The sequence below is a fragment of the Rhea pennata genome, chromosome 16 (genome assembly GCF_028389875.1).
Source record: "Rhea pennata isolate bPtePen1 chromosome 16, bPtePen1.pri, whole genome shotgun sequence".
In the NCBI taxonomy this organism is placed as follows: domain Eukaryota; kingdom Metazoa; phylum Chordata; class Aves; order Rheiformes; family Rheidae; genus Rhea; species Rhea pennata.
This window is the reverse complement of record NC_084678.1, coordinates 17,779,881-18,023,673: the sequence shown is the minus strand read 5'-3', so window position 1 is coordinate 18,023,673 and position 243,793 is coordinate 17,779,881. Positions and strand designations below refer to the sequence as shown.

Genomic DNA, 243,793 nt, shown 5'->3' with positions numbered 1-243,793 from the left:
TTCACGGGCGTAAATCCAGCCGCGGCAGGGGCAGCGCTGAGCGCGGGACGGCGCGTGCTCGCCCGCCCTACCCAGTGCGGAGGAAAGCCCGGACCAAAGCCGCGGGCCTGGGCTTGCTGGCTTGCGCCTTCCCTGGGGCCGTGCCAAAGGTCCCCTCAGGCACAGGAACCTGCTGCAGTTGCTGCCTCCTCGATGGCCCCGCTGGAGGAAGCGCTGGGCAGCGAGGTCGCCAGCTGCTCCCGCGTTCGCGGGGATGTTTTCCCAGGAGCGTGAAGCTGCAGCTCTGCAGCTGGTTTTTCTTTCTGACTTGTCTTTCGCTGGCTGCTTGCGGATGCCTCAGGTGTCCTGCTGGCGCGCGTGGACACACTTCCCATGCTTGAGGAGAAGGAGGGAGAGCTGAAAGGTGGTGAGACTTGAAAGTCCTGCGGACATGTCCCTGCACGCGCTCTATTTTGGGGTAATGTTTTACTAGTCTCAGTCCCTCAGTAAAGTTAAAAGTCCTCAAGACTGAAATGAGTTTACAGTCATTTCCCGGCATGTCAACATCTCCAGCAAGCTGAGATATATTAATAATCTCTCTGCTATGTGCGAATAGTCTCACGTTGCTTTGGCACTCGGGGTAATGCTGCATTAGAAATTCTTTGCAACGGCTGCTGTAAACATTTAGTTTATAATTTATTGGTTGCAGGACGAGTGCCAAGGGGTCTCGCGGGTGTTGCAGGCCGTCGCTCGTGGCCTGGCTCCCCGGCCCGTCGCCGTGCCGCGCTGCCTCTGGGAGGGGGCTGAGGAGGGGCGGCGCGGGGCGGCGAGCGCGCCGGGGCCGCGGGGCGGAGCGGAGCGCGGGGCCGGCGCCGCTCCCGCGCCGACGCAGCCCGGCGTTGCGCCGCTTCGGGGGGACGCGAGCGACCTTCGGAAGAGCTCTGCTGGTGGTTATGCTGCTGGTTATTTTTAAACCAGGCGCTGGAGCAGCGCGAGGCCGGGCTCAGCGGGGCTGCGGGTAACGGCCGCTCTTCGGAGCGAGCCGTGCGTCGCCCCCGGCGCAGCGCCCGCGCGCCCGACCCCTCGGCGCTGCCGGGGGCCCGGGGCTCGCGCGCTGGCGGCGGAGGGAGGAGAGGAGCCCCGAGCCCGCCGGCGTCCTCGCCTCGTCCGCAGCTGCAGACGGGTTTCGCGCCGCGGCCGGGCGCCGCGGCCCGGCCTCCCCCGCCGCCGGCCCTCGTCTTGGGCCGTATCGGGACCTTCGCTCCGGGCCCGGGGCAGAGCCGGCCCGGGGCAGCGCCAGCGAAACGCCTCGGGGTTTTGCCACTGCAGCCGCGGCTGCGGCGCGAGCACGACGGCTGCCGGCACGCCGCCGTACTCCGTCGCCTGCGGGAGTGAACGGAGGCGATTTCGAAGCCGTGCGCGGGGTTTGCAGGAAGGCGGTGGTGGGGCTGGTCCCCGCCGTCTCCCCCTGCCTTTCCTCCCTTCGCAGGTTTAATTCTGCGCCAGGTTGCTCCTTTGGTCCCTATCTGCTTTCATTTTGCTAGGGTTTTCTTTGGATCGGAATAAAAGGGCAGCGCTCCATGTGAAATGCTAATCTTAAAATACTGCTTTGCATTTATATGTCTTTTCTAGCGTTAGTGCTTATCGCTGGGCCAGCGCTTCCCGCGCACGGTGCTCTGCTCTCACACGCAGCTTCTCATCCCGCAATCTCCGAGCGCTTTGCAGGCTTCCTCCGAGGCCGCTGCCACGCGCGGTGGCCCCGGCGGGGCCCCGCGTCCCCCCAGCGCCGAGGCCGCGGCGGTGCCAACGGGCCTCACTCCCGGCGAGCGCTGCCCCTGGGGCTGCCGTGCGCGGCGCTGGGACGTGGCTCAGAGGGGCCCCTTTCCGCCAGCCTCCTGCTGCAAAACGCCATTTCCAACCAAAAACGCTTGGGGCCGAAGCCCTGAGCCCCCCCGGGCTGCTGGCCATGCAACCCTCGTATCTGCTTGCTCGGAGGATTTGCAGGAGATCTTTAACGGGAAGACGAGCCCCCAGCGGCTCTGGCGTCGTCCTGGCTGCAGCTTTCCGGAGCTGCTCTCGCAGCTGCGCTGAGCCGGGCACCCCGGCACCCCAGGGCGTGAGAAAGCCTCGGGTCGTGCGTTAGAAGTGAAAAATGGAGCTTTTATTCAGTGCTTGCATAGTTAATTCATGTCAGCGTGACGTCCCGGTCTCTGCGGCTCGGTATTTGCGAAGACGGGAACGGTGCGAGAAGCGAGCGCCCGGCGCGGCCTCTGCGGCGGGGTGCGTGCACGTGCGCTTCTGGAGCTGCAGACAGGCGGAGGCCGCGGGCGGGCGGTGGACCAGGACCGGGACCGGGACCGGGACCGGGACCGCGCGCGGGCACCGCGGCCGGCGCGAGCGAAGGCTGCGTGGCGCGGCCCGTGCCGGGGAGGGTGGTCTCGCTCCTGTGCGCTTTGCAAAGCCGGACGGCTGCCGCAGGGAGGGGGGAGCGGACGAGCGCCGGACTGCGGGAGGAGGAGGAGGAGGAGGAAGGCTCCCTGGGGGCGGCCCCGGGGCCCCTCTCTGCCGGCCGGTGCCCGCCGGCGGGGGGCCGGGGCCGCCCCTCACTTGGGCAGCGGGGCGACGATGACGTTGCGGTAGCCCTTCACCCCCGTCAGCTTGTCGCTCTCGAAATCCACCACGAGCTTGTGCAGGCCGGGCTGGCTCGGCACCAGCTGCACCCGCGCCGCGGCGTCGGCGCCGGGTGCCACGGGCTCCTGCCTGCGGGAAGCGGCGGGTGAGCGGGGCGCCCGCGCCCCGGCCCCCTCCCCGCGGCAGGGGAAGCACTTACAGGTGCTGGAGCTGCCGGCCCTCGGTGAGGCCGGTGCCCTCCACGGCGAAGGTGCAGCCGTTGAGCTCGGTGCCCAGCGGGTTGCTCACGGTGAGCTCGGCCACCAGCTTCCGCCCTTGCATCGGCTCCCCCAAAATCTGCGAGCAAAGGGGGTCGGACGCGCGGGGTCCCCGCGGGCGCCCGGCCTCAGCCCCCCGCGGGGACGAGCCTCACCCGGATCCGGATCTCGGGGTTCTGCACGTAGACGTTGCGGATGGCCAGCGCCACGTCTCCGCTGCTGTACTCGGTGAGGAGAGCCACCACCTTGATGAGGTTGTCCTGGGTGAGGTGGGCGCCGTACTGCTCGTAGAGGACACGCAGGGGCACCCGCTTCTCTGCGAGGCAAAGCGGTGCTCAGCCCACCTGGCACGCCGCAGCCTGTCTGGCATGCCGCTGCCCCCCATCCGGCACGCTGCGGCCCCCCGCTCGGCACGCTGCAGCTCGTCCGGCACACTGTGGCCCCCCGCTCGGCACACTGCAGCCTGTCTGGCACGCTGCAGCCCGTCCGGCACACTGTGGCCCCCCGCTCGGCACACTGCAGCCTGTCTGGCACGCTGCAGCCCGTCCGTCACACCGTGGCCCCCCGCTCGGCACGCTGCAGCCTGTCTGGCTCGCTGCAGCCCGTCTGGCACACCGTGGCCCCCTGCTCGGCACACTGCAGCCTGTCTGGCACGCTGCAGCCCGTCCGGCACACTGTGGCCCCCCGCTCGGCACGCTGCAGCCTGTCTGGCTCGCTGCAGCCCGTCTGGCACACCGTGGCCCCCTGCTCGGCACACTGCAGCCTGTCTGGCACGCTGCAGCCCGTCTGGCACACCGTGGCCCCCTGCTCGGCACACTGCAGCCTGTCTGGCACGCTGCAGCCCATCCGGCACGCCGCAGCCCCCCGCTCGACATGCTGCAGCCCATCTGGCATGCCGCGGCCCCCTGCTCAGCATGCTGCAGCTTGTCCGGCACGCCGCGGCTCCCCATCCGGCACGCCGCAGCCCATCCGGCACACTGCAGCCTGTCTGGCATGCCGCAGCCCATCCGGCACACCGCGGCCCCCCGCTCGGCACACTACCCCCCATCTGGCACGCTGCAGCCTGTCCGGCACGCCGCAGCCCCCCCCCCCCCCGGCACGCTGCAGCCCATCTGGCACGCCGCAGCCCATCCGGCACGCCGCAGCCCCCCGCTCGGCACGCTGCAGCCTGTCCGGCACGCCGCGGCCTCCTGCTCGGCACGCTGCAGCCTGTCCGGCACGCTGCGGCCCCCCATCCGGCACGCTGCCCCCCGTCTGGCGCGCCGCAGTCCCTCCATCCACCCCCCGGCTTCCCCCGGCGGTCGAGGGCGCTCCGGCCGCCCTGGGGCGCGGGTGCCCCGGCTCCTGCCGGCCGCAGCAGACGTGTGAGCCCCGTGGCCGGGGGGTTTCCTGCCCCCGCCCCGCTAGCGCGGCGCGGCTCGCCCTGCCCGGCGGCGCGGCGCGGCGCGGCGCGGACCCTCGGGAAGCTCGAGGCCCCAGGGGCCGCGGCCGCATCAGCCGGCAGCTGCCGGCAGGAGAGGGAGGCGCCCGGAGCGGCTGCGGCTGGCGGGCGGCCAGGCCTGGCCCGCTCCAGCGCGGAGTGCAAGAGGTTCTGTAAAGACTGCGGCGCGCCGAGCCCTCGCCCTGAGCTCTTGGATTTCTTTTCTCCTTTTTCCTTTTCTCCAAATTTCAGCTGGCAACAAAGGCGTTTAGATGAGGCAAGCTTGGTGCAGCGAGGTTAGGATAAGGTTAGTGTTTTAAAAGGTCCTCGCTGTATCTAAAGTGCTGGGTCACAGAGCTCGGTCAGGATGAGGACGGGGCGTACCAAAGCGGAACCGGATTTTTTCCTCAGCCGTTGAATAATTTCCTGCCTCGGGAGGGCAGGGAGGTTCGTTCTCCCCCATCCTCGGGCCTCGGACAGGCACGCGGTTAATCAGCCATCCCCCTCGGCTCGACGTCGGAAACGCCTGACCCAGCGCGCCCGTGCCAGCCCGGCGGCAGGGCCGTGCTGCGCGCGCGGAGCGAGGCCCGTCCCCGCGGGCAGCCGGCAGGCGCGAAGCCGCCGGGGCGCGTCCCACCTCCCTCCTCGGCGCTGAGAGCCGGCGACTTCGCTGTTGCTGCATCCGAGCAAACGGCGCGCGGCCCGACGCCGCATTTGCTCCGGGCCCCGTTGCGGGAGAGCAGGCTGGGCTTAGGTTAAGAGTTAGCCTGTTCCGGTACATCAGATACGTTAGTTTTCCGAGCCCTGAAGGGGCTGCAGAAAAATGGCATAAATCACAATGCAGTTTAATTACAGAGCAGCAACGCTAATCTGTAAGAAAAGCAAACCCAGGCTCACTGCTGCGCTGGGACCGCGGCAGGACAGCGCTGCGGCAGAAGTTAGCGGAGGATGGGAAAAGTCAGGCCCTTCCAAGGAGGAAACGCCGAGAACGTCGCGGCTGCTGTAAACAAGCCGACGAGCTAAACTCAGCGCGCTCCGGGTTCCCACCAGCCTGGGGCCTCCAGGAATTCCTCCCGGAGTCCCTGCCCGTGGGAAAACCCGGCCGCTCCTTCGGGAGCCGCGGGGCTCGCGCGGACGGACCTGCACCCGGCGGGGGAGAGCGGCGCCCGAGCGAAGGCGGGCGCCGGAGCGGGCGAGGGGCCGCGGCGTCGAGCAGCGCTCGCCCCGTGCTGGAAAAGCGAGGCAGCCCAAGGCGAAAGCGAAACTCATCCCTGCCCCGCCGGGGGGGGGGACTCGGCACCGCCCCCGCCCTCGGAGGGGTTCGGAGACGGCTCCTCTGCCAGCCGGGGACCCAGCGCCTCTTGCCGCTTGGTGCCCTGGAGCGAAGCCACGAGCTGGACTTGCCCGCTCCAAGCGCGGAGCGAACCCAGGCGGCGTTTCCTCGCGGAAACTCCCGGCGGGACGTCGCATCGGCCCCCGCGCTGCTCCCCCCCCGGCCTCCAGCGTGACTGCAGGACGTTTGCAAACGTGCCGAGCTGCCCGCCCGCCCCCCGGCTGGAGGGGCCTTTGCAGAGGCGCCGAGCCGCCCGCTCCCCTCTGCCCGCGCCCGGAGGGGCCTTTGCAGAGGCGCCGAGCCGCCCGCTCCCCTCTGCCCGCGGCCGGAGGGGCCTTTGCAGACGCCCCGAGCCGCCCGCTCCCCTCTGCCCGCGGCCGGAGGGGCCTTTGCAGACGCCCCGAGCCGCCCGCTCCCCTCTGCCCGCGGCCGGAGGGGCCTTTGCAGAGGCACCGAGCCGCCCGCTCCCCTCTGCCCGCGCCCGGAGGGGCCTTTGCAGAGGCGCCGAGCCGCCCGCTCCCCTCTGCCCGCGCCCGGAGGGGCCTTTGCAGAGGCGCCGAGCCGCCCGCTCCCCTCTGCCCCCGGCCGGAGGGGCCTTTGCAGACGCCCCGAGCTGCCCGCTCCCCTCTGCCCGCGGCCGGAGGGGCCTTTGCAGAGGCGCCGAGCCGCCCGCTCCCCTCTGCCCCCGGCCGGAGGGGCCTTTGCAGATGCCCCGAGCCGCCCGCTCCCCTCTGCCCGCGCCCGGAGGGGCCTTTGCAGAGGCGCCGAGCCGCCCGCTCCCCTCTGCCCGCGGCCGGAGGGGCCTTTGCAGAGGCGCCGAGCCGCCCGCTCCCCTCTGCCCGCGGCCGGAGGGGCCTTTGCAGAGGCGCCGAGCCGCCCGCTCCCCTCTGCCCGCGGCCGGAGGGGCCTTTGCAGAGGCGCCGAGCCGCCCGCTCCCCTCTGCCCGCGCCCGGAGGGGCCTTTGCAGAGGCGCCGAGCCGCCCGCTCCCCTCTGCCCGCGCCCGGAGGGGCCTTTGCAGAGGCGCCGAGCCGCCCGCTCCCCTCTGCCCGCGCCCGGAGGGGCCTTTGCAGAGGCGCCGAGCCGCCCGCTCCCCTCTGCCCCCGGCCGGAGGGGCCTTTGCAGAGGCGCCGAGCCGCCCGCTCCCCTCTGCCCCCGGCCGGAGGGGCCTTTGCAGAGGCGCCGAGCCGCCCGCTCCCGTCTGCCCCCGGCCGGAGGGGCCTTTGCAGAGGCGCCGAGCCGCCCGCTCCCCTCTGCCCGCGCCCGGAGGGGCCTTTGCAGAGGCGCCGAGCCGCCCGCTCCCCTCTGCCCGCGGCCGGAGGGGCCTTTGCAGAGGCGCCGAGCCGCCCGCTCCCCTCTGCCCGCGCCCGGAGGGGCCTTTGCAGAGGCGCCGAGCCGCCCGCTCCCCTCTGCCCGCGCCCGGAGGGGCCTTTGCAGAGGCGCCGAGCCGCCCGCTCCCCTCTGCCCCCGGCCGGAGGGGCCTTTGCAGAGGCGCCGAGCCGCCCGCTCCCCTCTGCCCGCGGCCGGAGGGGCCTTTGCAGAGGCGCCGAGCCGCCCGCTCCCCTCTGCCCGCGGCCGGAGGGGCCTTTGCAGAGGCGCCGAGCCGCCCGCTCCCCTCTGCCCCCGGCCGGAGGGGCCTTTGCAGATGCCCCGAGCCGCCCGCTCCCCTCTGCCCGCCGCCGCTCCTACCTGCGCGCGGCGCGAGCGCGACGTTCAGCAGGTCCTTCATGCCGCACTGGGGCCCCACGGCGCCGCTGTAGCTGGCGGTTCGGGCGCAGATCATGAGCCGGCAGAGCCGCTCCGCGTCCGTGTTGTTGTTGACGACGGCCAGGACGTCGAAGTCGCGGCCGTTGTTGGCGCCGTCCGACAGCTTAATCTTGAGGTGCAGCCCCTCGCCCTCGTCGGAGGACGAGCTCTTCTCGTGCTCGGCTTTGGCGAACACTTCTCGTTCCTCGTCGGAGCCTGCGGCGCGGGGGACGAGCGCCGTGGCCGGGCCGCGCTCCGGCTGCTCTTCCCCCGTCCCCCGAGGCCGCTCCGGCCGTCCCCGCTGGCGTTTCCAGCCCGCCCTCCCTGCCCGCGGCTCGACCTACCCTCCGGGTACTTGTAGGCGTGCGTTATGTCCTGCCTGCTGTCCCGGCCCACGCTCTTGGTGCTGATGTTCTTGCCCACGAAGGAGGAGTGCGTGCTCTTCTTCTCGGAGCCGTCCGGGGCTACCACCCAGTACACCACGTCGGCGTTGACCTCGGCGAAGACGAAGGGGATGTCGTACTTCACCTGCAGGTCTCCCTCCTTGACGGCTTTGACGGGAGCGGGCCCGCAGCAGTAAACGCCTGCGGGGCAGGACGCGGTGTCACGGCCGCGCGGCGGAGGCGCCGTGCCGTGCCGTGCTGTGCCGCGCCGTGCCGCGCCGCGCCGTGCTGTGCCGTGCCGCGCCGCGCCGCGCCGCACCGTCGCTCTTCTCCTGCGGGGTCGGGTCCAGCGCCTGCCAGCCGTCGTAGCCGGGCGCCAGGTCCGGGCGGCTCATCCACGACTCCACCCAGCAGTGGAAGTTCCTGCGGGGAGCGAGGGCTGGTGGCTGCCGCCGCCGCCGCCGCCCGCGCCGCCGGCACGATGCCGCCGCCGCCGCCGCTCACCAGATCGTGTCCTTGGAGCGCTTCTGCTCCTCGCCCGTCTCGCTGAGGTAGCGGTCGATGACCAGGTTGCCGTTGGTGTCGTGGGCAGAGTTGTAGTTGGTGACCACGCGGCTGGGGACGCCGAGGCACCGCAGCACTGCGGGGCGGCGGGGCGCCGTGAGCGCCGGGGGCCGCGGCGCTGCCGGGGCCGGCCGCGAGCTTCCGCCGCCCCCGCGAGATCCGCCCGCGTTTTCCGCGCTCTCCCGCTCCGAAAGCCCGGGCACGGGCACGGCGCGGGCGGAGGCTCTGCTTCGGGAAACCCGGGGGCGTCCTGCCGTCCCCCCGCCCCGGCGCGGCCCGCCGGGTTCCCGACGTCGCCGCGAACCATCCCGACCTTACGCCGCGTCGCCTCCCTCGCGCGGGGAATTCGCCCGCTCCTGCCGCCGGGCCCCTCGCCCTGGCAGGCGGCGGAGCTCGCTGCAAAGCGGCTTTTTATCGGCTCTTCCCCCGGCGGCTTCCCGAGAAGCTGGAGCAGCAGAGAGCTGGGCCGGCGGCCGCGGGAGCGCGGCGGGCGCCGCCGGCACGCGGGGCGGCCGGGCAGCGCCGCTTCTCACCCGTGCAGGCCACGGCCGCGAAGACCCAGCACTGGCCGTACTTGACCGGCTGGCAGCCGAGCTGCTTCCACCTCCGGAGGATGTCCACGCTGCCGATCCAGGCCATGGGGCTGGTGCCGTCCTCGTAGCTGTTGTCCCACCGCCCCGCCAGCACGCCGCGGTCCTCGTCGTTGCAGTTCACCATGGCGCTCACCACCCGGCCGACGTAGACCGGGTCGTTGCGGCGGGAGCAGTCGCGGTCCTGGTCCCGCAGGAACTTGGGGTTGGTGTCCAGCAGCTCGAGGCACACGGCCAAGACGTCGTCCTCAAACTGGCGCGGAAAACAGCGGCGTGAGGGGCGGCCGGGCCCCCGGCGCGGCCCCGGGGCGCGCTGCCGCCCGCGGCGGCTCTGCGGCGCCGGAGGGAACCCGCCTCCGGCGGGCCTGGACGGGCTGCACAGGGCTGCCCTGAGCCGAGACGCGGCTCCTCCGAGGGCCCGGGCACCCACCGTCGCCTCTGGGCACCCACGTCCTGTGGACCACCTGCATCCTGTGGGGCACCCACATTCCACGGGGCACCCACGGTCTCCTCTGGGCACCCACGTCCCATGCACCACCTGCGTCCCATGGACCACCTGCATCCCGTGGGGCACCCACACCCCGTGGGGCACCCACAGTCGCTTCTGGACACTGGCATCCCGTGGGGCACCCATGGTTGCCTCTGGGCACCCGCATCCCATGGGGCATCCACCCCCCATGGGGCACGCACAGTCACCTCTGGACACCCATGTCCCACGGACCACCCACACCCCGCGGGACACTTGCATCCCGTGGAGCACCCACAGTTGCCTCTGAGCACCTGCACCCAGTGGGGCACCCCCACCCCGTGGGGCACCCGTGCCCCGCCGGCTGCAGCCCTCGCAGCGCTCAGCTGCCGCGCAGCAGCACGTCACCGCAGCAGGGCCGCCCCGCGCTCCTGCAGGGATCGGGGGCCCCCACGGTCCACGCAAAACCATCGCCCACGGTTCCCCCGGTTGGAAGTCACCCTGCACCGATGGCAGCGGAAGCGCCCATGGGGCCGGGCGTGGGGCACCGCGCGCAACGGAGGGGTCCCGGGCGCCCCGGCGGGGCCGGGGGCCGCGGGGCCGTGGGGCCGGGGCCGCCCGCGCGTCACCTGGCCGAAGTTCCAGGGGGTGGTGGTGATGTAGTCGCGAGAGCCCTGGTAGATGAGCCCCTGCTGCGACAGCACGTACTCGCAGCGCTCGTCTTCGTCCCGGAGGAAGACCGTGTCCTCTGCGGGGAGAGCAAGAGCTATGGGGACAGCACGGGGACGGGGACGGGAGGGCAGCTCTGCCCCCGCCGCCCTCCCCGGCGGCACGGCCGCTGCTCCGGCGCTCGTCCCCCCGCCGCCTCCCCGGGCCCGCATGTCCCAGGCCACCGCAGCGATTCTGCATGAAGAAATTCGGTGGGAAACGAAGCAAGAGGAGCAAAGGGCCAGGACTGCTCCCATACGAAAAAGCTGTTGAAGAATTTGAACTCAGTTGGGTTTGACCTGATGCGGTATCTCGGAGGGCTTTTGTTTTTCTTTTTCGTTCTTTGCCTGTTTCTCCCTTGCATACTTCCCTGTTGTTTTATGGAGCTGGGTTTTCCCTGGGAGCGGAAACCTCCCGGGTCTGAGAAATGAATGCTGAGCGCCAGGAGCACCGGCTTGGAAGGCAGTTAAAGCCCTATTGCTCACAGAGGTTACTGCTCGAAAAATTGCCATTTACCGGAATCATTCTGGCAAAAAAAAAAAAAAAATCACATATACGTGTAGCTATATCCCCCCAGCGCCAGCGCTGAGCACAGGCCTGGCTGAGTGACGCTTCCTACAGCCCTTATCTCCACGGAGTCAGCACAAAGCGCCTGGGAGTCAGGAAATTCCTGGTTTGAGCAAACATCTGCCCTTGGACGGGGCCGCGCTCGCGGGGCCGGGCAGCGCCGGGGGGAGAGGGAGGACGAGCAGCCAGGCGGGGCCGCCCGGCCGGGAGCTGCACGAGGGCGCTTCGCCCCGCGCGTCCCGCAGCCCGGCGCCGCCAGGAGGGGACGATCCCGGCCGGGGGGGGGGACGGGAGCCGCGGGTGCTTCCAGCCTCGGCCGTGGGCAGGAGGGTCCCCAGGGAAGGTGCTCGCGGATCCCGGGACGGCAGAGGGGAGCCAGGCGGGGATTGCTGCCGAGAGCCGTGGCCAGCGCCGCGCTGGGGAGCCTCGTCCTGAGGTGCCCCGAGCTCGGAGCCGAGGTCTCACCAGGGTGCCAGGGGTTGAAGAGCAGCACGAAGTCGCCGATGCTGAAGCTGGTGCCCTTGTAGCCGGTGGTGGCCTCCAGCGTGAGGCTGTAGCGGCCGATGCGGGCGGTGGGCGGCGAGCACAGGGACAGGCACAGCGCGGCGCCCTGCTGCTCCTGCACCACCGCGCTCCAGCCCGACTCCTCGGGGAAGTCGCTCACGAGGAAGCGGGACTTGGTCCCCGAGGCCTCCGTGGGGCAGGGCCCTGCGAGCACGGGCACCGTCAGCATCGCCCCGCGGGGTCCCGGTGGCGCGGGCGCCCGGGGCTGCTTGGGGGCTCTCCCGGGATCCCCAGCCCGGCGCAGCCTCCATCTCCGCGGTGGGGCTGAGGGGCTGCGTGGCCCCGGCTGCAGCACTGCACGCACCCAGCCCCACGCCCACCAGCACGCAGCCCCACGCCCACCAGCACGCAGCCCCAGGGCGCCCACCTGCACGCAGCCCCGCGCCCACCTGCACACAGCCCCGCGCCCACCTGCACGCAGCCCTGGGGCACCCCAAGCACGCAGCCCCATGCCCACCTGCACGCAGCCCCACGCCCACCTGCACGCAGCCCTGGGGCGCCCCAAGCACTCAGCCCTGCACCCACCTGCACGCAGCCCCGGGGCACCCCAAGCACGCAGCCCTGCACCCACCAGCATGCAGCCCCGGGGCACCCCAGGCACGCAGCCCCGCGCCCACCTGCACGCAGCCCCGGGGTGCCCACCAGCACGCAGCCCCGCACCCACCTGCATGCAGCCCCACACCCACCAGCACGCAGCCCTGCACCCACCAGCACGCAGCCCCAGGGCGCCCCAGGCATGCAGCCCTGCACCCACCAGCACACAGCCCCGGGGTGCCCACCAGCACGCAGCCCCGCGCCCACCAGCACGCAGCCCTGGGGCACCCCAGGCACGCAGCCCCGCACCCACCAGCACGCAGCCCTGGGGCACCCCGAGCACGCAGCCCCGCACCCACCTGCACGCAGCCCTGGGGCACCCCGAGCACGCAGCCCCACACGCACCAGCACGCAGCCCCAGGGCGCCCCAAGCACGCAGCCCCGGGGCCTGGGGCCGCTGCGAGCTTCTCGTGTTTAGCGATTACATCAGCGGCCGCGGGGCCAGGCCAGGGCTGGAGGGAGCCCGTCCGCCCCCGCGGAGCGCGTGTCCCCGCCACCTGCACCGAGCCCGCTCCGGCCGCCGCTGCGGTGGGAGGGGGCCGAGGCGCCGCTCCCTGGGCCCTGGCCAGCCCATGGTGCGGGCGGGCGCCAGCCCAGTCACCAAAAATACCCGTGAGCTCATGAGCGTGACACAGCTTCTCCCCTGCCCTCCCGGCGGGGCTGAGCCCCGCGGCCGGCCCCGGCGCCCGGCTCTCCCCGCCGTGCCCTCCGCCTCCCGCCCTGCCGCCGCCGCCGGGGCCGGGCTCTCCGGCGCCTGCTCTGCTTTTGCGCCCAGCTGCTGCCCTCCCTCCGGCAGGAGCCGGCGCCTCTGCCCAGGGCGGCCGCGCTGCTGTGCTGCAAACGGGCCGATCCCGGGATTAGTAGCGCCCGGCATGCTGAGGGGGGAGCCGAGCCCAGGCACCGCGGGGCAGGTCCGTGCCGGCAGCGCGGTGGCTCCCGGCACTGCAAGAGCAGCGCGCTCTCGCAGTGCCAGTGCCGGGGACCGTGCTGGGGCGGGGGGACGGTGCCGCGCCGCCCCCGAGCCCCGCTTACCTGTCTGCACGTTGAAGGCGAGCTCGTGCACGCCCTCCTCGTAGCCGCGGCCGGCGAAGCGCAGCGTGAGGGCGAAGGGCTGTCCCCGGCGCACCACCAGCTGCCGGCAGCCCATGTCGGCGGTGCGGTGCGCCCGGCCGTTGCTCTCGCACTGCAGGTCGCATGCCTCCAGCACCAGCTCTGCAAAGGCAGCGGCGTCTCAGCCGGGCTTGGGGCAGCGGGTCCGGCCCGCTGGTGGCCGGGGGTCTCGCACCAGCGGGGCCACAGCCAAATGCTGCTCTGCTGCCCCAGCTCCATGCCATGGTCCCCAGGTCACCGCACTGCAGCCCGTGCAGGGATGGATGCCACACGCTGCCAGAGCCATGTCCACAGCTCACGGCATCCAGCTGGGCTCGGCACATGAGCAGAGCCCAGCGCTCAGCTCCGCTTCCAGGCCCCCGTGCCAGGCTCGCAGTGCATTTGGTCCTCCCCGCCCCCCCGGCGAGGAGCGTTTGCCAGCTCCGAGCAGGCCAGGGGCACTTTCCGTGCCTCCGTCAGGCCGAGCAGATGCTCCCCGGGCAGCTTTACTGCTCAGCAGCCGTGACCTACAGGAGCGGCCAACACGGAGGTGCGGACCCCTGGCCCGGGGTGCTCGTTCTGCCTGCTCCTGCCACCAGCCTGCGGGAGCAGCGCCGTGCACCCGCCATCAGGGGCTGCACTGCTGCACCCGCCGCCCCGGGCGCCGTGCTGGGGCAGCGCGGTGCAGTGCAGTGCATGGCAGGGCAGCGCCATCCCTCATTGTCCCAGGCCAGCGACCTGGGAATGCGCAGCAGTCAGATGGTTTCTTTGCCAGTGTAAGCAAAATTACTTAACGCAGGAGAGCACAGAACGAGCTCAGCGCTGGGCAGCAACCCGAGCGAGGCTGTGGGGCCCCATGGGCAGGCGCTGCTCCGCTCACCGCCCCAGAGTCGCTGCTGGCCCCGGGGGCTGCGGCTGCCTGGCCCTCCCAGCGCTGCTGCAGAGCCGGGGCACACTGTTCCCAGAGGAAAACCCGCGCGCCAGTCCCCAGAGGGGAGAGCAGCACGGGCTGCGGGAGGCGGCCAGTCTCGCCACCCCGGCTGGGCCTGCTTGCTCACCGGCGAGGCGAGGCCGGGCCGGCCGGGGGCCCCGGGGCACAGAGGGGCCCTGCCCCTGCCGCCCCCCACGCCGCGCTCGCCCCAGCCAGTCCAACCCTTGCTGCGGACAGCTGCAAACCTGCGTGGAGCTGCGGGCTCGGGGGCTGGCACTGTCTCGCCCAGCCCTGCCGCACGGACCACTGCCGATCGCTATCCTACACCAACATCCCATTTCTAGGGTTGTTTTAAGAGTTTTGGGGGCCTCTTCTCACCCTCACACAAGCTCTAAAAAGCCACACGCATTGGGGGATATAGGCCTGGGAGTGTTATTGCTGAGAGAGTTGCCAGAAAGTGTCTTAAAACGCAGGCGAGACCCTCTGTGCAGGCTCTTGGTTCAGCTGTCGGCACTGTCTTCCAGGGGAGTGCCGAGCGCTTTAAATAGCACAAAACTTCGTTGTGCAAACCCTGGTGCTGCTCCGGCGCACGGAGAGCAGTGCCGCTGCGGCGGGACAGCGCCAGCACAGCCTTCCACTGAGCAGCACATTTTTTCCCCGTTGCAACCCTGTCCTTTAATATCTCACATTTTCTATTACACTTCGCTTGGGTCGCCAGCGTGACAGCCCAGCTCCTGGGCCAGTTCCAGGGACACCGGGGAGCAGCGCAGCAGCAGCGGAGCCGCCCGGTGCGGACAGACGGACGGGCGGACGGACAGACGGGTGGGGGCCAGCACCGGTCTGCAGCCCCCCGGGACGAGGCCACCCCCCTCAAAACCTGCCGGGCATCTCCGGCCAGGCACCGCGGCGCCGTCTTACCTTCAGCCATGATGGGGGGCTCGGGGGGGCTCGGGGGCGGCGGGGCCGTGCGGGGTCGGCGGCTGCTGCCCTTCTCCCGGCTCCGCCGCTTATATAGGGGAGGTAGCGCAACCCCCTCCTCCCCCCCGGCCGGGGACGGCGGCGGGGAGAGAAAGGAAAAACACAGTTTCCAGGAAACTGAGCGGTTTGGGTCCCACCTATTTAAAACAACAACAACAACAAAAAAAAAGCGGCTCGGGGCTCGGCTGGGCGCGGGCGGCGGCAGGCGGTGCGCGGCCGCCCCGGCCCCGGCCCCCGCCGGGCTGCGGCTTTTAGCGCTCTGCAGTTAAAAAAAAGCCGGGGGGGAGGAGAGGGGGCTGAGCCGCCGGCGCGGAGGTGCCGGGCCGGAGGAACGCTGGCCATATAAAGTTTTCTCCATATAAAGTTTTCTTCCCTTATCTCCGTGCCCTTCTGGCACGGGCTGCGGCCGCCTCCGAGTGGCTGCGAGCAGGCGCCTTCCCGTAAACGGCCCCCGAGGGGATGCGGCGGCGCGGGGGGCTCGCCCGTCCCCGGAGGGGGGGGGTCGCCCCGTTTTCTGGGATGTCCCGAGTTCTGGGATTCGGGAGCGCCGCGGCACCTGCGCCGCCGCCCTCGCGCGGGACGAGGCGCCGCTTCCCGCGGGCCGCCCCGCTCCGCTCCGCGCCCGCGGCGCCGCCCGCCCCGCTCCGCGCCCGCCCGCCCCGCTCCGCTCCGCTCCGCGCCCGCCCCGCTCCGCGCTCGCCCGCTCCGCTCCGCGCCCGCCCCGCTCCGCGCCCGCCCGCTCCGCTCCGCTCCGCGCCCGCGGCGCCGGGCGCGCTTCCAGCCGAGCGAGCGGCCACGGCGCCGCGGGAGGCCCCTCGGCGCGGCCGGCTCGGGTAGGTGCCGCAGGCGGTGCCGCGGGCCCGCGGAGCCCGGCGGGGAGGCGCGGGCGGGGAGCGGGCGGCCGGGGAAGCCCTGCGGCCCGGGGAGGGCGGAGGGGGGGCTGCACCGCCGGCAGCGCGTTTCGGCTTAGGGGAAGCTCGAGTCAGATCCCGCCCGGGCGCCGGGAAGGGCCCCCGCGGCGGGACAAGGCTGCAGTCAGAGCTGGCGGCCGCGCCGGACGCCCGGGACAGCTCATCGTTTGCTCAAGGTGTTGGGATGCGGCTGGGCCCGCCCGTCGGGGCCGCCCGTCGTGCCGCGGCCGGCGCGGGTAAACAGGCCCTGAAAAGGGGCAGTGTCTGCGCGGGCCGCGCGGTGGAGAGGCAGGCGGCCTGCGGCGGAGCTGCGTGCCGGCGGCAGCCGCGGCCCGGGCGCCAGGTGGGCTGGGAGGGCCGGGCGCAGGCTGCGGCGTGCGGCGGTGCGGCACGGTGCAGCACGGCGTGGCACAGCGTGGCACGGTGCAGCATGGCACGGCGTGGTGCGGCACGGTGTGGCACAACAGAGTGCAGCACAACGCAGCACGACACAGCACAGCATGGCACGGTGCGGTGTGGCATGGCAAGGCATGGCATGGCACAGAGCGGCGTGGCATGGTACAGCACAGCATGGTGAGACGTGGCATGATGAGGCAAGGCACGGTGCGGCACAGCACAGTGCGGCACAGCATGGCATAGTATGGCACAGTGTGGCACTGCACGGTGCAGCACAACACGGCACGGTGCAACACAACATGGCACGGTGCGGCACGGCATGGTGTGGCACGGCACGGTGCAGCATGGCACAGCACAGCACCCACTCTCCGGCCGTGCGGGACAGGCTCCTGGCCACGTGCTAGCAAGGCCGGGAAGGCACTTTCCGAGAACTACCAAGAGCCCAAACACAGAGGGGCTGTCGGATGTGATGGAGCAGGGAAGTGATAACCGGCTTCTCTGGAAAACCTCAGGGCAAAGCTCTCCAAAACTGTTGTAAAAAAAAAAGAGATTTGAAGAATTCATTGTTTCACAATCTTTGTTCTCAGGCCAGATCTGTGCTTTTTATTTGACAACAGGAGAGGCCCAGACCTTTCATGTTTCCCTTCATTTATTTGTGGTTCTTGAATTCTTTTGGGGGGGGCAGCAGCAGGGGCTGGGGGGGTCTCATGGCACTGGGGGCCTTGGGGCTGGGACTGGGCCAGGGCATCCCAGGAGCACTGCAACCCCCTGGGCTGGGGTGAGTCCTGCTGCCTGGATGGGCCTCCAGGATCGCCGGGGGCTCGGGAGCTGGTGAACCGGGATCGACGGGGGCTCGGGAGCTGGTGCACCAGGATCGCTGGGGGCTCAGGAGCTGATGCACCAGGATCGCCAGGGGCTCGGGAGCTGGTGCACTGGGATCGCTGGGGGCTCGGGAGCTGGTGCACCGGGATCGCTGGGGGCTTGGAAGCTGGTGCACCGGGATTGCTGGGGTCTCGGGAGCTGGTGAGCCGGGATCGCCGGGGGCTCGGGAGCTGGTGCACCGGGATTGCTGGGGTCTCGGGAGCTGGTGCACCGGGATTGCCGGGGGCTCGGGAGCCGGTGCACCGGGATCTCCGGGGGCTCGGGAGCTGGTGCACTGGGATCGCTGGGGGCTCGGGAGCTGGTGAACCGGGATTGCCGGGGGCTCGGGAGCTGGTGCACTGGGATCGCTGGGGGCTCGGGAGCTGGTGCACCGGGATCGCTGGGGGCTTGGAAGCTGGTGCACCGGGATCGCTGGGGTCTCGGGAGCTGGTGAACCGGGATCGCCGGGGGCTCGGGAGCTGGTGCACTGGGATTGCTGGGGTCTCGGGAGCTGGTGCACCGGGATTGCCGGGGGCTCGGGAGCCGGTGCACCGGGATCGCCGGGGGCTCGGGAGCTGGTGAGCCAGGATCGCCGGGGGCTCGGGAGCCGGTGCACCGGGATCACCGGGGGCTCGGGAGCTGGTGAGCCGGGATCGCCGGGGGCTCGGGAGCCGGTGCACCGGGATCACCGGGGGCTCGGGAGCCGGTGCACCGGGATTGCCGGGGGCTCGGGAGCTGGTGAGCCGGGATCGCTGGGGGCTCGGGAGCCAGTGCGCTTTTGAAAGCTGTAAGGCATCAGCCTGACGGGAGCTGCATTCCAGCCTCCAAATGTTATTTCCAAGCAGTTAACTGGAAAAAGCAAAACCCTTCCTTTCCCCCCAACATGTTTCTTTGTGCCTTTGAGTTGGCTTTTCTTGGAGTAAACTGAATTTTGACAGCAGTTCCCAGGAATTTGTGAGAGGAAAGCAAGAGGGTTCCCTCTTTTCCAGGTCCTGCTTTTGGTCCGTAGCATTGCTCCTGTGAACGCGAATTCGCAGTTTGCGGTGCCTGGAGGTGCCTCGAAGGCAAGTGACGTCTCTGCGTTCTCCAAGGGGCCGAACCGAGGCAGGCTCCCGGAGCGGCTCGCCCTCCTCCTCCGTCCCGTCCCAAACTTTTCCGTTTGGAAAAGCCACTCGTGCCAGTGGGCGCTCCAGCGTTCCCTCGCTCCGCGGCTCGCTCCGGGCCCGGCGGGCCTCTCCGGACATCTCCGGGTGACGGCGCTGGAATGTCGGCCCCTTTCCCAAACTGCTTTTCTCGGGACTGTGTTCGGCATGGCCCCGCTCGCCTCCCTGCGCTGGTTCCGTCTCCTCTTTTGCATCTGAAATTTATTAACTTTTTTCCTTTGAAAAAAGGAGTATTTTCCCAGGGCCGTCGGGGACTGGAGCTCTGCGGGGCCCCGGCGTCCCCCTTCGGCAGCGCTGGCCGCTGCTGCCGCCCGCCGCGGGCACCTGCTCCACGAGCCCTTGACAAATGCTTTTGCCATTTCGGGGATGGGAAGGAGACATTGATTAACTCCCACGCTTGCCTTTCTGGAAAGGTTATAGCTTAATTGGTCAGACTGAGAGTCATAAATCAGGTGCTGAAGAATCAGGGTGGATAAGAAAATTTTTGCAGAATGTTGCAAAAACAGTTTCTGGCGGGATCCCTGCAGCTGGGCCCACGCGGCTTCGGGGCGCTGAGGGCGAGCGGGACAGCGAGAGCTCGGAGCCGCTGCGACCCTCGCCGGGAGCGGGGAAATCGCCCTTCTCGTGTCGGTTAATCTCAGGATTTTCAAAATATTTCTGTTCTTCTGGAAAATGGAAAACAACAGGAAATGTGTTGTTTATTTTATTCAGAAGAAAAGATTTCAACTGTATTTTGGAATATTATTTATTCTATTTCTCCATAGGAAGTGCTACTCCCCCTCAAGGTAATAACAACAAAAAAACCAAAAATCCACTTTTTCATACCAGCAGGAGGCAGTGAAGAAGGGAGAAAATGCCTCCCGTGCAGGCTGAGCACAGCCTGTATTCGCTGCCGGGGAAAAAAGCAGGAGACAACCGAGCGCCTTTCTTCCAGCAAGTGAAATGCTCAGGTTTGGTGCAGCCTCTTTCAGGCCGGCCCCCTTCTCCCGGCCTTTCCCGGGGGCTGCTGCAGCGATGGGGCGGATGCTGCGGCGGCCGCTCCGCGCCCCGAGCGCCTGCTGGCTGCAGCGGTCGCGTCCAGAATCCCTCCGGGCGCATTAGGGGATGCCAAGAGCAGAACCTGGCTTTGATCCATGTGTGATGATAATAAAGAACAACAGAATGGATTTTAGTGCTTTTTCAAAGGTCTCCCAGGAAATTGCCTATTTAAACACAAGTAAAATAAATGAAAAACGGAGTGCACCTTTCGCATTTCAGTGCAGAAGCTAAAACAGATGCTGCTTGCCAGAGTAAAGCAAGGAGGCGACCTTGCAGAGCAGGGCCATAAAGCGCTCGGCTCTCCCCGCTGCTTCCGCCCGGTCGCCTATCTAGGTCATCTCGGTGCTCCGATCCCGTATCACCGCTGGAAATAGCAGGGGAAAACAGCGACACATAAAATATCCTCTGGAGCACTGTAGGTGTTATTCTTATGAACAAGTAAAGTACTTGGGAATCAATAAGAACTTTTACTCGTAGCTGCTAGAGAGATTTCATTCCTTGAATTATATGATGGGATAAACGAGAGCCCAGTCTGGCTGCCACCTTGCGTATCAGCATCTATCTGTTCCCAGCCAGGCTGCAAAGCTCACGGAATTAATTAGGATAATCAATACTAGCAGCGACACCAGTATCCATCAGCGCTTTGCCGTGCCTCCAGGAGCGCGGCCGGCGCGGTGGCGCTGCGCGACCGCGGTGCGGCGTCGAGGCGTTTTGCCTGCAAGGCTGCCGTCACCCGAGCGCTTTCGTAATACACAGCTTTCAGTAACAATAACAATCTCGTTCCTCTGGCTAGCTCTTGTTTATTTTACATGTCAGTTCATTTTTAATATTTGTTTCCTGGAAACTAAACTCAGTCCCGGAGGCGCCCGGGGGCTGCGGGGCCGGAGCGAGGCGGCGGCGGGACCCCGGGGCCCCGCGGCCGGGACGGGCGCGCTGCCCGCTGCGGGGCCCGTGCAGCGCAGCCGCGACGCTGCCCGCACCGGTGACCCTGGCTGCTGAAGCTAAGGATTTCTCTGAAAGATGGAGCACGTGACGGGAAATAATTGGTATCCGACGAGAAGTTTGGGCAGGATACGCAGGTGTTACCGAGGCGCCTGCATACGCGGATGCTAATGCAGCAAATCATCCCTCGGCAGAGGAGGAAGTCGAGCGTGGGAACGGCCGGGCCCGGCTTCGAGCGTCCTTGGAGGCGGACGAGGCTTGCGCCTTCCGCGGCGGACAGGCGCAGGCGCTGCTCTCCTGCGTCCCGGGCGACGCCGGAGCGGGGACAGTCGGAGCGGGGAGTCGGCAGCACGCGGCCCCGGCGCCCCGCGGGAGCGCGCCCGGCACGCGGCCGCCGGCAGCGGGGCTTCGCCCAGCGGCGGCCGCGGTGCTCCAGGAGCCGAGAGCCAACGCTCTCCGCAGGCGGCATTTTGCATTGCATCAACTCCGACTTCTGCAGCCCTTGGACTTGGTGCAGGACCCGCTGTTCGGACAGCGGCGAACGTCGCAACGTGAGGAGGGGGAGAACGTGATCTGGCTGCCGTGACCTCAGTAAAATGCAGGACGTGGCAGTAACTGGAAAATGGAGCAAAGCCGACTGGGCTCACCAGAGATGGATCGTGCAAACTGCCGCCGATATCTCTTGATGATAATTATTTTTAAGCCAAAAGTAAAGTGATAGATCTCAGCTATGGGGATTTCAGTAAAGCAGTGATAAAAGTGCTACTGAGGAAATTAGTGTCTAAGCTGCAGCAGCTGGAGCTCAGGAGAGCGGTAAGCAGAGCGTGGCAGAGGAGCAGGGCTGGGGAGCCGCGGCTGGCACGCACGGGGCAGCGCCGAGGCATGCTCGGCGTGCTCGGCGTGCTGCCCGCCCCGCGGCGCGGGCCTCCTCGGCTCCGGGGCCGGGTTGGCTCTGCAGGGAGCACGGCCTTGTCCCGCACCACTGACGCATGCCAGCACCGAGCCGGCCGCCGGCGCTCGGGCAGGGCTGCGGCGCCCGCGCGGGTGACGGCGCTTTGCGTGCCGACTGCTGCACACTAGGTTGTTAAATCCCGTGGGCCGGGAAATCAGGTCGCTGCCACCCCACAGCGGGGCGAACGCCAAGCACGGAGGACCCGTGCAAGGCCGAGCGTCAGGCAGCGGGTCCCGGTGCCCGGCCGCAGGCGCGGGACGTGGCCGCACAGGACGCCCGCGCCGGGGAGCGGGGGCCCGGCTCGGCACGGTGCCATCACTCGGCGGCCGCCTCGGCCGGGCCGCCGGCGAGGGGCTTCTCCAGGTACTCGACGTGCGGGGGCTCCACGGAGGGGCAGGGCGGCGCGGCGCCCCGGGCCGCCGGCAGCTCTTCGGCGGAGGCGTGCGAGTCCGAGTCGTCCGAGGAGAGGCTGCTCCGGCTGGAAACCTGGAAGTACTGGGCGGCTTCAGCCGGCGGCGGGCGCGCGTGGGGGGCTGCGGCCACCCCACGGGCCGGGGGCTTGCTGGAGGCGGGGGGGCACGGCCGGGCGGCGCAGCGCGGAGCCGGAGCAAGAGCCAGCGGCGGCAGCCGGCCGACGTCCTGGGCGACGCTGCCTCCGGGTCTCGCACAGGCTCCGCCGGCGGGTTTTAGGAGCGAGGCGCCGGTGGGCGGGCGGCCGGCGCGGGTGTCTTGGCCTTCGGCCCTCCGGCTCCCTGGCGCCGGGCTGGAGGCCGCCTCGCAGCCCGGCGCTGCCTGGCCGGGGGCCGCAGAGCCCGGGCGAGAGGGGCCGGAGACGTCTCCCTTCCCGCCGGCGCCCCAGGCCTGCCGCAGCTCCGCCAGCATCTCCTCGAGGATCCGCCTGCTCTCCCGGTACCTCTGCCGCGCCGCGGTCCACGCTGCCGGCCCGTGGCTGCTCTGCATCGCGCGCACGTGGGCCTTCATCTCCTGCAGCTTCTCCAGGGAGAGGTCCACCGACAGCTTCTGGAAGGAGCTCTCGAGGCCCTGCAGCGCCTCCAGGTTCCCCGCCTGGCTCTCCCCGCGCTTCGCGCTGCCCGAGCAGCGTTTGCAGTCCAGGTTGAGCCATGCGATCTGGAAAACAAGGCAAGAGCTGCCGGGCTGGTTTTCCCCGCTGCTCACGCAGCGCCTGGTGCCGGAGCGCCCGCGCACCCACCTCGCTGGAGAAGCTGCAGAGCTCTCGCAGCATCTCCAGCTCAGCCCGCCGTCGCTCCGTGGCCGCGTGGAAGCTCGTCAGCTTGGTCCGAAAAAGGGCAGCGGCTGCCTGGAAGGGGTCTGCCTCGGGGAAAACCGAGTCTTGGAGCTCAGCTGCTTCCTGACACAGAGCCAGCCCGCGGCTGTACCGCGCCTGCAGGCACAGGGGAAGGAAGCGACAGCTGGGACCGTGAGGAGGCTCTGACGGGCAACGGTCAGGCTCTCCGCGGGCATCCGCAGCAAAGCGCCGTCCTCGGTTTGGGCGGCAGAGCACCGGGGAGACGCAGCGGAGAGAGCGGGGCTGCTCCGTCTCTGCCCGTCCGGGCTCTGCGCCTCGCACCGGTCGCGTTAGTCTGAGTCCAGAGGATTCGCCTCGTTTCCTCCTCCGTGCAGTGCTCGCAATTAACGGGCCTTTGCGTTTAGGGGTCCATGGGGAAAATCTTTGCCACTACATCAATGTCCGACGGCCCCAGGCTCTGCAGTGCCTCCCCGCAGCAGGGAGCCGGGGTTTGCCCGGGCAGGAGCCCCGGAGCGGTGGGGAGCAGCAACCTCGGCCCGAACCGCAGCAGGGAACAGCGAAGCGGTCTCCCCACGTTGCAGCAGGGCTGCCCAAAACCTGGTCAAACGCTTGGAAAATCGGCCATGAAGACTGCAGTTTGACCCAGCCAGTGCAGAGGAAACCCAGCTTCAAGCAGAAGTCTTGTTCCAAACCAAATCTGGGGAATTTGGGCCAAGAGCATCAAGACTTGTAACGACATCTGACCGCTTCTGATTTTGCATTTTCATCTTTCTGCTGAGCGCCTGGCAGAGAGCCTGAGCCGTGTAACAGCTCTAGCGGCAGTGATACCCTACGGATAAATAATACAGAAAAGCCTCCTCCAAACGTACTGCAGCCTGAGTGAGGAACTCCTTAAACTGCTCGAAGGATTTCTCGATGCCGCCGGGGCTGCACTCCTGGGCGCCCATTTCCTCCAGCCGAGCCGCTGCCTCGCCGTCCAGCCAGCGCCCGAGCTGCGGGACACACAGGAGCGAGGGGGTCGCGCCGGAGCAACGGCAGCGAGCGCCTCCATGCCGGAGCCGCTGTCACGGCCGTGGCTTCCTCGGCTACTCCCCTTCCTTCCCCGGGATTATCTTGAGCTCTGACTTGATTGCACACACTAGCCCCACAATTAAAGTCAAAGCTCCAGGCAATCCTGTTATTCTCCGCATTTCCTTTGTCATCAAAAACCTAGGAAATGGGCTGAAGATTTCTTTTGCTGTGGTCCCCAGGCTGGGTAACTAATTTGCTGCATCCCCAGAGGGGGTTCGACTGGCGCGCGGTGCCCGCGCTCGCTCTTGGGCGGCCCAGCTCACCTCGCTGAACTCGGCCTGCAGCTCCGTGGTCTTCCGGAGGAACTCCAGGCGCTCCAGGCAGCTGTTGGACTTGGACACCAGGTCGTGGACTTCCTCCTCCAGCTGACTGTAGAGCTCCTCGGCCGCCTCGAGGCTGCTCCTGCCAGGACACGCAGTCAGCAGCCGGCCACGCCGAGCAGGAGCACCTCACGGGCGGCTCGCTGCAGGCTGCGCTGCAGGGGTGCGGGCAGGGCACGCAGGGGTCTGCCAACATCCCCATGCCACCGAGAGAGCTGCAAGTACGGGACCACGGGACGGGGAAGCATTTGCCAGCAGCGTGGCCTGAGCCAGCAGAGCGAAGGGAGCAGAGTGCATCGCCAGACCCGTGCGGCAGCGCCAGATGTGCGTGACATCGCAGGACACATGCAGCATTGCCCGTGTGCGGCATCATGGGACACATGCAGCATCACCAGACACGTGCAACATTGCAGGACACGTGCAGCACCGTGGGATGTGTGCAGCACTGCAGGACACATGCCGCATCGCCACATCGCTGGACGTGCATGGGCAGCGTTGCAGGCATGCACGGCGCTGCTGGATGTGCGCAGCACCGCGGGGCACACGCGGCGTCGCTGGACGTGCATGGGCAGCGTTGCAGGCATGCACGGCGCTGCTGGATGTGCGCAGCACCGCGGGGCACATGCGGCGTCGCTGGACGTGCATGGGCAGCGTTGCAGGCATGCACGGCGCTGCTGGATGTGTGCAGCACCGCGGGGCACACGCGGCGTCGCTGGACGTGCATGGGCAGCGTTGCAGGCATGCGCGGCGCTGCTGGATGTGTGCAGCACCGCGGGGCACACGCGGCGTCGCTGGACGTGCATGGGCAGCGTTGCAGGCATGCGCGGCGCTGCTGGATGTGCGCAGCACCGCGGGGCACATGCGGCGTCGCTGGACGTGCATGGGCAGCGTTGCAGGCATGCGCGGCGCTGCTGGATGTGTGCAGCACCGCGGGGCACACGCGGCGTCGCTGGACGTGCATGGGCAGCGTTGCAGGCATGCACGGCGCTGCTGGATGTGTGCAGCACCGCGGGGCACACGCGGCGTCGCTGGATGTGCATGGGCAGCGTTGCAGGCATGCACGGCGCTGCTGGATGTGCGCAGCACCGCGGGGCACACGCGGCGTCGCTGGACGTGCATGGGCAGCGTTGCAGGCATGCACGGTGCTGCTGGATGCGTGCAGCACCGCGGGGCACACGCGGCGTCGCTGGACGTGCATGGGCAGCGTTGCAGGCATGCACGGCGCTGCTGGATGTGCGCAGCACCGCGGGGCACACGCGGCGTCGCTGGACATGTGCAGCATCACCAGGGCCTGGCCTGGCCCCATCTAGTGGCTTCACTGAGACAACCCTGCGGGCTTGCGGCGGGGCTGGCCGAGCAGCCCGGAGCCCGCCGGAGCCCGTCGGAGCCAGAAGACCCTCCCGCAGGACTTGCCGCCTCCGCGGCCAGGCCGCCGGGGAAGGCTCCCCGCCGCGGGGCACGCTGGCGCCGGCGCTGGGAGGGGGTGCGCGGGCAGCGCGGGAGCCGCCGGCTGCGGTCCGCGTCCCCGCCGGCGCTACCTGGCGTGGGGCGAGGCGCCGAGGCGGGCGGCCGCCCTGCGCAGCCGGGCGAGCACGGCGCCGCCGTCGCGCTGCAGGCCGACGAGCTGCGGGTCGCTCAGCACCCTCCGCATCAGCTCCCTGTGCCGGGCAATGCGGGCGGCCACCTCCTGCGGGGCACAGACACCGCCTCGCCCGCCGCTCCCGCGCCGCTGCTCCGCGAGCGGTCGCTCCTTGCGGCACAGGGCCAGCGCGGGAGCGTCCTGCTCCGCGAGCCCGGCCAGGGCTGCGCTCGGCCCTGCCGGAGCCCAGGAGCCGGCACGGGTGCTTGCAGCGAGCAGCCGTTACCTGCAGCCCCGCGGGGCCGTCGGCTGCGCGCAGCTCCCGGATGCAGCTCCGCAGCAGCTCCGACGCCTGCCGCAGGCCGGCCGCGAAGGGCTGCAGCTCCTGCGGGGAGAGCCGGGGTCAGCGGGGCCGGGCGGCACCGGTCGAGGGACCGGCACGCGCGGAGGAGAAGCACCGCCCGTTTGCAGGGGCCGCGGGGGCCGCGAGCACAGACACCTGGAAGAATTGCACCCACTCGCTGTGGCGGTAGGGGAAGGTGCCGTCCAGGTCTGGCGTCACCTGGGAGCTGTCGACGTAGCGGCCCAGCGCCTTCAGCGACGGCAGGGTCTCCACCTGCGGGGACGCGGCTCGTGAGCGAGCCAGAGCCCTGGCGGCGCGGGGACGCGGGGGATGCAGGGACGCGGGGTGTGGGGGATGCAGGGACGCGGGGGTTTGGGGGACGCGGGGGACGCGGGGGTGTGGGGGACGCGGGGGTGTAGGGGACGTGGGGGACGCGGGGGCGCGGGCGCTCACCTGCACGCCGGGCAGCTTCTCGCGGGGCCCTGGCAGCTCCTTCTCGGCGAGCAGCAGCACCGCCCGGACGGAGCCCGGCGCCGCGCTCTGCGGGAGGCGCAGGGGAGTCACTGCGCGGCGCGGGCACCGCAGCCCGCTCAGCACCGCGCACCCCGCCACAGCGCCCAGCGCGGCGGTGAGGGGCACCCAGCCACCACGGGCAGCTGCTCGAGTGTCGCCGGTCCTCGAGGGAGCCGGGAGCCGCAGCTGGGTGCAGGGCAAAGGCAGCAAGGGAAGGTGATTTTTTTTCTAGGAAAAGGAACTGGGATGCAGCAGTGGCAGCGGAAATTTCTCTGCACAAATCCACGCTGCGATGCTCCCGGGAAAATCTGCGAGCGGGATAACAGGCAGGGCCGCCGGCGTCCAGGGGAAGGGGCTGCCCGGGAAGGGGCTGCGCGGTGCAGGGCAGCACCCAGCCCCGCCACCCCGCGCACCTGCACGCTGCGGAGCGCCGCGAACAGCACCGGCGGCGGAGGCTGCTTCCTCGCATCCACGACAACCGTCAGCCCGCCATCCTTCGCCTCCTTCCTGGCACACGGGAAGAAAACACAGTGGCAAGGATGGCAAGCACGGTGATCGGAAACGGCTCGTGAGCCTGCTCTTGTCTGGCGGCTCCCTCCATCCTCTCCCAACAGCATGTGCAGGATGCGTCCAGCACGAAGCTGCAGCATGCAGGATGTGCCCCAGCCGGGATGCGTCCCAGCTGCAGCGTGCAGGATGTGCCCCAGCCGGGATGCGTCCCAGCTGCAGCGTGCAGGATGTGCCCCAGCCAGGATGCGTCCCAGCTGCAGCGTGCAGGATGTGCCCCAGCCGGGATGCGTCCCAGCTGCAGCGTGCAGGATGTGCCCCAGCTGGGATGTGTCCCAGCTGCAGCGTGCAGGATGTGCCCCAGCCGGGATGTGTCCCAGCTGCAGTGTGCAGGATGTGCCCCAGCTGGGATGCGTCCCAGCTGCAGCGTGCAGGATGTGCCCCAGCCGGGATGCGTCCCAGCTGCAGCGTGCAGGATGTGCCCCAGCTGGGATGCGTCCCAGCTGCAGCGTGCAGGATGTGCCCCAGCCGGGATGCGTCCCAGCTGCAGCGTGCAGGATGTGCCCCAGCCGGGATGCGTCCCAGCTGCAGCGTGCAGGATGTGCCCCAGCCGGGATGTGTCCCAGCTGCAGCGTGCAGGATGTGCCCCAGCCGGGATGTGTCCCAGCTGCAGTGTGCAGGATGTGCCCCAGCTGGGATGTGTCCCAGCTGCAGCGTGCAGGATGTGCCCCAGCCGGGATGCGTCCCAGCTGCAGCGTGCAGGATGTGCCCCAGCCAGGATGCGTCCCAGCTGCAGCGTGCAGGATGTGCCCCAGCCGGGATGCGTCCCAGCTGCAGCGTGCAGGATGTGCCCTGCCGGGACGCGTCCCAGCTGCAGCGTGCAGGATGTGCCCCAGCCGGGATGTGTCCCAGCTGCAGTGTGCAGGATGTGCCCCAGCCGGGATGTGTCCCAGCTGCAGTGTGCAGGATGTGCCCCAGCCGGGATGTGTCCCAGCTGCAGCGTGCAGGATGTGCCCCAGCCAGGATGCGTCCCAGCTGCAGCGTGCAGGATGTGCCCCAGCCGGGATGTGTCCCAGCTGCAGCGTGCAGGATGTGCCCTGCCGGGATGCGTCCCAGCTGCAGCGTGCAGGATGTGCCCTGCCGGGACGCGTCCCAGCTGCAGCGTGCAGGATGTGCCCCAGCCGGGATGCGTCCCAGCTGCAGCGTGCAGGATGTGCCCCAGCCGGGATGTGTCCCAGCTGCAGTGTGCAGGATGTGCCCCAGCCGGGATGTGTCCCAGCTGCAGTGTGCAGGATGTGCCCTGCCGGGACGCGTCCCAGCTGGGATGTGTCCCAGCCGGAATGTGCCCCAGCTGGGATGTGCCCAAGCAGCCATGCACGGGATGCGGGGCATCCCTCACCGCCCGGGACCCCACGCCAGGAGGCAGCCGGAATGGGGCCCCCTGGCCGGTCCCTGACGCTACCTGGGGAGGGAGCAGAGGTAGAGGACGAGTCGCGCCAGCTCGCTGGCAGAGCACCACGCGGCCTCCCAGGCCGTGCTGCTGGTGGTCACCTGGATGATGGCGTGGCCCAGCTTGTCAGTGCTCCCTGCGGAGGAAGCAGACGTCGAGTGGCCCCGGAGCCCGGCCCCGCCGGAGGCAGCCGGCGGCTGCAAAACACCGGCAGCTTTGCAAACCCCAGCAGGGCGGGCGACCGCTCGCCTTGGCCGCTGCTTTGGTTTCTCAAGAGGGGACGGGATGGGGACGGGGACGGGGCGTGCGGGGGCTGCAGCCCGCCCGTCCGGGTCCCGTGCCGGGGGGCTCCCGCGCAGCCCGGCTTAATATGTTGCAGCTGCGGCGGGTACGAGCGCCGCGGCTGCGGGTCTCCAGCCCCCTCCCGAGCTCGGGGCTTGTGCGCCCCGGGAAATGCCGGGGCAGCCTGCTGGGGATGTTTTGCCTGGAAAAAAGATGGTTTTGTCACAGTTTTCAGCTCCTGGGAAAAGAAATCAACCAAATGTTTAGTATTTGGCAGCTAAAAGCTGAAAAGCTTCATTTCTGAGGAATGGTGTAGGAGGGCTGCTTGCAGCTGAGAGCAGAAACCATGTCCGCTGCTCAGCGCAGGCTGCCTTTTCTTAAAAAAAAGAAAAAATATTGCCCAATGGACTGAAAATTTCCCACTTGGGGCTTTCTGGGTTCCTGCAAAGCCCCGACCCCTTCCTTCGGGGCCCGTCCCAGGCAGAAAGGCACGTTCCCCGCCGCGGCCGCTGCGGGCAGGCGCCGGGCGCCGGCGGTACCTGGCAGACGCACGACGCCGGAGCGCAGGAGCCCGGCGTGCAGCTCCTGCCAGGCCGGCGGCCGCGGGGCGCCGCGCTCCCGGCCCGCGCCCGGCGCAGAGCGGCCGCTGGCGCCCGGCGGGGCCCCGTCGTCCGCGGAGGCGCCGGCCGCCGGGTCCGGACCTGCCCACGAGAAGAGGAGACAGAGATGAGCCGGCAGAGCGGAGAAGGGCAGGGAGACGCAGCGCGGGGGCGTCTGCGCGGCCGCCGTTACCTTTCCCGGCGAGTTTCGCTCTGCTCATCCTGGGAGAGTAAATCGCCGACATCTTCTTCCAGGGCGCCTGGGGGTGGCTGGCGGCTCGGGCCGCGGCGGAGCCGTCCCCGGGCGCTGCCCCGTGCCGCTGGCCCTTCAGGAAGGAGAACTTGTGGCCGGAGCCCGTCACCTCCGCGCGAGCCGGGGACTTGAGCAGCTTGAGGTTGCCCTGCTTGGCGGCATCCTCCGCCTCCGCGCCAGGGTCCCCCGCCGCCGCCGCTGCCGCCGCCGCCGCGCGGGAGCGGAGCACGGGGCTGCCGCCGGCAGCCGGGGGCGGCGCGGGCCCGGGGCCGTCGGGCTCCTCCCGGATGGCTGCCATGAGCCCAGCGCCGAAGCTCACGGGGTTTTGCAGGGCAGCCAGGTAGGAGTCGCGGTGGCGGCACCGGGAGCCGTAGCAGCAGGGCTCGCCGGCGAGGTGCCCGCTGCCCCGGCAGGGCGGGCAGGCGGCCCCCGAGCCGGGCGCCAGGCCGCCGCGGCCCCCCGGCCCCGGCAGCGACCGGGCCAGCAGGTCCAGCTTCTCCTCGGACAGCTCCAGCAGGTCCACGTACTCCCCCTCCAGGTTCTGGCTGACGATCTCGCGCAAGCTGGGCACAACGAGCGTGGCCGGCTTCTTCCGCGGCCCCAGCTGGGCCACTTTGATAAGTCCTGGGTATTTTCCCTGGCCGGACCTTTGAGACGCATCTTTGCAGCCCGGGACGGGGCCCGCGACGTTGCCGTAGGGCCGCGGCGCGTCGGCCGTGCAGAGGGGCCCGGGGGCGCCCGGCGGCGCCGGCTCCGCGGCCGCGCGGCGGCTCGGGGCTGCCGCGGGGGAGGACGTCCCCGCCGCCGCCCCCGCCGCCCCCGCCGCCCCCGCCGCGCAGCCGGGCCCCGCGCCGGCCCCGTCGACGAACTCCGGCGTGGCGATGCTGCTCCAGGGCAGCGGGGCAACGCCGTCCTCGGTGGCCACGAGGCAGGTGTGCAGCGGGGCGCCGTCGTGCTCGCAGTTGATCTCCTCCAGCCACTCGTTGGTGAAGAGCAGCGCGTAGGTGGCCTCGGGGACGGGCGTCTCCCGCACCGTGCGCAGGTCGCGGGAGAGGTGCTTGACGGTGAGGCGAGCCGCGCGCCCCGCGCAGGGCTCGGCCTGCAGGTAGAAGTCGCCGGAGCGCAGCAGGAGGGGGTTGAGCGGCGCGAGGTGCACAACCACCTTCTCGCGCAGGCACAGCGGCCAGCCCTCGTGGAGGAAGATGCAGTTGAAGTAGGGAGCCTGGCGGGGAGGCAGGCGGCCGCGTGAGCCGGCGCCGCGTCCCCGCCGCTCCGCAGCACGCAGCCGCCCGCCGCGCGCTCCCCGGCCGCTCCGGTGCGGAGAGCGGGCGGCGCGGGAGGCTCGCCCGGGGCTCCCGCGGCTCCCGCAGCGCCGTGCACGCCGGGGCGCCGCGCGGAGGGCACGGGCACGGGGCCGCGGGCCACGCCGGGTGCCGGGCAGGAGCCTCGCAGCCCGGGCTCCCCGGCCCGGCACCGCCACGTGGAGCGTCCCGCTTTGGGGCAAAATGCCGTGCTTTGGGGCAAGCCCTCCGGCACGCAGGAGCGGGGCGCAGCGCGACGCCGGGCGCGGCGCGGGCGCTGTCGGGGAGCTTACGCAGGCCGCCTGCCGCACGTGTTCGAAGAGGCGCTTGGCCGGGATGAGGAAGTCGAGGAGGCAGCAGAGCCCGTCCCCCCGGTAGCTGGTCTCCAGGAGGCGAAACACCTGGCCGAGCACCGTGGGCGCCGTGGCTTCGAAGGGCGGGTACAGGGCTCGCAGGGCGCTCTGCACCGCCGCGTCCAGGGAGCGGGCGTCCTGCGGGAGGGAGGGAGCAGAGCGGCGCTGGGCAGGGCTCGCCCGCAGACGGGGCGTCCCGCGCCCGCGGCCCCCGGCGCCCGCCCGCCCGCCCGCCCGCGGCGCACAGGTCGCCGGCACTCGTGGGCTTTGGCTGCGGTTTAATGCGGTCGAAAGACGGGCTCCAAATGTCACCTCCCGCCGCGCTCGTCCCTCCGCCTGTAACGCGGGAGACGGGAGCAGCAGCAGCAGCAGCAGCAAAGGGTTAAGCGGAGGCGGCCGCCGCGCAGTGCCGCGCTCGCGGCTCGCCGGCTCGCTGGAGGAATGCAGCGCTCCGAGGGGGGCGGGGGAAGGACGAACATCTGAAGACGGAGCGGGTGTTTCAATTCAGGCTCATCGCTGAATGTGATTAACTCAAAATTAATCACGGGCGTGTTTTCTGGGAAATGCTGTGCTGAGCTCGAGCCCCATGCCGCTGCAAAGCAAGGCTCTCCGCAGCCGGGCGAGAAAGCCTGGGCTTGTGCCATGCAAAAACTCCTATTTCTGAGTTTGCTCTTCCAGCTTTTCTGAAGACATTAATTACTTAGACCTTGTTTCCAGGCTCGTGCTGATCTCACCAATGTAGCTGATCCATGGAAGGAAGCAATCAGATAGTTTGTATTAAATTCAACGGTGATGCAGCTCCCGCGGGCCCCGCGGCGCGGGCCAAAGGTGCGCTCCCGCACCGGCGCTCCGGACACGGAGCCGGGGTGGGAATTAGCTTCAGGCAGCTAATCCCTGGTCTGGAGGCCCATTGAGAAACAAAGTGGCAAATTGGTTAACTCAGCTCAATTAGCCTTAATGCGCTTTAGCTAAAGCACTTTGCAGTCATGCTTTGGTTCACTCTTCTTGACTTTTTCTCAGCGTTTCCGCACAGAAAACTCCTGCCGTTGGGCCTGGAAGGGGAGGCTGGAGGGCCCGAGCAGGGCGCATTCTCGGTGCCCCATCCGCAAGCCCGTCCCCTGCAACGCCTCTCCACGCCCGCTGCTCACCCGCCGGCTTTCTCACGCTTCCTCCGACTTTGCCTTCCAGGGAGCGACGGGAGCCCTCGCTGCCGGGTAAATCCCACCTCTCCGATTCGCCTTGCAGCCTGCCGGCAGCGCTGGGGCCCCGCGCGCCGGTGCCGCGGCCCGGAGCCGCCCGGCAGCACCCTGGCATGGCCCCCGCGCCGCTCGTGGGAACGGACCAGCTCTTCCCACCCCAGCTCATCTGCTGCGGGCAAAAAAGGCAGGAAAAAGAGGAAGAGGAAAAGCAGCAGAATCCCTTGGCTAGGCAGGCTTCGGGGCTCAGGGCCCCGTGCCAGCCACTGCTGCCGTCCTGCGCCCTGCATCCCGGCGGCTGCTCCGTGTCCAACAGCACCTGGAGCATGCGGGAGACTCCAGGGGCTCCAGAGCCACCTTGGAGACTGAGGATAAAAGCCGCCTTGGAAGCCACCAGGGGCTTCCCCATCTTGCAGAAACTCGTAAGTATCTGAGAAAGGGAGCAACCCTGCTATGATGGGAAAGAAGAACATCTTCCAAATCCCTAACCACACTGCCCAACAGGAAATGGCCTCGGCAGAGGACGGAGCGGCTCCAGGAACACAGGCGCTTCCCTGCGAACGGAACAAAACCGCCCAGAACTTCACGAAACAGCGGGGACTGCTCCAGCCAAAGTCAGAACAAAACTGTTGACTGATGGAGGCACCAGATACAGAGTTGTTCTGCCGAGGAGTATTTTGGCCTCGAATGCCTAACGACGTTTTCACTAAGCGTCACAAAGCAGTTCACCGCGGGCAGCACTTCGCGGGGCGCACGCAGCGCGCAGTGTCGCGTTAGCGCCGGGTGCCGAGGCGAGCCTGGCCGCGGAGCGATTAGAAATCAAAAAGAAACCAATTAGCCTGCTTCCCTTCACCGGTTTAAACGAAATGCAAGAATGAAACAAAAGGCATTAGGGAGCATAAGGAGATTTACATTTGCAAACCTATTTCCATTTTAATAAGCCAAAGTGCCGTTAAATAGAGATTGATATTTCTCCCCAAATGCCCATATTTTTAAAAGCGGTTTGCACCCGTGGGAGGAGCGGGGCTCTGGTGCTCCGCTGCAGCAGAGCTGTTTAATGCCCATCCAGACCAACGGGGCAACTCAGCTCCCTCTCCCCCCGCTCGGGATGGGAGCATGGTTTGAATGCCGCAACCAGCAGTGAATAACAATTCCTCTCCCTCTTCTGCAGCTCTTACTTTCAGCAAGAGTTTGGCACAAGAGTTTTAAAGAGCAGCGGCAGCACGGAGGAATACAAGGCCAGCGTTCAGGGCAGCACAGCCTGGGAGCCCAAGGCAACAGAGCCGGCCCCAGCGAGAGAGGCGGCGGCGAGCGGATGAGCGGGCTGCTGAGCGTCCCGGCGCGACGGAGGCAGTCGTGCTGAGCGCACCAGCACCCCGCTCCTGCTCCGAATCCCCCTGCGAAGCTTCGCAGCGCAGCTGGAGCGACGACGCCGGGTCGCAGCCCGCAGCCCCGCGTGCGTCTCGCCAGGCTCGCCCGCGCTCGCCGAGCCCCAGCGCTGCCGGGGCGGCGGTGCCGGCGGCGGGCAGCTCTCACGGGGCCATGCCGGTGCCGGTGCTGGTGCCCGGCTGGCGGCCTCGCCGCGGGCAGGTGCACGCGGGCCGCGGCGCAGGTAGCGCGAGGGGCTGCTGCAGGCCGGGCGAGCGCGGCCCCGCGGTGGGGAGCACTGGCCGGGCTGCGGGGGGGGTGCAAAAGCAGAAGGAATTACCATGCTTAACGGGAAGAGGCGGGGGGGGCCGGGGAGGGCGGCTGCAAGCGCCCCGTCCCTTCTTCCTTCCTTGGGGCCGCTCCGCCGCCGCCGCCGCCGCTCCTCAGCGCTGTCCCGGCGCCCCGGCGGCGGCCCGGCAGCGCCGAGCACCGGCCCGCGGGCCGCCCGGCCTCTGCCGCCGAGCCTCCATCCCGCGCCGGCCTGGGAAAGCCGGGCGGGCAGGATCCCTCCCACTCACCCGCGGCTCTCGTAAAGAGGGAAAAAAAAAAAAAAAAAAAGAAAGAAAGGACAAAAACAGAAGAAAAAGAGCAAGCCCCGCTGGCGAGGGGGGGAGGAGGGGAGTGGAAAGGGGGGAGGGAGGGGGCTGTCTGCGGAGACGGCTCCAAGGCGGCCGCGCGGCTCCGGCGGGGCAGCGCGGCCCGGGCCGGGCGCCGCCGCCGCCCCGGTGCGGCCCCGCGGCGGCCCCGCTGCGCCCGGCGGCGCGGGGAGCCCGCGGGGAGCCCGGGGGTGCGGGGAGCCCGCGGGGAGCCCGGCGGCGCGGGGAGCCCGCGGGGAGCCCGGGGGTGCGGGGAGCCCGCGGGGAGCCCGGGGGTGTGAGGAGCCCGCGGGGAGCGCGACGGGGCGCGGGGAGCCCGCGGGGAGCCTGGCGGTGCGGGGAGCCCGCGGGGAGCCCGGGGGTGCGGGGAGCCCGCGGGGAGCCCGGGGGTGTGAGGAGCCCACTGGGAGCCCGGGGGTGCGAGGAGACGGCAGGGAGCGCAACGGGGCGCGGGGAGCCCGCGCGGAGCCCGGGGGGGGTGCGGGGAGCCCGCGGGGAGCCCAGGGTGTGGGGAGCCCGTGGGGAGCCTGCGGGTAGCGCAACGGGGCGCGGGGAGCCCGCGGGGAGCGCAACGGGGCGTGGGGAGCCTGCGGGGAGCCTGGCGGGGCATGGGGAGTCCAACGGGGTGCATGGAGTCTGGTGGTGCAGGGAGCCCGCGGGGAGCCCGGGTGTGCGGGGAGCCCGTCAGTGCAGGGAGCCTGCGGGAAGGCTGGTGGGGCACAGGGAGCCCACGGGGAACCCTGGGGTGTGGGGAACCCACGTGGCATAGGCAGCCTAGCGGCGCAGGGAGCCCAATGGGGTGCAGGGAGCCCACGGGGAGCTTTGGGGAGCCTGTGGGGAGCCCAACGGGGCGCAAGGAGCCCGGGGGCATGGGGAGCCCGGCAGAGCTGGTGGGAACGCCGAAAGCAGTGCCCTGTTGCGCAGAGCGGCATCGCTCCAAAATCCTGCTCCAGGCTGCGAATGATCATCCACAATACCAGCCAAACTGCAAAACTCCACGCGCGCACGTGTGCCTCTGTACACTCATGCACACACAACATGTATATGTATTTGTGTATATATATATGCATGTATGCACAATTTAGGGGTGCTTCTGCTCCTTTCAAATATAGGCAAATGTTGATACGAAGCATGAGGGAGTGTTTCGTACTCGAAGCACTTAACAAAAGTTTGGAGTTTTCATTTGTGAACTGGCCCAGAATTATATTGCAGGGAAAGTGCCTTGTGGGGCTTTTTGGGATGCTTCAACGATGGAAAGTACCTATTTCAAGGCAGAAAGTATGATTTACTGGCCAGAAGTTGTACAAAATCAGTCAGCGCAAAAGCCAAACGCACAGATGTGGAGCAGTCTGACCCGAACCGCTGCCCGGCAGAGCCCCTCATCCCCTGGCAGGAGCCGGGCGCACGCAGCCCCTGGGCCAGGCGCCGGGCGCTGGCAGCGGGAACGGCCACGGCGCGGGCCGCGAGCTCCTGGCCCCAGAGCTGCTGGCTGGGACGGGGTGGTCGCGGTGACGCTCGCCCAGGGATTAGTCAGCGGCCGAAGGACACGCTGTGAAAACAAGCGGAGGCCGGGAGACAGTACAGCTGGGCTGCTGGCTCGCGCGGAGGGGAGGAACGGCACGAGGGAGGGCTCTCTGCCTTCCCTTCCCATTTCCTTGGGAGTTGCAAGAGCTCTTCCTGCACTACAGGTCACGAGCGCTGCAAGGGCTCAGGCGCAGGCGGGAGCAGCCACAGCACCCTGGCAGCAGGCGCAGAAAGTGACAGGTCTTGCCCGGGGACGACGGCAGCCCCAGGCTCCCCGCACCAAGGAGGGCCGAGAGCAGCCGGGGCCCGCGGCACAAGGCACGCCCCAGCGTGGCAGCATGGCTGCGGTGCAGAGCCACTGGCACTGCCAACTCCCCACGGGTCACCCCTTGGCCAAGACACAGTCAGGCCCCCATGCGAGACACCCGCCCAGGAACCCTGATGCAAATCGGGGCCAGCTCCTCCCTTCCCCACCAGCAGCCAATTGCTCCTTAATTGCATTAGTTCATATACTCTGCTTCAGGCTTTCTGGAGTTTTTCTGAATGCAAGGGTACGAGGAAGCATGATGCCACCTCCTGTGGCCTCCTGTTTAATTGCTCAGTCGGCTCTGAAGCGTGCCCCAGAGCTTGCTCTGGCCAGTGCACCCGCAGGCAGGCGCTGCGGGCAGGGAGGAGCACAGAGCAGGAGGTAGAGGGTGCTGAGCCATGTCCCGCTGGATCCGGGAGGCAGCAGGTAGGATGCCTGGGTGGCAGCAGGGCTGGCGAGCCAGGAAGGAAGACGTGAAGCCACCCCTGGCTGGGCCCCACGGCGTGCCGTGCCTGGGTGCGCTGCGCTCGGCTGGGCTGCCCCAGCTGCATCCTGCGCTAAATCCCTGCAGCACCCCAAAACAGCCCCACGGCAGTGAGGTTTGGAGCAGGGGTGTCGCAGGCTGCGTCTGCAGCAACCGGCAGCCCAGGCCTGACCCCTGCGACTGCCCTGCCCGAGCAGCTGTGCGCGTGGCCTTTCCCCCTGCCCCTCCGCCGGCACAGAGCCGCCATTCACCCCCCGCCAGGCGCTGCCGGAGGTCACCATTCCTGCATTTCTGTTTTGACTTTTCTGCAGAGCCATCCCCCTGTCTCCCGCTGGGCCCCCAGGCACCACGACCTGCTCTCCGCCCTCTCCAGCACCGTGCAGCCCTCCGGGGAAGCCCGTGCCCCCGCTGAGCTTGCAGCCGACCGCCTTGCGTGGCTGTGCTGCGGTGCGCTCCAGCGAGGCAGCGTCCCCGGTGCTGCCAGGCGCTTGGTTTTGAGGCAGGCACCAGCTCTCTCAATCCAGCTGGTAACCTCGCTGCGATGGGAGAGCCCCCCCAGCGGCAGCCGGGCCCCAGGTCGTGCTGGGGCCAGGTGATCCCACAGCTGGGAAAACAACAGCGGGAGAGGAGCCCCCGCCTGTATTTTTAGATGCTTTCGGAGACTTGCAGCAGCAGGTGCTGAGGGGCCGTGTCAGGTGGGCAGTGCGGGGGCCGCGGGCTCTCTGGCACCTCCGTGCCACCGGCCCGTCACGGGGGTCGGGATGAAACCCTTTGGAAGGCGTCTCCGCTCGCCTGCAGATCCAGGGACATCACGGCGGCTGTGGTCCTGCTTGGAGCCCTGCTCCGCTGCTGGCAGCGAACCTGCAGATGAGCCTCTGCCCTGGCTGCGGTGCCCGAGAGTCTCCTGCTCCTGGCTGCAGGCTCCTCTTTCCAAGCCCCCTTCAGACCAGCCAGGCGGCTCCTGCTTTCCTTGCCAAGTCTCTCTGGGTTTTCCCCGTGTGCTTCCCCGTTAGGCAGCACACCGATTTGCTTTGCAAACATAAAAGCCGGATAAGCCACTGGCTCGGCTCGGCACCTCCGGCAGGATCGCGGAGCCCTGGGGAGCTCCTGGGCCGGATGCGGTGCTGGGGAAGCACCTCCAGCCGATTCCCCCCTCCGGCGGCTGCTGCGCCCGGCTGTCCTCGCTCGCCGCCCGAGGAGCGATAAACCCTGCCGGGCGGCCCCACGTCCGCAACGGGCCGTCGCGGCGGGCGCCGAGGGGCAGAGCCGCCCTGCGGGGCCGGGACGGGGCCCCCGAGAGCCTGCGCGCGACGGCGGGACGGTCCTGGCGGGGCAGCGGCATCGCTCGGGGGAGCGGAAAAGGGCCGTGGCAGCCCGGGGAGCTGCTCCCGCCACGGCTGCGCGCGGCCGCCCGCTCTGGCCCCTCCCTGGCAGCTCGGGGCACCCCGGCAAAGCCCTTTCCCCTCTGCTCGGGCAGAGCAGAATTTCACCACCCCTTCGCTGCCGTCATCCCCAGCATGACGCACCGGCGGGGCCGGCCCTTGCGACGGGGTGTTAGAAGTGTTTTCAGCTGTTCCTTGGCAAACAAAGGTCTCTTCTGTTAGGACTTGTGCTGTGCAAAGGTTTTTGAGTTCAGCTTTAAAATTTGCTCAGATGGAAACTCAGATGGAAAAACTTTCTATTTATGCTTCCTCTGTATGTCGCTCCCCATGAAATTTCATTTCTCCTCTTATAAGAGGTTCTGGTTCCTTAATGCTTGTCCTGAAGACGTTAAACATTACAAAACCACCCATTCTCGGATGCAGTGTCATGAACGGGAAGCTTTGGAGCAACTCGTTTGCACAGAGCCAGACCCGGCGGAGAGCTGCCAGGAGGCAGCCACTGGCTCAGTGGCTGGTGGTGCGGGGGCTGTAGTCCCCCGCTCTGCTCCTGGCTTCTGCTTTCCATGGGAAACGAGCTGGCTCCCAGCTCCCGCCCTCGGAGGCGGCTGGGGGTCTCGGCCCGTTGCTGTGCCCGGGGGCCGTTTGCTGTGGCTCTGATGGGCACGGCGAGCGCCGGAGCCGCGGGCTGTGCTCTCCTTGTTTCTGGCAGCGGGTGCCTGGTGCGGCACGGGGAGCGGGGCAGGGTGCGGGGACGCCCGCAAGCGGGGCAGCACTGGCAGTTTTGCACCTCCCTGGCTCCTGGAGCACGTGCTGGCAGCAGTCTCGCTCTCCCGAGCAATCGTCGCGCACAGGAATGGGGTGCGCGTGTGCTGTGCCTCCGGCAGCCAGCCCTGAGGGCCCCTTTCTGAAACCGCGGGAGCCTTCGCAGCACCAAGCCTCCGTGTGCCGAATGCCTCCGGCAACGATGCCTCCACGTGCTGCCTGGCCTCTCCGGGCCCTGCTGGAGCTGCATCTCTTCTCCAGGCTCCACCATCGCTGCAAGTGTGTGGCCACTTCAGGCTGCAACAGGTTGAGCAATAGCTACGTTTCACAAGTGCTTAATTCAGGGATGTTGCCTGTGGCAACGAGGGCTTCCCAGAATCCAGAGGTGATACTTGCCTGTATCAGCTGCCGAGGATTTCCTGTGTCCCGCTCCGTTTCTGGAAAGGGAAATGAAAGTGACTTAAATTGTTTCTTCTTCCTTCCCCGTGACGGCTGTGGCCGGGATCAGTGGGGCTCTGCAGGGCAGCCTCCGAAGCCTGCACGGGGTTGTCCTGCCTGCTCGGCTCGTGCCTGGAGCACGGCGCTCATCTGCAGCGGCAGAGGTGCTTCCCCTTTCCTCCACCTCGCTGCACCCAGCCCACGTGCAGCGTTCGGTACTCCCCAGCCCAAGTGCTGCAGCATGGCGGGACCCCCCGGACCTCTTACACCTGGGGCCACGGGGTCCCCCCTGCACACGGCCGCTCTGCGGCAGAGGAGAGGAGGATGCTCCTTTATTTCAGCCATCCCTACTGCCCCATCGGGGGCTCCCAGCCCGGGTCAGGTGCCTCTTTGCCAGTCCAGCTGCTGTTTGGTGCCTTTGGCTGATGATGGCTGTAGCCAGTGCCAGAGCCTGGTGGGGCAGGAGGGCTCCGAGGCAGCTCCAGTGCAGCCTCTGCCCAAGGAAAAGCAGCCAGGCAGAGCACAGAGCAAGCAAACAAACCTGCCGAGCTCGGCCAGCAGAATCAAAGCGGTGCCAGCAGCACGTCTGCTCTGCTGAGAGCCTGCTTCTGCTGCCAGGGAAAAATGTTTGCATCGGACGTAGAGCTGAAAACTGAGCAGTTGCCTCCTGTTTTTCATAGTCTGCCGTGGTCCCCAAGGAGAGGAGGCAGCCTCGCTGCCGGGGCTGGCCGGGCGCAGGTGAGCCGCGGGCGCAGGGCCGTGGCCAAGCAGGAAGCGCTTTCGCTCGCCCATCCGGCTGGGGCGCGGGGCCGTCCCGTGCGGGGAGGCGCGGCGGCTCCGCACGCCTTCCTCGCTCTCGGTTCCCTCTTCCGCGGCACTATAAAGTGCAGCGCGAGCAGGCAGCGCCGCAGCTCGCGCCAGGCGGCCGACCTCGTGGGGCGGCGAGGATGGGAGCGTGGAGCCCAGCGCTGGCCTGCGTGGCGCTGGCCGCGTGCCTGGCGCTGGCCAGGGCCGTGCACCCCGGCTTCGTGGTCAGGATCACTCAGGCGGGCTTGGACTACGGTAGGTTTGGCCCCCGACTTTCCCCTCTTGCAGGTGGGCAGAGCCCGGCCCGGGGGCCTGGGCTCCCTCCAGCTTCGCCGTGGAGGCGGAGCAGCGTGGTGCCCGGGGGCCTCCCGCGTGCTGGAGGGAGATGGGGGCCAGCTGCCTTCTCCCGCGCTGCCCGGCCGCTGCCTGCCCCAGGGCTTGCGGGCAGACCCCAGGCAGTGCGTCCTGCAGCCCGTGTGCTCGCAGGGCTCTGCCCCACCGTTAGCTCTCAAGATACCGGGGTCTCCACTCTGGTGGAAACGAGCCAGGTCGTTGGCTTGGTGTTTCTTTTGATGCTTTCACTGTGCACCTGGAGAATACATGCTTCCAGCCCCTCCAGAAAGCATGTGGTGGTGATGTTTTCCCCATGTCCCTTGCAGCTCGTCAGCACGGGGTCACCGCCCTGGAGAAGGAGCTCAGTCAACTGAAGTTGCCAGACATCTCAGGGGACTTCCGAGTGCGTAGGATAGGAAAAGTGAGCTATGAGATCTCCAGGTGAGCCCAGCAAGCGCCTCCCTCCTCTCCTGCCTGCGCACGGCACAGGAGGCTTGGGAAGGGGCAGCGGTGCCTCCGGAGCAGCAAGCATGGTCCTTTCCCCACCACACCCCAGAGACCTTATCCGTGTCTTCAGAGTGGGCTGGGACACTCCTGCTTCCAACCCTTCCTGCCTGGTGCAGGGGAAAGGGGAACTAGAGTTACAGCAATTTGGGTGCAAGCAGTTTTTGCGCAACTGAGCTCAAAGCGGTGAGTTTGGCACAGTGATGCACTAGACAGAATGCGAACTGAAGCGATGCCTTTGGAAACACAGTCCCTGCAGTCACTGAAACAGCAGCTCATTTGCACTTCAAGCCCAGCCCAGTGGGAGCTGACAGGGGCTGCGGAGAGCAGTCGATGGCCAGCACTGAGGCTCCTCGGGCCCAGCTCCCTCAGCAGCAAGGCTTGCGAGGGGTCAAGGCACCACCTCTCGAGTCCTTTTCCTCTTATTTCTTTATTTTTAGCTTGGCCCTTCGCAGTTTCCACTTGCCGAACTCGCAGATTTCCCCAATCCCCAACGTGGGCCTGCAAGTCTCCATCTCCAACGCCTTCGCCGAGGTGGATGGGAACTGGCGGGTGAAGGTGCATTTCATGTAGGTACCCTGTGGCTCTCTGAGAGCATCTTCCAGTCACTTACATGCTTCACTCTGCATTTCCCACTCTGGATCTGGATTGTTCCCCCCCCCATTCTGAAGTCTGGGGGCTGAGTTTAGAAGTCTTATCTTCTCTAGATGCCCTCTACAAGGGGAAGCTTGAGCTAGATCCATCTGAAAGCTCTGGCTGATTTGGAGTCCACCCACCAGTGGACTCCAGTGAAAAATGCCCCCTTTCTCATTTTCCCTACAGTAGGGACCATGGTTCGTTTGACCTGAAGGTTGAGAATCTCTCTGTCAAAATCGGCCTGAAGCTGGGCAGCGACGCCTCTGGGAAACCCACTGCTGACACATCCGACTGCAGCACTCACATCTCCAGTGTTCGTGTACACTTTTCAGGCAAGCTTGGGTACGTAACTTCACTGTTAAAGCCTAGAAATTCTGTGTATTAGCTCATCTGGTATGGGAATATGATGGGCAGCATGGCATGGCTTTCAGGCCCTGGTGCTAGGAAGAGGACGCTGGCACCTGCTACACCTTGCTTACCCTTTAGCCCCCTGGTCTACTCACCCTTCCACACCACTGCCCAGCTGCCTCTGGACTCTTCCAATGTAATTTCCATCCAGAGATGCAATTGAAAACTTAAACATGGTCCAGATTTGCTCTACTGTGGTTGCACATTTAAGGGAGAAGTTTTCAGGCAGTCAGTACATTTGTATGCATATTGTTTGTAAGCAGGTCTGTTTGCAAATGTAAACCCTTTAGACAAAGCTAGACTCCAAATTGGCATGGGAATAACATTCCCCACTGTCTCGCATCTCTAGGGTCAGCCTTTCCCTGGCAAACACTTCTGCAGCCCTCCCTGAGTTGGAGGAAGAATGACTGTATCTGTTGGTGCTTTTCTCCACAGCTGGCTCTACAACCTCTTCCACAGCGCTATCGAATCCACATTCAGGAGGATCTTAGAGAGCAAGGTATGGCAGGCAAGGAGGGCTGAGCTCCAGGCTTCCTGCTGATCTCTAGTCCTCGCTTGTAAATGATGTGGTCTGAGCTCTTCCTGTCACACATGCAGATTTTGCTGGAGCCAGAGCATGCTGGCACATTGCCGGTTTGGTGAAAACCATGAGCAATGAGCACTTGTGAGCTGCAGTCCCCTTGGCATTGTGTGGCTCAGGCTGAATTCTAAAGCTGCAACATTTGCCAATGCCTAATATAATTGGTTCCTAATTAACAAAGGCTTTTCTTTCCATGTGGTCAGTTAATTAGATCTTATGCCTCGGCCAAGCTCATTGTAACAGAGGAAACCTGATTAGAGCTGTCCTTTCAATGGCCTGCACTCATACATGCATTTGGGAGCAATGGGGTAGAAATTCTCATCTATGGATTTCAGACACTTGCCATCTTGTTTTAATGGGGTGCATCAGGGAAACCCTGGTACCTACAGCTCTGTACAAGAGCCTACATGCAGGAAACCTGCAATAAGACATGAAAACAAGCTGTTCGCAATAATTACTACAAGGCTAACTGGCAGGAGTTACAACCTCTCTGGATGTGAACCTTGTTCAGGAAGGAGGCAATTGCAGAACAAGCAAATCCCACTTCTGCAGCAGGTCCGAGTCCTGATCCAGGAGCATTTGGCTACTTCGGATGCCATCTAGTGGCTTTTTATGGGCCACCTGGGAGCTGTGGGAGCAGATGGGCTGGCAGTAGGAGCTAAGCTGGGGCCAAGCAGAGTAGGCCTTTTTAGCTATTTCACCTCCTGGAAGGAAGGCAGTTGTGGAAATCCGGACAGGCTCTCGTGTTCTCGGCTCCTCTGACAGTGCAGCAAAGCCCCCTTTTGCCAAACGCAAGTTTCTCAAGTACCTTTTCCAATGTGAGAGGGGGCCGTGCAAGGGGAGGGGAGGGAGAGGGCAGAGTATGCCCAAGTGCACGGCGATGGGCTGGGCAGGTGCCGCAGCAGGACTCTCTGGGTTCTGCTCTGTCCCGCACAGCGGCTCCCGGCCCTGGCAGCCCAGTGCCCTGCGTGAGCCTTGGAAAGTCTGTTTGCCACCAGAGGCACAAGGGACCTGGTTGCTGTAAACAGCTTTTCTGCTGCTCCCCTCCCAGCCTGCCTGTGCTGGTCCCACTGCAGCAATGAAACTGGTGGGTGTCCCAGCCTGCCAGGCAAGGGGCTGCAGCCCTCCCGCGTGAAGGAGGGATCAGGTCTCCTGGCCTCCTGCTAGCACTGCCCAACGTGCTCTGCTGCGTGATGCTGTTGTGGTTAAGCAGCTGAGAATGGCTCTCTGCCAGATTGGGGCTGCCCTGGACTTTTGCCATCTCCAGTATGGAGCCCTCCTGGGGGTTTGTCCCTTCCAGGAAGCGATGGGGGCATTTCCAGCATGGATGGATGAACACTGGCTGGGGGACAGTGAGCAGCAGTGACCTTCTGCCAAAGGCTCTGCCTCCTCTTCCTCCCTGGCTCTGTGTGGTCACCTGGCTGCTTTGCAGTCAGCATCATCGCTGCTCCTCCAACGCTTTGCATCCCGTTATTGGCTGCTGCAGGCTGGATCCTTGATCAGACGGGTGACGGTCTGATCCAGCGTGGCAGTTCCCATGCTGTTATGGGAACAGGATTGGAAGAGACCTTTGGCAGATTATCTCATTTGTCTGCAGGACTGTTCCCTGCAGCAGGTTTCCTGGGCCAGTGTTTAGCCTGCTCTCAAATCTCCCAGCAGTGCTGAGGCTTTGCCTGCGGATGGGGGATGGCAGCAGCGGAGGGACATGCTCTTCTGTCCTGGCAGCACCAAGCTGTGTGAACTCACGATTGCTGGTCTTTGGCACAGTTATTCATCCTCCTGCCCCTGCAGGGATGGATTAACTCTTTCTGTTGCTCTGCTTAAGCTGAGCTGTTGGCTGCTCAGCACAATTCACTCCAGCATAGACTGCAGGGAAAATCTTAAGGGCCCAATTGGGATCCCTTCAAAGGGCCTTGGTACCGCTAAACTGTGTATGGGGAGCTTGTCGTGAGCAGATGTTTGCAGGTATAAACTCTGTATGTATTTTGGGCACTTAATTTGCCGCCTGATGCACAGACACAAATGTCAGTGTGCTCTGCTATCTAAGCAAGCTTTTACAAAGAATAAAAACAGCACTAGGCAGCAACACAGATACTGTGTCTGAGGCTTTTACCTCAGGGGGCGGCTCAGTCACCCCAAACAGAGCTGCGGGTGCTAAACTTTGCCTTTTTTCCCCAGGTCTGTGAAAACGTGGTCAGCTCTGTCCACAGCAAGCTGCAGCCTTACCTCCAGACCCTGCCAGGTACTGCGAGGGCACTGCCCAGGGTCTCCCTGAGCACGGGGACGGTGTCCGACCCTCTGCCCCCTCCCCAGCTCCCTTTTTCTCCCCACCCATGTTGAGAGCCGTTGAACACTGCCAGCAGAGGTTTGTCACTGTGCACCCGAGAGTCCCCAGGCGCAGGCGGCACACGCAGCCAGAGCCATGCTCGGGGCTCGTCCTCAGCAAGGGGACCCAGGCTGCTTCTCAGGTCCGGGAGTTTTTGCAGCACTGAGGAGCAGAGTGGGGAGGGAAATGTATTTTCTTCTTCTGAAGAGACTCTGAGAGAAGACGCACGTGGCTGGTACGGTGTGGTTGCACTGGGAAGTCTGGGCAGGAAGCAATCTCCTCCCGGCCTTCCCCTCCGCGCCCGTCCCGCTCATCGCTCTGCCTCCTGTTTTACAGTCACCGCCAAGATAGATGCTGTGGTTGGGATTGATTACTCCCTGGTGGCCCCCCCGGCTGCTACCGCCCAATGCCTGGACGCGGACCTGAAGGTGAGCTCGGTTTGGCCGATGCCGTTGCGGGAGGCAGTGGGAGACGGGGTTTGGTCGCCTGCGGTAAATGCTGTTTCCCAGCCCAGGTGGGCGGGTGATTCCCACCTCGCTCTGCCTGCCGGCATCACCCTTCCCTCCTTCTCCAGGGCGAATTCTTCTCCCTGGCCCACCGCTCCGCCGTGCCCTTCCCTCCTCCGCTACTCGCCTTCCCGACAGACCATGACCGCATGGTTTATTTCGGAGTCTCCAGCTACTTCTTCAACACGGCCGGCCTGGCCTACCACGCCGCAGGGGCCCTGGTCTTCGAGCTCACCGACTCCATGGTGAGGGGCGGACGTGGGCGTCCAGCTCCGGCGGAGCCGAGGGGCCGACATCGCCCCAGCTCCCCGGTAGGCTCGTCCCCACGGTCTCGCTGAGCCGCCCTGGCAGCGACCTTCTCCCTCCTGCAGATCCCCAAGGGCCTCGACTTCCACCTGAACACCTCCACCTTCTCAGCCTTCGTCCCCCAGGTGAGCGGCGGGGTGGGAACCGGCAGGACGGTTTATCTGGGAGCGCGACCCTGCGTGTGCCGGGCTGCCGGCACGGGAAGCAGCGTGGCTGCGGCCGGCTGTTGGGGCCCGCGGTGGGTTTTGCTCTTGGACTGCTGTAGCGTGCTCCTGCAAACGTGCTGCTCCTCTGACCACCCCCTCTGCTCGTTCCAGCTGGAGAAGATGTACCCTGACATGCTCATGAAGCTCAAGCTATCCACCCCTGCTGCCCCCTTCCTGAACATTGGCCCCCAGGGTCTCTCGCTCCAGCCAGTTGTGGATATCCAAGCTTACGCCATCCTCCCCAGCTCCAGCCTGGCTCCCCTCTTCCTCCTCAACTTGGTGAGTCAGGGCACAGCTTGCTGTGCTGGCTGCCCACCACCCCAACAGGGAAACAGCTCATGCAGCTGCAGCCCTGGGCGCTTGTGAGCTCTCCACTCTGCCTCGGTGTCTGAGCTATGAAGCATTCTTCGGTGGTATTCAGCAATCCCATACCACTCCTGCTAGGAGAAGTGGTGAAGTACTTCCAAAACTAGCCTGTTCTGCTGCTTTTCTTTGTGCAGTGGGTGCATCCTCAACAGAAAAATACCATGGTTCATAAATTCAGGTTTTGACGCTGAGTGCAAACATGCCCACGGGTGCGCAACAGCCTCACTGCGGTTTTTTGCAGTCTGAGCTGTCCCCCCGGACTCCCGCTGGACTGGGGAGGTGTGGGGCAGTCACTGGAGCTCTGCGCTCTCTCCCCAGACAGCCAACGTGTCCGCCAGCATCGATGTGAAGTCCGGCCGCATTGTGGGGAGCCTGACGGTGGGCAGGTGAGGGGGAGAGCGGGGCAGAGCTCGCCCTGTGCCTCTGGCAAAGCTGCCGGGGCGCCTGGCATGGGTGCAGCAGCTGGGGGTGGTGGCTGAGCTCTGGGTGGGGCGGGATGGGGAGGCTCTGGAAGCAGGGACCTGCTGTGGCTGCGCTGAGCTGGATGCGCAGGGAGCGGGAGCAGCACAGGCAGCACCAGCGGCCGTGCGGGAACGTCTCCTCTAGGGAGGCCTCAGCGTGCTCTCCTGTATCTCCGCAGGCTGAGGCTGTCTCTGAAGCATTCGGACGTTGGCCCTTTCCAGGTGAGTTGCCCTCAGAAGAGCTCGTGCCCGGAGGTGCAGGCTCAGAAGGCTGGCGAGCTGCTTCCCTGCAGCTGGTGTCCACTGGTGCAGGCAGGAGGTGCAGAGATGGTGCCCTGAGGCCATGCTGCTGGGCCAGGCTTGCAGGAGTGCATGTCTGGCCTGAGCCCACCTGTCTCCACCTGCGATGCTCTGCCCCTTCCCGGGGTCTGTGCGGTTCATGAGCTGCAGCTACACAACTCTGTCCTGGCTTTCCCTCACCATGGGACTGGGCGCAGACTGTACACTGTGCAGCCACCTCCTGCTGCCATCTGCAGTGTGCCTTCTCCATGCTCCCGTGCCACCGGCACGGCCCCAGCAAGTGGCTGGTCTCTGGCAAAGCACATGCTCATTCCCCATCCCTGGTCTCCTTTTCTCCTAACTATCTGGCAGTTGCCTGGTCATTTGCTCTCTTGCAAGCTTATAGCTCCTTCTTTCCCCTCTCTCCATGTCTCCAGGTGCGAACACTGCAGTCAATAATGAACATACTTGCTTCCAGTATCCTGCTGCCACGTCTCAACGGTAACGACCTACTGGGGGAACGGGGGTGCTGGAATAAGCACAGACTGGGTTGCTTCATCACAGCAGACCCAGCTCGCTAATAAAATCCGTGGGGCCAGGCCCGATACGTGGGTGAAACCCGCAGTGGGGAATGGCGGTGCGAGCGGAGGGGTGTTCAGAGCCGGGGGTGCAGCGTGGAGCCTCCCTCCACACAGTGACCTTCATCCAGAAGGGAACGGGATGGAAACAAGGAGTGTGATGCACATCCCAATGCTTTCCCGAGCCCCTTGGGCACGGGGTCTGGCGGGGCAGTTCCTCTGCTGCCCTGGGACGTGGCAGGGAGGAGAAGGGTCGGGGTGGCAGCAGGCGGCCGATGTTTTGCGCAGCCCCGTGCGCCCCTTTCCCGCCCCCCTACAGCCCCGTGCGTCGTCTCATTCCAGCACGGTTAGGCCAGGGCTTCCCCCTCCCGCTGCCGGACAGGATACGGCTCTCCGACATCGTCATGCAGTCGCACCAGGTGAGACGGCGGCGCCGGGGCTGGGCTGAAACGCCGCCGGCGTCCCCTCGCCGGGGCCGGGGCTGCTCCGCGCCGCGTCCCGGCGCCGCCCTGCGCCTTCCGGCAGCTTTTAAGCTTCCCGCGGCACTTTCTATAGCGAGCGGAGGTTGATGGCATGCTGGCAGCGGCGCGGCCCGGGGAGCGGGAGGAGGCCGCGGGCAGCGCCCGCAAGCGGGCCCTGGATATCGGAGCTACCGCTGCCCTTTCTCTGTCCCCCAGGATTTCCTGCTGCTCGGAGCGAACGTCAGTTATGAGCGCAGAGGATGAAGATGAGGCGACGGGGGGGCCTTGCTCGTGGGGCAGCCGGGGGCGGCCCGGGAGCAGCGTGCGCCGGGGCTCAGACCGGAGGCTCCTCCGCTGCCCCTGGGGATCGTCCTCCGTCCATTAAGGACCCGGCCCTGTCCTTCCCCGGCCTCTGCTCCTGCCTCAGCCTGGGGCAGCTGCGCAGGCAGTGAAACGCTGCCCCGTGCTGCTGGTGGCTAATAAAGCAAGCAGATGTGCAGGAAGATGGCTCCTGTTGTTATTAACTGCATTTCACATACAGCAGAGGATGCTTTGTCTTCTGAACCTTTCTGCTAGAACTTTCATGGTGAAATTACAAGCGTTAAGCAACAGCGGTGTTGTAAAAATCTCCTGAAAGCGCTTTTCTCGACGGGAGAGGCGCTCTGGGGAATGCTTTGGGGGTATTTTCATCCCTTCTGCCGAGGGAAAACGCGCGTGTCGTTTACAGCGCTGCCCGGGGGGGCGCCGGGCCGCGGAACGGCAGCGCCGCGGAACGGCAGCGCGGGGGCGGCGGGCGGGCGGGGAACCGCTCCCCCGCGCGGGGCGGCGGCCTCGCGCGATTGGCTGGGGAGCGCCGGCGGGTCCGTTCGCGTTTCCGCCCCCCCGGCCGGGGCCGTCGCCAGGGCAACGCGGCCTTGCCCTTGGGCCTAGCGCGGCCGGAGCCCGCCCGGCCCGGGCCTGCAGCCATGCAGCCGTGGCGGCGCACGCTGGCGGCGGCAGGGCCCTTCCTCCGGACCGCCGCCGCCCCCCGCCCTGCGCCCGCCCGCGAGACGCGCGGCGCGGCGGGCGAGCGGGGCCGCGGCGGCGCCGCGCTGGCGGCGGGGCCCGACCTGCGGCACTTCCTCGCGGGGGCCGCGCCGCCGCCCGGCGGGCCCCAGCCGCTGCCCGAGCCGGGGCCGTGCGTGGCGGCCGGCCCTGCCCCCGCGCCCAGGAAAGGTCCGTGCAGGGGGCTGTGGGAGGAGGGTGCCCCCGGCCCCGGGTGCTCCTGCTCCTGCTCGTGCGGCCGCGGCGCCGCCGCGGTGCTCCCCGGCCGGGCCTTCCCGCTGCCGGGCCCCGGGGCAGGCGGCTTTCGCCGCGCCAAAAGCCGTAGCTCTGCGGCATAGCCGCGGGGCGACACCCTCGGAGGCGCTCCCGCGTCCCGGCGACACGGGCAGGGCTCGTCTGTGGTTTCGGCTTGCCCTTTCTGCGCGGGTTGGAAGCAGAAGTAGCTTATGTGATGCATGAGTGGGAGCTCGCCGATGGCGAGACTGAGCTTCTCTTGAACGCTCATGGGAACAGCGTGCGTGCGAGATAGTCAAGAGAGGTTTGTGCATTGCACCTGGCTGTGTCTTTATTGCAGTGTACCTGGAGACCTACGGCTGCCAAATGAATGTCAACGACACGGAGATTGCGTGGGCCATCCTGCAGAAGAGTGGCTACACGAGGACGAAGGCGCTCGACAAGGTGAGGTGCCTGTAACACAGGCCTTCTGCAAGGGCTTTGTACCAGTGCCACGTCTGTGAGTCCCTCCCCTAGGGAGAGTGGAGAGGCAGATTTTATCGAGTGTTTTCTGCAGTCTTAAGTTTGTGGAGTAAATGAAACTACTTGATAAGCACGATATAAAGCTGTTGGATTTTTATTTCAGTTACACTGCTGGGTTCTATCTCAGTTGGAAAGGGGATTGGACACAGCAGCATGCTCCTGACTCATCTTTATCCAAGTTTACTTCTACCATTGGGTGGAAGACTTTGTTGGTCTACTGTTGTGTTTTCTTGCTACTTTGTTGAACCCCACTGTGTGTTTGGGCAGATTTTATTCACTGAGTAAAGTGGGTTTGATAGTCTGCCTCCTCATGTGGCTTCTTGTTGGCTTTTACAAATTCTACTTTTTTCTTGTCCTCAATCTAGGCAGATGTGATTCTCCTCGTTACCTGTTCAGTGAGGTAAGAAGCTTTTTGTCACTGCTGTTTTTTGAACAGTTTTTAAGGCATTTTCATTTGAAGACCAAGGTAGTAAATATATTTTATGATAAAAGAGACTGCAGACGTGAAACTGCCATTTAGTTTAGAGTTAGGTGATGCTACTGCATACAACATTAATTGTGCTATAAATTAGCATTCCACATAGTGAGAAAAATCTCTTTGGTAGTGTGTGCTCTGTGTATAGGTCATGAGCATTAGAGACTGGCACAGATTTGCGCTTCTTTGATATTTGTTTATCTTTGTCCTCTTGAAGTGACTGTCATTGCAGTACAAGGTCCGTACTACAAAAATTTGGGAAATATGTTTCTGGGAAATACTACAAAAATTTGGGAAATATGTTTCTGGGAAATTTAGGAATTTTATCTATAAATAGAACTTTACATGCTTTCTCAAAATGAATGCAAAATGCTCATTGTTGCTTGTGAGGTATCTCATACTTGCTGGCTAGGTCAGGCTTTCTGTGCAAGAGCTTTATCGCTGAGTCATTTCCACAGTGTAGATGTTCCCAAGCAAGTAAAATAGTAGTAGGTAAGATAAAGTCAAGACACAATATGCACACCACAAACAGCAGTTCTGTGGGCAATTGGATCAATCAGGTGAATGGTTCCCTGTATTTAGTTAATTCCCCTCACAAAGCTTTTGTGCCTTCAGGTTGGAGGTGGTGTGTTCAAGTGCAGCCAGTCAAAATGATCACTGTTTTCCTGTCTTCCCAGGGAGAAAGCAGAACAGGCTATCTGGAATCGCCTGCAGCACCTCAAGGCTCTGAAAGCCAGGAGGCTTCAGACTCGCTTACCTCTCCACATTGGGATTCTAGGTACCTGACAGGACATGCAGCTATGGGGAACATAACACCGTTGTGACGCATCCCATCACGCTGTGTTTCCTCTCCCTTTTTGGTGGCATCAAGCCTTTTCTGCAGGGTGAAAGCAGCTAGTGAAGGGGTGCAGAGGTGTCACTGAGGATGGGCACTTCCTCAAAGAGACCATTCTCCTTTGGCGGCAGGATGCATGGCTGAGAGGCTTAAGGAGAAGATTCTGCACAGGGAGAAGCTAGTGGATATTGTGGCAGGCCCTGATGCATATCGTGACCTCCCTAGGCTGCTGGCAGTGGCTGAATCTGGCCAGCAAGCTGCTAACGTCCTGCTATCACTAGAAGAGACTTACGCAGATATTTTGCCTGTCCAGACTAGTGCAGGTGGCAAAACAGCATTTGTGTAAGTACCTTTTTTTCCTGTGCATGTTTTTATGGTTCTAGTTTGGAAACACTGTTGTGCAGAACAGATGTGTCAGTGACAGTAGCTACCCAAGAGATAAAATGCTTGGTTGCACTCACTCCCAGCAGCCCAGAGACACCAGTCTACCAGACTGTTGCTTCTTTGCTCTCTGACTGAGCTCTGGAGAGACTGACCTGTGCTCTGGCTGGCTGTAGGCTTCTTTTATTCTCCTTTGAGAATGTTGGTTGTCTGAGCCTGGTGCTGCACCAAGTGATTTCTGTCCCATTGACATGCGTGCCTTTTGAAAATCTGTGCCACTGTCATCCCTGCCTTCTGCTATGTCCTCTCCTATGTTTTCCTATTTAATTTTTCTAATCCTCCATGTATTGTCACTACCGTTGATTTTTCTTCCGTTTACTTTGTACAGTTTTGATAATAAGATTCTCAAACGTGAAACGGACTCTGTTCAATCTGGCTACAGGGTACAGAGGGACAGTTATCACCCTGTATGATGCAGAAGGATCTTTCTTTACTGCCAGACTGCAACACAAGTCTATGTCTCGTTAGCTGCTTTGTAAGTTTTTTGAGTGGAAATGTGCAGAAGAGATTAGGAGGTGTTAGCTAGGAGCAAGCAGTAGTCAACTGTGACTGGAACAACATTTAAGGGAAAGCTGCAAAACTGGGTTCAGAGCTGGTACTATGTGCACTGCCAACCAAGCGTTGGTATTGGGCTGGCTGAAGGCAGAAGTGCTGGGCCAGGTCAAAGCAGGGCAGGATGTGACATGGGTGGTTCTTCCAGAGTGGTCATAATACTGACTTGTATTTTACCACTCTGCAGATCCATCATGCGGGGCTGTGACAACATGTGTAGCTACTGCATTGTACCCTTCACCCGTGGCCGTGAAAGGAGCCGGCCCATTGCCTCTATTCTGCAGGAAGTGAAGATGCTCTCCGATCAGGTTAGGCAGAGCCTCATTCCAACTATGCCACAGTGGGGTTCTCAGTGAAAGTGTTTTTTTCAGTGGTACCTTTCACCAATGATGCAGCCTTTATCTCTGGAGATAAGGTTTCCGCAGGGTTCTACCAGTTGCTTTTTAATTGCCCTTGTAATACTGTGAGACAGACAGGGAAAGGAGGGCTCCCCTTGGGGACTCGTCCTTGAAGTAAGAGTAAAACCATGGGTGCTTCTGCAGCTTTAGCCTTCCTGACCAAGTTCTTTTTCTTTTTCCTTTTTTTTTCCTTGTCTGTGTTTATTTTTGTAGGGTGTAAAAGAAGTGACCCTTTTGGGTCAAAATGTCAACAGCTTTCGAGATATGTCTGAGGTCCAGTTCCAATCGGCTGATACCCCAGTCCTCAGCCGTGGCTTTAGCACGGTCTACAAAGCTAAACCAGGCGGCTTGCGCTTTGCACATCTCCTAGACCAGGTCTCCAGAATTGACCCAGAAATGAGGATCCGTTTCACCTCTCCACACCCCAAGGATTTTCCGGATGAGGCAAGTGTAAAATAAACACCTGGACCTCTGCTTGCAGGCAGGTAGCTGCCAGCTGTTAGATGTGGATTGTGCCTCCTTCCCAAAGGGAGCAGCTGGCCTGGGAGTAGGGGTATATGTCTGCTGAAGCTGACAAGTTTGCAGTTTTCTGGGTTTTACTTGGGGAAGATTCTTTCCTTTGGCATTCTGGCAGAGTTAGGCCACCTACAAGAGTGTTTTCTGAATGCTATTCACAGGTTCTCCAGCTTATCCAGGAGCGACACAACATCTGCAAACAGCTTCACCTCCCAGCCCAGAGTGGAAGCACACGAGTCCTGGAGGCCATGAGGCGGGGGTGAGCAATGGCCATGGAAAGTCCTCTACCCTGCCCTTTGATTTAGGGTGCCATTTCCTCCTCACTGATGTTGTGGTTTTCTGACCAGCAAATCCACGTGTTGTTTATTGCAGATACACGAGAGAAGCGTATTTAGAGCTGGTACACCATGTGCGTGACTCCATTCCAGGTACGGGCTCCCTTTGGCTTGATCTGACCTTGGCACGGTTGTATCATACTGTCTGTTCTTGAGCGTAGTGTTCTTAAGAGAAATGTAAAGCTGTGTGTCTGTGGCAGGAGTGAGCTTGAGCAGCGATTTTATTGCTGGGTTCTGTGGGGAGACAGAAGAAGATCATCAGCAGACTGTGTCCTTGCTACAGGAAGTCCGCTACAATGTAGGCTTCCTGTTTGCTTACAGCATGAGGCAGGTGAGTGCAGGATCTTGTGGAGAAGGCTCACTTCTCTGTATGGTCATCTTGCCTACATTCTCATTTTCTGTTTTGTCCCTATTTCCTGAGTGTTGTTTCTCATAATCTCTTTGAAACTAATACCTAGAGACTCAGTATGTTGGTGGGGCTTTGTGCTTACGTGTAGCACTTTAAAGACATGTGAGGTTGTTTGGTGCTCATGGTGGGCAAGAGAAGAGAAGCTACAGGGTTTACTGCCTTTCAGCATGCTCTGCAGTGCAACTTTTATGCCTGTAAAGCTTCCAGCTCCTCTGGATGAGCAACAAGGTTGATTGTTTGTTGGGTTACCTGGTTCTGCAGACACTCCAGAGTGATGGCAGTGAAGCAGCCATGTCTGTGGGGACCTGGCTGCGGGTACATTTGTCTTTACTAGTGAGAAGTTGTGCTGATGTAGCTAGACTTGGGTCTATTTACAGAGACTTTCTGTTAGTCAGGGCTGGAGAGAACTGGTGAATTTTCAGAAGGTATATCCAGCAAAAGAGGTGATGCTTGACAAGTTTCCATTAAGATGCTCTCCAAGGCATAAGAGGCTGGTGGGGAAGGAGGGTAGGAGGTTGGAAAGTGTGAGAAAACAAAGGAGTATGGATCAATTTTCAGAACATGTGACTAAAAATAATAGCATCCATTGCCTGTCTTTCTGGACAGCTAGGCAACAGACACATATATCACAAGAGCTGCAGAACCTTTGCTTTTTGCAGCCCCAAATATTCTGTCACAACCTTTCACCAAAAAGATGGTGCAGAAGGAATGTGAGGAAATCAAGGATGTTGCTGGTGCATGGGATTCTGGCAGAGCAGCACATATAGTAGCTAAAGATTGAGATTGCAAATATAGCATGTGACCCATGAAAAGCTGTTGCTTGCTTGAAGTGCAGCACAGCTGGCTGAGGTAAGACCAGGTTATCATCTCAGGTTGTCTAGTTCTTAAGGAACCACACTTACTTTATCTGTTTGCAGAAAACCCGGGCATATCACCGGCTGCAAGATGATGTGCCTGCGGACGTAAAGCGGAGGCGGCTGGAGGAGCTCATTACTGTCTTTAGAGAGGAGGCTGCAAGGACCAACAAAGCCATGGTGGGCCACTCTCAACTAGTGCTGGTGGAGGGGGTGAGTGTGCCTGGAACACAGACTTGTTCTTCTCCCTACTTGCTGGTCAAGAGGCTCTTAGTCTATATACAGCAATCTCTCTTCTATCTTTCCATCTCACCCTTCCCCACACACTCCTAGACTCCAAGACCAGATCTGTGAACTTAAGCAGGCAGCCTGATTTTCCAGAGTGTTGAGTTGAGCACAAGATGCTGCTAAGTAAATGCATGATCTCTTTGGCTTAGGGCTTTAGCCACCTTACTTCATCCAAATTCAAGGACATCCATCAGGGAAGTCATCAGACTTGGAAGTCTGTATGACACAGAGTGTAGAGAGGTAACTAGATGAGACTAAAATGATTAATTATGGCTTGTTGGCATGGCACAGACAGCATATTAGGTCCTTCATGCACTTGTGAAGATGAGGCTCCTATCTGAAGGACTGACAGTCCTGGAAACAGATGGGATAGGTTAGAGACCTGTCTCCAGTCAAGCACTGAATCAGTGCAGGTTTTCAAGTACTGGCTTTGGTGTGTGACTCTCAACACAGCAGCTGTGGCCATAGGACTTTGTTACACAGCATGCTTAACAGTGTGGAAAGTGGATTTTAATACTGCCAATAGTGCTCAATTAATTCCTGCTGCGATAAAGCCCAGCAGTGAATCAAAGTTATTGCCACTCTGGTAATGTTCCCTATCCTTCTTCCAGCCCAGCAAGCGCTCTGCCTTGGAGCTGTGTGGGAGGAACGATGGCAACATCAAGGTGATCTTCCCTGATGCCGAGATAGAGGATGCTGCAGACTGCAAAGCTCTGGTCAGGGCCCAGCCGGGGGACTACGTGTGGGTGAAGGTGACCTGCTTGGAATGCTTGTTTTCTTGGGCTGTTTTTCCGGCACAGTGCTGTTCTCTGGAGCAGCTGCTGCCAGGAGAGCCTAAAATTGAAATGGATCTTCCTAAGCATCTTTGTTCCTAAGGACTGTTGTGCTGTTTCTTTCAGGTAACCTCTGCCAGCTCTCAGACCTTGAAGGGAGTTCCGCTTTGCCGTACTACCCTCTCCCACTCTGCAGCTTGTTGTTGAAGTATCCCTGCTGCCAGTGGTCAAAAGCAGCAGATTTCCACAGGAAGAAACAAGGAAGTTTGGTCAGATGGAGATGGGGGCAGAAGCAGGGTTTTTTTTTCCCCTTTTGGCAACAACCTTCTCCCAAAGATCTGTGCAAGTTTGTAGGCAAGAGGGATAGAAGCTGTGCATGGACTTGCCAAACCCAACTACTACATGATCCTGTATTTTCACTGGCTCTCTGAACCCCCTCCCGCCCCTTGCAGGTCCATCTCTGTCTTTGATCATGTTCTTGGTTTCATCACAGCCTGAGAAACTGATGTCTGCAGAGCAGGTGCTTCCTACTAATTCAGCTGAATTTTGGAGCTGCAAAAACCTGCAGCACCTAGAAAATACAGCTCCAGTTACTGCTGGAGAGGGACAGCACAAGGGGACAAACTGGAAGGGAGAAGTGGTTGGTACCAGTTTAAATAGCTAGTAACATCTGGAAGTTCCTCTTATAACTGTTTTTCAGAACTTATAGTTAACCCTGGCCGTGTTGTCATAGTCCATATTTGTCTCCTAAATTCAGACAAATAGCTATAACTTGTACTTGCAGCTAAACTCTCTTGCGAGATGTGAGACAGAATCATACCTTTTAATATAGATAATCTTGTTATTGAAGGAAAAGATTGTAAAGGCTCTATCCAGTGAGAAATATTGAAGAAGCTGATCAAGTCTTTGTAAAGTAGTTCTGGCATAAATTTTGTAGGATTTTTAAATTAATAAGAAAAGGTTTTGCTATAGTCTTTTCTCCCCCTCCACTGAATCTAAGATACAATTGTATCTCTGAAAACAGCATGGTTCACTGAGTATTTATTAGACCTTAACTTAAGAAACAAACACATTTTGCTGATTATCCTAAAGCTAATTCTCTACTTGTAGAGGTGAATCCTCTAACTGCACAGTCAGCACTAATTAGTGTGGGGTTTGAGGTATTAAGAAATACAGTTCTATTCAGCCATCCTGCCTCCAGAGAGAATAGTGTCCTAGGCCCAAATTCATGAATCAGTTCACAGGCTCCTGCTATCCAGTGAGTGAAAGCCTTTGACAAGAAGATTTTAAGGAAACGAGAGGGGCTATGTGATTTGAAATACCAGTGGAAGAAGCAGAATGTAAGCATCATTACTCAAAAGTGACAGGTACCAATGCCAACGTGTGCTTGCTAATAAAAATAACTGGGTTAATTACCCTGCAGCATCTTCCAGCTCATTTTTCTGGTGCATGTTAAAATCTTAGCCAGCACCTCCTGAGAAGGGCTGACATCCACCTTTCACTGTTCATTTTGACCATTTCTCCATGAACACCCATTTCCAAGTGAGAAAATCTGACATCAGTGCACCCTCCCCACTCCACTCAACTTTGAAGTGAGCTGTGGTCATTTTACAATCATTATTTTAAGAATGAGAGTCTAATGAGGAGGAGAGTTGGGTTTTACATTTTAATGAGAAGGTGAAAATGCTCACTGCACAGACTCCCCCAGGAGCTGTAGTACTCACCATTTGCCTTGCCTTTTTAGTTTTTATAGACCTCAGGAGCCAAGGCTGAGGTTTTAAGGCTGCAAAGCATCCATTAGGATGACCTTGGAGGCTGAGTTAGTCATTTGGCACTGCCTGAAAGCAGGAACGTTTTTATCCAGGGGCTAGAGGTGTTTCTGTAAGTTTCTGTATTGCCCATCACAAGGTTTGCTCCTTGAATGCAGCTGCTGTGTAACCTCTAGCCTGTCTAATGCTCATTCTTGTACATTTTCTTTCTCACCTTCAGCAGGCAGGAGAGTCTAGGCAAGAGAGTCTCAGTCCCCCTCAATGATTTATACCTTTCTACTGTGAGAAGCTGAAATGTTTTTATATTTTGGTACCTCACTGATGAAAGAAAGATTTGTTTTGCCAGGATTACTGCTGTAAGACAACTGTGGGTCCAAATCACATTGTTGGTTAGTGTGAACACCTACTGCATCTCTATCGCTGCGTCCTGTAAAGAAACACAAATATAAGAATTGTTACCCAGAGTCGGTAAGAATACCACAATTTGTGATTTATTATCAGCAAAGAGGCCTGTTAGGACTTTTTATCCAGAAGGTAGCATTTAAAAATGTTGATTTCAGTCAGGTTTCTAAGTCTCAAAAGATTGATCTCATTAACGAAGCTCAGTCTTCACTGCTACTCTCCCAAACTCCAGGAGCAAGTTCTGGTATGTTCCTGAGGGGCTATGTGAGACTCTAGTTACACTAACAGGGTATAATTTGAAAGCTGGATTCTACTGTGGTTCTTCTGGAAAGGAGCTGAAGCTACTCCCCTGTCAGGATCTGACTGCTTCTGATGGGCAGTGTTTTGTTTTAGGAATGACTAGGTCTTCCTCAAGTTAGACCCACAACTCAAGTCCCTTCTTTTCCAGTAGACCCAGCATTGCTCTGTGCTCTTAACCCACTGTTCTGTATACACCTTTGGGAAGAAAACCACTGGTAATAACACCAGTCTAGAAGTCACCAGCCTCAGGAAACAAAACAAAACAGAAATGTCCTGCAATAAAGCTATTTATTCACATGGCTTTGGGGCTATTTGCTTGCACTTTCTGTTCTTTATATTCCCAGCTTCCCAAGTTCATGTTCCCACTGTCGGGCAGAGGGGATTTTCCAAGTCAAGAAGACCATTGTTTAATCCCTACCCTGAACTATTCCTACAAAATACTGTATTCAGAAAACATATAGGAAGAGAGATGAAAAAGTCACAGCAAAGATGTACTTCCAGGTCATTTGCTAATATAACTTCTTTAGGTAATAGCTGGGGAATTAAAAGAGGATGTACACGAGAACCACAGAGTATTACCATAAAGCCTTCAGTAATGAGCCCACGAGTTGCACTTGCTATGTACAGAAATAGAACAACTCAATAGAAATCTAGGGCCAGGGTGATAGAACATACTTGACATCTACAGCGCCTGAGCCAGGCGGCGATGGAGCTGCAGAAGGGTGACAGTTCATTAGGAAACAAACAAACCTTCCAGAAAAACAGATTAAACTCCATCCGCTGAAAAAAAGGAAGGCTGCTTCCAGCATGCGAGAGCCTCTGGGGAGCTTAGTCATATGCACAAATGAGATGCAAAATGGCCCTTAGGACTTTGCTGATGACTTAGACTTTGCACAGGGCGCAGCGTGAGGAGGACTGGCGGTGGCACAACGTGCGAACTCTCTGGAGTCTGGTGTTGATAAAGCACCTGTGTCTGCGGAGCCTGTCTGTGATTATGGCTCTGACTTGCTCCAGCATTACCAGTAGGTAGTGTTGATTTGAATTCAGTGCTGCTGAGAACAGGTCTTTGCTGTCCTCCATGCCCTCTTACAGCTGCGGAGGTGAGTTGGCTGCTGTGATAGCGGATGGCTGAATGACAGTGGTCCTGCCTCGGGCACCAGGCGGAGTGGCGGGCTCTGAGCAGTCCCTCCCCTGCGAGATCAGCCTCCGAGTTGCTTTAATCTAAGTTCTGATTAAAACAGACTCTCATTCTGAGCGTTACCTCTGCTGCCAGAGCAAAGCAGCTCTAGGGCCCTATTCTCTCTCACACTGCTCTTACTCTTCCCACTTCCCCGGAGCCCCTCCTGATTTCCAGCAAGATGGGCCCAAGCTTATAGGTAAGCATTAAATGTGCCTTGATAGTCACACAGCAATTTGCAGGGACAGTAATCACAGCACCAGCGCTCTGACTTAACCATGCACAACCTAGGAGACACATCAGTCTCGCCAGCCTGTCCCACTGCTGCAAGGCACCAAGACCTAGTGTCCTCGGTCTCCACACTCTGGATGTGCTGAGCTGCTTAAGCAGATGTGTGCTTGGATCTAGTCATATTAATATCCTCCTGATTTGGACAGTTCTTTCTGGGAAAAGCAGAGTCCAGTCCAACCTCACCTTCACAGGAGTGTACTCCCTCCTCAGCCCCTGAGCAGGTGTCCCAGGGACCCAGGAGAGAGGAGACGCGTCCCGCCCCTGGTTACGCTTGCAGTGCTTTGTTCTGGGCTGGATGAGGCCCTGCACTCGGCAGCCAGCGAGCACCTGGAGAGGCACTTGGCAGAAGGTTTAGTGCTGGGATGACATCTGCTTTCGAGTGCTAGTCGTGCCCTGAGGCATCTCCTGACAAGGGGATTTCACAACACCGCAAACTGCACGCTTCCCTTTGCCGCTTGCAGTGGATGCTGAGCGAGGCTGGGTGGGCGCAGGAACACACGGACAGCACTACGGCGCGGGCGAACACCGTCGTCGCACAAGAGCAGCGCCCTTAAGGAACAAACCTCCTTGTCCTCTGGTTGTTGGCTCTGCCTACAGATAGGTGCAGAGCGCGCTCCCGGCCAGCGTTCATTTGCTCATCATTGCAGTTTATTAGCCTAAAGACAATCTCATAATAATTCCCCATTGCTGTCTACACTACCCAGCCGTGCCCCATTCTCCGAGACTTTCCGAAGAGCTGCGGCAGAGCAGTTTGCTCTCAGCCACAGCCGGAGCTGGCCGTGCTGGGGCACATCCTCCCGGGGAGAGCCCAGTGGGCTGCACGCTGCTTTCACGCTGCACGCCAACGAGGCTGGGGAAAGAGGTCGACTTTCTCCCTGACGGCAGCTTGTGAGAACAGTCTGCTCTGGGTCGGACACCAAGCTCCCTTTGGCCGACGTGGTGGCAGGCGAGGAGATGCGTGGCCTGTGCGCCGCGACCCCAGCAGCCTGCCGGAGGGGGTCCGCCGAGGGGAACCGCGCTTTCCCTTCCTCGTGGTCCTCCTCCGCTGGCTGCTCTAGCAGGCAGGCTTCAGGCATTTGCAGCCTGGTTCCTCCAGGCCGCCGGGTCAGATGCCCACAGGGCCTTTTCTTCTGGTGCCTTTTCATCACCAACTCTGAAGCTAGCTCTTTGGATAAACCCCAGGGATTTAACACAATAAAAGCAACATTTTAAAGTATCTTACATCCCTAAAATTCATTATATCTTTAGCTCCCTCATTTCTGAGATTGTCTGCTCCTGGGGCCCATCGGGAAGAGCGAGGCTTGGTCCTACACACGCAGGGGACCTTGCTGCTCCTCCACAGCCACGACACCGGAGCTGCCTGTTCCCAGCAAAACCGGCCAACCCCGGCGAACCGGAGGCTACTGCGCTCCGCGGAGAACGCAGCCGCTTCGCACCCTCGCTGTGCGAGCAAGCCGTTTTCCGACCACCTGTCCCTGCCTCCCACCCCTCCTCCTCAATCTTCCTATGAACTTTAGTTCCGAAATAGCCCGAGACTGGTTCTACAACGCCCCGAGCAGCCCGCTCTCGCCAGGGGACCGGCTGTTTACGTTCCTGTCTATCTTCAAACTCTTCCCACGACGCTGTGTCTTCCTGGAGTGCTCCAGCCGCTGTGAATTGCATTTCAGTGACAGAGGTGCTGATGTCGAGTGGCATATTCTATTTTTCAGGGTTTTGCAAATCCACTGTGTATCTTACAAGTCTGTCATAGTGAGCGCCATTCCCTGGGACCTGGAAGTCCTATGGCTTTTCCTCCTCCCTTGTGAGTAATTTATTTTCTTTACTGACAGCTAACTATTGACTTTTCTTTCTCCTGAAGATGAGGTGTCCTGCCTCATTAGGTTTGAATTAGTTTTATCTCTAGACTTTCCTATTACTAAGCTCTCATTTTGGTGCCATTATTTGATATCTATTTTCTAATTTTTTCATCTATGTCTCCCTATTCTCCAAATATTTTTTCAGATTTTTTTCCCCCCATCAGCTGGCAAAGCTATTTAATAGACACTGATGAGAGACCTGCAAATAGTGATCAGAGACCTGCATGGAGCGACCCAGTGCCCAGGGCAGGGGGATGCAGCCGGCGGCTCGCGGGGCGAAACGCGAGGACGTTTCCCCGCACGCCTTCTCCCTCTGCGTTCCTTTAGCCTCGGGCTGCTCCAGGCCACGCTGGTTTTCTTAAGCGCGTGGGTCAATACAGCAATTAAAATTCTTCCTGTGACGCAAAGACGGTGCAGTGCATTCGCACGGCTGTACGGGGCTCGCTCTGAGCAGAAACGCGGCCGGCCCGGGGCAGGGGCAGGGGCCCGTCCTCTCCTCCGCCGCGTGCGCAGAGGTGCCGGGGACGGAGCTGGAAATCGCTCACGTCTAGGCAGGATGATGGCCAGGAACAACCTTGTCTGCCCTCCAGTCTGCCCTCCTCTCGTCTCAGCGATCCCCGCGCTGGCGCTGGCACGGGCTGCGATGAGCAGGAGTTGGAGCATTAACGCCTGTTTGGAAAGCTGTTCTGGGGAAAAAGAAAAAAGAAAGAAAGGAAAAAAAACTTTATGCTCATGGATTATTCGAGCTCTTTTTGTGCAGTTGAGGGGATTAAGAGCTGGAGTCTTGACTCAGGCACAACAGCAATGACCATCGCCATGGCTCAGGGGCCTGGGAAGAGCTGCAGTAGCAGCTAACTGCACAAACGCACACTGGGCTGAGCAGTTGCTGAAGGAAAAATACTGTCTCATGATCCACGATCTAATGTTCAGCATGAAGAGCAACAGCAATGTTGATATTTTACCTGGAAAAGTCACAAGATCAAACAGCAAAGTAGGATTCAAAACAACATTTTAGGTAAAACGTCAAAATTTCAAAGAGCAAAGAAGCTCTCTGATGTCAGGGTATCAACTCTGTCATAACCAAGCACCGAGAGCAGCAGAATGAACCAGGGCAGCGCAGCGGCACTTTGCACGGGAAAGCGGTCCGCAGCGTGCGGCTTCCCAGGGCCGCAGGTTCGGGGCCCGGCCCCGAACCGCTCCCGCTCCCAGCCGCGGGCCCCGGCAGCAGCAGGCGCTCCGCCGGAGCGGAGAGCCAGCGAGAGCTTCGCCGTCGCGCTGCGAACGCCGCTGCGAGTGGGGAAATCCAGGAATTTCATAGAGGAAAAAAGTGTAATGAAAGTACAACACTAGAAATTACAATTTATCTGAGAAACGTTGGCTGCTTACCTGCAGATGGCAAATCACACTGTGGGCAGAAGTAATGCCTTCCTCCACTGACAGCCAGAGCCCTTGATCCAAGATCTGTGGCATGAATAAATGCACCTTGTATTATATATTATTTTAATGTACCAGCTGCAGGGAGATTGTGTTCTGCTTCACACGCCTGACAGGTTTTCATCCTTATTAGCAAAATTTGCTATGGTAAATTGGAAGCAAAATAGGATTGTTTCACCTTATTTCAAGGTGGCACGTGACCCCGGCCTCGGTGAAGTCCACCTTTTCTCAGCGGTCAACGCGGGCGGCGATGCTGCTGCTCGAGGGGGCGGAGGGCCGGGAGCCGTGCGCAGAGCCGCGCGCTTGAGGGGTTGCAGCGTCGGGGGGCAAAACCGCCGCCGGCGCGGTCTGCGCGCCGAGCCGCTCCGCGCCGGCAGGAGCGCCGCGCTCAGGACGCCTGGAAGCTTGTCCCGGCGAGGTGCCGCCTGCAAGGCGGGAGCGATCCTGGAGGCAAAGCTGCGACAGAGCCTGTCCGAACACGCCGCCTAACCCGGAGCGCGCGAGGCAGGCTGGCCCGGCCCCGGCCCCGGCCCCCGCGGCCGTGCCTGCGAGGTGGGAGAGCTGCCAAGGCACTTTCGAAGGGTCTTCCACGTTTGCAGAAGAGCGAGGAGACGGAGGCGCGTGGGCGCTGCAGGAGCGCCGCGCCCGGCCCTCCGCCGACGTCCGCGCGCTCGCTGCAAGACGCGCGTGCCGGGGACGCCGCTCTCCCTTCCGTCTCGGGGAAGCCTGGCGGAAGTGCAAAGGGAAGATCGGCTGTTCCCCGGGCGGGCCGCCGCGCGCGCGGGCTGCGCCTCCCCGGGCTCCCGAAACTCCGCGAGAACAGTAAAATTCACCCCCGACGCGTCTCCGGGCGTGAGGCAGGAGCCGAGGGCCACGTGCACGGGGAGTTAACGGGGGAAAGAGCCTCATTTCACCGCGCAGAGTTTTTGTGTTAACGAGGAGGAGACGGAAGCCCGATTCCCGGGAGGAGAAGCCCTGTATGGCAGCGAGCTGACCTGCAGTTGCGTTTCCGGTACAGGTGTCGCGGGTGCCGCAGGGACGCCCGCGGGCAGCGGTGCGGCTGCTGGCTGCAGAGGCCGGTCGCAGGAGCGAGTTCGCTTGCCCGACCCCAGCTGCTGACTTGCTTGCGAAAATAACACGGCAAAGTACTACCAACTGCAGAATATATAATTTGCAGCACAGCCTACAGCACTGTTTTTAGGCTGATTAATATTCCGCACACTGCTGTGAAAATGAGAAGCCAGACAGAGTTGTCCTCCCCTTTCTGCAGCCATTAAGATGCCAGGGCCACGGCAGAAGCAAGAAAACAAAAACAAGACTCACTCTGGGCCAGGCTGATGCAGGGTCTTTTTTTTTTTTTGAGCCAAAACAAGATACTTGATCCCCTTTGGGTTATTTAGCCTCCTCTGTAACCTGTTTTCTTTTTCGCTCTGGAGGTGACCAGTGCACTGCCCGCTGGTCCCGCTTTCCCACTGGGACGGTTTGAGATGGGACAGAGGCTGGTGCACGACGGAGCAGCTCATGAGCAGGGACAGCAGAGGAGAGACAAAATCCAAGGCTGCTGCCTGCAGTCGGTGCCTTCAGTTTTGCATTTTGTGGGCCACAATCATCGCCCAGCGAGTCCAGACCTTGTATTAATGCATAGTGGTAATGGGAGGCGGGTGGACGGCAGGTTGCCCAAGTAAACCTGACAAACACGAGTGCAGGTAAGTGCTGCCAGACGAGGGAGGGGGAAACGCTCGCCCTGGGGTGCGCTTCTCCCGCCGGCACCCGCCATTCACTGGTTCCCAAAACCCCAAATCCCCAAAATAAATAAATAAATTAATAAATACCCTTCATTAATAATAGATGCTAATAACAGCTCGAGCCGGAGCAGATGGCGGTGGGGAGATAACTCAAGGTGCAGACTAGCATTAGCAGCACGTTAGTGGATGAAATGGCAAACTGCAGTTCAAGCGCAAATGCCAGCGGGGAAAGCAGGTCACATCCCTCGCTGGGCACCCGGCGCCGGGACAGAAACGGCCCCGACCGCCGGGACGCGCGCGTGGAGGCTGCTCCCTGCGAAGGGACGGGCCCCGCGGCGGGGCTGCGGCGGCTCCCGCCTGGCCCAGCAGAAAGTGGACCCGGGCGCCTGGCTGCTCGCTGCCGGGCGCTCGGACTCGCTTGCAGCGTGCACGAGCCATCTCCGCTGCAGCCCGGCGAGTCGCTCCTGCAGACTTGCTCCTCCGAGCCGCAGACCAACGGGAAAACACATCGGGCCCTGATTCATGTAATCATCTTTTACACGGGTGTTGGCGAGCTGCATTGACGAGGGGAAACGGCAACAGCCGTGTCCACATGCGCGGCGCTCTCGCGGCCGGTTCTCGCTCCTGCTGGGTTCTGCCCCAAAGCAGCCAGTTAGTGCGGGGGCTCGGCCCTTGCCCGCCTCCGCGGCAGGGTCCTTGTTAACGAATTTCCCGTTGTTAAGGGAAAGCGGCCGCGCGGGCGCGAGGGCTGCCGCGAGCTCTGGCGCCGCCGTAACCGGCTCTGGCTTTCCACCTCTCTCCGACTGCAGCGATAGCGGAGAGCAGAGGACTGAGCGGGATCGTTTTTATAATTAGTCCCTCATCTTGGACCGCGACCACCTCGGCGTGCAGTTACCCGCAGCGCGAAATGCTGACTCTCCCCTTCAGCGGGGAAAAGCTCCCGCAGGCTGCCGATCCATCGCTCGCCTTCGCAGGCGCCAATTGCTCCTGCAGCTGATAGCAGAGAGCAATAAGAACCCCCTTGCAAATGCAAAACTCCTTTGGCGGTTTGGAAAGCGAACCAACCCGTGTGCTGAATGCAGATGCAGAAACCCCCTTTTTATTGTAAAGAGGATGTGAATCTGCCTTACCCACGATGCAACATGCACCAAATCCACTCGGAGATTGCAAGATAGGATCGCATTTATCCTGATCATTTCAAAGTGGGAATGTTTGTACAGTACACATTCGGATTAACTTGAAAGCCTTTTTTTATTTTTTTTTGCCTGTTTTTTTAGCAGTATAAAATCACTAGAAACAGCAAAATTTATTTTTCAAGCAGTCAGCAAATCAAAAAGCAGGAGAGCAAAGCTAAAGAGTCGGTCTTTCACCCGAGCCGAGCCCCAGCCCCAGTCTGGGGGCTCGGACTCCGGCTTGCACGAGGACGGGCCTGGAGGGGAGGCCGGCGTCTTTGGAAGGGAACGCCTCCGCGACCGCCCGCGCGGACCTGACCGCCGGGGACGCGGCAGGGCAGCGGCGGAGCCCAACCCTGAGCCTGGCAGAGAGACCGAATTCGGGGAAGGCTGAAATGTAAAGCTGAAGAAACGGTGTTTTTTTTTCCTTGGCTGTATTGCCTCTATCTTCATTTTTATCCTCTGAGCGTCTTCCTCCCTCCCTCGTCACAGCGCGCTGGGGCGGCCGGGGCACCTGCGGGAAGACCAGGGCTGGCAGCGCCACGCTGGCAGCGCGGGAGCCGCTCTGTCCCGCTCCGCTCGGACATGGGCATGGACATAGGTTGGGACGTGGGCATGGACGTGGGTGTGGATGGGGCATGGACATAGGTACGGACATGGGCACAGAGGTAGTGTGGACATAGGCACAGACATGGGCACAGACATGGGTGTGGACATGGGCATGGGCACAGACATGGGCACAGACATGGGTGTGGACATGGGCATGGCCACAGAGGTAGTGTGGACACAGGCATGGGTATGGGCACGGACACGGGTGTGGACATGGGCATGGGCAGAGACATGGGCATGGGCACGGACACGTGCATGGGCACAAACATGGGCACAGACACAGGTGTGGACACAGGCATGGGCACGGACATGGACATGGGCACAGACATGGGTGTGGACATGGGCACGGGCATGGGTGTGGGCATGGGCACGGACATGAACATGGAGATGGATATGGGCATGGACACGGGTATGGGCATGGACACAGGTATGGCATGGGCACGGACGTAGTGTGGACACAGGCACGGACGTGGCCCTGGGGAGGGGCACCGGCCCCGGGCCGAGCCCCACATGAGCCCGATGACTTTACCCCGTGGCGTGCCGGACTGCTCCGAGGAGGCGGCTACTGGCTGCTGCCAGGACGGATGCCTGCGGCTGGAGAGAGGACGCGGTGAGCGTGCAGCGCTGGCCCGGCACCCCCGCGCCCCGGCCCCGGCGGTGCCTGATGCGCCAGCTGGCACGAGCAGCCTCGGCTTTACCGGGAGACACGATTTAGCACCCGAGGAAAACGTCTCCTGGGAACTGGGACTGCTTCCAAGCGTTCCTTCCCTCTATATATCACCCTGCGCTCATACGGAGCTTAAAGCTCTTCCAATCACCTCTGCAAATATTAATTAATCCTCGCAGCATCCCGAGGACCATTACTCACTCTTGCTAAGTAAATATTATTAAACCCTTTTATGAGAGGTGAAGCAGCTGCTCCAAGGGCACATGGAGCGGCGGGAGGTGTGCGCAGGCGCTGCGGCACGGCGCGCGGGGGCCCGGCCGTGCCGAACCCGGAGCTCGCCCCACACCATGGGCCCCAGCACAAGAGCTGACCACCCCGCGGCTCTGCGGCACACCGGACACCCTGCACCACGGCACACCGGGCACCCTGCACCGGGCACCCTGCACCACAGCGCACTAGGCACCAGGCACCCTGCACCAGGCAACCGGACACCCTGCTCCGAGCACCCTGCACCGGGCACCCTGCAGCATGGCACACTGGGCACCCTGCACCGAGTACCATGCACCCTGCACTGTGGCACACTCAGCACCCTGCACCCTGCACTGTGGTGCACTGGGCACCCTGCACCGCGGCTCACCCAGCACCCTGCACCATGGCATACTTGGCACCCTGCACCATGCTGCGGTGCGCCCAGCACCCTGCACCGTGGCACACTCAGGGCTGGGGCTGCCCAGAGACACACCGGCTGCACGGGGCATCGGCCAACGGCCGGAGCCGGCAGCCGCGGGGACCCGCTCGCTGCGTGGGGCCGCTGCCGGCCCCAGGGCTCCGTCTGCATCCTCGCTCTGGCCCACGCAGGTGCCAGCGGGAGGAACCCGACAGGGTAGAACTCACCCTGCAGCAGCCAGGCGAGGAAGGCGCTTGGGAAAGGGGAATTCTGCAAAAAACAGGCGGGTGGGAGCAGCGTTAGAGTCCGTCTGTCGCCGCTGCGGCGTGAGGACGGGGCACGGAGGGGGAGAGTCCCGGGGGTCCGTCACTGCAGACCGCGTGGGCACGGGCCGGTGCGTCTCCGAGGACTCCCTGAGCACGGCCAGTACCTGTAAATCCAGCTCCACGAATTGCCCTGTCGTCAGCGGCACGCCGGAGAGGGCGGAATGGATTTTCCCGAGAAGCCCAAACGAGGCGATGCCTGCGCAGAGGGAGACGTCCGTGCATCAGAGCGGGGCAAAGCGTCCTGCCGGCCCCGGGCCTGCGGGAGAGCTCCCTGCCCCGAGGGAAACGCGGCATCGCGCCGCAAGGAAACGGGACCGCTGACCACGTCTGGGAAAACCGAGCAGGAAAAACCGCTCAGCTTTCCTGCAGGCGTCAGACGTGCCGGGGTCCAAAGGCTCCTCTGCAAACCACTGCTCAGAAGCCACCCGTGTCCCATGGCACGGGAAAGATTTGGGGCAAATAGAGAAAACGTCCCATGGACCTAAACAGCAAACACAGCCACGAGCGACTCGAGCCCCATGCAGCTGGCAGGAACCAGCCGCCCGGCTCGTGCGGTGCAGAGCGGAGCTCACGCGTGGGTGCAGAGTGGGGCTCTCCCACGGGTGCAGCGTGGGGCTCATGTGGGTGCAGAGCAGGGCTCTCCCACGGGTGCACCGTGGGGCTCACACGTGGGTGCAGAGCGGGGCTCTCCCACGGGTGCACTGTGGGGCTCACACGGGTGCAGAGTGGGGCTCTCCCACGGGTGCACCGTGGGGCTCACGCGTGGGTGCAGAGCGGGGCTCTCCCACGGGTGCACTGTGGGGCTCACACGGGTGCAGAGCGGGGCTCTCCCACGGGTGCACCGTGGGGCTCACACGGGTGCAGAGTGGGGCTCTCCCACGGGTGCACCGTGGGGCTCACGCGTGGGTGCAGAGCGGGGCTCTCCCACGGGTGCACTGTGGGGCTCACACGGGTGCAGAGCGGGGCTCTCCCACGGGTGCAGCGTGGGGCTCACGCGTGGGTGCAGCGCAGGGCTCTCCCACGGGTGCAGCGTGGGTGTAGCGTGGGGCTCCCTCAGCAGCGCACCGTCTGTGCAGGATGTCCGATGCCTGCGGAGGGGGCTAGACACGTAAAACTCATGTGTCACTACCAAAATCAATATACAAAAGCAAAGTTAGCAACTTACGGTTGAGAAAGTGCAGCTGAACATTGATGATGCTGAACCAAATGTTCACTAATGGGCAAAACTGCAACAGTAACAAGGGGAACAACCTCGGTGAGCGTATTGCGGTGCCGCCGCACCGCTCGCTAACATCGCCCGAGTGTCACGGGCTTTAAATCAAGACGCAACAATCAGCTCCTAGGACATAGTTTCCTCCACAGAAAAAGAGCAATATAAATTGTTCAGCTCGCTTCTCAAAACGGCAGAGATTCTGTTTAACAGAATAACAGATTTTCTAACAAGCACCTTTTTTCCTAAGTGACGCTGTCACTTCTGTTTACCGTACCTCCTCAGTACGAGAAAGCATTTCAGAAAGCAATTGGTTACAAATTATCCCGTAACATTGCATGATGGAATTTGAATTACTTTTAACAAATAAATTCTGACTGTAAGAAAGATCAAGGAAGTTTGCAGAATTCAGTTATGGGATGTGGATGTGTGTCTGTGCATGCACACATGCATATATATTTATATATGTGTGTGTGTATATACATGTACATACATATATATATATATATATATATATATATATATAAATGCTAGACCATTATGGAAAGAGCAGTAACTTCAGCTAAACTGCAGCTTCTCGTAGTGAAGAGATTTGCCCAAACTCACCAGCGCAGGTAGGAAAGACCGAAGAGAAGAGTTTACCAAACCACTCACTATATTGGTAAAGAGGCTGGAAAGGAAAAAAGAAAAAGAAAGACAAAATCAAACTAATATCACAGACTTTATCAGAATACAGGTCTCAGAATCAAGATGAATCTGAAATATGCTGCTGGTTTGCAGTACCATGAGCACCGAAGACCAGCACAGCATCTTCCGTCATCTCTGATGGCAAAAGCTGCTGCAAGCTTACAGCTCCCCCAGGCTTTAGCAGGAATTATAGATGCTCAGGACTTTTAATGGCTGGTTATTAAAGTCTGACCGTTAACAGGTAAAGCTGTGCTTGGATCTCAGACTGAAATGTTGCCCCACTACAAACTCGCAAGGAGCCAACACAGGGCTAGTTCTGCACATTACTGTAAACATTTCTATATGAGTATACCAATATCCAATTGCCTTTCAGGTTTCTCAAAAAAAGTGACTTTTCCGTGAGAAAAGTCCATGGTTTCCTCAACGCTGGATAATGGAGCTGTGCATGTTGCCACTGAGGTTTTCTTTGAATTAACCTGCTCTTTGATGTGCTGCACAGCCTGAAAGCTGGAAATTAGAGCCCAGCTGGGCTGCTCCGTGGGCTGCTTCCCCAGGGGAGCAAGAGAGAGACAATCCAGCATCCAGTGGGAAATTCATCCCTATGCTGACGGCCCGAGTCAAGCCCACGTGAGCCCGGGACGCTGGCCTCGGCTCCGGTCCTCGCCAGTCGCCTGGACGGTTCTGACTGAGAAGCTGTAAAACGTGTTAAATGAGCACAGCGCTGCGGGATATTCCTCACACTCACCCCCTCCGCAGGTTGACCTTCAAGCCCCCAAACAGGCTGCCACAGTCCTTAATGACCAGTCTGAGGTCCCCAGGTGTGTCCTGTGTCAGGGCAATGTGTGACGTGATGTTTGCTTCTACCGAGGATCCACTCAGAAAGAGAAAGATTCTGAAAAACAAGGACGTAACTGATGGAGCTGGGCAGGTTATGAAGAAAATCAAAGTAACACAGAAAAGCACCATCTGTGGCTGAGTTACAAGCTCGGGCTCAGCTGGAACAGCACTTTTTGTCTCAGGATTTTCATCAGGCCCCTGTTTCTACCAGGAGATCCTCATCATAGTCCCCGTGTGCTAAGAACAGGCACAGAGGATTTTTTCCAGGATTATTCTGACTTCAGAAGGAGGAAGGACAAGTTTACATGAAAGAGCATTTCTGGCACTGTGCTTCCAACACCTTGTCTGCAGGATGATCACTGCCTCCACGGGCTTCTCAGGGTCAAAATCTGGGCCCTGGTGAAGTCAACAGCTTTGCTGTTCTCTCAAGAGAATCAGATTTCTAAAGAAGCACTGGAAGAAAAATCATAACAGCTCCAGGGATGCATGCAGTGTGCAACCTCCTCTAAGAGCCAATATTTATTTTCTGAAAATTCCTTTATCATGGTATGCGCAAGTTCACTGGCTTTTCAAAGCACTGCTCTTCCTGCAGAAAGGACAGAAATACGAGACCTCTGGACTGTTCAGGTATGGTCACTAACAAGCAGACGATGGCCTTTCAGCAGAAAATACCTGTTGCCTTTAATAGCCTGCTGCTTAGCTGCAAGGGTGAGGGAATGGGCTGACTGGTGACCTCAGATTCGCTGAACAGAAGCTGCTGCTGCAAACTTTGAGACCATGCTTTAAAAGAGGAAAGCTGGAAATTTCACCGAGGAAAAGGCAGGAAGCACAACGCTGAGCCTTTCCTCGTGAGCACCTCACTCAGCGTCTGCTGCTGTTTCTCCAGCACGCTGAAACATCCCATCCTACGCCAGCACTGTCGGACCTTTCCATAACCTCACTCTGTTTTACTTGCCCACCAAACTCACCCTGGCAAGTTAAGCGTCAGCTTTGAATACAGGTTCAGTACAAGCTCGCCCCTGGGAAGCACCTTCCACGACGCTCGGATGTTTTCAAGGTTCAGGACCTTCAACCTGGAGGTTGAAACCAAAGCAAGCCCGGCTTGAGACATGAGCCAGACGGTCTGGCAGCTGAGCCATGACTCAAGTTTGCTGCCAAGCAGAGTCAGCAGGAGCAAACCGCCTGCCCCGTGTTTCCCGAGATTCACCCCCTGCGCACCCTGCCCCCGGCACGCTACCATGTGTTAATCACTTAAACTGTTCCCAGTACGGATATTCTCGGTTAGAAAAGCATAGAATCACTGAAAAGCGCAGGTGAGAAAGGGCTAATCTCTGCTCCAAGAGGAGCTAACATCAAAGCTAGATCGGGTTGCTCGGGGCTGTGTCCAGCTGAGTTTTGACTGTCTCCAAGAATAGAGATTTCCCCCACTTGGTGCCCATCCATCACTCATGGAGAGACTTCCTCCTGTGTCCAGCTGGATTTTCCCCTGTTGCAGCTCCTTGTGTGAGCTGCCAGCCTGGGACTGGTATCTTTTATAATGGGATCTGGTCCTGCCCTGGAACACCTTTTTATGGGAACTCCGCCTCTGGAAGTTATCGGTTACCCTTCAGAAAGCTCTAGTGGAAGCAGGATTTACCACTAGTCTCTTAGACAAGGACCAGTGAAGTGTCTGATATCATTTACTAAACTTAGTTTTAAAATATTCGGCTAGGCCTTCAGCTCATACAAGCTTTTCCTGTCTCAGGGAAGCTGATGGACAGGCTGAGGACCTGTGATGAGCACCACAGCTGTGCTTCTCCTTTGACTTACCAGTCAAAGCCTTGTGTTGACTTTTGAGGGACTCCACCACCCAGAAGTCCTTCTTCACCTAGAAGTCCTCCTTCACCCAGAAGTCCTCCTTCACCCAGAAGGCCATTGAGACCAAGTAGACTTCCATTGCCTAGAAGACCTCCTTTTCCAAGCAGACCTGTGCCAAGCAGATCCTTCTCTCCAAGAAGACCTTTATTGCCAAGCAGGCTACTGCCGAGGAGGCCGTTACCAAGGAGGCCTTCCCCACCAAGGACCCCTGTGCCAAGCGGACCGCTTTTGCCAGACTGTTCTCCTGCAACAGTCAGACCTTCATTACCAAACTGGCTTTAATAGGCAGAAGCTGTCCTCTCCCAAGCACACCCATGCCAAGTAGACCTTCCTCACCTAGGAGGCCTGTGCCAAGGAGTCCGGCTCCGTGAGATCCATTTCCTGCACCAGGGAGGTCTTCGCTTCCTTTTCCACTCAGACTTTCTTTGCCAAGAAGGCCCGTACCGAGTAGCCCACCTTCACCAAGAAGGCCTGTGCCAAGCACTCCGCCTTTTCCGCCGAGCAGACCTTCACTGCCGAGAATACCAGTACCGAGCAGGCCTCCTGCACCAAGAAGTCTCAGTTACTCATTAGACTTTCGTGTTGGGAAGAATTTCATTGACAAGAAAGTAGGGTGACCTCCCCAGCCACTGCTGGACTGGTCTCTGCGGCAGGGGAGGTTTGCCTTTTTGTGCAGGAATATCTCTTCCAGGTTCATTTTCATGTCCCGCTTCAGACAAAGCTGCACTTTGCAGCGGGTCTGTGCCAGGCCCATCTTCCTTGTTCAAAATGCATCTTTGCCAGTGAAAAAGTTACTCTGTGTGTCTTTGCTGAAAAGTAAATCTTACGCACCCAGCAGGCTGAGGAGCTTTCCTTTGGGCAGTAGCGCAGACTCACGCACCCTCATCGCCAGCAAGGCCTGAGAGGGGCATGGCTTCGCTGCCGAGCTCCGTCTGGGGCATACGAGCTAAGACCCCCATCTGGCATCAAAATATCAGTGTTCTGCCCTTGCCAAACAGTCCTGTGGCCAGAAGATCTCTTGGTCAAAAAGACCTGGATCCTGGGCACTTGGACTGCAGCATGTACCTGTCTTAACCCCGCTCCCCATCATGCAGAAGATCAAAAAAAAAAAAAAAAAAAGCTAAAAGAAAGAAATGAAAACGCGTCATCACACCTCATGTACTCCATCCCCGCCAGGTTTCGTGCTGCCACTCCCTCGCTGGGTCCCAGTGGCATTTCATTCCCACCAAAACAAATATTCTGTTGTATCTTTCTCTCTCAGTTAAACATCACTGTAAATGGAACAAATCTCTCTGAAGTTTCTCCTCTACAAGGGCGACTCCGTGCTGGGAAAGTCAGGAGATCTCCCATCCCGCATGGCATGCCACTTGTGCAGAGCACGGGGAATCCTGCACCCTTTGAAGCCGAGGGCTTTGCCGTGGGCGTCTGCGGGATGCGCTCGAGGCACAGACACTTGGGACTCAGCAAAAACAAACAAATGAAAAAAACAGGAGGAAGAGTGAGGGGGAGGGATGCTAATCTGCTCTGGGTGAATATTTGCTTTTGAGCTGCTCTTGAAGAGCTACTTCTTCCTGGCCCCCTGGCAGGGGATGCTCGTGAGGGCTCTTGGCTCGTCGGCGGTCGGTTCCCTGCGCAGCCGAGCCTGCAAGGAGCAGGCCACCGACGTCCCTGGGCCACCACGGAACACAGAAATCCTTTGAACTCACCATGTCCAGGTCGCGCTGGGCTCAACCCAAGAGCGCTTCCCAAGCTGAGGAGGCCCTGGGAGGCGGGCAGCAAGCCCCAGAGCACGGCGAGGCAGCAGCAGCTCAGCATCTCCCGCGCCGGCACCTGCCGAGAGCCACGTCAGCCCGCGCACCGCCGCCGGCGCGGACCCCGGCGAGGTCCATCGCGTGCCTGGGCGGGCTGCCCCGGCGCGGGGGAAGCCGGAGCAGCGCAGGGACGCTCTGAAGAAGAGCGCGACATTCGAGCAGAGCAAGGGGCGAGGAGACGAGACGGAAAGACCTGATGCAGAGAGAGACGAGTCGCTTCAGCCTGCTCGGAAAGGACCCTAAAATAAGACCACCTAAAGGAGCACAGCCAGCTAAAAAATCACACGTGCCAAAATCATGCCCTTCCCTGCATTATGAGTAACACTTTACATTTATTAAGGCTCAAAGAGCAGCCAAAATCAGATTCACTTTTCCATGGCTGGGTTGTTTGTTTTTTTCATTTTGCTCCATTCAGCTTGTGAAAAGAGCCCATTTTTTGCGTATTTGATCTGCTTCTATTCAAAAGAAATCACCTTCAAGGACCTCAAGTTCTCACATCGTTTGGTCTATTTGCGGTTGCAACCATCGCTGGGGAATGTTTGTTCATGCACATAAATGTGCTTGCAAAGAAAATCAAAAAAGGCAATCACTAAAGCACTTCTACAGGGCTCAGTTTTAACAAAACATTCGCCTGTAAATCCCACCTCATGGCCCAAATAAGGCTGGCATTGCATCCGCAGTGAATGGCAACATACACTCCGCATATTGCAGCATTTCAGCACTAAGAAATATTATTTAGGTCGTACCGAACAACTTCTTTATATCTGTTCCAGATACTTTAAAAAATCCCTTTATGACAGTTCTTGGCACAATTAAACTAGACTTTAATTCACTAGACTGTCTTTTACATTCTCCCTTTGATCAGCATGTAATGATGCACAGCTCCTGTAGCTGTGATTATTGAACAGAACAGAGAGATAGAGGCTTGAGCAGCTTCGATTGAAAATTGTGTCAAATAAAATCAGCAGGATTTGTTGGAGGGTCTCTGCAAGACGTGGGCAGCATTGTAAAAGGATGCCAAAATGGTTTTCAGGTCTTTTAAAAGAGCTCTTGGAGAGAATACGTGACCAGTATCTGTGCCGTTACTTAGCCAGCTCTGCCTGGGTATTTCGCCTTCTCGGGCACTTGCGAAAACCCACGTGCGAGATGTCCAGCCCACGTAAACGTGCGCAAAGCTTGGCAGATAAACGCTTATTCTGCACCAGCTGAGATGAGATCTGGCAAGTTCAAAACTGTTCTGAATGCTGGGCACCAAAGGCATAAAAAAAAAAAATCCTCCTCATTGCTGCTTGTTTAATCATTAGAATAAACCGAACAACAACAAAAATAAATGTGGAGTTTGAAAAGCAAGAGCTCTACTAGCTTTAAAAATTAATTTTCATAAATGATTAAATGCTGCTACAGAAATCAAAGGAAAACATCATTAAAATTCTTGCTTTGGGGGCTGAGCTGTGCCCTGCTGCAGGTCGCCGGCGGGAGGGCGAGCGGCGCGGCGGCGGCACCTCTTACCTGGCTGCCTGGGTCGCGCGGCGGCCGCCCACGGCCTGCGCCCGCCGCCGGCGGAGCCGCGCTTTTATACCCTGCAGCGCCAGGAATGAGGAAAGGAAAAGCAGGGACGCGAGTCGGCACGAACACCCTTCACGGGCCGCGAGGTGTGCCGGCGGCTTTCCGCAGAGGCCCCGTGGCGTTTGCCAACTCCGTCCCCGGGGCCACGTCCCGCCGGCTCTCGCACCTGCCCGCGGTCTGCTCCCGCCCTGGCCCCCGGCCGAGGCCTTCTGCCCAGCCTGGCCCCAGCACTGGGCTCTGGCTGCCTGCGTGCGTGGGACCCCTGGGAGCCCGGAGCCCCGGGAGCCCCACTGGGAGCCTGCACCCATGGGAGCCTGCACCCATGGGAGCCCCACTGGGAGCCTGCACCCGTGGGATCCATGGGAGCCCTGCCAGGAACCTGTGCCCGTGGGAGCCCCACTGGGAGCCCCACTGGGAGTCTGCACCCATGGGAGCCCCACTGGCAGCCCCATTGGGAGCCTGCACCCATGGGAGACCCACTGGGAGCCCCATTGGGAGTCCCACTGGGAGCCTGCACCCATGGGATCCCGCACCCATGGGATCCCCAGCAGGAGTCCCACTGGGAGCCTGCACCCATGGGAGCCTGCACTCATGGGATCCCCAGCAGGAGCCCCACTGGAGCTTGCACCCATGGGAGCCTGCACCCATGGGATCTCCAGCAGGAGCCCCACTGGAGCCTGCACCCATGGAAGCCCCACTTGGAGCCCCATTGGGAGTCTCACTGGAGCCTGCACCCATGGGATCCCGCACTCATGGGATCCCCAGCAGGAGCCCCACTGGGAGCCTGCACCAATGGGAGCCTGCACTCATGGGATCCCCAGCAGGAGCCCCACTGGAGCTTGCACCCATGGGAGCCTGCACCCATGGGATCTCCAGCAGGAGCCCAAGCTTGTTAGTAATGGGGCAGGTTTCTTTTTATTTTGGGGAGGCCCCTGGGGCACAGCACCACCCGGGCTCGGCAGCCTGGGCACGCCGAGCCCGTCCCACAGCCGGGTGGGCGAGGAGCACCGAGCGCCGCAGCCGCCGGCGCGGGCGGGAACCCGGCGCTTTGCAGGGACGCCGGCAGCACCGCGGCTCGCCCGGGGCGCAGACCCGCCCGCCGGGTCACGGCCTTCGGGAGCGCTCGCAGCGGGGAGAGGCCGGCGGGGCCCTCCGGAGAGCGTGTGCTCCCGCAGGGTCACCTGGGGCGGCTTTGCGTGTCTCCGAGGACGGCGCCTCCCCGGCCCCCCTGCGCCGCCCGGCGAGCACGGAGCGCCGGTGCCGGGCTGCTCCGGCACCAGCGATGCACCCGCGGCTCCGGCACGGGCAGCGTCCGCCTCCTCCCCGCGCCTGCACCGCGGGGCCGACGCCAAGCCCTTCCCTTATGTTTCCAGAAAACGTCCTTTGCGGTTATCGTCAGAAAACCCAACATCCCGCTGTGGAAGGAGGCTGAAGAAACGCACGACGCCGTGAAACCCGTGGGCAGACCCACCGGCCCTGCAGCCACCCCGCGCCCGCACCGCCGCTTCCTCGGCTGTCGAGGAAGGGGGGAGCAGGGGATGAGAGCAGCCACCTCCTCCCCACGCAGGCTGATCACATCTAACGGAGGTGATCTGCAATGGCGAGGAGGCTTCAGGGCAGCGGAGCCGTCCCGAGGGCGATCCACGGATCCCAGGGCAGCCTAACCCTCACCTAGAGCATTGCTTTCCATTCCAGCTTTTCCTCTTGCTTCTGATTCTGTCTTTTCTACTTCTATTTCATACTGTCCCAATTTTACTCTTGTATTAAAATATGTGTCTGTGTATGCATGTTTTTAATTTCTTTACCTAAAAACTTCAGATTCTAGAGACTGCATGTCATGTTATCGGAGCATTTCCCTTTGATAAGAGCACTTTCAGGTTCTCCAGTACTTTAGTCATTCATCCCACAAAACAGCTCATGACGGGCTTTTGAGGGCCAAAACAAACTCTGAGATGTGGGAATTTCCTGTTGAAGATGCACAACATTTTCCAGCAAACTCTGCTGGCAAAGCGAGCGGAGTTTTTCTGGGTTTGCCTGGGCCGGGAGGGGCAGGACGCGGTGGGAAAGGCAGCAGCGTTGGAGCCGGCCCAGGTGCCTCCCGCAGCGATGGCGGCTTCAGGGCTCTAGTCCGAGGACCGCAGTCCTGCAGAATGCAGCTGAGGCTCGGGAGCGGGCCGGCGCGCAGCGGAGCCGCGCACGGCGCTCAGCGCCGCAGCACCTCCCGGGCGGCCCCGGCGCCGGCTGCGGGCCGGGAGCGCTGCGGGCCGGGAGCGGGCGCCCGCTTCCCAGCGCGGGCTGCAACCCGCCTCCCTGGGCCGGGCGCCCTCCCCAAAGCCTGTCCCTGAGCACGGCTCCGGCGGCGCTTCTCCCCCGATCCGAGGCGAGGTCCGCCCCGGCCCTACGGCCCGGCGACTCCGCAGGCCCCGGGTCCGAGCGGAGCCGCGGCCGCCCTCGGCTGCAGCGCCGGGGCCGGTCGGCCGCGCGGCCGGGCGCACCGCGCGCTCCGAGGCACCGCGGGGGCTGCGGGAAGCTGATCTTTATTGGAGCTGAGCGCGGGACAGCAAAACGCACGCGTGTCCTTCCGCGCGTTCACGAGGCCCCAGCCGACGGAACCGATGGTTTCTTGCCGTGAGTCCATGTGCGGAGCAGCGTGGGCAGGATGCGGCCCCTCCGCAGGGCTCGTTTCGCTGTGCTCAGCACCCCGAGGCCCCGCTGGACTGTGCACCGCTCCGGCAGAAGAGGTGCAAAACGTGGCTCTCCATTTCCGTGCGGCATCCTGGCTCATGCCGATAACACAAGCAGATCCTACAGGAGCCAACGGGAACGGCGTTCAGCTTGCGTGGTTACACGCTCCCCCCGCCGGCGGCCAGCGCAGCCTCCTCGCCCGGAGGAGCAGAGGCGGGGTGCTGGGGTGCGCCGGGAGGAGCAGAGGCGAGGTGCTGGGGTGCGCCCAGAGAAGCAGAGGCGGGGTGCTGGGATGCGCCCGGAGGAGCAGAGGCAGGGTGCTGGGACGCTCCGGGAGGAGCAGAGGCGGGGTGCTGGGGTGCTCCGGGAGGAGCAGAGACGGGGTGCTGGGATGCTCCGGGAGGAGCAGAGGCGGGGTGCTGGGGTGCGTCCGGAGGAGCAGAGGCGAGGTGCTGGGGTGCTCCGGGAGGAGCAGAGGCAGGGTGCTGGGGTGCTCCGGGAGGAGCAGAGGCAGGGTGCTGGGGTGCGCCCGGAGGAGCAGAGGCAGGGTGCTGGGATGCTCCGGGAGGAGCAGAGGCGAGGTGCTGGGGTGCGCCCGGAGGAGCAGAGGCAGGGTGCTGGGGTGCTCCGGGAGGAGCAGAGGCAGGGTGCTGGGATGCGCCCGGAGGAGCAGAGGCGGGGTGCTGGGATGCTCCGGGAGGAGCAGAGGCGAGGTGCTGGGGTGCGCCCGGAGGAGCAGAGGCAGGGTGGCGGGATGCTCCGGGAGGAGCAGAGGCGGGGTGGTGGGATGCGCCCGGAGGAGCAGAGGCAGGGTGCTGGGGTGCGCCCGGAGGAGCAGAGGCGGGGTGGTGGGATGCGCCCGGAGGAGCAGAGGCAGGGTGCTGGGGTGCGCCGGGAGGAGCAGAGGCAGGGTGCTGGGGTGCGCCCGGAGGAGCAGAGGCAGGGTGCTGGGATGCGCCGGGAGGAGCAGAGGAGGGGTGCTGGGATGCGCCCGGAGGAGCAGAGGCAGGGTGCTGGGGTGCGCCCGGAGGAGCAGAGGCGAGGTGCTGGGGTGCGCCGGGAGGAGCAGAGGCAGGGTGCTGGGGTGCGCCGGGAGGAGCAGAGGCAGGGTGCTGGGGTGCACCGGGAGGAGCAGAGGCAGGGTGCTGGGGTGCGCCTGGAGGAGCAGAGGCAGGGTGCTGGGATGCTCCGGGAGGAGCAGAGGCAGGGTGCTGGGGTGCACCGGGAGGAGCAGAGGCAGGGTGCTGGGATGCTCCGGGAGGAGCAGAGGCAGGGTGCTGGGGTGCACCGGGAGGAGCAGAGGCGGGGTGCTGGTATGCGCCCGGAGGAGCAGAGGCAGGGTGCTGGGGTGCACCGGGAGGAGCAGAGGCGGGGTGCTGGGGTGCTCCGGGAGGAGCAGAGGCGGGGTGCTGGGGTGCGCCCGGAGGAGCAGAGGCGGGATGCTGGGATGCGCCCGGAGGAGCAGAGGTGGGGTGCTGGGGTGCGCCCAGAGGAGCAGAGGCGGGGTGCTGGGGTGCTCCGGGAGGAGCAGAGGCGAGGTGCTGGGATGCGCCCGGAGGAGCAGAGGCAGGGTGCTGGGGTGCGCCCGGAGGAGCAGAGGCAGGGTGCTGGTATGCGCCCGGAGGAGCAGAGGCAGGGTGCTGGGATGCTCCGGGAGGAGCAGAGGCGGGGTGCTGGGATGCGCCCGGAGGAGCAGAGGCAGGGTGCTGGGGTGCTCCGGGAGGAGCAGAGGCGAGGTGCTGGGATGCGCCCGGAGGAGCAGAGGCGGGGTGCTGGGGTGCGCCCGGAGGAGCAGAGGCGAGGTGCTGGGATGCGCCCGGAGGAGCAGAGGCAGGGTGCTGGGGTGCTCCAGGAGGAGCAGAGGCGAGGTGCACCCAGGAGCCGCGCCGCCGGCCGCCACGCACTCACCTGGATGACGTCCACGTCGGCGTTGGTGAAGTCGATGTTGAGCAGTCTGGGGAGGGGAACGCCTTCTGCGAGGATGCCTGCGGGGCAGAGCTCTCCGTGAGCACCCAGGCGCAAAGGGACCCCGAGGGCTGCTTTAACTCCCCGCCTGCGGGTTTTGCCTCCCGCAACCCTTCCGGAGTTCCCACCCTCCGTCCAGCGAGGGCACGGCTTCCTGGAGGGCTGCGTGCCCCGAGGCTTTGGCAAAGCCGGCCTTATGCCCCCGGGGGGAGGCATCAGCTGCCCGCGCCCTGCCCGCCTCTCCCAGCGCCTTGACTTCCTTGCGTCTGCTCCCTTCCCGACACGCTGCCGTTCTTACTGCTAATTAGTTCCACTGGCTCCTACTGCACATTGCGGGGGTAAATTAAAAGTGCCTAAAATGCCTGTGTGGCGCACGGTCTAGCGTCAACGGATACACGGCCGAGGGATCAAAGCCTCCTTACTGTTCATCGCAGGCAGGAAGGCGACATCGAAAATCCTGCCAACCAGCGTCTCCAGGAGCGAGGTCTGCAGCAAGGAGAGGGTCAGCCGCGGCGCGGGTCAGCCCGGCGCCGAGCCGCTCCCGCGCCGCATCGGCCGGGGACCCCACTCCACCCGCCTCCGCCCCACGTCGCAGGACACGGGCCTTTCTTTAAACATTTACTGGGCGACTTGTAGTCCAAAAATGCCGCCCCTCCGCAGAGCGGTTGCAGCCAACCGCCCTGCAAACCCCCCGCGCCTGGTCTCCACGCAACCTGGGAACGGAGACCCGCGGGATCCCCCTGCGCTTTGATTTTTGTTCCCTACAAAACACCAGGCTACGCCAGGTGCATCACTAGGAGACGTCACGGATATGACAGAATATTTTAAGCATACAGCAAGGAGCTCCACAGCCCTCCTTTTTGTTTTTTTTTTTTTTTTTTTTTGGTTTTTTGATGAAGAATGACAAATTGGAAAAACCCTCCGCGGAGGAAGGAGCCCCCGTTCCCGGAGGACATTCCTCTCCGCGGCATTGGCGTGAGCGGGCTGGCTGGGGCCCAGGAGCTGCTGGGGAGTTAAAGCGGATGACGGAGTGCACGGCCGGCCCTGCGCCGTGCCGTGCCATGCCGCACTGTGCCGTGCCATGCCGCGCCGTGCTGCACCGCGCCGCACCGTGCCGTGCTGTGCCGTGCCATGCCATGCTGCGCTGTGCCACCCCGCGGAGCTCGGATATCGAAATCGCGTCAGCGGCGGCCGTGCGCGGCTCTGCCCAGGCTAACTTGCCGTGCTTCCCAGCTACCCGCAGTGCAACACAAATACACCGGCTGCCAGTACAGATAATTCCTGCTTTGTTCACCTCTGGCCCCGTGCATCCTGACGGCAGTAATAGGGATTGTTCTCCTATTTCCCTTTATTATTTTTCACACTGATTTACGGGATTTTGCCTGAAAACTGCCAATGGATCAAATGGGAATTTGGAAAAAATCCACTTCCAGAGTGAAAGAAAGTTTCTACTACAAGTACGGCACAAGTTGCACCGCGACAGGCCCTTATTTCTCCTGAACCAGTATCTATCAGCACTTTTTGCTTCCCGCAATAGATTTCACATATTGCTGAAGCTGGCTGTGTTCTTACATCAAAATCACCAATGGAGGAAGACACCAAGGAGAGATCAGTCCTACGGGGGGAAAAGAAGCAGAAGCGAGTAAAATTCGGGTAGTTCCTTTGATGGTCTAATTCAGCCAGTTTCCTTATCCGCACCCAGCCCAGGCTGGTCCCCTGCGAATCGCCCCGTCTCACCGCTCCTGGGCTTGCGTTAGAGTGTGGCCGGCCACAAACTGACACCGATTTAACACCTACTTCTCAAGGCTGACGCTGATCTTCAGTTTGTGGTCTTCAACAGAAAACTGGGCCAGCAAAGCAGCATCCTGCAGGCGGGGAGCAGAGGGGTCAGAGCGGGAGCCGGCTCTGCCGGGCCTTGCCCCGTCTGCAACGCGGGCCTTTCCACCGCGGATGCGTGTCCACGTTTACGGCACCCCTGCGTCCGGCAGAGGGAAGGGGAGGACGGGCAGCAACCGTCTCACCACGGGAGGAATTTCTGCATGAGTTGTTCCTTAATACCCACAATGTTCAGGAGGCAGAGGGACTTCTGGACGTCCTGTGGATGGATCACCATCACTTCGGCTGTAGCCGTGAGCTGGATCACACCTTTGCTTTTCTTTAAGGTCACCACTGGTGCTTCAGGGACCGCAATTTTCAGCAACAATTCGTGTGATTCGGGGTACGCCTTGAAAACCTGTCAGCATCCCAAGGGAGAGCGTTTGGTGGCAGCAGCACACGAGCTGTTGACTCTTGGACAGGCAGAACAAGTCAGTATGAACCAGAGAGCAAGCTGCCTACTGGGACACCTGGGGTCAGCAGGGCTCTGCGGGGGCCAGGTTCACGCCAGTCGAGCCAGGCTCTGTCACTGATTTAAGTGATTTCAAAGCAGCTGTGAATTCAGCCACCGTGGAGGCCCAGGTCAGGACGCCTTGTCCTGGGCAGAGGACCACCGGCAGCCCCTTCGCTCGTAGCTACGAGGCTCATTTGCGACACAGGAGAAGGGCAAGAGGACAGGGTGATAAATCAGGCTCTGGCCTGCTGCAGCTTTCAGTTTTCAAGCTAAGTCAAAGCTCCTTCAAGTCCACAGGACTCAGCGATTTGAGTATGAGATGATGCCGCCGAGCAGGCGAGGCAGGGAGAGCTCCCCTGCCTCTGGATACTTCTTCTCTTACCGGCTTATTTGCAGCACAAAGTGGAAACTGAACGCACTCACCGCAGGGATCAGGGCTCCCAGGGTCGATGTTGTTAGCGGTGGAAGCTCAGGAAACTGTTACAGACAAGGAGGAGACATTACGTTGGAGTGTGTGTGAGGATTTTCAACAGGTATCTCCTACTCTGCTGCAGGGATGCACCTGAGCCAGTTACCAGACAGTTCTGCGAGTCTCTCTTTTGCCCAAGATAGGAAAATTCCCGACAAATGGTAGATATGTGCTAAAGCATTGCAAAGTAACACCAGTTTGGTGATCCCCCTTAATCTCTCTGAACTCCAGAGCTAGGCAGTGTTTCCCCGGCCCCGTCCTGGCAGCTCTGTACTCACCATCCCGCTGGAGATGTCCAAGTCCAGGGCACCTTGCCTCTGCAGCACCGACATCACCGAGCTGAGGAAGTTCACGGACAGGCCCAGCTGGGAGGAGCTGGTGTCCGGCATGGGTGGCAGAGGAGGCATGGGGACCCTCGGCGGCGTGGGGACAGCTTCTGGTCTTCCCAGGGGGTAGTCAACCAGGCCCCCGGCCGCTCGCCCGACTGCAGTCTGCAATTACCGGGGAGGAAAGTTCAAAGCTTCGCGGACGGCTGCAGCGACACTTGTCACTGCGCGCACAACCGGCCCGCGTCAGGCTCCACGACGTTTCCTCCGGCAGAAATCGCCGCGGTGCAGACGCCAGCCCAGAGCCCTGAGGCCGCGGCGGGGCCCAGAGCAGGGCGCGGGGCCGAGCTCGCCGCCAGGGACGGCGCGCGGAGCCGCTCCAGCACCGCTGCAGAACGCCGCACCGCCTTCGTGTAAGGGCAAGAAGGGGAGAAACAAGACTTACGTTCAGATCTATTTCTAGGAACTGGCCGGTTACCAGCGGCAGGCTCGATACGGTGTACTGGATGCTTCCCAGTAAGCCCAGGGGCACCAGTGCTGGGTGGAGAGAGAGTGAATTGGCGGTTGCCTGCTGACTCAGGGCGTAGCTCCCACCTCCCCACCCCCCCCTCTTCTTCTGGAAAAGCCCCTAGATTGCAGGGGGACTGGGAGCAGCAGCCTGCCCACGGGGCCGCTTCGCCCACGGGGTCCGAGCGTCTGCTCCGCGCCCCGCCGGCAAAACCATCGCCCTGAGGAGCAACGTTTGCCGCCGCCGGAACCTCTGCTGCGGGGCAGAGCTCGCGGCCGCCCATCGGCGCCCAGCTCCGTGCGCGCGGAGGCCCTTCGGTTAGCGAGCGAGGGCTGGGAAAAGCAGACCTGGGCCGGGAGGAGGATGAGGACACATGTCCCATGTGAGCCGGGGCTCTGCCCCGGCTGCCGTCCGGGCGCAGGTCCAGGCACCGAGCGGCGCAGGGACCATGGGATGGAGCCGGCCGATCCGCTCTCGCCGCCCGGGGTGGGCGCAAGGCGCTTCGGGGCCGGCGCCGAGGGCAGGGCCGCGTGCACGGAGGAGGGCAAGGCGCGAGGAACAACTCACAGTTCACGAGCCCCAGCTGGTCGCTGACGAGGCCCAGGGCGACGTCGACCGCGGGGCACAGCTGCAGGAGGTGCCGGAGAGGCGGCGCGTCGGCGCTGGAGCCGCACAAGGACGCGCTCCAGCAGCCCGTTTGCGCCTCGTTTCCACTGGGAAAGCGGAGCGCCCGACTCCCGGGCTCAGACCCCCCCTTCGCAACGCCACAACGCTGCTGGGCTTGTGTCAGCACGGGGTCCGGCCCCGGCAGCCTGCAGCATGTCCAAGCACCAGGGCCAGGACGGGGTCCGAGGAGCCTGTGTGGGCAGGCTGGAGAGATCCTGGGGTTTGCAGGAGGACAGCGAGATCGGGACCCATAACACGGTCTAGGAGATCGTGAGAAGCTCCTGGGCGTTGGCATAGACCCGCACGAGCCCCTTCGGCCCTGAATGCCCGAGGAAGGAGCAGCTGTCCCCAGGTAGGCAGCGATGTGGCCCGTGTTCCCCACCGATCCCAAACCACCGGAGCGGGCTCAGCAGCCCCCAGGCTCCTGGCCCCACTCCCGGCAGCAGCCTCCCTGCGGGACAAATCACCTCCCAAACTAGCTTCTGCAAGGACGACACCAAAGCTGGACCCCGACTCTGCTTATGCGAAGCTGCACCATGAAGGGTTTTTTGGACTTACCAGACTAGGAAGAATTCTGTTCAGGACACTTGCCAATAAATTGTCCACAATTGGGAGCAGGCTGTGGAAAAATACAGGAGTATCATTAAAAAAAGGGGGGAAAAAAATGCTGCAAAGCAAATGAGTCTTGTTAAACAATTCCCTGTGAATATCATCCAGAGCAGACCTCCCGGAGCAACGCGCTTGCAGCAGCAAAGTGCATCATGTATGCTTGGATTTTGCATGAGATATAAGTCTAATTTGCATCCCAAAATAGCCGGTGGGAAATGTATTGCTGCCTTTTACGTATTCCCGCGCAGCCTGCTCAAAGGGGAGGAAGGAAACCTCAGCCCAAGCGGTTCCTGCGCGCCGCCCCCGCGGAGGAGGAGGGCCGGGGACGCCCCGCGCCCGCGGCGACGCGGTGGGAGCGGCGCGGGGGCCCGGCCGGGGCGGGGGCGAAGCCGGGCGCTTACCCGCGCAGGAGCCGCACTTTGATGCCGCCGAGGAGCGTGTCGCAGCGCTCCACCACCAGCCGCGGGTAGCTCGCGCCGTCCATGGTGAGCCTCACCCTGGACGTGATGTTCACGTCCACCGCGATGTCGAGGAAACCCAGGAGGCTGCGCGAGGCGGGATGGAAGCCCTCAGGGCCACCGCGGCCTCCCAGCCAGCGGGAGCCGGCCACGAGGGGACGGCGCGGCCTCCGTGGTGGCCACCTTCACCCGTGCTGCTGCAGGAGGACGCCTCTCCCGCGGCCTCCTCGCCGTCCCGTTCGGGTGGACACCCGTCTCCTCCGACCAAAGCGAGCCAAGGATGGCCCCATCCGTCGCGGCCCGGCACCCCAGCGCCTGGGGACGGGGGCCCGCTCGCCTGACCTACCTCCTGGCGCTGATGGCCGCCCTGGTGCGGAGGTTGAGGTGGAGGCCGACGCCGGGCAGCAGCCGCAGCGACACCCTGGGCAGCGTCAGCTCGACGATCCGCAGCCTGCGGCACCCGGCGAAGGGGCGGTCACGGTCCGGGCTCCGCAGCCGGCCCCGCGCCCCGCGCCCCGCGCCCCGCGCCCCGCGCCCGTCCAGGCAAGCCACGGCAGGAGCCACCAAGGTGTCTCCGGTTATTCTCCACTTTTGTCGGGTGCTTTGGGCTATTCGCCTTGCTACCGCTGTGCGTCAAGCGACCGGGAGTTGGCAGGGGAAATCTGGCAGCGCTCGAGCACCGGCCTGGGGCGCGGGGCCCGGGGTGCAGCTACCCTCAGCCTCTCCCCGTGTAGCTCGGCGGCCTGTTTCGCGGCCGGCGATGCAAAGCCCGGCGGATTTCCTGGCAATGCTCGCGCCGGGGAAGCGTCGGCTGTAAACCAGAGCCGAGCACCCGCCAGATCCCCCCCACGGCTCCCCCTAAACCGTGCCCGCCCGGCAGAGAGCTGCACGCCGCGCGTCCTTACCCCGTGAGCCCCTGGACGGTGCTGAGCAAGCCCCCCTCGCCGAGGACGCCGAGGACGCCGCCGCCGCCGCCCAGCAGCCCTCCTCGGCCCGGGAGGCCGCCGGAGCTGCCGAGGACCCCCGCGGTGCCGAGGACGCCCCCGTCCCTGGGCAGGCCTTCTGGGTCCAGAGCTCCTCCGGCCACCCCTGCGGGGACATCGTGGCCGGCCACTGGCCAGCCTCTGGGATGCGGGATGTTTCTGGGGGCTCCTCCGTAAGGGTCTCCATCATCTCCTCCGCTGAACAAGCCACCAGCCACCCCGCCACTGCTGGCATCGTCTCGCGCTCGGAGCAGGCCACCGGTGAGCCCCCCCAGCAGCCCTCCACCAGCTCCACCCAGTAAGCCGCCAGTAAGGCCACCAAGCAGGCCACCAATTCCACCACCCCCAAGCAAACCTCCACCGAGGCCACCTAGCAGATCCCTGCGTCCGTCCGCGGCGGGACCGCCGTTCCCGAGCGGCACGTCGCCCAGGGCGCCTTGGAGAGCGTTGCTGTGCTGGAAGGAGCCTGCAAGAGCTGGAGACGTTGCACGCGGTCAGCCTCCAGCGTGGAGCTGCTCTTGCAACCCGTGCAGCCTGCTTTTGGCCGGGAACGCACGCTGCCTCCGCCCCTGCGCGCACCATCAGCCGTCGCGCCGCCGGGTTGGGCAGCGGATCGCGCTCTCCGTTAACACCCCTGCTCCTCACCCTGCTGGTGTTTTTACTGTCTGTGCTAGGATGGAAAAGGGGCTCTGGGACCGTTTAAGCTCTAGGACGGGAGGCAGCCCAGAGGCATCTGTCTGCAGCTCCTTCTAGGAGCCCAGCCAGCTAAAATCTTCATTTAAAAAAAAATAATAAAGCCCAACTCCGTGTGCTTTCAGGGTTTGTGCATGCAAGCATCGCTTCCCCGCGGCGCTCCCTCCCGTCCCGGTACGACGGCGTCAGCCCCGCGGTCCGCCGCTCCCTTTTCCCGGGTCCCTCCGAGAGGAGGCTCGTCGACTCACCGTCGCTTAAGACGCCTTTATGGACCCTGAGGACGGCGTCCCCGGACGGCTGGCTCGGGGCCGGGGCCAGCAGGGCGCAGAGGCTGGCGACGCTCAGCGCCTCGAGCATGCTGGCTGCTCCGGCGCGGCCGCGCTCTGCGGGACCGAGGCCGCCCTGGGCAGGGAGCTCGGGGCGCGCGCGCGAGGCGGGCAGCGGGGGCGGCCGACCCCCGCGCGTCCGCGGCCCGCGCCGCCCGCCTCGCCCGGCCGACACGCTCCTGTCCGGTCGCCGTGACATAATTTTCAGCCTCCCAAACGAGGTCGTTAGCGACAGCCGCCCGCGCCAAGATGCAGCTGCGCCGGCGATGCGTGCCTGCAGCAAAGCCCTCCCCGCCTTTCTTAGCGGCATGCTTTTACCTTCTAACAGCAGCAATAACAACGGATTTAAGAAGATGCTGTGACACAAGAAAATCCTTAATTTTTTTCTGTGACAAATCAATATAAACTTCTTCTTCAGAGAAGAGTTTTCATTTTTACTAATGTCAACTCTTTCTTCCTGATTTTTTTCCAACCAGCCACCAGACATGAGGCTGGATTTCCTTCCTACATTTCCACCACTGATTGCATGTTCTCCATGGCTGCTTCTTGCTCAGCAGAGTGTACAGGAGGGCTCAGAGGCACGAAGGTGACCCCATTCCTCCCCCAGTGCTCGGCTACACGTCGTGCCCGTCTTTACCTGGCCTTACCCCGAATCTCAGAGCCTGTCGCTGCTGCTCCGGTGCTCGGCTCCGGGTCGGCGGGAGCTCTCCGCGCTGCCCCTAGGCACCTGCTTCTCGTGGCGGCCGTGCTCCGAAGCGCCGCGGCTCCTTATATAGCAACGCTGATGCGGAAAAGTGGAAAGATGCCTAAATTGTAAAAACCAGGCCCACGGATTGAGCACATAAAGCAGCATTTGCGGTTTTAACATCTTCCAATATAAATAACGATCTGTAGAGCAGGGAACGGCGTTGAGCAACAGGCTATCGGATACGCCGTTATCGGCCGGAGCCGTTGCCCAAGAGCCGCGAGCTGAGCCCAGCCCCGGCGGCAGAGCCGGGCTCTGCGGCCATGGCGCCGGAGCTGCTGTTGGCCCCGCAAGCAACGTTTTTGGAAAACTAGCTCAGCCCTGGAGGCTGAGCACGTCCCAGGTGCTGCGCGCGCCCGGGACCCCACACAGGCACCCACCCGTGCACGCGCCCACCCGCGCGCCTGCAGGCAATTTGCCAAGCCGCTGCCCGGGCAGCTGCGGTGGTTATTTGCTCGTTCCTGTTTGGGAACACTGTGGCACCGCACTCTGCTCCAGCTTCAAGTTGGAACGTTAAAATCATCACACCCAGCAGGCAGACCGCGCCGAGCAGCTGAGCCCCAGAGCGTGCCGCGAGCGCCTGCGGCCCCCAAACCGGGCCGAGCTGCTGCGAGGCAGCAAAAGCGCCGGGAGCAATCTGCAAGCGCTGAGTCTCCAGCGCGCCCAACGCAGAGCTCCGCCGGCCCCCGGTGCAGCCCCGGTGCAGCGTGGCCAGGACGCCGCTTCCGCTCTCGGGGGCGAGATGGGAGGGCTGGAAATACCCAGTGGCTGCGGATGCAGGAGCACTGCTCTCTGGGAGTTGCTGAGGAACGGGGCCCAGGAGCAGCGAGCAGAGGGGTCCCTCGCTGCTGCTCCTGAGCCAGCGCAGGAGCCGGGCAGGACGCCAAAAGCCTCGGCAGCTCATCTGCGGCAGCACGGACAGGCATGGCGAGCCCGTCCATGCAACCACACACGGGAAGTGTGCAACTGACCCCCGGCTCGTGCCACAGCCTGAGCTTCCAAAACACGCTGGGTAGGTGCCACCTTAGCAAATTTTTCACGGCGGGCACAGGCCCCCTCAGAAACGTGCTGTCTTTCTGCGGGTTGCATGACACAGGGGAGATGGAAACGGTTCCCGGCACCGTAGCAAAGAAGAGTTCAGAGAAAGATGCACGGAGGCAGTGAAAGGTTTTATTGAAAGAGCAATTGGAGAGCAACATCCTCTATGCCTGAAAGTGTGCTCTGGCCCCCAAGCTCCCCAAGTTAAAATAGGCCCTAGAAAATCCCCCCAGATCCGAATCAGCCGGGCAAGGTCTCCAGAACCCGGCTGCAGCCTACAGAAGTAGAATCGCCGTTGCCTGGAATGGGCTCTTCTAGGCTGCTCTGCGGGTCTGCGAGATCACGAAGGCGTTCTGTTGGGAAGCAGCAGCAGAAAAACAAATAATTTTTCTCATGTGGATGTTCACCAGTTTTTCCCTATATCCCACTCAGCAAGTTTCACCACAGGGCCCACACAGGTGCAGAGACCTTCTAGAAATGAGCAGCGATGCGAAGGAAAGGGGTTGGGAAGGGACTGCAAGAGGTGATTAGCACCACATGCGCTTGGCCCAAGGTTGGCTCGTCCTGCACCTCCCCATCAAGACGATGTTTAAAAAACAAAAGAAATATCATGTCCTTACATCGACGACGTCGACATCAGCACCCTCGAGGCTCACGTTGAAGAGGTTGGGCAGTGGGATCCCCACGCTGAGGGCCTCTGTGAAAGCAAGGAGACACGGTTTATCCCATCGGAGAAGGCTGAAGGCAGCTGAGGGAGGGAGGGAGGCGAGTCCGCGGTGCTGCGCGGAGCGGGCGCTCGGCCCCCGGCCCTACTGTTGATGCCGGGTAGATAGGCAGCCTCAAGGACGTCCTTCACCCATCCTTCAAGAAGGGAGACCTGCAGGGGAAGACGACAGGTATTAGCATCTGAAGAAAAAAAGGAATGACTACTGAGATGAAAAGCGAGCAATGTCAAGCTTATAAATTAAGTCTGTCAGTGCAGGATGCTAGGAACTATAAAATGCAAATGCAGGGACATTTCCTTAAGTAAAGCTCTTCCAGGAATGAGTATGTGGGTGGTACGCAATGAAATATGCCTCAAGTGATTTACTCTTGAATCTTCCTTCTCCCCGCTCCAGCACTCACAGTATGCTCCCAACATCAGAAGAGAACATATATATTCAGGTGTCGTTATTATAGACTGTAATGGGTGTGTGAATCAACAGATCAGTCAACAGTAATTCTCTGCCAAAAGAATAAAAAATGTGAAGACTCGGGAAGAATTAAAATTTTGGCCCTCCTTCTCAGCATATCGTTTCTGACCATCAAGTCCCTTCCTGCAGCGTGCGGTCACGAGGGCCGTGCACTTACACTGATGTTGCCAATTCTCGAATCTGCCTGTCTCAGGGTGACACTGCGAAAGACAAACAGGGAAGAGTCAGCGGCGCGACGCAGCGCCCGAAGCCCCAGGCAAGCCTCCGCTTGGTCTGAAACTTGTTTTATACGCAGGAGAAAAGGGTGATTTTGAATGCGGAACAACGTTTCGGTGGAGGCTGGCAGCGGGAAGGCTGGCTCCAGGAAGCCGCGCTGGAGCTCCGCCGCGGCCCTTCCGCCGCCACCGCGTTTGCCTTGCTGCCCGCCCGCTGCCGCCGCCGGGCCCCGAGGCGTCGCCCCCCTCCCCGTCGGCAGCGCGGCGCCCCGGCTCACCTGTCCACGGCCAGGGCGGCCTGGAGCTTGTTGCCCGAGAGAGATGCGCCGACGTTCATGTCGATGTCCTGCAGTTGGAAGGGCAGAAGGAAGGAAGTTATTTCCCTGCCTGCCTCCCAAGGCTGAGAAGAAAACCCAGGGTGTTTGCAAATAACCCGCCCCAGGAGGAACACCTCCCCGCGTCTGGGAACAGCGCTTTGGGCGGACAGACCCTTCTCCCGAGGAGTCCGTCTTTATTTCAAATTATTCGCCAGCTGTTTCACCTGCCCCTTCTTAGGTGTATTTTAAAGCACCGGGCGCCGCCATTTTAAAGACACAACAAATTCAAAACCTCAAGTCCTGCGTGCATGAGGGCGGAAGAGCCCGGGCGGACGCCAGAGAAGGGTGAAACGCGAGACGCGCCCCGCTCCCCGAGGGCCCCCCCAGCGCAGGCACCTACCGCGTCGAGGGTGAAGAGCGGCTGCGGCGCGGCGCCGGGGCGCCGGGCGAGCACGGCGAGGGCGGCTGCGACGCGGGCGGTCGCCTTCCCGTTCCGCAGGGACACGGCCGGGGCGCCGGCGCTCCGCACCCGCAGCACCAGCGGCAGGGACTCGGGGATGGCTGCGGAGAGCTGCGCGGGGCCGGGCGGCGGGTTAGGGCGCGGGGGCGGCACCGGGCGGCGCGGGGCGGCCGCGGGGCGGCGCGGGGCTGACCTGCGGCAGCAGCGAGCGCAGCGCGGACGTCGACAGCAGGGCGCCCGCCGGGCCCTGCGGAGGGAGAGGGCGTCAGGGGGGCTCGGCCGCCGGCGCGGGCGGGAGCGGCCGTGAGGGGGGCTCGGCCGCCGGAGCGGACGGGAGCGGCCGTGAGGGGGGCTCGGCCGCCGGCGCGGGCGGGAGCGGCCGTGAGGGGGGCTCGGCCGCCGACATGGGCGGGAGTGGCCGTGAGGGGGGCTCGGCCGCCGGAGCGGACGGGAGCGGCCGTTAGGGGGGCTCGGCCGCCGACATGGGCGGGAGCGGCCGTGAGGGGGGCTCGGCCGCCGGCGCGGGCGGGAGCGGCCGTGAGGGGGGCTCGGCCGCCAACATGGGCGGGAGCGGCCGTGAGGGGGGCTCGGCCGCCGGAGCGGACGGGAGCGGCCGTGAGGGGGGCTCGGCCGCCAACATGGGCGGGAGCGGCCGTGAGGGGGGCTCGGCCGCCGGAGCGGACGGGAGCGGCCGTGAGGGGGGCTCGGCCGCCAACATGGGCGGGAGCGGCCGTGAGGGGGGCTCGGCCGCCGGCGCGGGCGGGAGCGCCGTGAGGGGGGCTCAGCCGCCGGCGCAGACGGGAGCGGCCGTGAGGGGGGCTCGGCTGCCGGTGCGGACGGGAGCGGCCGTGAGGGGGGCTCGGCCGCCGGCGCGGGCGGGAGCGGCCGTGAGGGGGGCTCGGCCGCCGGCGCGGGCGGGAGCGCCGTGAGGGGGGCTCGGCCGCCAACATGGGCGGGAGCGGCCGTGAGGGGGGCTCGGCCGCCAACATGGGCAGGAGCGGCCGTGAGGGGGGCTTGGCCGCCAACATGGGCGGGAGCGGCCGTGAGGGGGGCTCGGCCGCCGGCGCGGGCGGGAGCGGCCGTGAGGGGGGCTCGGCCGCTGGCGCGGGCGGGAGCGGCCGTGAGGGGGGCTCGGCCGCCAACATGGGCGGGAGCGGCCGTGAGGGGGGCTCGGCCGCCGGAGCGGACGGGAGCGGCCGTGAGGGGGGCTCGGCCGCCGGCGCGGACGGGAGCGGCCGTGAGGGGGGCTCGGCCGCCAACATGGGCGGGAGCGGCCGTGAGGGGGGCTCGGCCGCCGGCGCGGGCGGGAGCGGCCGTGAGGGGGGCTCGGCCGCCGGAGCGGACGGGAGCGGCCGTGAGGGGGGCTCGGCCGCCGGCGCGGACGGGAGCGGCCGTGAGGGGGGCTCGGCCGCCGGAGCGGACGGGAGCAGCCGTGAGGGGGGCTCGGCCGCCAACATGGGCGGGAGCGACCGTGAGGGGGGCTCGGCCGCCGGAGCGGACGGGAGCGGCCGTGAGGGGGGCTCGGCCGCCAACATGGGCGGGAGCGGCCGTGAGGGGGGCTCGGCCGCCGGAGCGGGCGGGAGCGGCCGTGAGGGGGGCTCGGCCGCCAACATGGGCGGGAGCGGCTGTGAGGGGGGCTCGGCCGCCGGAGCGGACGGGAGCGGCCGTGAGGGGGGCTCGGCCGCCGGTGCGGGCGGGAGCGGCCGTGAGGGGGGCTCGGCCGCTGACATGGGTGGGAGTGGGCAGCTGCCGGCGCTGATGCCCACCTGGCCCACAGCCGAGTCCGCCACCGCGACGTCCGTGTCGAAGGCGCCGTGGCGGCGGACGAGGTCCAGCATGGCGCCGAGCGCCGTCTGCGAGAGGCCGAGCTGGGAGACGCCGGCGGCCGGCGGTGGCAGGACGGGCGCCGCCGTTCCCGGGCGCTGCTCCACCACGTTGCCCTCGGCGTCCCGCACGAGCAGCTGTGGGTGCGCAGAGAGCCGGGCCGCGTCAGGGCGGCGTGGCCGCGCCGCACTCCCGGCCCCCAGGGGAGGCGAAGCGGAGGCCCCGCGGCCGCATCAGCGCTGCGGATCGCCGCCGTCCCCGACTTCCAGCGGACGCCGCCCGAACACTGGCCGGGGGCGAGGGGAGTCTCCGGGCAGGGACTGCCGGGCTGCCCGGCGCGGCGGCGGCACTCACGTTCAGATCCAGCTGGAGGGACTCGTCGCCGATGACGGGGAGGGACCCGAGCGCGTACTGGAGGGTCCCCAGCGCCCCGAGCGGGAGCACAGCTGCAGGGAAAGAGGAAGAAAAGCCCTGAAACCCCCGTGAATGGGGAATATTCCCAGTCACCAGTCTCGAAAGATATTTGAGCCAATGGCTGCTGCTGCTCCCAATGTTCCCACTTGGGCTAGCGTCTAGAAAGCACTTCTATTACAGCAAAACCGTTGCCTCCCAAAGCAACGTTTTCTGGATAGGCTTTTTACAGAAAGATTCTCCACTGCTGATTGGAGGTAATGCAAATTCAATGTTGTGCTTGAGCTGAAAGCTGTATTTTTAGGGAGTTGTTAAAATATTTGTATTTATTCAACTAGAAAAAAGGGGAGAGGAAGGGGAGAGGAAGGGGAGAGGAAGGGGAGAGGAAGGGGAAGGGAAGGGGAAGGGAAGGGACCTGTACGTGCTAGAGGGACACGGGCTGATGGGGGCTGCAGAGAGCAGAAGCAAAGGACGGTACCAAACACTTACAAGTGACGGTGCCGAGCAGCGAGTTCACAGCGCCAAGCACGGTGTCGATGACGGGGCACAGCTGACGAGGCAGAAGTCAGTCGGGTCCCCCAAGCTGCCCGGGGACGTGCATCCTGGCACGTTTCATCCGCCCGACCAGCAGCGACCCGTCGGCCGGGCAGCGCCGGCGCCCAGGCTCCCGCCACGGTGCCGGCTCTGCGCGGCGCGCAGGGACTGCTGCCAGGCTCGGCCCGGCGCGACACCTCGGCCCTGCAGCGCTTGGCGTCCCGACGGGGCGCGCAAACCCTCTATGCCTGGGTGGGTTTTGCCCCAAGGCAGGATTTCCTCATTCTCACGTCTGAGGTGCTCGTTAACGTGCGCGTCCCTCGGAAATGCGTTTGCAAACGGAGGCTCTGCCCAGGCAAAGGGCGCGCGTGCGCGGGGTGCAGCAGTGCGCGTTTGCTGCACCCAACGCGCCGGGCAGCAGCGCAGGCGTCGGGGACGGCTCGAGCCTGCTGCTCGCGGCACGGGGGCCCGGCCCCGGGGGGCGAGCTGCTGAGCGGCCGCTGCGCGCGCTGCTGTGCCCCTTCGTCGCATAAAGACCGTTTTGCAGACGTACCAGTTTAGGCAGGGCGCTCCCAAGGACGCCTTTCAAAGCTTGATCCAGAACGGGCAGTTTGGGTCTAAACAACAGGAAAATGAGGAGTAAGAAGTGGCTCGAAGTAGTAACTAGAAACTAACATACTGTGCACAACAGAAATTTGAGGCCTCACTTGCACTGTCCAGGGTTGTACTTCAGAGACTTCTTTTTTTTTTTTTTTTTTTTAAAAAAACACAAATGAGCCTTCTGAATGCAGCCCAGTGTCAGCATTGCAGCACAACCCAGAAATACGCTGTTTTGGCCACTTGAGCCAAAACTTAAAAAAAAAAACTTCAGCATTTTGGCCTCCCTCATGCTGGGTGCAAAAGCACTACTGCACTTTGACAATTAACAGAGCAAGCGTTCATTAGTGCTGCAGCTGAGCACCCCATCACACGCGCACCTACCCCACACGGATGTTGATGTCTCCCAGAAGAGTCCTGCAGTCTTCGATGACCAGCTTCAGCGCCCCCGACGCGTCCTGGGCCAGCCTGGCTCTTGCCGTAACGTTTGCCTTGACCTGAGCACGGAGCAGCCCACCTGTAGCACTGAGCAGAGCCCCGGGCATTAAACATAGGACATGTCTCGTTCACAGACTCGCAGCAGCTCGTTCTTGGTGCTGGGCTTCCAAATTTAATCCACTGCACTGGGTTAGTCCCTCAGACTGGTTAGCAGGGAGGTGGACAGACATGAAGGCCTCCAAGGAGCAATTTGGGAAGCCTCCATAAGCTGTTGTCAGAGACAGCATATGTTGTCCACACACCGCTCTCAGAGACACTTCTGATACATAAGTAAGTACTCAAACATGCCATGTATGCACAAGGCTCGGTAACCATCTACCTTCCAAAGAGATGGAGAAAAACCCTGTCCTACATTGTGCAACCATCAGTTCTGCTGTGCTCCGGGAGGGAAACTACTTACAAGCCACCGTCTATCGTGAGCTGAGTGTAGAGGTTCAGCTGGAGCCCGATCCCTGGCAGGAAGCGCAGGGTGATTTGGGGGAGGGTAATGTTCACGATTTTCAGCCTGGATAATTGAAAAGAAGCAGCAGAAAGTAACACATTTATAAAGCGAATGCACTGTCATCTCACCCACCCCCCCCGTGCCAGCATCTGCTCGCAGAGCCCATGGTCTCGGGGACGTGTTCTGGTGGCGACAGAAGCACCCGCTCCTGCCCCACCAGCGCTGCCCACCGCATGGGTCTGTGTGCAGGCATGCCAGCACACGTGGGAGGACTCTGCAGCTCAGCTCCAGGGCAAAAGATGTCTCCTATTGACCTGCAGCCCCCGAGCAACCACCATCGTCCTCTGCCTTGGGTTAGCGAGGGAACCCTGCTGGCCAGGGCCAGCATGCGGCAAACACAAAGCACCCTTGACACAGCAGATACATACAGCATCTCTCAAAGGCTTGTTTATAAACCTGCCGTGGGAGGGGAAAGAGAGGTTCACATGTTTCCAGACAGCAGGTCTGGACCAGAGCCTCCTTTCCTCGGTATGGCCCAGACCATGCACTGCTCAGGGACACTCATCTTCCACTCTCACTCACCCTGTGAGCCCTTGCACTGCACCCAGCAGACCTTGTTTGCCAAGGAGGCCACCACCAAGACCATCTCCGCCAAGGAGGCCACCACCAAGACCACCTCCGCCAAGGAGGCCGCCGCCAAGACCATCTCCGCCAAGGAGGCCGCTGCCAAGAATGTCTCCGCCAAGGAGGCCGCCACCAAGGAGACTGCTGAGCTGATCCCCACCAAGGAGACCATCTAGGAGCCCTTGGAGAAAGTTGCCTTTGGTAAGCGACCCTGTAATAGCTGAACAAATGGATGGAAGGTCACTGTGAGCCACGTAGATTCAAAGCACAAACATGCTGTGTCAGCCTGGCATCTCTACTCTGCCACTGCTCCTCCATTTTCCCCTTTACACAATAGGCATGATGGTACCAGTAACTGCAAAGCCCCTGAAACCTTTTGTCCAAAATGCAAATTACCAGCATCATCACTACTGCTGACTTCTGATTTTCTGAGCACAGTCAAGATACAGGAGGAGCAGAATTGGTCTCAAAATAAAGAGAAATCCCACCCCTTCCATATATTTACCTTTTTCTACGGCATCTTTATCCACTCTGGAAACCAAGGGGATATTTCCAAGAAGTCCTTGTGAAGGGGTCAGCAGGCCGCAGAGAAGGAAAACTGCCCAGAACTGGGACATCTTTGGTCTGGAAACTATGGAAAGCAACTGCAATCAGTGCAGTGTTGAGACAGTAACCACAAGCCAATGGGTCGAGGAAAGAGGAGGATGAAGGAAAGGAAAAGCAGGAATGCCTCTCAGGGAGGCCAAAATCAGAGAGGAAGCTGCTGGCACCTCTCCCACCTCCTCACCACACTGCTGTGAACAGTAAAACCTCGGGCTGAACAAGAGTTGTTCAAAGTCTGACTGTCACAGTACCATATAAAAAGAAAGGGGGTGTGCAGCTCTTCCTGCTTTAATTCCTTAGCATTGGCACACAATGTTAGTTACTTCATTTGGAATATCTGGAGTGTATCTATTGTGCACAAGAATTTCTCTGAAAAACAAGATTCTGTATCCCTGATAAGGGAAAACAGGACATTTCTGACAACTCCAGTCACAGAAAGAAAAGTAAAAGCATGAACATAGGACAAATTAAACAACGTAACTAGCAAGGAGAGCATCTTCTTGTTTGGATGGCAGCATCTCTACACAAGTATCAAATGTCTGAGGCTTATCTCTGCATAGAAGTTCCTTTTGCTAAAATTGTAATAAGGAGAAAATCATTTTAAAAGTTTCAGAGCCATTGAAATATTTCCTGTATTTTTATGGGACCTCCAACTAGAAGTAGCATTTATTCAAGAACCGTAATGAACTTCACTGCCCTCAATCCATTTAAATGTAAATAGCACATCAAAAAGAATCAAAATAAGCATGAAAAGTCTCATTCATCTTAGGTATAAGCCTATCCCAGATAATAGAGTTATGCCAAAAATAATTTAACCGATAATTGTTTATGAAAATCATGAAATACTCTTTCTTCTTCAAGGACAGTCAATACGACGAACACTCACACATGTGCCAGCGAAGCTCAGAGCGAGAGCAGCTTCTCGCTTTACCTGTTGGAGCATAACTGACCTTGCAGCAGCCAAGAATAACAAATTCTGTTAAAAACCAAGATAACTGTGAACATGATCAACACTCATAAGCTAACATTAAGAGTTCTCCTTTTAGAGGCATTTGACTTTGCAGAAGCAGAAGCTCAGAGCGTGCTTTCAGGAAATAATTTAGCTCATACTTATCCAATCTCTTGCTCGTAAGAACCTCTCCAGCCGATGTCCTCGCCTTCTGAAGCTGACCTGCAGCACAGATCCTTATATACAAAACTTTACAACAGGAATGAGGCAGCTGATGTCACTGAGGACATCAGTATAATTGGTGGGGAGTAAAACAAACAATATATGGTTTCTGGTGACTTCCAATGCAAATATTTTTTTTACAGATGTTAAAAGTTAGGTAAAGCATTGAGCAATGGCCAGTGAGGGCAGTGGCAAACTTCAAGCCAGGTCTGGGCTGGGGGTCCACATGGGATGCAGGCAAACACCTGTGCACTGTGTTTTGGGGGCCTGTTCTTCTCTCAGTAAGCCCAGTACCAGCACGTGGATATTGGCAGAGTGTCACAGCACACTGATGAAGTGTCGCTCCTTTACGGACGCACTGAGTGACCAGCTCTTGGCAACACCATCTGATTCTCAAATGCTGCAGTGGTCTAACTGGTACAGCATTAGTGCCGAGTCTGTCATGGACACCTGGAGCAGTCCAGAGTGACTGAAAACCAGAAACAATGTCACGGAGAGACATGGCCAAGAGGGAGACACCATCAACTACAAAGTCACAAAGCCCGTAGGCTGAAGTTGGTCAGCTGATGGATCATTTTGAAGTCCTGGAGGGACTGCTGTTCCCAGGATGGGAACATCAAGAGAGGTGGCCTCCCTGGCAAACCATTCCATGGAGCAAATGTGCTGCAGGAGAGGAACAGCCCTGCAGCTGCACGGGGTCTTCTGCCTCCGCACCATAGCTCCTTCTAGGCCTGAGCCCTCTTAGATTTCTGCCTAGGTTTTGGAAGCACATTGAAAACTTGTGTCCCACCTTGTACACCATTGCTCATTTACTGTCGATTAATTTACTGTTACAAATAGGAAAAAAAAAAAAGAAAAAGAGAGAGAACCTTCTGCGGAGCCAGTGTGTCACGTGTCTATAGAGTTATCCCGGTTTGCTCCTGGTTTTGCTCGGGGTCCTGGATCATCTGCCCTGCGATACCTAGAGCGACTCCCTTGAGCTGCAGCAGAAAGGCAGTTCTTTGGGGCTGGAAAACACAAACCCTCCTCTGTGGGCCATGGCGCAAACACAGCCCCTCTGCAGATCGCATCCCGACACACACAGCGAAAATGGTCCTTAGGAGATGAGAAGATGTGTTGGCCAGCTAAGTGACCAGCGGTGAACGACCCACTCAGCCATCTCGCTCACCAGTGATGGTGGTAGATAGATGGGCTGCACCCCCCCCCCCACTCTGGGGAATAATAGCCCAGAAAAGCGCTTGCTCAGAGTTAATACTTTCTGCAAACTTGGAAATAAGTATTTCCAGGAGATTATCCAGCTTTTGTCATGCATTAATTACAGCTTTGAAAATATCTTAGCTAAAGGCCAAGGAAGTGATAGCAGAGGTGCCGATTTACTTAAGAAGTTGTCACTCTCCCTGCAACCTGATCAGTCAGGGACCTCAGGAGCACAAAGCCCGGTTGTTGGGGCAGATCATGACATTTGATAAGATGGAAGAGCGTGTTAACGAGATGGTATTATGTTATCATCCCTCCTGAACCACTTCACACTTCGGGCAATCACTAAACAAAACCTGAATCACCACAAGAAAAGGCCTGATGGTGGCCAGCGCACGGGAAGGGGCATTGGGGTGCACAGAGAATAGCTTCTGAGCAGTGACCTTTTAGGCATGACTGTAATTTGGCTTCTCACCAGCTGCTGCCGAATGCAGAGGTCTCTGACGGTTAAGTATTTTAGATAAGCCAAAGCAGATTCCCACAAAAAGAATCACATTGTGAGGTCCAGTTCTCACTAAAGCGACCCGCAAAGCCCAAGGAACACAAAGTCAGATCAGCGTATGAAGACAGAAACACAGGCTAAATCAGAACAGACTTGTTCAAAGGGAGAAGTGCAGGAACGACATGAATAAATATGGCTTTGATGCTTGGAAACCAGGAAATTGAAATGTAAGCGCAGATGGTAACCGTGACATACCCCAGAGAAGTGCTAGAGATCTTGACGTTAATGAGAGAGGAGTGGGTACTGCTGAAACGCGGGCGGAATGACGACTGAATCGTTGGTAGAATCGGCCGTCGGGACTGCGAGAGCTTCGGAGGGCGAGGGGCAGAGCTGCCGAGCTCGGGGCCCGTGCACGGGGCTCGGACATGAGTTGGGGGCGAGCGGCTGCCTGGGGACGCCCCCAGCCCGTCGTGACCTGCGGTCAGGCTCCCCCCTCACCGGGGCCCTTCTGACCTTCTGCCATGGGTGGCAAAATAAAATGCATTAGCCCTGGCTTAAAAATGAGACTGTTCTCTTCTGCTCCCCTGGGAGAACCTCTCCCCAAGCATCGTGCAGGCATCTGGCCCTTCTGCCGGAGGAAACCTTCCCCGTGGGCATCCCTAAGCCACAGCAATCTTGATTTGTTGTTTCATTCGCCTGCAACCATTAACCACGAGAGACTGGTACGCTCCCCCTCGCTGGAAGGGCTGGCGGTTACTGGGGTCCACCTGCAGCTTGACTGGATGATGCCAATTTCTGCACGTATCCCCAGGCTGCACTCGATCGAGTGCCCAGGGTATTATATACCGGTTACCTGATATTGTAGCTTGGCAGCGTGATTAAGTGTTTCATGAAAAATTAAGTAGGTGCCACCCGAGATTTCCTGCTTTGATTTCTCCTAGGAGGGCTGCAGACAGCTATTCCAATGCATTTTTGTTCTTCGTGAGGGAACTCAGGCTCAAACCGTTCGATTCTTTATTAGCTAACGTAAGAACAATAAGGAAAACCTTGCTAAAAATGTTCTTGGCACTGACAATGTTTGTGCTGCGACGATGAGAGAAGCATCACAAGCAGCACCTCTGCCAGGGAGCTGCTTTCTTTGCTGCCTAGGACCTCTTGCAAAGACGGTTCCTTACGAGCGTTACGAAACGATCGCCTGCTGTGTCTGCTAACGCACGCGCAAGGAGACAAATGGGGTTTTCATAGCCTGCCTTGCAGCGAGATTTCCTTGAGGACAATTTTTAAAAACACAGTGATCTTTTCAAAAACAGCCTTAGTTCTACAGCAGCTACCTGTCACCGGGAAAAAAACGTTCCCTCACACAACAGCCAAATCGAGATCGAAGCTGTTCACTGACTCACTAATGACACATAATTATCCAGCAATCGGTGAACTACACGCTCGGGATCAGTATCGGCAAAACAACCGAGAAACCACCATACTGGGTGGTTATGAAATACTGACGTACACCTCGAGACGTCTCAGCGCCCGCCCGCAATGAGTCCCAAGGAACCATAACCCCCGCACACGGTCGCAGACACGACCCCTTCTTCCGCAGCACGCGGGGGCTGCGAGCATCCCCCGGGGCGCAGGGGCCCGGCTCGCAGGAGACGGGGGGCTGCGGCTCCGTGCCGGCCCCAGGGGTGCCAGCCAGGGGGCTCGAGGACCGTGCGGCCCCCCTGGCCCTGCCCCATCGGGCCTGGTCTGTTCCGCTGCTCTGTTCCCCCTTCCCTCCTCCCTGCTGTGACAAATTTTCATGCTTTTGAACTTATTTTCAAACTGACTTCTCTGTTTCTAAAGCTGACTTGTAATTCCCCGGTTACTCTTTAATCTGGTTGATGGCCACCTTCCCCTTCTGCTTTACGGGGTGTGGGGGCAAACACCCTCCTGGGCAGTTCTGGTAGCTCCGTTTACACATGCTGTTTGCTCTCATGCCCCTGTCTCACCGCTCGTGTTACCCATTGACTAACACCTTCCCAAGTATTTGCAATCTCTGACAACCCTGTTGCATGAAAGTAATAATGAGTCATTTTTGCTTAGCAAAATGTGTTTGTTTTCTGGGTATAGTTTCTGATAGACATGTACAGGGACCCTTTCAGAGTTAACCTTTAATCCCATAGCAATTACCGGATGACTGATGTCTGCAAATGAAAAGGTGCCTGGAAATTTTTGAATATTTTCATTCTTCTAGTTGTGAAAGCAAAAGCCAAAGATAATATTTGCTAAATGCATCAGGGTTTGCAGTTTTTGAATGTCAGCTTGCTATCTGCAATTGTATGATAAAAGCCCAAAGCAACATCTAATGACCATAGGTCCTGGAAAAACAGTCAGGCATTCTGTTTGCACTGCTGTTGCTAAGGCGAGACATGTCCTTCAAGTGCTACTTACAGGATGCACCTAAAATCTCTCTTAACGACTGCCAATGAATGCTGAAAGGAGCCTCAGCCAGCAGCACAGACCTGCTGCCCTCCTCCACCACTGCAGCTTCCTTCATAGCTGGGCTATTTCTGCCATAAACACAATCAGTTTAGGAACCAATCTTTTAAAAAGTTACAACTTCTGCAAAGACGTGTCTAGGGGATTCCACTAAATGCACTCCACGCTAGAGTCCTGTTACTGGGTGGTGTGGTCCTTTTATTTTAGCTTGTAGAGTCAAACAAACTCAAATTATTGAAAAGTCAAGCAAAGAGGAAGACGACGCTTTGAAGGCCCCCCACACTTGTTGCTCCCCCTTTTGCCCTTTTTTGCTCATTCCTCGCTGCAGTGGCAGGGAGCAGTCGCAACTCCTCTCGCATCAGGTTTCTGCAACGGGCACACTCAGCACCAGAGCGTTCTGCAGATCAAACAGAAAATCCACGTGGGCTGCAGTTACCAGCTGCTCAGATGTGGCAGACTAACAGCACTAACTACACGGATTACACGGAATACAGAAAAAACACAATGCCAGTAAGCCTCTCTGTGCTCACCTCGGACCTGCTGATCTCCGCCTGCTGGTATTTAATGCCCAGCAGATCAGGCAGCGGGATCCCTCCTTGCAGCGCCGCTGAAACAAGCAAGTGGGACTGCGGTCAGGAGCTGCCAGGGGCGGCCGCGCAGCACCAGCACGGCCCCGGCCTCGTTCCTGTTGCTCTGCTTTCCTGTGACGGCTTCCACCCCTTGCCTTAGAAAAGTTTTTGTGAATGTTCAGAAAGAAAATCAACAGGGGTGATTTTCTCATTTATGTATCTTAGCAAGAGGAAAAATCTCTACTTTTGGCATACTTTTCACATGAATTAAGCCGCTAAATTGATCTTGCAGGGTCTTTCTTTGCTGTTGTTTTGTGACTGACATGCTTAAGCCCAACCAAGGTAAGAGGGACACACTGATTTCGGAGACTTAACACAAACAACCTACAAAAATTTTTCTCAGGTTTGCATGGGAAGTGGTTTTGATTCTGAGGACAGCAACAACATTCAAAGAGACTTCCAAAAAGGAGCCTGCATCATTTGCAGAGTATCTGTTTTGTGTGAACTGATGTCTGTTTGCTGTGCATGAATGGGCATGCCTGAGCCCACATCCAGGAGACTTTACCCTTCTCTAGCACCCACCGCAAACCCTGCGTGTGCGGAACGGCAGGCGAGCAATTTTCCCAGGCAGTAATTCACAGACATTAAGGGCAAGAAAAGTATGCAAGGTCAGCTAGTCAATGATGTTTCCAGAAAAAGAAAAGGTTAATAACGATCTATAGGAAAAGAAATGAGAACTATTTCCCTGTGCAGATAGCAAATCCTCAGATGAAGTCATCTAGCCGTGCTTACCATTGATGGATGGCACATAAGCCACGTGAATAACATTTGCCAAAATCCTTTTCAGCGGCAGCTCCTGAAACAGAGACAAGCGACGCAAATAGCTCATCTTTCTGAATGTCAGCAGCCACATCTGTCAGATTCCCTTCCATTAATTCACCTTGCATGGTCTCAGATTAGGAGAATTGCAAAAGTTCCCCCCCCCCCAAAAAAAAAAAAAAAAAAAAAGAAATGGGAACATTTGGAAAATTCGAAATTTCAATGCAAATTGCCAAAAGAGAGACTATTCCCTACTGCCACCTACGCTGTTCTCACAAGTCTAAAAACGTTCTCAGTCGTGACTCGGCTCATCGTGGCAGTCAGCAACAGCACCCATGGAGCAGGCGATGCCACGACGGCGCCCGAGCCCATCTGCTCGCCCTCCTCGTGCACCCGACGCCCCGTCGAAGCCAGCCCTACCAGTCAGCCCTGCAAACGGACGGTACCGAAACGCTGTTCCAGACGCTCACCCTCTTACACGTCTCTATCGTGGGGTCAGGATTAGAGGGAGAGCGAGGAAATTGGAATACTCAATACATGTAACGTCAGTGCAGGCCATGCTTCCAACTCCCTTCAGTGCCAGCGCTGGGCAGTTATTTACGGTGAAAAATCTCCCAGGAATTAACACGGTGCATTATAAACAGGGGTGGATTCCTTCCAAAGCATTCATGCTTATGGGCAAATGGTTTTGGTGGCTAATTGGTCATTTTTAACATTTTTCTTGAAGTAACATTGTGATCTTTGGTTTTATCTTTTTTTTTTTTAATAAAACTGTTATTGATACTGAAATAAATGGAACGGGGATCTGAGGAATGAATTCCTATTTGAGTTAGCAAACCCGTCAGTGCTTAGATTCATAGATGCAATTTTGCATTGCTCTTGCCATGCGTGGCACACATCACTGAACTCACATCAAACGTGCCAACGGATGAGGAAGCCAAGGCCATTTCAGACAAACTGCAGAGGAAGGAAATACAGTGTCATTCACCTCCCCTCAACCCCGCGCATCTCTCTGCCTCGCGCTTCACTTGCTGCTGAGATTTTTCTTCCAGCAAACTCCTCACCGAGTTTTCGGCCTTCCTACCCCGGAAAGGAAAATCAGCGGCCGCATTACCTGTCCAGAGCGAGGGAGACGCACAGCTTTTCTCCTCTAACAACGAAACGCGCTTTCAGATCACTGCACTGTGAGAAGAGGGAAGCAAGCGCGGATCAGGGAGCGTGTCTGGCTGAGCCCGGCCAGGAGACGGGTCTCGGCCAAGGATGGCTCGCGGCCGAGACGTTCCCCGCGCGCAGAGACCTCCCTTGCGGCACGGGGCGACCGCGTCAACCCCCCAGCGACTGCAAACGGCCTCAACTCACGACGTCCAGGACGAAGAGGGACGCAGGGGCAGAGCCTGAGGAGGAAGCCAGAAGCTTGGCCGTGCTGAAGACACGCACGAAGCTCGCCTCCGGGGTTACCGTCACCAGCGGCGGTCTCGCCGCTCTCATTTCAATCGTCAGCGGCTGCGATGGAGGCAGCGCCCTGGAAATCTGGGGAGAGGCGAAGCACAGCAGTGGCACCAGGGCAGCCTGGGCAGGCCGCACACCCGGTCCGAGGCTCGCTCCGGGAAGGCTGGCAGCGCTCCGGAGCAGGCAGAAAGCCTCCCCAGTTAGCAGGAAATTGGCCTTCTCGGAGAAGTCTTTTACTGGCCTTTAATCATTCATCATCTGAGGGGAACGCAAGGTCCTCCTCCGTCATTCCCTGGAGCTTCCATGCTCCAGGCAAAAGCTATTTCTACTACTCATTTTTTTCTCCTGCAGTCAGGAATGGCAGAAGCCGGTTATTATTACGATCTTTCATTTCCCATACACTGCTCTGGGGATTATCCTGATGGGTGCTAAGCTCCACTAACATTCATTAATTCAATGGGAGCTAGACATCCTCTGCAGCTTTTGCAGACAAGTTGGTCCATATTATTAGTCCCATAAATAATATTTATTAAGAAAAGTTTTATTAATAAAACGAAGAGAGCACCAGCTTGACATTGGGGAAATGTTCCCAGCATGTCCTTGTGAACAGCCACAGTGGGTGGACAGAGATCAGTGTTATCTGCTGCTATAAACAGCCTAAAACAACCCTGAGGTCAGTAGGATTAAGTGGAGTCCACCCACCTCAGGGATGAGGGCTCCAAGCATCGATGTCACCAGTGGGGGAAGCCCAAGAACCTGTCAATAAAATGTCACAGGGCAGGGAGTCATGCACTCACTTTGGGGAAAACAGTTTAGTATGGAGAAGAGAAGAGGGATAGACAAAGACTGTAAAATTAATGAGTTAGGTCTTGTCACTTCTTGTGGCTGGAGGCTGCTATGGGCTGAAGGACTTTCAGGATTGCCCTGACTGCTGCCTCCTGGAGCTGCTCTGAGCAGAGAACTTGCTGCTCTCCTCTGCTCTGCTCCCTTGTGGTGCACTCTCTGCCTCCATCACGCTCCATACAGCAGGCAAGAGGATGTGGACACACTGTGTTTGCACCTTCTAAGACCTGGTGACTCCCAACCCAAGCTACCTGCTGGCAGATGCTTTGCTGCAGCAGCCAAGCACATGGCAGGTTACAATATTACAGGCTCTGGGAGTCTACGCATGACTGCAAGCAAAGGCCAGTGCAATAGAATGATTTTAAAAAAAGAAAAAAAGGATCTGCCTTGAACAGAGGTGTAGATTTCTTTAGTGGCCTCTAGAGGAAAGTCTCAAGCCCAAATTACCCACCATATTATCCCTGATGTCCAGGTTGAAGGATGCCTGCATAATACGGAGCTCGGCACTCAAGAAGTTCGCAGACAGGATGAGCTGGGTAGCAGCTTCTTTCTTTGGTGGCAGAGAAGTAAGAGGTGGCTGGTCTGTGGGAAGGTCAATCTCATCTCCCTCTTTTTGATGGAGAATGGTCTAAAATGCCAAATAAAAATTGTCATGTCAGAGACAGTACAGGCTCACTTCATTTGTATTTGGACCACGTACAAGGGTACTGGATGCATCTCTATATAGTCTCAGCAGTGAAACAGAGAGAGCAATAAACTCCACAGAAAATGAGAGGCCAAAGAAGTGGTTAGGTGGTATAATGCAGACAGTACACCCACCTAAACCTCTTCCAAAGCCTCTGCTGCCAAGGCCAGGAAGGACTATGCCTCCGAGCAAATGGATGTCACAGACATCACTCAGGCCGCAGCGCCAGGCAGCAGCACTCACCTTTAAATCCAGCTGTATGAAAGTTTCGCTTGTTGTTGGTGGATTCAGCAAAGCATATCGGAGGGTCCCAGCAGTCCCAAGAGATATCTCAGCTGCATAGAAATAGAGAGATGTTTTAAAGCAAGCTACCTCCTCTGAGTGACATTTCTGCACTGGTCCCTTGCTAAGAAAGGGAAAGAAATGGATGAGATGGACCAGCCAACTTACAGGTCATGGTTGTTAATTTTGCATTCACAAGGTTGAGCACTACATCCACAGCTGGACACAGCTGTAAAGCAAGAGGAAAACTTGTGAGAAAACCTTGCACTGAGACTTCTGGTAGGAGTACAGTTTCACAGCTGCGGACTGGCACACCTACCAGACCCAAAGCACCGGGACCCTCCACTCATAACTACTTGGAGACAGGCCAAGTTTTTTTTAATCCCTAACTGAATTAAGTTACTCCGAAATAAACCTCATTTAAACGGAATGAAGAAAGCGGCCAGACTCAGCGGCAGAGATCTAATCACACCAGATCAGCTTTATGGCACCAGATCTGCCTGCTGACAAGCCATTAGGAGGAAATGTGCTCAGCATCGAGGTCACCACTGTCCAAACGCCGCATCCCTAACCATCTTCTCCTAGATGTCAAGGCTTCAGGCAGCAACGGTACCTGCGCTGCGGTGTGAGCACACAAAAACACAAAGCTGCCAGAAACAATGCTTGAAATGTTCACTTTTACCAATCTGCATGCTCCTTTAGCTGGCAAAACTAAGAAATCTGCTACTGAGCAGTGAAGAGGAAATCTCTAGAAAAAAGGATCAAATGAGGATTAGACTTACCAGACTTGGCAGCACTTTCTGAAGGGTGCTATCCAGAAGCTTGTTCAGGACTTTGGGCAGCATGCTGGGCAGAGATAACACGTCAGCCAACCAACACAGTCACTACAGACAGCGCAGTAATTATTTACTGAAGACCAAAAGGCAACAAAATCAAGCACTAAAGACACCTATCTGATACAGATTAGTGCAAAATATGCCTGATGTCTAATAAAAGATATTTTCTCTGTTTACAAATCTCTTCTCATGAATGGCATCTTCTGGTTTTAAACAAACCTGATAGCTTCTGTGCCTAAAAGAAGTTCTGTAATCCCAGGAGTATAGCACTGAAATGAGGACTCATGCCAAAGATGAGTATCCCATGAAATCAAATAGATGGGGCTGGTCTGCTGTTGTGCATAAAGCATTTTGGTTTTCTTATGGAAAAAAATAGGGTCTTCACGGAACAAACATTTGCAGTGAATGGTACCTGTGTTCTGCAGAAACTCACATCTGAAGACTGAAAGATATCCATTTAAAAATGTTCTTATATACTTGCTAGGTATTAACAACTTTGACAAATAATCAGTATTGTCCTTTACAGTGAGGAGAGGAGCTGTGTTTGACACTCACCTACTGGGAAGGTTGGTTTTAACGCTAATAAGAGAAATGTGGCAGTTTTCAGAGCTGAACTTGGGGGTGCCCAAAGCATCCTGTGACAGCCTGTTGTCTGCAGTCAAGTTTGCTGCCATTTTGATTTCCATGTTCCCTCCTATAAAGCTGCACAGAACAAAACTCAGTTAACTCAGGATAAACCCCCCTCCCCGGGGGACCTGTCACTCCACACTGCAGTCATTTAGGAATAAAAGTCGGCCGGTGCCTAGATGTAGTGAGCTGCCTTCCTCAAGTGCCTGCAAAAAACTTCTTATTTCAGATTGACTTTCTACATCATGCAAATTCTTTCTGCTCTCTCAGATGTTAATATAAGCAGTGGCTTGGGGGGTTAACGTACATGGCTCGTGCCCAGAACTGCAACACTTTGTACCAGCACCCCCTAGGACTGCAAAAAGGGACCAGGAGTCCTGAAAGAACCCAGGGAAAGAGGCGCTACGGAGGGAAAGAGCTGAGAACTGGAGCTTGCAGCGAGCCTGTGTGCACGGAGCAAAGCCGGCGCCCTTGAAGGGTGCCCCTCCATGCAGAGCCGCGCACCGCGGCCGCCTCCCAGCCCCACGGGAGCCCCACAGCCCGAGCCACGGTGAACGGAGGGACGCTGCCTGCCCAGCCCACAGCTTCCCACTCACCTTTTCCCAGCAATGGTCATTTGGACTAACACAGCCATGAAAAGCCCTGTTCCTGGCAAGAGCGTCAGTGTTATCACAGGGGGACGGATATCTTTCACTTTTATCCTGGGCGGCGGGGGGAGAATGGAGGAAAAGAGCGACGAAAGAGGTGCAATTAGAACAGCTAAGTCTGATTTTTTTAAATCAGTCGCCTATTATTGATATTGCTGTTATCATCTTTATTCTTTTGCCTTTTGTTTAAACTTTTTTTTGTTCCAATTCAGATCCATTTTTAAATTTAAAAGTATTCTTCATAATAAAAGATTGCAAAGTTTTATTTTGAAAAAGTTGAAAAAAGTGCTTTGGTATTTAAAACTTCCGCATTCTTTTGTCCAGGACTATTTACCAGATTCAGGGATAATTCTGATCTCCCAGAAATTCTAGATTTTCCTCAGAATATTATCCCCCCCAAAAATAGACACATGAAGCTTTGAGAGGAAACCTCCCACCCATATACCGCAGAACGCAGCAATCTCCAGCCAGCTTTGAAGTAGGAACTGACATGCTTTGTTGCCTTTAAGTTATAGTTTCTCCATGTATTTGTAGACACAACCATGCAGAAAATCACCAGCTTTAATATCACACTTGTTAGTGGGGAGTGATTTGTTTCTGCCTCCAGGCTGACACTTCTGAACCTTCTGCTTTTATTTTGTAATTTCCAGTTTCAGACTCTTGGTGTAATGCGCTGATTATAACTCACCCGGAGATACCTTTGATGGGTTTGGTGTTTGGCTTTTTTTTTGTTGCTGCTTCTGCCATTTTCTGAAGAACATCACTCTCAGTCAGTGCAGTGGAGACCGCTGGAACATTTGCACAAGACAAAAAGAGTTTAGCACAAAATCCCTATCTGTGTTGGAGGGTGAAGGAACTTTGAACTCCCTGTCATACCCTTTGAAATGTCGTTATTAACATATACCCATTCCAATAAACTGAGGCACAATGAGGACACTTATATATATGTCCAATTACTGGCAATCTTTGCAGTCCCTGTGTAATGATTCAAGCTCAGCAGCTACTTGCTGTGTATACATTCACCTCCCTGGCAATGCTCAGCAGCTGATAATATCCTCAAAGACACAGGTCATATAGAAGAGGAAGACAGTTTCCCTTTTTTGTGATACATCACATCCTGCTTGTCTGCACAAATGTACAGATTTGCCCCCAGGACGGACGTGAACATGGCTCTCTTGCTTACCATGATCAATTGTCCCAATATCAATCTGGATGACAGCCCCTGGATTATCAGCTCCTTGTGACAGCGCCAGGCAGCCACCAAGGAGTAAAACGCACCAAATCCTTGACATCTTCAGATCCAGTACCACTGTTCACAGAGCTCCCAGATGTGACAGAGGTTTAAATGAGCGCACTGGCTTAAACAAACAGAAAGAGACAATTAGCAGGAGTTAATTCCCAAAGAGAGAAAAATGAATGATGAGGGCTAAATTTTGCAGTCACACCAGAGGAAATGAAACAGGGGTCCATGCAAGTCAGCAGAGCTATGCTAGCCAAAAATCAGAGAGAAACAAAAATCACTCCCCAAAACACAGACACGCGTGAACATCACACCGCAGTACCATCAGGACGTGGCTGCCTTCTGCGCCATCCACCTGAACTGCCCCATGGCGTGTACCAAAGCAAGGTGCTCAGTCTTCCTATTCCTTAAGCCCCAGAGTTGTTCATGACATTTTCTTGTAAAAGAAAAACCACAGGGGGAGACAGAGCTGGAGGTGCCTAACTGAGCCCACAGCCTGCTGGGTCTAGAGACCCCCCAGCCCTGGTCCGGTAGCAGCAGGAACACGGATGGCTGTTGGGCACGGCAGCGGTACAATTCTTAATGAACACAAACAGACTCTCCAAAGGCTATAAACACAGCTCCTGCAGTCTGCTCCAGCTTGGCCCTGCACGTCTCATTTGCCCCTCATCATGATGACGTGGGCTGCAGCACTTCACAGCAATAGCAGTTTCTTCAAGGAAGTACTCTGTTGTCACCTTGCTAGGGTCTTTCCTGGAGGAGAGTTCCCAAAAGCTGTCTAAGTTTTGCACCAACCTTTTGGAGACAGGCAAGAAACAGCCTATATATATGAAAATCCTGCCTGAGAAAGAGAGAAAAATGAAAGGATTAAAGGGTTGAGTAATTATTCTGATCTAAAACTAATCCCTGTGTTTCTGACATCTTCCAATATAAATAATTTCACTAACAAATTTGAAAGTCTGGCTAAGTTCTTGAGACTCAGGTATCAAGTAAATGTTCTTAGCATGCATGAAGCTAACTCCCTTGCTCAACACCCAGGAAGAGCCAATTAGAGCTTGGAAGGTTGAGTTTGAAAGAGAAAAAATGATCTATTTAGCAACGTAGCACAGATACAAGTGAGGGAGGGAGAAAGCAAAGACCTGTAAGGGGAAATTCTGCTTTTGAGAACACATATTCAATTGTGATTCTCATCCAGGTTGAGTAGCTCACACACTTCCCCAGATAAGGTTCATGAAGCTGATGCAAACTTCGAGAGAGGACTAGCGATCAGCTGATCACTCAGTGGAAACTGAGAATCTCAGTAATATTCCTACCGATTTCAGCAGGGTTGGAAGGAGGCTAACAAGAACTATCAGCCGCTTGGAGCAGAGAACAAGCTTGTGAGCCCCAGCTGTCACTGGCATGCTGGAGGACAGCTATGGCCCCGCCAGACTGCAAAACAAGGCACACGGATCTTGTTCCTGGGCTAACTTCACTCCTGCCTTTGGGATGGTCATCTGTGCCCTGTCCTAGCTAGACAGCTCTCTAGCAGCTGTCAGAGCATACGCACCTCTCCCATCTCTGGGACCCCTCACCCAACACGGCGCATGGCCAGGTCACTGCAGTACCTGTGCTGCTGCAGATCGCTGTCAGGTGTGATCCTGCAGCACCGAGTCACTTATTTCTTCTCTTCATTTCTATATAAAGTCTGTCATGAGGCTTAATCTGTCATTACCCCCCTCTTAGTGATATACTTGGTGACTCTTTACTAAGCACAGACAAGAAGATTTACATCTTATCTAATAGGGAAGTAAGATTTATAGATAATTCCCATTTAAGAGCCCATCAGGCCAGAAAGACACTTTTGTGCTGGTAACTTGATCAGTCATTATGCTATAAGTTGACATCTAATTAAACTTCCACCAGGACTGTCAGGTACAGAACAGCTCTTAAGGAGAAGAAAATCCATGTCTAAGCACCATAGTGCCTTTTCCTCCCTTCAGTTTTTCCCTAGACTCTTGTGCTGCTGTAAATGATAACAGCAATCCACAAATAAATCTCAGGTTCAGCTTTGGAAAGAGCTACCACTATTACCTACATTGGAATGAGGCTTATCTGGGGGGGAGGGGGCAATTTCCAATCACGGCTTTACAAAACAGTGAAGACTTATTTCTTAGAGACTTTCGTAAGACCTGGACATGTCCCTATCAATGCAAGATGCCTGAACTGCCTCTCCTACCCCCAGGCAACTCATCTGCAGTTTACAGTCTTTCCAATGGATTCACTTTTCTGAGCACATTTGTTGCCTCTAAATGGGCTGCATACATCAGTACTAAAGTGTAAACTCTGCTCTTCCGCTAATAGGCTCTTAGATCTCTAGCTCGGTATTTTCTCTTGACGCTGCTATTTGTACACCTTCAATGGAAATACACAACGTGGCTGAAACTCTGCCTTTCTTCTTGGCATCTCTCTGTCACACTGAGAAAGAAAGCACCATAAGGCTAGTGAGAACCAAAGACTTCTCCGAACATGTCAAGATGCACCTGGAACCAGAGCCCAATAACTCACTTAGCCAATGCACAAAGGACAATAGTTGCCTCCCAAGGCAGAGCAGGTGTATCAACAAGCGCTGAACAGGATATCCTATAGGCAAAGAATTCAGACCAAAATGGGCAATTTAACCCTCTCTGGAAGACTGACCATACCTCAGAGTTGATATCACAAATATCAAGAAAAGAGAAAGTCAGAATAAGCAGCATTAAAGAGAGCTGCATGACACCACAGAAGAAGTATTTATATGGCATTTTTTTGCAGTCTATGCTCCACTTTCCAAGCTAAAAGGAAGAACATGTGGACCCAAGGCTGAGCCTCAACTAGTAAGGCCAGCACTGAGACAGGCTGAGATCAGCGGGATAACAACACCCTTTCTCACCATGTCTGGTCAGCATGCATAATGGACAAGGTGAGCTGCCAGGGGCTGCCAGGAGAGGGGCAATGTACAAAACAGCACCCCAACATCCCCCTAAAGCAAAAGCCAGCAAAAGGATGCTGTTCTTGTAATGCAAAAAACAGTCAGGGCTATGACATAAATCACATTAATTTTCCCAAATTCATTCTTTCTCTTAAGGCTCAAGTTCAGGCTGGCTAGCGAGAAGACAGCACATGAAGGAAGAGGACTCCTACTCCCTTCCAAGAATGCTTATGCTGCTCGATGTCCCTACAGTCCCCATTTTCTCTATCAGTTACTGTAAATATTGCCAGTGGCTTTTGCTTGGGAATGAGGTAAAAGCAGGCAGGAATTATCACAAGTGGCTGTTCTGGAGGTTAGAGATAATATCTCCACAAAGCCTGGCCTTCTGTCTAGTTTTAAACTCACTGAACTCCAGGGAAACACTCCTGTTGTCTTCAACAGACTTCCAATAGGCCTAAGCAAAAGCAACAAGCGACTCATCTATGCTTGCAGGAGGGCATCCTTGCTGTATTTCCAAGACCTTCTGCCTTATGTGTCCAAGTCTGAGCACTTCTGATCTGAGCTGCCTAGCAGGGAGCTCAACACAACCCATTCTTCCTTGTGTAGCTGTTGCATTAACACTGCCTTCAGGGTGGTCAGAAGAAATCATGGCTGTAGAGCAAAGAGACCAGTGTTCACTTTCGAACAATGTTTGATTTCTTGGCACCTTCCATGCAGAGACCTTTCTTTGCGCAGCTGAATAACATCACAATAAAAGGCAACCTGCCCTAACACCTGCTGTTCAATATTTTACCTTGTTAGGTCAATGGCCAATGTAATCAAATATATGGAGAAACAATAAAAATGGTATATAAAACAAAGTGTCTCCACCCAAAGTATCCTCCTCTTTGCCAATTTCTGCCTTCATCAACCTGGGTTATGAGGATATATAAAGCATGCACAATTCTTTGATTGTCCTTGTCCACAGCAAGACACGGACTGAATGAGAAGATTGGTCAGAAAAGGTAAAGATGCATTTATAAAATGAAAAGATAGATTTAAGCATTGCTTGTACTCCCTTTGGTATATCTCTGTAAGGGTCAGTTAGATCAGAAGTTCTCTCTCTGCTAAGATTGATACAATTTTTTTTTTTTTAACTCAGGTTAAACTTTCTGAATGACTTACTTTCTTAATACTGTAAGAGCATTATGAACAATTTCAAAACAGTTTCAGAGAGGTAGGGGACATTCTCACTTTTTTATTTTGTTTTAGCCTGCTCCATAACTTCCATTTTTTTTCAACTAATTTTAATTCTTGTTTACTTACTGGTTTTTATATCAGTTGAAGGCCAGTATAGAACCTTCAGTGGGCATGTTATTGCTGCAAGCGTCATTTCAGCTTATATACTTGCAGGAGGTTTTCAAGGCTGAGCCTTCTTTTAGTACCTTCAAATCCTCAGGTACTACACCAGAGCCACACATTTTTTTTTTTTCTTTTTTTCTTTTTTTTTCTTTCTTTTTTTTTTTTAAACAAAAGCTGAAAGGAAACTGCAAGGAAGTTCAGTGTGAGGTGAATCAGAGAGGCCATGATTATTTTAAGCACTGTACACTGCCCTTCTCAAGAGAAGCCCCCATTGACTAGCCCAGGATCACAAACCCTATCCGGGAGCCAGAGTCCTGGTCCATGCCTTGACCTGCCAGACTGAGGCCATGCTGCCCTGACCAGGCTGCCCTGTGCATCCTCCTCTTCCAGGCGTCAGCATGGGGAAGATCTGCACCTTGGGCATCGTCCTGAGCCTCCTGGCACCAGCTCTCGCCACCAGGTCACCTGACTGTGGTGGGATACTCAGCCCATCAGGACTGAGTTACCGTAAGTACAGTACAAACCACTGTCAGTAAGGAAGGGAGGCAGAAGCTGCTTTCAATCAGGTAATGAAATACTTCACTAAATACCTTTGACTCAACTGTCACTATTAACTTACGCCTTTTATTAGCTCATTTTCATCATCCTCTTTCTATACCTAGTAACAGTAGGATTTATAAGAGAAAGAAATGTGTCACCTGGACAGAGTCTGGTACTTGCTCTGCCCATGAGACCACACATTCAAGAAGGTCTAATAAAATATCTGCCCTATTGCACAGTTGCTGAAGTTTCAAAACAGCACGCGGAGACAATCCTAGCACAGGACCTAATGGCGCCGCAAGTCTCGGATCTGCTTCTTGACTCCCCAAAACCCACCAGGTGAGTCCACGGCTCTGCCTTGTTGAGGTTTTCCCATTATACCACTAGTTCATGTTGCTGTTTAACTAGAACACTATCATTACAAGAGGCATTTTCTCAGCAAGGACAAAAATCCGGAATGGACATCAACTTTCCTATTTTAAATACCAGTTTAGAGAAGAGCTCCTGTCTCTGAAGAGATGACCCAAGCATGCTGGGATTCAAGATGAGCAGGGGGAACTTCCCTCTTTAGGCAGCAGGACTGACAAATTTCATGGCAGCTGTTTCAGCTTGAGCCACTAAACCAAGCAGGAAAACTGAATAAAAAAAGCTCAGATTCAAAAAACACATTGCACTAAAACAGAAAAAGAGGAAAATGTGAGCAGATGGTCAGCAAGACAAGTACTATTAGTAGGAAAATAAATTCACTCCAGTTTTCTTTTGAATTCACAGTATGTCTGGCTATAAGATTTCCTAACTGGATTAGACTCCAAGACCAAGAGGTAATCCTGTGGCCTCTTATCCAGACCTGTGTGTTTTATATCCCATATAGCTGCTACTTGGGCCAAGACAAAGAGGCGTTTGAGATCTAACAGCAGCAGTTCATGTGCCACTTTGAGGGACTGTTTTACTTGTACGCTGCACAGACCCATGGACTTCTGGTGTTGGTCCACTGGAAGCACAACTAGGGATTGCTTATCACTCTGCGCTGTTCTCCTAACATCTTAATTTCTGCTCAAGCAGGAGCCAAATTGACTCCGTCAAAGTTGTTGACCTCTCTCTGTCGCTCATCCCTGATGCCGGGCTGCGGCTGAGCATCAACACAGACATTGGCATCACAGTCTCCCCGTGAGTATTGGGAACGGAGGGGCTGCGAGGGGTGAAACGGCTCACCAGCTGTTTCTTACCTCCAGTCACAGGGCTCAAAGCAAAGCCAAACCCTCCAGCTCCCACGTGGAGCAACGGAGTCAAGTCTGAGCGAAATCTGCACATGGGAGCAGATGACTCTGTAATGAGTAGGACTAGGAGCAGACTGGACTCAGGAGGTCCCGGTGCTCCAGTCCATCTGCGTCCCTTCTCCTCACACAGCTCGATTCCCAAGGTGGTGAGACTGTCCATCCTGGCAGATCTCCACGTGGAAAGGAATCCTGAAGGGAACCTGGAGCTGACAGCTTCCGCCTGCAAGCCCACCGTGGAAGAAATGCAGAGCACTGAGGAGACAGAAAGGTCAATTCCACAGGTTTTCTTTGTTCAGGCATATGGGATACTGCGCAAGTATGGGATCTGGGTAAATAAAGAAGAAAACGTGTGAGAAATATTTTTACACATAAAGGTGATTTAACCACTGACCCACCAATACCCTAAAAATCTTGGAAAGATTAACATAAATCCTTTATCTTTGTGAGAGAAACTTTGTTCTGCTTTCAGGGTTTTTAAATTTTATTTTCCTGTTACAAGAGTCTCATTTTCCAATAAGCAAGCAGATATTTTTAAGTATTGTAGCATGAACATTTTTAGTGCAGGTCCAGTGACAGTTCTGCAGTGCTTTAGGGTTCTAAATTGTTGTCAGTTTAATATGTTATAGAACATGATCACAATAATGTCTCAGGATGCTTGTTAGGTCAGATCAAAGATACTCCCATTGACCTGGCTGAGCTCGTTCTCATCTAACATCGTCCATCTTGTTGTTTCCATCCAGCAAGTCTCCTAGTTTGGAGGTGGACAAGGAGATTGATGTCAACAAGGTAAGACATAGTTTGTCAAGACATAAGATAGAAGACAAAATTGTACAGTTCTGTTAGCATCAGTGAATCTGGTGCTTACAAAACCCATCTTTGCTAGATGTTCCCCACCATCCCCTGCAAGTAGGCCAAAAGGAGCAGATGCCGTTTGAAGAATTTAACGCTATCATTTTTTCTTCTAAAAGCAGATCTGACCTGGAAGGGCAGAGCCACCCCCAGAGGGGAAAGAACAGGAGCACAGCTCCTGCTTAGCGTGCCGTCCGGCCAGCGCGGGAACCCGAGCCCGACGCAGGGGCCGTTCGGCGGGCGCCCGACGTGCCCCCCGCCGCGCTCGCCTACCGCCTCTCATTTTGTTTTGCCCCGTATTCCGCAGATTTGCTCGGAAGTCTCCAGACTGCTCGTTTTGCCGAACGAACGACTGGCGTCTCTGACGGGTGAGCGCGCGGGCTCGCTCCCGGCCTCGCCGCGGCCAGCGGGAGCCTCCGCGGAGGCCGGGCCGCGAGAGGCCCCCGGCCCGCGGCGGCGCCGGGACGCGGCCGGGCCCGCCGGCGGAGCCGCTCCGCGCCGCTCGGGCAGGCGCTCGCCCGCACGTCTTCGAAGGGCGACGGGGGGGAAGCGCAGCGCTCGGGGGCTGCTCGGGGGCCCTGCGCTGCCCGCGCCCTCTCGGCACGGACCGGGCGGCCGCCAGTGCGGCTCCCCCCGCCGTTCCCGTTTCAGACGCCCCAGGCAGCTGGGCGGGGGGGAGGCAGTAAAGCAAAACCCACGTCGTTCCGCTCTCCCGCTCCGTATCCGTCCCCGCTAACGCGGGAAGCCCAGAGGCGTCGCGGATGCGCTCCGCCATCGCTGCTCCCCTCCGTTCCGCAGCCCGGTTCCCGGTCACCCCGAGCTGCCAGGTCCAGTACCTGCCGCTGGCTGCGCCCGTCATCTCGGAGCAAGGCATCACCCTGTCGTTGGTGGTAAGCGCCCGCCCCGCTCCCGGCCGCCGCTCGGCCCCGCGAGGCTGGCTGCGGAGGTGCCGGCCCGCGCCCCGCGCCGCGGCTCCGCCGGCCGGGCCGGGCCGGGCCCGAGGCTCCTGCCGCAGCGTCTCCCCCTCCGCGCCTCCCTCGCAGACGGCTTTCCTGGCGGCGGGGGCGGCGCTGCCCCTTCCCGTCAGCCCCGCGCCTTTCGGCATGCCCGAGGCCGCGCGCGCCGCTGCGTCCCACCTCACCCTGGCTCTGTCCGAGCACTACTACAGCAGCCTCTTCTTCGCCCTGGAAAAGGCCGGCGCCTTCAACGCGAGCGTCCCGGTGAGCGGAGCGGAGCGGAGCGCGCGCGACCCGGCCGGGCCCGGGGGCCGGGGCCCGCGCGGCTGCCGAGCGCCCGGGAGCGCAAAGCGGCTGCCGGGCGGGCAACGAGCTGCGTTTCGCCTTCCAGAGCCCGCTGACCACCGCCGCCATGGCGCAGAAGATCTCCCAGGTGCGTTGCCCGGCCCGCGGCGCCGGCGCGGCGGGGACGGGGACGGGGACGGCGGCGCGGCCGCCCGCCGCAGTGACCCCCGCCGGGCTCCGCTGCAGATCGGCTCCCTGTTCCAAGAGGACCTGCCCGTGATGCTGAGAGCCACGTTCAGGAGCTCGCCGCGCGTGGTGCTGGAGGAAGGCAAGGCAGCCCTGAAGCTCTTCCTCACCGTCCACGCCGGGGTCGGCGCGCCGGCCTTCCAGAACTTCCTGAGCGTGAGCGTGGTACGCGACCCCCGCGAGCGGGGCGCGCGGCTCCCGCGCCGCTTAACGAGGGCCTGACCCCACTGCAGCCGCGGCACGCGGGCGGGCTTCGGCGTGCACCCGTCAGCGCTCACCGCCCCACGCGGCGCTCGTCTGCGCTGGGACACGGGACGCGCTGCAGGCGGTAACGCGGACGGGCGCCGTGCACCCCGTACGCGAAGCTGAAACGGGAAACTTGGCTTCCTGCTGTGAGTCTGTCCTCTCTTTTCCGCTTGCAGGACATGTCTGCCGGACTCCTCCTCAGCGTCACCGACGTAAAGATGATGATCTCTGCAGCAGCGATAGAGTAATGAACCCAGCTGTCCACCAAGTCCTTGAAGGCAACACACCCCAGTAGTAGTAGCATAGCAAAGGAGAGGCAAAGTAGCCCAAGGAATTTCTTTTCTTTTCTAACGGGAACATTGTAGAGGTAGCTCTGTTCCAAGGGAAACGGTAAGGATCCCAGTAACACGTTTGGAGAGCAAAGCAGAAATCACATTCCTCTCCTTCCACGTCCCCCTGCACCCAGCACGTGCACAAACAGGCAACGCTCGCGGGCTAAAGCTACCGCCTCTGCCGCAGCGTGGACGGAGCCCGCGGCAAAAGGGCACGCGAGCACCACGCCGCTCGCAAACGGCCGGCGGGGCTCGGACCTGCCGGGCTGTCGCAGCCCCTGCGGCTGCCTCCCCTCCTTGCTGCTGTGCCCGGGAGGAAAGTCGGGCTCCGTTTGCCCGTTCTGTTTTTGCTCAGTTAGAGAAAGCTGCTGACTCGGCTCTGAACTGGGCCGTCGTGCTCAGAGCCACGTGCAAGCCACTTCTTACTGCTGAGCTTAACCCTCTGGTGAAAATTCTGCCCCAGAGACCCCCAAGCAACTTCTGTGCCGCTGTTGGTTTGTTTTACAGGGACATCGAGCTCAGCCTGGCTGCCTCGGACGTGGGTCCCGTGCCGGTAGGTGCCTGCTTAGTTGCAGCCCAGCTTCGAGCTCAGCCCCTCCTCGGGAAGCGCAGCCACCCGTGACTTGCTGCATGCACTGACCCACGTTTCCTGCGCTGTGCTGTAAAAGCCCGGACCTCTTCTCTTTCCTTGTCCCTGCCTCTCCCCACCTTTGCTTTGGGGTCACACTATAAATGAGCTCAGTGTGTGGATTTTCCCTTTGGCAGGCTGCATTGCTAGAGGAATTGTTTTTGTCTACAATTCGTGAGGAGATACCGGCTCAGATGAACGGTGAGGAGCAGCGACGGCTTGTCGGCGCTGGCAAGCTGGGAGCAGTACTGCTGTCCCGTAAGGTTTTGGCACACATGACATGAAACAAGGACAAAGGCAGCACTCAGCTGGGTATTTCCCCTCTTTTTCCTAGCGGTCCTGAGCGAAGGAATATACCTGCCACACGTGCCCAACTTTGTCTATACTGATGTCAACGTCATCATTCACAAGGTAGGAAACCAGACATTTAAAACGCTTCCTGCTGTATTTGACTTAATACCCCTGGAGCAAGCAGCAAGTATTCTTCGGGGCAGACAGAGTGGGGATGGTCTGAGGGGCAGCGCCGGACGCAAGCCCCCCTGCACATCCCTCCTGCCAAGGAGCCGGCTGGCGGGACGGGAGATTTTGTGGCACACCTCCACGAGGCTGGAGGAGGTGCTGGTTGGTGACAGGCTGTGGGAGAAGGTGCTGAGCCCAGCGAAGCTCTGGCAATAGGGCAGTCTGCAGCGGGCAGGAGGGAGCTGGAGGAGCTGTTTGGAGGTACCTCCCTCCTGACCACGTCTCCCTGAGACTCCTTGCAGCCACAAGGAACCCAGAAGAGACGTTTGTCTCGTGGATCTAGAATAAATCTGAACCTATTCCTCCAATACTAAGTACTAGTAGGAGCAAAAAATGCGCACTGGAAGGACAGCTGGCCTGCAGGGAGAATATCAGTAGGTTAAAATGAGCCATGTAAGCATGTCATCCAACCCTTGTTTCTTCCTTTGCTTAGGACTATGTTTTGATCCCCTGTAACCTCAAGCTACAGCCTAAAACTGGAGGACAGGTCATCGTGGCCTGAAGTCTGGTGTCCAATTTGTTGCGCCTGGAGAAAAACAGTGGCAAAATTGTTCTAGAGGCTTTTAAATCAAGCTTTATGTGTTCTTCCTGCATGCAATGCTAAAAATCCTTTTCTCTTTCTTTACTAAAACAACACTTTCTCGTATTTAGGATAATAATGGCATTGCACTAGTGAACTTCTCTTCCAATCCTGCTGTTGGAATTTTTGTTGCACCAACAAGACGAGTTGTAACCATGTTCCATACTTTAATTAAATAATTATCTTTAATACTGGATTTCCTGGTATGATTACTGACTTGTTGTTCCCTCAGTGTTTTGCACATAAAGACAGGCAAACTTCTCCTTCCTGAGGAATGGTACCAGTATGAGAGTCCAGATCTCATATTTAGTTGAGAAAGAATGAAAATTCCACCATTATAAGGATGTAAAACAGCCCCATACTTCTCAGCTGCAGAAGTACATGGCACCTACTAATAAGAAATATTTTTTTCCATTTCTAGCAATGTTACTATGGGAACGTGGATGTTGGTTAGTTTTCCACTGGGTCAGAAAAAAAGAAAAAAACCACTATCTGTACAATGGTTTCTAATTTCAGACTTGAAGCCAATTATATTTTCAAAAATACACTTCTGACAAAGCCCAGTCACAGAAAACGTTGAATAAAATGTGACTGTGAACAAGCACGTGCAATGTTATATGCACATAGAGGTACTTGCACACTGGGTTCTGCATATTTGAGCACAACGGGAGAGCAAGTAGATGCATTTGTCACTGACTTCAGTGCTCTACCGCACTGACCAAAAAGCCCAGACATGTCTCTGCAGTGGACTCAAGAGGCTGTTCATGCAAACTACAAAAAAACAAACAAACAAAAAAAACCAAAACAACAACAAAAAAGAACAGAAACACAAATAGACCTCAATTTCCAAAACTGAGCTTTGGGATAAGGCAGCTTTAGAGCAAGCAGAGGCATGGCTGGGGGGCACATCAGGTTGTGCCAAGATTTAATCGATTATTGGATGCTATTGGCAACTTTCTCGAGACATTCAGGATAATTTCATTGCTGTGTTGATACCCAGGAAGTGCACCTTTGTTGCTAACTCTGTAATTTTCACAAGCACTATGGTGGTGATGTCTCCCTTAATATCTCAGCCCATGAAATCACATTAATTACACATACATCTACTTTCATGTACAACAATTATGCACGTCATTTCTAGCTCTTGGAGCTGCTGAAAAGCACTTGAAACCCTCATATTTCAAAAGGCTCAGAAATAGGAAAGCAAACAAAACAGGCCAAGCTGATTTATTGCAAGGAGAAAAAAACCTGAAGGTTTATATGACCAGCTTGGGGACCTGACTAATGATTTTAATGCCCGAAGTTGGCAATAGCAGGAACTGTTCCTCATACAGTTTGCTGGTGGAGCTACAACCATTATTCTTTGGCTAATAAATCTTAAACTGGGTCCCCAGAAGAAATAAGCTACAGTAGCAAAAAGATATATTTATTTGCCAGAGGATGTTCTGACTTTCAGCTTAACCACACTGCTCTGCATCTTCAATATATGGCTGGTTCACAGGAGCTGCATATAGAAACTCCTCTCCCCCGCACAAGTCCTACCTGGGGATCAGCAACAGCCTCAGAAGCAGCCCCATGTCATTTTGGAGGACTGGCCTCTCTGCTTCTCCCTCGCGTCGCCCGATTTAGGGAGCCCCTTTGCTCTGCAGCACAACTGCATCCTCGGGAGGGGGCCAGGGTTTTCCCAAGCACTCACTTTGGGTTCAACCTGGAGGGGGGAAAAAAAGAACAGAAAAAAAGCTGAAAAGAAGCATATGTATTATGTCTTTGGCATAAACAAAATCCATAATTTTCCTGCATAGTGGCCAAGACTCCAGCAGGAATACTTACTTAGCAATGCAAAACTTCCCTTACTTACCAATACACATAGAACATCACATAACACTAGAGAAGTACAGAGGCGAGACCCTTCATCCAGCCGCTACAGAGGAAACTTCCCAGAAGAACACAGGGATACCAGCCAGCAGCTCCCGGGCCGTGCCAGGGTGCCCGTACCGAGGCGCGCGTCTCTCGGAAGCCCTCCTCCCACCAGGGTGCCGGAGACGCCCGGGCTTTCTCTCACCTCTGCCCAGGATGCAAGCCAAGCCCCAGTTCCCAAATGGCATGACTTACCTGTCACCTTCAAAACCGATCCTAGAAGTCTCCCTTGGCCAAAACCACCATCCCAGCCTGACTCGGTAGAGTCCTCCCCAAGCGCTAGGTTGCAAAAATATGAAACATTTTCAGGGACGTTTTGGGAGGAAGAGCTGGAGCGGCTCTTTATCTCTCGCGCAGCCCGGGCAGAGCAGAGTCAGCCCCTCGCTAGTCACTGGAAAAGAACATTTACCAGAAACTCACTCTCATTTTCAGGCTGAAAATCATTTTCATACAGATTCCAGTTCTTCAAATATACCAACTATCCATAAATATTTGCCAAGCCCTCAGGACAGATCCTCAGCAATTATAACTCAGCCTAGCTCCGTCCATTTCCTTGGAGCTACGCCACTCGTGTTAGGTGAAACTTCAGCTTATCGCTTCCAGACAATGGCCCACTTGTAAACTGCTCCATCTTCCTGCTCTGCCATGGAGGGCCTAAGTTACATGGGGCTGTATCGCCGACTACATCTCTTCTACAGAAAGTAGTAGTAGAGAATAGCAAGTTCCCAGAGCGAATTTGCATCTTCACAAAAGACCACAGGAAAAGCACTGCAATTAGAGAGGTTGCTCCTAATCACCCACAAACTGCCCAAAGTAAGTGACAAGTCGAACCTGAAACTCGCCTTCCCAAACATGGACCCGAGCCTAAGCTTTTCCACTGTTTGCTCCGGACCAGCTCGGAGCAGATGTCAAAGTACAGCTAGGTGGTTATTTCCATGATGTCAGTTGATCAGAGGGCAGAGCTAACAAGCTGTTCCAAGCATCTAACAGATGAATAGTAAAGACAGACGTAATTGTGTGGACAGAGCCTGATGATAAGCCGTCGTGCATTATAAATTAAGGGTAATTTACCCTGATTTGCTGCAGGCAGAGGGAAGCTTTAGTTATAATACTCTAGAGACTCTTGATGGACTCACAATTACTGAAGGAGCGGTCCCATGACCGGGGGAAGGACACAAAGTAAACCGCTCAAAGCACACATCCTCATCCGTTCTTCCTCTGGACTCCACAGCACCCGGGGCAGTGGTGCCAGTCAGCCAAAAGGCAACGGGCAGGATGCAGCAGCATCCAACTAACGGCACCTGTGATAAAGCACAATCAGTAACGGACACAACACCTTCTCGACAAGCAGAAGCCCTTCTGAGGAAATCAAGATCATGGGTTCCCGTACAACACAGGTTCCCCAGTCTAAACTCTTCACCCAGCACAAGGAGGTGCTGGCACACTGCAAAAGGCATGTTTAATCATTTTTTTCACTGTTGACAGGACCCAAGTTTTATGGATTTGACTTAAAACGTCCTGCTCGAGACTTATTCCTGGTCCCACTAGTGATTCACAGTATTAGCTTTACATGCTACCAAAGTTACTTGCTACACTGAGGAACTGCTGCCTCTTACTTTGGAAAAGGTTCCTCTGCTCCTTCCGTGGAACCTGGTGCTATAAACGACACAAGACTGCAGGTGCCAAAAGGAAATGCAGCTTTTAGTTATACGTGAAGGTTTCCCAGTTCTTTTGGGATCCCACAGGCTCACGCACTCCTGCCCCCAGCTCTGTGAGAAAGCATACTAATTACACACTTCCAGCTGCATTTTCTTTCTCAAGTCAAACAGGACCCTGAGATGGCGACAGATCACAGATTATTCTGTTAGTATGCCAACAGCATTAATCCCCCACCCCAGCAAACCCAAAAGTACACAGAAGTGCTTGCTAAAAGAGTATGCAAAAGAGGTGCTAAACTTTACTTACTGCACAATAGGTGTTTGCTTTGGAACCAGGACAAAACCTTCTTCGTATAAACAAATCCCTTCCTGCAATAATGACGGATGAAGAGGCCAAGCTCACATGCTTTAGATTGCCCGATTAATCCAGTAACTCCCAGATAGCATAAAGCAGCTAATAGAGAGCTAATTGCCTATCTGGCCACCCAGGTGTGGGGGCTGCAGCTGGCCATTCTGCCCCCTGGTTAGCATGAGCCCCCCACCCCAGGTGCTCCGGCAGAAACCCCTCTGCCAGCCCTGGCCAGGTCTCTGGTACCAGGCCCCAGAGAGCAAAAGGAGAGGTGCCTCGAGCTTTCTCCTTGCTCAGTAGAGCAACCCCATCACCCATGTTGTTCCCTGTTGTTTTCATCAAGCCTCAGAAATTTTCCACCCTGCTTGGTTTAGCTTGTGCCAGGACTGTCACTCAGCACGATGCTCGAGAGGAAATTCCCTTCTCGTTGGAGTTTCTCCACCCTGGGACTGAGTATGGCCCATGCTCTCAGCAGGTGAAAGGTCCTTGGAAAGCACAGTCCCACCGAGTGTGCATCAGCTGCACGCCACATAGGGCCTAGCAAGCAAAGGAGCCCTTCGGATTTGCGGAAATGTTGGTCTTCAGCGCTGCTGTCGATTTTCATCCACCCAAAACACTTCCAGAGTTGCACAAGACAGGACAGGACATGTGTTAAGGGTGCCCTATAGCAGATTTGACATGTAAAACAGCACAAGGAAAATTTTTTTTTTGCATGAATTGGGACAGCTGGGTCCAGTGTGCTCAACTGCATTGTGTAAAAGGGAGCTAAAATGTGTCTGAAGATTCTTCTCTGCAACATCCCACTGTGATGCTGCTGAAAACCAATGCAGATATTTAACTATTTTTACCTTTAAATAGAAATGCAGAAAAGGATGTTGCCCTCACCTTCCATATAACCAGTGGTAAAATTCACGCATCTATAACCCATGCTTTAACAGTGATGTACTTCCATTACCCTGGGAAAGCTAGTAATAACTAATACATTAGTAACAACATCTACTGCTGGGAAAAGAAAAATGCATGTTTGAGAGATTTAAGATCTCCAATGTTTTCTACTCAAAAATATTTCTTTTTTTCGAAATCAAAAATGTCTGATTTCTTTTCCCCATGATATGCAGGGACCAACTGACCATTACATTAGTCTAAGTAAACATGGACTATGGCAGGTGGATGACCATCCTCCAGTGTTATCATACTTCTCTATTATCTGGTAATGGTGTTTTCCCCTAGGAAACTATATTAGGAACTGCTTCATGATCTTTTGAAATTCAAATTTCTTCTGATTTCTGTTTGGGATTAGCACCTATTCAACAGCAATACAGTCAGATACCTGGCCAGGAGTAGCTACTGAAAATCATGTGCTTTCTCAGGAAGTTTGGGTGGAATAAGTTTTCAGACCAAGTATCAGATTATCAATTGCCACAGAGCAATGAAATCCCATAGCAGGAGACGGGACAGGTACTCTGCCTTGAAAAGTATTAGAAACAAGAACCTCATTCCAAGCATTAAAAGAGTAGGAACATTTATTAAGAGTTGCAAGAAAAATGTATCCTGAGCCTCCTGCTCAAAACTTCATATTCTTCTGAACATGGATGGTGACATTTACTTAGAAAGCCACATGCAACAAGTTGACTTTTTCATTATATCAAGAACATTTTTTCCTTAGAAACAAAATTTTCAAGGAATTTGACCATTCAGCTGTAGCATCACATACAATTGCTGTAACAGTGCCCTCTAAATCATGCCAATTCAGCAAGTTAAATATTTGTACACTGAGCTGCCTGTTTTTGGCTGATGCAAGTATCTTAGTACTCATGTGAGCCAGTTAGATTTTAAAGTGCCTTAAAATGTGACCAGGAATCTTGAATCAAGTTTGGAAAAGGAAAGAAGATAATGCCAGTCTTGATGATTCATCCTTGCTGGTCTTTCTTCCTTTTTTATGCCCAGTGGTATAATCAAAGACCTCTCCATGCCTTGTACTCCCCAGTTCACATAAGAATTACCAATAGGCCCTGAAGAAGTGTAAAAAGTGACACATGTAAGTTATTTCCTGACTTTAAAGCTGTTGTGAATCAAAGTCCTTCAGTAAGTAATATGCTATCAGCAATATATAGTGAGCAGGAAACGCTCTTGCAAAAATTCTCACATTAAGCCTACAAAAAGGAGGGTGCAATATCCTTCAAAAAATATCAGAGAATATCCCAGCTTCTCTGGGACATCACCAGGATGCAGAGGGCTGGGGCATGGTGCGATTCAAGACACTTTGAACAGTGCTACTCAAAACGGCATGCCAAACTCCATGGACCAACAGCAGCAGCGTTGATCAGAGTTGCTCAGAGAGTTCTCAAGAAAGGGAAGACAGTCTGGACAGGGAAAGTCAGGATCTACCCCTAGAAGAGCTGAACATGGCTCGTGTTGTACCTTGCTTGACAACGTGCATGGGCAGGAAGTACTCAGCACCATTTTCTGGTGGCACAATCCTTTCCTGAACTTCTAAGCTTAAAAATCTATGGCTCTTGTACACTAAAATGTCACTGAGCAGGGTCCTATTGCAGGAGCCACGTGCTAAAAACAACCTCCACGACCTGCACCGGTGTCTTGCAGAAGGAAGGAGCCTTTCCACTTACCGATAATATCTGAACATTCACATTTGCTAAGTCAATGCCCAGCACGTTTGGTAGCGGGATTCCGATGCTCAGAAAACCTACGGGGAGCAGACCGGTTCTTAAATACAGCAGGAAGGACGCGTGCTGCTGTTCCACCAGCTCCCCACCAAATTACAACTGTTGGTCCCAGCAAGGATGAAGGGAGCAGAGCTTCTCAAGAGGCAAGAGCACCACTGCTCACAACACCTTTTGGCTTTCCTCCAGCAGCAGTTGTTGCCACGGCCCTAAGTACGGACACTGGCATAGATGTAAGACTAAACGGCTTTTAACTACAGCCCCCAAATGGGGATTACGGACCTTTAATGACTCTAGCAGGAGAGCTGGAGTGTCCCTACCACTTTCAAACATGCACATGTACCCTTTCCCCTCCTCCTCCTCCTCCAGAACTCAGTCAGAGCACTCTAAATTTTACAGCTATTCCAGTCACCTTACCATTGAGAAGTGGCAAGAACTTTTCCACCAGAAGGTTTTTGCAGTGTGGCTTGAGACTCGAGATCTGAACCAGAGAAGAAACAACACAGTGAGAGGTCTGCCAGGCACACGACAGCAGTAAGCACTGTGGCTGGAAGACAGCCAGTTCTAAGGACTGGAAATAACTTCCTCCTAAGAGAGCAAAAGAACAAACGCTCCCTGTCTTCTCTGAAGCAAATCACTTTTCTTCTTCAATTTGTATTTGGAGCTTCCTTTGGGAGATCTTCTACCAGGTAAAACTCCTACTGGAATTCAGTGTAATCTTTGCCAAAGTAAGAGTGAATAAACACTGAACAGACTTCAGGCTTTACATTTGCATTATGAGAAAAGGCAAAAGAAAAAAAAAAGCAGCAAAAAAAGAATTGCTACAACCAACAAAGTGTAACAGCTAACAACTAAGACCCTCAGCAGACAGAATCCATCACAACCAGGACATTTGTAACAACATCACACAATGATATCACGTTTTCCTTTTTCCCCAGAGCTGCAGTGCACAGCACTCAGTCACTCTAACCAAGATTTGCGTGGTAAAAGAGACTTACATTACCGATGCCAACACTAGACGATTCTAAGGAGAGGGCAATGCTGCAGAAAAGGAAAGTAAAACAAGAACTTCAGACAGCTGGTCATCTGGCCGGAGCTCGCAGACCCCAGATCCCTATTGTAAGACCATTGCAGTCACCTAGCTCAACCCACAGCCCAGGGACACCTGTAAGACATCACCCAGGCATCCACAAAGGGATTGCAGTATTTTAACCTAAGATGCAGACACTCCCACACTTACAAGGGAGCAAAAAAACGCAGGAACATAAAAGCAATATACAAATATATTAAAAGAGTAACCGAGTTTTTAGTTGCTTGTAAATAAAGCATCATTGCAACAGTGCACACTAGTTGCTGGATTGTCCTTCCTTCTCCCATGGCCAGGCAGTCATTCCACTTAGAAAAGCTCAGAAATAAATGACTGAGTCTATTCTCCTGCTTGGCCCAGGCCACACAACTTCTTCCAGAATTAGCGCCTGTTTGGCCAAGAGCGGGGCCTCTAGAAAAAGCATCCACTCCAGATTTAAAGATCACGACTTCTGGAGAATTTGCTACAGCCCCTAATCCATCATTTCAATCACATAACTATCACCATAGTTAAAAAGTGTGCTTTATTTCCACTTTGAATTTCTGTTTTCTGCTTCCATTGAAGCATGTTATATCTTTGTCGATTGAATTGAAGAGCCCTTTAACACATTTCTATTCCCTATATTATTGCATAGAAGCTATGCCAATGTCGTTTCTAAATCTAACTCTCTGACAAGCTAAATGGCTTGAATTCCTCGAATCTCACACTGTAAGAAATGCTTTACAAGCTTTAATCATACCTTGTCTGTCATTAATGATAGCACTTTCTTTTACCCCTTTATCACTCATGTCCCATATCAGATATTTCAAAGAACTGTCAAGGATCAAAGTCAAACTGACAGTCTTACAATTATTCAGGTTATCTCATTTCTCCTTGTTATAAAACCAACACAGAGTTTTCTTCCAGTCTCCTAAAAAGTCTTCCACTGCTGCAATGGTTTTGAAAATCAGCAGTACCTGTGCACCTCATAACATCAGCCAGAAATAAAAATCTTAGATTCAAGAAATCTGGGGTTCACAGACACTGGAAAATATTTTAAGTTAGCACTTGCTGCATTAATACTGCAATGGAGAGAATTTCATCAGCATTTAAGAGCGCTGCACTGTCTGGCTTTTTCACAGAGGTGTTTACGTAACCATCCTATTGCTTCTCCCTGAATTCAGGTAGTTCTACCACTGCCACTTTATCACAGAGGAATACTGTCATTGGCATATCGGTGGTGTCCCCAATAAACTGAAGTCCTTCCTTTTGTCTGGCACTCTTCTGGCCACTGGTTCCCAGAAAATTGCGTATCTGCATCTTGAACTCCAGGAAAGCTGGAGCAGGACTAATTCAAGAGGGCGAGCAGCACTAGGTGCTTGGGGCAGGCTGCTTTCAGTACCCCCATATAACTACTATGGAGACAGATTACCTGCTCAGGGACACTGTGAGCAGCAGTCTTCTGCCAGTAACCGAAACACGGACACTTAGACCGACGTCCTGCAAAACAGAGTGAGGATTAGCCTGCAGAGATGCCACCATCCCAGCTGCCAGTCACTCAGCCAGCAGCACACAGCACCAGTTTGAGGTCTTTACATTAATACTTACTGCCTTCAGGAGCAGAAGGTTTAGGATAGATCCATCTAAATTCTGAATGAACAGCTGAATCATGACAGAAAGCTTGAGAGTGGCTTTGTTTACTTCCAAGAGTAAAAGCGGGTTCCCAGACAACACTATCTTAATGCTCAGAGGATCGGTCCTAGGACAGCTGGAGCACTGCAGGAATTGGAGAGAGACAGAGCTGGCTACCTTCGTGCACCAGCACACCCGCCCAGCAGAACCTGAAGCTCAGCATGAGAGGACCAACAGTCTGCAGGTGGACTCACACAAGCCCATAACTCTTTAGGGCCTCCTTTGGAGGTGCACAGATCTTGGACTAGCATTTTCCAGATTTACAGAGCAAAAAGGAATTTTTCAGAAGACTGTAGGAAAATTTAACAGCGTGGAGAAAAATACAAAATAAATCACAGATAAGAGAGGTAAATTAAACCTCAAGGCTCTCACAGCAGGCTGTAAATTAGCTGATTGACTGGCTAGTACTCTCTCTCTGCATGTTCATGTAAATCCAGCAGCAAAAGTCTGCACTCTTTGCTTTTGACAGTAACAGATTGAGGAAGCATAGGTGGACACTCTAAGAGGGCTGTGGCCATACAGGGGGGTCCATGGTGCCTGACAGCAGGCCCAGGAAATGGGAGATGCAAGACATTTGTTAGCTGTTATGCCAACAACTGCAAGCTAAGAGGGAAGAACTTTCTTTTGCTTAAGGAATGGGAGCAGTGACGTGGCCTGACCACAGCGCGCATTCAGCAAGGCGAAGAGAACGGAACACCAGAGACCTTTAGTGGCAGCGCCCCAGCATATGCAGGTGGCTTCACTTGGAGGGAATCAAGACCCTGGCGATGTTTACACAAACCCTCACATCAGTGAAATTCACTCACCCCAGCAGGAAAGAGGGTCATGACAGCTTCTTTCAGCTGTTTGGCACCAGAGAACTGTTGGAACAAGAGTGCAAACAGCCAAAATCAGCGCTCTCAGTGGATTTCAGCAATGCCCATCCTGCCAGGAGCCACTCCTCTGCATTTGTGTCCCCATTTTTAGCCAGTTTGTTCACATTCTTGGGGCCAGTCCCAGAGTCCTCATTCACTCATTGTCCCCAGTGAAGTCAAGGGCAGTTCAGTCACGCACAGACCTATGTTAGGGCAGCACCTGCTGTTATCTAAGGCCTCAGTCTTTCCAAGTGTTCCACTACTGCTTAGGTGATTCTCAGTCAGTTCAGTTGTTAAGGTGAGGCGAAAATAACCAGCAGCAGCAGCAGGTGTGATCTGGAGATGTTCAACATTTTTCAGTGTACAGAACCCTAGTATTTTCCAGTGGAAGTAGACTAGAGGTATAGAAAATGCACATGTTGAGAATTGTATTACATATATGAAGTTGCTTTTCTTAGTAACATTTTGAAATGGAGTGTACCCTCAAGAGCAAATGACATAACTGGTATACAACTGGATTCAACAGGTACTCCTAGACATGTCCATATGGAAATAAGAAAGGCTGATGATTGCACACACTAGTACAGATTTGTGAAAAGAGCAGTAAAGTTGCATGGGGGCTTTAGCATGTACAAGTGAGCAAAGTACAGACTCGGGTCCTCAGAAAGGCTGAAAGTCGAATGCCAGCACAAGCTAAAACCCATGCCACAGCTTGCTACCTCAGCAGAGCTAAGGTCAGACGGATATGTATCCTCCTCACTTCCCCTAGCACGAAGCTCAGGCACTGCTGTACTCACAGTTTCTGGTGTGCTGACAAACATCAGAGGCTGCCTCTGGATCAGGAGGGACACAACCGCATTGAGAAAGCCCTGGCGCAGTCCCAAGACAAGAAGCTTGTCCAGCAGAGGAGGCAAAGTAGAGGAGGATGAGTCCTGGGGGATGATGCTGCCTCCCACCTGATGCACTTCACCCTGCAAAGAGAGATGACAGAGTCTACAAACTGACCTACAAAGCCATGAGGCTGCCCAGATCCTTAAGAGAGACACTGCTGGGCTTATACCAGCTGAAACAGCCATCTTCTCATTAAGAACTTAGGGAAAGCACTGAACTCAGAGAAGTTCTCTCTATATTTAATACATGAAAAGAGCTGATAAAGACCACGGTGAATAACTGAGTTCTTAGCTAATGAACTCACCCTATCCAAATCACTATCTTACTGCTTCATTTCATCCCTGAGGTTTCACTCCAAAAGCAAGCCAGAGGTGAAGACGTTGCCAGCAGAGAGGTCGTAACACTGCCTTTCCTCTTCTCCAGCACTCAGCCAAGCACGAGCCATTGCTCTCACTCTACAATAGACCTATACTATCAATTCACTGAGGAGACTAGCTCTTACCGTCACTGTGGGGGCAAAAACCAACCCCTATGAAGTGCCTGCACTGAAGAACGAAGTAGAGTTGATTTTACAGATTGGAGCATTTGTTATTTAGCCTTTGCTGTTCTTTATTGCTTATTCCCAATTACTCCTTGTTAGTTATTCATTTTTAATTATTTAATCTTGTCTGTTTGAAAAGAGGGTTTGTTCGTTTTGAGGATTTCTTCTTGTTTATTTTCCAATGAGATAGTAGTAAAAAAATACATGCATTAATTTTTGTTTAGTATTCACACACCACAGAGACGGAACAGCGAAGGCAAAAAGCAACAATAAACAGTATGCAGGCAGTGAAGAGGAGAGGGTAAAAACTGCTTGTCCCATGGAACAGTTACAAAAAACAAATGCACATGTTGTCTCAGGATACGTATGTGAACAGAAGAAGTGAAGGCTTGAAGAAAAGCACACAAAGTCCCATAGTGGTGGATTTGCAGCAGGACCTAAATATTTAGCTAGCATTTCCAGAACAAACCATTCATTTATCTCTTCTATTTCACTGTACTGAAAGAAGACAATTCTCCGAAGGTGATGAAGTTAAATAGTGCTGAAAGAAACCATGCTACAATCAAACTCTCAAAGTTTTGCTACCTAATATTTAACTTACATCTAAATCGAATCCCAGGAACGAGCCAGACGTAAATGGAAGGCTGGCGAGCTGATATTGAATCGTTCCTGCTGTACCAACGGGGATCACTGCTTCAGAGAGAAAACGAGTAACAAAACATGAAGAAATAAAAAGCAACACAACCTCCTTCTGTGATCCCTCAGGTCACCAACCAGCCCTCCCACCCACAAGCAGATCTCAAGCGTTCATTTCCATGGGATGCTCTGTAAAAGCATTGCTACTCAAAAACAGGCAGAACATTAAGTCCTGTGGGATACGTATTTAGAGTTATAGCCCCTAAAAAGTGCCTAAGACAGTAAGCTAAATTCAAGGATAATATGTAAAAACAGCTTAAGGTGAGAGTAGCTCACTGGGACTGTTTAGGTGTGAATTTATTGTTGAGCAATATTCTTAAATGTTCAGTGGATAGAGATTTAGTCTGGAACATGAGCATCTCGGGCTCTTTACGTGCCCATTTACCAATCTGAATGCCCACAAAGGACAGGGTTGTTCTGGGATGCAGCCAAATCCAGAGCTGTCACTCCCAGAGAACGCTCTGTTCGGACAATCCCTAGGATATAAGCCAGAGAGCTGGAAAGGTTGCGGTAAGAAAAACAATTTACCTGAAGGCTGCAAGAATGGAAACTACTACAGGCTCTAATCTATTCCTTTTCCAGCTTTCACCAATAACTCCTGGATCCTCTCTCCTCTCCCCCCTCCCCAGTTTCACGCCTCACAGGAACCTCTTCAATTCATATATAATTTGAACCATTGCAGGTAACACATCTGAATTTAGCTTTGCATTCAAGGGTGTTTAGAAAACTGCAAAAGCGACATCTCCCCTGATGGACCTTATGGACTAGTCAAGGAGAAGTGCACTTCCCATCATGGGATTGTAGAGGAATGGGGAGAAGTAACACCAGTGCTTCCACAAGAAACGTACCATTGAGAGTGCCTAAGAGCTGGATGCCCACAAGATTGACGACTATATTGATCACAGAACACAGCTGCAACACAAAACAGAAATGTGACCACTCCGCCGCCCTTCTCCACCCACCAGCAGGGAGCTGCCACCGTGCAACCTGAGCAGACCCGCTCACTCCAACCTAAATCCTCAGGGGAAAGCTGCTTCACGGCATTAGGGTCTTTGTGAAGGATTTGGGAACAGTGGAGAACCCTTGGGGCTGTGAACTGCATCTAAGGGCACTGCTTCAATCTGAGCAATATTTAAGGCATCGCTCTGTGGGAGAAAATACTCCACAGTGACCAGACTGCCGACGGGCCCCCTGCAATATGGTGCACTCCACTAGCAACACGAGAAAGCAATACAGAAACATCATGTAGTTCACTTCAGCACTGTAACGTGTTGTTCCCAACATTTCTGCAATTCAGCTATAGAAAGATGGCAATCTGTGGGCTTACCAAACCAGGCAGAGTTCCCGTCAACTGGTTACGCACTAAGTCGTTTATTGATAGGGACAATAAGCTGCAGGAAAAAGAGAAGAACGTATGAGAGCCAAAGCAAGTCCCAGTCTCCGCAAGCAGAGCTCCAGGACAGGAGGCCAAAGGATCTCCCACCTTTGGTTTACACACTGCTACATCCTTTAGCATCCCTTCAGGGACGCTGCTGCAACCAGTGCTGCAAAGAGAAGAGGCTGTGCAGAGGGCAGGGAGGGCAGCGAACCGCCGGCCCCGCGGGGGGAGAAGCTGGCTCGCTCCCGAGAAGCAAACGCTTCAGCGCTCGGGCTGTGCACGCACCACCGGCCGGAAGGCATCAGCCGCTCGCGTGTCGCTCGGCGCGGTCTTCTCGCTCTGGTATTTCAGTGTTGTAGTTAAGGGAAGGTGGAGTTATTTTGAAACATCTCCATGTTAGTTATGGGAAACAAACAATTTACTTGTGGATTAACAAGAGGAGAAATCTGCTGGGTAACATTTCAGCACTGTTGCTAAATAGACCTCTCGGGGCTACATGCTGCCTGCTGACAGCATAGAGCCATTTAGTTTTGATAATCAATATATTTCTGGGCTATTGAGTTAGAATATAGAGCTGCATATTCTGCAAGCCACAAGCAGCAGGAATTCATAATCCATCTCATTATTTACAAAAGAATTCTGTCTACAGATGCATTTGAGGAACTGCTGTGATGTAAATTGTGTATATAGACATTCACTGTTACCCCACACAGAATTCATTTCCTCTGCACATTCACTTTAACTCTACTAGAGTTAAATACGGCCCCCAGCGTGGGTGAGCTGTGTTCCTCTGGCTATTTACATACGGTCTTTCAAACCAGCTATTGCACCAATTAAAATATCATTCATGATTCTGGTGCAAAAATTAATTAGGATAAATTCAAGGAAACTGAAAAGTGCATAATTCAAAACCAATAAAAGGAAATTTTTCACAATAATCAATTTACCTAATGCACTCATCAATACAAGGAGTCAGCAATGCCAAGAATTTAGTAAGACTGAGCAAGAGATGGGACACTTGCATGGAATCATACATTGACACACAGGTGGGACCAGAAGTGCATATACCAAACATCTTTTCGTGATAGCAGCCAAAGATAGAGTATAAAAACATGATGAGCAATTGGTGCTGTTTCCTCAGTATACTCTCCCTGCCCTATTATTCCTACCCTTGGATATCAATTTATTAGCTAATTCTAAAGAAAGCGCATTGGAAGAGATATTAAACCTCATACTTCAGATCTCTAATTCAGGTAAGAGTTCCCAGGCAAGCAGGGCAGATTATCCCATATTTTCCAATAACCATTTTTTTGTCATCTTCCACTGAAGCAACTGGCTTTAGCAATGGCAAATAAATTAGTTCTACTGAGGCCCAACTCTGCATCAGCTTAGCAGTGTCTGAGTCCTGGCAGACTGTTTATTGTTGGATAAAGAGGGTAGGGGATTGCTGAAAATGGAAAACATAAATCCAGAGGCACTTACCCAGAAAGGAGCTTCACCTTTATAGCACCAAAAATACAGAGGCAGTCTTCAATAATAACCTGGACTGTACCTGATTCATAATTTGTGCATTTAACGTTTGCAGTAATGGACACATCCACTATGATATCAATTATTTCTGAGAGAAGACCAATCAAGCTGAAAAAAAGTAAACAAGTTAAACAGATTTAATCTCTTGGCCTCTAAAGAGAATATCAGCAAAGCCAGTAGCAATGAACAACACCTCCATCTACTGCAACTCATGACAAAAGCCACAAGCCACCCTTTGTGCCTGTTCCACTGCATGACTTTATTATAAGAAAGAAACATTTAGAAATCCATAAAAAATGTAAAATACTATGCAATAAAAAGCCTGTGATTAGGGGTTTCCTTTATGTCTTGAAACACAACATTTACCTGTTGCCTCTGAGATCTAGCTTTGCAGCGATGATCATCTGGACCCCAACTCCAGGCAGCAGCATCACTGACAGCTCAGGGAACTGAGCCTTGACAAGGTGTAGTCTGCAGAACAACAGCAAAAGCTGTGACAAAGTAAAAGTGTCTTACAACAGCTAAGCAGCTTCATACACTAAGGAACCTACAGTACCCACATCAGCATGGCCACTTCCAGCTGGATGTATGGATATTTAAGCAAGATATAGCAGCTCCAGGATGAGAGAGAGAAATTCTGGAGCTGAAGCCCCAAAGAAGATAATTCTCCTGAGTCCTAGAATCAGACTGAGATGGAAGCCACTTAAAAAAAATAGTCTTTTCTTTCTTTTTTTTTTTTTTTTTTTTTTTTTTTTTTAATATCTGCTGGATCCTCTTTCCTCTCTTAATGCACTCAAGCATCTTAGATATCAACAGTAGTGTCAGGGCCATCACTCTGCATGTAGATCCACCACCTGCAACTTTTACCATCAACTTTACTACCACAGGGAAAACTCTTGTTGGGCTAGAACTTCAGTATCACCATCAAATATGACTACTCAGGCCAATCACCTCAAATGAAGCTTGGCTCTTGTCGCTTCACTTGCTGGACAATGCAAATTCTCAAGGAAGCCCTCTCCACTTACCTAGTGATACTGACGGGTGCATTCGGCAGACCTCCTTCATTCATGATGTTTGGAAGCACAAGGCTCTGGAGGTGCTGCTGGAGAAGCCCGTTCTGAAGTATGGCTCCTGAGAGAACTGGAAAACATCTCTGCATGAGGACAGACACTCGTGGCAATGATCTCTCTCCACCCTTCAGACTAGCAGCTTGGCAAGCTGTTACACAGCACAGTCCCACCTCTTCCCAAAACTCCTTCTTTGAGTGCATTAACAGTGATAATCACATTGGTCCTCATTGTAAAATATTGTGCCCCCCCAAAAAAAAACTATCATAAAACAAAACTGTCCTTAGTGAACTAACTAGGACAATATAGCAATACAGAGCATCCCAGATCTCTGACTTGAAGATCAGAACACAATTGTGCATTAACAGAAATGAATGCTACCACACTCAGCAGAAACAGCGCTTGAACCTACAACTTTTGATTCCCATTTGTAAAGGATTTAAAAGAAAAAAGTACAAGTAACTGGAAATTAGTTGCTTTCTCTCTCTCTTTTATTTTATTTATTTTTTTTTGAAGCATTGAAAATATTAGCTTGGCTGCTAAACTTCATAGCAGTTGTTCACTAATAATCAGCTGCTCCATTATACAAATGGGAAACTAAGACAAAAAGAGGAAATAATCCACATGCAGCCCTAAGATTCTCTATGGCCATTTGGTGCTGAAACATGTCCCAGTTCTGCATCCTAGAGATTTCCCTAAGGGTCCATGAACACAACAGTGGCTGTCAAAGGCTCTAGCAACATCTGGAGCCATGAAGACTATAAAAAAGAACAAGAAAAAGATGAAAAAACAAAGATGAAGACAGTCAAGAGGTTTTATTCCACCTCAAGGTCCCAAAGAGCTTTCGAAATAAACAGAGCTCATGTTCTTGCTGTTTACCATTCCGCATCGCTCTCGGGCTGACCGCGCAGGACAGACCAGGCAGTACTTCCTGAGATGGTGTCAGCAGGCCGCAGAAAAAGAGAATTCCAAAAAGCTCAAACATCTTCATCTCCAAAGAGACTCTCCTGCTGGCAGAGGAAAGATCAGAACAGAAGTGGAAAAAAACAAGCCTCTGAGAAGAGATCGAAGTCTCTGAACAAAGATACAGACCAAATGAGAGTTCTTCCCTCTACTCTCCATTAAGCCTCAATAAGACTGCTCAAACCTGTGGGAGGCAGGAACCCATTTTTGTTCAAATATGTGGACAGACTTCAAGTCTGGGTCAATAAAAACCCCTTATGTTTCCTTTGTGACTTGCCCAAAACACCTTAGATGTTCACACAAAAGGGATCTAAATTGCTTTTCCTAGTAACTACCCTTAATTGATGTTTAATTAGTCATTGCTTTCTATATACTTTAGATGAAAAGTTACACTTCTTTTGCAAGGATCTCTGCCAAGGGAAACATCTCAGGATTACTCTTTTTACATATATATATAATTTTCAAAGGCAACAAACTAAAACTAAAGTAATAAAAATCATAATAAGTTAATTCTATAACCATAATTTAGTCATTATTGACATAAATTTAATTATAAAGTTATAGATATAGACAGATGATCAGTAGTCTGGCACACAGTAAAATCTCAAATTAAGGAAACCTAGCAATGAGCACACTATGCATATTCTTCAAGAATTATAATGCAACGACACTGTTCCCACGCAGCCGGCCCAGCATTCAGCCTTTACCGGACAGGCACACAGGATGTTATTACCTGCATCAGCTGTGATGATCTGTGAAAGATTCTCAGGTCAGCTCTAGCTGTCTTAGGTGTAGTCAAGGCTCTTTGCGTCCTCCCCTTTTTTTCCTGCAAACGAGATGGAAGAAGTTGCCCTTATATAAAAGTTGCAGCTAACCAGACACACCTTTTCCTCACAACCTTTTCCCACACATCTAATAATCAGGCATTCCTCTATATTCCTGCTCTTTGCAAGCAACACCCAACTGCCACTTGTATTGATTTATCTGAAGTAACGTCACTACTGACTGCACCGAATGCTGTTTCTCTTCATGGCCAAGACTTCCTTGCACATTGCTTTTTTCCTCTCTTAAAACGGATGCCCTACAATGGTGGCCCCGGGGGGAAATTCACATCTTGAGGAAACCAGCTTTTTAGGAAATCATGACAATTACTGAAGTGTCTAAATTTGACGAAAGGCAGAATATGGATTGCCTGCATGAGGAAGACTGTGCAGAGAGCTTCTGTTGAGCACGTGCATATAATCAAACAGGCTTAGAGTAGGAAATGATCTACTTTTCCCAGTCCCTGAGGAACTGAGATTTATACCATTCATTCCTATTTCAAGTGCAGCACTAGAAATATATTTTCATTACAAAAAAGAACTTGGAAAGGTTGCAGAAACATGATAAATATTGGCTTTAAGACTAAGCCTCAAATTAACTTCAATTGTATCTGTTAAGAGTTTCATGAATTGATTGCAAAAAATAAAGTTGCACTGAAATGCGTTAAAAACAGCAATAAATATCATTTTGAATAAGTAATGCCTATGCTAGTTGAAGGAGCTGAGGGCAGCAGAAATTTGTATTTCAAAGAAAAATAGCAGCTATCCAAAGAGAAAGATGTTTCTCTAAAGGGCTCCAGAGAAGAGAGCATTCCCAGCCTCTCACCCAGTCCCGAGTCTTGACCAGAAGCAGCCGCTTTGCCTGGCCGCAGCACAGCAGACATGTCACAGCAGCACACGGGCAGGACGGCAGCGGAGACGTGTCAGGGCCCTCCAGCAGCCCGCGCGGACAACGCAAGGACGGCATCCTCAGCGCAGGGCTCTGGCTCGGCTTCGCCCAAGTTTCCATTGTGCAGGGCCCTGGGAAGATCTTATCCGAGCACTTTGTTCTGGTCTGGTCACCCATGCTCAGCAGGGATGACTCCAAACTGAGACCGGCAGAAAAGGGCTACTAAGAGGGTTAAGAAACTGAGGAGCCTGTCGCAGGAGAGAGGAACGGTTGGCTTGTTTGGTCTAGCAGAACAAAGACTGGGTCGAGATACGATTGTTCTCCATAAATACAGGAGGGGGTAAACACTGCGAAGGGAGAGGAGGGCTACTTAGGCTAATGGACAATGTTGGCACACGAACAAACATTAGTGAATAAATTCAGGCTGAAATTAGGAGAAAGCTGTTATGATCACAGCAAGCTCTGGAATAGCTTTCCCATAGGAATACAAATGGCAGCAAAAAATAGCATTAAGATTCCCTTTTGAAGAATCTCATTCAAATTTGCAAGGCTGAGTGATCACCATAAACATCCACAGTGAAGTCCCCACTAGACTCTGGTCTGCCTTGGACATACTACAGGAGTGCTCTCTGCTACGCTACTGGTAAAGTCAGCTACAGAGCATATATAAAAGTAAATTTCTAAACTAGATTACACATGCAACTAGGTACACAACAAACATCTGAATTACTGTATATGCACAATATAATTGCGTGCACAAATCAGATGATCTTGCAGGTAAATGGCAAAAGATAGTCACTAGTCCACATCTAACACATATTACAGTAACAGCAGCAAGCCTCAGCTGTAAGTAATGTAGTGCGTTTTATATATAGCAGTAGGTATTCCTTCTTGTTGAGCAAGGGTTTTTTTCAGTCATATCCTTTGCTTCTCTCTCATTCATTTCATTCTGTCATTGCAGCTGTGATTTAGATATCACTTACCAGAACACTGAATTTAGTTCTGCAGTGACAAGGGAATATATTTTAAAATGAAGCATTGCAAAAAATGCTAGAAAAGATCATCACAATACAAATATTGAACAGCAGAAGACCTATTGAAAAACTAATGTGAAGTGGAAAGACCCTACAGAGCAGTCTTCGGGGTTCTGAACCTTCCCAAAACTTGTGGCTCTGAAAGACAACAGGTTAAAAAACAGCAGGTAATTTAGAAGAGTAATATTTAAGTTTTTTTAAAAAAAAAAGTTTCTTTTCTATTAAATAGAGTTATATTTTCTGTTTTTTTCCTCTAGCATTCAGAATCATAAAAGTTTAGAGAGAAATTAGGAGTATTACAAACATGTCTTAAAGTAAAATACTAAGCAACATAAAGGGAAAAGAACTCAGACTCTTTCCTCCATAGTTTGAAAAACATCATTACATTTTGATGACTAGATGCTGTTTTCCATACATTCTTGCATGCTAGAGGAACACAAACTTTATTTATGCTTATGTGATGAATAAAAAGAACAGTAACTTCAGACTGTAAAACTCCTTTAACAGGCAAATAGTAACTCCTTTTTAAGAACACACACAAACTGTATCTTACCTCTCAAAGCGAAAAAAAATCCGGTAGCATAAATTAAAATCTATAATAGAACAGGCTGTCTTATACAAATATTCAGCCTGTTCTCCTGCTGGCACACTTCCTAGTAAGTAAATGACTGCTTTCAAATGGCTGTTGTGCACATTAATAAAATTGCTCAGTTCAAATTTCAATCGAAAATAACTTCTCTGAGGTCAACAAAATAAAGAAGTCAGCTCAAGAGAACAGCACGGTAGAAAAAGAGAGCACTTGGGTAGGAAAAATGACAAACCTCAGACTCAGTTAGGCTGCTAGAATAAACTCTGAGAAAAGAAAGAAAAAGTAATTAAGTTGTAAACACTATGACGGCGTCTGGATTGTGAATTTCTAGCACGGTTTCAGAAGAATTTAAATTCCCCTTATGAATTGTTGTCCCCTGTCTGTCACTTTTACTGGGGAATATGGTAACGGTAGCAATGCAGTAGCATTGCACTGCAGTAAGTCTGATACTTTGGCCAGTGAGATGGTCAACACCAATTCAGTCCAGAAACTGGAAGATAAATCCACGGAAAGGCGTTCCATTCTGCCCTTCTGCAAACAGCCATGCGCAGTGGAGACTTTTTCTCCACAGCTATTGATGAAGTTGCTCAGAGAAATGGAAGGAGCCATCTGAATTCTCCAGTTCAGTGTGAAGCACTGAATTATGCTAAACAGAAGCCCTGCATTAGTAAAGCATTTTTGATGACAGCACATCTTATGTCTTTCTGAAGTTATTTGTGTTCCTGTTTGGTTTGGGATGAATGAATCCTTCTAGAGCCAGGCCTACAGGGCCCTAAAAGCTAATTTCCAGCAACAGGATTTATCAAAACATCTGCTAAAAATCCCCATGCTATGTCCTAGAAAGAAGCTGGAGAGTTTCAGTAAGAATTGTTGAAGAAATCAAACTCTCCTCAAGCTTTGAGACTGGACTTTATCACAGGATTGTGGGAATCCCACAATTCCCACAGCCAAATTTACAGTTGGTTTAGTAGCTTCCATTGTCAGCAGTCTACAAGGGCAGAGCAGCTCAATTAATGCTAACGACTCTTTACAACAATACCGAGCCTTGCTGTATTGATTCCAGGCTCAGCCTGACCCAGGACACGTCGCAATCTTCTGCTGAGCGCATGCACTGGGGACTTGTGGCATGTTGTGCGTGGGTAGACGTCAAAAGCATCCTCTTCGGATTTACTTGTGTCTGATCACTCACCCGCGTAATTTCCTACATATGGAACACTCAAGAAACAGAAACGTTATGTTGAGGAAGGAGCACGCAGAGAGCACAAGGAGGGAAAACAGGGAGAACAACACCAGACTCGCTGCCAATAGCTCTAAGGAGCTGCCTGTCAGAAAGACGAGAACGGCAGCTCTGATTTCCGGATGCACCTGCAACGCTGAGCATAAACAGCAGGGCAGCGTGTAAAATCTCTACGACAAGGTAACAACAAATCAGTGTCTCTGGGAATTTTATAGACAGGAAACTTTCTGCTTCCAAGATGTGCACCGAGGTAAAATGAGCGAAATGTTATTGGCTACAGAAATGGGACAAATTCCATTAGCCAGATACTACTGTGATGAGCTGCAGTGCAAGAACCGAGACAGAGAATTATGAGCATTTTGCTCACGTTTTCAGGCCTTAATAAGACATCAGAGCACCACAATACAAGGCTGAAAGCTGCATCTCGTGCCACAGAACTTACAGCACAAATCAGGCAACACCTGCTAGGAAAGTCTGTGAAGAGGCCTCAAGGACAGCCACGCCACAGACAAGAGACGTGATAATACCGACCCAGGCGAGCACTCTCTTACACCATGCAGCATCTGCTACTGGCCAGTGCTCCTTAGCAGCACCGCACTCCCGCCTCCAAATCTGTCCCCAGATACGAACATCAGATGCTTCAGGCAGGTGTTGGTTTCACCAAATTTTATGAGATTTAGTTCGTCACTGGGCTCCTCTGGAGACTGAGATGAAATCTAAAGCTGTCTTGAACCACTCTCTGGATGGACTTCTTGCATTTTGACTTTGTCAGGGCTGTCATACTCCTGGTTTCCCTGGGACATTCTTTTTCTTCCAGCCAAAAGAGACAAGCTTGGCCACTTGCCATGAATTGCCTGATGTTCAAGGGCCTAGTCAAATCAGTGGAAGAAATTATGACCATCCTTTTGGACAGCCAGGAATCTTAGACCAAAAGCCATGGCGCATGCATAGATTAACTGCTCTGCTCTTGGGGCACATGGGCAGAAGAACCCCATGCAAGAGTTACCTTGCATCTGCAAGCAACACGTCTGCACTGTGATCACCGCACGTGTGCTACACGCCATACGTGCATGTCTCCCTAGCAGAAACACGGCAGCAGACTTTTCAGCAATGCAATATGCATCTTAAAGTCAAATCTAGTCCTATATTTTAAACAAACAAATGCTGTACCTGCCTCCTTCCCATCACTTAAAATCACTCATGCTGCAAGCCCTGTAAACACCTCAATTCCTCTTCACTCTTCATTCTTCCAATTTATTTTTTTGCCTTCCTTCCAGCCTAGAAAATGGATTTCTGTCCATTTCACTGTCTAAGGAAATGCCTGGATTGCAGTGCCGAAAGAGAGTTTATTTAAAGACAGCTATTTCCATTTGACTGAAAGAGAGCAACATGGAATCAAAGTCATGTTTCTATCTTGCCTCAGGTTTGGGAAAGCTTTGCTCTACAAAAAGAAAAGTGATATCAAGTGAAATTTTCCTTGATGGTATCTCTTAATCCCAGGAAAGAATTGGCAGCAGCCTTTTATTACAGGCATTTATGTTCTGTAAGCAAAGATCTCCAGCTTTTGGGTTGTTCTCTGCTTTTAGCGGAGAGGCGGCGCGGTGCCTTTGGACACCCCTCCAGCGCCCGGGAGGGAAGGGGCAGGGTGCTGCGGCCGAGGGGTCTGCAGCGGGCAGGGCAACGCGTGTTTCCAGGGAGGCAGAAGCTGCTCCGAGGCAGCTCGCGTCAAACAGAGCCTCGCGAAGGAGTCGGCGATCGCAGCGAGCAGGGCTGCGGTCCCCCAGCGCCTCCCCGCCACGTTCAGCCCCGCGGCGCTGCCGGCTCGGGCCGGAGCGGCCGCCGCCCGCCCGCCCGCCCGCCGGGCGCCCCCGCGGTTGTACCGCCCCCTGGTGGCGCCGCGCCGCGCCGCAGCCTCCAGCAGCGCCGCCGCCGCCGGGAGCGGGACCTCGCCGCCCCCCCCGGCCAGCGGCGCCAGCTCCAGGGTCCCCGCGGCCCCCTGCTCCAGGGCCTCCCCCTCCGCCGACGCCACCCCGCCAGGCCTCGGCACGGCGCACGCAGCCGAAGGGCGACTGGGATAAAGGCGGCGTTGGGGGCTAGCGCACGGCCACCCCCACCGCGAGCAGCCCGCTGCTCCCCTGCGGCTGCCAGGTCCTAGGAGCAAAGCGCCAAGGAGGGGACCAGTCCAAAGCCAGGCAAAGGAATTTCGGTGAAAGCCAATGCCATTTAACGTGTAGAAACCACAAACTCTTTCAAATATGTTAGCATGAGAACTGAATGGAAAACGGGAAAGTTACGCAGAACATTACCCCCCAAAACAGGTACATAAAATGTTATTTTAAAACAATTAGATCAATTCCTGTGCACAGAAATGTGAGAATTTTATTTATTTATATATATGTGTGTGTGTGTATATACATATATACACACACACACACATCACATATATATGTATATCTATAAAACACTCCTTTAACCCCCCTGTAACTCCAAAAACCAATTTGACACAGTATCAGACAAATTGAAAAAAAAAGAAAAAAAAGAAAAAAATATCAGCCTTGAACACAAACATAGCATATGAGAGTGAGCCACACTCTAGGCCTGCATATTCCATACTGCAGAATAAACTATCTAAACAAATGGCCAATTTAAAGGCCAATTTCAATCATTCACATAGTAAAAGCGAGCTGCTGGCAGTGTTGTAACAGCGTAGACTGACCCATGAACACCACCGTCGAGGGAGCTCCGCCAGCCGCGCTCCTTGCGTACGCGCCGGCAGCTCCCTTGGAGACCCGGCTGCGCCGGAGGCATCTGCCCGAGGTACCGCAGCCTGAGAGCCCCGGCTGCACGGGCCACGGCGAAGCGCGCTGTGCTACTCATACGCATAGCAACAGCAAAGCGTCACGGTTAAAAGCTTGCTGCAGTCTAATTAAAAATCATTTGAGATAACCCAAATAAGGCTCCACAGTTGCTTTTAGCATGTTATCACTTGACAAAAGAGACCCTTTATAAACATTTGGGAGCAAGAGGCTTACAACCAGAATTTGTGCGTGAAATTGCACAGTGCTCTGCTGAGAAATTTCAGCTGGATCCCCACAGATAACGAAACGGCAGCACCAGCGCACCAGCCGTTGGTATCGTCCCCGAAACAAAGACTCGGATTTTTCAAGGCATCACCAGGCTCTCGTGATTTCCAACAGCCTCTCCTGACTGCAGCTGCTCAGACCACAAGCAATCACTACACATTTTTCGCTGCCACTGATATTTTACTGCCTGAGGCAACCACTTGCCGGTCTGCCTCTGAGATAAGGGCTGGGTGAGCTTCAGAGGGTTTGGGTACTTTGAGAGGAACCTTCTCAACATCAAAGTCCCAGTAGGGTTTTTAGTGAGACTTTAGAAACCAAGTTAAGGATTTTTAATGTGCCGTACACCAGCTAGCATCAAAGAGACAGCTGTCCGCAGGGAACTGCTGTTTAACAAAGTCACCGATAGCATGGAAATAGAGCTCAACTAAACAGCTTCATCACTAGTATTTTGAGAAACTTTTATATACAGGAGCTGAGCACTCTGGAGGTTTACATAGAGACCAGAGTTTGAGGAGGGAAAAAAACTGACTCCCCCATTTGACACACAAAATGACTGAGATGAGATGAAGTCTTGAGATGCTTTGAGCTTGTGCAGCACGGCTCAGAATAAATATTCTCACGGAACTGCAATACTGTGCAGCCCTCATATGGTCATCTCTAGCAGTTAGAGAGAGCGCTCTGATCTTTGCTATTTCAGCATACACCTATTTTTTCTTTTTCAGTAGAAATTATTGTTGAGTAGAGACTACCTGGGTTGTCAGGAGAGGGACCATGTTTAATGTGACTGTAGGCACGAGCAGTATTCCCACACGGAAAACAGCAGTGGTGTTCAGACTCAGGCTCTGAGACGCCCAGCGAGTGGCGCAAACCACGTTCTCCTGCTGCTCTCTTCTGCCCAGGAACCACCAGCACCTCGTCCCCAGCACCGACTCTCCGCGTGCCGGCGGCACGGCGCCCTTCAGCGCCAGCATTTAAGCAGCCCGTGATTCAACCCACAGGCCCCGGGGGCCAGGGCACGGCCTTGGCGAAGGCGGGCCAGCGGCGCGGGCTGCAGCCCCGACCATCTGCTTCGCGAGCCCGAAGGCGACCCAGCACCGCGGAGCCAGCGCGTCCTCGCGTCACTACCTTCGTCGCTCAGCAACGCGAGCTGCCTCGCTAGACTAGAGCAACCGCGCGTTTTCAGCCAGTTATCTCCATTTTACAGAGGATAACTAAGACGAGGGAGGACGGAGAAACGCCTCTAGGGCAGAGCGGGACCCCCGGCGCTCCGCGCAGCCCCCACCCCGAGCGAGCACAGAGCAGCCGCAGCCTCCGCGCGGGCGGCCGGACGTTTACGGACCCGGCGCTCGGGAACCGAGGCCGCGTCCGTCGCCCGTCTAACCCGCGACGCGGTACGTCTTCAACCCACAAAAGGCTCCTGCTTGCTTCAGCCTAGCGATACCAGCAGCGAGAAGATGGGGTGACATGTGGAGTGCAGATTTGAGGAGAAAAGCAGGATCTTGATTAGATGCCATCTCCTTGTCAAAGGAAATATGCACCCAGTCCTACACTGTAACATGCCTGTTGGCTTCCTACCTTTTTTTTTTTCTTCCTCAAGTAAAAACTCCTTAGCATCTTGTCAGATTGGCGGGCAATGTGCTGAGAGATGCCACAGCCCCGCTGCTGAATATTCTAGTGAGAGCATTTGTGCAAAGCAGTGAGCCTAAATTCAAACACTTCGGACAGAACTTCCCAAACAGCTCTGCTTGTATGCAAGGACCTAACGTCCGTAAGCCCAGAGCTGCACAGAAACAGGTTTCCAGGTTGTTACACAGCTGAAAAAAAATAATCAAATAAGCATTAACTTAGTGCCAGTCCTGGATGCCTCCGCTAGCAATCAAGGCCACCTTCAGCTTTACCAACATGCAGCAACTTGCTTAAAAAAAAAAAAAAAAAAAAAAAAGAAGAAAAAAAAAAAAGAGCTGAAGCAGTATTTCATGGATTGAATTGCTTCAGATCTCTAAGGAACAAGTGTCAGGACTTTCGATAGCTACAGTGCTAATAATAAAACAGGGATCTTTTCCAGTATCACAGCACAAACAGTAGTTATTTTTCTTTCAAAGCTTTGATTCCTAAAACCTTTCTTACATTCAGCTTGACACCAAAATACCCATCTCATTCACTCACACTGTCACAGGAGAATTGTGTGCTGCTATTAGAAATAGCCCTGAGGTGAATTAAGAACAGCCTGTAATGATGTTCCACTACAGCAACTTTATTTCTAGCAAACCAAATAAATGAGCAATATTTTATCTGTTGCATCTTGGCTCAGCAGAGAGCGGCAGCTGCTCCCCATATGATTTATTGAATGGATGCTTTCTAAATAGCCAAAGTCAGCTCTGAAGCCGCTCATAGAATCTCTTATTCTTAATGGCCCAGTTTAGAGAGAGAGAGAGAGAGAGAGAAATTCAGATTCTGAAGAGTAGCAAGTTTGGGCATGAATGATTTTATTTCCCATTTTTCCCCTATAAAGGCAACACACATGCAAGAAGCTGTATAACACCGCTCTATAAATCCTGATGGCAGCGCTGACAGGGCACAAGTACACCTCTTATGATGCAAATGTCGGCGCAGTCCGGCACCTTTCAGGGAAGGTCGGGTGTTTCGAGGCGTGCTCGGGAGCGAGGGACCTCGCCTGTCCGCGATGCGAAGGGAACGGCACAGGCGGGTCTCGCCGCAGCGCAACGCCGCACGCGCGCGGAGCCTTCGCGTGCCCTGCGCACCGGGCTGCCGCACCAGTTGCTCCAGAACAACCAGCTCTTGAGCTAATCACAGACCCCTGGGATCCCCAGCGCGCCCGTGCGCCGAGCCGCCCGCCGCGGGCCCTGCGGTGGGGGGAAGGCGGCGAGGAAACAAGCCGCACGAGCAGAGCGCTTCCAGCGAACAGCGCTGCGGTGCGAGCGGCCGAAGCCCGGAGCTCTCCGCCTCGGGGCGGCCCCGAGGAGGAAACGTGCTTCCAGTTCTGATACGGGGTATTCTGCCCAAGAAGATCTCTAAAGCCACGATGTTACTTAGATTCAAAAGAGGTCTGGACATTTACACAGACCCTGAGGACAGAGTCAGCCCAGCGTCCGGTAACACGTTTCAGGGCTATTTCACCTTCACGGGCTCCAACTCTAAGCCGATCTCTTGCTCCCAGAGACCTTCTAAGAGCGAAAAAAGGGAGCGGAGGCCGACAGGTTTTCTCAACGTGCTGCAAAGTTCTTGCACCTTCCTCTGAAGCATGTGAAACCAACAGCCGTCAGCAAGAAGTGACAGCCTTGAGCGGCCATCGGAGACCAGCTGCTCCGGGTATTTTTACCGCGCTAATGCCTGATGTGAGTCGCTGGGGAGAGGTGCAGAGGGAAACACAGATGAGGCAGTAAAGGCTTTGAGTGCAAAATGAAATTGCAACAAGCCAGTGAGCGCCCAGGGCAGGCGGCAGAGGGATTCCTGCCCTGAGACACGAAAAAATACCCAGATACTTACAGCCTAAGGAACACCAAGTGCCTAATTCCACTCACTAACTAAAGGCTTGCCCTGGGACTAGAAATGCCGTCGCTGCAATGGTGGGGATGAGTGAGAAACCCACTGGACCTCACAAAAAAAAAACAAACAAAACAAAACAAAAAAACCCACTGAGTTACATCTGTGGAATTGCTGATAAAATATAACCAGGCTGAGAGAAAAAGTTTAAACAGCATTCTTGTGCTGGGTTGTACTTCACACGTTAGCCCTGTCTCTAATGGAACAGGAGTGAGCCTTAAGGAAAATAGCTTAAAACATTCACAAAATGCTGAGACAGCCAAAGACCAGTCCTGACACCAGTTCAAGTCTCTGTGTACAGATTCCCTAACTGAATTGGTCTTTGATGCCAACAGGGCATCTTTTCACCCCAGTACTCTACTCCATGAATAAAAAAAAATTAAAAAAAAAAAGAATTTTTTTTTAATACTTTGCGCTTGACTAATATTCATTTAAAGAAATAAATATCCACCTGGCCTTGCAATCAATGACTGGCACAAACACTCCCACAAGCAGATTATTGACCAGAAGTACATGAGCCAAGATATAAACAGGTTAGTGATTAAATAACAAAATAGTAAATCATTTCAAAACAAATCATACAGAACTCATTTCACTTGCCCTGTTAGAAAAAGTAGTCAAATATGTATTTATTAGATTAGAACCACCCATTTTTATGTCATTCAACAATAAAAATAGAAAAAAGAATCAAGATAAAGAGAGCATATTTTAGCTCATGAAGGATTTATTAATTCAATTTACATTTGAATTAGTTACCCAGACAAAGCTCAAACACTGCCATATGATTTAGATGACTGAACACACATCATAGGGTAGCATTCAAGTCATAATCTGTATCTGCAATTTGTGGATAGCTTCATGAGCAGGCAGAATATCCTGACCCATGATGTACCTTTATTTTTGAGTAGCAGTGTGCTTTGCTGTGGCTTGGAACAAAGCCTGTGAAACCTCTCACTCAAAGAAAACATTTAATTTTAAATTCAGCCCAAAGAACTAGCGATAAATACTTGGAAGGCTGCCTGACTGGTATCGCATTGGTTCAAGCATACCAGCTGGGACCAGCACTGAGCATGAATCAGAGGGGAAAGAGCCGTACAAGAGTAGGTAGGAGACTGACTGGGCTAAGCTGGGGTTTTGCCTTTCCCCTGAGGGTGCACCAAGTCTTCCTTGCTAATCAGGCTCAGAAGGGGTTCAGACCAAGTGAGCCCCTTGCGCATGCTGAGCTCAGAGCAAGTGGTAACTGTCCCTTGCAGGTTTTTACAGTTTCTGTAGATAACCATCCTTCCCTTCCCACGATGCGTGGCAACAGCAAGGAAGCCTGCTAAAGCGCTCATTGCGCCCTTGCTCATCTCCTGCACCGGGAGCCAGCTGTGCATGTGATCTCCCCCAGGCCTGCAATGATCACACTTGCAAGTAGCAGTTTCACATCATCTGAACTCCTGTTTTGCAGGAGACTTGCAAACTATCCTCTTTGAAGGACCCATCATCCGTTTTGTAAGAAGTTGATCTCATCCACTTTGTTGATCTCTATTCACAGGAAAGGAGTAGGGGAGCAGAAGGGCAGCTAGCCCTAGAAAAATTGCTTGCTGTCCAAGCAGACGTCACATCAACCTACTATAACATTTTGACACCCATTTGTCATGCCTAATCTCATGCCAGGAAAGGGCTCAGCATAATCACTTCCAGGCATATCTGTGCAGCTCTCCTGCACAACAGGGTGAGAAGAATTCCAAAACCTCTGCCACACTACAATTCCTCTGCTACTCTTACTGCTCGTATACCCAGGGTATTTGCAGTTTGCATGCAAAAAGCAGCCATTCACTACTCCCTCCCTGGATAATGCAATGGGAAGGAACCAAATCCTGCTATCAAGTAAAAGATCACAAGGAAAGTGCTGGCAAAGTACAGCCATTTATTTAGAGCAGCCAAAAGAAAGCAAGAACAGTAACCAATGTCCCAAACTTTCCCTTGAGGCATATAACCAAACACATCATTGATTCTGGAAAACAGCACTTCTAGTAGAATGTATTTTTAACAAGGAGACTGTCTGGATCCTCTTAACTGTATTTCTAACTGTAATTCTAAAGCAGATGTAGGAGTTCTCCCCCCATTAAAAAAAGTAATCAAATTTTTAGAATAAAGAATTACGTGAATTAAAATATCTTCACTCATGAAGGTCTCTGTCTTTACTGTTCAGTGTAAGAGATGCAGCAGCAAGCAACTCATCCTGTACGTCAGTTTTTCTTTTTCTTGTGGTAGTTATGGCACACAATACAGCGCTAGGAGAACAACAAATAAAAAAACTCAACTACTTTCACAAGCAAAGAATGGATCTTCTCTTCTGCTAAGTTTCTTTCCTAGCTGAATATATCTATTCGGTGATAGAATTTAGCCTTGTACCAGTGCAAGAAGAGAGACAAAGAACTATGAAGCTATGAATCCCATTAGCATCAAAACTATGGAAACAAGGGGTTTTAGGGAGATAAAATATTTTTTGAAAGAGTTCTAGAAAAAGGAAACATTTCTTTTATAAAGCAAGCATTCTTCATAGACCTGAAATCCAAAGCACATTATAAAAATGAATTTGTCACTGGGGTTTGTTTGTGTGTTTTTAAACTTCACAGCATTAATGACTAAAGGCTTGCATAGGTGGGCAGGAAAAAAATCCACTTTCTATTGTATTAACTTCATGCATATAAGAAGCCTTTCAAGACTAATATAAATGCAAGGAAACACTTCTGCATAGTTTGTCCTGATCTGGCCTAGGCAAATGACTGCACTGGAACATAATCAGCTAATCTGCCTTCTAAGGATTTAGCTACACTGCAGCTATAGAAGGCAGGAAGCATTTAAATCAGTACAGCTACATCTACCCAACCTTTGATTTAAAACCATCAGAAAATCACGATTTGCAAGACAGTTTCCAATATTGCAGGGGCACAATTCTTTTTATTAGAACATCCTCATACAAGCAATAGAATTCACATGTGGAGCAAATCCACTGTGCAGAAAGCCGCAAATAAAAACAAATGGCAAGGGCCCCTGTAAGCCCTAGCCCAGCTGAAACACGTAGGATAGGTTTCTGAGGAAGATGACAGCTCGTTCATAAATCCTGTTAGTAGCAAACATAATAGGCCAACTACAGCTTACAGATCTGAGGAGACCGCCTCCTCAGAGGTATTTGGTTCTATAGAACATGAACTGGACATTTTAAGCATGGTACTGCAGAAAAGAGGAAGAGCACTACTGGAAGAGAAGGCTCACTGAATACAGAGGGCTTACCTGTGCAGGATGGCAGTTGACAGCTGTGTACGTCAGTCCTGGGATTCTAAGTATAGGGATTTTTCCAATTTTGAGATATGCTGAAACACACACATACAAAAATCAGTACCCTTGGCCTGTCTTGTTCTCCCTGTTAAGGTTGGGCTAAAACCAGGACAAGGGGCAAAAGGAAGCATCAGAAACACACAGCGCAGATATTTAACAAATATTTCACATTTGCAAAAGCCGAAGTGCATTTTTAATACAGGAAAGTTACTCCAGTGGAGATATGTTCCCTCTGCTTGATTCTTAGTACAAATACCTTTTGTCTGAAGGGACAGACAGATTTGGTGCATGCATCTGGAGGTGCTCCACTTTTGGACTTTAGTGTTAATTCCCCCCAAACATTCACCTCTTCATACAATATAAATTCACTGCTGTAGCACATAAACAGCATAGGCAAGGACACAAGTTGACGGCTGCGTGTAAGTGCCATAGATTCAGCTTGCCTTTTATGAATTAATGCTTGTAGAATATGCAATTGCTCCAGCAAAGAACACACACTTAAGTTGCTCCAAAAAACACTTTTAGCTTGTATAACTTGTTTTCTGACTAACAAGAAATCAGTGGAGAAAACATCCCCGAGGACTTACAATTGATTTCATTTATTATAACTTCTTGAACAAAAGCTCTCAAGGGTTCCTGAAGAAGTTTAATCTAAAAAACAGAGATGACTTGGTAAGAAAAACAGAAGAATGCATAGCTGAAAACCTACCCAATACCATCTAATAGTAGGTGGATTTCTGCTAGACAGGCTTTGCACATCACTGTCATGTTAGCAGAAGCCAGAGTGAAAGATGCTTCTGCATCACACGGCACTGTCAGAGATTTGTGCCCACTCCTGCCCTCAACCTGCTGTAGGGCTGTTTGCTACAGCTCCGTAAAAGCTTGTACACGCTGCCTCTTTAGTGATGCATATTGGCTCCTAGCAGCTTTAGGGACCGAAGAGCAAGGATACAGAGAACACCTCAACTGCTCTCCCCCTTCCTTTCTCTGCTTATTCCCAATGCAGCTTTAATCCCCCTCAGAGGGGAGTGAAGGACTCTCCTGCCTCCTGGGGCTAGTACACTGCTGGCTCACCAGCGCGACCGTACGGAGCCAGTTCTACCCAGCTGCCAGAGAGCTGCCTGCACTGCTCTGCACAGCACAGGGCTGGTAAAACACGGGACTTACATCAGTGGTGCCGTTGACTGAGGAAACCAGCGACAGAGTCAGGCTACGGAGAGAGGACAACAAGTAAGGTAGGACAGCAGCTCACAGGGTCGCTCTCCGAACAGCTAAAGCTGGCAGTGCAGCGGGAGCCGTCTGCAGAAAGGGCCCTAAGAACATCCTACCTGTCAAGGGCCACGCTGAACTGCACTTGCCCTTCAGCAACATGAAGGGTGGCTGCCAAACCAAGTTTCTGTAATGAGGACAGGAGAGCAGATCACCAAAACTGCATCCAAACTGATCTCAACACTACAAACCACTACATAAGACATGAGCAACGCTGAGCTATGTTTAAATATATACATACATACATCCACACACAGGTATCACCATGCTTAGGTTTCAGTTATCAGTGTCTTTTTCAACTGAAATTCACCCAAGGGTTTCTACTCAATTTATTAACGTAAATGAACAAATTCACATTTTGTCATTTACCCATCAGCCTCTACATGCTGTCTGCCCCCTCCCCTCTGTCCCCCACACTTAGCCACTGATTTTAAACAGAAGTTTTGTTCCCAGCACTTACAGCCTCCAGAACAGCAAGAACCAACAAGCTCTCATTTCCTTTTTTACTCATTATCTCCAGATTAAGAGAAATGTTCATGGTGCACAAGTTCACATCCAGCTGGACCTTCAAAGGTGTGACCACTTCAACAATGACGACAAGTGAGAAAGGGGACGATGAGCACGCTGGGCACTGCAAGGCAGGGAGAGGCCAGAACCACATTTAAACCACAGCAGACATCCAGCAAGAGTGAGCAAAGGGACAACAGGGCCAGGCAGCAGGAGAACGTGACAGCACAGAGTGAACCCTTGGAGTGAGGCAGGGCAGGAGGTGTTACTGCCCAGCCAAACGCCCACACAGACACGGTAAGAGCTTCCTCCTGTTGGTTTCTTCAGCACAGTGCAAATTTACCAAGGAAGCTGGAAGGCTGCCACGGTCCCTCGCCCAGGCCTTTGCTTCCTGCACCCTAAGGAACAGGAGCGTTCCCCATCTCTCCCACACCTCTGGGTGCTGTACAGCACCACGGCCTCTCTTGCAATGGCAAGAAGCTGTGAAACTGCAGGGAGATACCAGGTACCAACTGTAAATCATGCAGTCAGATGAGGAGTTAGTGCTGCTTGGCAATGAGTTAAATAATGCGAGGTTTAGGATATAGTAGGGAAGCGATCTCCATGGATTTGGGACAGGCTTACCTTAGACACAATTGTATCATTGAGGGCCACCTCAAGAGCACGAGTCTCTGGGAACTGTTTGAAGTAAACACAAGCGTCAGCTGGAAATGCCCCATTGCCTCAAAGACTAATATTAAACACCCAAATATAGTCCACCTCCTCTGAGAAGGATTAGGTGGGGGGACACGTTTTCCTCCAGCTACATGAAGCCTTCCTCACAAATGATACACGCTGGTAATGAGAAGACCACAATGACACTGGCTCCCAAGCTAACTTCTCTTTACAGTGCTTTTTACTCTTCTCAATGAAGACAGTTTCTCTTTTTATGAACTAAGCAAATCTAGTAGGGCTGTCTTCCTCGATCAGATTTTCTATGGCTTTTCAACAGCTGCTTCCAAACCCTTTCAGGCAATTGAGGAATACACAGAAGCCTCAGTTAGAATAGGTAGCTTTACAATAGGCTCTCTGAGCTCTGCAGCAGCAGCACAGGTGTTCAAAGCTGCAACTCCAGAAAGTCAGAGATTTTATGCAAATAATGTAGTACTTAAATATACATTTAATGAAGCAGCAATAAGCATTGGAATGTTACTGGTCCAAAAAAAGAAAAGAAAAATACAAGGGGTAGAAACAGGTACTTAAGACTAGGCACTGGTCCAAAACGCTGTGCTAAAGCCACACTAAATGGAAACTTGAAAAATCTAGACAGTTGCATCACTCACTGTTTCAGGAGTGCAAGGGATGGTCTTGGGTTTCTCAAAGACTATCCGGGAGAGGATAGTGGTAAATGTGTTCTCCCCAATGGTTTCAGTTGTGCCATTTGCTGCCAGCATCACCTCAGGGCTGACTGGCAGAGATGGAACGGGAATTCTCTTCCCATCACTGGTCTCATATTGAGTCTGAAAGCAAAGACAACAACCACACATGCACTATGGGAGAAACCTCTTAATTACATAGGTCTCAATGAGTACATACTACTAGATGTTTGCAAGAGCAGGATAACCATTCTCCGTGAATTCCAAGTGAATCACAACAGCTGATGAACTACACAACAGCTTTTTTTCTTTTTTTTTTTTTTTTTTTTTTTTTTACCAACTCCTTCTCTGATTAGTGTCACAGAAGAAATGAAGCTCTAAAACTGCTCAGAAACTATCAAGCAAAAGGTTGTGAAACTTTAGTCTCAGAAATGAAACTCACAGTTTGCACTTACCTGCAGAGGTACTTCAATGGAGTAGTTATGTACTTTGAGGGGCTTGGGCACATATATGATTTTCCCTGTCTCAAATGCAATTACAGCTGCATGGAAACAGAAAGATTTATGGGAGAAATCTCAGTAGAATATCAGATCAGATGGAAGGCTATGATTGAGTTGCTGCTGAGCTATATTAGATCACCTATATTAACTTAAATAGGCATCAAAACAAATCTGCTTGGTATATAGATTTTTTTTTTTTTTTTTTTTTTTTTTTTTTAGAAAGTAAAGACTTAGTCCAGTTCAAAGAGTAGGATAAAAATTCCAATCAACACAACCCATCCAATAAAATTTTCAACACTGTATAAAATGTCTTGAAATATGGCCCATCTCTCCTGAAGAATTTCTTAGCTATCCTCAAATTTATATAACAGGGATACTAACATTCAGCAATTTGTGGACATAACAAAACAGAAATTATCAGTTAACAACCGATACAAAAAAAAAAAAAAATGAAAAGACAGTTTGTGATGAAAACTAACTTTTACATGCCTGAACTTCCTCTAGGGCCCCCCATTACAGCTGCAATTAGCTCTTCATAGACCTGGATTGAAACAGCCACAGAGGAAGACGTTGCCTAGAAAGAACCATGTCCAGCCTACTCCCCTCCCAGCTTCTCCATTCCGTAAGCTTCTGGCAGCGTTTAAAAATAGAGTATCATCTCTACATAATTAGTGAGCACTCCAGTGATGCTCTGTCTTAAAACAGGCACTAGATCAAGGTGTGTCCAGCTATGCACTATATGCTGTCACACACAGGGGGCCCAGCAGCGTCTCAGTACACAACAAACATGTGGCCTGAATGGGAAAGCACCAAGGTATCTCTTCACCAAGATTATCAGGTATAACAAGGAAAATGGGAATGAGTGCATCATCACTCACAATTTATACGATACAGCAACTTCCTGTGCCCAACGGAAAAGCAACTGGATAGTATTTTAGGAGTCTGAAACACAAAGGAAAGTTATTCCATTCCATTCTCAGAGATTTTATACAGAAGTCAAGGAAAAAACTAGGTTCCCCCCCCCTTTTATAGATGGCAGTGTTTCACACTGTCACACTCTGGTTCAGAAATGCTGTTATTGCTTAGCACTGCAGAACTCAGCAGAGAAGATCTCCAGAGATGGGGCATAGAAGGTCAACTCACACTGCTCAGAAGGCTTTAAGGGGGTAACAGAACTACAGCTCACTCCCTTCTCCTAGTAGGGAAACCATTTGCTGCAGCTCTGGAGAGCCGATATCTCCATTCGTGGTCAGGAACACTAGAAGCAGAACCTTGGCTCTGCAGTTCTTTCATCAGTGAGGGCTGGTAGAAGTAGACCTTACAATGTGTCTGCTCCCTGTCTATGCCTGGAGGAGCTGAGTGAGAGAAATTGTCTCTTCTTTCTCAGGGCTTCAGGAAGTGTAATCAGAAATGAGCTGTACCTTGTTTTTTAACTCAAACAGGATGTTGTTTCTTAATGTGGCTTCCACATTTACGTCAACATTGCTGCAGACAAAATGAAACTATTTTGAAACAGAACAAACCATTTTCAGACAAAAGCACTTGAGAGAAATTAGAAGAGGGAGGTGATCATCAGGAAACTGTTTAAGTGCTGCCACCAGGTTACTGCCTCGGGAGAGGGCAGTCTGAGCATGCAAATGAATGTCATTCTTTTCCTGTGAATAGAGAGCAAACAAATCACAGCAGACCTCATCTCATAGCTGTCTCCAGGTCAGTCAAGTCCACAACCAAAGACTGGTTCACAAGGCCCATTCCTGAGAGCCTGCCCTGACAAAGGCTGGGCCCAGAGAGACCACACCTGGCAAGCCGTATCAGCCGGGCTGTGCTTGGCACTGACAGTGTCTGCATTACTCCTCCCTTTGCAGCAGCACAGACTGCAGCTGCTAGATCCCAGTCTTCACATCTGCAGTGCCATACAGCTTGTGCAATGTGGTGAGAAGTCTACATCAGTCTAACGAGAGTATATGCCCTCTCTACATGGGTGTAGCCCAAGCTTCTCAATAAAATATATTGCTGAGTTAGTCTAAAACATAAAATAGCTGATACCAGAGAAGAGAATGGGGAGAATCAAATAGCAGGACAGTATCTTGGTGGACTGGAATCTATGCAAGTCACTGCCCAAGCTTAGAGGCACAGATCAACCTGCCAAGCAGTTTAAAATCAAAACAGTCTCAGTCTGTGGCACTGATATGCAGAGACATAAAGGAAATCTTTCTCTGGTCATACAAACAAACAGCTATGCTGCACAAATAAATCTAAAACAAAGATGGTAAATCAAAAATATAGGCTGTATCAAATGGGGATTTAAAGGCTGTTGACATGCCTTAGCACAGGGCTCTAGCCCACACAGATTTCCGCTCGTGAAAAATCAGCAGCACTCACCTCAAGCTTATTTTGACATCTATCAGACTTGCATCACATGTATAGTCCCTGACACTGACAGAGCTGTCGTCTGGTGAGTAGTCTTCCAGCAGAACCAGTGCGCTGCAGTTTAACCTTGCAGCGACAGTAACCACACCAGGCACAAGGACATTTCCACTGTAGAGACAAAGTCATAATGAATATCTACCACGCACCACCACAGTTCCTGGGATCTGCTTTCTGTAGGTGAATGCAGGCATATTCAGATTAAAACCCACCTCCCTCAAGATCTACAATCATTACTGCCCTTCCCAGAAACTGATCTCTGGAACTCTCTTTTGGGGAACCTCAGTTTCCAATAAGAATTCCTCAACATGTGTGGTTACTTTGGATACTGAAAAAAAATGCTTTGTTTCTGTAGTTTCTTGACAAAAAGAAAACCTCATTGCCTCTCCCTCCTCTTGCCCATGCAGAAGCCATCCTTATACTTCTCTTGTGCTGCTGAAAGGAATTTGAATTCCACCAGAGCCTTTGGCCAACACTCACCAAGTACCAAAGATACTCAGAAGAGCAGAAAAATATAGCTTGACCCCAACTCCAGGGACGCATTTGGCCTTTATTGGAAGAATTGTAACATTCATGACATACAACCTGTGAAATGAGACCAGAAAACATGAGCAACTAAGTTATCTATGCTCAAAGCATCAAGCCAAGCAGCTTCTGCAGGGCCCTTTGCTTGCTTTTACAAACATGAAAAATAACGTACAGTTAAACACAGAGCAGTAGGAAGAACTGTCCCTAAACATCTCAGGTGGAAAATGAAATGTAAAGAGAGGTTGGACAGAAACGAGGCTGGCTTTTGCAAGGCAAGTGTCCAAGACTACATCTATTCTTGTCAAATAACAGACATTTATCCAATAAAATGCTTTCAGTTTTATTTTGCCTTGTCATTTCTCTCAAGATAATCCTGTGTGGATAGGGTCTCAGGGTTTGCTGAACCTGTCTGTCCCTCAATTAGCCTGTAGATCCCATAGGCAGACTGTAATGGATGTACTTAACACATCTTTACCCATCACATATGCTCCTTCTGCAACTAACATTTCTGCTATGATGTAAATAGTGCTCAGTGCAGACACCTTAGTGTACAAATGGGCCTCTAGACATTGTCACAAGACAAATAATCATGCAGAATTCTGCTTGTCACTCACCCTTTGATAGCTATTGAATCCACTTTTAATTCTGGGAATGTGAATTTGCTCATTTCAGACTCAAAAAGGCTATTTGTTGAATCTTCACAAGCTGTAAAGAAAACCACTGCTATTAGATCTGGTGTGCTGGATGATGACTTGCAACTGTATGGAAGAGCATCTAAGCTGTCATTTTTTCTTGCATCTCTTCTTGTTCAAGATCAAGAAGATAACAGTCAAAGGATGCACTACCCAGGCAATAAGTTTATTTCAACTTCAGTCGTCAGAGTAAACAACAGAATCCAGATATCCAGACATATACCAGGGTGTCTGAGGAAGCGCAAAGCTTGTTAGGTTTCTTAAGGGTGAAGGAATACATTTTTGTTTTTAATTCAAGCAGACTGCAGATCAAAAATAGCTTTTACTGTGGGCTAGATGGAAAAAAAAATCAGATTGCAGAACTCTGGGACAAAGGAGGAAAGGATCTACAAAACAGACTTGCTCTTTTACCTAGAAGAGCTTATATTTCCAGTGACTGAGAACTTTAATAGTAAGTATAAACAAACATAAGCAGAGCAGCAAGAAAAGGGTCACTGGAAAACATCACACAGAATGGCTGGGATAAAACCAGAGAGGTTTTACTCACCCTTCTCATATGCTTCTTGAGAGATGATGGTGCTTTCTGCATTTGAACTTTGCAATGACATCAGCAGACCACACAGGACAAAACCTAAAACTTTTAGCATCTTCAGTCTTAATAACCTGCCAGTGACACTCTCAGTCAGTACAACAAAGAAAATTCTCCTTTTGCCACTTTAATGTGTAAAGCTTATAGGTATATATATATATAGTGTAAAACTACTAATAATTCAGACAGAAGCAGCATACAGAACTATCTGGAGAAGTAAAAAGAAATATTTAAAATATTTAAATATTTAAAATATTGTGATCTCTTTTTCTCCAAATATTCTTTTTTCCCCAAATAATCTACCCAACATCATCTGTTTCAGGATCTGAAACTGTTCCTGAGGTAATTCTGAGCTGCTATTTGAAGCACACTTAAGTAACATGCATCTATTTTTACTTAACACAAAATGGTCTGGGCACAGAATGCTCCCTTAGATAGGGTGCAAGCCAGGTCTTTCCCCTAGACACCTACTACAAAACGTAGCCCTGGCAATAGCTTTTGACATGGCAGTCATCCAGAGAACAGTGCTCTGAGTGCACCATGGAAAAGGCAGGCAACAAGGCTCATCTATGCAAGTGTTTCATCATGAGCTGTGATGACTCATGATTCCCCAAACCATGAAACAAAGATCATTTTTGCACAAAATATTCATAATAAGCACAGTTAACATTTAAAAAAATAATGACTCTGTCCTACTGCTTTACTCTGAACTTCAATGATCAGGGAAATGTTCTGAGTTCTGAGATGTTGTGTGATGAGTAGCCACCAAAGAGTCCCACGGGGAAAAAGCCTAGAAATACAAAAGACCAGAAAAAGGCACAAAAATCTCAGGAAAAGTAAAATGAAAAGCTGATAAATGGGCCCTCTCCAAACCATGACATTCAGAGGCAGGCTCATTGCTGACTTCTCAGCCACCTGTCCTATGCAAAGGTACCCTTGCCGAGCTGCGCTGCAGACCATTCTGGCCTCACTAACAAATCAAAGTCTGAGCAGACAGCTTAACACTGCCTGTCATTCCCCTTCCATTCCCAAATAAAATAAGCAAATGAACATACTCCAGTCAACAGCATGAAGTGAACGTACACTTCTCCAGTTACAGCCAGGGAACCAAGAGCAAGTCCTGCAGTCCTTTATCCTCCCTGCTATCTCCAGCAGGTACCCAGAGTTGCAGGGAACCCCACTTAAATAGAGACTGTTCTGCTCGAAATGCCTACCCAGTGACCAGGCTGACAATAGTCCCTAAACACAGGTCACACTAACCTCTCAGGTCCACAGCAGTCACTAAAGGAGTGTCAACACAGAGAGGTGTCATTTCAAAAGAATGGAGAGATTCATGGTCTTTGCCTGGTGTCAGCTGAAAGAAGTGACAAAACCTTTTTGGTAGGGGAAGCTCAAGACACTTCTGCTCAGACAATTTGCTCATTTCTGCCACAATGTAGAGTCTATGGAGATACCACACCTTTAGTACATCTGCAGTCTCGCAGCCCGCCTCTCAGGGAAGGTGTGCTTGATCCAGAGCAGGAGCTCTGTGCTCTTCAGCGTTACTTGTAGGAAGACTGACTCCATAGATGTGCTGCACAAGTGACAAACACTCAATTCCATTGAAAACACAAGAGAGGAAATGTCAATCAGCAAAACTGCACTTAGTGCAAAACTTTCACTGCCTTCTTGGAGAGCAGAATGGGACCCTCGTCTTCACATGCTCACCAGCATCCTTACTTCTCCCCCACTGCCAGCACTGGCAATGTCAAGACGCACTGCACAATGGGGAGATGAACAAACACAGTCACCAATTTGCCATGATACAGGCGACACGCTCCACATGCCTGAGCTCCCAAGCTACTTCTGGCTGCGATATTATCAGCAGCCATTGTCCAAGCTCAAACAGTTCAAGGCCATAATCTCCATAAACAATAAGACTTTTTAAGGTAGACATAACTCCATGCTAATGACACCTCCGAGAACTCTGCACAGCAAAAGGCTCATGCACAGATGTGCTCATTGCTCATCTGCCACTGCACAGCAATGTCACGTTTCACTACAGTCCTAGGGGATATACCTCAATAAATCTATATTTTAAATGAGATTTATAGCTGAAATATCAATATCCAGCATCTCTATCAACTGCAAGCCAACAACTTCAGGCAAAAAAAAAAAAAAAAAAAAAAAAAAAAAAAAAAAAAAACCCTTCCAACAGCCTTTCAGGCATGAATGGGCACCATCTGTGACTAAGCACTGCTTCTTTTTCTGGACCATGCCGAATCCATATGACCAACATCCCCACTTTGAGAAGCTCTTCCCTCAAACCAGTGATGTTCCTCTTTGTCTCTTTTCCTTCTGTCCTCTTGTCCCTACATGCACTTAAGAGAAGCTTTGGAGGTAGCTAGCTATAAAAGCCACATTTAAGCCACTCGGGGGGAGGCGTTCAGCTGCCTGCCCTGTAGAGCCCTATGCAGTTAGAGGTGCCACCTGACCTGCTTTGGAGCAGCACAGTCAGTTTAACACAGACCCATGACTTGCTATTTGGCCGACTGAACATTTGAAGAGTTGCACTTCTGAGACAGACAGTGGTTTACCGCAGCCAGAGTTTTATTTCACAGGCACCCATCCTAGACTAGAGCTTTAACTCCTGAATTCCTGTCCTTTCATTGCCCTGTGCTGACCTGGAAGAAGGCTGCCCCAATGCAGTGTCATTCTGCCTCTGTTGGCTGAAAATCCCAGCACAAGTATACCAGATTCTGAAGGCAGGTGTTTCTGCGCACACGCTCACAGCGTCTAAAAAACTGCATGCAGAGCTGGCAAAAACAGCAGCTAACTGCTGCGAGGCTCCTGCAATCACCTTTATACTCAAACACAAGCTTTGCATACAGTTTCTCCTCAAACACATTTTATACTCAGAACTTAGCTCTGTGATGTCTGCCAATGTTGTTTGGGAGGATTCAAAAGAATTCTTCTGGAATAAAATGTCACTCTGGGTTTTGTCCCCATTCCTCTATTTCCCCACTCTGAGGGATGACAGCTGCTCATCCAGCACAGCCAGCTCTGAGCACAGGAACGAACGCACACAGGAGCAAAGCAGACACGAGGGACACAACCTGCCCTGGACACCGGCCAGTCTCAGGCAGACCCATGGTGGCTGGTAGCGGCGATGTTATCAGCAGCCATTGTCAAGCCACCGCTTTAGTTCCCAAGTTCCACAAACAATGATGTTCTTCTAGGAGAGGGATAATTATGAATTAACAAAATACTAAGGCACATTGTACAGTACAAAGCATTGTTTCACTATTTGTGTTTACCTTTGTGTTTAACATCATACCTGCTGTAGAGCTCAAACTTAGGAAAAAAACACGGTCAATTACTTATTAGAAAACACGTATCTATTTCTCATCATGCATTTCCCCCATTACTGTAAATACAGAGAAGAAGGAAATCTGAATACAGTCATCCTTTCCTTTCTCATAATCAAATGGAGAACTAACTTCCAGTGCAACACCCGCCTTCCAAAACAACCACTTCAGCCTTTCAACATGTGTGAGCTGTTTCCCAGTATTTAGCACTAAAACTTTTTAAGGCTGTGATCCCAATTTTGCTGGTGCTTATAGTGATGATGTAGTGGAAGCCACCACATGTTTAAGTTTTCCTAACTGTCCCCTATGGTCTACTAAGTGTAATTACCAAATAATGTGCATGAACACAAATGTGTCCTTCGTAATGGGGTGCTGCCACAGAGGGAATATTAGTCACTCCGTTCTCTCTCTCTTGCTGAGGGTATCTATTCCACAACCATTATTACAATATCTCATCATCTTACATGTATCAGAACACCATACGACACTCCACCTTCCTTTAATCAAAGCTGTTGACAGTTTGGTACTCAGGATTTTAGGCAATAATGACCTACCAGTGTTTTAAGGACCAAGTATTCAGAGGAAAGATTATGAGCCTGTGCAAATGCTGCATTTGTACTTCAAGCCAGTGCTGCCCTGTGCAAACCAGTATGGTCAGGACCATTCCCCATCACACTGAATCTCACGTATGGGTGTGATCTTGCAAAGCTTTTAGCTCCATTCTGCTGCCGAGGCCAGTGACCTGGACAAGGCTGTGGCAAAAGACCACCCTCAACACCTGCAGTGCCATAGGGACCAGAAAGAGGGTCACAAGGCCAGAGGGGGGACTGCAAAGGAGATGTTTTAGCCATTGCTAAAAATAAGACTTTCAAGTCTTTCTCTTACATCACTGCTCTTTCCAGCAATCCTATACCTGCCCCCAACAGATTTCACTCCTGGAAAAACAAAAGTCAGCAACAAGTCTACACTGTTCATCAGCTTTGAGCAACCTGCTCAGTCAGTTCTCAGTGACTTTTGTTTTTAATGAGTTTTTAAATAATTATTTCAAGGATTTCAAATCTTCCCTTTCACAAGATTCTACGAGGTTGGCACACCCACATTAGGCACTGGAAAACACAACTAAGAAAGGGAAAGGCTGTTGTGGCTCCTTTCTAACAAGGCTCACATGCACACACCCTCTCTTAGGAATGGCCTGCCGTTCGAGTCTCTAGAAAACATGCCTTGTCTGAATGCTGAACCTCACTGGTTAGCTCAAGGCATCTTCTTGCTGTAATAGTTTGCAACTAGCATGAACATGGAGATTGGCTGTAATTGTCATTTTTGATTGGAAATATTGTAATTCTTGTTACCTCACATTATTTTTCCCATGATTTTAATTTTATTTTAGTTAGGTTAAAATTAATTTTTATTTGCTATAACTCTAAAATTTACAAGTTTCTCCCCCTACAACATGGTTGGATCCAGATTTGCTTGCTCAGACAACAACAGATCTTACAATATCTTAGGAAAACAAAAGGCAGAGGCCAAAATAACTGACATTTTGAGGGACAAAGCTGGTTTTTTTCCTCCTTATATATAGATTTTAAGAAGAAAAATATTTAAGTGGGAACCTATTGCAAGGGCTGTGAGGGACCCTTCAGAGGAGGGCATGACCCTTCAGGCAGTTCATGCACTTCTCTTGTTTCAGCCCTTTCAGGGTTTGCGTGGCACAAGCTCTTTGAAGATCTCTTAGCACTTTATCTGGGATCAAATCCTGTTTCCTGAACTTCCATAGCAACTGACCAAAGGTTACTGTCATTAAACCAACAGAAAAGAAAGCAAGTCAAGCACAGCACTTGAGCAACATGTCTGCATTCAGAAATTTGCAAGTATGTGCAAATTGCTGTCACTCTCCTTAAAAACAAAAAAGAAAACAAAAAACCCAACATCATCATACACACACACACACAATAAAACTTACAGGAAATTTCCTCTTAATGCAGAAAGCAGGTCTTACAAATCAGCCAGGTTACAAGTCTGTTGGGACATATCTATAGCTAAAATGCTATGATTCAGTATGATTTGGTTGGGAGCTCTAATCCTCTTGCTCTGAAGGCCCAGTTGTGCAGAGCAGAACACAACTCTCCTGTGCATCATTAGCACCGATGAGGAAGGAAGGTGCTCAGCACCTTGCAGTTTGGAATCCTGAAAGCATCATCCCGTCTGTTTCAATTAAAACAGGGTCATCAGACCAGGTAGAAGTCAGGAAATACAAGCACACAGAACACCAACTGATTTCTCCTACTGAGTACTATGGTCTTACCTACCTAACCTCATGTAGGTCTGTTAGGTGGTACTGTATTTCAAACACACTGCAGCTCTATCATACTATCTCAGCCCCAGTGAGCTCTTCACAAGGCTTTCTTGTTGGGTTAGCATGATGTTACTTATTCCCCTATAGGAAAATTTGCATGCCCATCTACAGAAAAACAGTTCCCCACCTGGTTCACAACCAGGGACATAGGAAGAGTTTCTCCCACATACTGTGATCTGTCCTTGCCACCACCATCCTTACGTTCTAGAGGAACAAAAAGGGGAGCAGGTTCTCTATTTAAAAAGGCCTGGTATGGGACAGTGATCTACTCCAGTTCAATGTTATATTTGGCTAAGATAAATTCAGAACCTGCATTAAAATATTATTCCTTCTAACAAGTTCTAAGATGGTAAAGCCACAGACAAACCAGGACAAACATTTATCTTTCTCTTCTAAAGTAAAAATCCTGGAAGACAAGGTAATGGAGAGAAGCCCACGAGAAACTAAGGTTCTGTAACATCACTATTCTCATTGCAAGCCCAGAAGCACTATACACCTGGCATCACCTGTATTGCTTCTGAGACTGAAACTTTACTAAATCCTTCCTGCCTAATTCCTAGAGCTATAATCTCTAACCTAGAAATCCGAATCCTGCCTAGAGGGGTGTTGGGCATTTGCATATCATCTAGGCAGATAAATTCTAGCAAACTGCTACATTCAACTCCATCCCCATGCACTGGGGGATATGACTGAGTTTTACAAAAGTTACCATTGGCAAAATGAGGCTGACATTTTGCCCCATCTGCAGCCTATTGACATATCAGAAGCAAAACTTGAACTGTATTTCCTGGCTTCATCATCCTAGGTTTGCTCCCTGGAAGTAGATCAAAATTGAGAGAATGAAACTCTTTTGGTGGAGTCAGCTGAGATTCAAGTATGGGTTGAGCTAAGAACCAGGCACCCTCCCACACCTTCAAATAAGAATGTGGAGAGTATAAGCAAATCACATATTAATTACAAAAGCAATCATAGCAGTTAATGAAACACCAATAGGTATGTATCTGCTCAGATAAGATTATTCTATCACAGGGCCAAGGTCCCATACTACAAAAGGCCAGCTGATATTAATATGGATGAAAGCTCCATACGGTTGTACCTACCTATCTCCCTGATAGCCTCTCCAATCTGACATTGCAGTTGCTGCTAGAAGTAACAATAAGCTTGAGATTATATACACAATGTAAGATACATTCTTCAAATGACCCTCCAAGAGCTCAGATGCTCTGGAGGGACCAGGGAGAAATCCAACCATTCACAATCTGCTGAACAGATTAAATTAATTCATGAAGATTCTCACTAAGGACAAGCTCAACAATTTATGGAGGTTCTTGTCAGTTTAACCTTTACATCTTCTCTACTACCTAAATTATTTCTGTGGCGACTGTCACTGTGACATTAAGAAACTGCTAGAGAGTGATCAGCCAAGAAAAGACTTTCATCCCTTCAGGGACATGGACAGCACTAATGGTAAACAACTTGTAGGGTTCAGTAGTTCATGGCAATTATTAAATCAAAATCTACAGCTTTTGGACACAATGTGAATCAGTTGAGCTCAGTCTTGCTTGGGGATTCTCCTGATGTAAAGCAGGATTCTGCTAGATCGTCTTTTTACATTCAGTACAGATAAGTATTTTGGTTTAGTTTCTTCATGATACTCATTACTACATCATCTCTTTCAGAAAATGAAAGGACTGAAGAACTTTTCCTCTTTTGAGACACGTGATATCAGTGCTACTTCAGAAAAGGAAGTAGTTTTGATAATTTTATACAATGGCTACCCACCTATCTAGTCAAGAAGATTAGTTAGCCTAACCTCAAATGGTCTTACATTTCTAGTATGCTTCTAAGAACATACATGCAATATTTGTGAACACAAGACTGATTTCCCAGAACAGCTAAATTAACTGAGGAAAACAACTCCCATTGATCCCTGAGTTCCAGTATCAGTGAAGAGCTCCAGGCATATCCAACTGCAAAAGTGAATGCATATGATCATACTGGCAAAGATAAATGTGAATATTTCAGAAACAACTGCAAACATTCTCCTTGTGGCAGGTAAGAATTTTGGAAATGCTAATCCACACTGAGCATGATATCCTACATTTGGAATACTAACAAAGCAACTATACTATTAATTAACATGAAGTACAAAGTATTTTAACAGCTCAGTACTACTGCCTTCTTTTTTTCCCATGGATAAGTTATGTCTGGCAGGAATTCTGCAGTATTTTACAATTAGGTGCCAAAAGTTGTTCTTTTCTTTGGTAGTTTTTTGTCTTTCCCTCTCTGAAATCATTCTTTACTTCTTTCGACCTGCAGCAATGCTCAGTGTTCCAGATCTAGGAAGAGACTTAATATTTTTTATTTCTACCTACAGAAATGTGCTGTATTATATATTACCGGAAGGCTGGCTGGAAAATGAACAGCCTTACCTTTTCCATTCACAATGGCAAGAGTTATGCGAGTAACTCATCCCTCGTTTCATCTTGAGATTTCAGAAATATTCGTTTTTTTCTCTGCAGTTTTATTCATTCACTCAGACTAAAATTCAGAGCTTTTTTTTTTATTTAAAAGGCATTTCTTCATTACCTCCTAGTCTTTTGACAGGGAACAAAATGGTCAACATCACTGAATATATAATTTGTGCAGTTCAGCATATTTAATTTTTTTTCCTCCAAATCTTCTTCTCAAGCCAAATACATTAGCCCATGACATGTTCTGTGCTACTACTGCTGATAACTTAAACTAGCTTGGGTATTTATACTGCAGTTCAGTGCAGACAATGTGCTTTACTACATAGCATAAGCCATCTAAAGTTAGGCATTTAGACTGGGCTCACTGGATGCCTCTATATAGTCAACTGAGAGAGGAATCCCACCCCTTCCAAAAAGTGTTGTTTTAGACAAGAAAAATTAATTGTGTTTTGGAGGAGCTCTTCTCTGTTGACTATAGTAGCCTAAGAACTGGCAGGGAGATCCTGGGAGGCATCTTCAGGTCTTCTCAGCAGTGGAAATCATCATATCAAAAAATCTCTATGATTTCACAACTAGACTACTTTCAGTACAGGTGTCTCACTATTAGTCTGCTATCTTCCCGGTAAATGTAACCAGAGTATTGCTCAGACATATCAAATATTCACTTTAACGTAGCCCAGGAATCCCCAGGCAAAAAGATTTAGCCACTTGCATCTGTAGACATGGCTTGGGCAACTGCACTCATCTTTTCAGTGTGCTGCTCTGAATTTGCCCAGCATCCCCCTTTCCTACCTGCTGATGAATCACAAATGCAGCCATTCTCAGAGTGGATAAACAGGCTAGTTGTATTGGGATTTTACTCACATTTCTGCAGGAAAGTCACCTGGAAGAGAGAACACAGAACAACTCATGCATTGTCTACTCTCCTTCCTCCATGACCAATGGATAAGCTGCAGAGCAGAACACCTCCAACCTTCTGCACAGTTACTGCTGAACCCCTGCTCAACTTCCTGCTAGTTTTGTTCATTTTCTTTTTGCTGATAAGCTTTAGCAGCAGCTCACTGGTTCTTGAGAGAATTGACACTTATCTCAGCATTTTCACCTACTTCTGCTGGTTGGGCTGCCTGCAAATGTCAGAAGCATCATCACATGCCCAAAGCTCCTGCACTTCAAATCATACCCCACAGACCATTTCAGCTCTGCTTTTATCTGAAGCATATTCTGCATGTTTGAAAAATGTGACAGCACTTTTGAGAGGCAATATTTCTTTGAAGATAAAGCACGAAAGAGAGAATTTCTTATAAAGATGTTCTGCAGCAAGTTTACTGAGACTAATGGCCAGAATTTGAGTGTCATGCTGTTAACCAGGAAGATGCAGAAAGAGAAGCAAGAACGCTAGAAATAAAAAGCGTTTCTTCACTTCTAAAGGAAGCTGTTGCTTAGGGGAAGGATTCATGGAGAAGAAATAGTGCATATTACTATTTGGCTATTTTATGCAGTGCCAAAGCAGATGCCAAGTCTCTGCAGATGCCAAATCTTTGCATTAATAAAAACAGGAAGCAGAATTCTCCTTAGCACTTTCAGGCATCATTGGATATTTGCTACACAAGTTCATCCAGCATGTTTTCCTCCCATCAGCCTCACTAACAGATCATACTAAAACCACTGATTTCTTTTACTTACTGAGAATCGAGCAGTATCTATGAGAAGTAAGCTTCTGACCACTGAAAATCAGTCATATTTCATTGTGAAAGTTTCCACCGAGACTTTTCTTTTTTTCTCATCACTTTCCATTTAATACCATCCATTGGCTCCAATAATAAGCACCAAGAGCAAAGCAGTATCCACTCTTAGAAGCACTTGGAAAAGTCACAGCACTTGTTTAGAGACAGGCCTGGAAGGATTACTGAAGCAGGTTCCACTAGAGTCAACTTGTAATGGCTTCGGTGAGAATAGGACAGAGCTGAGGGCTCTCTGCTGGAGGCAGGATGTGATAGCAATCAGTCAAATGTAGGGGCAAAACTACTTATCTGAATTAGAAGATTCCTAAATATGGCTTGCTGGAACTGGAGGCTTGATGACAGTTTTAAAGGAGAAAAGAAACAATGCCTTAAGGACATTGGCGTTGTTGTTTTAGTAATGAGGATGCCATTAAAGCCTAGTGTATACTGAAATACTCTATCATGCACAATCTTTCTAAATGATTGTCTTTCTTGCAGAGAAATTGGGAAGTTTATCTCTTCTCACCCATGTGCCCTCCAATTCTTTCACTAAAAAGTACGGAGGTGTCACCTCAGAAAAGCTTTTTCTATTTTTGTGAAAAGAGATATATTTTTAACCAAATATAAAGTGCAATCAAATAAATAACTCACTGGGAAGGAGGTACATAGGAAGAAGTTCTTTACTGTACTGTAACAAGCATTAAGAATAGGACAACAACTTATCAAAATGTTCCTGACAGGAATGGTTTGCAGACAAAAGTGATCCATCAAATACAACACCACAAAATTGCATTAATGAGCAATAACCACTGTAAGGGGGGGAGGGAGAAGTGAATTAGAAGGCAGAAATATTCTAATTGCATAAGTACTACTTAATTATTTTGAAGGTTGTAGTAGAACCTTGATAAAATATAGCCTTTATACCAGTCTTTGCAGGAATTTCTACTGAATTTAGCAAAATTCTGCCCTGCTATTAGAATGGTACTGCCATTACTACAGACCAGTTTCAACTAGCTGATTAAGACATAAGTCTCCATATTACTAATAAAACAGTGAGTGTTAGAAATAATAACCATTATAAGCATGTATGATTTCAGCTACAGATTGGAGAAAAAAAGGCTTTTATGGCATCTTATGAATAACATTCATCTCTGGGGAACTATCAAAACAGAGGATGCCTTTCTCTAAAGCAATCACTGATGATCTATGAGCAGAGGAAATATACAGCTATGCATGAAAATTAAAGCAGGTCATTTGAAACACATTGCAAGTTCTCAGAGAAGGCTGTATAAGACATACCTGTGTCTGAAAGACATTCTATATGAAGGAGAAAAAAATCTAGGGCAGGTAAAAAGGGCACATGTGGGAAAATAACAGAAAATCAGAGAAAATATGAAAGCAAAAAGGTTGGATAAAAAGGAAAAGCAAAGAAAAGAAGCAAACGAGAGACGTTTACATAAGTATTCAAACTCAGAATTTCTGCAGTGATCACAAACATCTGATTTAAACAATTTTAGGAAAAAGCCTCCATCTATCAGCAATGGAAGCTAGATCCATTTCCAGGTAGAAAGGGTTGCAAAAGAGTAGAGAGCCAGTGCTAGCCTCCAGTTCATGCAAAGCTAGTGCTCCACTCAAGTGCTATAAATTAACTGTATTTCTAGAGTTATTGCTAAAGCCAGAGAAACTCAGCACACAGTTGATCCCTTTGCTCCTTTTTGAGGGGTAACAGAGGAAGACTGCTTTTGCAGTGAGTTGGCAGTAGGCTTTTGGAAACTGCTAGAGATGCAAGCAGGAGAGACAAAAAAAGCAATATCACAATCCAAGTAGAAAAAACATCAGAGAAACAAGATGTGGAGACAGAAGACTAGGAAAAGGATTGAGCATGTACCCTTCCTGCTAGGCAGAAAGGAAACAGACCTGGAACAACTATAAAGCAGAAATACAACCATTCTTCATTCAATCCCCAGGATAGAACAACCACCAGGACTAGGCTCTGGCAAGTAATATAGTCAGTGATTTACAGCCTAAAAACAGAGGGTCCTAATAGGAAAATAACAGCTTGTCAGTATAAGTAATGGTGCCTGCAGAGGCCTGCCAGCTCACTTAGAGCAACCACTGTCAGGGGAAAGAAATGATCAATTTGGGCAATGGGCTTTTCTGTTGGGAGGGAGGGGAAGGGGACTCTGTTTTGCTTTGGGAATAGCTGGTTTGTCTGGTTTACGGGTCCTGGAGATTCCTCTGAGGAATCACTTTGCAGGAGGCTCAGACACCCACAAGCACTTTCTACTTCAGCGATATTTGGTAACCTAGTGGAAGAAACATGGGTGTTAATAAAAGTAGGACAACATGGGCAAAAAAAAGGAGGAGAATACTGCAAGTCCAGATGAAGGAGCAGCACAAGGCCAACTGATAAAAACCAAATCAAACCTTGGTTCTAAAAGGGGGCCAAGCAAGAAGCTTGCACTTAACCGACGTACGAGGATGTTTGGAAACGAGTATCCCCTTGCACTAGAGAACTTTTGCCAACAGAAAAGACAGTTCTAGACGGAACCTCTTTCAGACTGGGACTCTCCATCCACTTGCCATGAAATACACAAGGGATGGACCTGAGGGGCAATTCTGACCCTGCAGTACAAACCCCTGGTTTGTTGCTTAAAAAAAAAAAAAAAAAAAAAAAAAAAAAAAAAAAAAAAACACATTTTGAAAGGAAGCCGGTATATAGATTAACAGCAGCACATAGGACCCCATTCAAACCATTTAAATGGCCAATAGTACACCTCAAATGCTATTCACAGGCTAGAATTTCAGGATATGCAGCGCTTCTGTGCTAATAAACCAAAAAATCTGCAGAGATGACCCAGGTTAATCCTGCTATATAAATCCTTCAATGAAAGTGTTATACACAAGCTCAGGTTCTTCAAAGTGCAGACGAAAGCCCAACAGTACCACCTCGTGGTAATTCTTTTCTGCTGCAACCAGGAACAGAAAAATTCATTTAAGGCATTAAATCTAAATGTTTTGAAAATGGGAACAGACCTTATCACCTTCAGAATTCACTCCTGTATACTGATAGAGGGATTGACAGAAACTTTGGATTTAAAGGCCACAGATTTGTCAGAATCAGAGAAAACTATCATAACAGAAGTTTATTAAATAAAAAGGCGGGTAAATCCATGGGAAATAGTCTTTAAATCACTGCACCATTTTCTTTAAGCTCATCTAACCAGATGAAAGAAAAAGAAAAAAAGACAAGATTAATTTTTACAGATTAATAAGTTATGACAGCCACAGAAAACTTAGCATTATCCTATTGACCAGATCAGAAACAGAAGTTTAGAAGGCCAAGTGTCAGCAATTGGGATATTAGACTCCTGGAAGCAATAATTTAACATCTTTTATTATTTCAGAATTGTTTGGCTAGGAGAAACTACAGTTGCAGAAACCTGTATTTTCCAGGCAGACATTATTCAGCTGAATTTGCTAGAGAGCAAAGCATAACCCATATAGGTAAGACAAAGAGGAAACTGATTACCAAGGCTGAGGAAAACAGTATAAATGATACAACTGTAGATAAAAAAAACACGGTCAGATGTCTCACAAATTTACAGCAGACCAGACACAGAAGTATGTTTGGACACTTGCCAAGATGCTAAATAGCAACTATGGGACTTTCTGTTGTACCCCGTTAGCTTTCAGGAGATAGTGGACTGTTGCCAGACACTGCACTGTGAAAGCAGAGAAGGGGGGTGGGAGAATGCAGACCCATGAGAAAGGGTAAAAAGTAAGAAACGGGAACAAAAGAAGAGGAATAAGAGGCACATAAGAGACACAGGCAAAGAGTGTGAACAAAAAAGCAAGAAAAAGATGAGAAGAAAAGTAAGATGGGGAATTAAAGTAATGGGAAATGGAGCTGAGCAAAATTCTCAAGAAAAGGCAGATAATAAACTGAAAGGTAAACTGAACAAAATGAGGGAGGTGAGTGACCAGAAAGATTCCTGGTTTGCACAAATGTGCAAGGAGACTTCAAGCATTCCTGTTAAACTAGCCTTCCCCAGTGCCTGGGTTCCTTCCAAAACAGTCTCCTACTCCACTATTTTGGGAGCATAGATCGCAAATATACCTAGTGAGCATAAACCCCTCCTCTCTGGCCAGAGATCCAGCTTGCTCTGTTTACCTTACTCCACCCCATCATTCCCCTACAGACCTCCAAGCCTCCCCAGGCCCAGACTCCCAAGTCTGGCGTCTGATCATCAGTTCTGCCAAGCACAACACCTCCTCTGTTATTAGGAGATCATTTGCTCACTAGTTTTCTCACAGGGTTTCCCTGGGCTGTAAAGCCTTCACCACTTAGCTCAGATTCTTAAGTAAGGAACAAGAATAACTTTGGATCTCCTTCCAGGTAAGGGGATGCCTCCAGAGGACAATGCTCCCTACAGTTTTCTACAGAAATCGATCCAATACCTGGTCATTCTCTTACTTTGCAGGAGCTGTCCTTAAACAGCCTAGAACGATGTTCAGAAACTTTTTTCTTAAATGATTCTTTAACTTGTAAATAAAATAAGCCCCTTCCATATTTTCTCTATAATTCATGCTTCCCAGAACCCAAGTGTAGTACCAGTAGGTTTTACTTGGAGGGAAGGGAACCTTAAAAATCAGCAACATCACCTGATACTATTGTGCAATGGAGAATTTATAGAATAGAGACAAAAAGACCTGTCTTACCAGTGTTCGTGTGGGTTATTTAATGGAAATTAAGCAAGCATCATGGTTCTCTTATCAGTTGCTGAGCAGGAGGCAACAAGCTTAAGCTCAGGAATGAGCTTTATCTGGTGGCACCACTTCCCAAGGAGTGCCTGGAACAGAGGAAAGATTTCACTTAATGACATTGTGGTTTAATGTGTTTCACTACAAATATCTTTCTTATAGAAGATGGGGGGGTGTCTAGTCCAATGTTTCTAGTTCTCGCAAAAAGAAAGAGTCCGGTGGACTACAGTGGCTAAAATGTAAGTCTGAGAAGAAGATGAAAACAGAAGAGAGTGGACTGCCCACAGAAGATGGAGAAAAACACTGGAGAGAGAAACACAATAGAAAGCCAAAGCAGAACAGAGAAGGTACATCATCTGCATATATAATAGTGGTTCAAAATAAACAGAAGACTAGGTGTGCATCATTGGCTTTGAATAAAGGTCATGAGAATGCCTTAACTCCAACAAGAGGACTAACATTCCCACAAAGGGATTCCTCTGTCTGCAACCCAGTAAGCAACGGCTACTGTGAAGACGCATTAGCCATTTGGGGCAGCATGAGTGCTGCATACATCAGAAGTGATAGAAGGATCATACTGAAGTCATTCCTCTTTGAGGAGTCATCTCCAAGGGTGTGCAAACAGCAGAGTCGCTCACCCAACTCCATCTCCTGTTCCTGTGGCCTAAAAGGTATGGGCACATCAGCACCAAGTATATTTTCCATTTTGGTATAGGAAGATGGTAGGAGAGAAGTAGGAGTGCCACTGATCTTCTGCTATTAATATTACGCAAGTGTCCAGAAACCCCACTGTGCCAGGTGCCCTGCATGTGTGTGCATGCCTTATAAAGGTATACGAATGCATGCAACACATGAGGCACAGGAAGGTGAAAACAATTTCCAAAGAGCAGACATGCAGACCATTCTGACAGCTAGACGTTAGATTTGCAATTTACTAGTTCAGTGATACATATCAGCTTTTCCTCACTGCCCTTCATAATAGTGAAGCACGGAGAGACAAGTTTGTCCCAAGATTATAGCATATTCCACGCTCAGCTAAACTCACAGGTAAACATCAGGGTGAGGTCAGTGAGAACATGCCTCTTCTACACAGCCTCAAGGACTATTTCTTCGTTTTGACCAGTGAAAGAGAAACTCACTAGCACTCTGAAGCGTACATTGTAGGCTTCCCCCCCACCGCCAAACTTGCACTGAATCCCGGTCACAACACTGGATGGACAAAGGACCAAGTAGAAGGAAGACAACTGTTTCTATTCAGTGCTGATCACACTCCTCATGAAAGCATTTGGGATTTGGTCTCTATTTTGAACAAAACACATTTAAAGCACCACCAACAAGCTAATCCCACCGGGCCCCTGACATCTCTTCATACCATTCAGTGATGGGAAGCAAGGAAAAAGGCCTTTCTACTCATTGTTCATTCACACTTTGCAAATGGTGCTCACTACCTGGACTTTGCCACTGTCACTACATTGCACTCAATTGCCACCTCAGGCATTGCAGAGTGATCCATGTGAATCTTAATTCCTCCCCCCTCAACTGAAAGCACAAATTCTCACCCCCAGCGCTGATAAGAATTGCCTCCATGAGTTCAGAGTACAGAGAACAGCAAGTGTTTTCACACTCCAGAGAATGCCATCAGAGCTCATAGGCATGTCTTTTTCCCCTCAAGAATCTCTTTCATAGAAGGCAGACACAGACTTCTCATCTAAAGTGCTGCTGTAAATAAGTCATTCACCCGTTTGGAGAAGCATCCTACCCGTAATCCAGGGCTGTGATGCAGCTGTCCAACTCAATGAGGCAAAAGATCCTGTCACATTTGTTGTGACTGATACTGAAGAATTCTAGGCCATATTTACAGAGAGAGATCCTATGAAACAGAATTACTGACGTGTTGACAGCATTGTTTTTACTCAGAGATAAACATTTTTAACCTCAGGTATGGATGCCCATTTTGACAGTGATTCACAACCATGCACAGTATTAAACATGCTGACAATATACTCAGATACAAAAATCACAAGCTAACTGACAAGGGTGGAGTTCCCTTTGACTTCAGAAGTCAACACACTACATGCAGCTCCAGTACAGGTAGTAGTGTTTGTAAGTATTTACCAATAGTTTGATCAGTAGATGCAACCCTCAGCAAGATGCTTCGACAACCGTATCTTTCAATGTAATCCTTGATTAGTCTGGTCAAGCTGTGGAGAAGAGGAAACCAGTTTTCTCAGAATTCAGGCAGAAAGGGAGCCACAATCTGCCACTCCATGAACTTCACTGTCACTTTAAGTAACAAACAAGCTTCCTTGCATCTCTGTTCTCAGATGAACTCAGCACCAAAAGTGCTGTATCTTTTTTTTTTTTTAATCCGTGATAGCCTTTAGAGAAGAACAAAAAGAAAAACCCTACAAAGAATATTAGTTTGAAGATCACTAATGACAAGATGGAGAAAAACAGGATTCAAGGGTCTAATTGCACCTCTCCAGCATTCAAGGCCGATTCGTTATCCTGTTCTCAGTCTAGAACAGTTGACTTAACAGGCAGTAATTTGAGCCGAGACCAGATGTTTCTGTTTAAATAGACCCTCTAGGGAAATTAATGAAAAATTTTCCTTATGTGAATTTTTCCCTTATACTTCCTAAAAGGTTTTCAGGAAAGTGGTGGCAACGCAGAAAGAAAGCATTTCTTGCACATATCTTCAAACATGAATTCACATCCCCTTCTGCCACCTTGCTTCATTCTAGAGGATGGGGGAGAACCGAGCCACCCCCCATTGACAGGATCGAACTTAAACTGACTTAAGAAAAGGTCACAGAATGGGCCAAGCTTCCTTTTCAGAGCCGCCTGCAACTGCTCTGTGCTGCATCTCTACCCTTGAAGCAGCCGTTGCTGACAAGAAGATTTACAGATACAGAAATAGCAATAAATACAGAGCAGACACCTGCACTAGGCATACACTCCAGTCTACCGTGGGATAAACTCCCTAGGGAGAGAACAGGACTGCAACTACTCCTTTTATTGGTAAGCAGGAAGAAGGAAGGGAAGGCCCCCCAGTATGGAAACGCTGAACATCACTGATCAGAGAAGAGTTGAAACCTTCCCATGAGCTGTATACCAACAGAGAGAGCATAGAGCAGCTTGAATGCATCATGTCAGCAGAGGATTCCTTCCCTGCTAACCATCAGGAACTGTCTGAGAGACTCCAAGCTCTTTTTCCACCTATCTCACACCTCCCTTTAAACCATCTTTGGCTTAGGAAAAGCTAAGTTTGCAAAGGCCTGGGATCCTAAGAGAGAGAAGGGAGCAAGAGAGGAAAGCGGTCAATATCTGATAGATGTTTGTCAAACCTTTCCACCCCTCCTGGACATTCGTATACTAGTATTGCCCTGCCTTTGACATTGGGGAGGGGGGCAAATATTGTGTTATGAGTATCTGAAAGGTAATCCCTTGATTTTGTCCTTTTCACCACAGACACAGTCAGACTTTTCCTGCAGTTACTCATGCATGTGAAGAAATAAGTTTCTTCCTCCAGCCTTACTGCAGTCTTCTCCTCTCTAGGCTAGATTAACTTCAGTTCTTTTAATCTTCCTTAGCAGGCCATGTTACCTCTGTAAACCTCCAACTCATGAAGGGGAACAGCTGTCATATCTTACACCCTGGTTTGTTGTTGTAACAGACGCAATCTACTAAACTGATGGTTTTACATACAACAGCCAAACCAGACTGACTAAAGACAGAAGAGAACTCATTTCAGCCAGTCATTTATCATCAAATCTATTACCTTATAACAGACATTGTTCTTAAATTAGAGACTCGTTTATTAAGCCAATTTCATTTGGAAGATGCTCGTGTTTTCTATTTGATGTAAAATGAATGCTTAAGTGGTAGGCATTTTTCACTGCATCAGAGGAGAATCATTCAAGAGGAAGACAAATACAAGTAGCTTTTAGTGCACGATTTCTCCTTAAAGATGTCTTACCCTGGGATTACTTTCATGGGCATCTTAAAGAGCAGGTATGATTTGCTTTTCAGCATGTTATCCTTGCTTCTGAATTCCTTTAGCACATAGTCCACCTATTCTTCCTGTAAGGCAGACAGTGATTTCATTAGCACAGTATCAAAGGGAGAGCAGAATTAATTATCTCAGGCTCTGTGGTGTTGACAGAGTGAGAATTATGGAAGATAGTTAAGAAAATAAATGCTACTCTACTGTCAGTAACAAATGATGTTCGATTTTTGTGTTTTTTAAATAAATTAGGAAACTATTTTTGCAGCTACTATTCCTTAGCCCTCATCTTTCATCACAGAGGACAGTACCATTACCCAGGCTATAAAGTCATCACAATCAGTGTCAGTCTTCACGAAGATGTCACCAGTGTCTTTATTGTCAGTTTTCTCTATTATTTCCTTCTCTGACATGCAGAACTTATTCATATCCAAACCTGTGAAAACAAGCATTATAAACTGAGAGCTATGCTCAACCAGATAATTCATTACCAAGAAATGAGATCATGGAGAAGGCATGTCATAACATTATTGTAACAATGGTGACCCCATAAAGAACCCTTTGGCAGATTTCTATAGTTTCCACATCAGCAAATGATTTTACTAGAAGTCGAAACTGCACATAGTTTATTGCCATTATGCACCCAGAGAGCTATGGTACGGGGTTATTTTAAAACTGGCCATTTATATATGCTATTTTCCAATTTGCCTGTGTATCTGCAATAATGTTGCACATAGAACAAACTACTATGTAACTTCTAAGTGTTAAAATTTTCTTGTGAGTATTGCCCACTGACATAAATTTTCCTAAATTTACCAAAATGGAATAACAGGTTGCAGCTACTGCCCTGTCTTAGTATTAGAACTCTCTAGCTAGACGTTATTGCCTTTCAATACTGAAAGTTAGAAGAAAGAAATTAAGTTAGATTTTTCATAAAGACTATATCATAAATTAATAGGCAGGAGAAGCTCTATTTTTATCAAATATTTTGATGTTTCCCAGTCACTTTGTTGTGTAGTCTATGTTGAATATTCCCAGTGAATCTAACACAGTATCTCTGTCTCCTTAGGAACATCCACTTTAAAGTAACTGTATACATAAATCTCAGACATGATACTGCTACCAGTCTACGTGAATCAAAATTCAAAGATAGATCCTAAATCATATCCCAAAACTGTGCAGTTATAGCAAATACATCTTATTGTATATGTCTGGCATTCCAGTTCAGATCAGTCCAAAACAAAGGATACTTAGAAGCACAAAGACATAGGAAGAAAGCCTAACCATCACAGCAGGTGAACATCAGTATCAAAAAAGTGTATGACAGGAAAACCGGAAAGTTGAGATTTATCCACCACTAAACTCTTGTATGATGTAGGATTAATCACAGCCTCCATGAGCCAAGCTCCTCTATATGTAAAACTGAGGTGATAATACCAAAATAACCAGTCTGGGTTGGGGGAAGAATAAGAATTAATCTGTCTGCAGCAGAAAGATGCTGTTATACTGTACTGTACCTGCAACACCATTATCTTCATAGGTGGCTTTACCCAATAAATAAATAAATAAATAAATAAATAAATAAATAAAATCAAAATCTAGAGGCTGCCAATTTTGTTCTTTTGACTTCTTAGAACTTGCATTCTGGCTTCATATTATAGAATGAAGACAATGAAACATACATTTGTGCTATCCACTTTTGAAATTGTTATGAATAAATAGAAAGAATTACCAAACATTAAGACAACAAAAAGAAAAGCCATTAAATACTGAAATGCTCTGGAACAGAGCTGCATCATCACCTCCACCTTGCCTGCATTTGCTCTCTGCAGTATTTTTGCCGATTTCTACAAGCATTCAGAATTAATCCTACCTTCTACTTGTCAGGCACGGGAGACATCTATGCAAGACAGTCTTTGACCTCTGTTTGAAAACCTCATAGGCTGAAAAACAATACAATTATTAAAATTCTATTTTGATAATGCTCTATAACAAATTTCAACCTGTCTTTAGCAGTACAGGTTTCAAACCATAGCTGTGGTGCAGCTGCCGGGAAGTTACCTGGCTAGAGAGGGCATCAAACCCCAGTGGACGCAGGGGACATAGCTGACGCTGTCGCCTCTCCGGAGCGGCTGAAATGCTGCAGCATTTTGCGGCTCATTTGCCCAGAGAGCAACAGGGTGAAACCAGCAGAGCCCTCAGAGTATTTTGCTCAGTGCTGAAAACAAGATATTCCCTGCAGAAGCATTATATAAGCATGGATGTGTCCTGCTCTGAGCACAGCCTCAAAAATAGGGATAATTGCACACAAAATAATTCTGATCAAAGATCACTGCTTCAAGTGCATGAGAAAACTTTCTCTCTCTCTCATCTGCAATGGCTCCGAGAACATCCCCCCTCCTGGAGATTTGGTTGCCAGGGTGCACAATATCTACTGATTTCAATATATTAATGTAAGCTTGTAACTACTGATCTTCCATAAAAAAAATAATGTAAGCGTTTGGGGGGGGGGGATGTTTTGTTTCTTTGAAAAGGGGACCCATTGTAGCTGTTTCACTGACTATGACATCCAAACTATGTTTCAACAGAGCTAAAGGATGCAGACTTTTGCACTCTATTCATCTACATCATGGCACTCATTTACCTCACGCTGCTTTTGAAGACACAAGTCATTAAACAAGAGCAGACCAGGTCTACCCTGAGAGCTTAAACCAGCAGAAATAACCCTATGAACATGTTTGCCATGACAATGCCTTGACCACAGTTCACATCCAAACTAGCTTAAGATTAGCAAGTGCAGACAAGACTGCCAGGGCAGCCGTGGCAGTACAGAGCACAACGCATGCTCGTCACCCACACACTCAGCCTTCCAGGCGCACGTGACTCGAACAAGCCATAATAAAACTGCAGCAGGAATGAAAGTGATCTTTCATTCCCCTGTTACACATGGGGAAACTGAAAGCTCCTAAGCACTTGGACATCCACCCACATATCTAATAAGGATCTTCTATGATTGAGATTTCCAGGCAGATTCAGAAAATAGATCCTTCTCTGAAGAGGGAAAAAAAAAAAAAAAAAAAAAAAAAAAAAAAAAAAAAAAAAGGAGCTATCTTCCTCTCTGTGTCTTCTTTCTCAGCGCTAACCACGCCAGGGTAAAACAGTTGTTGCTTCTGGAAAACCATGAGACTCTTGTGGGGCTACTCACCATTGCAGCAATGCAGGTTTCTCCTGTCCCTACTTCCCTTGTGTATCCACTGGGAACCTGAAGTCACGAGTGAAGTCTGTTAAATCACCATTCCACAGGTTTTGAACAATAAAAGGACTTCAGGGGAGATTCCTCCTTCTTGTCATTCTCTTGACCAATTTATCAAGGATTTTATTAATCCTGCCCCAGAGGGTCCTGATGGATAAAGGAGTTCCTCTTCAGCTGTTCTGTAAAAGCACTTTCCCATGTAATGATAGTTAGACGCAGGAGGTCCTCTGAGGTCCCAGGGAAAGAGCTCCCAGGGTTCCTGATCCAGCTCTTCACCCTACTCTACCTTTATGCAAGGCTGCTGTGGAGTTTCACTCTAGTCCTCATGGCCACTATCACAGAACTGTCGCTCCATTTTCTTCCTTTTTCCTCAAACCCCTCTTTGAGGGGAATGCCAAGATGAAATATGGCTTTGTATTCAGGTTTTGAAAATGGACCCATCTCCACTGTCCCCTTCCCCCATTTTAGCCTCATTTGTTCATCATTTCATAAATACCAATCTAAAGAGTTTTAAGAGGAGATTTATATCCACACATTCTCATGAGATTTAAAACCTCCCAAATGCCTGCTCATTCTTATGGATTCCCTGGGGACAAAACCAGAGCACTATCAGAAGATTAACAGACAACCATTTTACAAAATTACTTTCGAGAGGAAGATGTCTGCGAAACATCTCTCGCAGACTTAGAAACAGAAACCACACCAGTTCCTGGTTTTTTTATAGTTCTGTGACATCAGCCACAATTATTTATATATAAATGTGTATATATGTATGCATATATATACACACACACTTTTTTGGGGGGGCAGGGGGCGTTAATTAGGTTGTTATTGAAAAGCTAGCCAGCCTTGGTGAGTAAGGGAGAAGAGATAGTTTTAAAGAAAGTGACCTTTGTCTCTACAGAGCTTTGAAATATGCCTTCAGGGCAGGGAGGAAAAAAGTGTTTCTCAGTTAGTCCTCTCTTATGATACAAGGCTGGAATTGCGCTCTCTAGACTTTCCTTAGTCTTCGGAAATTTCAAGGGCCAAGTTTAACTTGTTTCTGCTCTGTTAAGGAAAAAGAGGAAAAGAAAAGGCACTTTCTTGGAAGATACAGATTTCTGTCTTAATGATTGTATAAGGATGCAGAGCTTCAGCAAAAATGCTGTTTCTTTCAGATAGTCTGATCCTTCAGTTTAACAGGTATTACCCAAAAAAGACAACCCATTTGTTTTCCATCTCTTTAGACTCACATTGCCTGTATTAAAACCCTAGCTTTTCTGCAGAACTGCTATGTAATCACATATTCACTGTGCTGTACTTGTGCACTTATTATTCCTCTTTAAGCATAAAATACTGCACTTTTGCTTCCTTTCCTTAAAGTTCTCAAATTAGATTTCTTTCAAGTTCTATTTGTCAAGTATTTCATATCATGCTCAGTTTTGTCCCTGTCCATTTATCCTGCTCCTTTATGACTGCAACCTTCTCTAATTTCTCTAATTAACTCCTCCACATTTGGATAGTTAATGGACTTAGTATCAATTTCTGCTAGGAACTGACAGCAACAATTCCAAAACCTCGCCCCAGATCTTACTTACCAACCAAGTTTGAAGCCTCCCTTCTGCAAAACCATGGTTTGTATTTTTGTTCCCTCCAAGGATCGTCAGCTTCAGTATTCCATACTGTCATCCAAGTTGCTTGCTCTTTTGTATTCCAGTTAACCAGAATTGGATCTGCAATGTCTTTGTCTTGTCGCTTTCTCTGCTTTCTGCACCAAAGGATCGGTAAATTCTTCAGCCCTCCTGCTAACAGTCCACAGGTACCTGGGGAGCTTGCATCCCTGTAATAATAAAGTCCTATAGTTTGGTAGATTTTTCCAGGTGTTCACAAGATTCCAACCAGCAAACACCACCGAGTTCCTGATCTACTATGCTGGAATTTTGCACCAGAGTACTCATTCTTTTTCCACCTTAAATCCTTTTATACAGTTTTACATTTCCACAACTCTGAAAGGGATATACTTGACTTAAGGCTCAAATATGAAGCAATATTATTCCTTTTCCATCTCAACCTGTTTTGCCAAAAAGCTACTATCCTTGATTTAAAGTTCTAAGTGTGTAAGTTATCCCATTAACCCTGTTAGGTCCCTATATCATTCCCTGTATTTCTTGCACTATTATATAAATTAAGAATAATCTGTGTGTTACTGATACAGCCTGAAAACCTCATTAAGTTTTCATACTAACTTGCTAAAAATCTATCCCCTGTGAGAAGTAGGTCCCAGCCTTACCTATAGAAGGATGTTGTCAAAGAGGAGAAAAAGAGAAAAAATAAATAATAATAATCAAGGACACACTTGTTCTTGAAGATAGACACTTGTCTACAAGATCACCAAGTGCTTAAGCAGTTACATTAAATATTGATATGATACAAGAGCGAGTAAGTTATTGGCCTTTATTTGAAGGCTTTTAACAGTTACAGTAAGAATCGTCATTGCAAACCAGGAATTTTGAAAAGACTGAACAATAAAAGTTAAAAAACATCCACAAGCCCACCTATAAGACAGACATGTCGGTACAGAAAGGAGAGGTGAGCTTTTGGTTCTTCCATTCTGTTCACTTTTCAAATATCTGATAAAACTAAGAGCCTAAGAAAAGTTGGTGCTATTTGAATTGTTCCAGCAGGTGAGCATTTAACATTTAACAGCATATACTGTACCAGTGTAACAGAGTAGCTACATTAAGTTTATGGGTTTGAGTTGGGTTTGTTGTGGTTGCTTGCTTTCAAAAAAAGACTATGCCTGGATATCCACAATGTAGACTGGTAAGCTGACCATACAAGTCTGTCCATTCTATTTACAACTCATCTTGGTGGTACAGAAGGCATGTAAGCGATTGGAAATCTTAAGAGCGTTTCACTTACAAGACTGCAGCTTCAATTTTGTTTTATAACACACATCCAACAGCTCCACATGCTGAACAGTCTCACATGATCACGGAGCACCAGCACAATTTCTGACTCATCATTCTCTTAGCATTAAAGTGTATTTGCTTGCTTCTAGTAGCAGAGAACAAAAATTGACCCATCTGATTATTTTGGTACTTTGCAGTTCCACACATGCAATCTTGAAGGTGGGAGGACTTGAAGCAACTATGTTCCAACGTGCAACTGAACCATCAAGTCTCAAGATGAATGAAAGTCATCTTAAGTCACACATTATTACCATCTTTTGCTTTGAGATGGTGGAAGAATGGAGTTGAAAATAGTATGCTTTTGATCTCAAAGCGAACAAGTAATGATAAAGAAGATTTTATGTGCATCAAAAAACCTTGTTCTATGACTGTGCTTCTGTAGTCCAACACCAACATTTCAATATCAGTAGGCACTGCCAGCAATGCCTATTCTTTATAATAAAGCATCTGTAGAACACTTAGGATTTTCTATCATGATAGATAAGCCTTTTGGGGAACGCTTCCAATTTCAAAGTCAGACACATCACACAAGCACTTCTCTGAAGCAGCTGGTCAGTGCACACATCTGTAAAAGTAACATTTAACTCATCTACAAAACATACTCCAACTGAAACAAAACAACTAAGTTGAGTCAGTCTGCTCAGACAGACTGGTGACAGATGCCACAGCTAACATCTTGTTTACAACCACTGTTTTAGCCATTTCACCACTTAAAGTCACATGACAGTGCCCCTATTATCCAGCCCCATTCTTACACCTTTAGAAGGAAGAAGCCAACAATACAGTCACATTTCATCTGCTTGGGAAAGAATGAATAGTAAGTGATGTTTTCCCAGCCTACTCCAAGGAAAGTTTCAACATTATTGCTACTCCAGTTAGCACTGAATGTAACTAAGACTGGAGAACAAAAGCTTATATTCCAGGTCCTGCAAGCTTCAGACAAACTATTATGATTTGCCTGATCATATCTGAAAGTATGAGAGACTCCAGTAGACATGACACTCTTGAAATACAGAACTTTATTTAGAAACTGCTTAAAATAGAAAAACCCTGTCAAGAAAAATCCAAGTCAAATATGGTTTCTCAGTAAAATGGAGTTTCAGGGCAACAAAAGTCTAAAAGGCCACAAGAGAAATAGCACCACTGCAATTTTAAACAATGGCTAGATACTTGCATTTTTTTGGCATTCACTGAATTTGGGTTTTTCTCTGAATTTCACAAAGATTCATGCACTACACAACAATTACCATAAAATGCTCTCCTACACACATTTTAGGACAAGCTACCACCAGAAACAAATGAATACAAGCACAACAGGACTGTTCAATCTCAGTAGTGAAGAGGGATCAGAAGTCTTGCAGGATCTTGCCAAACACAAAAATAATGAGGGGCATAATAGCAAGGAAAAAAAAAAAAGACAGTTAAAGAAAGTACTTTTAAATATTAATATTTAAGTTAGTCTCAGTACTGTATTTTCTGCAATAATAATAGCTCTGTTAGCCAGCACCTTTTTAGTTTTGACCCCAGAAGATTACTGAACTGGCAAGTATTATTAGATACACCCTGGTTTAAAAAAAGACAGAAAGTTCATCCTCATGTGCTCAATTCACTTTCATTCCAACATAGTTGCACAGTGCGAATCCTGGTACAACCATCTGATTTGACCAGCACTCCTTGGAATGGGGAAGAGAAAAGAACCAGTGAGAGACTAGAAGATACACCAATGAAAATAAACAGAAATAGGACAAGTAGAAACAAGAGTCAGGAAGAAAAATTATTTTCAGGCAATAAGACTGGAGGCCTTTTTTTTTTTTTTTTTTTTTTTTTTTTTAACAGAAAACACAGTACATTTTGGCAAAGTCATTAGCCACAATGCCAAGAAAAAGGCTTTAGCGCTTTTCAAGGTAATTTATGTGTCTCAGCTGTTCATACTCCCTCTAATCTTGTGACAGGCAACAGTAAGGCCTATTTCATCGAGAACTAATCATTTAATAAGCAGCTTTACATAGGAATGGCATTTTGATTTAATAGCCCCTTTTGAGCACTTGCTGACAAAGTAAGACTGCCATGCAAGGCCTCTCAAACAGCAGTGTATGGAGTCAAACAAGTGTCTACCATGGTATGAAGCACATAAAATCTCCTGTCACATTACTTCAATTTGGCATATGGAAGCATATTTTAAATACTCTTAAGGCATTTAATTATAATTTCTCTGCTGCAATTTCACATTAACTCAATCTTTCTGTGAGTCAGAGTCTTTAATTTCTCTACTACACACCACCTTAGATACAAAAAAAGTCTTTCCACAAACCAGTGTTTTACCAGCAAACCAATCTGCAACAAGTTCCAAATATTCAGCCTCTTGCTCCCTAAATATACCAACTAGATGTGAATACTGCTCTGCTACAAAGTGAGAAAGAGCTCCTAACTCAAACCCACTGTAAAAAGAGTGAAACTTCTGCAAAGTGCACTTTAAGAAGAGGTACTTTTTGCTTATGAAAAGAAACCAACGAGTCCTCTAAGAATAAAGTGGAGTATTTTACAGTTAAGCACATGATCTGGGGCAAAGAATTCTGATGTTGCTGCTCTGCTGGTACAGTATGTGGTCTGTTAATACTCTTCTTGTTCCTCCTGCGGTGCTCCTTCGTCAGGTATCACAAAGCCTTCCTGAAGGGGGGATAAAACAAGGGCTTTAATGAAAAACTGATCTCAAACCAGTTCCTGACTACTCTTGAGATGTATTCACACTTCCTTTTATTTTTCACTTAGGATAGTGGAAAGGAAATACTGTCAAGTTATCATTTACAGTGTTAGTATATATTACTACAGAAATTATTTTCTCATCTTTGATCCATGTTACATACTCTTCATGTAAGCCTAAACTTGTTTGCTGCCTGAATAGAATTGTTATCTGTTCCTTTATTACAGGAAAAAACTAAGCCACAAACCTAAAGGAAGAAAAACAGGTAGAAATGGAGGGAGCACTAGAAAACAGCCCAACTTCCAGTTATGGGAAGAAAAAAAAAGAGTAATTCAATTTCTGCAAAATTACTTACATCTGTGGCATAAAGAATTTCCACAATCCGCTGCAACACTGGATCATTCTCCCCTTCATTCTCCTGGCAGATCAATTCAATGTTTCTCAGTTTGCCAAAGTAGAAGTCTCTCTCCTTCTCCAAATCTTCAACAGTGAGTTTCAATACGTTGATCTGCTCAAAAGATATCAACAGTAATTTCTTGACTAAGAAGAAAATAAGGTACTGATTTATCCATAAGGTGAGATCCCCAAAGCTCTCAGGAGGGTATTCATATGCAAAGCACTTTAGAAATAACCAAAACTTGGGATGGGAGGGGAGGGAGTGATACCATTTCACAAATTGCAATGTACTTCCACAACAAAACATCCAGCCCAAAACACGTAATATCCGCTGGAAATTCTAATGACTTATTACATGACATGTAAAAAGCCAACAGCTTGCAGTTTTGATTGCTAACACACTCTTTCAAGTCAATTCTCTCATGCCGATGGGAGTTTTAGTTATACTGCATTCAGCATTGCAGTGAAGCAGCAGCTGCTCATAGCTCAGTTGGAATGCTGTGATATCTGCAACACAGCTGTGGAAATAAAAACAATGCTATGTGGAATATGGAACATACTAGATGTAAATGTCTGGGTACTAATGTACTGCATAAGGAGTTTCACTCCTACCAGGAGAGTGAAATCACTATAATAAAGGTTTTGGTTTAAGTGACTTGAAAGGAGCTTACTACATTACAATCTCTTTCTTGTATCTCCCTGCCCAAGTCATTTGGCTCTATACATAAATAAATAAATCCACCCCACACAGAAATCCATAATACACAGACTAGTACACAGGGTCATTTCAGTCAACACACCTGCTCAATTAATCCTGCTGATTCATCATCTCCTGGAGCCTTTTTGACCATTCCAGTACCACCTTTTGGAGTTGCTGCAGTTCTCTGTGTAACAATGGGCCTCTGCGTGGCTGTAAGATTAAATCATCATTAGCTCCTCTCAGAATATTTTTTTCCCCTCTTCTAAAAGTACCATCACCCTTCCAGACACACAGAAACTTGTCTTCAAATTTCTCTGTATAAAACGTTCCTTCTCCCGACTCCACGCAACATGGGTATTTTCTTCAATACACGTTGGCACCAATTATTGCCATCTCTTCTTTTAGGGAAAATAGTCATTTCTAACTCCCAGATAACTGAGTACTACTGTTTCAGTTGGCATTTAAGAATAGTATCTCTGAAATTAGCTGCAAAATACTGTAATTTTGAGGCAATGAATTTAAACAGAGACTCAGTCTTGCTTTCTTGAAGTTTTTTTTTTTTTATGATCTAAATAACCTTTAAATATTTACTCTACCTGCACTGCTAGAACTGAGAGCTTTCTTGGGTTTGTTCACAACTGGAGCAACAAGGTTTGGTGCTACTGTCTCTTGGCCTTGTCGAGCAGCAACAGGATCATACTCCTTCCCATCATAGTTTGCATCAAAAAATTTTTTGAACCACTGAACAAATTCAAAGTTGTCCTGAAATTTTCCTTTCACTAGTTTGTCCACAGGAATTATCTGAAAAAAATGTAAAAACTTATATTAACAGTAAAGAATCTTTCCCTATATGTATAGCAAGTTTTAACAAGAGTGCACTCAGGAGATATGCAAATGCAATTCTTAGTCTATTCTAGAGAAGATCCTCCTTAAAACTAAGTGCATCTCGAATAGTAAGATTTTCCTAATAACTGTAATTAAAAAAAAAGTCATAGTTTTACTGTGAGTGTCCAACTAATTTTAAATAGTTCCGCAGTAAGGCTTCTGCTGCACCAAGTTTCAACACCAAATGTCTTCCTGTACTTTTTGAAGCCAGTTCATCCAGCAATAGTTTTCATAAATCTGAACTGCTGGATCAATTTTTACAGACTACTAACATAAAGAACTGCTACAAAATTTAAATGTTGCTTTTTTCATAGGCTCCAGTTATATTCTTCATTCTAGAGATGCTGAAAAAGATTATTAAAAGGATGCTGCAAATTGTGACTTCTTGTCCGTAGGCCACCAGCTGAGAGTCTATCAAGTTTGGCAGGAGCAGAGTCATTACCATCATACAGTCACTTAATATTTAAAAGCATGTTTGTCCAGCTCTGGACAAACTGTTCAAGTTAGCTGTACTTCCCCTAAGTAAAAACATGATTAAATGTGTGCTGAAGCCATTAGCAACCACAGAATGAGGTACCTTCCAATAAATAAAGAACCAAGTTTTAATATCACACTGCTTAATGTTGATCAAATATGCGGTCTGTAACTATTACCTAGATAAATCACCCTTCCATTAACACAATTATTTAATCTGAACAAGTATTTTCAGAGATCTCATTTTCATCATCTTAAAATTAAATAAGCTTATAAAGAGGAACTTAAAGTCACTAACACTACCATACTAACAGGTTATGGGATCATACCTGGTACAAAGTTGGTTCAAATAAGAGGCTTAAGTACAATTTATCTCAGATTATTTTCTTTATTAATCTGTTTCTTATATAGCATTAAAAAGGAAAAATTGATCGTACAATTAAGAACTGGAAGCTTAACCTTAGCTACAGTAAAGTAGATATTGTCTCAAGTCAACAACAGCAAGAACCCTAATACAAACCAGAAGCAAGCTGTGCTCCAAAATTTATTCAGATCTGGAGATGGAAGCACTGATAACACCTTCCATCTGCTTTGATGTTAAGAACAAGGAAAAATCACTTATAAACCAGCTTACTTTGTCAACACCCATTCGTTTAAAACCTGCTTGTAGAATCTTGAAGTTTTGAATGTACTCATGCTCCAATTTTGCTTGAAACTTCACTTTCTTGAGTGCTACTGAACCTGGGAAGAGCATGTCCATGAACTGACAGTAGGCAGCACCTGCCAAAAGAAAAAGTTCATGTGCCATTTTATTTCAAGTGAAAACATGAACAAGTTTTCTTGACACACCATTTACTGGAGGTTCGGCTTACCACCCTACCGTTCAGAAGCCTGCTTAACTGCAAGCTAGTACCAAAAAAATGTGTTCTTTCTCTGCCATTGTCCCCAGCCACACATTCTATCAACCTTTCTGGCTTCAGCTCTAAAGAGTATGAGTCCTAGGATGAATCAAGTCAGCTCACTAAGCTCACAGAAGTTACTTTTCAGTCAGATCAGTAAACTGACCTGACTCATTTCTCAGCAATGTGATTCCTTAAAGGAAACAGAAGCAAGGTATCAGGAGCCTTTAATCTTCTGTTTTGGTGCAGTATGGCCTTAAATAACCTTCAGCTGACTACAGGATCAAACTTTTGGTCTCATGACTTGAGCCCTTATGAGGAAGGGCAATACTGCCTCCAAAGGTCCAAGATACAAATCCAACATGTAATTTGGATTTCATTTCTTCATTGGTATCAGTACAGACCCAATGTGCTTCTAAGAGATATATAATCTAGTATTATGAATATTAAGAGCTAAACCAGAACTACAGTTATTTTAAATAATTATATTTAGTAATTAATAAAATTATGATTTTCTTAATACAGACAGAACCAACCCACAATTCAAGACACCCTCAAAGTTAAGGAGGCAAATTAAGCTGTGTTACATTTAAACTAAGTTTTAACCAAAAACTCCAACAAGCTAGCGTTCTTTCCTATCCATTTTAAATCCTTCGTATACATCAATTCAGCTCTCACTACAATTAGAATAAAAGAAGGTTCAGTAAATCAATAAAAAGTAGAAAATCATCTCCCAGAAGAGAAAATTAGCCTTTGTAGAACATACATAACCTATTAAAAAGATACTTTTAAAACTATACGGGTGCTTGCAGTGTAATTGTATGCAGTATGTAATCGTATGCCATTGAAAACACCAGTGCAACACTCTGAACACTAATTGCCCCACAAACACCAAAAAGTTAAGCGTACTCATAGAATAATGGGAGCCTGAACCTAAAACAGTTACACAACAGGCTTTTGTGAGGGATCTAGTGGCCAATAATTAATACATTACAATATTGGCCTCAGCTAGTCTATTCACGTCAACCCCAGGTAATGGAAAGTCTTATACTGTCCACTTTCTATCAAGGTATTTGCAGGCTGTTTGGGACTCCTGCTATTTACCTGTCATAAACAGAAAATTTCTGCTTCTCTACAGGTGTAAAGAAAAAAATATCTTGGTTTTGATCTGCACTGCCTTTCAGTTCGCTTACTGAAGAACTCCAACAGCCAACTCAAAAATAGATGCCTTCCAGAGATCAGGGTTTTGCAAACTATCTGGCAATCAGAGAGAAGCATGATTTAAAAAAGAGCAGCATAACACCTTCTTTCATATATTTACACAGCCTGAAATTACTGCTGCTACTCCCCTTACCAAAGGGAGCAAAGAAACCTTGGAGGCTTGCTTTCAAATGACTGTGAAAGCCACTCTATCCACACAGAGGCACAGAGTATTTTGCAGACACAGGAAAGGGACATTATTCAGCACATACCACATTGTAAGCTCTCAGCCTTCTGCTGAAAAAAGGTTAGCTGAGATGCTGCACAGTCAGTATTAATGTCCTCGCTTCTCAGAGCCTGAGCCCCACAGCATTTGAGACTTGCATCATTTCTAAGCAATTATTCTTATTTTCAACCTGCCTGTCTGCGAGTAGATAATGTCTATTATTTCTCTTACTTCACTGTCACTCTAGATCTTTAATTCCTTCATCCTTACCAACTTTCTCTGTCATTTCTCTAGACAAAAAGCTGCTACAAGTACTTGTCAGAAGAGTACAAGTACTGTTCTAAGTTCCCAACTTCTCTGTTATCCTTGTGAATGTTTCTTCCACGGACTCAGCCACAGGCTGTACTGACAGTTCCAAATGCATTTTTAACTTCTTCCCCCTTTTGTTCTGTCTGCAGCTCCCACATCCCTCCTTGTGTGAGCAACATCTTATCTCAAATTCACCATAGGAGTTGAACTTCTACTTTTCACCAAATCCCTTTCTATTTCTGTTGCAGTTATCCAAATCATCCTTACACAAGCCATATTCTTAGCCTTGGTTTCATTTTCAGCTCCTACTCCACACACTATTATTCTTCCTTCATTTCTACAACCCTCCTCCCCTACACGCACACTCCTCTGAGTGACACGTGACTATTTCTGTACCTTAACCACTTCTCCTTTTCTGCTTACAAGTCTAGCCAAGATTCAGCCTTGCTAAACTCAACTCAAGCCAAAGTGACGTGGAATGACATAGATGGAGATGCTCCTTTATTATCAGGAGATATGAAGTCCTGAAGGTGAGACCAAGAAAGTTATCAGCATCTTCCTCATGTCTCTCCTTCTGCCCCATCTGAATCTTTAGGCACCTCTCAGATCTCTCAGGCACTCTATTCTCTTCCATAAGACCATTCGTTTATGCTAGTTACCACACTTGGAAGATCTGCACACTACTGTCATAACTAAGTACTTAATTTTCCTTGAAAAACACCTTCCTGTAAGAATTTATCACATTAACCTCCATTTCTTTTATATTGTAGTATCAGAAGAAAAAATACACCTTTCCATTATGCTTAGATTGTTAAGAATAATTTAAATAAAACTCAAGTCACAAGCAAATTATAATGCAAAATGCTAGATTAAGTTGACTGTGAATCCATTAACACCAGTTTAGCCAATAACATTGCTACAGGTCAGCACAGATGGTTTACACAGCACAACTTTATCTCTATAAAGAGATTGCACAAATCAAATTTAGGATTTCTTTTGTCTTTAGTCCTCTTACCTGAACATAACTGTTCAATCTTTGTCAGAGTCAGCTGCAGAGACTCATTGATCCACGCAAGCATGTCATGTCGACTCAAGTTATCACTAGTCACTGAAGTAGAATACACATTAACTGCCATTTTCTGAAAGACAGAATCAAAGGGGTAAGTGTCACATGTGGTAACATCCCACGTTCATCACTTCTGTTAAGGCAAGTTCATCATGTTAAGTTACAGGCACTTCCTCTTGAACCTTCATGACAGAACAGCCAAGCGTGAGATGATTCACAGAACCACAATGAAGTTGTCCGACGCTAACAGCTGAACAGACCTCATTTCATCACAGCTGTAAAGGCAATGGCTTAGTGTTTTTCGAAAGAAAATTAACATTAAGCCATCACTCACATAGAAACTTTGACGAAAGGAATCACAGCAGCGGCAAGTTATTCACCTTCCTTACCCAGCCGGCCGAGCGAGGCAGAAACGCTGGCCGGCAGACTGCGGTGTCTCTCCGTGGAGAGACACCGAGCGCCCGGTGCCGCCCGGCCCCGGCGGCACAAAGCGGAGCCGCCGCCCGCCGCAGAGCCCGGGCAGCTGCTGCGGGCAGGGCCGCACGCGCCCCGGCGGGCGGGGCCGGGCCGGGCCCCCTCCGCGCCGCCTGCCTCCCGCCGGCCCCGGGCCCCGCGGAGGGGCGCGCCCCAGGCAGGGCCCGGCCCGGCCCTGCAGGCCTCACGCCGGGCTCCCCGCGCTCCGCCGGGCGCCGGCCCAGCACGCCGCCGCCGCCCGGCGCTCCCCTGCCGCCCGGCGCTCCCCCGCCGCCGCCGGCCAGGCCCGCCGCCGCCGCCGCCGGCCGCCGCCGCCCCCAGCCCGTTACCTGCCCCCGCTCACGCCCGTCTCCTCCGCGTTCAAACCGGCCCCGCCCGCCTGCCCGGGACCACGTCACTCGCACGCTACGCGCTCACGTCACGCTTACGTCACGGCGGTTCTAGCGAGCGCCGCTCGGCGGCTCGGGGCCGAGCTCCTCGCCGTTGCTAGGGGGCGGTGACAGCCGCTGCGTTCCCGCGGCGAGGCTCCGCCCACCCCGCCTGGATTGGTGGGAGCTCTTGGCCCCGCCCCCGAGGGCGCTCCGCCATGCGAGCGCGCGCGTGCCCCGCCGGCTAGGCTCCGCCCCCCAGCTGCCGCTGCGCTGCTCGGCCGGGATCCGCCGCGCGCCGTGAGGCAGCGCGCGGGTCGCGCCGCCGCGTAGCCGTTAAGAGCCGTTAAATGTCGTTAAACGGCTGAGCGGGCTGCGCCCGGCGAGTCGCAGGGCTTCGAGGCTCTTCCTCGGCTTTCCCCCCCGGTCCGCGCAGTGCTGACAGGGCTCCTGCTGCCGCGCAGAAGGGCTCCCTCGGTCTCTGTGACACCCGCTTTAGCGGCGGGGCTGCAGGCCAGGGTAACGGCCGTGCCCGGCAGCCAAGGCGGCGAGGCGCGCGGAGCAGGCCGGCCGGCGGCAATTGCTTGGTCAATCCCCCCCCCCCCCCCAAGAATAACAAATAATGTCTAGTCATACAGAAATACTGATTTTTAATTAGACAGTGATAAATGGTAAACTCCAGATGTGGATCTGTTTTCTTTCCCATATGGAAATCAGTAAACTGTTCTAGACAAGGCACAGTTTTAAAGTTTTTTTATACTTTGGTACTGGGCTCCCAATACAAAAAGTAAATGAAACATTTGTTAACAATACAAACTCCTTTGATTTGTAAAAGATTGTATAAAAACCCACAAAACTTTCATCAAAATCCTTACCCTAAAAAAATAGCACCAGGGAGAGTTACAGGCCTTTAAAAATTATTAGAAAGGCATTTCTGAAACACTCTCCTTACAACATTTTTATAAACACATAATAAAAGGTAGCTCTTACATGGAAAAATATTTCAAGGAACACTTCTACTACAATCTTTATCACATAAGCTTAATGCCAAGACAATTGCTCCTTTTATGTTTTGTTTACTTTCTCAAAGTCATTTTTTTCTCTTGATCAGAAAGGAAAAGATGTGAAAAAGATGCCATGGAGTAGAGATTATGTATTAACCCAATTTTGAGAAATAAAATTGTCATCAGTTAGAAAGGTGTTGAGAGCTGCTGTAGTTTCCGGGTGCAGTGGAGCCAAAGGCACTGCCACCAGCAGCTCCTTCCCCCGCAGCCGATGCCTAGGGAATGCTGAGCTCCCCACAGCTACAAGGACTGGGAAAGGGGGATGGAAATGCCAGGCTGAGGCATTAGTGTTTTGGTTCAGATGCAGGTCCAGCCGCCAGCACAGCGGACCCCCTCTGTCCTCTGCATCAGCCGGGCGGGTCACGGAGCGAGATGACGGGAGGTGGTGATGGGCTGCTACTTGTCCCTGAGCAGCCTGCAAAGAACTGAAGATGCTAGCAGGGACCAAGGAGATTACTTGGCTTTCTCTCCAGCTTTTTCTAAATTAAGGCTTGCTCAAATGTGTGTCATTTGGGAACTCCTTAGCACAAGACTTTCAGGAATAACTGTCAGGTAGAATTAAGGAAAAGAAGCCTTTAAACATTTCCTGGGTTTCCTTTCCTGCCAATTCCTGAGCACAGTCTTGGTTTGGACCAAGAGAAGACATAGGGATAGGCAGCTTCCCCCAGCAGAGGGTGGGAAGAGGGAGTGGGAGGTGGAAAACTGCATAAAAACAGCTCTATAGAGGGAGGAGCAGAAAATGTGAGACTCAATTTCTGCTGGGGACACCACCACTTTCCATTGCCACGGCAGGAGATGCAAAGAGAGAGGACGCTTACCAAAGAGAGGTAGAAGGAGCTGGGAGAGAAGCTCTCATTTCCCACTGACACTTCCTGGCACATGCCATAAAACACCCAGCAAGGCAGTTTGGGATCAGGCAGAGCATCGACCCAGTCAGCACAATGGTGGTTTGCAAATACTTAATTTTGAGAAGGCACCTAAGTACTTGGCCAACGTGAGGCTATAGTTCATAGTGAAGAGTAGAGGTAGGGGAGGACACAGGGATGGGAGGATGAACATCCCGAACTGTTTCAGTGCATTGAAAGGTGCATTGAAGGCAGCTGCCAGGACTGCAACCTATCCCTACGGAAAACTTAGCTTTGACAGACGGAGTCCTGCTGCATGCATGCATTTCCCCCGACACTGGGGCAGGTACAGCGTGCCCAGGATGTGCTGCCAGCCAATGTACCCTCCTTGCTGCGCACGTGCCAGGCCACGGAGGAGCTCCTTAGGCACTGCAGGATCAGCCCCAGCACCCCTGCCCTGGGAGGGTGAGGACCGGCCCTGCCGCGGGGGGTGGCCATCCTCCTTCCCTCCTCGCAGCAGGGTTTCACTCCACATGCCATGGGCTGGGGTGCAGAGCCTGTGGGAAGGTCTCTCTCTGGCATCTGCATCATAACTAGCACACTGGCACTACCATCAAGTTACTGAAATTGTAAGCGACATTTCGAGGGGCTGTATTGTAAAGACAACATTGACCACTACACTATCCTTCCTGCTGCTGCAGCACATTCACTTTGGAAATCGACACTAGGAGAACGTTTCCCTTTGCAGACACCAGAACCCAAATCCTCCATGCTCTTGGATTACTGTTTAACCTTTCAAATCACTCAGCAGGATTTTTAAATGTAAGGAAACCTTTAAATGCTTTAAAAAGGAAGTAGTGAATATTTGTAAACTACAGCCGAACTTTGTTACAGTATTTCTTTAGTTCTAACTAGAAGAGTAATTCTATCACCTCACAGTTCAGTTTCAGCTACATTCAGCTCTAGGAATCTCCACATTCTTATGTAATGCCTTAAAGCAGCAATGGACATTAAACAACAAAATCAAACAACAAAAAAGAAAGTCTTTTAAAAGAAAGATTTGGTTTCTGTATCCTGCATGTTCAGTGTATGTAACGTGACCAGGGTCCTTTAGACCTGCTGCTACAGTTTTGGTTTTTTAGCAGTTGTTTCAAGAGGTTTTGTTTGATTAAGAAAAGCATCGTTTCACTGTAGTTCCAGTTTGTTTGCAGCACCCCAGCAGCTGCTTCCACACTCACTGCTCAGCAAGTTGTAGCTTTTCAGTTGTAGGTTAAAATGGAATATTTAATGCTCTGGAGAAGATGTCTTGTCTTATCAATTATGCATACAACTTTCTGTGCTGGGTAATTAAAGTTCTTTTGTCCATCATTTTCTAAGTTATCGCTGTTGTTAGTCCCTTCAAAGGAAAGTTACCCTACCAGGTTCTTTGGTTAAAGACATTTCCTAAGCTCTCGCTGTGGGGCCATGCTCCTTCCCGCAGCACGTGGCCACGGAGGGATGGTTTCAAGGAAGTCATGGGGCCTGCAGGAGGTTGGGGCTGACTGTCTGTCCCTCTCCTGCAAAGGCAGTGGAGCTCTGCATCTTTACCAGAGACAAGGCAAACTCTACTTGCTATTCACAGGCAAAGTAATCCTTGAGCGGGGAAAAGAGGTGCCGGATCACAGGAACACTCCAAGATCTCCCAAGCACCTTCTGGCGAGCACCACGGCCAATGTTGGAAACGTCTGTGTAGTGGAGGGGGAAGCCGAAGATCCTGCGGGAAGAGGGGAACAGGAGATGCTCAGCTGTGGGAGAGACTCCCAGTACCGCGGCCCGTTCCATCCTTCCTGTCTCTTGGGCAAGCTTAGCTGGCAGCTTGGGGCTGCACAGAGCCAGCTCCCAAGTCCTCATCCACAGGGGTGCAGCACCACAGATCAGCCCTGAGGGCCCCGTCCCATCCATCAATCATGCCTGCGGTCTCCCCACGCCTTTCTTTCAGCCAGCACAGCCTCTGCCGGTGCCAATGGCAGGGCAGGACACAGCTGCTCTGCCCATCCCCTCGTCCACCTCACTGCGCTGCTGGACCCGAACCTCAGCTCTTACAACCTCAGTTGGTGAAATCTTCACCCAGGTGCTCACCATCAGCTCTCTACTTTCCTTTCCTATTAGGGTAGCCAGTGAACACATACTGCTTTCCATCAAAAGCCCTCAAAGCACTAGGCAAAGGAGATACTGTTGCTTTTTACAGGGATAGAAACAGAGGCACGAAGAAAGCAGCAGACTTGCCCAAGGTTGTCAGGAGGCAATGATAGAACTGGGAGGAAAAAAATTATCTCCTAAGGCCCAGCACTTACAGAATCAAGTAGCCTGAAAAATCATTCACGCACTAATTGTGGAAAGATAACCACTCAGCAGATCTCCCCACATGACTTAACATTTGCAATGGGGACCAACTGCCCCTGCCCAGCTCTGCAGACTGAAGGCCAGGGCACTGTCAGCTCAGGATGTGACCCGTTCAGCAGGAATCCAAGAGAGGAATGAAGGAATCCAGCACTGCACCTGCCAATCCCGAGAAATCTATACACAGCAAGTATGCACACATGCCTCCCTCCACGCAGCGGGAGTCAGATGTGCGTGCGGCCAGGACAGCGAGCAGCCCCGTTTCCTCGGGGCAGTGAGAACAGCATGTTCGTTTGCAAAAATTAACCAGCAGTAATAATAAAACTTGATATTAAGGCTCTGGAGTCCACTAATGTTAACTTGCACTGATATTCTCTGTATTGTGTCCCCAGGGAGCAAGGAGCTTGGACAAGAGATGTTGTATACCCCCATCCAGGGCTGCTGCTTCTACAATCTTAATTTTTGAGCCTTACTGATCTGAAAAGACAATCTGTCATATCTAAGATGTGGTAAGGGGCAAGTGTGCTGTGCTTCTCTGAAATATGGTAATGTATTCATCTTACTGATGGCCTCTTGTATAACTACCACAGCTTTCCTACTGAAATACAAGTAACTACAGCAGACTGCTTGTCTCAAAGGCTTGAACAGGAGTGTCAAATACCAGAGATTCACTGCTCAAGTCAGAAGGCAGTTGTCAGAGGAACCAGAAGCGCTGACTTCCCCTGAATTGCAGGGCAGTCACATCCCACTGTCACATCCCACCGTCACATGCAGCAATGAATTCCCCGGGAGACATCTCAGAAGAGCTCAGATTTCCCAGTTAAAGGGAGATGCTGGGCAGGGATTAAGAATCTGGCACGCTGGCTCTACTTTAAAATTGCACTAGAAAAATAAAAGAAAAAGCAAAAGACAAGAGCCATCAAGCTCTCAGCTGGAATCAGCACTAGCATTGAACATCATCAAGTGAAAAACAAGCACAACATATCTAAATACAATAGAAAATTCCTCCTTCCAGCTTTGTGCATCAGGTCCACCTAATGCAGGCTCTTTGGCTTGTCCAAAGTCAATAAATCATTCTCACTGAGTCACTGCCAAGTTGCTAGAGGTCAATAGCCATAAACCCACACCCTCCTACCCACTCCCACCTCCTCCTCCCAGGATAAACGCAAGGGCCTTTGACCTCAGGGCCTCACCCTGAGTCACTGAAAAAATGAAATAAACTTTCTGAGTCTTCTATACGGAAAAGTCACTCCCTACTCCCCTGAATGCAGCTGAAGCCTGTGACTCTGCCTGATTGCCCTCGGATTTAGCCCAAGCCTTGTCAGCCCAGTTCACGTCCCTAACTTGGCACACCACAAACTGATGTCCTTCATGAGACCTGGGAGCTGCAGGCTTCTCCCCTACACTTGCTTGGGTTGGATTTTGTCAGTAGGGTTTGCACTTTTCAACTGAAGAGTAAAATGAGAGTGAAGTGAACCTAAGCAGTAGTCAGAGGAAATGGGAGCAGGGCTTTCTGTCCGGGCGGTCCCCCAGGACCGGCTCCCAGAAACAGGCCAATAATGAACAACGGCCATGGAGTAGCGTTCTGCGTGCCAGCACCAGCTTTCAAATTAACATATGCAACAGATGCCAGCGATGGAATCAGCAACCCTAGCCCAGTCAGCTCCCCAAGGAAGTGACTGAACTCACAAGAGGTTTAAAAATACACATACACACACAGGTGTGCACATGTGTGGTTCTAGCCCCACATATATGGTCAGTAATTTTATCTAGATATTTTGACCAAGACTGACATGATTAAATGCATCTTGCAAGTTATGTTTACTGAAGGGACAGTCTGAGGACACTGAGGAGAAGGAAAAATGTAACAGGGATTGTGCTCTCCAGCAAGGCTTTTACTATGAGCATGCCTCTCCCAAAATGCCAGGCTCTCTCCACCAACACTTGGCTTGTGGCCTTTGCTGCTCTTCAGGATCAACATACATAAATGCAACTGTCCCACAAAACATAAGATGGAAACCCAAGCACCAGCTATCTCATCAGATCAAGCCCAGGGCTCAAAGAAGGTCTCTTGGGAGCAAGGTCAGGGAAAGCGTGGGACCATAAGGAAATGCTTGGTCCTGGAAGTGGCAGAGTCACTGGTGGGATCCCTGGACAGCATCTCTGGCAGGAGGTTCTGCCTTGCGGGGGGCACAGCATTTTGGGAGGAAACACCACAAAGTGCTGGAGCTCTGACATCCATCTCTATCCACAAAGATGGGAACATGATCCCAGGAGATCATGTTGGGCTCTTACCCACTTGGCGACAAAGGCATGCGCATGCCCCATTCACTGGCTGCGATACAGCCCACAAGGTTGGACAGGCATCGCGCTGGGCACTGCACCAGCCTCCCACCACAGCCCCATGATACAAGCACCACCGCGAACCACTCTGCATCCACAAAATGGATCCACTATCACTTCTTCTTCTCCTCCTCAATCCCAAACCTTTGGCTACAGCTCCCCTAAATCCCTGACAATTTCACCACTATTCAACATACGTCTATTAATAGAATAGCATAGCTGGCCTCATTAATTAGCCATTCTTCACAGAGGCATATTCCGAATGCGGATGCGCATCAGTGCCCTCAACAGCTTTCGTGGCACTGCTTTCAGAGGTGCCCTGCACCTGGCATCAACCCTCCCCGCCTCGCTCTGCTAAAAGTGGGACAAAGGCACCTCGGTAAGCGTTGCCCCAGGCATTTTATGCAGAGCCCTCTGAGTCATCGCACCTTGCTTCTCCCGCCCAGTTACAATTGGATGCAAGTGCAAGTGCCATTTCAAACGGCATGATGTGACAGTAATTGCTATTTTAACTTTCAAGCACTTGATGCCTCTGGCTCAGCTTTAATTAGTTTTAGCTCTTAAAAAATACTGGCAACTTAAGCATAAACAAGCAAAAATTTTTAAAACAAGTCTGCATTTATCAGCTGAAGCTTTAGCTGTGTGAAAATTTCATCTTTCACTGCAAGCATGTTTTTTGTGCAGGACTGCTAGTCATCTAATTTTACTTTACTCCAAGCCCTTCTGTTGTGTTTTGCTGTGCATTCAAAGCAAGGTGTGGACAAAGTTTGGAGGAATGCACGGCCTAGCAGGAGCCTCTGCTCCAGTCCCAGCCTCCTTACTGGAGGCAGGGCACCAGCTCCAGGAGGTCATTCAGATTCATCCCAGGCAAACCTATTCACCACCTGAGCCAGAGGCACGGTGCTGCCATACAGCACCCTGTGCACATGGCCTTTGGCCAAGCATCTGCCTCTTAGGCAAAGTCCAGGGCACACGTGCATCTCCAGGCACGGCACAGCCGGGAACCTCTGCTCTCTGGGGTAGTGCTGCCCAAGAGAAGCACTTGCTGGGGAGGCCGAGTGCTGCTTGCACACAGGTCGGCTCTCACAGAGAGCTGTGCCAGATGCGCTGCAAAGCAACCTGGGCAAGTCCAATTACTTCACTCTACAAACTTCAGGTCTGGAGGCAGGGAGCTCATCTACTTTTTTTCCAGATTCTCCTCATTGCTAATTAGTAAGTGTATTAGCATCAAAACATCATCACAGGGAAATCACACCATGAGGCAACTGCAGTTCGTTGGCTCTCAGGTGCTGTGCTTAGGGCCAAGGAGGAAATAACTGCATAACCTCCTCAAAACAAAGTAAAACCACAGCAGCAGATTACCTGTTCATCCCTGGTAGGTTGCCCCAGAAATAGCGTGCTCTGTGGGCAGCTGATATCTTGATAGCATCAATCATAACTGGGTTACACTGCAGTCCAAGAGAGAAAGAAAAAAATAGTAATTAGGACAGTTGGTGCAAGACAAGTCTTTTGCTGAGACCTTCCTTGTGCAGATGAGCGGGACCTCAAGCATGCACCCTTGCAGGGGCAGCAGGGTCCCAGCTGACCTCCCTGCTGCCCCAGAGCCCCGCAGTGGTGCCGGGAAGGAGGCAGCCGGGGGGCTCAGCCCTGCCCAGCAGGGAAGGACATTCTCTGCTGCACTGCAGAGAATTTAGAACACCTCAACAAATCCTTCCTAATGATTTAGCCTGAACGACCCCTTGTTCTACATCCCCAGAATGCAGCCTGACCCGTTACATGGGCTCCCAGGCAATAGCCATGACCAGCAGGTAATGAAAAGCACAGCACATTTCAGGGCTGGTTTCTCCAGGCCTCAGTCAGAACTGTTCACCTCACGGGAGACTCTTACAGCACAGACCAGAAAGCTGCAGTGGGTTTTACTGCTTAAATCAGAGTTTTGTCTTGGTTACCACAGAATTAAAATTGCTTTCCGGTCCCTTACCGCCCTCTCCTTGGAAATAACAGAGCATTTGCTCTGAAGAACAGAAGCTTTCTGCAAGGCTGGAAGTAATTCTACCCTGGAGAACCAGGGATCAGGAGCTAACCTGCTGAAGGTCAGCAGGGATTCTGCAGCAGAGGTGAGATCAAAAAACTGCTTCCTCATGAGTGCATCAGGCAGGGCGTTTTCCAGCACTGGGGCCATATAAAACCCAGGCCATGCCCTCACTGCCCAACCAGATTGCTCCTAGGTCTTTTCCCACAGCTATTCCTACCTCCAAAAACCGAGAAATGTCCCTCTTGTCATTGACTCTCATGGCCACTACGTTCTCAAACATCCAGAAGAAGGGGCGTTCCTCTCCCGCCTTGGGACGAGCGTAGTTCAGGAGATGATAAAATTCAAAGAACAGCCTCCCAGTTCCTTCTGCAATGGAGGAAGACAACGTGGCGTCAGGACCCACTGCGGTGCCACGCGGGGGTCTGTGCACACAGTGGGGCCAGGACCCCCATGGTCCCACCAGCTAGGAGGCAAGCGGGGCTGTTTGCAGAGCTCCCTGTGCAAACCCACCTCCCTGCCGTGGTCCCTCTGGATCGGTGGCGTCTGGCCCTCGTGGTCCGCCCCGTGCCCGGCCTCCCCGGAGAGCACCAGAAACAAGGTAGAGACAGCTGGCATTTTGCAGATGTCACCCCACAGCTAGCAATTCGGAGGGCAGCCAGCAGCAGTGGGGACCAGGTCTGAATTGTTCCCCTGGACACCGAGGTGGCCTCACACCCCGCCAGCACCATAGAGGTACCCAGCCCCGCCAGTGACAACGCGGCCTTACCGTACAGACCCTTCCTGGCAGGATTCACAATGGAAATATCATTACAGGGGCTTCCACCGATCACCAAGTCGAAGGGACCCCACTCTTCAATCTAGAGCAAAGCGACAGACCCAGTTGGGAGGCACCACACAGCCAAGTCTCTCCCCACCAGCAGGGACAGGGGTTGCAGCAGGGGCTCGTTCACTCCCGACGCCTCCCCATCTCGGGGGCCGTGGTCATTCGATCTGTGTCGCCCAGCCCTCCCATGGAAGCAGTGCTCACGTTTCTCTTGGTTATGTTCCTGACATCGTGCACATAGGTGATGTTGCCTTCATGCCGCATGGTTCCCACAGCAATAGGGTCTTCGCAGATCTCCGAGGCGATGTACTTCTCCACTTTAATGCCCAAGTCCTTCAGCACCAGGTAGCCTGCCAAGAGACACAAAAGGAGGTCTGAGGCTGCACTGGTCTATTCCATCTTCCAGTCTCCTTTGCAAGCACAGAAACCTGATTTTGCCATTCTTGCTGGTCCCAGGTGGGTACAGCCAAAGGCCATTTTTAGATGGGCAGAGTATACATTTCTGACCTCTCTCCTCCAGGCAATTTTCAGAGAGGCATCCAAAAAATCATAGCTTTGCTCCCAATGAGCAAGATCAATGCTGAGTGAACTGGAGTCAAACCAGTTACCCTGAATTACTGAGACCAGCTTAAAAACACTCCCACAGCTCTCACTTCTCAGTGAAACCAGCTACCTGAGAAGACAATCAAAGAACGTCCAGGAGCCCAATTCCCACATGCTCCGCCGGTGCCTCCTCCACAGCCCGCTGTCCAGTGGGAAGGAGAGCACCTAGCTCCTTGACCCTTCTCACTGAGCTTGTGGCCACAGAACTATTCATCACTGATGGCCAGCACTGCCACACCATCAGAAAGATGCTCGAGTGCCTCACCTGTTGCTATGCCATCAAATAAAGACAGCACCCTAATAGGCCTCCTCTTTGCGGCTGGGACTGCTGGGTAGATCTTTGGTGCATCCTGCAATGAAAGACAGCAATGAAGGCTTGGCTCCTTCTGCAGGGAGCTTTCTCCTCCAAGCAGTGCTGTGACACTCTACAAGGCCAGTGGAGACCTCAGCTCTACAGGCCCCTCTCTGCTGCCAGGAGGGCCTAAGACCCCAGCAGCCTCGGGGATGGGCCTACGGGGACGGGCCTACGGGGACAACCAATGTGAGACCAAGTGGCGGGCTGAGGGGTTCGGTTTTGTGCAGCTCCCTCTCCTCCCTCTGCTCCGCCTGCAGCCCTTACATATTCCTGTCCTTTGTCGCTGGTGAAGAAGTCCTGCAGGCGGACGTTCCAGTCCTGCCGGCGCTGGAGGACCCCGTAGCTCTTCTGCGGCTGGCACATGTAGCAGTTCCAGGGCTCTTGCTCTTTTGCCTTTGCTGATGTCCCTCGCCCCACCAGGACCTCCAGGCACTCGACACAGAAGCACCTGCACAAACCACAGCACCTCGTGCTTGTCACCCCCAAACCCCCTCCAGCCTCTTCTCGAGCTGCCCCCGGGAACATCTCCCCAGGACGCATCCAGCTGCAGCTCGGCGGAGCACGGATGGTGCCAGCGCCATGTCCTGCCCAGGCAGCACCTGCGAGGTTCCCACGCAGCACCCATCGCCGCGAGCTCGCGGGCAGCGCTGCTTGGGCTGCGCAGGGCAAGGAGCGGAGCCCACCTGCAGCAGCTGGCGTTGCTGCAGAGCAGCAGCTCCTTGCCTTCGCAGCACACCGTGCAGTACGACTGGTAGCCGTCTTCATCGTACATATAGAAGAGCTCCAGAAATCTATCCTAGCAAAGAAGGGGAGAGAATCAGCGTGGCTCCTCCTGCATCTCTGCTTGTTGTGCAGCGAGGTCCTGCCAGCAGCAGTGGTGCTTAAGCACCCCGGGGTGCCTGCACCCACCGCTCTCCCGCGGGGCTGCCCGCGTCACGGCAGCGCTGGCTGCAGCGGGGCCAGCGTCACTGGAGCCGGACCTTAGCACCCCGGCAGCACTTACCCTGCAAGTCTGGCAGAGCCCCCCCTCGAACAGCGGGTGGAAGGTGGCTGGGTTTTTCCTGCCGCAGGACAAGCAGCGGTCTGTGCAGAGAGAGAGCCCCGCTCACGCCAGCTGCTTCGCCCCCGAGGCAGCCCGGCGCAGCTTTGCCTCTACGGACGCGCCCAGCGGTTATTTCTAGGACATGTGAGAACAGCAACTGCAAGCGCTTGGGTAAACGGGCTAAACTTAGGAGCGCAGCGTCCCCCCCCAACCAGACCACAGGCTGCAAAAGGCCGAAAGCTTTGCTCTAAAGCGTTTGCAGGTGCAGGTCTCGGCTGGGCTCTCCCCGGGATCAGGCCCCACGGGGAAGAGCTGCCCAGCAGCCTACTCCCCTAGAAACAAATGAGGGCCCAGCAGCCTGCAGCGCCTTCCCCGATTCCACAGGGTGTATTTAAACAGGGAGACCAGTTAGTTTTGTTGAGTGCTGCACCCAGGCACAAGTATTAGCCCAGATCTTCTGTCAAGAGAGAACAGACAGTAATTACCTTCAAGACTCCCGCTGTTGTTCGTAACTTCAGAAACCATTTGCTCTTTTTGATAAACAAAAAAAAATGAAAAAAAGAAAAGAAAAAGACACAGTTTCATTCATTCCTTAACAAAACAAACTTCAAATGTACGCTAGCTACAGCTGCCCCATTTCTTGCATTAAAACAGACACAACCTGGCTGAGCGCTACGTGGAGAAGATAAGGCTACGTGCATACGTGCAGTAAATACCAAACAGAACGAAGGCAGCAGCCCAGACATGTGAGCCGGGGAAGGAGCAGTAGAGCTACCCGTAGCTTGGCACAGATCCTGCCTGCGTGGATGCACACATCGGGGCAGTGCCGTCACAGCCAGCGTGTGCGTAGCGCATTCGGGCAGGTGAGGATGTTGGGGAGGACGGTGCATGGAGAAGCATGTTTATGGGCATACGATGCACGCCCCACAGAGTGGCAGATGCAAGGGGTACGCACTGGCCTCTCAGCTGAGCTCCCCTGCTTGCAACGCTCCCACAAACAGATCGTTTCTGAGCTGAGCAATTAATGAAGCACAGCTGGAGGCTCTGCACCTCGCAGTTTGGTTTGTGTCCCATCTGCTCCTCAGGGTTCACTCCTTGGTGCTACTTTGACCTGCAGCTATTTCCTCTCTCCAAGCGGTTTCTCCTCATGCTTTTCACGCATGCAGGGGCAGGGCCCCGCTGCTTCCCCAGCTCTTGCTCCCCATTACCTCGGGTCTGATCCTCCTCCACCCGCTGCTCCTTGCTGTTGTTGCAGGGGTTGGTCTTTAGCCTCTTGGAGGGGGGACACGGCTCGAGGGGCGGCACCTCCTCCGTGCCGTTCCGCAGGGCTCCATTCTCTGCAAGAGCAATGCAGGGGCCATGGGCACAAGCTGCCAGCCCGGGGCACGCAGGGATGGCTCCTTTGGAGGCCCACAGCGAGGTCCCAGCGAGGCCCTTCCCGGTGCCCAGGCTCCCCAGGCACAGCCCGGCCCAGCACGGGAGGAGAGCCGCAGGCCCGCGCAGCCTCCTCCAGCATGGCACTGGGGGACAGGTGCAGAATCCCCCTTTCTGCTCCCCTCTCCTCCTCATCCTCCACATACGTAAATGCCCTCAGGCCCCATGCCACAACAGCTCCAGGCTAGAGGAAGACCATGAGGAAAAGACCTAGCCAGACCCTGCACACAAACAGCAAAATATTTCCTTGCAGCTGAAAAGCTTCTTCTGCTTCTCCAAAGGCAGGCTGCATCCCCCTGCTCTTCCCCAAACCCCCCAGTCCCCGAGGGGCCACAGATCACGTCTGATTTCCAGGAGCAATGAATGGAAGCCCAGGCAGGTGCTTTATACCAGCTTTTTGCTAAGCCACTTCTGGGGAGCTCCATCCCAGCTGGAGCGAAGAGCAGTGGGGCGGCCTGGCCGGCCACGTTGCCGCCGCAGGGCACAAGCAGCCAGCGGGGAGGGAGCATGGTAGCCTGCTGCCCGAGCCAGCTCAGAAAACCATCAAACCTGGTATTTTAGGCGGTTTCAGTCCCTTGAAGCCTAAAGGTTTGAAGCCGGTGAGCGCCCAGTCAATCATGGGTTTCAGCTGCTCCTCCAGAGTATCCCCAGAGGTGCTGGTAAAAGTCTTCCCCGAGCGGCTCCTCGCAACCTGTCCACAAGAGAAGGGAAATAGCCTCAGTTCAGAAAACCTCCAGGGGACCCTGTGCCGCTGGGGACCCCGAGGCCTGGCAGTGACTCCCCGTCCATCAAGAGCAAGCCAAGAGCAGGCAGAAGATGTCCCTGGTGCTTTGCAGTGCGATAAGCCGGCGTGCAACGCATTGCCCTTGTGGGATCGGGATCAGCTCCACAGGGTGCTCAGCGCCAGCCCCGAGGACAAAGCACGTCCATCACCAGCACGGCTGCTCCTGGCACCCTTGCCTGGCAGTTACCGCGCTGCTGCAGGTCAGAGCCCGGCTCCGACCTCCACCACACCGGGGATTTCTGGAGCAGCGAGGCTCTGGAGCCGCGCCGGAGCTGCTCCCGATTCCCTAGGAAGCAGCAGAGTCCAGCCCCGGGTCTGCGCTCAGAAATGTTTCCAGCGGGGATGGAGGGGCTTCTTGCAGACGTCCGTCCACATGATGCCAGTGTGGCGATACGGAGGGGGACAGGATCACTGCTGGCTTGGGGCATTAGCCCCACTAATAGCCCTCAAAATGCTTCGTGCACATTATCCATAGCCGCCTGCCTGCAGGGCAAAGCCAAGCCACGTGCGCAGCAGCGCGGAGAAGCCCTGGCCCCAGCTGCCTTCGCACAGCGCCCGAACTCTGCACGCACCAGGGCTTGGTTCAGCCGGGCTCCAGACACCTCTCGCACCCTCAGCGTGGGGCTTCCTCGGCGAGCGGCATCAGCCCACGCCGGTGCCCGGCCTGGCCGGAGCGCAGCACCTCTCTGCCCACACCCCACGCGCCCCCCACACCGGCTGGAGCCCGGCGACGTCCCTCGCCTGCACCTTAGCCACCCCTAAAAGCCAGCTCCACTCTTCAGTTACCTCCAGGGCATGGTACACAGCTCGCCGATAGGAGACCAGCTTATTAAAAGTGGAAGAATTGAAATGCTGCCTAAACGCCATCAGTCCCACCAGCTTGTCTGCAGAAACCTAGAAGAGAGCGATAAACGCTTGCTAATGCCTGCTAAGTGACAGGCTGGTTCCAGGACCGGCGCGCGCTTTGCGGGAGGGACCATCGTCTCCGACACCCCCACGAAGCTGGGCTGTGCTGCGGCTGCAGACCTCTCTAAGGAGGGAGAGACCCAGCGCCCGGGACTCGCCCGGGTCAGCCGGCCCGAGAGTCAGCAGCAGAACCAGGGAGGAAACCCAGGATCCAGGCAGCTGCCCCCCGTGTAAGATGTCACCCCTATTAATGCTGCTGAAGAGACGGATGCTGGTGGACCAAAATAGAAATGCATCCCCCCATCTGCCCAGTCCTTGTGTCCAGAGACAGTCTCACACCCTGCCCTCATTCTAGGGCATCTTTCTCCACGGAAAGCATGGAGAAACACAGCATCCAGCGCCACCGTGGTCTGTCCCACAGTCATGCAACATGCTCAGCCACAGGCTGGAATGACAGTTTTGGCCTTCAAAAAGGGGGTTGCACAGCCCAGGAGGGATCCCCGGGTCAGCCCGTGCTCTGACAGCGGCGACCAGGCCTGAGCGAACGAAAAAGGGCTCAGCAGCCCACGCTCTCGGCAGCAGTGGTGCCTGCAGACCCGCGCGGCCGGGGCGGCAGGTGCTGCGGATCCAGCCCGTCGGCACAGCCCCTCGGCCGTACGGCTGCGCCGTGGCTCCCAGCTGCTTTTGACGGCCGGGCTGCGCATCGTTCCAAGCGCCTTTGTTCGGGCAGCGCAGCCACGCGGGGAAACGCGGCGGCTGTGCACAAGGGCAGGAGAAGCCGGGGAGGGAGGAAGGAGGGGAGGGCAGAGGAGGCAGCACGGCACATCCGCCAACGACAGGCTTTTTGCACCCTCTGCTGGGCACCCGCACCTCTGTCAGCGCGGCCGCGCCGGCGCAGGCACCAGCCGCGTTGCAAGCGGCCGGCACGGCGCCCGAGCCCTGCACGGCCTTGCTCGCACATGGGCGAGGGGCTCTTTTGCCCCGGGCACATAATTCCCAGGCAGACGGCACAGCGCAGAGCTGTGCTGAACGGCCGTGTCCCCAAGCCTCTCTCCTCACTGCACCAGGCAGGTTTTGAAGCCCTTTGCATGCAATTGGGGGATCCTGCACCGACTCCTCCTGTCTGCGCAGCCACCCCTGCCCTCAGCCAGCGCCGAGCAGACGAGCAAAACGGCACAGAGGAAGAGCTGGGGGGCTTCCTGCGGCTCCACACGGCTCTGCGGAGGCACCCGTGCTGCGGTGGGGCTGACACACACCGAGGCAGGCAGCGGTAGGGCAAGGCCAGGGACACAGGTAGGACCAGGTCCTGCAAAGGGCAACGGGACCAGGCAGCGGTCTGGAAGGCTTTAGCTCGCACAGGTGCAGGAGCCCCAGTGCAGGAGCAGCCAGACCTACGCCAGAGCCACACGAGCACGCCAGAGCCTGCAGGCCATGCAGAAAGCCTGCAGCCTCTGCCCAGGGAGCCTGCAACAGGGTGTGCATGCACACGCACGCGCGCTCCGCTGCACGCAGGGCCAGGCCCAGGAACGGGACGGGACAGCCTGCAGGGGAGGCGACTTCGCCCTGGCCCCGGCCGGGCAGCCTCTGGCCTTACCTCCGAGAACTTCCCGTCTCCGAACCACTGCACCCACCGCATGCCGGAGACAGCCTGGCGCTTGGAGGTGGCTCTGTAGGAGACGACGATTGCTGGCCACCAAGAGAAACCTTTGATCTTTCCCCACACAAGCTCTCCAATTCCAAACTCCTTCCCATCCTGGAAGCCAAACAGGAGGACACAAATGAGCAAAGAGCGCGCAGCCAGAGCTCCCGTGCAGCACAGACCGGGAGCGGCGCCGCGCAGGGGACGGCACCATTCCCTTGCGTCCGGGGCGCCTGCAGAGCCCCCCACGCCCCTGCCTGCAGGTCACCCGCGACAGCCAGGCCACCCGCACCCACCCCTGCACAGCGACGCCCCAAAACCTCTAGCCCCTTCCTCAAAGGCTAATTGCAAAGCTCTCGTGAGCAAGGCTGGGCCCCCCCCCGATCGCACCGAACACTGGCTCCCAGCCACGGTATCGCAGAAACCACGGAGAAAGGCTGCATGCTGCCAGCGCTGTGCGGAGCCAGGCGCCCGGCACATCAGCACGCGATGCGTGCCCTGTCCTGCAGAGCAGCCCAGGCGTGCTGGCGTCGGCGCCCAGCGCGTGCCCGCTCCTGCCCGCGTCCCTGCTAGGGCTCCGCAAGCCCCAAGGGGCCTTTCCCTGCCTTCCAACAAACCCCGGTCTAGGGAGCTCCTCTTTGCACAAAAAGCGTGGGAGTCAGCAAGGTGCTGCCCGCGACGGGCAGGCGTTCTCCCGCGTCTGCTCCACCTCTGCCTGCAAGGGCCAGCTCGCTGCCCGCTGCTCCCAAGCCGCCGCGCGCAGCCCAGGCACGGAGCCCCGCATGGAAGCACGCGGAAGGCACAGCATCGGATGCTGCATGTCCTGCCCCGCTGCAGGGAAGAGCTTCTGCCCCGGGATCGTTCCCTAGGTTGGTGTTTGCTTCAGAAAGGCATCAGAGGACGCCCAGCCAAGCTTGTCTGGCTGTGCCGCGGGGCCAGGGCACCCACCCTGCTCTTACTCCCACAGCGGGGAACAGAAAACAAAGCAGAATGAAAAAAGAAACAGAGGAGCCGGGAATTGACTGCGCGAGGGCCTCCGAGCTGTGTCCGGCCTCTCCAAGGGGCGGACCAGTGGAGACCCCACTGACGCCGTCCCCCTCAGCGACACTGACCAGGGAGCAGATCCCTCCTTCCCTTCTGAGCTTTGTTCTGCAATTAGGCACCTAATTATGCAGCAAAATGCATGTGCCCAACTCCTGCAAGCCTCTGGCCCTGCCCTCACGCCCTGCAGGCAGTGAATCACTCTCATCTGCAGGAGCAGCAACTTCTTTCCTCTTCAGCATCTCCCAGCAGAAACATTTCTGCGCAGGCACCCGCCTGCCTCTGCGGGGCACGGTTCCCAGGCTGGCGCGTGCCGCACGCCTGCCTTGGGGGTCCAGGGCTCTGCTCTGCCGCGTGCCGCGTGGGCAGCGGCTTGGTGCTGCAGCCGGTGCGGGCACCGTTCCGAGCGGCGCTGCGCCCCGCAGACGCCGGTCGGGAGCAGGTTCCTGGGGAGGTGGCACCGACCCGGCTGGCCGGCGACGGGGCTGAGGAGTGGGGAAGGGCACTGAAGGGGAGCAGGAGGAGAAGCAAATCCAGGCGAGGACTCCGAGGCTGCCCCCAGCCAAGCCAGAAGCATCTGCTCTTGCCCTGCCCCTTCCCAGGGCACCGGATCTCCACATAGGAGCAAGCAGAGGAAACTCTGCCACGTGCAAGCTGCCTTCGGCGGCAGCGGCACCCGCCGCTCCTCCGTACCTGGTATTCCGATGCTATCCCCGGGTCCCTGCTTTCCGGGTCCTCGGCCAGGAGCTCGGCGGTGCCATTCTGGCCCTCCTGGGAGCTGCTCCCAGAAATCGTGCTGCTGCTCTGGGACGAGTCCTGGGAATCGTCCTCCGTGAGGTCGATGGTGGGCGCCTGGATGGACACGGCCGTTCGCCTCTTGGAGCACTGCACGGCGGGAGGGAGCAGAGCGTCACCGCCCGCCCAAAAACCGAGAGAAAAGGCAAAAAGGCAGGAGACCCGGGCGCCCCAACCTGCCGTCACCCTCTGGCCAGGCACGGCGGGGCGAGCAGGGCCGGGAAAGGAGTGCCCGGAGGCCAAGGTTTCGGCAGGCTCCTGGCCAGGGAGCGGCTCATCGGGAGGGCCGGGCGGGCGCTGCCCCGGCGCAGAGAAGGGTGCCTCACTTGTGCTTTTCTTTCCCCCTCCCTGGTTCATCCCAAGGGGTCAAAACCGCTCCCAGTCCATAACCAGGGCTCTCAGCAGCATCCCTCCACCTCGCAGCTGGGGAAACTGAGGCAGAGAGGGGCCCCGGCACGGCCCCGGCTGGGAGCACAACCCGCGCGGCACGGTGCGGCGCGGCACAGCGGCCCTCACCCGCGCCGGAGCCGGCAGCTCCTTGAAACCCTCCACGCTGCTGCCCTCCTTGATCTTCATCTCGTGCCGGGTCTGCCCTGCCTGGAAGATGAGGCGGACGGGCGGCTTCTGCCGCAGGCTGCTCTCCCAGCCGGCGCTGCCCCGCGGCCGCACCTGCAGCGTGGGAAGGATGGGGCTCGGTGGAGGCGCCGGGGCCGAGCCGGCAGCGGCAGGGGCGTCCCGGCGGCAGGGGCGTCCCGGCGGCGTGAGCCCCGAGACACCGCGCAGGAGCCGCTCGCCCGGAGGCCGCACGCACCCCCCTGCGCGGAGCCGCTCGCTGGCCCCGCGCCCCCCACGCCGGCCCCGGCTGTGCCCAGGGCCGCTTTCCCCTGTGGTTTGCAGCAGCCGCAGTCGACAAACCAGCCTGAAGCAGGCATGCTTCCTGCATCCGGCGTAGCAGGGTGTTAAAATGAAATGAGATTTGTGCAGTGGCCTGCTCTAAGTGAACGGCCCCTAAAAACAACATCTGGGGAAAGCGAGTTTACCCCAACTGCATTTTCAGCTCTTGCTTTTGAAAGCTGCACAGTCGCAGGCAGACCTCCAACCTTGGGGTTTCATTTCAAAGTCAAAACAATAAAACTAGAAGCCAAAAATGCTTCCAGACACTGAAGGTTTGTCAACCCAGTTAAAAAAAATAGTAGGAGGTTGGGGGGCAAAACTGGGATCCAGCACCCACAGATGCTCAAACCAGGCCACCCCGAGAGTGGGAGACATGAGATGCTCCAGTCTATCAATACAGCCAAACCTTCTCAAAGAAAATATCGGTATGAGAATCACATAGCAGAAGTTATCAGATCACTAGAACACGTAGTGGGCATAGGTGTGTTATAGACTACACCCTCCTGCTGCTGCACGATCACAAAAACTAAAGATGAAAACAAATATTAAACTTATAAATGAGGATTGCACCCTCTGTTGAAACGCTGCACCCAGCACCCAGCGAGAGAGCCCCAGCAGAGGCGACGCGCACTGACACGAGACGGAAGAGCCGTCCCATCCGCGCAGCTCGAGCGGGGCACTCACCTCCTGAGCCTCCACGAGCGCGAGCGGCCAGGACAGGTCCTCCTTGGAGAGGTCGCCCTTGCTCGCCCTCTTGTTCCGAAGGGACGCCAACCCCAGACTCCCAGCGTCTGCAGGAGGAAGAGTCAGAGCAGTCTTGCCCTCAGCAAGCCATTCTGGCCACGTCGCCCTATGTCTCTGCACGCAACTCTGCTCAAGGAGCAAGTCTTGATTTCAAGAGACCGAAACCTCATCTTGGAGAAACGTGGCTGAGAGTGGAAGTGCTATCTCCAAACTTCCCCCTTGAGGGGCTGCTGACACGGGCAGTCCCAAAATCACTTCTGCAGCAAATCACAGACTTGCTGTAAGAACTGCAAGGGGCTGAATAGTAAGTGTGAGGCTCGCTCTCTCGCTCTTTTCTTTCTTTTTTTTCTCTCTTTTTTTAGCCTTTTTGTTTCAAGGAGCCCAGAGGAATAATGAAACCATACGCCTGCTGTTCAGGTCTTGTCATCAATTCATTTAAAGCACTTTATAAGAAGAGGCAAGTTCTATCGTTCGCAAGCACAGACTCACTCCAGCAGACCAGTGCTTGGCAAAGAGAAGACCATGTCTTCCTGAATCCTTCCTGCACTTCAGGGTCCAAAAGCCAAAGAAAAACCTCCGGGCATGGAACCTCCAAGCTTTGTTTCAATTTCCTCTTACTGCAGCAAGAGCTCTCCTATAACCTCATGAACCTTGGACCAAGACTTGGGGAAAATAATGGGAGCATCACAAGACCCATGACCCACTCCTCGAGTTAGCAGCTCTCCTGGTCCTCTGCCCCCTTGCTCTTGGTATGGTTAGTTAAATGAGGAAAGGGCAGAGCCAGCTTCACAAGTGATGCAGCATGGCACACCGTTTCCGTAACAGCCTCTGTTGCTGTTATGTTTTTATTTTCTTTAATATTATTTTCTTAAACAATAACGTAACAGCAACAGAGGCTGTTACCGATGAGCAACTTGCATTGTTGCCTTGGACTTAGGGCCAGCCAAAGCTGAGGTTTAGGGTGCGAATTTAAGTAGCACTAGTGAAACACGTTATCTTCACCATGCGAGAACGCCAAGTACCCTGCTGCATTGCCCAGCCCCGCTCCAAGCGGACTCAGCCAGCGGAGCTCCACTAGTCCTCGGCGCGCAGAGGACGAGCCTCTCTACGGAGGAGCCCCACCAGAGCCTTGGCCTGCTCATCACGCAGTGCTCCTTCAGGCTGCAGGTGCCGCGGGGAAGCAGAAAGCCAGCGGAGTTGCGCCACGGCCACAATGCAGCAAGCCGGCCGCACCGGGAAGTGGGGGACACCAGCACGGCCGCCGGCGGGCAGCCGCGAAACCCTGGCCCAGCTCGGGCACGGCGAGGCAAGGCTCACCTGGAGGATCGGGCTTCCTGTGTGCTTCCAGAGCAAGGGAAGGTTTGTCCTTCGCAGGATCGGTGCAGTCTCCATTGATGAGGATCAGCTCTGCCCTGCAGTCTGCCTCTTCCCTGCCGTGGTTCTTGTCCTTTTTCATGCTGGCCTATGCAAGGAATAAGTAGAAAGGAAATTTAGCCATGTGGAAAGCCCAAGGAAAAGCAAACTGGGCAGCCAAAGCTATTCAGGCAAGCCACAACTGATCATTCCCTTAGCAGCTCTCCTAAAGCACCCAGGGAAGCAAACACGAGGGTCAGGGCTGGGTAAGTACCACGTGCTAACGGGAGCCTGGGCACGGCCTTCCCACAAACATGGCCCTACACGTTCACCACCTTCAGCAAACGAAGGCCCCAGGCTCAAACCTGCTTGTTCGTCCGGGAGGGAAACAGCATGTTTCTCCAAGGACTCTGCACACGTGGCAGGACAGGCTCCCCCCAGTATGGCCCAGAGAGCACTCAAGTCTTTAACTGAGCCCAGCTTAACTCCCGTGGCCGTGCCAGTCATGGCCTGGGACTTCTTCCAGAAGGAAGTTGCCCAGGAGCAGCACGGGAACGCCTCTGCTAGCAGGGACGTTGCAGACGTCCCAAAGCCTCGCCAGCCACCTGCCCCACCACACTCCTGCCATCCAGCTGATGCCCTGCAACTCACAGCAGCAGCTGAGCTGCTGCAGTCATCCCGAGACACCGCAGCAAGCTAGCCACGCGCGGCAAAGTCCCGCTGCCTGCCCAGGGGTGAGCACCCAGAAGGCCAAAGGGGCCACGCTGCAGCAGGTGCCAAGCGAGAGATGCAGGAGCCGTCTTGGGAGATGAGGTTTGTTCTGCTACCAAAAGAGCAAAATTCCCTGCTCCCAGTGTGAAGGGGAGCAAGGCGCACTGCGGCCGGTGTGCACGTGGAGAGATGCTCCCTGCCAGCCCCGGCCCCCGCGCCAGCCTGAGCAGCCATGGCTCCACTTCCAAGGGGAAGCCAAAAGCTGCTGGGAGTTTCGTGGACAAACTTCTTTGCGGACAGATGGAACCCCAAAAAAGCAAGGTAAAAATGAGAAGTCAGAGACGTTTCCAAGCCTTCCTACTGTCAGGACCTCTCCCAGCGACCCCTCCGCGGGGGAGAGCGGATGCTGCGCTGCCAGAGCCCCCAGAAACGCAACCCGTCTCCCCAAGGCAAAGGGCTCCCGACCTCGAGCCAGGCAGGACTCGGGCACGTGGCACTTCCCCATGGCATCGCTGCGGCGCTGGGGGGAGACAGCCAGTGGGGCGAGCCCCGGAGCGGCCGCTGGCGCGGCGTTCCTGCGGGAGAGGTGGGGCGCCTTGCCGGCGCCTGGCTGCCCCTGCCTCCCCCCAGCTGCTTCCCCTTGATCCTGTTTTCGGAAGCGGAGGCTCCCAGACTCCCCCAGAGGCGCCCTGGACGACATCAGCCAAGCTGCCTCATTGCTGGGCTATGGATCCGTGCTGCAACTCGCCCCGGCAGTGCTTGGCTCAAGCAGCCGGCTTTCGAGGGCCGGTAAGCACCTACGGAGCAGCCAGGGGAACAGGGTTTCTGCCCACCGAAGGGCCCACGGGGGCCAGAAAGCCAGCACACAGGGAGCAGACTCCAGGCACGGCTGCCCCCTCCCGCGCTCGGCTCGGCCTAGGAGACATCCCCACTTACTTGCAGCATTGGCTCCGAGCGGCTCCCTAACAACTGAGATTTCTGCTCTCGCATCATCTGTCAGCACCTCACAAACAAAGACCAGTTGGGATCTGATGCTTTAAATGCAGCAGGAGGGCAGCATTAAAATGCTGGTAAAACACAACCGCAAAGGCAAGCGGGTGTCCAGCCACCACCTTTGCAGCGCATGGCCGGGCGCAGGGCCCCCTCTCCCTGGAGCCCCATCTCCACAACAAAAGGATGAGAACTGGAGAAACAGCAAAAAGACTAAGCAAACCCCTCCAGCTGTTTGCAAAAATCCCACTGCTCCAGCACATCTGCTCCCAGACCAAACGAACAATTCCTGGGAGCTGCCCAGACTCGCCGGGTGCCCCCGGCAGCTCGCGGCCGGCTGGGGGAGGCCTGCTGCCGGCGGCCCAGCACAGCGCCCGGCGCTGAGCCTCTGCAGCGCCTGCTCCCGGCTCCAGGCATGCACAGGACTGTTCTGCAATGCTGCAGAAGAGCAGTGGATCATCAGCAGGAGGGATGCTGCAAAAAAAATCGACTCCTCTCCTTCAAGAACACCTAAGCTGCTGGGTGATAGCAAACAGGGTACACTGCCTCTTCCAAGCAGTGGTGAGGGCACGGGTGAAGAACGGGGAGCACCTCCAGGAACCACGTCTTAGGAAAGGGGTGGACCACATGGAGAGTCCAGCAGACAGCTACAAGAACAACAGCTTTAGGAAGAGTGACAAGGAAATGCTACAGAAATGGGATTCAGCTTCAGGGGGGACACAGTACCAGGCACAGCCACCTCCTGACCCTGAACCCTTCAAAACATCTGCACCCACAAAGCCACACCGGGACATTCAGAGAATTTTGCATTTGGCGCTTGGTCAGGGCCTGTTTGGGGGCCTCAGCCTAGGAGGGCCACAGTTTGCACCTCAAAATGCCTCCTCCTTTCTCAGCAAAGGAGCATTACGAGTCTGCAGCAGGCAACCAGTGCGCTCCTCCCCCAGCCAGCCTGGCCGCTGGCCACAGCCACGCCACAAGCCCACAGCAAGCGGCTGGTGAGCCACCACGCTGCTGTGACACCCAGGCACGGCCCGTGAGAGCCCGTGAGAAAAGCAACTCTTGCAGCTGTCCTGCACGATGTGAATATGTAAGGAGGACTCAGAGCATCTGACAGGCCGAGCTTTGCTTTGTCATGCACTTAGGGAGCTCTGGCTTCATAAACTTTTTTTTTTTTTTTTTTTTTACTGTTTGTTTGGAAAAACACATTACTTTGATTGGAAGTAATCACTGCCTTGCAGAGCTGGAACCCCCCCCCACAGCAAGGCTCTGCCTCTCCATGAGATGAACACAGCACATGGGCATAAGGACAGACATTTCAAAATACCAGGTCCACGCAGGACCTGCAGCGTGTGTGCACGCAGAAGCAGAATCATAGAATCACAGAATGTGCACTTCTCCAGTCGCAAAACCAAGAACACTTCCAAAACAATGAGATGGCAAGATCTCATTGCCATCTTCTGATACACAAGTGGAAAAGGAAGGGTATTCTTGAACCCAGACTGTGTAAAGCTACTTGAACTCCTACACCCAGCCAGCGAGACTGCAATATCCATCCCTTTTCTTATTACTGCAGGCCTCTGTGCCTAGAAATGAAGCTGCAAACTGCAAACCATCCTACTCGGTGGAGGAGGGCAGTCGAGCCCGTGACCCACCGATCACCAGCAATGCATCCGGCATCCCAAGCATCAGCACCTTTGCTCAAGAGCAAGGCACATTCTTTGTCCTTGCCTCCCCTCCCAGAAACACACAGCAGCATGTGCATGCAGGGCACTAAGAAAATAATAAGAAACAGAGCACTCCCCTTGCATGCTTCTCTCTCATAGGGGGAGGAGGAAAACAGCACAAGAGCGTTTGCACTGCTTAATGCACTGCAAATATACCAACATACGCTGCAGCAATACATTTTGTAGGGAACCCAGGAAGAATAAAATAATGCATATTTCCAGCTGTGGTGCTTAAAGCTGCCCAAGGGATGGGCGCTCGCTGCAGCCCAGGACACTCTGCCTTGGTGACCAGGCCATTCCCTGCAGCTATAACCCAGGGAGACAATGAACCCGCTGACTTCGGATCCCGCCCTAGTTTTGCAATACCAGTTGCTTTAAGGTTTGCCAAACTGGGTGAAGACTATGCCATAATACTAACTGCTTCAAGAGTTTCCCAGCTGGCTGGGGACTCTTCGGTGCCTGTGCAGCCAGGCGGGCGCCGGGGCCAGGCAGTGCCTCCAGACCCGGCTGGCTGCTGGGACCAGCATGGCTCCCCCAGCCTGGCCTGGGGCTGGCTTCAGTTTTCCTTCTTGAGAAAACAGAATTGCCCTTATCAGGTACGTTTCCCCAGTAGGTGGAGAGTTTGCAAGGGAGACAGCCGGACTTTGCCTCCAGGCACAGGGCACGCATATCAAAAGGCTGCAGGGAAGCACTTTGCAGGATGGCTGGGATGGCAGCCATCGCCCAAGCCCTGTTTGAATAACAAAAAGAAATAAAGGACCCCGATGGCTGGAGCTAGCTCCCTCCAGCCCCAGCCCCTGCCGACGGCGCTGGGCTATCACACACACAAATGGCCTTTAACGCGCCCCAAAACTGATCGTTTCCCTCTAATCCTGGAAAGAAAAGAATTGCTGGGTTGGCAATTTAATAAGAAAGGGAACCCACTCTGGTAGATATGCTCATTAAAAAGGCCGGTCCTTTCCCTCCCCTGCCCGCTTCCTGTGTCTGGCCCCTCTCCTTGCTAATTCTCTGTCTCGGCACTCCTGGGCTCCAGCACTTCCCTCCATTTTCCCGTTTCCTTCCCGGCCCGGCCCCGCAGGAGCGCGGCAGCCCCTCGGCGGCCACCCCGGCTTCTGCACATCAGCCCTTCGCATTTGGCAAAGCTCGGTCCAAAGGAAAGAAACAAAACACAAACCGGCCCCTCCTCTCCCCGGGAAGACCAGGCCTGCGAAGTCTCCTGGGCCGCCACCATCACAGCCAGCCGCTGCTCCAGGCGCTCCAGGCTCCTCACCACGCTCATCTCGGTCACGCCGCGCCGGCTCTCCCGGGAGAGCTGCCCGGCTGAGGCCCCGGGGTGCACAAGGTCCGGCTCGCCGCGGCCGCCCGTGGGCAGGGCGCCGATGCACGGGCACCGGCTCGGCTCCACCGTCGCGCAGGTGGGACGTGCTCAGCAGAAGGAATTCCTGGTTTTGGAGTTATAAGTGCGTCATCTTTCCCCAGCATAAAAGGAAATAAAGCAGTGACACCTCACTGTGCCCATCTCCCCCCCCACACACACACCCTCCACCTGGCCTTCCTACAGGGGCACCAAATCTCCAGCCCTCTTTCCAGACCCAAACGCTCGAGAGCCTTAAACACTCAGCGAGTCGCTTGGTTAGAAAGTGGTGGCAAAGGCAGCAAAGGGAAGGCATTTGAGACCTTGCTTCTTCTCCCAGCCCACTTCTGAAGGACACTGCGTGCACCCTCAGAGCCCCACGGTCGGCCCTCGTCCTGGGTTTCCATCCGCTGCTGCCCGTCTCCCGGGGCTCCCGGAAGCCGTGCCACTCACTGGGGCCGCTCTGGAGCTTGTTTCGCCGATGTGATCCCTCCTCTGCCTCTCCCTCCGCGAGGGCTTCTCCCCTGCCTTCGGGAGGCGGCGGCAGAAGACTCCCTCCTGCCACCCGTGTTATTTTAGCACGCCGCTGCCTGAGGCTTTGCCGCGTCGGGAGGCTCAGCGCGGTGCCTCGCCGGAGGCCTCCTCCTCCTCCTCGCCCTCCGCGGCCGGGCAGCCGCGCGCCCGAGCCACCAGCCGAGCGTCGCTTTCCTTCGGAGAGGGAAAAGGAAAGATGTATTTGCGGATAAAGTGACCCAAGAAGAGGAAAGCAAAGGTGTTCCTGGCGGGCACGGGGCTGCTGCCGTGCCTCGGCCTCCCGGAAGCCCTCCCCGCGCTGCTGGAGGGAGGCAGCGCCGGGAGCCCTGCCGAGAGCCGGCGCCTGCCTCCGGGCTGCGCACCCACCCGCGGGCAGGACTGTTCCGGCCCTGACCCCCCTCCCGCCCCGGGGGCGAGGCGATCGCTGGCCCCATGTTAGGGACGGGAAAGTTAAGCCCTGAGGCTAACTGCGCTCCCCCCGGCGGCTGCGGGCTCTGCCCCGGCACCGCGTTCCTGGACGGTCCCGACGTCTCCCGGGCGCTGAGAGGGCCCCGCACCGCCTCCCTCCAGCGCCGGGACCAATGCGGCCCCGAGCAGGCTGTGACAGCCCGAGACCCGCGGGGCTCCGGCTAGGCGCCTAGCTCCGCGGGCACCTCCGAAACGCCGCCCCCGGCAGCCGCGACGGATGCGGGCGGGGAGGGGCGGCCGCGGGGGCCGGGCCGGGCGCCCCCGCCAAGCGGCCCCGCGCTCGGCGCTGCAGCAAGTGGCTGCGGGGCAGCCCGCGCCGCCGGCTCCCACGCTGCCGCCCCGGCCCCGGCCCCGGCCCCGGCCCCGGCGAGGGGCAAAGGCGAGGGAGCGCGCGGAGGCGGCGCCGCGCTCCGGGGCGCCCGGTGCCGCGCTCCCACCGCCCCATTGTCCCCCGGCGCCGCGCGCAACAAAGCCGCCCACGAGGATGCGCGGCGGCCCCGCGCCCCCGGCCCGGCCCGGCCCGGCCCCCGCCGCGCTCACCTGCGCCGCGGGCGGGACGCGCCGTCCAGCGGGGCCGCGCCGCCGCCGCTCGCCCGCCGCCCGCGCCCCGGCCGGCCCCGACGAGCCCCGCGCTCCGGTTACATGGCGCTTTAACCCTGCCCGTGCTGGGCAGCCCCTCCTCCTCCGCCGCCGCCGCCGCCCCACGCCGCGCCGCGCCGCACGCCGGGGGAGGGGAGCCGAGGCGAGGCGAGGGGAGGGGACGGGACCGGGCCGGACTGGACCGGACTGGACCGGGCGGGGGGGGGGGGGGGGCGCAGGGCTGGACCCGGGCCGCCGTCCCCTGCAGAGTATCGCCGCCCGGCCGCTCCCCCCGGGCCCCACATCCCCCCGGGGTCCCACATCCCACCGGACTCAGCATCCCCTGGGCCCCTGCATCGCCCGGTGGCCCCGCATCCCCCTGGGGCCCCTGCATTGCCCCCAGCCCCACATGCCCCCAGCGCTTCGCATCCCTCACTACCCCACAGAGCACCGTTGTCCCCCACTGTCACTGCCCAGCTCCGGTGCTGCTCCCAGAGCTGCCAGTGCAACAGAGCTGCCCCCAAGGGGGAACTGCCCCCCACACACACACTGTGCCCCACCACAGCACTTCCTGGCATGGACAAAGCCTCACAACACTTTTACAATCTTTTCTTTTGATTGTTTGGTCTCTTAGTTTCCCATGAAGAGGCGAGAACTTGCAAGGGCTATGCTGCAGACAGAGGAAAACAGTCTGCAGGTCTCCTGCCCAAGACAAAGCATCCAGAGTCCACGTGGGGTATAATCTCTGCTCAGTTGTTATTACTTCTAGATACAGCAGAAAACTATATATCCATATGAAAAGAAGTGATATTATTACCCCGGTGTTACAGAAACAAGCTCTCTGGGCCAGGAGGAAAAACGAGTTAGCTAAAGTGTTCAAAAGCTGTGGGAAGTGCCTGGACCAACCCCCAGGCCTGTTCAGCAGGGTTCCCTCCAGACCACCCCTCCATTTGCACAAAACACAGGCATGAAAAATGTAGCTGCATGTGCAAGAGAAACCTGCAATTGAACAAGAGAAGGAGCCGAGAAATCTGGTCTGGATAAGCCTTCGGGAACACAGGAGATTACAGTTCAAATAAACACACACCAAATAAACCTAAAGCTAATTTGCAACTCTGCTGAGCAGATTAAAACCAAGCAAATAGATTTTACTCATGTTTGTTTTTTCAATTTTGGAAAAGCAAAATGCTTTTGTGGGGTGAGCTCTTGAGACTTTCGAGGCCACTGCTAAGAGTGGAATTAGCCCTTGCTTCAAGGATCCACGGACTCCCCTCCCTTTCTACTAAAACCTCTGTTTGCCCCACTGACCTGCCATCAATCTCCCATCTCTCTGGAAACGCCCTCTTTCTCTCTCTTCCCCTTGGTTATCATTTAATTCAGGAGACCACGTCAGGGAATGCTGTGGGTAAAAACGGCACGGTACCAAACAAAGCCGCTGTGACCAGATGATGAGCTAAACCCCGGCCCTTTCTCCCGTTCCTGCACACAACAACACAGAGATGCTGCGAGCCTTTTTCTTAACAGTCAAGGGAGTTTGCATGTCATCTCACGGGAGGAAAAAAGGTACCTTTAAAGAGGATTTTATCCTTAAGCTTCCTCCAGGCATTTCTAGTACCTTAAATTAGTCACTGAGCTGTTCCCGGTGAACAAGGGCTTGACCTTGCAACCTGTCTCCGACAGGTACCGAAGCAGACCACCCCAGCCCACACTGCTCCACACGCACCCTGAACTTCCCAGCCAGGCCAGCTGTGAGCAGTGGGCCTGGGCGCGAAGCTCCTCTGCTTGCACATGCCAGAGCAACTGCGAGAAGCCTGAGGCATGCCCAGGCACGGGTTTATCAGAACGGGGAGCAGGGGCTGAGGAAGGCTTAAAGACCTTCCCCACCCCCTGAACATGGTCTGCATGTCCTCTGCGCTCTGTGTCTCGGACACGGCCCGGCCCTGTGACCGAGTGACTCGTCCATCTGCAGCACTGCTGGACCCTGCCGGCCCAATACTTCTGCAAAAAAATCATTCCAGCAAGCACCATTTTCACACCTGGCTGGTCTTCCTCAGCCATAATTTCAAATCAATGGAGCCTGCAACCAGCCAGCTGAAAGAAGCACTATCTGTCACCATCACAACTGAGTCAGACAGCATTGGCAACATCCATTCACATCCAACGTGACTCCTCATTGTCAGGTTTCCAGTAATCATCCGGCCCTTGCTCATATCACTCACATCACTCCTGAATTCTCCTTCTCACCAAAGGCTCCCAACCCGTCACCTCACCTTCTCCGCACTATCACTGGGTTATGTCACTGCACCAGCCCCGCTTCCTGTCTATCTTATTCTGCTCCTCCAAATCTCTTCTTCAAACTCTCCTTTGCTATCCTGGCCAGGCAAATCAATATTTCCTCCCTCATGCTCTGTCCTGCCTTTTGCTTTCCAAAGAAAAGTGATTGAGTTGGGAAGTTTTTGCTCTGTTTCTTAAGCAAGATCTTTTGGAGATCTTAGACAAAGCAATTGAATAAATATGTTTTATTACCTACAGCCTTCAGCAGTGCAACCTTGTCATCTCTGGAGTTTGTATGGCCAAGATTCCTAGACCACAGTAAAGGGTTTGTTTAGTCTTCTAACAAGTAGAGAGAATCACCTTTATATCATCTCAAACAGCATTGCCCTGCAGTTGCAAGTTCCTCTAAAAACCTTGAAGCAGGGAGTGGGCTGAACTTCTGCCTTTCACTGAAGTCCTGAAGTCGGAGGCAATGCTCCGACTGGTTTCAGAGGCTGGCATTTCCCGTGGTGGTGTACGCACACTGCTTAACACAACGGCTCTTTTTGCAAAGCATTTTCATCATCTGTTATCCTTCACTGCAAGACCCCGTCCAAGCGGGTCCCCTGGGATCTCCCACGAGCTTGCTGCGTGCTCCTCGGCCCGAGACCTTGCCCCGGCCCCACACCGTCCACTGGCTCCGTGGCACCCTTTGCCTCGGCTGCGCTCTGCAGCATCCCGGCACCCAGCCGTGCCTCCTCCCTGCTCCCCGGGAAAGCCCTGGTGCCCCAGTCCCTGCCCTTCCCAGCACATGAAGAACTGCATCAGGGCGCAGCGCAGGGCCAGAGCTCCTCTGCCCCCTGAAATCAAGGTCTGTGCCAGCTGCCCGAACGTCCCATGCCTCCGCCACAGGGGCGGTACAGCCCCCAGCCTCCTCCCGCAGCTGGGCTGCCTTTGCAGGTCGGTGGGGATTGCTGTTTACATGGAGATAGCAAGCATTATCCCTCCTACATGCACTGTCTAGCCCTTCCCTTGGGCTGGCCAGGACATGATACAACCCCCTAATAAAATAATGTTAAAAATAAATGTCATCTCTGTGACCAGAATATCTAGAAAGACGGCAGCAACCAGTGTAAACTTCAAATGAAAAAAGTACACAAAAAAAAATCTTCAATGCCTCTCTAACAAAGCCAGCCACAAAATCCTCTCTTTCCTAGAAAACAGGATACGCCTGCTGCAGCCTAGGCTGAAGTGAGGCCTCCCCAAACCTCCCTCGTGAGCGAGCATGTGTTCAAGCAGAAAGGCTGCCCCACGGAGAGGCTGTCGGCAGACCCCCGCCCCCCAGCACCAGCAACAAGTGCCGGAGAGGTTTCCCCACCTTCTGCTGCAAGGCTGAACGTGGAGTGACTGCAGAGTGCTCCGAGGGGCTTGGGGAGAAGACGGCGTCAGAGCGGGGCAGCCGTACCCGGCGTTTGAGCTCTTTGGAGGAGAGGACACTAAGGAGCTTTCCCAAGGTAACACCCTGCCTGCTGAGGAAACGCAGAGAGGAAGCTTTTCAAGTTGAAGAAAAACAGGTGAAATGAAGCCGAACCCGCATGCGAAGCAGGGGACATTGATCCTGTGGCTCATTTTGAGGGCACCATTTGGAATACCTTCTGCCTTGCTTTCCCCCACACCCCTCATTGCTTCTTGTTGCTGTTTTGACTCCAGCGTTTGTGGTTGCAAGAAGGCCTGTCTCCAACATCGAACTGCTGTCACTTCTCCTCAACTCTGATGAGTCCATCAGCGGGAAATTCTGCCTGAGAATGGCCTGGCAGAGGCAGCCATCCATGCAGCTGATGGCTGCCGAGCCCCCCTGCTCCCACAGGAGCGAAACCAGGGCGGGCAGAGGGCAGCCCTGGAAAACGTGCCATTCTCTTAACGACTAAAATTGACTTTTGCAATGCTCTCTCCCATTTGAATAAATCTTTTTTAAGAATTGCTGTAGGCAGAACCAGTCCTGCCTCCTGGTATGGAAGAGCCAGTGCTACACGAGGGTTAAAGCAGCGCAGGACACCTCAGCTGCATGCCCTACCTCAGATAAACCAGCATCCTAGGAGGTGCAAGTGCTGTGCTTCCTGCTGATTGTTTAAACAGGATGTTATGAGCACGTACTTCAATTTATACTCTTCTTCTTGGATCCTGTCACTCAACTTTCCCAAGAATTTGGTTTGCTGCCTGGGAAATTCTTTAATAATATTGGCGTCTCCCTTCTGCCGTACCTCGTACATGCTCACACAAGCACACGCACAGCGAGATGCAGCAAGACCATCTTGAGTTAGTTTCCTAAAGTGTCTCCCTAGAAAGACGTAGGGAGGAAAAGGCCAGTCCCACGCTGCTACTGCACAGCCAATCCAGGCACACAAACCCAGGTGGAAATTGCCTCTTTCCTTGTTTCAGGTCTTCTGCCACCCAGGACGAGGTAGGTGAATTTGGGGTATGAGACTGCACACTCACCTGTAATTATTAATTATAAACATTTATGTAGGACTTTATGTACATTTCTGGGTCCCAAAAGGAGTATTACTTTCATCTGCTCTGGCCTTCTCATGTTACACAATCCGTAACTTTCCCTGAATATATTTTAACTTATTTTCTTTTCTTTGGGGGGGGGGGGGGAGGGAAAGCATATCCTTCTTGTTTTAATACTGTCAGTTCACCTGAGAACTTGATAAATTCTTGCAATGGCTAATTACCAACCATGTAAGAAATCTGCACCTTGTTTTAAAGTGTATTTAATACTTTGGGCTCTTCAGGTGTAACTTTTTCACATCAGCCACCCCATTAAATCCAGGTACCTAGTACCACCCCATTCAGAGTATGCATGAAATCACCTCACCGGGCTAACAGATACTGGGAGAAGAAAAGAGAGTGTGAGTAGCGTTTCTAGTCCCGACGACCAGCAAATATCTCCCTCAACTCCTCATTGTTAGTGGTGCTCTGCTGCTTAACTCCCTGCTCATAAACGGCTCCTCGGCCTATCTCCGCAGTGAAAGGCGCTCCGAAATCCTCCGCGCTCTCATTTGCAACTGAAAGTGGCAGGAATGAAACAGAAGCACTGCGGACTGCCGCAGTTTTGCTTCTCACAAAAGCTTTTGTACCGGATCCGCTCAGGCAGCTGGGGAGCCACTTGCAAGATAAAACGGCTCTGGTACCGCCACACGACAGCAGAAGAACTTTTGGAGACGTTATTTTCCTGCGCTTGGGAAGTTGCAGAGTAACAGCTCAGGGCAACTGAGTCTTCAAGCCGGAGATCAGCTCCGCTGCCCGCAGCAGGACTACGTCAAGCTTTAGCACTTTCTGGGTGCAGGCCTGCACCCCGAGCTCGGGCGGCAGCGAGCCCGGCGGGGACCGAGGCGGCAGCGCTTCGCAGCTCCCCTGCCCTCCCGCGCTGCTCTCAACCAGGGGCACTTTCTGCTTCCCGACTTCAGCGAAAACGGGACCCACGTCTTCCCGGGAAGCCCCCGCGAACGCCGGTGCAGCCCGGCAGCGGCGCGGCGCAGACGGCGCCGGAGCAGCAGCCCGGCCTGCGCGGCCGCGGGCGCTGCCCTCGCCTCCGGCTGGGGCTCCGCACCCGCAAGGCGAGCGCACGCCCCCGGCGCTTCAAACCGAGCCCGTGGGTAAATGCTGACGGGACGGAGACCTCGGAGGGATGAGCACGGGGCTGCACGGACACGCGCACGCTGCAGCCCCGGCTCCGCCGCGGGATGGGGCAGGGGAGGGAAGGAGGAGGGAAGGAGAGGGAGAAATGGAAAGGGAAGGGGAAGGGGAAGGAAGGGGGAGGCGAAGGGCAGGGCACACGCAGGCCCATGTGGGCACGTGAGGGGCACAAAAGGACACACGCAATGCACATGTAGGGCACACAAGGACATGCAGGGCACACGCAGCACACACCTGGTGCACACGTGGGGTGTGCAGTGCACACGCCATGCACACGCAGCTCACGTGAGGCACACGCAGTGCACATGCAGGGCACACGCAGTGCATGTTAAGCGCACACGTGGGACACACGCAGTGCACACAAGCGGCACCCAGCGCACTCCCGGTGCACACGCAGCGCACACGCAGCCACGCGCAGGCGCCCGCTGCGGGTGCCCCGGCGGCAGCCCCGGGGCCCGGCGGGCTCCGGCACCGCCAGCAGCGCGGCGCGGGGCAGCGCCGGGGCCGGGGCAGCCGCGGCGGCGGCGGCGATGGCGCGGGAAGCGCGTGCAGTGCGCAGGCGGCGCCAGGACGCAGAGCCGAGCCGGGCGGAGCCGAGCCGAGCCGGGCGGGCGGAGCCGGGCGGGGTAGGCGGGGTCTGTCCGGGCGGAGCCGAGCCGAGCCGAGCCGAGCCGAGCCGAGCGCCGCGGCTGCCATGGGGCTGCTCAACTTCACCCGCGAGCCGGTGCCGGCGGCCGTCAGTGGCGACATGCACAACCTCAACCAGCTCCGCGCCGAGGTGCGGGGGCGGCGGGCGGGCGGGCCGGGCCGGGCCGGGGGCGGCAGCGCGGTCGGGCCCGCCGCGACACGGGCCCGCCTCGGCCTCGGCCCCGGCGGCGGCGCGCGCGGCCGGGCCGGCCCGTGCCAGCGGCCGCGGGTCTCAGGCTGCCCCACAAGCAGCGTTTTCTCCTTTTTTGAGCTCATACTTGCTTCGAGGGGCTTGCCCGGTGCCTGCATGCCGCCCGCGCACGGGTGCAGGGCCAGCGACGTGCCACGGCCTCGCCGGCTGGCGCGGCACGGCACGGCACGGCACGGCCCGGCACGGCCCCGCCGGCTCGCACGGCGCGGCGCGGCGCGGCCGGGGAGAGGCCCCGTGCACTTCGGGAAGTGCTTTCCGGGCCGCGGGCGCCGAGCCCGGCGCGGGGCGGGGATGCGTCGCTCGCCCCTCGGGTGGGAGGTGCGCGGCGCGGCGCGGGGGCGGCGGCTGTCGGCGCGGCTGCGAGCGCGGGAGCGGCCCTTGCCCGGGGGGGCCGAGGCCGGCCCGGCGCGGGGAGCGGCGCGGGGATCGCGGCGGCGGAGGGCCGCAGAGCCCCGCGGCGCGGGCGGGCGCTGCGGCTCGGGGGCCGGGGGGCAGTAACGGGGCCCTCAACCCGCTCTGCGCCCTTCCCGGGCTAGCTGAGCCGCTCCGTGCGGCTCTCGAGGCGCAGGAGCAGATGCTCCCGCCGTTCGGCAGGTTGCGGGGCTAGGTGGGGCAGGAGAGCGGCTCCGCGCTGCGCGCCGCGGCGTGCGTGGCGGGGCGCTGCGCACCGCACCCTGCTCCCGCCCGGCTCCTGACACCCTCCCGCTCGTCGCAGCAATTCGCGGCGCTGACCGACGTGCTCTTCCGCTTCCTGACGGAGCCCAAGGAGGTGAGGCAGGCGCGGAGCACCCCGCGGGGCTCGCTGGCGGGGCGCGCGCAGCAGTAAGGTGCGTTTGCTTTTTCTCGTGACCAGGTGGAAAGGTTTCTGGCTCAGCTCTCAGACTTTGCCACCATGAATAAAATCAGCTTAGGCCCTCTGAAAAACATCGTCAAAAGTATTCTTCTGGTACCTAATGGTGAGTGATATGTGTGCGCCTGTGACCAAACTGTTGTGTCCGTTCCTGCACGCTGCTCAGGCCCCTGTGGGCATTCCCTACTATGGTGCGTTTGATTGGCACGGTAAGTGCTAATGGTAGCTAATAAATGACTTGGTATTTAAGAATCAAAAATGAGTTGTCAAGAAATTCCCAAACCACCCTCCCGTTGAAGTATCCCTGACTCAGACTCTGTCTTCTTTACAGAATCTGCACACAAGTTTCACAGGTTTAATTAAACTCACTTAAAAATCTTTTTGCTAAATGCACGCAGAACATTTTGTGTGACAGTGGCAGAGCTTGATCTACCCTATAAATCCACATGCTTTGTACCACCAGTTCAAACTTCTGTTGGCAGTAAATGTTCATGGGAGCTACCGCCTAAGTGACCCAGGAGGGTAAATCCCACAAGGACAAAGTGCTGCTTGAGACGGAGGAGACGGTGTTCACACCTCTCTCGAGCGGGCTGGGAACCGGCGTGGTTCCAGGTCACGTAAACGAGGCATCTGTCCTTGAAGTCTTATTTTAGAGAACGCGTGTGTGTCTAGCAATTTCTCATTCGTAGGGAGGGAGGGAGAGGGGAGTTCCCCTCGAACACCCCGATCAGGCTCTCGTGCCGTTTGTGCGGCTGCCGGGATAACGTGCCGACCACCATCCTATCGATCCTCCTGTTATTAATAGTCTTCTTGCTACTACCCCTCAGGCCTGGGTTTCCCATAGCTCTCCTCACAGCCGTGCACAACCCTTTTCAGGTCTAAATTTTCATCCTACTACTTTGGGCCATTTCTTCTGTCCAGAAAAAGCTCTGAATAATTTCCTTTCCTACAACTGTCTTGTAGGCATTTCGTCTGGAATCGGCGTTTTCCCCCCTCCTGTTTCGGGAGCGGGTGCGTTCGGTCTTGCCTCGGAGCTCCTGTCCCCGTGCACTAGCTCCAATCCTTCCGTACCTTTGGTTAGCTCTGGGATGCTGCAGACGTGTCAGACCACACGACAGCAGATAACTTTGCCTACGTGCCGCACAGCTACAAAGCCACACGGGGCCGGCGGTCCCGTGGAATTTGAGATTCCCGCTTCTGCCTTTGGAGCGCGGGATCCTCGTAACCTGCCGTGTGCCGCCGGCCCCGGCACGGGGGAGGCAGGCACTGCGGCGAAGGTGCTGCGCGCCCAGGTTCGCACCCATCGCCCAGAACGCCGTGGGTAGGACACGCTCGCAGCCTGCCGGCCTCAGCGGTTCCCCTTTACCGAGCAAATCATCTATAGGGGAAAGAGCTGAAACTTCAAAACAAGGCTGCTGCTGTGGCCACCTGCAAGGAAATCTCTCTCTCGGGCGCTTACACACAGGTCTGACTTCTAAAGCGCTGGCATCTGCAAGGGTTCAGTAGAGGCAACTCGTTTCCTATTTTGGCAAACTGTGGTTTGTTTCAAAACAGTCCAAGAACAGAGTCTTTCTATCGCAGTGTCTCCATCTCTGCATTTATTTGACTCGGTAAATACTGGTTTGACTCGGTAAAAACTGACTTTTCTTCTTTGCGTTGTTTATTCAGGTGCCCTGAAGAGGAATCTGTCTTCTGAGCAAGTCAGGGCAGATTTTATTGCTTTAGGTAGGTCACCTGACTTTCACTAAATAAAAGCTAATTAATATTTATCATTTAATAATCTCATGTGGTTTCTCCCGCAGGACTCAGTGAAGAGAAAGCCAGTTATTTTGCAGAACAGGTATTTATATTTTTTGTTTATTTCTAAATTACCAAAAAAAACAGCCTTGGAGTAGGAACTTGTGAAAACACCGATGTGGTAATGGGATGTACCAGCACTTTGGGCAGTTGCTTCAAAACCAGCTCAGAATCCGGTGCTGAAGATCCTAGGATAACCGATAAGAAACACTTTGTCTGATGATACTTCTGGTTTGGAGTGGCCTGTACCGCACAGGTTTACTGACTCCTGTAATTCTGGGTTGCTTTCATTTGATTGCTTTTCTCCTTCACATACTTCGAGCCCAGGGGTTGCACGAACCCGTGACTTCTTGCACAGTATTGTGCACTGAACCAGTGGTCAAACCAACAAAACAAAAATTTTGATTTCCAGAAGCGACGAGGCAGATGAGTCCTAGCAGGACTCAGAGATCTTTGAGAGCCCTCCCGTCCGCATTAGTTCGTGCCTTCCATATACCCACTTTGCACTTCTGCTGTGATTTAAGCTAGCTTCGGGTTTATGCTGAACTTCCAAGTAATGTAAATAGAACTCAGATATAGAGAAATAGATACAGAGAAATAGAACATCCCGAACTGATTGTTCGTGGGTCTTTTGCTCTTGCAGTGGAAGCTGAATTCCCCGACTCTGACACGCCTGGCTGTTGGTCAGACGCTGATGATTAACCAGCTGATAGACATGGAGTGGAAGTTCGGAGGTAACAGAGCTAAACCCTAAACTGAGCAGGGTGGGAAGCCTGCAGGGCGCAGAGACTGAAACACAGCAGCAGTTCTTGGCCAAAGAACTTCTTATTTCACAGTTTAGGTAACAGATCGTCTCCCTTCTCTTCTTTCTGACTCCTAGTGACTGCTGGGAGCAGTGAACTGGAAAAAGTGGGAAGTATCTTCTTACAGGTAAGTCTCCTGCCTCAGAGAGTTCGGGTTATAGCGCGGTTGAGGCACAGCGTACGACCAGGCAGGTAGCGCAGAGCCGGGTTCCTGGGACGGCGCGTGTCCTCGGCTCCTCGCGGCACGGCGCGGCCGCCGAGCGAGCGCGGGCACGCTGCTGGTTGTTGCTCTTCTGAAGGCGTCGTGCATCGCAGAAGCGCAGCCCGCTCTAAACGCTGGTCAAAAAGCTCAGTCTAGCAAAGGTCACTGGGGGGAGGGATCATTTTTAAGGAGTTCCAGAGAGCCCCCCCGTGCCTGAGGACTCTTCCTGCAGTGGCGTTTCCCCAAAAGCCCGTCAGAAATGCACGTGCCTCACAGCAGCCCACGCTGTCTGAAGCTCACAGCAGACCATCTTCTCACGATGCTTGGAACACAGGCCTAGCTTAACGAGAACATCTCTGCTTTTTCTCCTCCCAAGCTGAAGCTGGTGATCAAAAAAGGGAGCCAAATGGAAAATGTATACATAGGTAAGTTAACTGTTCTAGAAGAGAAGCAAATCCTTGAACGTGTGAGAGCCGAGTTGCACCTCGGAGAGGCTGTGCGTGCCCGCGGAGGTGCGGGAGCCCTGGGAGCGGGCCCGGCGCGGGCCGCTGCGGGAGCACCGCTGCTGGCGGCTCTTCAGCCTCGGCCTCTCCCTGCCGCAGTCGCTCTGGGAAATGCTTAGGAATGCTGATTTGGGGCAGCCTTTGTATCTTTGCATAAGTAAATATAGATACGCCATAGAGCTGTCAAAAGCAGTCAAAAAGTAGCATGGCAGAAGAAGAAAGTAAAGAAGAAAAAAATCCCAAAGTGTCAGTTCGTTTTATGAACATCGTAGGCTGGAGTCCCCATGCAGTAAAGCAGCGGGTGCCAAGAGTCAAAACACCTAACCCTGCTTAGCTTAGGTGAATGGAAGTTGTCCTGCAGTAGTGCCAGAATGGCTTTTCTGGTGTTGGAAGCGTATCTTGAAATCCTAAGTTTGTGTCTCTCTTTTCTAGAGTTAACTTTGCCCCAGTTCTACAGTTTTTTGCATGAGATGGAACGAGTCAAAACCAGTCTAGAAAGCTTCAGCTGAAGCTGCATGGGCCTGAACAGACTTCTCTCTAGGATGTTTAATTTCTCTTGTGGGCCCGCAGATCTGCGCTTTCCTAGCTGACTCCAACAACTTGATAAAAAAAAAAGACAATACCATGTAGCGAGCAATGGTGCAAAGACCCAGGAGGACACATGAATCTTCTAGAACCTGGAACTTCTGCAAGTGTTTTGAAGCAGCTAAAAGAATGAGTCTATTCATCTCTTTTTTATATACTATTGTGAGAAATTGTTGTCAGAGTTACATGGACTCTTGTATTGAAATAGCAAAAAAAATAAACTCATTTGTGTCCTGCTCCGTTTGTATCAGAATCTGATTTCTTGAGAAAGAGGAACACAAGCAAAGTATTATTTTCAAGCTTGAAATAATTAAGCAAACAGGACAGAGATGTGAGGAGAGCTCCTAACCTGATGAATCGCTTAATGTTCGCTTCCAACCCTCTCATTTCTCCAGAAAAGGACTGATTACATCTGTCCCAATCATGCTTCATTATGGAAAAGTATCCAAGTGGTAGATGATTTTAAACCTCAAACAATCATCTGCCTTGATGCAAAGGGGGAAAAAATATAAATAAAAAATATCTCCGGGGGGTGACTAGATAAATCTAGTTGTGTGAACGTTGGGCTCTAGTGAACATCTCTTTAATCTGCAGTTAGATGAAGCCCGAGCCCCACGAAGCACGTTAGCTTGGCTGTGCAGTTGTCTAACAGCAGGATGAGGCCCTGACCCAGCCACGGGGACGGTGGGAAGGAGACGCCACGTTCACCGAGGTTCATTCCGTGTCCGAGCTGCCCGGTTGCCCAGGGTTTAGTTCCTAATGCCTTCAGCTGCCAGAGCTCAGTATAACCTCCCTCCTCCCGCAGCGCTGACCCCAGGGACGTTCCCTCCCGCCGCGCGCACTTTCCACCTCCGGGATTTCCCGAGGAGCTGGTACGTCCCTGATGAATTCAGCAGTCACAGCAGACGTGACGAACTGTGGCTGCGATAGCTGCCGGCCCGTAAGACACTCAGGTAGTTTCCAGCCTGCGTGCGGAGTAGTTCACTGACCATGGCATGCAGCAAGCACTGCAGCTCCCTCTGCGGGGATGTGCATGGCTTTAACCGGGAGCAAAACGGCAGCTGCAAAGCTCCCGGCAACCCCCTGCTTCAAGTGTGCATTTTCAGCTTGCAGAAAACTTAGCATTTTTCTGCGTTGCATGCAATGCAGTGTGAGTAACCAGAACCAGTAACAAACACAGGCAGTGCCATGTGTTTGGAAAACAGCATGGCGAATCCTGCTGGCAAACCCATGGACAATATTTGCATATTTGTTTTCCTACATATCAGTCCATTCACAAGCATTTCAAGCTTTGTCACATGATAGTGGTAAATTAAAAAAAAAAAAAAAATCTGCTGAATTAATGTCCTGCAAAATATTCCCTCTTCTTTCGGGTGGCTGCAAAAGCTATTTTGGGAAGGAAGAAAGGGCCTGAAGGGCTGTTCTCTCAAGACAAAAGGAATTTCTTTGCTTTACATTTTCTGCTGCCTGTTCCTATTATTTCTGCCAGCCCTCCCGGTGCCAGAGCAGCGTCGCTCAACCGTATCCAGCTATGGCGGGAGCTGGGCCGCGGCGACGGTCGCAAAGACGCCGCCGCGGGCTGCGGGCTCGGGGAGGGGACGCGCCCGGGACGGGGCTGCCGCCGCGCAGCGCCACGGCCGCCGGGGGCTGCTCCCGCCCCCCCGGGGCTCGGGGCCGGCCGCCCCCGCCCACCGCCGGCTTTTCCGGCCGCGCGCTAATCTCGGCGGGACAGCGGGCGCGGGGGGAAGCCGGGGCCGCCTGCAGCGCCGGCGAAGCCGACCGCGAGCCCGCCGCGGTTTTGCCTCCCCGTGGGGTTTCTCGGCCCGTTTCCGCCGGGGGCGGCCGCGCCCCGACCACCCCCCTCCCGCCACTGGCTCCGGGACCCCCCCGGAGCGAGCCCGCCCGCCAGAGCCCCTCGGCTGCCGTTATCAGCCGCGGCGGCTGCGGTAAGGGAGGGAGGCAGGACGCGAGGCTGACGCCGTCTGTCCGTCCGTCCGTCCCCCCCACCCCCCCGGCACAGAGGAGCCGCTGAGGCGGCTGCTGCCCCCGGGAGCCGGGATCGCTCCCGCACGCTCCGACGCCTGCTCCCTCTCCCCCCCCCCCCCCCCCCGCGGTGGGGGAAACGCTCGGAGCGGGGCCCTTTCCCCCAGCCTCGGGGGAACGGTTGGGACCGCTGAGCCAGACCGCAGGCTGCCGGTCAGCAGCCGGGGGGGGGGGGGGGGAGGGGGGACAAGCCACAGCGCAGGGAACCCATCTCCCCCCCAAGCCGGGGAAAGGGCCCATGGCACAGCGGCACATAAAGCAAACAATTCCCTGCGGGAAGAGTGGAGGGACCGCAGCAACCCTTCAGAGAGACTTGGACGAGGGAGCGGGGCTTTGTGCGCGCATGGGCCGGCTGCCGATGGATGCGGAGGGACATCTCGGAACCCAGCCTGGAGAGGAGCCCCCAGCTGTGGGGTTCCCGGGCCGGCGGTGGGGATGGGGCTTGGGCTGGCAGAGCAACCATCGCTGTCAGGGACCACCCCGTGCAGGCACCCGCTGCACAGAACCCCGCCAGGAACCCGCAGCCGTGTTCCCAAATGAACGGGTCTTTCCCTGCTTTTCCCCCCATCCTCCCGACACGTGGAAATCGCCAGCGGTTTTGGGCAGACACTGCGCCGCCATCGCCCGTTCCCGCCCCGTGTTGCCCCGGCACAGTGCGGCCCCGGCGCACGCCAGCCAGCTGAGGAGTCGCTGCGACCATTTCCCAGTGCTTCCTCGCAGCTCGCAATGCTCCATTTTATTGGTCTGCCATGTCCCAGGGGCTCGGCTCGGCTCGCTGCAGCGCAGCCGCTAACGAGGTTATCCCCCAGCACCAGCACCGCGAGTTCGGCCGGGGGAGAGGAAAAGCGGGGTTAACCCTCACGCTCCTGCTGCTTCTTGCAGCGTCCCTGAAACTGCCCCTGGCAGCATCCCGCGGGATCGCACCACCGCAGGCACCGCACCACTGCAGGCACGGCGCGAGCAGCCCCCGAGCCGGCCCGGCCCCGTGGTGCTGGCGGGCCCAGGAAAGCAGCGCCGAGGCCCCGATCTAGCCCCAGTGCCATGCACAGCCGAGAGCAGCGGTGGCCTTGTCGACACCCAGGCCCTCTGTCAGGGCGTTTGGCACTGGCATGGGGCAAACGGGAGGTGGGCACTGCCCAGCTGCGGACGAGGGGCATCGCTTGGGCGGGGACGTCGTAAGCACGACCCAGGCTGGGACCGTGAATCCCCACCCTGCGGCACTCGGCTGCAATGCGGGGTCTGGGGGCTCCCCCACTGGGGCATGGGGTCTGGGGGCTCCCCCGAGGGGAGGGCGGGAGGAGGAGGAAGGCCCATGTCTTCCTCTGTGCATTGCCCTTCACCACTCCTGAGGCCGGACAAACTCATGACATCGCTGTGCTTGCCCCGCTGCTGGGAACCCCCTGGGACTGCTCCTCGCCTCCGTCCCTGGCGGCAGCCCACGGCCCGCTGCTGCTTCGGGGACCAGCCCGCGCCAGCCGCCGAGCCGGCCCGGCCCCGCGCCCGGCGCCCTCGCTGCGCCCCCGCTGCGCCCCCGCGGCGCCCGGCGCCCCCGCTGCGCCCCCGCGGCGCCCGGCGCGCCCGGCAGGGGGCGCCAAAGCACCGCGCAGCGCCGGCCCCGCGCGGCCCCGGGCGCCCCGGGCACCCCCCGGCCCCAGGCGGCCCCTCAGCCCCCAAGCAACCCCTCGTAGCCCCCAGGCAGCCCCCAGCCTGGAGCACCCGGCTCAGCTGCCCCCCCGGGCTGCCTTGGGCACCGCTGCAGTGGCAGAGCCCCAGGCAAGGCCCCCGGAGCAGCACCCCGCTGCCGGCCGAGCGGCGCTGGCCGGGGCTGCTGAGAACCAGAGATGCTTCGAACCTTACCGTGGTGCTAAACCGGGCATCGGCCCTGGGAAACGCCAGCCAGAGCAGAGCTTCTGGCACGTGCCATGGCTCGGCTTCCTGGCCAGCAAGGGCAGCAGCTGCTTTGCATCATTGCACCCCCCCTTATTCATTTTGCAAACTTACTTGAAATGCAATAAACCTGGAGGGTTTTCCGTTCCCTTCCCTCACCTGCAGACAGGTGCCCACTTTGGCTCCTTGCCACCCCATGCACTGCTGCTATCTGGGAGTGGGTGGTCCATGGGCAGCCCCCCGGAGACCCAAAGGACGTGCTGCACCTCATGACATGCAGTGTCGGAGCAGGGCGGCGCTCAGGCTGACTTTGATAACAGCAGATTAAAAAACTACGGCTCATCGGAGCTGCTTCAAGGCATCCAGTTACAGAACCAGGCAGGCTGGGATTTCTAAGCTTCCACTGCCCAGGAATCAGTGTTTTTGTATACAAAAGTTACCAGCCCCTCACTTATTTAGGGATGGTAGGATACTGCCAGAGGTCCCCGTGGGAGGGCTGCCCAAGTCCGTGGCCAGAGATGGAGTCCGCTCCCACACGCGGGGGGCGTCGCTGCAGAAAGAGCTGTTCCTGCTGGAGCAGGTTACGGCAAGGAAAAGCCTTTTCATAAGCTTTTCTACTAGATCCCTCTCCTGCATAAGTGAATTCTAAGCACACAATGCAATTATTGAATAAAATTATGCTTTTTTTTTAGTACTGTATGTATGTCATTTTTAAGGCTCTCCCTAGAAACCACGCTTACAAACAGAGGAGCAGAGAGAGCGGAGGCTGCCCCATGCCAGCGGTGCTGGGCACCGGCCCCAGGGGCGAGCGCTGGCCTCCCCCCGCCGTCTCGCCCTCCCCCCCAGGCAGCCCCGCGCCGCGACCAGCAGTCGCAGGGCTGAGGTGCAGCACTGGTGCTCGCGCAGGACTGGGACCGCGCCAGCAGTGCCAGAAACGGGGCATCGCCACGCAGCCCGGGGAGCGGGCGCCGCTCGCGCGGTGCCGCCGGGCCGAGCCTCCGCCACGGCCGCCCCAGCCCCGGGGCCCCCGGGCTCCAGTTCCTCCCGCGTAAGGGTAATGCTTCTCTCTCCTGCTATTAATTTGGATTCGTCTATCATCGTCCTGCCAGCACAGTGCTCCCGGGAGCTGAGGGCCCAGAAACAAACATCCCTCCCCTCAAACCACGGCAGACACTGCTGCCTAAACCCAGCGCAACGCCGAGGGCTTGCAGAGCATCGATCGTCCTCATGCTGCTACCCGAGGGCGGCCGGGGGCAGACACCTGCCTTGCAGGCGGATTTTTGCAGACGACCCTCGCAGGACTCGTTCCTCGGAAGGGACAGGGCTCCCCGCTCCGGGCAGCGGTGCCGCCTCTCTGCACGTGCGCCTGGTGCGACGCCGGGCGGCCCAGCCCCGCTGCACCCTGCCGGGGCGGGCGCCTGGGCCGCGGCAGCACCTCCGCGCACGGGCACGTCTGCCCCGCGGCGCTGGCTCTGCGGGGACAGGCCAGCAGAGAGCCTGCCCGCAGGAGCGGGGTGCCGGCTGCCCTGCTGGGGGTCCCCTGGGCTGTCCCCAGCCCACCCACCGCCCAGGAAGGGGATGCTCTGCGGGTGCCCAGCAGCCCCAGCACACCCCAGCGAGGCTGCAGGAGCTGCCGGGCTGCAGCCGGGGCAGGAAGCCTCCGGGCTGAAGCCGGCTTTTCTTGCTTGCAAGCGAAAGGATTTGTCAGCAGGTCACCGATGAGCCCCCCTGGCTCCCAGCCTCACCGCTCCTGCCCGCAGGGACCCTCGTGACCACGAGCAGAGCCAGCACAGCACCGAGACCGGCCAGTCCCCCCGTGGCAGAGCGCTCCGGAGGGCACCCGCCGCCACGGCCGCGCGGGCGGGATCCGTCCCGCAGCCGCGCCGCGGGGCTGCTCCGGCCCCGCTGCCCCGTCGAAGGCGCCAGCGCGGGCGCTGCCGGCCCCGCTGCCGGGCTCTGCTCCGGAGGCGCCGACTCCGCAAGGCGTTTCTGAAAGATGCTCCGCGGGCCCCGAGCCCGGCTTGGCACGCGGAGCCACCACGAACCGCACGGAGAGGAATATTCTTTGACTGGGGGGGGGAACAAGAGGAACCCTCTGATGGCTGCTGCGTCCCTTGTAAACACCAACTTGGAGAGCATCAAATTACAGCTGCTGCAGTGGCTCCAAACAAGATGGTAATAGGGAGCGCCGAAGCCCGCGCAGCGCCCAGCGGGAGCGCGGGGCCGCGCTGGGACGGGCAGCGCCAGCGAGGCCACACCGTGCCGCGCCGCCACGGCCCTGCCGCCGCTGCGGGCCCTGCTCCCCGCAAGCACGAGAGCCCGTGTGCACGGCGGGGTCTTGCACGGGGACCTGGCGGGCCGGGGGCGAGGCGGGGGCTGCCGTGCCCCGGCCGGCGCTCGCGCTCCCCAGCTTGCACACCGTCGCCCTGGTCCTCGGGAGCGGGGCAGTGCTGGCAGCCGGGGCTCCGGGCCGGGACGCAGACCCACGGCGCCTGCGGCCCTGCGGCGAGGGCTGCGGCGGACCATGGAGCTCGCCGGGGTTGGAGCTCGCCCTGCGCGGACAAAAGGGGGGTGGCGCCGCCAGCGGCCCCGAGCTCTGCCTCGCAGCGTTGCACCGCGCCGGCTGAGCCGCACCTGCGGCCGGGGGCTTCGCCCGCAGCCCCGCACCCCGCGAGCCCAGCAAAGCCCTCGCCGCGGGCTGCGGCCGTCGGCGGGGGGGGGGGGGCCGCAGGACGGCCGCGGACTGCCGGCGCCTCGCTGCTCTTGCAGCCCGGCCCCGCGCGCTGCGCTCCCGCTCCCTCGGCCCTTTCTTCCCTCCCGGCGCCCGGGCACGTGCTTGCTGCGCCCCACGCCGCCCCTGGCCGCCGCTGCCGTGCCCCCCCCACCCTTCGCCCTCCCTCCGCCCCACGGCCCCCTGCGCACTCGGCACCTGCGGGAGCATCGTCCCCCCACCCCCCCGGGCAGCCCGGCCGCCAGCAGCACCGGGCCGGGGGCCGGGGGCCCGGGGGCGGCGGCGGGGGGCGGCGGGGGCGCCCGGCTCGGCGCCGGCCCCCAGCTGCCCGGGCGGCGGCAGCTGGCGGGGGCGGGCGGGCTGCGGCTCAGCTGCGCGCCGCGGCCGGGCATCAGCTGCGCTCGCCACCTTCAGCTGGTGCCTCCCGCCGCCCCCCGACCCGCGGCCGCCCCCCCGGCCCCGCTCCGAGGCGCCCTGCCCGCCGCCCCCTCACCGCGGAGCAGCCCCGCAGCAGCGTGCGCTGCCCGGGCGCCTCTCCTGCGCGCAAAACCCGCTCTGCGGCTTTTGCCGTGGAGGAGACGGAGCGATTCCCGAGCGCCGTTTAGCTGTGAGATCTCTGGACGGAGGGGACGGGAGAACCACAAGGCAGGAAGGAGAGAGATGCTTGCAATTATCATCCGGCCAAACCCTTCCAGCATATTGCAGCCATAGCAACAGAGATGGGCTGTCCCAGCCGGAGTCTGCAGTGCAATAAAAGGAGAGAGAGGGACGCAGGGAAAGAAAGAGCCTTGCGCTGCACTGGGCGATCTCCTAAGGGGCTGGCACAAACAAACAGCAACTGGAAGCAACTGGAGCCAATCCCCCAGCTCCCTTTGTAATGCTTCCTGACACAGATTCCCTCTCCATGGCTGACTTTGCAAGTTTCCCCATCCTCTCCCCTCCTTGCACAGCTCCTTTTCATGTGACTAAATTATACACGAGAGGAGGGACATGCTGGAAATTCTAATAAAAAATAAAAATGTGCAGCTTGGTGGAGCTGGCTGCAGCCTCGCTGCCTGCAGGGCTCCTCGCTCGGGTGAAGAGGGACAGGACCAGGGTCCCAGGTCAGAGGCATTAGAGCCGGTCAGCTCTGAAACCACCAAGAAAAAGCGTTCCCGTCAAGAGCCGGCGAGCAGCAGCGTCCTGCGAACGTGCGGGGCAGGGCTGCGGCGGCGGCGAGCCCCACTGCGGATGCCAGGGCAATGTCCCTTTAACGTGCGGCTCGTGCTGTCCCAGCAGCCAGAGCAGCACTGGGGACGGAAGGAGATGCATGCACTTCCCCTTCGAAATGTCTCGGTTAGGGGCTAGTAAAAAAATATGCAGATCCTGCAGGGATGGGCCTCGGAGTCTTTCCATGCAAACGCCCCCCTCCGCCCCCCACCCCTGGTGCCTGTAGTTAGAAAGGAGGGAGGGAAATGCTGAGCGGCAGGGAAGAGAAACGCAGGGCCGGCGGGCAGCGCGGGGGTGGAAGGGAGAGGCTGGAGCCTCAGGTCTGACATGACACGGAGCAAGGACGGGAGAGGCGTGCGGGATAGCGGCTCCTCCAGACAGCAGGCATGCAGGGAAGGCTCCTGCTCGCTGGAGCCCGGGTGGGTGGAGCGACCTGTCACTTTTTGGTGCTGGGCAAGCCCAGCATCGCTGTCGCAGAATTGCTGCCTGTGCGCTGATGAGTCAGTTACAGCGCTGCCACATTCTCCTCCTCGCAGGCAGCGTCCCGCGGTGGGTCCGCCGTGCTCTGCATCGGGATGCACGCGCGCACGCGGTGCCGGTCTGGCTCCAGAGCCACCCGGGCGATTCTCCAGAGCGGCTCTCCGGGGAAGCCCCCGCAGAGCAGAGCAGGGGCTGCTCTGCGGCTGGGGCCCCGGCCTGCAGCCTGGGTGGGAGGCACCGCGCCCCCGGCCCAGACAGACCCACTGGGACCGCGGGCATGTTCCTGTGCCTGCGTCCCGTCTCCTCTTCCAGACAATGAGAGCCTGCCCTCCTTCCCAAGGCGCAGCAGGACGGATAAAGCAAGCACCATATGGTGCCAAGACACGGTGGAAACGGGGCCAGACCCGGGAGGTAGAGGAGGTGGCAAGGCTCCGCTTCCACACCCGCCCGCACGCCGAGCCCCCGACCGGCTGCTGGCCAGGGCTGCCCTCGGGCGAGCGCCTCTCCTCGCTGGACCGCTCCTCGTCCCCCGGCAGTCGCTGCCCCGAAGCCCGGCTCCCCACCGGCGGCGGCCCAGCCCCTGCATTTCAGCCGTGGCTTTGCAGTGACTCACTTGGCCTCTTCCCTGCTTGCCGCGGTCAGGAGCATGGAAACCGAAGCTGTCCATCCAGAGCCCTATCTCCTGCAAGCGCCTGGCCAGCAGCCCCCGTGC

At 54.3% G+C, this 243,793-nt stretch overlaps 14 protein-coding genes across 20 annotated transcripts; 4 read left to right on the top strand and 10 right to left on the bottom strand.

Moving 5' to 3' along the window:
* Window positions 1-2,118: 2,118 nt before the first annotated feature.
* Window positions 2,119-15,029, bottom strand: TGM2 (transglutaminase 2). The gene is made up of 12 exons (XM_062588870.1): window positions 14,739-15,029; window positions 12,833-13,012; window positions 11,108-11,350; window positions 9,997-10,115; window positions 8,845-9,154; window positions 8,252-8,387; window positions 8,067-8,170; window positions 7,709-7,948; window positions 7,308-7,580; window positions 3,023-3,183; window positions 2,810-2,946; window positions 2,119-2,739 (listed from the first exon to the last, which is right to left on the bottom strand). The coding sequence occupies exons 1-12, from the start codon at window positions 14,746-14,748 to the stop codon at window positions 2,583-2,585; spliced, it is 2,070 nt and encodes a 689-aa protein (XP_062444854.1). The 5' UTR covers window positions 14,749-15,029; the 3' UTR covers window positions 2,119-2,582.
* Window positions 15,030-17,651: 2,622 nt separating this feature from the next.
* Window positions 17,652-20,082, bottom strand: LOC134147973 (uncharacterized). The gene is made up of 3 exons (XM_062589572.1): window positions 19,373-20,082; window positions 18,955-19,253; window positions 17,652-18,794 (listed from the first exon to the last, which is right to left on the bottom strand). Exons 2-3 carry the CDS (start codon window positions 19,225-19,227, stop codon window positions 17,652-17,654), a joined length of 1,416 nt encoding a protein of 471 aa, XP_062445556.1. The 5' UTR covers window positions 19,228-19,253; window positions 19,373-20,082.
* Window positions 20,083-33,879, bottom strand: KIAA1755 (KIAA1755 ortholog). 3 transcript variants are annotated; one of them, XM_062588978.1, is made up of 14 exons: window positions 33,804-33,879; window positions 30,840-31,037; window positions 29,186-30,467; window positions 28,933-29,094; window positions 28,124-28,247; window positions 26,568-26,661; window positions 26,095-26,181; window positions 25,798-25,914; window positions 25,585-25,683; window positions 25,258-25,406; window positions 23,663-23,801; window positions 23,198-23,320; window positions 22,272-22,463; window positions 20,083-22,189 (listed from the first exon to the last, which is right to left on the bottom strand). In XM_062588978.1, exons 1-14 carry the CDS (start codon window positions 33,804-33,806, stop codon window positions 21,377-21,379), a joined length of 3,582 nt encoding a protein of 1,193 aa, XP_062444962.1. In that variant the 5' UTR covers window positions 33,807-33,879; the 3' UTR covers window positions 20,083-21,376. The 3 variants fall into 3 exon arrangements, with proteins under 3 accessions (XP_062444962.1, XP_062444963.1, XP_062444964.1); XM_062588980.1 differs by having other exon boundaries at window positions 21,478-22,208; XM_062588979.1 differs by lacking the exon at window positions 25,258-25,406 and having other exon boundaries at window positions 25,817-25,914.
* Window positions 33,880-39,963: 6,084 nt separating this feature from the next.
* LOC134147972 (bactericidal permeability-increasing protein-like) lies at window positions 39,964-48,276 on the top strand. The gene is made up of 15 exons (XM_062589570.1): window positions 39,964-40,078; window positions 40,483-40,597; window positions 41,101-41,229; window positions 41,483-41,638; window positions 42,140-42,203; window positions 44,463-44,526; window positions 44,947-45,038; window positions 45,185-45,361; window positions 45,488-45,547; window positions 45,740-45,907; window positions 46,313-46,380; window positions 46,635-46,677; window positions 47,172-47,235; window positions 47,655-47,731; window positions 47,990-48,276. Exons 1-15 carry the CDS (start codon window positions 39,964-39,966, stop codon window positions 48,035-48,037), a joined length of 1,440 nt encoding a protein of 479 aa, XP_062445554.1. The 3' UTR covers window positions 48,038-48,276.
* Window positions 48,277-48,695: 419 nt separating this feature from the next.
* CDK5RAP1 (CDK5 regulatory subunit associated protein 1) lies at window positions 48,696-56,871 on the top strand. Its single transcript, XM_062589308.1, has 13 exons — window positions 48,696-48,988; window positions 49,392-49,495; window positions 49,939-49,973; window positions 50,726-50,826; window positions 51,015-51,225; window positions 52,064-52,184; window positions 52,488-52,718; window positions 52,952-53,049; window positions 53,163-53,218; window positions 53,326-53,456; window positions 54,452-54,601; window positions 55,288-55,428; window positions 55,576-56,871. The coding sequence occupies exons 1-13, from the start codon at window positions 48,739-48,741 to the stop codon at window positions 55,654-55,656; spliced, it is 1,710 nt and encodes a 569-aa protein (XP_062445292.1). The 5' UTR covers window positions 48,696-48,738; the 3' UTR covers window positions 55,657-56,871.
* Window positions 56,872-78,353: 21,482 nt separating this feature from the next.
* Window positions 78,354-87,880, bottom strand: LOC134147971 (BPI fold-containing family B member 4-like). The gene is made up of 15 exons (XM_062589569.1): window positions 87,772-87,880; window positions 86,753-87,305; window positions 86,194-86,298; window positions 85,791-85,934; window positions 85,339-85,399; window positions 84,682-84,742; window positions 84,052-84,143; window positions 83,559-83,771; window positions 83,235-83,288; window positions 82,545-82,715; window positions 82,280-82,347; window positions 82,055-82,097; window positions 80,905-80,968; window positions 80,426-80,502; window positions 78,354-78,637 (listed from the first exon to the last, which is right to left on the bottom strand). The coding sequence occupies exons 1-15, from the start codon at window positions 87,878-87,880 to the stop codon at window positions 78,614-78,616; spliced, it is 1,839 nt and encodes a 612-aa protein (XP_062445553.1). The 3' UTR covers window positions 78,354-78,613.
* A 2,066-nt stretch (window positions 87,881-89,946) lies between these two features.
* On the bottom strand, window positions 89,947-97,364 carry BPIFB3 (BPI fold containing family B member 3). The gene is made up of 15 exons (XM_062589568.1): window positions 97,253-97,364; window positions 96,706-96,967; window positions 96,082-96,186; window positions 95,568-95,708; window positions 95,140-95,203; window positions 94,542-94,602; window positions 93,996-94,087; window positions 93,593-93,778; window positions 92,011-92,064; window positions 91,758-91,928; window positions 91,319-91,386; window positions 90,983-91,025; window positions 90,446-90,509; window positions 90,253-90,329; window positions 89,947-89,985 (listed from the first exon to the last, which is right to left on the bottom strand). Exons 1-15 carry the CDS (start codon window positions 97,362-97,364, stop codon window positions 89,947-89,949), a joined length of 1,539 nt encoding a protein of 512 aa, XP_062445552.1.
* A 5,573-nt stretch (window positions 97,365-102,937) lies between these two features.
* On the bottom strand, window positions 102,938-110,744 carry BPIFB6 (BPI fold containing family B member 6). Its single transcript, XM_062589567.1, has 16 exons — window positions 110,636-110,744; window positions 110,141-110,240; window positions 109,402-109,506; window positions 108,734-108,880; window positions 108,125-108,188; window positions 107,511-107,571; window positions 107,304-107,395; window positions 106,827-107,003; window positions 106,235-106,288; window positions 105,443-105,613; window positions 105,198-105,265; window positions 104,995-105,040; window positions 104,057-104,120; window positions 103,226-103,302; window positions 103,158-103,165; window positions 102,938-103,061 (listed from the first exon to the last, which is right to left on the bottom strand). The coding sequence occupies exons 1-16, from the start codon at window positions 110,742-110,744 to the stop codon at window positions 102,938-102,940; spliced, it is 1,467 nt and encodes a 488-aa protein (XP_062445551.1).
* Window positions 110,745-115,381: 4,637 nt separating this feature from the next.
* Window positions 115,382-121,363, top strand: BPIFB2 (BPI fold containing family B member 2). The gene is made up of 15 exons (XM_062589566.1): window positions 115,382-115,490; window positions 115,763-115,862; window positions 116,586-116,690; window positions 116,931-117,068; window positions 117,541-117,586; window positions 117,957-118,017; window positions 118,448-118,539; window positions 118,693-118,869; window positions 118,997-119,038; window positions 119,137-119,301; window positions 119,559-119,626; window positions 120,222-120,267; window positions 120,480-120,543; window positions 120,677-120,753; window positions 121,295-121,363. Exons 1-15 carry the CDS (start codon window positions 115,382-115,384, stop codon window positions 121,361-121,363), a joined length of 1,359 nt encoding a protein of 452 aa, XP_062445550.1.
* Window positions 121,364-127,353: 5,990 nt separating this feature from the next.
* Window positions 127,354-139,534, bottom strand: LOC134147876 (BPI fold-containing family B member 4-like). The gene is made up of 16 exons (XM_062589424.1): window positions 139,458-139,534; window positions 138,641-138,768; window positions 137,720-137,834; window positions 137,061-137,165; window positions 136,647-136,802; window positions 135,114-135,177; window positions 134,635-134,698; window positions 133,692-133,783; window positions 132,456-132,629; window positions 131,611-131,664; window positions 130,721-130,888; window positions 130,545-130,612; window positions 129,045-129,087; window positions 128,464-128,527; window positions 127,993-128,069; window positions 127,354-127,377 (listed from the first exon to the last, which is right to left on the bottom strand). Exons 2-16 carry the CDS (start codon window positions 138,750-138,752, stop codon window positions 127,354-127,356), a joined length of 1,380 nt encoding a protein of 459 aa, XP_062445408.1. The 5' UTR covers window positions 138,753-138,768; window positions 139,458-139,534.
* Window positions 139,535-151,842: 12,308 nt separating this feature from the next.
* On the bottom strand, window positions 151,843-162,756 carry LOC134147799 (uncharacterized). Of its 4 annotated transcripts, none has more exons than XM_062589295.1 (18): window positions 162,595-162,756; window positions 162,396-162,508; window positions 161,832-161,925; window positions 161,094-161,209; window positions 160,469-160,559; window positions 159,807-159,911; window positions 159,282-159,437; window positions 158,321-158,384; window positions 157,778-157,841; window positions 156,855-156,940; window positions 156,367-156,543; window positions 155,669-155,722; window positions 154,998-155,168; window positions 154,597-154,664; window positions 154,436-154,478; window positions 153,856-153,919; window positions 153,224-153,303; window positions 151,843-152,220 (listed from the first exon to the last, which is right to left on the bottom strand). In XM_062589295.1, exons 4-18 carry the CDS (start codon window positions 161,191-161,193, stop codon window positions 152,176-152,178), a joined length of 1,368 nt encoding a protein of 455 aa, XP_062445279.1. In that variant the 5' UTR covers window positions 161,194-161,209; window positions 161,832-161,925; window positions 162,396-162,508; window positions 162,595-162,756; the 3' UTR covers window positions 151,843-152,175. The 4 variants fall into 4 exon arrangements, with proteins under 4 accessions (XP_062445279.1, XP_062445278.1, XP_062445280.1 ...); XM_062589294.1 differs by having other exon boundaries at window positions 162,396-162,489; XM_062589296.1 differs by lacking the exon at window positions 162,396-162,508.
* A 22,716-nt stretch (window positions 162,757-185,472) lies between these two features.
* On the bottom strand, window positions 185,473-195,744 carry MAPRE1 (microtubule associated protein RP/EB family member 1). Its single transcript, XM_062589315.1, has 7 exons — window positions 195,664-195,744; window positions 194,810-194,933; window positions 191,795-191,940; window positions 190,398-190,602; window positions 189,902-190,011; window positions 189,061-189,213; window positions 185,473-188,671 (listed from the first exon to the last, which is right to left on the bottom strand). The coding sequence occupies exons 2-7, from the start codon at window positions 194,928-194,930 to the stop codon at window positions 188,615-188,617; spliced, it is 792 nt and encodes a 263-aa protein (XP_062445299.1). The 5' UTR covers window positions 194,931-194,933; window positions 195,664-195,744; the 3' UTR covers window positions 185,473-188,614.
* Window positions 195,745-198,957: 3,213 nt separating this feature from the next.
* On the bottom strand, window positions 198,958-221,485 carry DNMT3B (DNA methyltransferase 3 beta). Its single transcript, XM_062588951.1, has 19 exons — window positions 221,381-221,485; window positions 216,746-216,890; window positions 215,369-215,475; window positions 214,307-214,459; window positions 213,689-213,880; window positions 211,910-212,068; window positions 210,196-210,303; window positions 209,175-209,316; window positions 208,400-208,528; window positions 207,677-207,721; window positions 207,153-207,232; window positions 206,833-206,945; window positions 206,414-206,597; window positions 206,060-206,144; window positions 205,396-205,541; window positions 205,135-205,225; window positions 204,586-204,734; window positions 203,696-203,781; window positions 198,958-199,364 (listed from the first exon to the last, which is right to left on the bottom strand). The coding sequence occupies exons 1-19, from the start codon at window positions 221,483-221,485 to the stop codon at window positions 199,223-199,225; spliced, it is 2,361 nt and encodes a 786-aa protein (XP_062444935.1). The 3' UTR covers window positions 198,958-199,222.
* An 8,238-nt stretch (window positions 221,486-229,723) lies between these two features.
* Window positions 229,724-234,970, top strand: COMMD7 (COMM domain containing 7). Of its 2 annotated transcripts, XM_062589131.1 has the most exons (9): window positions 229,724-229,871; window positions 230,707-230,760; window positions 230,845-230,947; window positions 232,510-232,566; window positions 232,644-232,681; window positions 233,282-233,372; window positions 233,519-233,568; window positions 234,020-234,068; window positions 234,579-234,970. In XM_062589131.1, exons 1-9 carry the CDS (start codon window positions 229,788-229,790, stop codon window positions 234,653-234,655), a joined length of 603 nt encoding a protein of 200 aa, XP_062445115.1. In that variant the 5' UTR covers window positions 229,724-229,787; the 3' UTR covers window positions 234,656-234,970. The 2 variants fall into 2 exon arrangements, with proteins under 2 accessions (XP_062445115.1, XP_062445116.1); XM_062589132.1 differs by lacking the exons at window positions 234,020-234,068; window positions 234,579-234,970 and adding an exon at window positions 233,876-234,012.
* Window positions 234,971-243,793: the final 8,823 nt, after the last annotated feature.

Bases quoted from the DNA above. Each gene is read 5' to 3' on its own strand.
- TGM2 (XM_062588870.1), bottom strand. The intron at 10,116-11,107 runs GTGAGACCTCGG...CTCTCCCCGCAG, and splicing joins CTTCAACCCCTGGCACCCTG to AGGACACGGTCTTCCTCCGG. The intron at 9,155-9,996 runs GTGACGCGCGGG...TTTCCGCGCCAG, and splicing joins CCCCCTGGAACTTCGGCCAG to TTTGAGGACGACGTCTTGGC.
- LOC134147973 (XM_062589572.1), bottom strand. From the start codon at position 19,227: ATGCGCCCGGAGGGATTCTGGACGCGACCGCTGCAGCCAGCAGGCGCT. The intron at 18,795-18,954 runs GTATGAAAAAGT...TCCATTTTCCAG, and splicing joins TTCTTCACTGCCTCCTGCTG to AAGAACAGAAATATTTTGAA.
- KIAA1755 (XM_062588978.1), bottom strand. The intron at 25,407-25,584 runs GTAACGGCTGCT...TGTGCCCCGCAG, and splicing joins ACGGCCCCGCGGGGCTGCAG to GAGGTGGCCGCCCGCATTGC. The intron at 22,464-23,197 runs GTACGTTTGGAG...CTGTGCCTGCAG, and splicing joins AGTTCCTCACTCAGGCTGCA to GCGCGGTACAGCCGCGGGCT.
- LOC134147972 (XM_062589570.1), top strand. From the start codon at position 39,964: ATGGGAGCGTGGAGCCCAGCGCTGGCCTGCGTGGCGCTGGCCGCGTGC. The intron at 44,527-44,946 runs GTACTGCGAGGG...CCTGTTTTACAG, and splicing joins TTACCTCCAGACCCTGCCAG to TCACCGCCAAGATAGATGCT. The intron at 45,908-46,312 runs GTGAGTCAGGGC...CTCTCTCCCCAG, and splicing joins CCCTCTTCCTCCTCAACTTG to ACAGCCAACGTGTCCGCCAG.
- CDK5RAP1 (XM_062589308.1), top strand. From the start codon at position 48,739: ATGCAGCCGTGGCGGCGCACGCTGGCGGCGGCAGGGCCCTTCCTCCGG. The intron at 48,989-49,391 runs GTCCGTGCAGGG...TCTTTATTGCAG, and splicing joins TGCCCCCGCGCCCAGGAAAG to TGTACCTGGAGACCTACGGC. The intron at 53,050-53,162 runs GTGAGCAATGGC...TGTTTATTGCAG, and splicing joins CTGGAGGCCATGAGGCGGGG to ATACACGAGAGAAGCGTATT.
- LOC134147971 (XM_062589569.1), bottom strand. From the start codon at position 87,880: ATGCTCGAGGCGCTGAGCGTCGCCAGCCTCTGCGCCCTGCTGGCCCCG. The intron at 85,935-86,193 runs GTAGGTCAGGCG...CGCCTCGCGCAG, and splicing joins GCGGCCATCAGCGCCAGGAG to CCTCCTGGGTTTCCTCGACA. The intron at 82,098-82,279 runs GTAGGTGTTAAA...TTCCCCCCGTAG, and splicing joins ATCAGCGTCAGCCTTGAGAA to GACTGATCTCTCCTTGGTGT.
- BPIFB3 (XM_062589568.1), bottom strand. From the start codon at position 97,364: ATGTCCCAGTTCTGGGCAGTTTTCCTTCTCTGCGGCCTGCTGACCCCT. The intron at 96,187-96,705 runs GTGAGTGAGAGT...TCAATTATCCAG, and splicing joins GCAGTGCAAGGGCTCACAGG to GCTGAAAATCGTGAACATTA. The intron at 90,330-90,445 runs GTAGGGCCGGGG...TTGCTTTCACAG, and splicing joins CTATCTACCCGGCATCAACA to AGGCCCTCAGCGTGGGGATC.
- BPIFB6 (XM_062589567.1), bottom strand. From the start codon at position 110,744: ATGTCAAGGATTTGGTGCGTTTTACTCCTTGGTGGCTGCCTGGCGCTG. The intron at 106,289-106,826 runs GTGGGTAATTTG...TTTTATTGACAG, and splicing joins TGGACATCAGGGATAATATG to GTTCTTGGGCTTCCCCCACT. The intron at 105,614-106,234 runs GTGGGTGGACTC...GCCTCTCCCCAG, and splicing joins TTGGAGCCCTCATCCCTGAG to ATTTCCAGGGCGCTGCCTCC.
- BPIFB2 (XM_062589566.1), top strand. From the start codon at position 115,382: ATGGGGAAGATCTGCACCTTGGGCATCGTCCTGAGCCTCCTGGCACCA. The intron at 118,018-118,447 runs GTGAGCGCGCGG...TCCGTTCCGCAG, and splicing joins ACGACTGGCGTCTCTGACGG to CCCGGTTCCCGGTCACCCCG. The intron at 118,870-118,996 runs GTGAGCGGAGCG...TTCGCCTTCCAG, and splicing joins CCTTCAACGCGAGCGTCCCG to AGCCCGCTGACCACCGCCGC.
- LOC134147876 (XM_062589424.1), bottom strand. From the start codon at position 138,752: ATGAAGATGTTTGAGCTTTTTGGAATTCTCTTTTTCTGCGGCCTGCTG. The intron at 136,803-137,060 runs GTAAATGTTGTG...ACTTTTTTTCAG, and splicing joins CTAGATCTCAGAGGCAACAG to CTTGATTGGTCTTCTCTCAG. The intron at 133,784-134,634 runs GTACGTTTCTTG...TTCTCTCTGAAG, and splicing joins GCTCTTAGGCACTCTCAATG to CAGTGATCCCCGTTGGTACA.
- LOC134147799 (XM_062589295.1), bottom strand. From the start codon at position 161,193: ATGCTAAAAGTTTTAGGTTTTGTCCTGTGTGGTCTGCTGATGTCATTG. The intron at 160,560-161,093 runs GTGAGTAAAACC...TTTTCTTTACAG, and splicing joins TCAAGAAGCATATGAGAAGG to CTTGTGAAGATTCAACAAAT. The intron at 157,842-158,320 runs GTACAGCTCATT...TTTGTGTTTCAG, and splicing joins TGTTTGAGTTAAAAAACAAG to ACTCCTAAAATACTATCCAG.
- MAPRE1 (XM_062589315.1), bottom strand. From the start codon at position 194,930: ATGGCAGTTAATGTGTATTCTACTTCAGTGACTAGTGATAACTTGAGT. The intron at 190,012-190,397 runs GTAGAGTAAATA...TTAATCTTACAG, and splicing joins TCTCAGTTCTAGCAGTGCAG to CCACGCAGAGGCCCATTGTT. The intron at 189,214-189,901 runs GTGTGTTGACTG...TCTTTTGAGCAG, and splicing joins CAGCAGGATTAATTGAGCAG to ATCAACGTATTGAAACTCAC.
- DNMT3B (XM_062588951.1), bottom strand. From the start codon at position 221,485: ATGAGCGTGGTGAGGAGCCTGGAGCGCCTGGAGCAGCGGCTGGCTGTG. The intron at 203,782-204,585 runs GTAGGAATAGCT...CTTGGACTGCAG, and splicing joins ACATTTCTCGGTTTTTGGAG to TGTAACCCAGTTATGATTGA. The intron at 199,365-203,695 runs GTAATCTGCTGC...CTCTTCCCGCAG, and splicing joins AACCTACCAGGGATGAACAG to GATCTTCGGCTTCCCCCTCC.
- COMMD7 (XM_062589131.1), top strand. From the start codon at position 229,788: ATGGGGCTGCTCAACTTCACCCGCGAGCCGGTGCCGGCGGCCGTCAGT. The intron at 232,567-232,643 runs GTAGGTCACCTG...TTTCTCCCGCAG, and splicing joins GGCAGATTTTATTGCTTTAG to GACTCAGTGAAGAGAAAGCC. The intron at 233,373-233,518 runs GTAACAGAGCTA...TCTGACTCCTAG, and splicing joins CATGGAGTGGAAGTTCGGAG to TGACTGCTGGGAGCAGTGAA.